Source organism: Poecile atricapillus, chromosome 2 (genome assembly GCF_030490865.1).
Source record: "Poecile atricapillus isolate bPoeAtr1 chromosome 2, bPoeAtr1.hap1, whole genome shotgun sequence".
Lineage (NCBI taxonomy): Eukaryota > Metazoa > Chordata > Aves > Passeriformes > Paridae > Poecile > Poecile atricapillus.
In genome coordinates this window covers 146,520,576-146,808,933 of record NC_081250.1, presented here as the reverse complement: position 1 = coordinate 146,808,933, position 288,358 = coordinate 146,520,576, and the positions used below count along the sequence as shown (strand labels likewise).

Here is a 288,358-nt window from a genome sequence, read left to right as displayed (position 1 = left end):
TTGCCTTCAGAGTTTAATACAACCCTTGGATTGACCTCGTTCTGGGGAAACATAACAGCCAGAGTAATTATTAAAGTATCGGCCCAGACTTAAATCCACATACAGATTTCCAGCTGAACATTAAATAACACTTGGTCTTTGAAAAATTGGGCGCTACAGTCTTCAATCAGCTTCTGTCCCTCATCAGCTTTACTGCACCAGGGAAATAAAGGACAAGAATTGGCTGGACACACAATGTCAGCAGCTGGAACACTGACCTATGCTTGCAAAGGCTGCTGCCCTACTAGGCAGGGTATTGGCATTAAGATTTTGAAATTGTTATCACTCACAGGAGATCAAAGACTTTTCTTTTATTCCCATGGAGGTTTCTTTTACAGTGGGCTTTGCCTGCCATTTAAATGTTTTCACTCTGGATTTATTCCTTATTTTATCCGGTCTGCAGACAAGGTTTGTTTTGGGTTTGTTTTTTTTTTTTTTGCAATGTGATTTTCTAAGCTTGTTAAAGCAGCCACAAAATGTTGTGCTGCATCTTATCCTAGAAAATGTAAAATGTGTGATATTTCAGCTATGGTAGGATTGGTAATAAGGAGACCATAAATTTAAAAATATGAGTATTAATTTTAGACTTCATGCAACCCTTTGAGGAAGCTCTGCTAAACTGAAAGCACCATCTCCTGCTTCAATTAGACATATTAAATATTCCTTCTCTTTTGAAATCAATTGAATAATTAGATATGCTAAAGGATCAAACTGCGAGTTCCAGTTTCGCATAACCCTTTTCTATTACCAGCTGTTCCTTGCAGATACTGGCCCTGAGATGAACATTCAGGAGGGGTTTCAGATTTTGGGAACATGCATGACGGTTTCTTCTTTGCCTGCTACCACAGCTCCTTCAACCTGTAGCCTTGGAAGAGGCTCTGAGATACCACTCTTTACTTTCTGTCACTCAGACCAGCTCCATCAGCTCACCCAAGTATGAGAAGCTTTCCTAAAGAGAGCCTTATTCAAGGATTACAAGCTCCCCCAGTTCCCTTTTCCATTGATCAGGGAGACTTTTGGAGCCAGGGAAGCATTGCCTCCATTTCCTAAGCTTTTGACCAACATCTCATTCCTGAAAATGACTGCATTCATCCAGGTGGAACTGGCTTCAAGCACAATGTGTGGGCAACATGGGCACGTCTGCCCAGCAGCCAGGGATGGTCAGAAGTCTCAGCTTCTCTGTGGAAAAGGTTGTCTGCACAGACCTTGTCAAACACACAAATCACCCCTCTGGACTGCACAAACAGTGCGACCTAGACCTGAGGAGAGGCTCTGAGAGAGAAAATTCTTCTCTGCTCGATCCCATGCTTCTGGCAAGGGACCTACCTGCCTTCAAACACATTGCTGCTGCTGCTGAGCTCTATTCTGCAGACAGTTTTGGGCTGAAAAGGGCTCCATCTGTTGAGAATTTCCCATATTGCTTCTGGGTGTTATCTAGATGGAGGGGAGACATGGGGGAATCCCGTATTACACAAAGGAGGACCTCTTATTGGCCTCTCTGATACAACTACTTGAGATTTTTAAAGCAATTGATACTGTTCTAAAATGAACACGTAAATGGAAGGAATATACTTTTGAGCTTTCTTAGACATGAGATAGAAAAAGTCTTCCTTAGAAACGCTACATTATATTCCATCACATTTAAGAGCAGGAAATCAGCCAGTGGCCTCCTCACTTACACCTAAACATGCGTACACAGCTCCAGTTGAACAGGCTTTGTAAACCTAGACAGAATAACAACCTCGAATTCAGGAGAACAACTATTTCTATTAATCACTGCAATAAAAAACCTGCAAACTTGGCAACACAGTTTCACTCAAATGCCTCCTCAATACACACTGGAAACACCGCCCCCAGTATTACTCAGACATTATTATTTTTTATCATTGCAGTGTCTCTTAAACAGGCATCTTCTTATTGCCTCACAAAGGAAACTAATGAATCAAAGCATGAATGTTCTTGAAACAGATCTTTTAAAATAAATACTAGCTCCAAGGTACTGGTGACCTTCTTTGGCCAAGAAGTTAACCTCCTGTTCGGAAAAATACAAGAACTGAATATCATAAATAAGCCTTTAATTTGGGTTTAATGGAGGCCATCATTTTGGGCTGCTGCATTCATCTACTAAAGAGAAACTTTCAAAGATTTTAAACAGGATCAATTCTGTTGTCACATAGCTAATAAAAATGAACAATTATTTACTTATCAATTAAATTTTTTGGGTAATCGGTGCATAAGAAGGCGACTGGAAGTTGTATTCAAAGCTGAATTGGGATTTTATTAAATACTTTAACTGACAAACTGACAGTGATGGATGGCTATCCAACAATGTGGTCTTGGTCACTGTGCATAAAGTAAATTCACATTTGAGGGTAAATTCTGAAACCTGAATCCTGAATATTTTCCTTGTAAATCCCATTGCCTAACACATAAAATTGAAATTAAATGCACAAGTCCAACTCTTTGAAGGACTAAGCTTATTCAATTCCTTCTAACTTGAGCTACCGTTTACAGCAATCAGTCTTCCGGAAGGAGACTCACTAGTTTGGAGTCACCTTCCTCATCCTTATTGTTGCTTAAAGGATTCTTTTAATTCAAGGGAAATTTCATGGATTTCAATAGTAATGCCTCTAGAGCTGCTACTATCTCTAAGCAGTAATACAAGCAAATACAGCCACTGCAAAAATAGAAATATAATTCCTATTCGCATCTCATGCTTGTTAAATCTCATTGTGGCATGCTGTGATTAATCTCTTGCAGAGAGTTTCTTTAATTCTCATGTAAGGATAAATATCTGTATTTCTTCATAGTAAATAAATAAGCTTTTTGCACTATCTCACTTGTGACACAAGTGAAAAAAAAAAAAAAATAAGCCATGAATTGGTAACAGTTGGTTTTATTTCTCTACAGATCAGACAAATATTTTAGAAACCCCATGCCAGATGAGTGGACCATTCTTCTCACTCTGTATTTTTGTTTGGTGGTTAGATTTATTTACAGATTAGTTTTCAATTGCTTTTGATCACATTTTAAGAACTAGGTCTAAAGCTGTTTCTGTGCATACAGGTCTTGATGTCTGGGATATGTTTTTTAATAAATATTTTTCTGCAAGTAGCCTGTCATCGTAATCTATTCCTGCTTTTGAGTGAAAACAGGAAGTTTGCTCAAGTTCCTATGTGTAGTCCCCTCAAATCAATGTTTTGAGCAAAAAGGCAAAGGAGTAGAGTGCAGCTATAGAGAGGAACTCATTTCTGCTGGTTGTGGTATTCAGAAAAGTGTCCTGAGCTGATATAGGGACAATGGTTACTGTTGTTGTCTGTGTCAAATTACTAATAATGTACTCTTCGTTCAAGAAAAGGGAATTAAAATTCTCTTTCACCTTCTACTCCTTCCTATTTAACACCTACATGTCACTAATAAAGCATAACATTGCACAGTACTACTCCAAGGGTAAAACTCCTGTTTCCTTTCTCAGCTGCAGCCAGAGTGTCTGGAGAAGGGAGGTCTAAGAGGCTCTGCTCCATTTCCTTGTATGGTTCAGTGACACAGCTCTGCCAGAGCCCAGGAGCCCAGGCTAGTTCAGGGGAGCACACAGCACCAGCAGCCACGCCAGGTGAGCGGAACTGCCTTAGAGGGAATGATCTCAGCATTCTCTGTAAGAGATACTTCGGGGTACGGATGGTCTGGGACACGGCAGAGACCTCTGTAGTGGAGTTAGATGTTAGTAGTTTATTTCAGGGCGTGGAGAGAGAGCCCTGCTAGGAGCCAGCAAATGAAGCTCAAAGCAGGCTCAGAGGGAGCAATACAAAAGGGGGTAGAATATGAATACATGAGTTTAAGACTTAAGATAGCTAAGGAAGAGAGTAACAGAAGTGAGAGAGCCAGGAAAAGAGGATGAAAGAGACCAGAAAGAGCAGGAAAAAGAGAGAAGCAAGAGCGCAGAAAGAACAGCGAGAGAGCGAGCTCTCCTTTACAATTGCTTATATAATCTATACATTGAATACTCTACTCTTTCACTAACCAATTTTTCTAAGTACACTAATATAGTAACATTTGTGTGTGACCTATAGAAATCGCTGCTTTTGCATATTTTTAGTTATCTCAGGGTCCTTCAGACCTTTCCTTCTAAGGCTGGGAAGAGGCGTCTCAGCTTAGTTTTACTGTGGTAAAGAATGTGTTCTGGCATACCAGACCAGTTTCTTTGAATTATTCAAACCGTGCTTTCATTTGTATTTCTTCCTTAGCCGCTCTGGCTAAGGAGTTATATTTATAATTCCTTTCTGATTCTACCTTTCCAACAGTTCTCTTCACCAGAAGCAGAACCTTTTGGGCCCTGTGCTCAGCCGTCAGGATCGTCTACCACTGTCAAAGAGCGGGTAAAGGAGAAGGAGGCTCTTGGTATGAGATTCCAGCAAGGAAAGGTTTATTCACTAAAAACAACCCCCGAGCAAAGACCCCTGGGAACCTCTGTGCTCTGGACTAAATACAGGGAGGTTTCAGGGGCGTGGGTACAAATTTTTAACCAATCAGGGACCAACAGGGGAGGAAGGAGCATGAGCCAGGGTTTACAATGCAGAAACCAATGAGGATAAGGGAGAGGAGAGAACAGGTCACATGGGCCAATGGGAAAAAAAAAAAAAAAAAAAAAAAAAAAAATCCAGATTTAGGGGATTTCCAAAGGGGGAGGTACAGTGAGGGGCTGGCCCAATGCAGGAGTGACAGGGAAGGGTCTGGAACAAAGGGCAGGGTTTACAATGACTGATAGGGAAAGGGGTAGGATTGCCTTGATAGGCAGGGAAGGTTGGGGAACAGAGTTGGGTTTACAATGAAGGGCAGTTCAGGGGAGGGGATAACAATCAGGGATAAACCAACTTGGGAAGAACGAGGGTAACATCGGAACAAACCATTAACACGAACAACCAATAAAACAAACACGTGCCACAACAGTTCAGCAGTGGCACACAGGAACAAAGTCACTGTGTCGGTCCCAACCCTACTGAGGAGAAATGAGGAGCTGTTCTGATGGCTGCATGGTGGCCCAATACAGGAGGTCACATGACAGGCGGTTTCTTTGGCATCTTCCAATTTGTGTCACTAAATACAGCGCTGAGTCTTCTTGGAAAACTCAAAGAGGAAGTAAATTGAAACTTCTGCCTCCTATAAATTTTCATGACTCTCTCTTCCTTGAAAAAGCCCCTTCTGAGCTGCAGATGTTGGAGCTATCGTTGGAGCCATCAAAATCTTTTGCTAGATGAAAGACCTTTACAAAGGACTTTGTCAGGCAGTCACCCCAGGCATAATGTTTTCTTTAATAGTCGTGGTGGTTGGGGCAGGAGCTGAGCAGCTTGCCCAGGCAGAGGACCAGCCGAGACCCTGCTCTCAGCCTTTGCTCTGGCTGCCAGCCCAGGTAAGCATTTGGTCCTGGGTGCTAAATGACTCTGCTGATGGCACCATAAAACCAGGAAGGGATTGCAGTTTTAGTGAGATTTCTGTTGGATGTTTGGTAAAACACTATCCATAGTATTGCACAGCTCTTGGTAATCTTTTCTCTGTATCACAGTCGCTCTTCTTATTTTCTTTTTACAGAGGATAAAACAAAGGTATCATAATTTGCCATGAAAAAATGTGGGTTAGAAATGCATCTTGGGGTTTGTTTTTTATTTCATGTTATTTCTCTTTCCTTTTAACATCCAGGAGAAAGAGCAGCCATGTGAGTTCAGCTCCTCTGCTCGGCCATAATCTACCCTTTGATGTAACTAACTGGCAAAAGCATATTTCTAATCAAATATAGTTTCTCATCCTTAATCAGCTCAGCTTTAAAATGCAGATCAATGAGATAAGAAAGAGCTGATTTAATTAGCCCAACCTCAGCAATGTTACAGCATATTCTCATTTACAGAAATAATGGGGAGCAAGAGGAAAGAAATTCATCATCATGAGAAGACTAGGGAAGGCAGAGGAAAGCAGGATATTTCCTATGTTGGCTAAGGGTGATTTTCATTCTGGCTAAAGAGCTAGCACATGTTTTATGAGCCATTTAAATAACACTTAGGCCTTGTGCTTTGTCCTTTAGCCTAAGGATGAATTTCTTTCACTAAGCAGCAATACCTTTGGAAATCATCACTCTTGGCTTTAATTGATGAGCCAGAGACAGCTCCCACCACTTGGAGAATAAAGAAGAGGAAATATGGCAGGCAAGAGCACAGCAATAATGCACATTTATAGAGCTGCTTGGGAACACTCACCCACACGAGCACCAGACCAGGTGCTCTCACTGGAGAGGCTTTAATGGGAACAGCACAGGGTGTGCCCCCTCACCCTGCTACTGCCTTACTGAGTGGCCACAGGCAGGTCCCTTCATGTTTGGGGGTGTGTTTTGTTTTTCTTCGCTTTCTTCCTCTGTCCCATTAGGATTTGGAACTTCCTGCAGAGTAAATCTCTTCCTTCCTCCACAGGTTCCCCCACAAAGCAGGACTGTGCCTCACCTGGAGCTCTGTTGGATTGCTGTGCAGCTGCTCAAAGAGCAGAACCAAGGCATGTTCTCAGCTTGCTCTTCCTGCCTTGTGACTTTAAAGCACAGAACACTACCTTACCCCCAACAGCCCTGTCTAACCTGACTCCAAATGCCCAGGTTTGGTTTGAGAAATGCTGTCTCCTCCAAAAAACACCCAGAACATTTCCATGGCCACACCAATCCTGTAGAGGCCTCAACAAAAGGAAAATCAGACCTGTAAATGTCCAAGATGACTTTTCAGATGGGCTCCAGCTGTGGAGTTGGGCTCAGGACCTGAATCTTTGGTGAGGTACACCTTGACATTCATACTGTTACAAAATCAGGCCATATCCACACAAATGAGGATATGCCAGCTCCTAATTTGAGTTCTGGGAATGAAGTTTGTCTTCGTTTGTGCCCATCCATCATTTCAAATGGAGCTATCTTGTGACAGCCACATTTGGTAGTCTCTGCCTGGGAGATAATTGCTCATCACTGAGGGAAACTCACACAGCTGAGATAACCCTCAGGCACTTTCTCTGCAGGGATGGGAGCACCAGAGGCAAAGCAATTAACAGAGCAATTAAGACACTAGCCAATCATATCTCTTTTCTTTCCCCTCATCTCAGAATTGTGCTACTCTCCAGTGCCTTTAAAACCAAGCAAGGGAAGGCCCTGCTCTCTAGAGGGATAATTCCCTCAGCTGGGCTGGGGTTGAGATTAGTCTCCAACCCCCGTTCCTGACCTTTACTCATCACGAGCCTGGGTTTGTTGGACATGGCTTGGCTACTGCAAACAGACCCAGTGGTCATTTCCTTTCCTGAGAGCCAAGAGACACCAGTGGTCACTTAGAGCTCTTCCCTGTATTCTGCTTCTTCCCCTCACCAGGCTTGTTCTCCAGGTAATAAATCAATTTTTTCAGAAGCATTAGATCAGATATCTTGACTGTGTGGTTTCTTGAGAAAATTTTGCAGAAAAGAAACTGGGACAATGTCACATTCACAAGGGTTGATAAACTGTGTCCATAGATGATGGCATTTACTAACATTAAAAGTGAAAGTTACTTTGAGGAGAAGATAAAAACACAAGAACAGAGAGGAGAGAGACATGAGAAGGAGGAAATTCTGTCACAGTTGGGCTCTCTCAGGTCCCCCAGACTGTTCCTCCCATCTCCCTGTGCCAGACCTTCCCTGGGCTCAGCCCTTTGGGGGCAGCTACCCCTGCTGTGGTTCCTCACAGCCACAAATCCTGCAGGAAATTTGGCTGTGGAGCTCCAAGTGATGTGAAGAGCCAAAGTTCCTCGGCTCTACAGAGTTCAGCAATGTCATGGACATTACAGCAGTGCCACCTCATCCAGCAGCTTGGTCCTAAATGACAAGAGCCTGAAGGACATGGGGCTAGGCTGCAAACCCTAGCAGGAGACTGCATTTGTTCCACCAGAGAGCACCTGAACTGTCAGAACTTACAGTCAAGTCACCAAACAGCCCTGTGAGCAACCAAAGAAACATCCTCTTCTCTTTTCAAAGCCTTGAAATGAAGCTCTCCATAAGTGACTCCTCATCATCAAGAAATTTGCAGAGTAACACTCACCCCATCCCTGGCACCTGAAGCCTGCACATCCCTTCATTTAGAGGATGCACAGTGCTTTTGTTAATTAGAGCCTTGGTTTAATATGAGCTGTCAAAGTTCACTTAACTTCAATTAATTGTTTCTCCTGTGCTTAATTTCTTTAGTTAAGTATTGATTAATCATTGCTTAATTATGCTGAAGTCTCACTGGGTGATATTTCAGTTGCATACTGCAGCAGTGCACTGCTTTCTAAAAATACTCAGAGAATCATCAGAAATTTTATGTATTGCTATTATTGGTATGTATTTTATATTTATCTTCTCATCCCTTATGTTCCAAAATCTATATTTAACATGTGTTTAATTCCACTGGTTTACAAGTCCTTTTTCTCAATGTTGGTAGGTCATACAATGGAGTTTTGCTCTGTGTGGTGTGAGGAGAAGTTTCACCTCTGGCATCAAGTATCTTATGCCAGGAGGGGTAGGTTAGGGAACAAAAGTAAATGATCTTTACTGTGGCACAATATAAACAGCCAAAATACTGATGGCATGGGGTTTTTTCTTTGAAATTTTACTTTAAGTGACATACAATGACTTTGGCTCAAATATTATCTGTATTTTCTCAAAATTACAATGCTGGTGCTCTTATGAATATGGCCTTCAGACCAAAGGCACCTCCAATCTGAAATCTCAGTCTGTTCTGAAATATCAGGAAGAGAAAACTACCTCCACCTCTCTGCAGTATCTCAACAGTTCTGTAATGTCAGGTTGGATAGCAAGTATATTAATTTTCACAGATAAGTCTAATAACTATTAAATTTTTCCAAGGTCTCTCTTGAATTTTAGTATTTACCCATATTAGAAGTTAAGTTTGATCTGTAGTGAGAAATTAAACAATTACCTTTTCCCCCACAATAATTTCCCTGGAGTGCTTTTAGGCATCTCATTTTACCTACTCATGGAAGCATTTTTTATTATTTTTCTAGATGAGAGAGTTGGTCCCCAGGGAACACTTCTTGGCTTGACATGGTTTTATCACAGTCAAGCTTTTACTTTCTGCCTTTGGTACACGTTCACTTTTCCGGAGATCTCTCAACCTACTACTACTAAAATTTAATTTTGAACGTGTTTTGTGCTATAGGAGTACTCAGCATTATTTACTACTGTCATCCCAGATTCTCAAATGAGCACTGGTAGGAATATGCCATAAAGAGAGTCATCAAAATGACATCTTTTTGTACTACATTTCACCTACACGGTGGTGTAAACATCTGGCACCTTGGGAATGCACATCTTTGCTTTGTGATAGGCAACCTAAACTGGTGAAAACACTGATTATTACATAGATCATGGAAAACACTTCTGTTCCCTTATGCTGAATGACACAATAGACTGAAATTTCCAGAAAGGGATGGATTAACTAGTCTGGGTTAAAAAAGTACTGACTAAACCCTTGCTCAGAATTCCAACAAGTGCTAATCAAAACATTTCCAGAGTACAATAAATCTGTCCTCTGTTATTAACTTCTTATCACAACTCTGTGTTTCTGGATTCTGATCAAAAGCAGAAGGCTCACTTCTATAAAACTGCTTGGTTGTATTAAATTTGTACCAATACATAACCAAGGAAGTAAAAAGCAAGTCTGTTGTCATGACTTTCTGTGCAACTTCATCTAAACTCTGTCTCCAAGTCCAGGTCATTACTGGTGCAGGTGCAGAACACACTCCTGCCCTCACATGCTCACTGGAAAAGGAGAAACAAAGAATCAGAAAAAGGAATTTTTACCTTCCCTGATTTCTATAAAGGAAACTGTAGCGCTGAGACACAACAAGCTAAATTTCCCAGTGCGATTTGGATCCATATTCATTAAAATGACAAGTCATTGATCTTAATTACAATCCCCAGGATCCTGCCACATGGAACTCAAGCTGTTTGTGGAAGTTTAGCTGCATCAACTTGATGCACATCCTCAACTTTCTTATGCTAATTCCAAAGACAAAAACATTCCCATTTTGTCAGCTTTCTTGGTGTCAGCCACAATTTTACAGCTCAGCATTACTTATTTATATTGTAACCTAGCTTAGCAGACACAGTCATCAACCACAGCTGTATCAGGGGCTTTAGTACCAGAAAACAAAACTTCTAAATCCAGGTGTTGAGACCACTGAGATGAACAGGCAGTTAAGTTGGAAGTGTGAGTTTATCAGGGCAATCAGCCTGGTCAGAAGGGACCAGAACTCCTCCAATCCCCTCCTGCAGACTAAACCCAGACTGAATAATGTTAGGAGAGATGGCTCAACCTTATGTGCCTATGAATGTTTCAAACATTCCTGTTCTCTCTACCAAAGGAATAGACACAAGGCTTGCATGAGATCTTCCATCTGTCACGTCCATACTGCAAAATCAGGCACAGTACCATGCAATTCTACACCCAGTGGTCTGCTGGAGTTTGAAAGTTTTCTCTCCTGCTACATTAATAATGTGACATGTCCCCATTAAAATAATAAATAAATAAATTTAAATGAAGGGAGCTATGGCTTATTTCTTTCAGCATGTCTTCAAGTGAACAGAATCCCTGGCTCCCCAGGCTGAGCTGTCACTACCTCCTTTTTGTTAAGGTCTCTTAACCACTTTTTTCATCCTTCCAGCTCATCTGAGAAAAGGACAAAACATTCTTACAATTGCCTGTGAACTCATAGACTGAGTGGCCTGTGGTAAGTCTGCTGCTCTGCTGTGAATTTCTGGTCTCTGAGACGTGGCCTGTGAGGCTGACTGCATTCAGGATACACCACCTTGTAGAGGAAGTGCTGCTTTGTTGGAAAAAATCATTCAGACATAAGAGTAGAGAAAAAAGTTGTAAAAGTTAAAGAAAGGTCCTCAAGGAACATCAGTACTGCCAGTATCTATGAGTTCAGTGTGTAGCCTCTTTTCTCAGCCCATTTGCTTTGGGCAAAACCATAATAATAATTCATCAGCTGAGGTAGGTAAGTGTGCTTATTAACATACCTATCTTAAAATACTTCTGTCATTAATAAAAAATCAAGTAAAAGCTGTAGGTCACCATAACTTCATCAGACTTCTCACCCACTCTTTTTCCATTTTGAATGACTGTGCAATTGACTGCAGTACAATTTGCTTCCTTGATTTTCCAAAAAAATTGCTTAATTTGGATTTTGCAGATCTTAGAAAACCAAATTGGTTTTTTTACTGTAATTATTTCCCTTTCTATTTCTTCATCTTTCACTTTATGGGATTTGTAGTTTGGTTTTGAATCCTGCTCTCCTGGTACCAACAGCATTTTCACATGGGCCAAAGCACTGGTTTATGGCTGTTCTCATCCAGCTTGGTTGAGCTGGCTAAAACGAAAAGAAATGCAGTTAAATTCTGAGGGATCAGGTTCTACCCACCTCTGACATATTATGTAACTTTTCATCCTTTGAGTAGTCTTACTGATTTCAGTGAAGAAGTTGTTATTGCAGAATATGAATAAGATGTCAGAATTTCATCCTAAATATTTCACTTTACAAAGGAAGCCATGATGCAAAAGAAAATACACCCTGAGCTGCAGCAGGATACAAAATTCGCAGTTACAATAAAAGCTGGGAAGCTTTTTTCTTCTTTGTGATGGTGCCCTCCTATTGAAAGTTTAATAAACAGAACTAGTTCTGTGTAAATGAAATGAAAGATGTTCATATATAAACTGCGAGTCTTGTAATCCCTACAGCACCACAAATAATTCAAAGAAGTCTTGAAGTGCCACGATAATGGCACAAGATGGTTATCTCTGTATTATTGGTTTTGTGTACATCAAAGGCTCTGTGGGAAAAAAATAATGTTGCATAAAAGACCAAACACATTTCTTTTTTTTAAAAAAGCAGACAATTAAAATTATCCAGAAGTTAAGGAAAATATGAACTAAAAATATTTTGCCTTTGAAAGTCTATATTACCCTTAAAACAATTTTATGGTGGATATTCTGGGCTCTGGTTTAACGTAAATGTGTGATTGAAAATCTTTGTAAGGATGTTAAGTGCACAGCTCTTAAGTTCTACAAACACAAAATTGATTTCAAAGGAATCAAGTGATGAGAATGGATGTCCATGAAACAAAAATAATGTATTCATAAAGGCCTTTTTCACCAGTCAAGACATAAAGAGACAACAACTGGACTTGTCACTTGCTTTTAAAAATGCTTAAATTAAAGGTTATGGGCAATGCTGAAAAAGGAAAGAAAGAAATATGGACCAGCTGTACCTGTGGTGTGATAACATTGCCTTCAGGACAGACAAGGCACTGATTAACTTTTATGTTGTAATTTTGGATGTACATGAAGTAAAGAGGATGTGGTGCTGAATGACTGTCCAAAAAGTGTACAGGGAAAAATCCACCTCGTACAGTGTCAGCAAAGCCTGGGGAGTGTGGGGAGGAAAGGGAAAGAGAGCACTTTACATAACTTTATAAAACAAATCACACAACTAGGAATGCCCTACACCAGTGGAGGCACAATACAGCAGGCAGAAGAGCTGCCCCCAGATGCTCTTAACCTCTTCCAAAATATTCAAAACCTTTCACAGATGTAGAAATTTGAGTTCCTGATGAGTCAGGGCCTCCTGATGCTTTGCACAGTCGCAGGAGCACTCCATGTGGAGGTGCAGTGGGATGGCCTTATTGATTATTGATATTTGATTATTTCTCCAATAATCAAACCACTGGACAAGGAGTGGGCAAAATCCTGAGAGTTTTGTGCCTGCCTTGTTGTGAGGCACAGAGCTGTGTGTTTGCCTTTGTCCCTTATGGTCATGGGGTCATACCCCCATGTCCATGCTGTGTCAGCAATGTGTGACAGGCTTTACTCCACACAGAGAGACACTGAACTATGGCATCCACTTATTTCCTGTCATGCCTTTAAATCAAGGCTAAATGAGGCGAAAAGCAAATAGATTTTCAGCCCTTGTAAACTCACAAGGCAAGCTGGATGGATAAACTAAGATGATTCACTGTCGTATATTATCCTGGGGTGTTAGAGTTGGCTGTATAATGGGTTCATGGCCATCTCAAAATGAGTGGGAAGGTGAATGCTTCCATTGTGATTACTTGGCTAAAAAAAAATGTGTCAGTAATCCCTCTTCTGCCCTTCTTCACCAATTAATTGCAGTATTTTAAGATTAACAATGGGAAAATGCTATGTACTTTTCAAGGAAAACTGACTGGGTTTTTATTCAGAGATAAATTACTTAGAAACAGAGGGAAAAATAATATTCTGTTGAAAATTGTTGCAGTCTGCAACCTCAGGATCTCGTCCAGAGAAGCAGCAGGGTTCTGGGGACCAGCATGGGACACCAACGAGACGGGCTCCCGTTCATGAAACCATTTATTCAGCATGAGAACAAACTCAGGTCCAGAACAGAGAGCCCCGAACAGAGGCACAGCAGGGGTTTTTGAGGGACAGAACCCCCGAGGGTTTACACCTTTGAGGGTGGAGTTCAGGGTCAGGGACCATTAGAAACACACCAAGGGAGAACCCCCCAGGGACTCAAACCCAATCAGAACTCCTGGGCCACCCTTCACAAGGGGTTTGGGGTGGGACAATGTAACTCTTTGTCTCCCTGAGGCCGCTGCAACATCTGCTCCTTTTTTATTTATTTTTTTATTTTTTTTTTTTTCAAATTTTAATTAGGAGCTTAAAATGTTTCCAAACATACACCTTAAAATCTCACCTCTTCCACAGAGCACCCACTTTGCTTTGTGGGACACCAATAGCTCAATAACAAAACACATTAAGCAAACAGAAAAAACAAAATTGAAAACAAACACTTAAATCTCGGACTACGCCAGGCAAATTAAACGGTGATGGTACTTAATGCAAACATAATATTTTTTTTTTGTTCAGTCTCTTCCACTTTAGGATTCTCTGTTAGGAAGGGTGCAGCTCTTAGATCTCCTCTTACGAGGGGCAGAATTCTTCGATCTCCAGCTTCGGCTCCGGCTCCCATGTGGGCGTCGCCTCTTTAGATGATCTCGGTGTAACACTGGCTTTTGGAGCTCGGTTACAGTTTCGATTTCCCCAGAGGAGGTGTTGCCCACGATGGCAAAGCACAGCCCCCAGGGGTGGAGCAGCTGAACAAAGGGGTGTGAGCGAAGCAGGAGTTACTGGGAGGTTCGGGAAGGGAAGGTTTGGGGCCGGAAAAGAAGGAGCAAGGCGGGAAACAAGGGATCCCAGACCGCGTGGCCGGCGCCATCTTGGGATGGGGGGGGGAGGCCGGGACGGACTTTCCCGGACAGGGAACGGGGAATATGGAAAGACAGGGGGTGAAGGAGGACACGGAACGGCGGGCAGACGGCAGCAGACCCGCATCACTCTGGATGTTCTCCGTCCCTTGCCTGCCTTCAGGAAAACAGGGGATGGGATGGCAGAGACACCGGGGTGAAAGGGAGTCGGCAGCAACCCCGAGCCATCTTAGCTTTTTTCACCCTTTGTCCTGCCCTTAGGAACAGAGGAAAGGGGAAGGTACAGGAAGGTATACACCAAAAAAGGAACTCCACAGAAGACAAAAACAGTCCACTGGAAGAGCCATACCGTCCATAATCGTCCATAATGTTGATATCGTCCATAGTGTTGATATCGTCCATAATCGTCCATAATGTTGATATCGTCCATAATGTTGATATCGTCCATAATCGTCCATAGTGTTAATAGAATCGTCCATAATGTTGATATCGTCCATAATACGTCTCGTTGGGTGATGTTAGGTGCTTGTCCCAGCGTCTGGTCTCGGCTCCCACACCTCCGTAATCCCTTTTCTTCCCCCATGCCCGAGGCACTCCCAACCCAGTCTCCCTGCCAGGTACTCTCGAGTCCTCGTTTCCAAGGCGGGGGTCTCGCCGGCTCTCAAGCCATCAGCCGGAGACTTACGAGGTGTCCATGGAGCCGGGTCCTGCTGTTCTCCTGGTGCTTCACTGGATGCCCGCATTCTCTCACCATTTGTTGCAGTCTGCAACCTCAGGATCTCGTCCAGAGAAGCAGCAGGGTTCTGGGGACCAGCATGAAACACCAACGAGACGGGCTCCCGTTCATGAAACCATTTATTCAGCATGAGAACAAACCCAGGTCCAGAACAGAGAGCCCCGAACAGAGGCACAGCAGGGGTTTTTGAGGGACAGAACCCCCGAGGGTTTACACCTTTGAGGGTGGAGTTCAGGGTCAGGGACCATTAGAAACACACCAAGGGAGAACCCCCCAGGGACTCAAACCCAATCAGAACTCCTGGGCCGCCCTTCACAAGGGGTTTGGGGTGGGACAATGTAACTCTTTGTCTCCCTGAGGCCGCTGCAACAGAAAATGACTCCTTAATGTCCATGTCCCTGTTGGGTCAGGTTAAAGGATGTATAGGCACACTTGCATAAAGAACTGGAGCTCTGCAAGGCTGTGACTGGAGGGGAATCTCAGCGTCCATCTGTGAAGCTAAAGGGAAAAACTGTAGGAAATTTCAGTTTACCTGCTTGGCTGGGATGAAAAGTTTTGAGAAAATAACCACAATGTATCTGCTAATGTGCCTGAAGACATCATCACACTGAGACAGCAGCTTAGGGTCACCTGGCATGCTCGCTTCTGTAGGATCCTAAATCTATAAGCATCTGTCCTCAAGTGTTGCAGTCAGCAACCTCAGGATCTCATCCAGGGAAGCAGCAGGATTCTGGGGACCAGCATGAAACACCAACGAGACGGGCTCCCGGTTCATGAAACCATTTATTCAGCACAGGAACAAAGTCAGCTCCAGAACAGAGAGCTCCAAACAGAGGCACAGCAGGGGTTTTTGAGGGACAGAACCGAGGGTTTACACCTTTGAGGGTGGAGTTCAGGGTCAGGGACTATTAGAAACACACCAAGGGAGAACCCCCCAGGGACTCAAACCCAATCAGAACTCCTGGGCCACCCTTCACAAGGGGTTTGGGGTAGGACAATGTAACTCTTTGTCTCCCTGAGGCCGCTGCCACACTCAAGGGCATTTAAGGAGCTGGTCCCCACCTTCCCTGGCAAATGGCTGTGTAAGGAAAGAGGAAGAGGAGGAAGGATGCAGGAACTGATTCTCTTGACAATGAGAATTACTCAGCTGCCACTTCTCACTTCTCAGGGTTCAGGATGTTTCTCCCAGCTGATCTTTATAATGAGTTTGAGGACCATTTCAGTGGGAAGGTATAATCACAACCCAAAAATAAGCTCATGGTCACAAAGTCATTGTTTAAATGTGGGCTGAACTGCTTATGAGGCTCAGCTGAAGTTGCATGTTGACGTCCAGCTCTGCTATTTGGTTCCTGGAGTACCCTTTGTACTGATCTGGCTGTGGTCCACTTGTTCTGGTGTGACTAAGGAGCTAAATTAACTTCTCAGGTAGACACAAGTAATGTTTTTCCCTCTTAATGCATCTTAGAGAACTCCTAGATTCATTATAGAAGTTGCTCTTTCATTCCTGGTCTCTACAGAAAAAAGGAAAAGAAAAAAGAAAGCTCAAAGCACTTTGGAAGACAATCTGTCCCCGTGTTCTATCTGCCTGTTCACAGGATCAGGAGGATCAGATAAACCTCCTGGCTTTTCCATTCTCCACTAATACAAAATTACAATGTGCTGACCATTTTTCCCTGTCATGTTTTGAGCAGTTTTGAATGAGGTAGATTAAAACCATTTCACTTATTTATAACAGTTGCAGTAAATTTTGGGATAAAGCAGGAGGCTGTTGGACAGCAGCATTTTGTTTCTTTCCCTCCTCAAGTTAGGGCTATGGAACATGGGGAGCTGATATTAGGTTCTGGCAATTTAAGTCTGTTTAGCAAGGTTCTTAATAATCTCTGCATGTATATCACAGAGAACCTTTTGCATATTGCTTTAAATAATTCAAATCTGCTCCAATATTGTATTAAATAATTCAAGAATCGGACAGGCTTTGTGATTAATGATGTGTACCTGGAATTTCTGCAAACACAGCAAGGAGTCAAAGTATGCTCTAGATACAAGTGTCCTGGCGCAAGATCCCATTTACTCCTTGCCAAGGCAATAGTAGAAAATTGGAAAAGCGCCTGCTACTCACTGGAAAACTGGCTGAGGCCAATGGTTAATGTGGCAGCTGCTGAAAGAGTTTGTTCTTTCTGACAGACAATACTAATTTGGCTGAGAACCTCTATTGTCTTCTGACTTCCATTTTAAATCTTCATGAATAGCATTGGTGCCTGATGTGAAAATTAAATGTAAGTATAAATATTTCTGCAGGAGCTGGATGTTTGTCCTTGTATTTTACCAGTCTTGATTTGAGAGCATGGAAAGGGTTTGCTTTGTAAAGCAAAGCACATGTGCTTATTTTGCATGTTAACTTAATCCTGAAGGGCTTGGAAGTTGCTCTTCTTCCCAGCTGTGCTTGGGTCTGTGATCATGAAAAGTACCTGGAAGTCTGTTGTCTTTCTCCATTTACAGGGAGATACAAGTGGAGCAGCATTATTAAGGCAAAAAACCCCTAAGTGCTAGAATTGCTGAGTTTTCACCCTGTTGACACAGCAACCACTTTTCCTTCTTAGTACAGATGAAACAATCCTGGTTTAGACAAGACTATCAAGAGTTTTGCCTAGTAAATGAATAGATTTCTGTAACCTGAATGTATTTATTGTTTAAGGGATTTCTCTAAGACACAAAGAAAATCAATGTTACATTGAGGTAGAAATAAAGCAAACAAATCCTCTTAAACAGCCTTTTTTAAAAAAAGTAAAGGATATACTAGTGAGCAGAATGGAATACCCAGCAAGGAGATTACAATTATCAGAATTATTGGAAATACTCTGTAGATATCTTTATGGGAGTCTGATATTGGACTCCCAGCCCAACCACCTCAGTGAGCAACCACTTTACAAACATCAAAAGGACCAGCTGATTTTATTGGGTTTTGGATATTTTCAATGAAAGACTCCACAGGGGATACACTGATATGTGTCCAGCTTTAATATTTAAACCCACATAAAATTTCTAGAGGAAGAGACAGAGAAATAAAGAGGGCTGCTGCTGTGGCAAATGCATTTGGCATGCCATGGCCAGTATATTCCCCTATATGTGCCTGCCTGCTCCAGCAGCAGCTGGTGGCCTAAGGGTCTTTTGGATAAGGTGAGGGACCAGACTGGATGAAACAAATTTTTACAGATGCTGCACAGGGAATATTGACATTAGATGCACAGGCTGGGGAGAAGGTTAGTGGGTTATTTCTTGTGGTTTATTCTGTTGTGGTCTCTGTTCTTGTTGGGGTTTTTGTTGTTTTGGGGTTTTTCTGATTGGTTTTTTTAAAGAATGTGCATCTCAGAAAGAATCTCAGGTATTTAAAGGCGGGGAAAAAGCCCAAGTTGTATCAAATGACTGATATCTAAAACAAAGCTCTGTATGCACATTTGCATTTAAATAGTAGAAGGTATTGGAAATTTCCTACACAAGTCTTTATTTCAGTGGTTTAGAGATCCATGTTACAATAAACTTCAGCATTTTTACATAGGCTGTCTGCAAAATGCTGTTCATTGTTTCCTAATAAAAGAAACCTCGGAAAGATGACCGATTAAGGTGTCTGTAAAAGTCTGAGGCATGAAGCATCTTCCTTAAATAAAAGGGAAATATGCTAATTTTCCATTCCTGCAGATTAATTGAAGAAGCCATAGTATTCTTTTCGTGTTTCAGGGCAGAGCAGGTGGGAAGGGAAGAGAGAGGATATTGCAGTTCGGCCACTTTTGGATTTTGATGGAGTCTGCCTTCTGTAAAGAATGAATGATTCAGCCACCCACACCCCATAACCATTTAAATTACAGTCTTCCTGTTATTATAAAGCAATGTCTCAAAGGAATAAATAAAGTTGACAAAAATAGTCTTCATAAGGGTTGACATTGATTACATCAGACTGAACTCCCTCACTCATGGGGCTCCTTCACCTTTAAATGTCATCATGAGATGACACCTGTCTATCCTGCTGTCATTCTGAACAGAGAATAAGTCTCTGTTCCCAGTGGCTTCTTTTCCTAGCAAGACCAATTCTAAGTCATAAAGCACAGGATGACAAGTCTTAAACCAGCACAAACTGAATGGCTTCTTATTACTCACCCTGTCTCATAGGAGGAGGGGGGAAACCGGTAAAGAGAGGAGTGAAGAGGAACTTCATGGCAGATAAATAAAAAAAAAAATAAAATGCTGGATGTTGGTTCTGTAAAATTAATTTCTGCAGAAAACCATGTAGGAGAATGAAGTGACAGATATTAGACAGAAATTCTTCCTGTGGGGGTGGTAAGGTACTGGCACAGGTTGCCCAGGGAAGTTGTGGACTCCCTATCCCTGGAAGTTCAAGGCCAGGTTGGATGGGGCTTTGAACAATCTGGCCAAGTGAAAGATGTCCCTGCCAATGGCAGGGGCATTGAAACCAGCTTTTTTAAGATTTTTTTTTTTTTAAGGTACCTTCTAACCCAAGTCATTCTGATTTTGTGACAGAAAACATTGTCACTGCAATGCTTTGGATTAATCAGCAGTGGTAATTCATAGCCAGCTGCTTATCAAGGACTACTGACCTTCTGGCTCTCTCCTTCATGAAACTGGTCTGCTGGCACTTTTTTTTTTAATTATTTTTTATTGTTGATTGTTCATCTTGCAAGATAACAGGCTTAGAAGACCACAGGTACTTCCATATCAAGTGAAATCAAAGGCCTAACTAGCCATGAAGGAAACAGCCTGGTGAGAAGCCACGTCATGGCCAGCCTCTGTGACATGGCTCATCTGAAACAGAGATGAGAATGATATTCAGCTTTTCTGAACAAACCCAGAACTTTTTTCCTTAGTCAGAAAATAATTTATTTCCTGATGACTTCCAGTTTCATTAAATTTCTAGCATTGAGGAAAAAAAAAACATTCCAAAATGTGATTGTTCACTGGAACAGATTTTTTCCTATTTTTGCTGCAGTTTTTCCTATTTTTGCTGCAGTTCATATTTCATTGCAGTACAATAAATTGACATAGTTCCCTCATGCCTCTTTCTCTTAGAGGGTGCCTCAGATATTAACAGTTCATTTGCCACAGAGCAGCTTAACTGGCCTCCCCTGCCCAACAGCACAAAAGGGAATGGTTATGGATAGTCTGTGATACAAACTGATATCCCCTAAGGGCAGCATATACATTTAAAATTTAATTCCTATGGCTTATTTCTTGCTATTAGAATGGTGCTCTGTGCTGGTAGGAAATCCTAATTCTGGTCCCATATGGACAGCTCAGATAAAGTGCCTGCCTGTCCATGCTCCTTTTGTCCTGTGCACAGCAAGTTGGGCAGGGCAAGGAACAGCCTCAGTACCGTGGGCATGGCAGGGAAGGGAACAAACACACTTCAGGCTCACACTTCAAAGGTGCTGCCAGGCTCAGTGTGGTCATGATGCTGTAAAAAAAAAACCAAAACACATTTAAATAGACATGCCTACACAAATTCACAAAGAATACTGCATCCATTAGCTCATGGAATACTTCAGACTTCCATGATGTGGATTTTTGCTATTATCCATTCCCTTTCCCTGTGTGTCATTTCACTTTTTTGAAGCATTGAAGGTGCATTGCAATCCAGATTCTCCAATTCAGAAAGTGTATATGTATAAATGAAAGAGGGAACTAGTTGCTTTGAGCTACTTCCAAATCTAAATTAAGTTGCACTTATCAAATAACGTGTTCAACAGCAGCAGGAGCACCTTGTTCATATTTTGTGTGTATTAAAAAAGAGCCTTCCCCATTTTGTTCTAATAACATGCTATTCAATACCTTCTGGTAAGAATACAAAGGATTAAAATGGTTTTACATCTCTCCCAGCTCCTCAAGCAGCTGTGCTATGCTGCAGCTGCACACATTGCTCAGACAAGATATAGCAGCAGGTAATTCTGCAGTTATTGGCCCACAACATAACTGGTATCCAGCAATCCCCTGGTTAGTCTGGCTTTTAGAGGAGAAGCAAAATCCTCTAAGCTAAGTCCTCCTAAGAAAAAGGAAACAAGCCTATTTTATTAAACAAATATATTTGACAATAGGATTATCTGAGTTTCTAAACTTAGCATCCTGCCTTTCTCAGAAAGGCACTAAGCACACCTAATTAACACTATAAAAGAAACTAAACATATTGGTTGGGTACTAAGATTTTCTTTGCACTGGTTGTGTTGTCATGACTAAATAAAAAGGACTGATGTCTGGCTTTAAAAATGGAGGAGGGAGAGGAGGTATGGTGGGAGAAAGGAATTACCCATTGATTTATTCTTTTACTTAACAGCAAAGAGGAATGAGCAATTTAAGGTCAGCAGCATATTGTTCAGCTGGCCTCAGATCCTGCAAAATTACCAGCACTGTGTGTTGCAATAAATTGCATGCTTTTGTCATCCCTGTTTGTTTGAAATATGTGTGAAATGAAGAGGGAAATAGCTAAAACCAGCACTAAGGACTGCCCTGATCTGCCTAGAAGGTGAATGGAGACAAAATAATCTGTTTTATTGTTGATAGGGGAGCCCCTCTAATGCACGATCAGTCCCACAGCTTTTGTAGCTGCTTCATTCCCCAGCACCAGGGGCACACACAGCCAGGTGGGTCAGGAGCGTTCCTGGAAATTCCAGCAAAACCACTCCTCCCATTTCTCTCCCCCTGTACCCCAGTGATCCACCCCAAAGGGCGCATGTTTGATTCTGCACAAGGTCTGTGTGCTGTCCTTGTAGTGCTGCAGGCTGCCCAGCCATCATGCCTGCATTTGCTCTAACAGTCTCTAAAGAACTCATCCCCTGCAAAAGGGACAAATTAAACTCAGAGGTGTGGCTCAGCCAAGGCACTGCATCACACAGTGAGCACCTTACTGACAATCCAAGTAACTTTTCAGACTAATGACTCTCTCATCAGTGCAGGAAAACAGGTCCTATTGCTCCAGAAGGTCATACTGGCCTTTATTTTTCTCCTGGTGATGTAAGCACTGATTATAGTGCAGTATCCAAGACAGGTAATTCATGTCAAAAGGTGGAGAAAGTGGCTTTGCTTATTGATGTGTTGTCATCACAACATTCAGCCTTTCTGTTCATAGCTATTCATGTGAGTTACAGCAAACAGGGCCTGTGCCTGGCATTAACCTGCTCCCCAGGCAGCTATTATTCAAAATGCACAATGGCCTGCAGGACACCAAGAGATTTGCCATTGCTCTGTTGACCAGATGCAGCCTTGTACTGCACTGTGTGATGAAGTAGTGTCAAAATGGCATCCCAGGCCGTTCTGGAAAAGTCAGAAAGCCACAGCTTGGACAGTGCACTCTGCTGAGTCAAGAACTGCCCGGGTGGCTGGGCCCAGAGAGTGGTGGTGCCCCAGGGATCAGTACTGGGCCCAGTCCTGTTCAATACCTTCACTGATGATCTGGGTGAGGGGAGTGAGTGTACTTCCCGTAAATTTGCAGACAACAGCAAGTTGGGTGGGAATGTCAATCTTTTAGAGGCTAGGAGGGCTCTGTAGAGGGATCTGGAAAGATCTGGAGTGATGGAATGAGACCAACTGTATGAAGCTCTTCAAGGCCAAGTCCAGGTCCTGCCCTCGTGTCCCGAGAAGTCCCTGCAGCTCCAGGCTGGGAGCAGAGGGGCAGGAAAGCTCCCAGCAGGAAAGGCCCTGGGGTGCTGGCTGACAGTGGCCAAGTGTGAGCCAGAGTGTGCCCAGGTGGGCAAGAGGGCCAAGAAGCCCAGTGGCATCGTGGCCAGCACTGGTGTGGCCAGCAGGACCGAAGCAGTGATTGTCCCTCTGTGCTGGGCATGGGTGAGCCACACCTTGAGTGCTCTGTTCACTTTTGGGCCCCTCAGCTCAGGCTGGAAGAGGTCCAGAGAAGGGCAATGAAGCTGGGGAAGGGTCTGGAGCACAAGATTTCTGAGGGATAGTGGAGACAGCTGTGGCTGTTTAGCCTGGAGGAAAGGGTCTGGGGAGACCTTATCACTCTCTACAACTCACTGACAGAAGAGTGTGGCCAGATGAGATCAGCCTCTTTTATTTTTACCAAGTAACAATAGGACAGCAGGAAATGGCATCAAAATGTGCCATGGGTAGTTTAGATTGGATATTAGGATACTTTTCTTCCCCATAGGTTGTTAAACAATTGATTAGACTACTCAGGGAAGGACTGGAATCACTGGAGATCCCTGGAGATATTTAAGATATATAGATGTGGCACTTGGGGAGATGCCTCAGTTGTGGACTTGGCAGTGCTGGGTTAACAGTTGGACTCAATGATCTTAAGGATCTTTTCCAACATAAATGATCCTATGACTCCATGTTCATGCTTGCCCTTCCTTTGCATATTCTTACTTTATGGGCACTGTAGCCCCTAACAAAGGAAGTACCATGAAGCTCCCCATTTTTCATTTGGGCTTCACCAGACAATGAGATTAAGCCACCCTACTGCTGCAGCTCAACAAATTGGGCAGCAGTGTGAGCTACAAGGTATTATGGAAGGACTGGAAATTGCTGTTTGTTGTTCCTGATCCTCTGCCAGCAATTCCTTCAGTCTCATACTGCTTCTGTGTAGGAAAGTATTTTATCCCAGCTCAGCCATGGGAAAGGCAGGAAATATCCTTCATGTTATTTAGCCTTGCTTTAAAGAAAATAATTATAGTTTTTACAGTGTGTCTTTGATTCTCTGTGTAGAAAAATATTTTTCTTCACTTCCATTTTACTAATCAATACATTGTCTCTCAGAGGACACAACCAGACTCAATGGAGCTTTCTGTGCTGGCCCTACAGAGGCACTGGGATCTCCATGTGCCTTCTCAACTCCAAACTCACACTAAGAGCGAGGGAAGTGGGGAACCCAGAGCTAGGTTTGCCACACAAGTTTTGGTCATTACTAAAGGCCATTCCTCAGATACCAGTATTCACCCAGTCCTTGGATTTGTGCTCACACACACACCTACCCTTTGTTACTGTTGGAGATAGAGGCTGTGGACCCTTGCCACTGTAAGGATTACACTTCTGTGTTGCTTGTAGCAGGACAGGCAGGAGAGGATCAGAGCTCAGGAGGAGCCTGTGTGTAATGGCCAGCTGTTTTTATTTTAGATAGCATCCTTTCATGGCTTTTCTAGACAAATAACAATATTCCAAATCTCTCAACAGACAGAAGAAGTCATTGCATCCCTGCAACTGAATTTGGTGGGCTGCTGCACCCTTCTACCAATTCCTGCAGGGATGGGAGGAGCTGACTGCCCCAGGAGCCATTGTCTCACCAACATACACAGCACTTTGTGCAGCATCAAACATCCTCTGCAGGGACTTATCCAGAGTCCTTGATTTCCTGGATTGTGCTTCTGACCTGGGCAAACCCCAAATTCAGCAGGACACAAGGTCTCCAGCCTTGCACAGAGCAAGGGGCAGCCACCTCTAATGGAAACAAGGTGCTGCCCATCAGCAACCTCCAACTACCCTGGCCACAGCTTCTAATGATGCATTTAACTCACATAAACATTGAAAGTTTCCCCAAAGATGCTTATGATATTAGGCATGTACATTCATGGATCTGTGACACTGCCCTCATCTTCCAGATATCTTCCGCTAAAGAAAAACTCCACAGTGTCATCCACAGTTTTGGAGGTCCAGAGGGAGCTCTTCTAAGGCTACACAAAGTGTTTTGCACAGCTCCACTCACTCAAAATGCCACTTCTGTAACTGACAGACCTCTGAAAGCAGCTTTTAATTTTCAGCAATAGGACCGCTTTTCAAAGATTCTAAGAATTTTGTGCATTTTACAGTGAAAGGATATTTATTGCCACTTTTATGTGTAAGCTGACTACAGCTCCATATTACTTGGGGTATAAAGCAGATGAGCAAAAGGCCTTTAAACTAGTGTTGTTGCACTTCTGATCTTGATTGATGTTGACACCAATTAGCAGAAAAGGAATCTTCCAGATAAAGGAAAAGAAGATTTTATTAAGCCCTAAATGCCAAGAGTCAGAATTCAATGCAAAATTCATTAGTGCTTATGGCAGGAGTTCTACCAGCTATTGCCACAGGGTTAAAGGGAAATAAAAATTACATAAATAGGATTTTCAGGACTTTTAAATCCTAGCTTGAACAGTAAACTTGTTTAGGTGATTTCAGCTTGCTGTTTTATACCCCAACACATAAAGGCTGTTCTGGTACACTCACTAGCTTTAATCAAGGCAACTTCTATTGAAATCAGTTGGATTCCTCTAAATAAAGAGATAAATAGAGGTCATATTTTTTCAATCAGTTCTAAATCTATTTTCATAAATACAACATTCATCAAGTAAAGGAAGAGATGTTCAAATAATATAAATATAATTTTAAATGTATAAATCTATAAATACATACATGTGCATATATGTGTATATATGTGTGTATATATATATATATGGGATCAAAGTCTGATTTAAAATTTCCATTTCGTGTACAGTGACACAAAAATAATGATACTTGCCTTTGCAGACTTTTACCCTTAAACAGTTGCTCAGAAAAATAAAGGAGCTTTGCAAGTTTCCTGATGTTGTATCACGAATAAATCCCAGTTTAACAAAGCTCAAAAACAACATTTGAAAGCTTTATAAAAACAAAGATCAAATATGCATTTTAGAACTAGAAATTAAATAGTTTGTACAGTTTGGAGTCTGGAGAACTTTGAATGGCTGCTCTGGAAGAGAAATGCCACAGCTGCCTGTTATTCTAACTCACAACTCTTATAGGAACTCTGTTTTGTAACAGGAGCAAATACTTGGGCAAGTGGAGGCAGTTCCTTCCTAAGGCTTCTATTCACAGCACTCAGAAATTTTCTTGAGTATTTATGTCTCTCCATGTTCACTACATCATTTTTTGCCGTTTAACACTAAGGTCTTCAGCTTGGTGAAGGAAAATCATAGGTCCCAGTTCCCAAATAGCAGGCACTGCCTGAGTGGAAACACACCACAGGTGTTCATTCCTCTCTGTTTGCAGGGTATCTGCTCTTTCAGTTCAAAGGACTGAACACACACACACACACTCAAATTTCATGCAATTCAATTTAGCCAATGATAACTCAATTTTAACATGTCCTGAGACATGTTCTTCCACTGGCAGAGGATCCTGATGACCATCAGTTTACATCTACTTGTCAGAAGCCCCAGGGGAAATGTTGACTCTGAATTTTCCTTCCAGTCTCATTTGCTGCATCAAATGTCATCAGTGCTTTAGACAGAAGCATCCTAGACTTGTAGCTAGAAAGTTATTGCCATTTCTTACTTGCTGTGCACATTACAGATTTGGTCTGTACATCTCTCATCTTTCAGGGTTAAGCAGTGCAGCTTTCTGTTTCATTATACTGGGGTAGTGCTGTTCACCTGAAAAGGTTTAAACCAACACAGATTTATTTTAAAAATCAAAGCATCCCTTTCTTGTCTTTACATCATTTGCTCCTGCCCTGCAACTCTTCTCCCTTCTTTAGCACATGCCTGTTGTACCCTGCTGCTTAGGGCAGGAGTTCACCTTCCTGTAGATTTGAGCAACATGCAACATAGTGAGAGCTTTGCTCTCTGACTGAGGCTAAACGCTGGTTTTGTTATTTAAAAACCTTTGCAGGTTGCTTATTAAAAACAAACAAACAAACAAACAAACAAACATAAAAAGCCAAAACACAACCAATCAAAAAAAAAAAAAAAACACATAAAGAAAACCCCAAAAAAAAACCCTTCCAAAACCAACCAACCAAAAAAACCCAACAAACAATCATAAAAAACTAAACAGAGACAAAACTGGGCTTCATTATTAAACCACATGTTCTGAATATTGATGAGCCTGGAAACTCTGATTAGAAAAAAGAGAATGACTCTAGAAATGGGGATATGGGATTTTATGGAACATGTTTTGTAGACCTCTACTCTTACCTAATACTATATTGCATCAGTTTCTTCTCAGTCCTTTTAAAACAAGTTATGCTCTCATAGTATTTACCTGTTCTGTGAACAAAGATGGATTTCTGCTCATTGATGGCTGTTATCTCAGCCATTGTACTTGTAGTTCATCAATTTATAATAGCAAACCTTCCTCAACTAAACATTTAAATGTGGAGAGAAAGAGCTCCTGTTCAGGGAGTAAAACCCATTTACAAAATCTCAGAGCCAGAGCCAAATGCCACCAGCTTCCATCAGTCCTTCAACAGCAAGTGACACTTTGCAGAAAGCTGTCCCCTCTTTTAAAGGATCTCAGCAGCTAAAAAATGAGGAGACTGCCCAAGACTTAGAGACTGTGAATGCTGCCTGTGTCTGTACATACCAATCAAAAAAGCAACTGTGAAAGCCATTATGAATTGTTTCAGCTACTGTATCTCTAGAATGATCTCTCCTGTGTTCACAGAACTGTGGGGGAATGTTTGAGAAACCAGCAGATTAAGGGTATTTTTGTTCTCTTTCTGTTGCTTCTTGATGAGGAAAATATTGGAAAAAAATGTGCCATGGAAGTAGAGCTTGTGAAACCCTCGCTGTGAAACAACTCTGCTGGAGAACTCCTTGGAGGACCAGAGAAGGGCATTTAGAAATTTGAAATAATGAAGTGTTGACTCAGTCACACAATAGATATACTCTCCGTTGATTAATAAAATAAGAAAGAATTCTTGGTTAAAAACCTGTTTGTAGGGAACCTGTTTCAGTCTTATGCATAGATTGTCTTAGTTCTTCCTCCATTGCAAACAGAGATGACAAGATTTCATGGGGTTTCAAATTTGCAGTATATCAACAAGAATATTTTTAATCAAAGATGCAGTGGCAAGGCAAAATTTAGAATTCTGCCCCTTTTCTCACTCTGGATTTACCTGAAGCAGCCATGTAGAGAATAGAAAATGGAATAATCTTTATAGATATTTATCTGTAACAGGACCCCAACAGAAATGTTTTCATTGCTGTCCCTGTCAGATTCTGTGAATCCACAAATCCTGCTAAATACCTAATATCACAGCCCAAGGTGTGTCTAGATGTGCAAGCTGTCACTTACCTATAAAAGGCTTCTTACCAGGACCAGCACTGACAATCATATCTGCAAATGCTGAAGGCCCCTCAGCTGTCAAAGAAGGAGTCATCGTCCTGCTGTGTGATAAATGTAACTGCCAGGTGTTATGTCCACAAGCACAATGTAAGGGGATAAACATCCAGGTCACTAAGAATCAACCTGACCAGAGGAAAAAAACATGTGAGAAAAAGAGTAGGGTTATAGTTAATCCTGATCCTGTTGTCATTGTCAGTAGGGGACATCAGGAGTCTACCCAGAGGTGTCAGCAGCATTTCCATTACTTCTATCTATATGTCACCACACCAAGTGGTCAGTTTTGATGGTGGTCAAATGTGAGGCACTGGAAGTAAACTTTACAGCTACTGGTTCACCTGATGCTTCAACACCAGCCATGATGTGTGGAAGTGATAGAAATATGGTCCTATGCATACTTTGGATCAAGTCTGTGATCCAAAATGTTGTCAGCCAGGACTGACAAAATAAGTAAAACAATCTGTATCAGGCCTCTGTCATCAGCACCACTGCTAGATAGAGAGAAGATAATACAATAGATCCCATTGACTTGTTTAACATCTTCCAAAAACCATAGAAACTTTTAGTATCTGTGTTATCCTGTGGCAGGGAGCTCCACAGCTTAGCTGGGAACTGTGCAAATTGTGGGATATAAAAAATACAAACAGGATTTTCTTGACCTGTAAAACAGCTTATTAAGTGAGGATATTTTTCCTGAACTGACAGAAATGGAAGTCATGCTCCAGAAAACATGTAGGCATAATCCACAGCAGCAGAAAAACACCAGCAATTAGTCAGAACCCCTCTATTGACTGACAAGAGGTAGACATATACTATCAATGCAGACCAATCTTCTGAGCACTCAAAGTGTGTAAATTCAACCGAAAGTGTAAATTGTACAGTAAGTGACAAGAATTTCAGAACATTGATTACTTTGAGACAGTCATTTGAGGAATGAATTTTTTCAAGAAATATAAAACTGCTGGTCCTGATGGCATCTGACAACTGAGTAGATAAAATACTTTGGTTGAATGACAAATATCTGACTACTCCAACCATTTACTGTGCATGACTGTCAGTGTGTTTGTGCTTGTATCTCATAGCACTCCAAAAATCAGAGAAAGATGCTTCAGAGCCAAAGAACAGTGGGTTGTGTCCATACGGCATCATCTTCACAAATGGCATCAGCATCTGATCCTAATTAAATTAGTTATCACCATTTGCTAAATGGTTCCTAATACCAGAGCAAGCTGGACTGTTCCCAAAAAATCCCTGCTGTTTAAGTGCTTAACATCTCTGAGCAGTTCCAAGAGAGCCTTGGGAGGGCATGGACAGATACTCTGTGCTTGTAGATCTATCAACAGCTGCTCATGACACTGGAAAAATCTGAAGTATGTTTTTATTTGTAATTATTAAATTACAATAATTGATCATCTCTTCGTAGGGATTGCACATTGGAAAGTTTACATCAACCATGTGAGAACCAGATCCAATGGTGCAGACTGCAATATGAGCTATTAGAAAAGGATACTTGTACCAATACTTTTGGCATCTGTCAAAATAAGCAACCAAGCTATGATCATATAAATCTAATTTCTTGCAGGTGATTAAGGCATCTCATTCCAAAATTAGGAATGCAGTTTTAAGGACTTCATGCAAAACCATAGCCATGGTGACCTGAGCATCCTTCCTGGATATCTGATTAGTGCATCCAAAGACAACTGTATATGAATTCAGGGGAAATAGATGTGAGTCTCCTCCACCTTTAGACTCAATAAGCAATTTTGCACATCCAATACTGACGGTGACTCACCCTTGACTAGCAGCACATGATCTATCTGAGTATCATACTGAATTGCACACTTTATTGGAGGCCAGAGAGATTAAAATGCAAAGGTAGTGCTCATAGGAGCTCAGTTCCCAAATTAAGTTAATGGCAAGGTGAGAAGACTGATGGCAACCATGCGATGATGTGAATTGCTGAACTCATGCAGTGACACTCAGACCTGTTCTGTGTCTGATTGATCAGGATTTGCAGGGTTAGATAAGCTGTAAGGGGTGAAAATTGCATTGTCTTATTGGATATCTTGGATAAGCCAAAATCAGACTATCTTTCTGGGAGTCATCCTATCTGATATTATGAAAGTAGGAGCTATTACCAGAGAATGCACCCTGGATGTTTATGGTGGTGCTTAAAACTTTTCTAGTTGCAGCAGAAATAGAGAAGCTGTTGTAGCTACATAATTGACAATGCACGAGATAATGTGCACAGATTAAAAGAAAATAAGCACAGATTAAAAGAAAATAAGAGAAAATAAAAGAAAATTTCTTTGCCTAATAACCTGAGAATTAATTTGACAACTTGGAGACCTTCTCACATTCAAGTCATCTGGAAGAACAAGAACATGCAGAAATATGATTATTATGAATAAAGAGAAATGTGTGAACATAGAGCCTAGCTGAGCAACACAGCATATCGTGGTTTGTGGCATCATGGAAGAGTTGAAAATTATCAAGGATTTAGCCCAGGCAACCCACTGGTGCATCTCTTACGTTGACTTTATGGAACCTCATCAGAAAACAAGTAAAGAATGCCTATTAGGAAAAAGGAAGCACAGACATAGCTGTGCAGGCATGGAAGGATAAACAACTCTTTTATTCCTTTTCCACAAATCACAACAAGGCAAATGACTGAAAAGCCTTTTTCAAGCCCTACAAGTCTGTGACAGGAAAGAGAAAATAATGCCCTAAATGCCAAAGAGGAGAGGAGAGGCAGAGGGAGAGGGCAAAATGTCACGGTTACAATTTGTTTCCAATTCATTCTCTCTCTCCAAGGTTCCTCCTGCCCTTTAAGAAATCTGTACTTAAAACATAATGGACTAGACAATTTCCAAACCAGGAGCTTGGTATAATTCATTTTAATGCCACTCCAGTTGGCTGGGCAGTACAATAGATCATCACACTGCAAGAGAAGCCTTTGGTCCAGACTATGTATCAGACTGAACTTCTGGATCTATAGCATATTTATCATGAGTCCGCTGCCACACAAGGTTATTGTGCTGGTAAGCAGTATTTCTCTGTCTCTCAAATTTGGTTCTTTTATCTAAAATGGAGCTATTAAGAAAAAAAAAAACAAACAAAAAAACCCCCAACAACAACAAAAAAACAAAAAAAACCAAAAAAAGCAAAAAAACAAAACAAACAAACAAACAAAACTCTACTGACTTTGTCAGAGTCACATGGTCAGAGTTCAATATCCACCATGACACTCAGGGAAAATTTCAGCAGACAGTATGATTTCACAAAATATTTAAGATTATCTTTTTTTAGTATGAACCACTGTTTAATCTCAGAAAGATGCAATGTATTGTAATTAGTTTCAGCTACACCAGATATCCTTCACTGCTTTTTCTGCTTAGAATAAGCTCCATGAGTAAGCACAGGATTTCTTTTTCCTCTAAGGTTATTCCTCTCAGCACATAAAAAGAAGAAAATTCTGCATAGTTTTGGGTCATTTTTTCCCAAATCCTGTGACAAAACCCTTGGAACACACTCGACTTGTGGTCACTGACCGTTTCTCTACCAGGAAACCAAGCCAAAAAGTCCAAGATGTCTCAGAAGTCCTGTCAAAGACATGGGAACAGAAAAAGTGTCACAACTAATTAATTTGTTTTGGAAGAAACTTGGTACTTGATGTTTCCACTTTAGTCATGGGAAGTAAGTGCTCCGAATTTCTGACAAATCAAGTTGTTTATCCAAATATCTTTCTGTGAACTCTGTTGCTCTGAACTTGGTTCTAGGAGGTTTAAGAGATACGAGTGTAACAGAAACAAAATCCGCTTTTGCTCAAAGGTCATTGTCAATAGTGTTATTTTTTTCTGGTCTTGTTTTCTCTTTGGCATACTTGCATTTTTGTTTATAAGTGACAAGTTTGACCACAGCAGCATTGATTAAACCAAACTCACAGACTCACTCAATATTTCAGTGATTCAGGATTGCTGGAGGAAAATAAATACTTATTTTCACTTTGCCTTGCATTTCCAGTGAAGAGTGAAGCCAGCAGTGACACAAATCTGCTGTGCAAAGGTTTCCCTATGCTATTCCCATCCAGAAAACCTCATGAATTCCCCAAGAAAGCCTGTTCTCATGATCATCCCACCTTGTTCCAGTGAGCTTCTGAGGTCTGAGTTGAGTCAAGGTCCCTTCTGGCTAACTGGATTGCTCCAATCTCTTTACTGCCTGTTTTCCTCTTCTCCTTAACATTCACAGACCTTCAGCTAAAACTTCTAGTCCATTACCATTCAGACTGTGTATCTACTTACTGACAGTCCTTAACTCTTTTCATCATATCTCTAATTCTGTTTTTAGGGCCTTGTGTTGTTTCTTCCTGCCCATTTTTATGGTATCTTTATAATCTACCCCTTGTTCTGCCTTCACACTTTTTCCTTGTGCTCATTCTTTCTTCTTCTGGTCCATCAGGGCTGTATCACCCTCCTGCTTATGCTCGACTCCCTCACTTTCTATCCCCTTTTTAGACTTCTCCCTCCATGTTCTGCAAGAATCAGAGCTACATTCTTGGAGTGCTTCTGAGAGTCAGCTGCTACTCCATCATGAGATCCTTCTGAATCTCTGAGAAAGAAGAAAACAAAGCACAGGAGTAGTAGAGAAAATGAAGGAAAGAGAAGCTGAGAAATGGAAGTTGATTGACTGGAACTACCTATGGTTTGTTGCTGCTACTAGGAAGTGACAGCAACAATTGTAGTAACAATGCTAAGATTTTACTACTTTTTAAGAAGAGATGTTTGGAACATATCAAAGGAAGGGACTGTGGCCTTCAGCATCTGTAAGTATCTGTCCAGTGGGCTGTAATTCCTTCAGTGCTTCTACAGGAAAGCAGCATCAAGAGGGTCTGTACTGCAAGCGTTATCCCACAAATGGGTCGTGGCAGCTGAGGTGGCAGGAGATGGCATCACCTGAGGGCAGCAAGAGTCAGAGGTGAGATTTGGCAGCACGTTCACCTGTGTGTAATGTGGGGAAGGGCTCTCTTATGGTGAACCAGTCTCCCAGATCAGCCTTGAGCCCAGACAGGAGAAAGATGGACTGATTTTACCTAAGCCTGGGTATTTTTACCTGGGATACAAGCATGAAGAATGTAAGGATGGCAAGAACAAAAACATTCTGTCTAGGGAACAGTGGCTGAGAAACTGTTGTCCCAGGGCACTAAACTACTATATTCTTCATCCTGACAAATTTTATGTTTATGTCAGGGCAAATAGATTTTGGTCAAAACCAAGCAAAGCCAAGTTTCATGGGTTTCAGTGCTACATGCCAAAAGAAGAGCCTAACCAGATTAGTCCTATACGAAATTATTGTTAGATAATATCTAGGGTGGCAGTTCTCAAATGGCAGTTCCTTAAATGAGAAGTGGTTGCTAAGATTTTCTGGCTCTTGGCTATACCACCTCCAGGAAGCCATGGGCCTAAAGCTTTTTGAAATGATTTGGCTACTGCAGATCACCCTGCAGGATGCAGCACTGAGTAAAAATCAGGTCAGATGGTCACAGCAGGCAACTGGGATCCAAGAGTCCTTGCATAGGCACATTATTCTCAAACACTGACATAAAGAAATTGATGTTTTTGTGCTTCACTCAACATGAGCTTAGTTAGCATTACTTGAAATAATAGGTGGCACATTCCCTCAGTAGTGCTTTAAAACTGAAACTGTAAAGCATCATAGAATAGTAGAACAAGATAACCAGACTCTTTCTACTGACAGATACAAAATTCAGGGCTCCTGCTGCCTCACATTTTCAGGGTAATTGTTTAAAAAAAAAAAAGTTACCTATTAGTCAAGTCAACTTATTAAACAATTTGAGACTTTGTACTACTTGATTTGGGTGCAAATTTAATCAGAGAGCGTAGGGGTGAATTGACACAGAACACATTTCCTAACTTCTGCCTTAGGGCTATTTTAGATACCACAGTAACACAACATTGTTATTTTATAAGCTACCTGAAAATCAGCATTACTCTGTTGTGCTGTTTTTGACAACCACCAGGGAAACTCAACTTGGCTGCCCCCAATACCTTCTTCGCTTCGAGAGCCAGGCTGGATGGCCCCCTTCCCACTTCCACCCCCTGCTATTTTCTGCTGAAACCATGTCCCCCATCATGGCTGTGTATGGTATAGAACATTCAACACCAAAACTCTACCCCTGGTGTTGTAACCATAACACTGTTCTTCATTTCCATAGTGGACAGAGGAAATCTTAGTCACAAATGCCCATTAACTATTTCTGTATTTAAGATGCATTAAAAAGTAAACAGAGACTGTAAGGTGATTAAATGTCTCTCACCTGTACTAATTCCAGTGGTGGGAGGACAAGGGGTGTGGGCAGACCTGCTGGTGCAGCCCATTTTTTCTCAGGATTTTTACATAAGCAGACAAGTGCAAAGCATAGAGACCTGTTTGGCTCCCTCCCATCTCACTCCTGGCATGGCTGATGCCCCTTAACTGCATCTCATGGTTCTGGTTCCATAAGTGCAGCCCAACTCATCAGGCCTCCCAAGTCAAAGCTTGAGTTTTTCCAGAGATTCATTTCAGAATGTGAGCAAAATCAATCCTACTCATTTCAGGTAGGCAGCCAGTAAATAAATCCTGTGTCCTGTCATTGAGGGTCTTTCTGTTGTGTTACACACTGCTTAGAAATTTTCTTAAAGTAACTGTAGTGTTCACTTGTTTCTTTTTGGTGGTTAAAACTTCCTCCTTCTGTGTAACCACAGAGTGTTTGTTCAAGGCCTGCTTCTGTGCCGAGCAGAATCTGTGTTGTATTTACAAAGTAGAAGCCAATACGAAGAGTGCTGACTGCAATGAAGAGTGTTTGGAACGAAATGTCTAATGAGTATAGATGCTATCAAAGCTGTTCCCTTGCTCAGAAGTGGATGTTAATGCCAATTACTCATGTTTCTTGATTAAACTCTCACCGAACATTAAGTACTGCAGAAAAAAGGTCCTCCATGACAAAATATGCACATTGCAGTTGAGTCAGAAGCTGGTACCAAGAATCCAGGGACATAGTGTACTCTGTGCTGTGGTCCTTCAAAGAATACATGGGAGTACATTTGAGATGATCTATAAAAGATGTCTGTGCTGAGTGTGCCACTGGATCACAGCCAAATAAGTGCACACCAGACTAAGATGTACTTTCAGGACAACAGAAATGCTTTCGTGAGTAAATAACTGGAAGAAAACACTTTACATGAACAAGTAGGATGTTCCACTAAAGGTGTGGCAGATCTCAAGATCTATAACCAGGAATTGTATAAACCAGGAGGAGCCAGATGGTGAACTCTCATAGTTGGAGTTTGGGCTACTGCCCAGTTTGACTGGATCTATGTACACTATTCTCTTGGGTAAACCATTCTGGAGTACATCTGCAGTAATTTTGTTCTATAAATATTTGCTATTACACAAAAGGGTCAGAAACCTAGCTATATTTATATGTATGCTTGAGCTCTGAAATAAGGTGAAATACACCAAACAGGAAGAAAGGAGAACATCAGGTTTCTCTTAAAAAGTGAAATTATTTATTGATGAAGCTACAGGAATGTGTTTGTTTTTTAATCATCAAATCAGAGTTTAAAAGCATAAGAGATATAAAATATATCTATTCCCAGCCATCTTCTCTGTCTCAGGCCACTGCACTCACACAGCTCCCACTGCCTTTGGATATTTCCTAGAGCTGTGACACAGCAACACCCTAAACACCTGGCACTCAAGTCACACAGTGGATGTAATATTGGGAACAGATAATAACAAAAAAGTTTAAAGAAATAAAACTGAAGGGGACTGGTGGAAGAGAAGTTTTCTGTTCCCGAGATTCAGACTAGGATAAAATCTTCCATCCAAAGAGGATCCTGAGGGTCTCATGAGCACCCAGAACCTGCTATACCTGCCTTTCCACCAGCACCTGTCGGAGCACTGTTCACCAGAAGAGTTCACAGATAAATAGATGCATTATATGACACCTAGGGGGAGAGGAGTGGCAGGGACAGGAATGTGTCTTGTTCAGGGAAAGGCAGGAAGCCATTAGCAGAGATGAAAAAGGCCACAGATGTCCCAATTCCAAAGATTATGTTTTAAATATTTAACTACCCAATGTTTATCCCATTTGTTATCAATAGATCACAGCACCTGGCTTAAATAATGCTTTACTCCTTGAAAATATCACTTCATAAATCTTCATGACAGGCGCGGACAGAGTGTGAGTACCAGTGTTATCCCACTTCTCCAAACTGGGACACACACATCACAGCAGGGAGATGCAAAACTGACAAAAGATCCTCCTGCAGCCACTGGGCTGAAATGCCCACAGAACTCTCTCCAGGAGCCTTGCAAGGAGCAGAGCATTGTGATTTAAATCTAAAGTGTGGCTGTTTGAGGATGATTTGCAGGAAGTGCAAGAGTGGCTCTGGCTGAGCAGACAATTCACAGGAATGGCTGAGCTGAAGGTTCTCGGACAGGAAGAGGGATGGGTGGGGAAAAGAGACGCCTGGATGCTGAGCCTGCCCTTGCTGAGCCCCCTGACCAGCGCCAGCACCACCGGCAGTGCTGCAGCTCTCACACAAATTCAAGTGAGAAGGAGAAAAAGGAAGAGATTGGAAGTAATAGGGGACATACGAATCATATCTGCAAGACTTGAGTGTAATTTCATTTTGAAATCTAAGATTTAAACTAATGTATTCCTTGGCCAAAAGTTATTCTAGCTTCTCTGGGCAGGTAGTAATAGAAAGAAATGTGATCTTTTTGATTAAGCCAGAACATTTACTGCCACTGGGAAGTGCTGCATGTAATGTACCATGGGGACACGGTGCTTTCTGCAACTCCAACTGCAATATCTGACAGAAAACCTCCAAAAATACAGTGTACAGGAAGTCTCAAATAATCCTCCTTAGCTGCATTTATACAACAGAGCACCTATCTATTAAGGTGTTAGAGGTGCTTCTAATGAAATAAATTAAGACTAAGTCCTGATTCTTCTTCCAAACACCTGGTATAAATCCAGACAACTTGTCCTACTTCTGTAGCATTATACCAGATTTAAATCTATTCAACAAGGCTCTTAAATTTATGCCTTACTTAGAAACTTGGGTATTTCTACCAGTGGCATCAGGGCTGCTCTCATAAGCTTTAAATCTTCAAAAATTTAAGCATGTGCCAGGGACTGAAAACTGACCTCTGAGGCTAAAAACAACAGATTGTCAGAAAACTGAAAGCTCAAACAAAACCATTAAGGAAAATCAAAAGGCACAAGAGCTTGAGGAGGAAAAAAGAGAACTTACAATGTTGAGAAAAACAGTAAAATCCTGAAAGGAAAAAGAAGAGGTGAAATCTGGGAACATGTACCTTCATTTCAAATACTCCAGTATTTAGTCCTGCCTTAGGATCCCATCATACAGATGTTTTCCACAGAGAGGCTGAGCCTCTGCCTCCCCAAAAGCTTACACCTGAGATTTTAATACTTAATATTTCCATTTGTCTGTAGCTGATTAATCACTCTACAAATTCCACCATTATCAGCAATTTACCTTCTGGGGAAGTAAGATGCAGGAAAGAGAATGAACTTACCTAAGGCCGTCTCACACAGTCACTAGGAAAAGAGACCTGGGCATCCATAAATATGGAAAAAAAAAAATCTATATATGTTTGACAATAAGCTTTTGGGGCTTTGCTTGCCATTTGGACTCATGCAGGAAATGGAATTTTCCTGTTCTTGTCAACCTGAAATGCCTCCAAGGTCACAACTGCTCAGCTGGAAGATGGTAAATACCACAGCCTCGTTTCCTTAATGCACACAAGAAAGAGATAAACTCAGCCTAACCTTTTCAGTTTACTTTACTAAGTTTACTCTGGGATCATCTTTATGGCCCAGGTGACTCCCATCTGAGCCAATGCAGGATGCTTAAGTGATATTGTAATATGAACAGTAAATCTTCACTTGGACTGAGCAGGAAGCTCCTGAATGCTGACAAACAGTGCTGTAAAAAGCCACTCCAGAGGTCTGTGCAAGCACAGGGGAAAGCTCTGCCTGGCTGTGGGCATATCAGGCTGCCCAAAGAGGCACATGGATACTTGCCTTGCTGTCTGCAGGTAGGTCTTTGCCCACCTTCTCCCACACCATGCTTTAGACCACATACCTGATTGACATGTTGATTTCTTCCCTGAATAATCAACCCCCTAATTAAGCTGAATGCTGCTTAATTCCACCAGCTTGTAAATGCTGCATTCATTATTCAGAGTTATCCAGATCTGGGGGAACTGAAAGGAAACAAAAACTCTTCACAGGATTTCCCACCCACTCCTCTGATCCGTAGAGATCTGAGGTGCAGAGTGAACCCTCCTCTCGTTCTTCCAGCAGATGTGGGAAGGGGCAGTGGCAGATCACCCTCCAGGAGGATCAGGTGCTCTCCTTTAGAGTGGCTAAGGACAAGGGAGATTGGGACAATATTTGCCTTGAACCAAGGGGAGAAGAAACAGGCACTGCCCTTCCAGGTGGTCGGTATTGATATCCCACCTCCCTCTCTGAAGCACAGCAGGTGCTGTCTGTGGAGCAGCTGCCACAGCCGGGAGTTGTGCTGCAGAGCTCCAGTGCACCTGTGGTGTTTGTGTGTTGGAGCACAAGGCTCGGGCTCCTGGCTCCCACCTGCCCCACAGCTTGGAGAATTGGAAGGAAATATCCTCTCCTACTCACTTGAGCAGCATCCAAGCCTTTTGTTCGTATTTTCCCACCCTGTAGGGGAGGATGGGGTCTGAGTGAGGCTCCCAAGGAAGTGGTAACTCAGCCATTTGGCTGGGCTGTACACAGGGAGGGAGCCCTGCCTTGGCCATGGATTAGAGTGTGTGTCTCCACAGGGCTCCATCTTTATCTCCTTTTTCTTTTAGGTTGCTGAAAAAAATACCAGTAGGACAGTGCCAAAACAGAACATGGAAACAGCCAGACATAACCACAGAATAGAGGGAGAGGGATCAGGAGCAGAAAAGACAAGTTTGAAGGTGGATATACATTTTCAGAGACAGTTTCGATTTGATGCAAAAGCATTTAGAAATTTGAGTTGAATACAGTGAGTCAGAGCAAGCCAAAAGCTGAGCTAGTTTCACCTGGAGCAGTGATATTTTATTTCAGCTTTCACAAGTATTTTGCTTTTCCCCACAATGGACCATGAAAACTAAGTGGAAGTTGCTGTGGGATCACTGATGCTCTTCCCTCTCTCTGGCTCTGGGGACTTTCCAACCTCAGCCAGAACAGAGCTCTGCATCCCCATTTTCCCACTCCCAGAGGACTCCTCACACCTGGCTGCAGGTTCCTCTTGAGTGCAGCTCTCTGCATCTCAGCTCCTGGCTCCAGTATCCACTGGAAGACAGCCAGGAGGAGAAATATTACCCAATGAGGAAGCCACTCACCAAAGTGAACTGAGTTGCATCATTTCCTCCATAATCCACACTTGGAGCTGGTTTTAAATTTCTCTGATCAAGTAGAGATCTGAAGGCAGCTGTCTCAGATCACCTCAAGTTTGGTCTGAGGCAATCCCTGCTTTTATAGCTCATTGTTTTTTTGGGTTTTTTTTAAATAAAAATGCCTCCAAGCAAAATAATCTGTTTCATGTTGAACAAAACACCCATTGAAATCTAAATGAAAGCTTTTGAAAACACAGGAAAAAGATAACAGGTTGACCCAAAAAATATACTCCCGAATCAGATCAGTACAAGGATTTTTTCCCCCCAATACCTATGCCCTGGAACCAGACAGTACAATTTCTGGTTTGCAGACATGACTTCCCCCCATCTTCCCTAATTTTTATTCAATTAATTTATTTTTTTTCTCTACATAGACATCCATAAGGAGGGGGTTTTTATGAGGATTACTCACTGAAAATGTTTTTATTCAGTTCATTTAAAAAACAATAATAAGTTAAATGGGCATGCATAAATTGTGAAAGTGCATATGTTCAGACATAAGAATTTCTGAACATAGTCACACTCATTAAAAATTTTCAGTGAGTAATCCCAGATTCAAGGCTGTTTGGGAACTGCTTATATTTGCTTTATTCATGACAGAGTTACTTTATGCTGTTCTCAATCTGAGTTTGGACTGCCGGAACATCTTTATTTATATGGAAAAAATAATAAATATTAAATACCCCAAAATCCAGGTAACACCATTCAGCCACGTACTCATGGATTAAGTAAAGGTTAGGAATTCATTACTAACTGGCCATAATCTGTGTATTTGTAAGGTGCATAATAAGATCTCATAAATAATATCAAATAGAATTTAGACTTCAGGGTCTGAAATTCAAAATTGGCCTTTTCAACAGTGTGATTCTCCTCAGCAGTTTGTCTTTGCCTGTTGACTAGAATTGCTGGATAGGTGATAAGATATCAGCAGTGGGATTATCAGGCATACTGTTCCTATTACTGACACGTGCAAAAATCCACATTCTTTTATATGAGATTAATCAAATATAACATTATGACTATCAGCTTTAATTTTTGTTGTTTTTTTTTTTTTTAAAGCCTATGGCAAGATGATGGAAGAGCTAAGAAAACCCCAGTTTACAAATCTGAAGAAATTTTCAGAGAGTCTCAGGTATAACAGGAATGGTAGTAGATTGATGCTGCAGAGAAAATATGTGGAAAACATAGTATAGATAGATGGGCAATTTAAAGTAATAAGAGGAAATTAGACTATAATGAGTGCTTACACAGAGGGAAATAAACTGAAACAATAGAGAATGGAGCTCTCAGCATAGACAGATAAGCATGGAGAGATACCAAAGATATGGTAAGGCAGGAAAACCAACAACAAGTGCAAAGGGACAGAGCCCTTCAGGCTACAAGATAAACAGTGAGAAAAGCACACTGAGTCCCCATTTCAGAGGTACATAAGCTACTTCATCTGTGTCCTTTGCAACAGTCAACAAAGCAGCTGTTGAGGTTTGTGGAGGTGCAGAAGACAATAGGAGAGGACTGAAATAGTGCATGGCACAGGGATGGAGGCACCTACATGCCCAAGAAATTATGCACCAACACTAATCGTACGCAATATCAGTGATTAATACCTTTTCTGCCTTCCAGAAGCATTGAAGAATCAAATTTGTGGAAATACTAGATTTAGCTCTTTTTGTTCTTAATCTCCAGAACTAGAAACACTGGGATTTTCTTGGGATGAAATACAAATGCATTAGTGGGTGAAGAAGATTTAGTGGCAATAACAGATGGGCAGGACTGGTGGCAGCTGTCTCCCTTGTAAGTGGCACGAGTTACTTGTGTCCCCTATCTCAGTCTTTGCGTTTGCACAGGGCTGCTACTTCACAATCCTGCTGGGAACAGATAAAGAGTTCAAGGAGGACACACAGGATGTTTTCCTTATTATGGAGCAGCAGAAGATGCTTTTTGGTCCAGATTCTGGAAGACTTCTGCACAGGCACTGTGTTCTATGCACAAAGCATCTGGAATGCCTGTGTGATCAGGATCCCCTGAGTTTTCCTGCATTGATATCCAAGGAAGAAAAATGACAGATGCAAATATTCAATTGCAAAAATGCAAACTGTTTCACTGACCTTTCTTCAAGCTGGTCATCAAGTGCAGGACTGTGTAGCAAACTGGTTCTCACTTCATCCACACCCTCCAGGTCTGTTCCATGAGGTCAGAGCCTCCAGAACGAAGGGTGAGAGAGGCTGCCTCTGCTGGACTCACCAGCCTTCAGTGCTGTGTCACATGAAGTGAATCAAATTGGTTCCAAGGGAAAGTTTATTAAAGATGTCTGAAGTGCAATTTATCTGTTAGATTGCTAATTCTTTAGGGGGGGGAAATGAAAAAAAAAATCATTCTTTTTCAGAGTTTGTTGTGTGGCAGGTGTTTCTGTGAATAAATGAGAGCCCCATCAGACTGAGTGACTTGAAGGTTCTTCCTCCCCAGGTGGAACCTGAGCTACAGGAGAGCTGGAGGTCTGTGTCCCCATTACCCATCCCCAGACCCAGCTGCTCCCACACCTGCAAAATCTGTGCCGAAAAAAGTTCCCTCACAGATTTTATCTCTGACTCAGATGGGATGGATGACTCCTGCCTTGCTGACGAAAAGGAGCACATACCTGACAGGCACTGAGACTTAAAATCAAGCAGGATTTCCAACCCTGTGCAGTGGCTTTTCCCCAAAGAAAAAGTTAAAGTTTGCACAGTTTGAAAACAGCTCCTGGAGAAGATGGCAGCAGCTGAAGAAGTTTGGCTGGAAATTGTGCTACCCCTTGATCCATCTGCTCTGCGCAGCAGCTCTGTGTGCGACTCCCGGATCGTTTGAAGGTGCTTGGGATGGCTTCAGGCTTTTGGCTTTTTTATGCAAGCAGATTTTCATGCTTTGATATCTTCTCTGACATGACTTTTGATCCAGTGAAGGTGATGCTGGCACTTTTTTCACAGTGAATATTTTGTGTACAGTGCTGCTGGAGCATTGCAGTTGCCTGAGTTATTTTGAATTCTTTCACAAAGATGCAGCTTAATAAATATGATGAAAAGTGAGGGCTCTGATAACTGCAGTCAGAGTGTCTGCCCTGGTGCAGACCAAGGCATTGCAGCTTGTCAAAATGCAGGGACCATCAAACCCAATCCAGCAGAGTCGTGGGAGAAGGGGGAGCAGAGCACAGACTGATCTGGTTCTCTGTGCAGAGAGAACAGCACTTTGGAATATCCAGATTATTCCCCCTCAAAAAAGCAGATGATGTTTCAAGCTGTCAGACTGGCAAGTTTTGGGAAAAGTGAAGAAACCCTGGTGGAAAGTCTGCGCTTTGCTTTCCTGCCAGGGTAAAGCAGCACAGGGAATGAGGGTCACCAGCCAAGGAATGCTATGTGCCTCAGGAAACCCCCTGCTGAAGGACTTTCAGCTAATTGAGAAAGTCAAACATCCATATTCCTTCTGAAAAAGAGGCTGCACTACCTTCATTGGGCATTTCAGCTACAAAGGGAATTGTTCATAAAGGCAGAAGGAATTAAAGGAGGGAATTAAAGGACGCAGTATTTAATGGGGCAGATTGATGTGCACACTGATGAGATATACTTCAAATTGACTAAATGTCTGTTTTGGCTGAAACAGCTTTTATTTTTTTTTTCCCCTTGGCCAATGCTATCTATGATTTTTGTTGTTTATAAGTCATGCTTCTTACTGTGACCCAACCAGAGCTGAACCTGGCCAACTAAAAGATGTGCTTAAAAAAGTTAAAATTAAAAAAAGTCAAAATCACTACATGCCCTAATTTCTACCATTCTAAGGCCCATGAAAGGAAATGAGTTTTGTGCTAATGTAGGTCTCAATGCACCAAAAAGAAATCCCAGCTGTGTTGCAGCCTGCCTGGCTGCAGTGTGAGGACTTGTTGGAGCACAGTGCAAATCCTACCAATGCAGCCAGCCCCTGTGACAACCGAGGAGGAGACATGGGGCTCTGTGCTGTCATCTCCTCTTTCCTAGACTGATGAGGCAGCCTCATTTCTGTGTGTGTGTAATGTTATGGAAGCACAGTAGCTTGGACCTTGTAGGCATTACAAGGAGCTGAGCTACCCTGGAATTACATTCATCCAACTTTTCCAGTTGATGGAGTTACCCAAGTGCGAGCCCCTGTAGTGGGACTTTCACCAAAATCAGTCTTGCGTGGAGTTGCTTTTTGAGGCAAAATTACCCAACCAAGCTAAATAATTTCAGGCAGAGCAGTTGTAAGAGCTTGTTTACACGAATCTGCTCAGAAAAGTTGATCTGAATTTTTAAGTGGATTAGTTAAACTGCATTAATTAAAGCCCTTTGTGGGAACTGTCAGAATTAAAGTGTCTTTGATTTGATTTGGTTTACTTCTCTTCCAAGGCTAAGTCATATTAAGGCCCCTTTACTTGTGAAACGAGAGGTTTAATGCAATTTACTTAATTCACTTTAAACTCCTGCCTTTAGTTAATTTAAATCAACTTTCCCGATTTTCCCTGTATAGACATGCCCAAGGAAAATGAAGACCACTGAAACAGAAACATATAAGAGAAACTTCTTAAAAAATCAAAATATTTCACTAGCCCCTCCAGGACATAACAATCCTTGTCATCAATTTGGGAATTGCAGGTAACACTACCAGGGTCCAAGGACTGAGAAACAGATCTGTGGTGCTGAGCTACAGTTGCTCATCAGAGACATGATGGCCAGTCCTGCAAAAACACTTTACTCCAGCCTGAAATAAAAGATGGAAAGTTAAGTAAATGCCTCCTAGCCCTCAAAATAAAAACAGGGCTCAGGCAAAGGTCTGTGGAGAGGGAAGAAGAGAGGTTCCTGAATAGATGAAAGAAGGAAATTTTATTTAAAGCTCTGGTGACAATATCGGCATCTTTCCTCCCTCCTGAGCCAGAAGGCAGAAACAGTATTGGCAAAATGCTGTTGGAGGAGACCTTGTATTCTCTTCCCTGGAAGTAACATGCCTGTTTCAGACACTGGTCCGGGGAATACCATGCAGCAGCCTGAAGCTCAGAGATCTGGGGTGTGGAGGCAGACAGGTGACTTTGCATGGCAGGACCAGCCCTGAGCCAAGAGCCAATCTGCCTGACAATCCCCAAGTGTCGCCTATGGAAACCAGAATTCAAGGCGAATCTTTGAAAACCATCTATTTCCTCACATGCAGCTGGCTTTCACAAGACACTTCAATGCCTGCACACCTGTACACCCTCTGAGCATTGCCTTTTTCCAGCTCTCAGACTGGCCACAGCGAGCTGCAGTGACAGAGTCACTCTGCCCAGAGAATGATCAGAGCAGGGGACTGCCACATTAAATGAGAGGGAGCACGAGAAAGGCTCCTTGTGCTGCCGAGATCCATTTTAGTATGGAATCATCCTCCACAGGGCAGCCTGAGAGCAGAGGTGGTGATTAGCAGCACTGTGTCTGTTTGGAGAAGCTTGCAGGCATGACTGAGCATGAATGGCCTGATTATGAGTGGGTGGAACTGCACTCAAAGGGACTGAGCGGGCAGAGCTGAGGTAGCAATGATTAGCTGCCACAAAAGGTGAGTTATTGTCCCCTGGGATGCTAAAGATATACTGTACTTAATAGTTCACTGGCCAAATGCATTCCAATGGTTGATATTGTCGCAGCCGGAAACATTCATTCACATAATTAGTTTACTTTTCCAGTATAAGCCGAATGGAAAATCCCTCTGTACAGCACTCTTAAGCTGGCTGCTGGGCCAGTGTTGATCAGCAAAGTCCTTTTGACTTTGCAAAGTTGCCTGGGTTTCCCCAGAAGGACGTGAGGTCATTTAATCACCTACTTTATCACAATGCCTTATCACAGCCATTACAGGGTCGCTCTGGGATTTTCTCTGGATAATCTGACCCCAAGATTACTAACAGCAGCCCCTGAAATCAATGGAAAATTAACCTTTGTGTGACAGGATTGTCACCTGTCCATGATCTTAATTCCAGGTGTGTGACAGGGATGAGAGGAGATGACTCATCCCTTGTCAAAAATCCTCTGTGTCACAGATTTGCAGTTATACCTTCCTCCAGAGGAACCTCAGCTACTTATTCGTAATAAATTATCTTCAGGTGACTTCCTTTCCCTTCTCTGGGAGTCATGAATATTTGACTTAACAAATTAATCTTTTCACTTTCTTTCACAGGAAGACAGATACCTTTATATATGGAGTGCCTGAAACAGAGGATAAAAAAAAGACCACAAAGGGAAGAATCTGATTTTTGAGTAACTCTGCTCATTGCACGGGTTAGGCCAGGCCCTCAACTGCACCAGAGCAACGCCATTTAAATCAGCAAATGTACTTCTTCATCTCTCTCTATCTCACTTATCCTCCTTTGCAAACACCAAGAGTGTCAGGGCTGGGGAGGATCCACCGAGGTCCTCAACACCAGCATAACCACATCATCAAACTTTGCATAATTTATCAATTTGTGAAGACTCAGAAGGGCCTTACTCTTCAGGCCCTCCCTACTCAGCAGGCCCAGCAAGGTCTGGTGCCTTCTAATGACTCTGTTCCACAAGGGCAGCGTTTGGATTTGGATTGGTGCTCAGGAACATGCCTCTGGGGTGAGAGGACCCTGATACTCATTTTTGATGTGAATATCGTGCTCCATCACCTCCATGGCAAGGGAGTATAACAGCAGCCAGGATGGCGACAGCATTTTGTGCTGCGTTATTCTGTCTGTTCATTTGTTTGAGTCTTTTTTGTTAAGCCTTCAGCAGAAAGGCTGGGTTCTGGAAAGGGCTGCTTGGATGCTCATAGTCCTCCTTGTGTGGCATTCCATCCTGTGAAGAGCCCAGGAAGTACAGGCAGTACTTAAATTTCCACACAACACTTCCAGTCACCCCCAGAGGCTGATTCTGCTGTGATACTCATCTGTCTCGAGCCTTGTCCTTCTGCTCACTTGTGTTTGCTTTTGCATGCTTTGCTCCTGACCTATTCAATGCATTACTGAGCCCTGCAATTATTTTTCCATTCATTTTCTCCTTTCCTGACTCATTTAGCAAGCAAATACTTCTTGACCTCTTGTGCATTGAGACGCACCATCTAGCCCAGTGTGGTGGAAAGTGGGAATCTGCTGCCTTTGGAAACCCTGCAAGCTGGTAGCAGGGAAGAGTTTTCCCCTGGACATGTTGCTCCAGTTCCACTCCAGAGCTTGCTCATGCAAGAAGGTAATTTTTGGCCTGCATTTGTGCAAGAAGAACAAAACAGACAGCTCATTTTCTGTCTCCAGGCAGACTTACCAAAGATTATAGGAAGAGGATGGGCCTGGGGACTTTCTGGCCAGGAATGCAACAGACCATGGGACAAACAAGCACATTTGCACAGTCAGGTGGCTGCTGTGTCCAAAGCAGCCCAAAACTGCTGAGTACCTCAGCTTACCTGCTCACTGATGGTCCTCCTGCACCAAACTGCCTCATAGCTGGGTCTAACCCCACAGTGTAAACCCAAGGGGCTGCTCTCCCTAAGGATTTCACTGCTGCGTTGCTTTTTCTCTGCATTTTTTATGAATTTCTGAGACAGCTATAGTAGTGAGAGATTTGTGCAAACAGGAGAGCACTGCATGTCCCGAGTGCCTAGGATGAAACAGCATGCTCAGAGCCTCCATGCTGAGCTGCCAGTGTCCTCAAAAGCATATCTTATCCCCACTGGATCTTTTAAGGTGGCTGCTCTCATCACAGGGAAACCAGCCTGCCTTTTTTCCCAGCATTTCTAGTGCAGAACAACATGTTCTGTTGTCCTTCTGCAGCTGAAGGGGAAGGAGTTGGGGGAGATGGAGCAATGTGGCTCCTATGATGCTCTTTTGCCATTCCCTTTTGTGTCATGCTTTTGGTTTAGTTGGAAAGGCAGGGCAGGGATGCTGGCCTTATGTGATGAAAAGCAATTTTGCTATCAGGTAACGAAAACTGCTACCCAAAAGGAAGATGGGAAGAATGGTGAAAGATTGGAGTGTTGTTTCCAGAAATTGAAAGGGGGCATGTGCCAAGAGCTATCATAAAGTGACTCCTTGCTGTCAGAGAGGTGGTCTGTCTGGTAACACATCGATCTTTTCCTAAGATATTGAGGTTCACTTGAGCAAAAGGAAGGGCCCCAAAATATTCCCCTAAAATGACAGCACAAACCAGAAGAAACAGCCAATTAATTCATCAATCTCAATATTTATTTTGAGGTAAGTCTCACACAGAGATGGTGGGTGGTGCAGAGCTCCCTTTCTCCATGGCTGTGGGGAGGTTTCATCTGCCTGTAGGATCCTGATGGGGTACAAGGATGGTGGGTAGTGTAGAGATCCCTTCACCCACGGCTGTGAAGAACTTCCAGCTGCCTGTAGGACCATGATGTAATACAAAGGCAGTGGGTGGTGTGGACTTCCTTATATTCACAGCTGTGGAGAGCTTCCAGCAGCCTACAGGACCATAATGGGATACAGACCAGGGATAAGTGTGTTTCCTTACTGTCCTGGGGTGACTTTATGATACTGGTATCCCCAATTGTCTGGTTTATGTTATATATTAAGTTCTGCACCTTTAAGACTGGCTTTGAGAGCAAGAAAGGAGGAAGAAGAAGCACTCAGTTTGTGTTAAAGAAAAACATCACTCCCACACATCTCACTCCTGGACTGTGGTGTCTGCAGCACGGACAGACAGCGGGACAGAGCTTCTCTCTGGTTTTTAGTTAGCTTTAGCTAGCTGAGGCAGAGGAGTTCCCTGGACCTTTGTTTTTTTCCTTTTTTCTTGCATCTGTGCAAGCCTGCTCTGGACTGAACACCCAGCCAAACCCCGGGAGCTCACGCCTGTGGCCCACCGGGCCCTGGGCCTCGGCACTTTCCAGCGCCAGAGGGACTGATAAGAACCTGAGCGAGCCGAGCTACACCACATGAAAAGGACTTTTCTTCCTAGACTTGCCATCCCATCGAACAGCAAGAGGTTTTATTATTCAATATTATTCAATTTTCTGTTAAATAAACAGCTTTTTCCACTTCTCTCCAAGGAATTTTTTTTTCCCTTTCCCGAAGCAGTTGGTGGGGAGGGGGCATTTCCCTGGGGAAATCCCCATTTGGAGTTTTCCTCCCTAATTTGCCCTAAACTAGGACACTTACCTTTAGGTCAAGGTTCTTGTAGAAAGTTCCTTGTAGAAAGTCTTACACCCTCTGTGTGGTAGAGGAAGGAGGGGGTGGGTGTGTGCTATGCACTGGTTATGTCCCTGTCTGGGGATTTAGCTGTCAGAGACAGGAACATCAAAGAATGGAGCAGCCCTACCTCCAGCAGCCCCTGCCTCCATGACTGAGGCTCTGCCAGCCTCAGGCCAAGGCTGTCCAGCCCACACCTCCCTGATGGACAGGAAATGTCCAAGCCCAACCATGTCACCAAGCCCACTGCAGTGAGGGCCACCACCAGAGATGGCCCCTGCCAACGTTCTGCCTGCTGTGACTCATCACCAGGGATGGGCCTGGAGAGAAAAGATGTGTTTGCCATGACTGGAGGGGGCTCCCAGCTCCCTGTAAGACTGAAGGGACCAAAACAGGGTATAGGTTGGGGTCATCACCAACACACCCTGCCACTGCAAGTGTTCTGTCTGCAGTGACACATCACCAGGGCTGGTGCCTGTAATTAGCACTGCATCACTGTGACATGGCTATTATCTTCCACCATTCAGCCGAGAAGAAACAATTAAATAATAAAAATACATAAATAAATTAATAAAAATAGATAAACAACCTCTGGCAAGATTGTGGTGGAAAATTAGGCAGTTGTAGCAGCTATTTAAAGAACAGCACTTCAGAAAATGTTTAAAAAATAATTAAAAGCAGCAAGTCCTACTCATTGCTCAAGTGTCAAGAATTGTGTGGTACTTGCTGCTGAGATTTGTGGGTTTGAAGACTAAATTCTTGAAAAATGCTTGTCAAGTTGACTGAAGGCAACATTTCACGCTTTCAGAATTAAAGACATGTCCAGTGCAAAACGATGTATCCACAAGTGGCTGAGGGTGCTGAGCACAGATCAGAATGAACTACAAGACTCACATCTTTCCTTCCCTGAAACAAAACAAAGAATTTTGCCAGAAACTGTCCTGTGTTATGCATTTCAGCTGGACACTAGAATAAAATTCAGGAATTAGTTCCCTTCTGCTTGATTCATTGCAGGCTGCTACATAAAGTCTCTTTAACTGACAGGACCAGAGGCACTGAGCACAAACTAAAATGCATCAGGTTCTCTCTGAACATCAGGAAACACTTTTTACTGAGACTGAGAACTGGCACAGGTCACCCAGGGAGGTTGTGGAGTTTCTAACCTCGGAGGTAGTCAAAAGCCACCTGGACATGGTCCTGGGCAAGTGGCTCCTGCTTGAGCTCAGGAGATGGACCAAATAACCTCCAGAGGTCCTGTCCAGGCTCAGCCCTTCTTTGAGCCTGTGGTTCAGGCACCAGGCACTCCAGTAATTGACTGATACAGTTTGTGTGATGCCACAGCTCATGGGCTCACAATGAGCAGTCAGGGATGACATCCTCTGTGTGCAAACCCTGGCCTTCCTTCGGAGACCACCAGAAGAGCAGGTAATTTACAACTATCAGATGACCAGACTACAGTTTTCCAGGCAGTGGACCTGTTAGCTGGGCAGTCTTCATCTGGGAGAAATTAAGATCCCAAAAGACTCACTGGTCCAAAATACTCTGGACTTAACCCAAGGAAGTTGTCTCAGGCAGCTCATTGCTGCCTTCAGTAGCCATGTTGCCCCTGAGGAAAACAAGTGTTTTCTAGACATCTGTAAAGCTTCTGGGATGAGAACCAGGCTGAGCAGCTCTCAGCAGTTCATTATCCATTTCTGAGTCTGTGTGTGAAAGGTGCTGATGTGTTGTAATCCTCCAGCATTTTCCACCCTCTCTGCTTTCAGTCCTTGCAGATAAGTGGTTGCGCAGGGTGCAAAGCAGTGACGACTCCAGCCTGCAGTGTTTCCAGATGGGAAGAGCAGCACTGGCACTGGAGAGCCCTCCTGAGAGCTTCTGCCTGCTTTGGAGACTCTGGGACTTCATGGATGTCAGCTGAGCTCCAGAGAAATATGTGGACTTTGGGGATGCTCTTCTGAACCCAGTACAAGTTCTGAACTATTTAAGGTTTCTGTTCACTTGTCATTTCTCATTTCCTCCTTTTAAAGAAATCTTCATTGCTTTATTAAGATACTGTTTAAATCTCTCGGTGACTAAACTATGTATGAAAATGAGTGAGCACGCCTTGGCCAGGTTTACATGCTGCAGAAGGTGTGGCAGTTTAGAGATGACAAGTCAAAACGAAATAAACGTTAGCTGCATGTTTTTTTCACCTTTTTTCTCTATAAAGAATCCTTTGTAAATCCAGCACAGCTGGCACTTGAGTAAGGGGCTATTTGGCTCCCTTTTTAGCTGCTCCATCATGAAATGTAGTGACAGTCAGACAAGTAATTGCATAAAAATGGCACCTAGGTGCCAAAAGTAGGTGTTTTCTGTGGGCCTCCTGAGGAATGTGTGCTGAGTTTAAGAATCAGTTGGGTTTTTCCTCCCTCTCTCATTCCTGTGTGCTGGGATGTGCTAACCATGTTGTGCTCAGATGTCCTGCCTCTCCCATTGCAGTGCCAGCTAATGTCTGATTCCAGAAGCTTTGCAGTTGGCAATGTTTTAATAAGCAGAAAGAGCACAGCTTGATTCTCAGGTAACAGGCTGAGCTAGCTGTGCTGGCAGTCAGAGAAAAAAACATGGTATTGACTTGAAGACTGAGTGAATTTGGAATAGAAATTGCGGAGGAGGAATAAATGTGGCATACCAGGATGTCACTTTTACACTTTCCAGATGATAACTGCACTCTAAAGTGGAGATTCTCTGACAGTGACGTCCTCTTTCAAGCATCCAACATCTATGCCTGTACTTGGTCCTCCTGCAAACCCCCTCTTTTCCCTGCTTTGTCTGACTCACTGTGTATTCTTCACAAAACACAGTCACAGGCTCTGTTTATGAGAGTTACTCAAGCTTGTTTCCAAGTTAGAATTCATGTTTTATGAGGAGGTGGATAGGTGAGGAGGAGAGAAGTTTCCAATCGGGCAAGGGCATTGGAAAGCACTCACTGGGAATAAAAGTTGCAGGCTGAGTAGCACATCTCTGACTGTGTTGCATAAAAAAGTGCCTGGGAACTCATTTCTTGGCTCTCACTGCAATATCTTTCAGGCCATCCATGAAATCAACACCTGAGAGTAGTTTATTTCATCACTGCCTGCTACACCATTGACCAGGATATTTATTCCTAGGAAATTAGTACATCACCTGGGATCTCAATTGCCTGAGATATTTGGGATGTCACCACGTGATATCATAGAGGGTACTGATGCTTCTGGAGGGCAAAGCCACATCTGAGTGTGTGTCCTGGTACAGAAAGGAAAGGGGAAAAAAGACTAGAAGTACATAGTGTCCTTCTGGTGGCAGGATCAGTGCTTCATGGAAGACCCTCTGGCAACTGAAATACCTAATTTATTTCCAGGAAAGGGTGAAAAAGGGGATTAAAAGCAAGAAATCAGACTTTTTACTTTTCTGGGAGAGAGAGAGGCAGTTTGATAATAAGCTGCTTTCCTGTCAGCAGCTCAGGGTGATGTACTTCCAAGAGCCAGGCCCCTTGGGACAACACCCTTGGCAAGTGAGGCCGACCCTCCAAAAATCCTGTTAAGAGATTGTGTGAAAGGGAATGTCTGTGAGTGAATGATGCTAAAGCCTCCTTCAGAGGGCAGGGAGCTGGCCCTGCAGGGGGGGATGCTTCACAAACTGCCTTGCACCAGGATGCTTCCACCCTCAGGAAAAGAAGCTGTGCTGTGCCCACCTTACCTGCTCCCAGAGGCAGCTTCTCCCTTCCAGAACCCCAAAGATGTGTCAAAACCTGTGTGTCTAGAAAACATCAAATCATAATTTTATCAGGCCACATTTGGTACCAAGGATCAAAATCAGGCCTATGTAAAAATCTTTAGTAATATCAGGGAAAAGTCAAGAACATAGTGAAAGCAGCCATTTGTTTGCCTTTAAAAGGTTTGTTTACAGCCTGAATGTAATATTCTTGGAGAATCCAAATAAGGAAACAATTATAAAGAAAGCTCAAAATATCACACTCCACTCTTCAGGCCTTGTGTAATGTAAACGGAATAAAAGTTCCTAATGGAAAAAAGGTAATTGAGTTATTTTTAAAATTTATTTTAATGGTGACTGTGTTATTAATAATGTATTTAGAGAGTTATTTTCAGCTATGTCCCAGGATCCAGTGAAATAATTGCATGCTCCAGGACAGGAGCAAAAGGATGAGGGACTACATATATCTTAGTGACCAGTTCTATAAATAAGCTGCTAAAAATTAGTAACCATTGTCATAGCTGGCTCAAGAGAGACTTGTTAACTAATTATAGATCAAGCTGTGCATTAAAATTAAAGTCATTTGCAAGATATTACAGTAAATGTAATGTTCCCAAGAGAGTTTAGATGGAACAGTCTGGGAACCTCAAGTGGCTGTGTAACCTCTGCAGCTTGATCAGTGCAAAAAACAAGTTTTCAAACATTATTTGAATGTCATGGAGGGACTAGATAGAAATGCTACTGAGGATGGGTCATTCCTTGAATTTCTTGACCTGAAGACCCTATAGAAGATGTACTGACAACAACACAAATTGCCTGGGTAGGCTACTTAGATACTGGCAGGTTTTTGGCCATTGCTGTCTGGTTCTGTGTTTTACAGTGGGAACATGATGGGATCTCAGACCATGATTAGCAGCCTTGCCACGATATAAAACACACAGAATAATGCACAGGCATTCTGGTACTCAAAGCTGTATTTCAGGAATGTGAAGTCTGTTTCCTGATTTAATGCTGCCACAGTCAAGCAGATTTGGTACATTACATAGGCCTAATAAGAATATCTCATGAGTATTTTAAAATTGTGGGTAACCTGAGAAAGAGAAGAAAATATTTTGGCAAATAAAGCTTACTTTCATATAAATCACAGATAGAATTTCCAGGAATTTATCTTGGGATGGAATCTGAGGGCTTAGTGACTGGCAAAGGTTGCAGCCCAGTGAATGCACACAGAGAATCTTTATCACCTTGAGCTGCAGCTTGATCACCAAAAAATAAAAACAAAAAAATACAAAAAAAAGAAAAATGCAATACACAGTGCAACTTGAACATCAAAAGGACCAAGCAGGCTGCCAGAGAGGAGTGGGATACTTCCACCTGCTTGATGTCTTTGCTCTGACTAAAATATTATTAATATTTTAGTATATTGACTGCTGCTTACTTTTCTGGAGCAACACCTTTAAAAACCAAGTTGTGGATACAGAGATGTACCTGGATGATGGCTGGTTGAAACCAACTGCAGGAGACAGCACTGTAAAAAAAAAAAAGACAAAAATCTAAATTGAAGCTAAGCATTGCCCTTTTTTTTAAATTTGGATAAAATTTTCCATTTGCCAATATAGAATAGAGCATCTGATTGCAAAGAAGATGGTAACTGGACTGCAGCATTCAATTAAAACTAATATGCATCACTAGATAGTTCTAATGTGCCTGGAAACTATTTTGATCCAAGGCTAATTGGTTTATTGTACGCATTTACAGGTACAAAAGAAAACAAAAATTGTGACTGAGCTAAAATTCAGCTCATTATTTTCTATTGTGGCATTAATTATTGACCAGATTCTTCAGTTACTGAGCAATTTCAATCTGCCATGAGCAGTAGTCATTCTTCTGAACAATGTGTTGGAAGCTGGTCTATGAGAGATGAAACCTTAAAATGTAGAGTAATAGCACAGCCCAGTGGTTTGTCAAAGAATAAACCACCACTTAGGGATCGACTGATCTGGGCAATTGAATGTATTTTATCAAAAAGTCTGGGAAAAGTTAAAATGAGAAATTATTCTAGGGTCAGATGGAAGTGAATTCTTTCTTCTAATCCATTTTCTTTATCCAAAATCATTCTGATAAACTGCTTTCAGCTTTGCTGGCTACAAAACACATTCATGTCATTTTATTAGAATTTTCTATGACTGTTATTCAAAACTATATTTGGAATAATAATTTCATTTAGAACAATTCATGCTCTAAATTATGCTATTTTTATAATTCTATTGTTGCAAAGAATTATTCTTTGTCTCATTATTCCCTTACATACTTGCTTGGATCTGCTTTTATTTTCATGTACAGTTTGTATATATCCAAGGAGTCATCTGAAATCTATTGACACTGGCTTATGTGTACCCATTTATTCTAGAAAATAGTTGATGTCTGGCAAAAAATACATCACCACCACCACCACAACCCCCAAACTGGTCTTGGGCTAGAGGAAAGGGGTTGGATGTTGTGGCTGCATGGGCAGCAGCAGGAGTTTGGGCTGGAGTTAGAGTTGTGTCAGGGCTGGGGAGGGACCCTGTGGCAGAATTTTCAGCTGGGCAAGGCAGGAGGGCGGTGGGCTGGGATGATGTTGTGTGCCCATTTCCCATCCCATTAGGAAGAGGGGATGTGTTTAAGGATGCCCTGGGACACGGGCCATGGAAGGACTCGCTAGTTCCTCATGACCATTGCCTGTCTGGGCTATGAGAGAAGGGTCCAAGCAGGGCTGTTGGACACCTGAGAATGGAGCTCATAGGTGAGACAAATACCTGTCCAAGTCACCAGGAAATAAAAAGGAAAGTGCTGTGCCTTAGTATGCCTCCTCTAATAAAACAGAAATACCTTAATTTAGGAATTTAGGAAGCATTGCTCTTTCTCCTGGGATAAGTGATGACCTCCATGGGCAACACAGCTTGTCACAAAACCTGCACAGAGTCCAGATCTGGACTATGGATATACCAGGTGGGAGGGTTTTGGGAACTCCTATGGTCAAGAAAAACTTCTGAAAGGAAAAAAAGGTCATGTAGTGTTCACAGAAGATAAAAAAAAAAGTTATACAGAAGCGACAAATGAAAAACAAAGAACAAAGGCTTTGAGGTATGCCTCTTGAAGCAGAGCTGGGACAAAGAGCCTGTGTTGGTAGTGTAGCAAGCATGTGTCCCCAGAACATAGATTTCTTTCTATTTACTAGAGGAAACAATCCACCTGTCCTAGATAATTCCCTAACTTAATTCTACCAGAAGATGCTACAGATAAGAGGTGACCTCGCACATTGAGTTTGTTAAACAAAGTATAGCAGACATGGCCAAGTCCTGCACACCACAAGTCTCTGAATCTAAACTTTAGCACTGTGTGTGGTTCAAATACATCAAATCAGGTTTCTATCATTGCTAGTCCCATGGGTAGCAATGAATGGGATTAAAGGAAATTACTAATACAGCTATAAAGAAAAAAAAAAAAAAAAAAAAAGACAGCGATAAATGTAATATTCTGGCATTTTGACCAGCAAAAAACTAAAGGTGCACCTCACTAACGAAGTCCCTAGGGATTTAAGGATTCATGGAGACAGACATAGACAAAAGTAAAGCTCAGCATCACTCTGGGCTCTAGCTGCTGAGGATTGCAAGCAGTATTGGTTTCACAAGACATAGCCTGAGCTCCACATGGCACTGTAACTCTGGAATTATCACCTCTAGGTTGTGGTATGGTGCCAGCAGAGTCTCAGCTGGCCATGCATATGCATAGCAGTGACCCAGAAGCTGGAGAAATATTGTTCCCAGTAGCCCTGCTCAGGTACAACCAGGTGGCAAACATTTCCTTCTCCTTTCCAGGAGTTATGGATGTCCTTTCATCAACACCCTAAATCACCCTGATATTTTTTCTGTTTATTGGCTGTGGGATATTGGCACACAGCTCTGCCATATTTAAATACTGGTTCCACTGGCATTGTCTTCTCTATCCCTGTTGAATCTAGTGTTTCTGAGAGGACCTTGTACATGACATTCTCCTCGAAAATGAAAAACATGTGAAATTCTTTTCATCCAAAATCCCAAGTGATTCACCTAAGCATTCACATTCCAGCTCATAACTGTTCTTGATGAAAGATAGGATAAAATACCAGTATTTTTTTTTCTGTGTAGAAATACTATGGAACTTCTATAACACCATCCCTTATCAGAGTCTTCACAGAGGAAATATGCAGAATATTTTTTCTTATTGCTTATGCATTGTTCTGCTTCTGTAGGCTATTTCTATTCCCTTCTTTATTACAAATTCATTCCAAGTTGTCACTAAATCATTGCCATATGTTGCCCTTTGTTTTGTGAGGACTGTTACCTGAAGGTCTTATTTTACAGAGTATTTTACAGAGTATTATCAGTTCTGTGCTTCTCCTGCCTGATATTAGCATTTTCCGTAGTTTCTTGAAGAATGTCATGATTTCCAGTGGCAAGCATGTGATCCTGGAAGTTGCAGATCCCAGAAGAGTTTTCTACTCAGGAAAAAGGGCAGGATGTCCTTCAAAGTACAGTTCAGCTTTTCAGAGACCTAATTGCAATCCTTCTTTTTTTGTTCCTTTTCCTTTTACCTGGTCACTTATCACTGGAAGGAAGAATGTTTTATCCTACTCCTTGTCTCATCCCTCATGAACTCTGTCTTTTCCATGCCTTTATTACCTTCGATTTTTGCCTTCCTCTCACAGTATCTGAATTTACACAATTTAGGGCTTGTAATGGTTTCAAGCAGATAAAATATGTCATTCAGGAATGGCTCAGACTGTGCTTGATGTGTTTGCCTTCCACACTCAGAAGGTGAAAAGTTTCAATAAAATGATGTCCTTTTTGTCTAATTTCCTGCTTTGACTTGGTCTTTTCACTCTCCTTGAAAGCAGAGTGAGTAAGTACTCGGGGACTATGTAATTCACTTATAATTGAAACAATAGACCATAAAGGCTCCTTGAGAGCAATTACATCTATCGAGCCAATGAGTCAGTTGTGCATTTGCGCTAAGTCCAAGCAGTAAAACATATTTATGATTTTTTTTTAATGAAAGTTACTGCTCACTTAGTCTTTGGAGGCAGCACAATGCATCATGAGACAGGGAGGCTTAAATGTGAATCTTCATGAGCAGTGTGCATGACTTGCCGTGAAAAAGTGCAGTATGCTTTGTCTGGGCATGCTGCACCCAACCAAAGAATTAGTATGTGTCTGATTAAATGTGGTCTGAAACATAATGGTTAATCTAAGAAAAGTGAAGTAAAAACTAAAGCAAATTTAAGAGCATGGTGCTCAAGGCTAGATAGTGAGAAGAGGATAAGCTGTATACTACTAAAATCAGAAATGCCTCAATTCCTTTGTTTGCTTTTATCTTCAACCACAACCTAGGCTGACTCTGCTGACAAGCCTAGTTGAGGTCAGGAAAAAGCAATTACACTGCACTAAGCCACCCATCCAAGGGGGATTCTGGGCAAATCAAATCCTGTGCAAGACACTGGATTATAAATGAAGGAGTCTGGGATCAGCTACTAACTGTTTCAGAAACATGGTTGTGTGTATGATGCTGGGATCCAGCCATGTCTGGGCCCTGTAACACTCTGTGATCTTGGGCATGTCACTCAGTGGGGTGCCAGCACCCAAACGATGGTCTCCACAAAATGGAGAGCAAAGTGCTCTTTACCTTTTCCTTCTGTCTTCTTCTAGTGATCAGTAGGGTACCTGCTCCTACATTAGGCAGCACAGAGATGGTGAAGTCCATGAGGACTCTACACAGGTCTAGCAGCCCAACCCAGCCACAAAATGTAGGAATTCATAGAATCATTAAAGGTTGGAAAAGACCTCTAAGATCATTGAGCCCATCCCTTAACAAAGCACCACTGTGCTCACCCTTAAACCTAAACCCCCAAGTGCCACATCCACATGGTTTTCCAACAACTCCAGGGATGGTGATTTCATTACTTCCCTCTGCAGCCTGTTTCAGTGCCTGAACCACCCTTTCAGTGAAGAAATATTTCCTAATATCTAATCTAAACCACCTATTATGATTTGATTATGAGAAATGCTTCTGCCTGAGTTAAGGTGCAAATGAGACCATGTGCCAAGTCAATAGTACGGATTTTTAGATTTTGTTTAACAGTTTAAGGTAGAGAGACAGAAATAATGGGATGTGGAGGGCAGGAGGAAGAGATTGAGAGAGAGAGAGAGGTTAAGCAAAAGATCTCACCACCATGTGGATTCCTGCATCCTCCCACTGGTCCTTCTTCTTCACCCTGGTCCTCGCTGTTGAATGTCCCAGAGTCTTTCTTCTGGAGGTACCACTTTTATACAGTCCAAGTCCTGGGTATTCATGGAGTGTAGATGCCATTCCCATAATTCCAGATGGCATGTGCATAAGCACTTGCTTCCTTTCCCACAGTTTGCCACGGTGGGAAGTTTTGTCTGGATGCTAACCAAACCTCTACCTCCGTTAGGCCTGGATTAACTCCTTCCTTCTGTGGGGTCTGTGCTTATCTCAGGTTCCATTGTGGTGGCTAATCCTATGGGGACAGTACTTTGAGACACATAACTGCATTAAATCCTCACACCACCCTGGCCACTTCCTCCAGTTCTGTCACCCGTCACCTGGAAGAAGAGACCTCCACATCTCCACAGCCTCCCCTCAGGTAAGTCGTAGAGAGAGTAGTTCATCCTCCCTGTATGAGACAAAGAAAAAACACATTTAGGGCCTCACTGAGTTGGAGCCTGGCAGCTCTGTGGTCTCATCAGTCTGGAGGTCCAATTAAACAACTAATTAAACAAGGTGGTTCCATGGAATGCCTATGGATTAGTGTGGAAAGAGCTTTGCCCCAACATGGCCTTGCTAATTCCAGCACCCAATCCAACAGCCAAGGTCTTCAGTGCCACATAAGCAGAGCAGCACATTCAGAGGCTGCTGAGATACCTCTGCTGCACCTCCACAGCGTGGCTTTGCAAGAAATATGTGCTTTATGTGCTTTATGTGATGAGGCTTGTTCCCTGTTCCACAGATATGCTCTTTTCCGTGGAGAGTGTTTCAGCTCCCTCTTAAAAGTGAGCTCACATTAAAGTGCTTCTCACCACAGAGATAATTGAGCACATGTACAGCATCTATCACAATAAAAGCCAAGTCTCAGACAGATACTAGGACGCTATCAAAGACAAAAAAACAATAAATAAGAATTCATAAGGCTTTCAGCGCAATGCTTTCTGCCACCACTCAATCCATTAAAAAAAAATCAAGTGTTTGTACAGCACCTAGTTCTACAGAGTATATAGGCACCACTGCAACACAAACAGAACTTACAGCTATTCCTACTAAAAATAATTAATAAACCTATCATTTATTGGTTCTTCTCTCTTTTTTAAAACTGCCTCTCTTTTTTGCTTTTTGGAACCTTTCATATTTTTCTACTTGAAAAATTATCAAGTCATTAAAAAGAAAATTGAATTTTTTTATAACAGATACCAAGTAACAGCAAATGTTCACATCCAGGTTATAAAAATGAGGTTTATAATGGCAATACTTATAGATCATTCCTGTTACCACATCAGCAGGGCATCACTACAACATAGTGCTCCACAAAAATGACATATGGAGCAGCACTGAAAATAGCAAGAAATTTCTTAGTATGTCTGATTTTTTTTACTGTTAATTCAATGAGCCACCAGCCCTGGTTTTCTTAGTTTGTGTTTTTCATCCAGTTAGATTGTTTGGGGATTTTTCAGAGATGCAGAGGTTACAAGAAAACGGGGGTTCTTTTATAAGCACCATTTTAGTTTTGATATTTCCCCTGCATTGTAAGAGAGAAAATACTATTTAAATATCACTTTTATAATACTGATAAAAAAGAGAAGAGAAATTATACCTTTTCTTTCATGAGGTCAGATAATCTTTAGGGAATACATAGGCTTTTTACAACCTTTTAGAGTTTCTTTTTACTTCTTCACAAAGCAGCAGCAAATTCTTGAAAGGACCAGCTGCAACTTCAGCTTCATGGAAAAAGGGATGGAGGTTCTTAGCAGCTGATCGGAGTCAGGCCAGGTTCTGTACTTACAGTGACATTTATTTAAAACAGATTAATGGGTTTGTGCTGACAGACCTAATGCTCAGGAAGAAAACCACCTGTCATCAAGCTGGGCACGTCATCCAAACCCACGTGCCAGGTGGTCAAACTGATTGGCACCAGCTTCTGAATCCTCCAGGACTTTGCTTCTATGAGCATTCCTGGCATGAGCATCCCTGGCCTCTCCAAGCTTCAGCACACTTTTCTGTACTGCCTGACCCAGGCATTCCCAGAAAGTTTATGAGCTTTTTGGCTAAGACACAGATACATTGACTTTTACAAATAATTTTTAAAAATCATTAGAGTTGAAAATTTCCCAATTTAGAATTTGCACAAGGGCCCTCCTTTAGTTTCTTAGTTGCACAAAGCTTAAGATATCTCATAGAGGTTTTGGATAATTGCCTCAAGGAATGCAAATTCCTCCCTCTCTGCTCCTGATAAGCTCCAGGCATTAATAAGACAAAGTGTACAAAGCAGCTTGGCTGCATGAGAAAAGCACAATGCAATAAAACACAGCTCATCCACATCCATATGGGAAGGAAATAATTGTCATAAAGTTTTTAGATGAGACAAACCTTGGGTGCATTGCCATGGGTAGGAGTTTTGTACTAGCTGAGCTGATGTTGACACTTGCTTTTCAATGCCTGGCACGATGAAAATATCTCTCTGAAATCTGCCAGTGTGGTGCATCTGTGCCTGCCTGTGTCCATCTCAGCAGTGGCACACACGCCCAGAGCACACAGCGTGCTGTGACAGAACAAACTGCCATTGGGACAGCCGATGCACAGCTTAAAGCCAGCTGCAAGATGCCACAAACGAAAAGAAAAGGTCACATTTCCTTCTCTTCAGGGCTAAACAAAGCTCATGTAGGGAAGGTGGTGTTCCTGCTGAACACAGCCCCAGGTCTACTCCCCTGCGGGGCAAGGTGGAAACAAACATAGGAAGGTGCAAATTGAGGCAGTCCAGAAAATAGCAATGTTTGTTTTGACAACACCTGACTTCCTGGGCATTAGCTGGTAGGGTTTTCCTTGGCTTTAAAACCATAGTTTCAACACTTACCATGCCCAAAGTGTGCCAGCAAATTAATGCAGTTTCAGGGGTGGGGGAGAACAGCTAATCAATGTAGGAGGGTGGAGGAGTTGAGAGATCTTAAGAAAGAAGGTTCTGAAGGAAGTAATTGCTGCCCTTCCTTCTGTATATTGTTGTGATTGCTCTCTTGCTGTTCCCAAGTGACATTTTACATGGATAGATAGTGATAGGCTGAGGTGGGGGATGGTTTTAAACTAAAAGAGGAGAGAACTAGATTAGATGCCAGAAAGCAATTGTTTCTTGTGAGGGTGGTGAAGCACTGGAACAGGTTGCTCTGAGAAACTTTGGATGCCCCGTGTCTGTAAGCATTCAAGACTAGGATGAGTGAGCCTTTAAGCAATCTGATCAAGTGGAAGGTGTCCCTGACCATGGTGGGGGGCTTGGAACTAGGTGATTTTTAAGGTCCCTCCCAACTCAAACTTTTCTGTGCTTCTCACGTGTTCTTCACGCTCACTGAAAAAAGATGTTCAAAAATATCACCCAGAAATAGGCAAACCCTGAAAATATATCTACCAAAGGAGGTCTAGAATTAATGAGAGGCTGTGCATTTACTTCCTACTGACTTTTCCTTAGGATGGGGAAATCCTAAATTTCCTTAGGATGCATCCTTAGGATGCAGTTTGAGCTGCAGCTGTCCTTCAGGCCTTCTCCTGCTTCTCCTGCACTGTCTCTGCCTTGACAAGTTGCTTTGTGATCGTGAGCATTCCTGAGAGAAAGTGCTACTGACCTGGCTGCTGCTGCCTGAGAGTGTAGGACTACAGAGAGAACACTGCTTTTCTGTTCTCTCACCCTGTCTGATCCCCTTGGCCAGAGGACGTGGATCTGGCCAGCTTCCAGAGAGTGAATGTGGTGATAAGGAAAAGCAGAAGGACTTTGGAAGACAAAGATATACTGTTACACTGGGCACCAGCAAGGAAGGTAATGTCATTACTGTGATGCTAGCCTACAATACTCAAGGGCAACATAGTGCAACCTCAACCATGAAGTCGCAATTTATCCCAGCTCTTCGAAATGACTGAATATTCACTCAAAAAACAAAACAAAAACAAAACAAAAACAAAAAAAAAAGTCCTTTGTAATAGTACCAAGTGGGGAAAAAAAAAAAAAAGTAGAAATTCCTACTTCAAAAACATTATCAATGTGAACTCAATGGAAAGTTGAAGAATATCCTAAGGGATAGGAACAGAGAACTGAGAACAGAAAAAGCAGAGCCACATCCTGTTTGTTGCCACTGAAAATGTTTCCTGCCCTGCTCTGGAGGTGAAAGGACACAGGGGAATGGGAAGGCTCCTTTCTCAGGAACCACAGTGCAGAAGGGGAACTCAAATCACACCATCTCCTCTCTCACAGGTGACTGAAAGATACTGACACCCTCCACAGCTGCCTGCTGATCCCATCCTGGGTCACCCCTTCCCAGTAAACACGTCCCCACCCTCTTCATTGCTAATTATTTCCTAATGTCCAAGCAAGGTTGCTCTTAGTGTGCAACAAATGCCTCTTTAGTCCTGGTCTTGGGAATGAACAGTGGTTATCCCCTTTGCAGTACTGCTCCCTGTTGGAAGCCTGTTTCCACATCCACATTTTTATGCTGTTTCCATTAAACCAACAGCCCCTGCTTTGGTCACCCTTCCTCCATAGGGTCACACTGTACAAATCTCTGAGCTCTGCTGTGGCTCTGCTGAGCTCTACCCTGTGACACAGGTGTCTGTGTGCACATAAACACCCCCTACTTCCTCAAGTATGTGTGCCCAAAACAGGAACACTCCAGGAAAGGTCTTGCCCCTGCTAAATAGAGTGGAATAATGGCCTTTATCTCTTACATGTGACATACACGAGAATGGCTCAACAGCATCTTATCTGCTGGCTTCTATTCAGCCCCTGCTCTAATACAGACAGCCCTGTATTCTTTTTTTTTTAATATACTGGGGCACAGACTAATATTGATCATTTTGGATTTTTATTGATTTTGCTTTTCTTTCAAAGGCAAAACATTTTGAACTTGCTTTTATTGAATTTTGGTTTATCACTTCTAGGCTATTTCTCAAAGTTATCATGATTACTTGAATTCTAACACTCTTCCAAACACTTGCATCTACTCCCAGAACATTATCTTACGGAAATTGTGTCTGAGTAAGCTCTGTATCACCAGGAGACTTGGCAACAAGAACATCCAACCATTCTGGTGCTGGGACAGACCTGTCAGCCCCAAATGACTTTGCTGGTGTGAAGTGAGTAATTTATAATTTCTCCTTAAGCACGACTTTTTGAGGCAGCTGCACTCTCCACCTTACAGTGATTTCTTCAGGTGCAGGATATTCCTCCTTGCCAAACATTTTAGCTCTCTCTCCCTCCATCCAGTTCCTCATCACAGAAAGTGACCTTGGCAATCTGACATGTGCTGATGTGGGGTATTACCTGGGTCTAGCAGATCCCATCTAGACCAGTTCCCTTTCCCTGTCAAGAGAGGACATTTCCACAGTGCTGTGGCAAGATTTTTTAGAAGAGCCAAGGCAAAACTGCTTTGCCTTTACCCACTGGGCTAAAGAACTACACTGGACTCGTGGGACATGCTTTACTCTTAACAACTCCAGGTTGGCAGCTTCTCATAGGGATGGAGCAAATAATTAATTCTGTTACAAGTATCTTTAAAAGTATCAGAACTTCAATGTTTGATTTACATTTGTGGATCCTCCTCTCCCCTGTTTTTTAAATACATAATTTATTTTAATATAAATTACCAGACTTGTCATGCAGGTTACACCCACACAAACAGATGGGAAAATGCAGGGGAGTTCCTGGGCACTGGGACTGAATGCTCCTTATCTTACACCATGAGATGTTTTTATTTCAGCCAGTTAGTGTCTTCCCAAAGAATTCCTGCACACCATGCAAGAGCTGGTGCAGTCTGCATGAGCCCATCCTGTTTTGAATGGTAAAAATTTAAAAATATAGCTATAGCCAGCTATGCCAGTCAGCCCAGAGCAAGATAATAGCCCCACTGTTGCTTATTTTGTGGCTTTTTCCAATTTTGTTTATTTTTGAAATTTTGTCTTACTGATCACTGTAGAAAAAAAAAAACAATTTTCAGAATATTTTCAGATACCTGAAATAATTAACCAAGTAGGTAAATTAAGGAATATGATCCACTTTTTACAAAATAAAGGGACTTTGGCAAAATGGCAGATGCCAAAAACTTTTGTCTGTTTAAAATATCCCCATCAGCAGCTGTCTGACACCATAAGAGTGTAATGCATCACCCTTCAGGACTGCATCTCAGTTGCTGGGGCTGAATCACTCCCTCTGCTCTCCATCCATTTTGTCCTTAGCATTTGAGGTTTTTCAGAAGAAATTTTGGATGGGGTAGAGCTTGCCATAGTCATTAATTTCCAGCCAGTCTCTGGAGCTACATAAAGCAAGGTTTCTAATAATGTTTCCAATTAATTTTTGGGTAATAGCAGTGCATGGCATTCTGCAAGGAATGCTGAAGGTTGGTGGAGGTCCATTCATCAAAACCTGATGGGAACCACGGCCTCCATGGTGTACACAGATGTTGTTCTGGTCTAGGGAAACATTAGAGAGAATAGTTAACACACAAAGACAAAAGATATATCACAGTAAAATATTTCTAGCCATATAATTAAAAAGAGAAGAGAGTAAAAGCATATCTATTCAGCAGAGAGAGTGGAGAAATAACTAAAGATAATCTAATTACAGTCTGAAGCAAGAAAGAACTTATTTTCCACAGTTTTCAGTGAGATGGATTACCCTCTGTTGTGGAGGGGACTCAGAAGTGAGCAGAGACTATAATGATCTCCAGCAAAGTCCTTCTGGTAGGACAGCCAAGGTGTGACAAGGGCAAGGTTTGACACCCTATGATGGCACTAGAGCAGAGCCAAAGCCACAGTGCTGACCCACTTATGAATGGTCCTCATTCAATCCCCAGTCACCTCAGAGTGAGCATACCAGAACACAAAAAGAGAGCTGATGATGAAGGGTTTGTTTTTATTAGAAGACAAATTAGAACAATCAATTTTTAAAATACAGAAAATTGGATGTTCTGGGTGAGAAACTTCTGTATTAAAGTTTTTGTAAGGAAGTTTACCTCCATATGCCCTCCACTTATGAAAGTCCATGAAAACTTCTCAAGGGCAGATCTTGCTCCAGCAGCCTCAGCAATGACCTGAGGGGCAATTCCAATGGGAGCTGGCCTGGTCAGCCTGGAGCTTTGGCAGGGTTTGGCCACATCCAGGGGCAGGCCATGGGGCTGCAGGGGGGAGAGGCCAGGGCTCCCCGTGTGGGACACAGCTGATCCCAGTTGGCTCCAATGACCCCACCACAGGGCACATCGGAGCCCTTGGCCAAGAAGGGGTGTCCAGATGATCTCTTACTCATCAGGTTCTGTGGTAGGATGGATGTCCTGCAAGGAGCAGGGAGTTGGACTCTAAGATCCTTATGGGTCCTTTTCAACTTGAGATGTTCTATGATTCTGTGACCATAACCCTCATTTTCACCCAGGGCAACCCTTCAGGCCTGTTTTCTCTGGCAGAGCAAAGTCTGGGACCATCTGAGAGCTACTGGGACATCCTTCAGCTACAGCAAGTTGGGAGCTGTAAAGACAGTGCAGACAAACACTCTCAGCCCAGGCAGACAGGGTAAGAAGAAGAGCAATGGCCACAAAAGGCACCATGGAAAATTCATGTTGGACAAAATGACAACCTTTTTCATTTGGAGGGTGATGAAGTCCAGGCACAGGTTTCCACAGAGAGGTTGTGGATTTGCTGTTCCTGGGGATCTTTAAAGGTCAAAGCCATGGCTTATCCCAGCAGGTGCTAGTACAATACCTGCTTTGAATGAGTGGTTGGATCAGAGACCTCCGGAAGTCTCTTCTGACCAGCACTTCAATGACTGTGATTATAACAGCTGTAAAACAAAAATGTGGTGGACTAGTTTTGAAAAGTAAGAAAAGTAATATAACTCAGGAAGAATATTTGCAGCCACTGCAAAAGAACTCCCATGCTTAGAATAAGCAGTCTGAAGGTTAAATCATCCTGAGGAAAAACTGCAATAAAGATAAAGGTGGTATAAAGAAAGTTGGTGAGATCATAAAGTTAGATTACTTTGGAGGGTAACACTTCCTTTACTTTCAACATTTATATTGCTTTGTTCTGATTCTTAGGGAAGAAAAAAAAAAAAAAAAGAAAAAAAAAGTGTTGTGCTGTCTTTTCAAGGGAAGCATAGCAGGCAAGACTCCTTGCAGGAAAAGTATAGCTGGGCAACAATTGCTGTGTTCCTGCCATTGCTGGAGATCTGGTGGAACTGGGATCCCTCTCAGAGCTGCAGAAGTGCTGTGTGGCAGAACCTCTCCCCCATGTATTACAAGCATTCAGGCTCGGACACAGGTGGAGGATCTAAAAGCAGAAGGTGAGAGCTGCCATCTCACATACAGATCTCACATCTCATGGAAAAGGCTTCCACACTACTGGGAATGAGGAGAAGGGGGATTCACAGCCTTCCTGGAGGCAAGTTAACTCCAGCCAGAGGATCTGCGCAGTCCTGCCCTCCTGAGGGAAATGGCTGAGTCTGGAAGCCCATGGACCCTCAGGTACTCCACTGGGAGGGGCAGAAATGGCCTGTAAGGGACCATGACTGAAACATGCTATGGATTCTGTACGTGTGGAATGTCTGGCAAGGCTGAAAGCAGGACTCTGAAACCTCTGGAGTGCAGCTGTGGTCACAAGCAAACACTTCTGTCCCTCCAGCCTCTCTGAAAAACTGTGCCCACATCTGACTGAATGAGTTCAGAAAAGAAAGTTCATTGTGGACTAGGTGAAAGGAAAGGAAGGCCTTTTTGAAGGACCATGGGAATGGAGGGCCTATTTTATAATATCCTGTTTCATAAGAAGCCTTGTTTAGTCTGGCAACAGAGTGGCTGCAAGGGAACATGACTTCTTTCTAAAAATACAACAAGGAGAGAAACACTGGGGAAAACTATTTAAGTGAAAAGCCAATTCTGGTGAAGAAACAGGTGGCATAAACTGTTTCAGAAAAAAAAAAATAGTGCAGAATTGTAACCAACTGAACAGGGAGGTCTCATTACTGCATTGTGTTGAGAGTGGGAGACATCCAAACTGCTTTTGTGACAAAATTTGACAGGTTTGAACCTGCTCATGAGGCTCCTGTTAACAGCAGACAGTGAGACTCACTCATTCAGGAGTTGTTCTGCCTCTGGCCCTGCAGGGCTGGTATGTCAAAGGGCAGAGATGCTGTGACCCCCATGCTGTTCTGCCATCAGGGCAGAATTACACTGCTCTTTAAATTGCTTTGATAAACACAGCCTAAATGTCTTCCTTTGCTTTTACAGATTTCTTGTTAATCTCAACACTTTGTCCTGCTGCTGTCCTGGGGTGATACCGTAGTCCAGCCAAAGGACCAACGCCTTCTTCTACTCTTTACCTTCTGTTTTTTCCAGTGTTGTCTGACACTGCCTCTCAAGAAGCATGCTATTCCCTCTTCTCCTTTATCTCCATGTTCTCCATTTCATCTGATTTTTCCTCCTTATATTTTCTTCTGCCCTGTGCTACACCTGCTTGATCTTCTGTATCATCCTGGATCTCTGATTTCAATTCCTAGCTCTTCTTCCACCGTTGCCACCGCTTGTCTCCCACATCTTCCTGAAGAGGGGTTGATATTTGGTGCTTCTTACTTCCAACTGATAATACATGGGAATCTGCACCTCACAGATTCCATGTGGAGTGTGTGCCTAACAGGAGTATCATATGATGCAGAACATAAATTAAACCAGAGCAGATGTACATTGACATAAAGTGTGGCTTGAAGGACTACAACTGCTCATTTCTATGAATGGACCATCTGCCACTCCAGGAGATTGCAAGGCTTGTTTTGGGGGACAGAGAAGCACCACAGCTGGGTTAAGGAGGATTTTTTGCTTGGGAATTTGCCTGCCTTTTTATAGGGTTTAGCCTTCTAACTGAAAAGAAAGTCCTGGATCCTCAATCCTTTGCTACTTAGCTCCTCCTATGTGGCTCCTCCTCTGGTGTGCAGAGACTGTTTAAATTAGATTTCAGCATGCACACGAAGGAGGAAAACACACCCTGCTCAAGAAAACATGTCAACTGAATGTCCATCAGAAAAGTGTGATGATTCTGTACCCCAGCATGGACACTTCAGCCTGGTCAGCTGGATGTTCTCTAGGCTCTGCTGGCTGGGTCTCTGTTGGCTCTGGGGGGAATACAGACACCCTGCTCAGAGGGAGATGCCTGCACACAGCCCAGTTACATTTAACCAACTGAAATGCACGTGCCAAGAGACACCGGAGATGCCCCAGGGTATCTCAGATGCATTTATAGGACTGCCAGGAATTACATAGGACCTACAGTGGACTTGTGGCCTCCTGAAGCAGGAGCTGTAGTTGTCTAGGATATCTTAAATGGCACAGAAATTTTATGTGTGGGCAAGTGAATTAAGCTGTGTGAGTCTTAATCTGAAGCTGGATTGTGGCTGAAAAGCTAAAATAAAAATTTTCATGTGCAGCTGAAGAAAGCAAAAAACTGGTTTTGCAAGCTCCAGAGCTTCAGTGCCACACTTGCAACTTGATATTGATTATCCACTAAAACCAACACAGACCTAAATCAAAAGGAATCACTCAAATCTCTAAAGAGGAGCAAAAGCAAAGTCTGAGGGAAAGGCAGATGACTGTTAATTGAGTTATATCACAGGATACAGTGGCTGAAGGCTTTGATACTGTAAATAAGAAAGCAGTGTTAGAAATGGCCTAAACTGAAATAAAACCAACTTTGAATGAAAGCAAAGTGTTTGCTGGCTCAAATATTTGAAACTTGGCTGCTGATTCAATGGATCAAAAATTGCATTGACCTAATGCCTCTGAGTTTCCACTTACGTCCAAAAAATGTAACTTAAGTACAGCTCAACTGGAAGATTGCTGTCTGAACAATGCTTTATTTTTTCTTTTAATGGAAAATTTCAGCTCCATTTTTCCAGCAGCCCAAAATATCCTCTGCTTCCCACACTGTGAGATGACAACAATGCTCAGCTGTCTTTGGCCTGAGTTGTGGCACCAGGCCAGAAAGTATCTCAAGTTGTGAAAAGTCTTAAATCAACACATTTTACTAGTAAAGAGTGAGGAAAAACAGTTTCTAAACCATATGAAATATTCATGTCTAGCATCTTGTGAGATACCATCTGGTTAGATCAAACCAAAGCAGAGCTGATAGTGACTGAAAAATGCACTGAGTAGAAAGTGGGGAGCTGTGACTTGAAAATTCATTGTTTCATGCCCTATAAAAGAGCACTACAAAGGCAGTGTCAGTTCAGGAACAATTAACTTTTCCAACAAGAAAAAAATATGAAATAAAAGCATTGATCTTTTGGGTCTGTTATTAGGAAAATAATAATGTACTTCAGATATCATGCTTCTCACAAGGGCATTGATAATTAAATTGCAATTTAATATTTGCCTAAATATTAAAGTGTCTAAGGAAAAAAGCCAAACCCCCAAGTTACCAAACAAGCACTTCTACAGCCAGAAAGAAGAATAAACAGAGACAAATCCTGCTGCAGACATTGTGATCTTCCAGCATTTTATATTTATATTCCCAGAAGTAAATATGTCCTTTTATCCCTAAAAGCTCTTGTTCATGGGGTGTAACACTTGGGAGACCTGATCTTTTCTCCTGCAAGAGCTCCTTTTCTGATATATGACCTTGAGACAAATACTTTGCGTCTGTTACTGCTTCCCCTCCCACTTCCAGTCTCTTCCAAACAGTGACAAGTTTGCTGTGCCTTATACAATGGGGCCTTCAGGTGCTATTGCAATGTAAATAGTGGCAGTACAGGTGCAATTGTGAGTAGAATATGGCTTTGATTATTCAGTTACAAGGTCACCCTTGGGTGAAAGGATTGCTGTATAAAACATTGCTGAGCCATCAGTCTGTGGCTGCCTCCTGGTTATATAATGATGTTATTTCAAATGTACTGAAAGTGTTTAAGGCTTTCCCAAAATTGCCAAGTTTTTGGTGCAGTGGAACATCAGCAGTAAAATGGTCCCACACAGGTGAGTATGAACACAGAGGTGCTTACAGTGCTGGGGCTTTCCCCACTCTCTCCCTGTTGTTGGCAATTTACCCCTTCCTTTTCTCAAGATTAATTAAGCTTCGTGACACTTTGTAGAATAAGGAGCTATTGTACCCAGCTCAGTGGAGGGGGAAGACAAAGAAGGCAGAAATTAAATGGCTGCTTTGGAGCATAGAGCTGGAATCAGGACCAGGGTGCTCTCCTTTCCCTCTCTGCATACCTTGTGATAAAACCAAAATGCTACCCCTTTAACAGCAGTGTCACTTACACAGTATGGCCCCTGCACAGCCTTTGAAAAGCCAGGAAGAGAGCATCAGATGTTCCAGCCCACCTAATTTGAAAGCTGCCTATAATAAACCTTTAGGAACATGTAAAACAGGAAGGTCAAATTACATAGTTACACAAGTATCACTGGATTTCTGGCGTTTAGGAATAAAAGGTTTTGATCTGTTCCATTTTAAAGTGCCAAAAACATCCATGCACTATGTTAAAATCTAGCATTAAGTGCTTTTCTTTTTGTACTTTCCAAAAGCTTAGCTAGAGATAATTTGGACACAGCATGACAAAACTTTGTCTTAATAACATAAATATCTATGCACAAGTAATTTGACACAGTGTGCCATTGCAAAATATTTTATATTCAGTAAAATGACAGTTCTTATCTAGTTCTTATCCACAGAAACCCTTAAAGAAACAATCCATTGCCCTTTAAAAGCCCCTCTCAATCCCTCACTTTCCCATCCATCTTATTTATAGCTCTGTCTTTGTACAGCGCTCCAGGATCTACGAATGAGAAGTGCTTATAAAACCCCTGTGAGAGCCTGGATTTGACATCAGCAGCACTTATGGATGTTATGCATATGAAGGGAAGGCTTGAGTGCAACACGGCTCAGCATTCAAAATCAACCCCAAATCAGTGTCCTCGTCAACAACTTTGCTTTAAACCAGTGCTCACTTGACATCTGTATAGATGCACCAAAATGCCTCTTAGCCCTTCTCCCACTTATTTTGGACAGGCGTTTCACTGTGTCTATGAGCAGGGATCCTCCCTCCCTGTTTTCCCTCTTTGCACAATTGGCTTTCCATGGGCCTCTTTGGCAGCTCCAGCCCTTTTGGAAAGCAGAGTTTATTCCTCTCCTCCTCTTTCAGCCTTGCATTGAGGAGGAGGTCTGTGGCAGGGACTCGATGCAGCAGAATGTCAATGCCAGAAATGGCCTTTCTCATGGAAATCAGGTGCAGGAGCCTGGCATTTTCTGTGCAAGAATGAGAGACGTTGGTGGGTTGCTTTTTGGTTTTTTTTGCCCCCTCCCTTTTTGGAAGATTATATTTGAACTGATGAGCTCTGGCTCTCTCATGCCGTGTGGGTGCCAGATCTTTCCTCAGGACTGATTTCTCCATCTCCTCCCTCACCTACATTGTTGTGCCATCTCCTTTCGTCACATCCAATTAGTCATTATGGGCTTATCTTGGCTTTTTTTAAGATTTCATGGATAAAAATGCCAAAGGAGTGTATTTGTTTTGAATTTACTCATGCTGAGGACTGTATTTATGTCCCCCACAAACACTGATTACACCACTTGAACCCCTGGGAGAAAAGAAAGGGCTCTCCTTGCTGAACTGGGGAGAAACAGGAGATGTGCAGAAAGGAAACACTGAGATCATACCGATATATCCCTGCTGACCCATTTATTTATACCCTTCCTAAAAGTTTGCTTTTCAAAGTCTTCCTTCTGATTTGGGGGTTGGTAACGTGGACACTGTGCCTTTTCAGCATTACAAATATGATGTCCTGGTGTCTTGATACGCAGACAGGCATATCCAGCCCAGATGGTTGTCTGGTACCTTAGAATAAGGTCACTCCTGGTTGCTCCTGACTGGCCAAACTCATCCCCTTTACAGCCCTGCAAGCTGGCCACAATCAGGCTCATGGCTTTGAGACTGGAATTAAAGGAACCCATGAAAAAGCAAATTCCAGAAGAGCTGGCACCTATCAGAACTACTGTGCAAAACCAGCAGATCCACACATGGCCTCCCAGGACAGGCTGGCATCACTCTCACTGCCCATCAAGCAACAGTTGCCTTCCACCCAAACACTCCTGCTCTGAATAGCAGCCAGTTGCAGTGTTTTCACAGAATCACAGAATATTCTGAGTTGGAAAGGACCCACAAGGATCACTATGCCCAGGTCTTAAGTGAATGGCCTGTACAGGTATCCACCCCACAACCACAGCACTATCAGTCAGTAATACAACTCTAAATCTACTTGGGCTGATAAGAAATACACCATGTCACAAATTCAGTGATAGCCAAAAATGTCTCTTTAAAATTCTTTCTTTATTAAAACTCTGCCTTTAAATGAGCAAGACACAGACCATGCATGAATTTACACTGCAGATCCTGGTCGTGCTGTGATAGGATTTAAACTGTTTTTTTAATACTCTGGAAGAAAGGTATTGTGCATATCAAAGGCAGGAAAACTGTATGCATGCCTTTTATCCACCTTCAGGAAACATTTGATGAACGCATCTTAGCTTGTATTTTTGATGAATACAGGATTGTATTTCTGAATGAATATTCTGGTTAAAATAATTTGAAATTTGCTCAAAAATTACATCAGCTCCAAAAATGACAGCAAGTAGCACACAGAAAGTATGCAGCATGTTCTGCATGTCGGGCAGATGAAAGGCGGTGTAATTGCTAATTGATAGTGTATTTAAATATCATGCCTGCATACTTATCCTGACTTAAAGCCTGAAATATGTATCATGCTGATAATGCACACACCTCTCATGAAACAAAGTACAAACCCAAACACACTGACCTTACACACGTTGCAAGCTGCACGTGCTCACAGCTGACAAATGTTTGAAGCAAAGCATTTACACATAAAACATTTATGCACACATTGTGCACTGAGGCATTGAAATATGCAGCCTTCCATATGTTATACATATTACATATATGATTTCCATGCCAAGTATTTTGGGAAAAGAAAAAGCAATTACCCATATGTTCTCTAAACAATGAGAACGTGCCGTAAGTTGTGGCACTGGAGAGGCAGCTTGATCCTCAGGGAATACTTACGTGCCATGGGCTGGGGAAGAACACTAGAGATGGAAAGGAACAAGCAAACTCTGATGGCACAAACTGGGTTTGTGTAGATGTGTGCATAGAAAAGGCAGCATTTAAATTCACAGAACAGGATAGAATCAAAGAGAACATCCTGAGTTGGAAGGGACCACCAAGGATCGAGCCCAGCTCCTGGCCCTGCACAGCACAATCCCCAAGAGTCACACCATGTATCTGACAGCATTGTCCAAACTCTTCTTGAGCTCCAGCAGTCTTGGTGCTGTGACCACTGCCCTGGAGAGCCTGTTCAGTGCTCAGCCACCCTCTGGGTGAAGAACCTTTTCCTGATATCCAACCTAAACCTTCCCTGACACAACTTCAGGCCATTTCCTTGGGTCCTGTCACTGTTCATCAGAGAGAGGAGATTGATGCTGCTCCTTGTGAGGAAGCTGCAGACCACAACGAGGTCTCTTTCTCACTATCCTCCGGGCTGAACAGAGCAAATGACCTCAGCCACATCTCATATGGCTTCCTCTCCAGACCCTTCACCACCCTCATGGCTCTTCTTTGGACACTTTCTCATAGCTTACTGTCTTTATATTGTGACACCCAAAAATGGCCCCAGAAGTCGAGGTGAGGCTGGCCCAGTGCAGAGCAGAGTGGGACAATCCCCTTGCCTAGCTGGCCATGCTGTACCTGATGCCCCAGGACATGGATGTCCCTCCTGGCTGCCAGGGCAGTCATGTTCAGCTTGCCATCGACCAGGACCCCCCATTCCCTCTCTTCCTGCAGACAGGAGGGGAGGGCTGACTCCATGAAGGACTCCATGAAGGACTGAGTGCTCACGCTCCCACATCTTGTGCTCCCCGGGCACACGCGCCCATAGGGACACCAGACTGCCTCTGGCATTCAAACCCTACAGCCAACAGTAGCTCTGCTACAGGGTTAGCTAAAAAAAATAATAATCGCCCCCAAGGGCCTTGTTCTGTACTGTCTCAGAACCCTGCCTGTGCACTGGGCTGCTGTGGGGGGAAAAAAGGAACATACATACACACGTACATATATACACACGCATACATACGCGCACACACGCACATATATGCACACAGATGTATAATATAAATACATATAACATCAATATTATATATTTATTATCGGTTCTGTGCCCTGCGGGTGACTCCGGAGAGGCGGGGCCAGGCCGCCCCCGGCGCGCGCTCATTGGCCGTGAGGGGCGCGGGGCCCCGCCCCCTCCCGCCGGCGGCGCGTGCGCGAGCGCGCGGGGTTGGAGGGCGGGGCCGGGAGGGGGCGGGGATTGGTTGCCATGGCGGTGACGTCAGAGGGTGCCGGGGACGGGCGGCGGAGACACGGAAAGGTCAAACTGGAGGCGAGGGCAGCGAGCGCGGCGGGGCCGCGGCGGCGGCAGCAGCGGGGCACGGCCGGGCACGGCCGCTCCGCAGGGCTCCGCGGGACCCGCCGGCCGGGCGAGGCAGCCCCTCGGTCCCGCCGCCTCCCCGCACAGGTACGGGAGGAGCGGCACTCCGGGGCCGAGCCTGGGGCGGGGGACAGGCGGCGAGGAGGGGGCCGGGGCTGGGTCGGGGAGCGCCTGTTGGAGGTCCCCGGGGTGTGGGGTCGCGGCCGGCCATCCCCGGCCGTGGGGGAGCTGGAGAGGGCTCCCTGCGCCGTGCGGGGTGGGACTGGAGCCCCCCAACCTCCCGGTGTCCCCCCCGTGCCGGGGATCCTTCCCCCGCGGAGCCCCGGGGCTGTGACCCCGGCACTGTGACCCCCATGACCCGCCAACAGAAGTTGGGTTTTTTTGTTGGATTTTTTTTTCCCTGCGGGCCTAAGGGAGCGCTGCCCCCCGCCCCGGCCCCCAGCTTTGCATAACTTGTCTCGCAGTTGACTGTCCCTCCCTGCACTTTGCCCTTGCCCGGTGGTCTGTGGCGTGAGGGAGTAACACTATTCAAGGACTGGGTTTTGTTTCTCTAGGGAAAGAGCTGGGTCACAAACGAGGCAGGCTACTTAATAATATATATATGTATATTCTTTTTTTCCCCCCACAGCAGCCCAGTGCACACACAGGATTCTGTGACAGTACAGAACAAGGCCCTTGGGTGTGATTTTTTTTTTTTTAGCAAACCCTGGAGCAGAGCTGCTATTAGCATGTAGAGTTTGAATGCCACAGGCAGTCTGTTGTCTCTTCCTGCTGAAAGAATAATTTAGAGAAGCAGCAGTGACTCATTAATAGAAAGTATTAGTTGCAGGAAGGCAAAACCAGGTGAAGTTTCTTACTTTACCACAGACTTACCCTGTGACCTTGGATCAGTCTTTCTGCACCAGTCAGTCCTCTGTTTGCTTATGAATTGGGAATAGCGGTGCTTTCCAAAAACGTCCTGTGGATAAACATACTAATGACTGTGAAATGCTTATCTGCTGTAATGATAATGGGTAGATAGTGATGGTATTTCTGTTACAGAAGCAGAAAGGCTGTAGCCAGGATGTGAACTGTAGTAGCCACAGTAGATGGAAATAAGAGCTTGCTTAAAAAGACATTTAATGACCTGTGATGTTACATGATTTGCGCTATGGTTATCTTGCACTTCATATTTTGATGTAGCGTGTGCTTTCAAAGAGGTGCTGTTCCACACTGCAAATACTTTATGGATGGTTTCTTTTTCCACTTCTGTTTGCCTAGAACAAACCTATGTGGTGTCCTCTTCCACTGCTAAGGAAACCTTGTGAATTTCTAATGCAGCAGATTATCCTTAATAGTTGACATCTCTGATCTACATTGTGCTTTTGAAAGGAAATACTAAAGGGAGTGACAATAAGTTCATTATACCTGTAATAAAAGGCAATCTTAGTTTTTAGGAACAGTATTTTTCCCCTCACCTTATAGGACGCTCTCTGTGGAAAATCAGAATGCTTCCAGTATTTCACAGGCAAAAACCTAAATACAGGAGTTCTGAAGCTGAAGGAGTTGACTGTTGTGGTTCACACACTGCTCTGAAGTGCAGCCACTGCAATAACAAATGGAAGCAGCCAAGCACAGAACTGGGAGTTGCTGCTGCAAATCCTGACCTGAGTGAAATAAGTTTTCTCCCTTAACAGTTTTGCTTAATAGTGATTTGTGCAGCTAGCTTACTCATCTTCTTTTAATTTTTTTTTTAATATATTGTAGAAGAATGCACCAGGAAGAAGCACTGTTTGCCTCATACCTTGGGGATTTTTGAAAGTAATTTGATACATTGTTTCTCACTTACCTTGCTCAATTTAATATGAAACTTCCATAATCAGATTAACATTAAATAGGAAAGCTTTTGTGTTGAGGAGGAGGTAAGCACAACCTAGTTGGGTTTGGTTTGGGTTTTGTGGTTTTTATTTTTTTTAAGGAACCTGAAAGCTGCTCTGGCAGAATGGCAAGTCATTGTTAATTCTTAATATGTAGGTGCCCTGGAAAAATCAAATACCCGATTTCATAGCTACCCTTAGGCATCTTTATGCAAGCAGGGCTCACTGAGTAACTACTGTAAGTCTCATTGACCTTAGTAGGTTTGCAGAGGTCATGTTTTAAAATGGGTAAGTTGTGCTTGAACTATTTTCTCAGTAAGTATTAGGAGCAAGTGTTTGTGTACACAATTACATGCTTTTTCCAGTTCTCCATTACATTTTCTATTTTTCTTTAGATTCTTGCTCATCCTAAAGAAAGCTCTCATTAGGAAGAAACACGGGTTTTTGAAAACAAGTTCATTTTCAAGATCTGGTTATAGCAGAGCAGACTGCAAGGTTTTACAAACAGCCAGAAAGACCAGTGTTGAGTTTAGAGGAACTTGGCCAGCACAAACCGAACGTACACGAGTGACATCAGCATTTTTCTGAGCCATTTATGCTGTTCACTTGTGCCGGTTCCCAGCAGTGCCTTGTGTCTTATGTAAGCTCACACTGTACATCCTGTCCTGCTGTTCTCATGCATGATAATTCACTGGCGTTATCTTACGGGAGGGGTTGAGAGCTGCTGCTTGTCTCAAATGTCTGCATGCAAGTTTCCTATGAGCCAGGAGTATAACAGTGTCCTAGGAGACATCTGAGGAATAACTTGGAGTGAGACACAGCTTGTCCCCTGCTCCTTTTGGTAACAGAACTGTAACCACTGTGAAGTCATGTGGCAGAGGTTTTACTGGACTGAAGCCTTGATATGTATCCTATGTAGATGGGCCACTAATGCAGTTTTGATGGCTGGTGATAAAGCAGCCATAAAACCCATAGGACTTAAGTGTCAACAGAAGCCTCGATAATACTAAGACTGGAAAATAAAGGCTTTTATTACACTGTCACTGCACACTTGTTACAAGGTCTTTGGGAGGAATTGTGTCTTCAGATACTGATCCTTCAAACTTGTCTTTGCAGTTAGCATTTACTCATGCATAAAGAAAGTACTGCCACTTGATGGGTGAAATTGAAACAAACCCTCTGTTAAGAGCACTAAACCCAAACATTTCTTCTGTTTTTCTTGCTTGCTAAATCTAGCTGAAACTTGCTGGCATAAAATCCATCAGTAAAGCAATGTGCATAATCTAGTTTTAAGTAAACGGAGCACCTTCTTTGAACAGTGTCTAATGTTTCATACTTCAGTCTCTTTTGTTAGCGCTGTAGAGTGTGAGCGAGCCAAATTCCTGATTACCTGTCTTGGTGAACGTGGTTGTCCTTGTCTGACTCCATGGCTTGTTCGGAGCAGCTCGAAAGTTTCCTTATGAGCACTGATCTGGCACAGCCGTGTACAAGACTGTGAGATTTATAGCTCTGCAGGGGAACAATCTACAGAGGGAAGAAGGGCTGACCTGGAGGAGAAGTGCACCTGGAGAGGAATGCTGATGTTCCCTGTGGAAGTAACAGAAATCTTTCCTGTAACTTTCCAGAGTGATCTGCTCCATACTGCACAAAACAGCTTCTCATTGTAGTGGAGAAACAAGAGGAATGCAAAACTTGACAAGGGGACTGGTTATCTAAAAAGGAACAGGTGCAGTCCTTCAGACACTTGAAAAGCTGAACAGATTCCTTTAAGTAAGCTGTTCTTGCAAGTTTAAAGACATTTATTGGCAAAACATCTAAGAGAAACTTGAATTTTTATATTGAGAAGGAAATTGAGTTACCGCTATTACTTTTATTGACTAAAGATAGGGATGCATGAACTTTTCCTAGTGCTTTTGTTATTTATGGAGGATATGCAAATCTGTTTTAAAATCATATACGGGAGAATAGGCAGCAATGAAGTTGTATTTTAGAGACTTGTAGCAGCTGTAAGAATAAATATCGTAAAAAAAACAAAACAAAACAAACCAAGCAAACTCCCCCCAAAAAACACCAAGCTTCCAAAATACCTTCATATAACACATTCAGGGTTCTGTTAATTATATTTTATTGTATGGCAGATACCTGTGTGAATTTGAAGGTCCTTATATATGTTGTCATGAATCAGTAGCTTTTTTATGAGATGTGGGCAAATAAAATGTGGTCTGGATGCTTAAATCTGCTAAGATATTTATAAGAAAGCTGGCTCTTGGAAAAAGTTTCCCACCGGATGCAGTGGGTGTCAGGTCTAAAGGTCAGCAGCAGAGAGAGTAAAGACAGGGCTCTTCTGCGTTTATTTTTCTCCAAATTTTTCAAACAAGCCTTGTATAAAGAAGCAGAGAATCAATCTTTCTTCCTTCCTTCCTAAATTTCCAAGTGCTAACAGGCATTTGCCAGTTTGTTCATACTTAAGCTGCTTGTTGCAAACTTATTTTCTTTAAGAGAGGGGGAAAAAGCCCTCAGTGCAGTTAATACATGCATGAACTCTTAGCACGGAAGTTCCTGGTGTAAATCATAAAAGCCAGATGGAGTTTTAAGTGACTGTCATGTACAACTTGGGGAATGAACATTCCTGATACTAATAAAAGGGCCAGATTGGAGCTACATAATTAATCCCAGCGTCCTTTTCAGTGCCTGATAAGATTTGGCTACAACAGCCATGGAGTTAATAGAGACAACTGTCAAGTCCTATGAAGCAGTGGATTGTTTGCCTAAAATAAAAGTACCTGTATGCTTACTCTGGTATGTATTTTTTGGTGATTAGTGCTCAAATTGCAGTCTAAGGGGAAAAAAAAGGAGTGTGAGTGGTGGCTGACCTCATCTTGACTCTATCTCCCGTCTTAAAGATGTATGTACATATATTTATATAAATATATTTTTATATATTTAATATGTATAATTTATCTGCATATATATATAAATGTTTTTAAAGCAGAAGGCAAGTATATAGGGCTTTTTTGAGTCTTATATGGCAAAACCTTTTCTAAATTGGAGTTGATTTGAATTGAAATGTAATGCCTGGGGAGCTCCAGGAAACAATCTTACAATGAAGTTTATTCCCTCTGTGTAGCAGTGTCCTGAAGGAAGTATGCAGAAAAGTGCTAAAAAAAAGGCTTATGAGATGGCACAAAGTCTGTGTCAGAGACAGACAGGAGGAGGAGTGGGCAGATGGCAGTCAGTACAAAACACGTGAATAATCAGATTGAGAACAAGCTGAATAGACTGTCAGTATGCTGGTTGCATGCTGCTGCATTTTGGGTTTTGTGAACGTGCTGGGGATTTTTTCTGTTGTGATCAGTGTTCCATACTCCAGAGAGGTAAAAATCTTCAAGCTAGAAGCATATGTGAGAGTGAAGGCATGTCCACCATAGTTAGGGGAATTCCTGGGATGAGGGAAAGGTCAGTGCTTTCAGAACTATCAGGACTGGAAAACATTAAAAAAAATATGTTTGATTTGTTACAGACTTTATTTGCAAGTTCATTCAGATCTACCTTTGGCATGCGTGACATGGAATAACACTAAAATGATCCAAATCGTAGTGTCTGAACCTGTGTGATGACAGATTTTTTTTTTTTTTTTCTGAAAAGGTCTGAAAGGTAGTAAGACTTATTTGTGATAAATTGTTTATATAACTTACTTTATCTAATTTATTGGGAAAACTCTTTGGATAGCTGTCTGGCCTGACTGTTCATTGCCTGGCTCAGTGGTCTTTTTGAGATTGTTGGTTGGATGCACTGTTGGAGTGTGGAATGGAAAGAGGAGCAGGAGGGTTGGCTGCACTGGTGAATGATTGATCCTCTAACCACTCATGCAATGCTAAGGATTATACAAAAAAATAAACCAATAAATAGAAAAAAAAAAAAGCCCTCCTTTCCTACTGATTCTTACTTGAAAAAGGTTATAATATCAATTTATAATAATAATAATAAAGTATACATATGGAAGAGAGTGTGTTGAGATCCAGCTGATCAATAGTAACTTGGTCATGTTTGTTTGTTTAAAAATGTTCCTGCATTTTTCTTTTTCAGCAACTTTCAAAGGCCAAAATAGTAATGAACTGGTCTAACTGGGGAATGCCCTATTTCCCAAGAAAGAGGCATTGCTTTGTCTGAGCTGGCATTTGAATGGAAGGATCACAACACACCTTTCAGTTTAAAATTTATTTAGTATAGATAATTTTGCATGCCTGCAGTTATCCTTTAGTTTATTATATATATTATTATATATATTAGTTTGCTCCTTGTACACTGTCTTAGCATGCATGCCTCAGTCTGAGCAACAGCAGTAAAGAGTTTAACAGCACAAGAAGGTAGAGCAAATGTGGTCTGTATTTCTATAGAAGTGAAGGTTAGAAAGATAAAGAGAAAATGATTAAAATATTCACAAGAAATGCTCTAGATAAGATTGTTTCATGTCTGAGGGCATGATGAATCCTGTGGGAATGAGGAAGCTAAAAGGCTGTTTAATTCCTATGTTTCACACTGAATCAATGTGTTAGATATCAAAGTGGTATTAGTGAAGTTTGTAAGAACATGAGCATTTTATGTAAAGAATACAGAAATAAAGTAAGTTAGTCCAAACCAAATCCTTTGCTATATCCGAGCTATGCAGAGAATGAACATTGGAGGCTTAACGTGAGTATAATAAATCAAACTGCCAGCTGAGCCTCAGAGGGCTTTATTCATGCACTTCATTGTTCTCTCTGCAGATAGAGCAGGGTTCAGCCAAATGCAGGGTTGTCATTCTGCAGATGTTCAGAGTGTTTCCCAGTGTTCTGAAGACCGAGCTGGTGTCTGTGCATTGTCCAAACTGCTCAGTTCACTGCTCAGAGTGGTCATGCTCTGACTTTCATGGGCACTTTTATATGCAGAAATCACAGTGAGTTTGCAGTTTTGAGTGCGTTTGCAGTTATGTTGCATGCTGTTGATAACTCCCGGAAAAGACTCAGATTTGTAGCTTCTGGAAAGTGCTTTTTGGCAACACAAGATGCCCTGCTGACCCTCTGCAGCTTGGCAGAAAATGTTCCTCAGTGCATGAGTTTCCAAAGCACCTCTCTCAGGGTACTTACTGGGCTGCTGGCACAGAGCAGGTTTTTTAATCTTCACCAAACCGTCTCCTTTCCTTATATCCTCAATAGCAGGCAAACAAAATAGTAAAACAGGAGGCAGACTTATTTAGTAAGATCGAAATGGAAAACAAAAGGGTAAAAGCAGAACAGACAGAAAGTTGTGTCCTGGTTTAACACATGGTGACACATCTGCTTGTTCTTACCTAGAGTTCTAAAGCAGGTCTCTGCTGTTAGGCCTGACAAGTCAGTAATAGTCTCTCATTAGTGTTAGCTTTAAGTATTGAAAGTTAAAATTGCTGAGTTTTCCATCACATCTTCCTTTCTTTTACCTCATCCTCACTAGGGCTCTGGCTGGAGATGGGCACCTTTGTGTTGAAAGAGTTGTTTTTTCATTCTCTCTGTATTCATTTTGCTGAATGACTGGTCCGTAATTGATATGCATCAGTATTTTAATGAACATGCTTGCAACATGCTCATATGATTAGTGTGGTGTTTTATTAACTGTGTTTTCTGAGAGTATCTTGAGCATTTTATAGAGACTTTAGGCCTGCTGATAAACGTTAACTAAATGATCTGATTAAACGCAGATCATAATTGTAAATAAATATTCTTTCTCATCTTTTCCCTAGTCTGCTTCTTTTGGAGTTTTTCTTATCTTAAATTATTGTTCAGTGAACTTACCTAGTAAAACTTTAACTTAAGAGTAATCAATATTGCACTCACTTGTAGAAGGACAAGTAAACACATTTTTTCCTATCAAATTAGGTTAAGATAAGAAATACTATAGCTAACTAATTTCTAATATTAGTTTGACAGGTGTATACTTTATCCCAGTAGAACAAAGGCAGTGTTTAGGAATGTTTTTCTTGGTAGTGGTTCTGTGAGCATAACCCTTGGATCTCCCTGTGGGTCAAGGACAAATTTTACACAGCCCTTTGCAGTGGGATAACTAAGCTGCCTGCTGACAAGATCAGGTACTTTCAGGTCACTGGAACATTAAGAATGTTCTGGTATCAGGGAAGCCAGTTTTTCTGCAACCTGCCCCTCATCTGTTCTGAATATATCAAGGGAGTATTTCAAGGAAATGCTAAGGAAGGTGAAGGTGACATCTAGGGCTTTATGAAGACTGGTGTGCATATCTCTAGCTGAACAGAACTTGCAGTGTTAAAACTTGACTCAGCTGTGATACGAGACAGATTCTTTTAACAAGGAAATCTGTGATATTTTCTTAAACAACTCATCTGTCCATTTTGACTTCCTTTCTTTGTATTCTTTGTTTGATTACTCTAACTTGAAAAAAGAGTTGCCACATCTGATCCCATGCTTTTAATATTGTTCATTACAAAATAAATTTAATAGTTTATACTCTTAGATATTATGTGATTAGGCATGATTGGTTTTGCATTCTTCATTTGATTTCAGCTTGCATGACTGAGTTCAGAAACCTAATGAAAATGTTATTATGAGTTTTTTTATTTTGAGTATGGTGACTGAATGACTTGTCTTGATAAATATACTTGTTAGATCAGGGTCTGCTAAGCTGATGTTTCCGTTAAGAGTCAGTTCATGCCAAATATTAACTAGAAGCAGTAAAATCTCATCAAAGTATAATGAATCTGTGTAGTTAAACATTCCTTGGTTCTAACAAGCTGATGGAAGCTGTGATTCTGTATGTTAATGTGAAGTTGCATCTTGTAAGATCAGGGAGAAGTTTGGTGTGTTTGTTGTTCTTTCTTACACAACACAAACTTCAGTGTGAAGTTCCTTCCAGTTGTAGTTAATGATACCTGACTTTCTTGCTTACATAGAAATTAACAAACAACTTTATTTGCGCAGCTTGAATTGCTGTAATGTGTAATACTACTTCTAAATTTCTCCTGAGAGTATCAGACATCCCAGTAAAACCAAACCTCAGCTGCAATTTTCAAAGACTGTTAATCATTAATTTACTTTTTTGGGGGGGGTGGGAGAAGGGGTAATGTTTTCTTAAGTTGCCTGCTTTAAATGAAAAGGTGACTGCCAGCTTACTGCTACACTACAAATCTATTTCTTAATAGTTTAATAATAATTTGCTGGTAACTTGAACTATGTGGCTGTTTGTTTCAGTCATTTATTCCCCCTCTGTAGAATCAAGTTACTTTAACTGTCTGGTTAATCTTTTCACAGATGTGACTTGCAGATCATTGGAAACTGAAGCACTGCAGTGTACAGGCTATTGATAACTCTGTGGTGTTTCCTGCCTTTCAAGCTACTGGTTTAAGTTGTAAAATATAATTAGTTTTAGGTGTTGTACTTTTAAGTAATAAAAATAAATTGGTATTTGAAGATTAAATATTAGATATTTCACTTGCATACAGAGCTTGGCAGGTTTTGCCAACTATGATACTCTGTTTCTTGCATTTAAGTGGAGCATAAGGCAGCTGGCAGTGGCTTTGTGCAAGAGTGACGAGTTTTGGTGCTTGAGTTTATTGTACACAAATGACTGGAGCCCTGTGTTTGCAGAATTTCCTTAAGTGTGCCTTTGTACATCCCATTGTACAGGTTAACTTTTAGCAATTTTCACAAAACCTACTTGTTCTAGAAATGTTACTGCTGATGCTTTTTGCTCTAGCACCAGTTATATTTGAATGCTTCACATTAAAAAAAGATTACAAACTGCACATGAAATTGTTTGCTTTTTTTTTAATGGAATTGATTGCTTAGAGGAATTTTTTGTATGTTTTTACAGCATTTCTGTTGAGCTAATATGGTGTCCATTGAACTCTGTTTGAGATGCTACAGTTAGAGAATCACAGAATGATTTGTGTTGGAATTGACCATCTAATTCTAACTCCCCTGCCATGGGCAGGGACACTTTCCACTACACCAGCTTGCTCAAAGCCTCATCCAGCCTGACCTTGAACCTTGTGACTGAGAATTTGCAGTTGGTCACTCAGATAAAGAGTAGGAACAGTAAGTGTCTCTAAAAATTGCTTTCAGTAACTTGTCCTGCACTGGCAGGTAAACACCTCAGAAAAGGCTGTGGAAGATAACTAATTAGAGTTTAGTCAGTGTCCAAACACATTGGGAGTTTTCTTCAGTTACTTGTCCTACTTTGTTTGGCTTTTAAAAAAAGCAGTTGAAGCAAATGGTAACTGTTGTAGAAACGAGTGAAATTTTTAGCTCTTTCAACAGGTGAAGTAAGACTTAAGGACTGTAGCATCCTTGCACTTCAGACTTCTTTCAGGGAACATCCTCTGGTTCGTAAGCTGAGTATGGCAGGATTCCTAGGAAGAGCCATATGTTTGCTTATTTTTCTATTTTTGTAAACATTTTTCGTATGCCAATATGGTGAAATGAGGTGAACAGCTTAAATTTTTTTTTGGCTGATTTGTTATGGTTGATGCCTTGCTTTAATAAGCTTTTATTTCAGGCTCTTATATATAAAATAAAATCCTTAGTGCAGAATCTCCAGATTTAATGACATTTTTGTATGGGAGATCTACTCTTGGCCTTGGCTTGCATCAATTAAGCTAATTCTGCAGACTGTACCCTTGACCTAATGAAGTAACTGATGCTCATGTGTCAGGAGGTGTGTTATTTCCAGTCAGTGAAGGAGGACAGAACCACATCCTTAGGTAGAGGTTTTCACAGATATTTTTTGGGAATATTGGTATTGAGAAACATGTTATGCCAGCAAAGTCTTCATGGGAATTTTTGCCTGATGTGCTTTTTCTGTCTACTCAGAAAGATTTTTGTTTATTCTTGTGTGTGGAGGGCCAGTGACTTAAGAGTCTCATCCCTCGACCCTGGAAAGGAGGTAGGAAGTAACACCTCCCTAGGCTGGGGTGAGAGAAGCCTTTCTCCCACAGGTCTTTGCAGTTAAATGTTAATCCTTTTGGGTTCTGGTGTTCTATTGGTTTGCCAAGTTTACATTACCCTGTTCAGCCTGTGTTTACCATTTATGTATTCCCTCCAGAATGTTCCCCCTTCCTCAGACCCCGGTTGGCCCAATTTTGGTGCATTGCTCCACCCTGTCAATCCCCATTGGTTGCCCCTGTCCCTGACCCGTCCTGTGCACCACTTTTACCTGTTCCCATTGGATCCTAGCCCTCTGAACCACCCTCTCATATCTCATATATAATCCTGGGCCCTCAGCCTGTCCTTGTTTTTGTCCCTGGACCCCCTTCAAGGCAGTAAAGCTTTCAGGTACCCAAACAAGAACCTGTCCCGACGACATCCTACTCGTCAGCTTTCTAGTGGCACTGTGCCCCAGACCCAGATGTGCAGGCAGCTTTAGGGACCTGCTCGTAGCACGGTGCTGCACTTGTGTTCTTCTGGTTTGCCTTGGCCTCCCCAAGGGTCGGGTGCTTTCAGGACTAACCTGTACTGTACCAAATGCTGGCAAGTGGAGCATTGGGAGCAGAAAACAGGCTTGGGACTCCTTCCAGCATTTAGGAAGAGTGATTGCTGTGGAATTGCTCAGCTGATTTCCATGGAGGTGGAGTCTGCTGACTGTGTTTGGCACAGAAGCCTGTGGGAAGAGCTCCATGTTAATGTGCAGTGTTAACAAAAGAGGCTGAAGGACAGTGTTCAGACTTGCAGTGGGGGTGAACTTGGATGTGGAGAGTGAAAAGCAGCTTGATGTTCCTCTGCTGATATTTTTTTTTTCCAAGTTTCAGGTTTCTCTTGCAGGCAGGAAAGTACTAAAGCTGCATATAAAAGGTTGCAAAGTTAATATTACCTTTAAGGACATGCGGTTTTGCCAAATTCACTTTTTGTTGTTTACTTTATCTGAAATGTACATCTTGCTCACATTACTGTTCCCCACTCAGAATGTTGATACCATATGTCTTAAGTATTTCTGTCTTTTTTAGGGAGCTGGGAGAAGGGAAGGTTCTGTTGTGGTTAAACAGTTCACCTATCTTGGTTTTGCACTGTATCGTCACCAAGACGGGCAGTCCTAGCCTATGCAATGCCTTCCTGTCAGTGCTGAGGATCCAGCTGCTATCCAGTGATTGAGATCATCTGCCTGCTGTTGCAGAAAACTCATCTTTTTTTCTCTATTTTTTTTTCCTCAGGATTATTTTGCAGCTAACATAGTGGTTGTCCAAGTAACTTGCATCATGAAATCCAGAAATTCCTGGAGCACTAGAGGAAGTGTAGGAATCCCTCAGCTGGAAGACAGAGAAGATGACTACTCTTCTGTCACAGTGCTTTTGCCATGTTCAATTTAAACCATCCTGAAAGTGTACTAGTAGTCAGACTGTGGTGTGAGTATTTTTTTCATGGTTTTGGAATAGTCATTGTGCAACAGACTCCCTCATTAAGATAATTATAAAGCAATACTAAGTTGCATTAAATGATGTTCTTGTTGCGCAGTTGTTTTCTGTTTGAGGTACAACACAGAATTCAGCTGCATGTAGTTATGTTCTTGTATTACTCTGTATTTTGCAGAGCTAATAAAAATTGCTTCAAGATTAACTTGAGAACAACTGTGTGTTGTTATCCCCAGAATGCTTGTCACTGTAGGCTGGGTACTGGCTTTCTTTGCTGCTGATCCTACTGAACATGCAAGTCGTGTTTTGGAAGAATCAGAATTGAAGCATGTGCTTCTAGACTTCACTGATGGGTTTGGTTTATGGAAATTTAGACCTTAGGCAGGATTAGAGCCTGTTCTGAAGTGAGATACCCTGGGGTATGTGTAGTTTAAATATTGTCTTCAGCACAAACTGTTTGGTTTTGCAGATCTCCTCCCACTGAAGTACACTACCCACTAATGTGGGCAGAGGGTTGGGGTTTGTGTTTTTCAGAGGACCGCTTTAGTTAGTTAACCAGGAGGTGTGAAAAACATTAGTCAATGCAAGGAAGAGAGATCATTTCAGTTACTAATCTCGATAAAGTTGAGTAGCTCTCATTGTTAGTTTGAAACTTGGTGACAATGTGGGAATTTCAGGTTTGCTGCACCAGAATTACCCAAACCCCAAGATTTTAATGTCAGGTAATGATCTAGGTTTCCCCTTCACCAGATTATTTTGTTGGTTGCATTGAATTGTTGCCTAAACTGAATTGTCATGGGAATGAGTTGTAGGAACCAGTCCTACTCCTAAGTTACTTCTAAACTGTTTACTGTAAATGGTTTAATTTTGATTATTATGGAAGCCCTTCACTTACAGGGTGACTGCAAAATAGTTTGGGTCATAATATCCATCTTCAGTATTTCGTTTATGAGGATTTGAAAAGCTGCATTCAGTACTGGGAGGAAACAAAAATGAGATCTGCTGGGGAAAAAAAAAGAGACTGAAAATCAGTCAGTCCTTACATTTAAAGGCATCTCTGTGTACTGCTTCAGAGTAACATTTTCAAGTTTTTACATTCAAAATAGTGTACTCTAGGAAACATTCTGCTGTGTTTTTCAAATTTGAGGGAGTTCTAAATAAAAGTCTTTCATATCGCTTGCTCTTTAATACGGTGGCATAAAATTAGAATCTTGAAGGGTTCTTTTTCTGGAAGATCACTTCATCTACAGAGGTGACCATGGGATAGTGTTTGGCAGCATATTTAAATACAGCAGGCTTAGGTATGCAACTTCTATTTTCTCTGTAACTTATTTTTTAAAATATTTTGCATCAACTGATAAATATAGTGCTAACATCAAATATTTGTGATTTCAAAACTGTTGGACCTGCTGGCAGTGGAATCTATTGATAACACCTGGTTATTTATAGAAAAGACTGTACTGATGTAATCTATGGATAGTTCTGTATCCCATATTGACTGCATTATGTCTGAGGACAATTATATAAACAAGGCTATAGTTGCTGGAAGCATATCACAGGAATTAATGAGATTATGGAGTTGCAGGTGTAAAGGTCAGAAGAGGCTTCTGGGGGGTCTCTGGTCCAGCCACTCATTCAAAGCAGGTATAGAAGTAGTACTGAGATAAGTGTTTGACCCCTGAAACAAGCCCATGGTCTCCATGTGAAACCTATGCCTGCTCTTCACCACCCACTGGTGAAGTGGTTCCATGGTGCCTTTTGTGGCCATTGTCTTCCTTATCCTGTCTGCCAGGGCTGAGGGTGTTTGTCTGCACTGTCTTTACAGATTCCATTTTGCTGTGGCTGTAGACAGCTCTCACTTAGTCCCAGTCTTCTGTGTGCCAGAGGAAACAGGCCCCTCTCCCTCTGCCTCTCCTTGTAGATGATGCCCCTGAGACCCTTTACTACCTCAGTACCCATGGCTGGACCCTCTTTGGTTCCTCAGGCTCCTGCTGAAGTGAGGTCCCCACCTGGGCACCAGATGTGTGCAGATTGGCCTTGCCAGTGTCCAGCCAGCCAGGGATCACTCCCTTCCCGCTGGCTCCTGTTCTCTCCAGCATCTGCCCCGGTGCCTGGGCTCTTTCCTGCAGGGCTGGTGCTGTGCCAGCCCTCCCCAGCCTGTGCTGGGGGTATGGAACTCTTCTGCCTTGGGGCACAGCTTTGCTTTCCTGTCCTGGGCCTGATGAGGTTTGTTTTGGCTCTAGCTTCAGGCTTATGCACGTATCTTTACATTTGTGGAAGTGCTGCCATTCCTTGTGTGAGACCTCTCTTCCCTGCTCCCCTCCACTTTCCGATCCCCTGCCAGTTTGCTGAGGGTGTTCTCTGTCCCAGCTTCCTGGGTGCTGGTGAATCTTGGGAGCTCTGGGATGGCCCCTGGAGTCCCCCCTGGCCCAGATGCAGCCAGGTGTTCAGCTGCAGATCCAGAGATCTGGCCAGTTTTCCAGGCCAGCTTCCCTTCTGTTCATGGAGCTCTGGGCACCTCAGCTTCCAGGTGAGTCTGTGGTGGGAGACTTGTCCTCAAAGTTGTCCTGAAGTTGAATATTCTCTGGGCCATTCAGCTTTCAGCAGAGTCCCCCAGGAGTTGGGTAGGCTCTGCCTTTGATAAATATTTGTTAACGCCTTAAGATTATCAAAATTAATTTCATCTGGACTTTTTCCATATTCCTTCCAGAAGCTGATGGGACTCTATGCTTTCGAGTTCTCAGGCACAAGGATGGTGGGAACTTCCTGTGAATGCCATGGTGCTTTCATAGGTGGCAACACTCACAGGCACATGGTGTGATTCATGGGGTGTCCTGTGCAGGGCCAGGCACTGGACTTCATGATCTTGTTGGGTCCCTTCCAACTCAGCCTGTTCTGTGATTTGATGAATCTTGGGGTAATTCTGCATAAAATACAGGAAAATCCAACTAATTTAGTAGTTGGTAAACAAAATTTTTAAGTCAGTATGAAAATCAGAAATTATTTTCATTATTTGGAAAAAAAGAAATCCTGCTAAAAGTTACGTCTTCTTCAAGAAGTCATATGCCTTATATTGTATTAGTCCAGTAACTAAAATTTAACTCTCATGCTGTTCCAAGCAGGGAAACAATAACTCAAATTTATCACTTATACTCCCAGCAAATTTGCAAACTAGGAAAGTCTATTCTAATTCTTGTTTGTTATAAATTATTGAAGGAGGTGGCTTGATTGTGGGGGAGATGGTGTTTGAGAGTCTCTGAAAGCAGTAATTTTCCAAGTCTATTTGTCAGATCTGATGTAAGATTGATTCTATAATACGGAGTTAATGTTTTCAGAATGAGCTGCTTGGCCAGAGCACTGTGTCTGCTTCCAATTACTGTCAGTAATTCCTGAAAATTATTTTCTGAGAAGGACTTGGTGAATTCTGCATTTTAAATAGCAATAATCAGTATGAAAGTAGTTGAGTTTTGTAATATTTTATGCTGTATGGTTTTGGTTTTGTTTTTGACATTGTTGATACTGAAGTGGGTGCCATGACTGTGATGTTCTGGCGTGCATTGTTTCCTCTGTGGAAGCAGGATTACGAGTATGCTTAAAAGAATGGATCTCCTGGGTATTATTGCAAAACAAGTAATTGACTTTCTTAAAAAAAGAAAACAAAACCACTTGTGCAAAGGAACAAAGATGTTTTGTAAACCCAAGTGCTGTGCACTTATCTGATGTTTGTCACTTGCATGCTTGCTGGGTTGAGCTTATTTTCTTTGAAGTAATTTTAAAAGAGTATATGCTCTGGGACTAAGGTTAGGATTGATACTGGTGTATAGATTGCTTCTCAGTATGATATCCTTCAGAATCACAGTGGAGCAGTTGAGCCCTCTTTATACAGCAGGGAAAATAGGTGGTTGTGACACTGTACTTTCAGTAGAATCTACAGGCTGCAGCAGCAGCCTCCAGACTCTGCTTTCGGAATTCAGTGTGATGATGCCAGGACTCACAGAGGATTATCCTTAAAATGGGAACATTCCCTGTGGATCTCTTGGTGCTCTGGCCCTTACCATCTTCTGCAGCAATTTAGTAATTGCTGCACACTTAGTTGTTGGACCATGCTGTTAGCAGACTGTCCAAATGTGCCCTTGTTCAGCAAGGTAAGCAAAGGGATTTGGAATATCTGCTTGCAGTTCTCAATTTGTTCCCTCAGTGTTACAGAGAACTATTGTTGGCAGCTGATACCACCAGAGAATTATAATTGCAAATGTGAGTGAAAAGTCATTAAGTGAAGGAGTATGCTAAATGTGTCATTGATTGGAGTCTGCAGCACCAGACTCAATTGATATCCACTCAAAAGAGCCCCCAACCAACCAACAACCTACTTAACAAGTGACATTTTTATATAGATTTTTTTGGTTTCTCTCTTTTTAGGGAGGTTTTTCTATCCATGCTCGGCCATGTCTGAGTCAGCAGATGTGGAGGACTTCAGTAGTGAAGTTACTACAAATAATTCAATCTTTTACCATTCCTGGTATTTAGATAATTTTTAGAGGGCAGTGCAATGAACATCTATTAGGTGTGTTCTTAATTTATATTTCTTGTCAAGTTTAAAGTTGTTTTTGTCCTTGTGCTTGTGTCTTCTACTCTCTTAGAGCAATCAGATCACTGATAAGAACTTTTGTATTTTTTCACATTGGAGGATCTTCTGAATCTTACGCTTCAGAGATGCCTTTAAAATGAAAGAGCCCAGTTTTTACAGCCAGCTTTGTCATCTTGGATCAGCACGATTGTGATTACCTTGGAAGATGAAAAGATTATGGGCCCATATTAGGATCTGGAAGACTCTTCAGGATAGCATGGAGAGATGTCAAGTAGAGGGAGCTGGATATACTAAGTGATTTGTTTTAATAGTTTGTTAGAATCTGTCCCACATTGAACAATCTAGTTTCTCTGTAGATCATTACCAGGAATGAGGCAAAAATTCCTTTCCTGTAAGAGGAACCAAAAGTGGTAAGTAGCTGAAATGATGAAATTAGAACTATGCCATGGATAACAGTAATGAGTTACAATGTTAAACATACTTCAATTGTATAATCAAAATTTCTTGCTGACACTAAGGAAGGAATATTTCAATGGAAACTTGAGGGAAAGGATAGAACCTTTATGTGAAATCTGGCCTTATACATTCATAGTATTCATATTTCTCCTAATTTTGTAGTTCTGGTTGTTCAGGTGTCTCTTGTGCATTGGAATGAGGCTGTCCTGCTGGCAAAGTTTAAAATCTAGAATGTGAAAATAACAGTGCATGTTGCAGTATGTCCTATAGCAATATAAACAGCTTAATGACTGTGTACTGAGGAAGAGAAATACAAATAAGGGTGGTAATACTGTTCCTTCTTTTTTTCTGGTCTTGATTGCAGGTTAACATGGTTGGGAGTTGAGGGTAATTCATTATGATAACTTTTTAGTGTAGTAGATGAGTTTTAATTTTATTTTTTTTTAGTTCATTTTTAAAGCAAAATGACCTTGGATTAGCCACTTCCTATCTCCTGTGGTGACTGTGCAGATTACCAGTTACTGCAGAACTTCCCTGAAATAAAGACTTAATTTGCCTGAATAACATCTTGGGTATGGTACTCCACCCAATGGAGAGCCAAGATGCTGTTCCATAAATAAGCATATGGTTTCTTTAGGCTGAGCTGTGTTGCTCAGCCAGAGGAATATGAGACTCTGGTGGAGAAGAGGGGGGTGTCTAACTGCTGCCATCATTTTTAGGCAGAGCACACTAAATTTATGATTTTTTTCAAACTTGGTTCAGACTAAGATGTGGGACAATCTTGAATCAGGATCTGAACTTTATTTTGGCTCATACCATTATCCTTTTTCAGTAGTTTGTCCTCCTTAGAACTCCATTTGTCAGATAAAAATAATTACTTTACCACACAGACTTCTAGTTGTTAGTTTTACTGAAATAATTACGTACAGCATATGCATCCAGCCCTCACTGAAATTCTGAGGTGTGTTAGTAACATTCTACTTTCATGCTTGCCCAGACATTTTTAAAATACAAAGACGCTTTTTTCCTCTTTCTTTAAAATTGGTAATGTTAGATTCAATCTCTTTCATTATATTAGAATCCGTGTCCCAGTTTAAAAGTTCTTTCTCCCTCTTGTGCTGAATTTGATAGTTCCACAGTGTATTAGTGATCAAAAGAAGCTGAACTTGTTTTTCTGAAAATAAACAGGAAATGCAGTGTTAAAACTACTTGTGTACACTTCCTTCTTCATAGTAATTCCTCTCGATGGGTATTGTTAACTTGTAGTGCTTCAGTGAACTCTGTGTGTGTCAGAAGTTCACTGCAATTCACAGTGGAAGCTCTTGATTTCCACTGTGAAGTTCTTCCTACTGTATTTCAATTTATGTGCAGTTCAAGGATCCCTTCAGTAGTTAGGTTTAATGTTTAATTCTCAGTTCTCTTCTGGTCAATATGCATGACTTAAACATAAACCAACCTCGTAGCAACAGTGAGCATCTGTCTGCCTCTGTCATTTCTCATCACTCTGTGCTTGCATCTGAGGCTAAATTGCTTTGACTGACAGATGGACTGACTGACAGGATCTTGGCTCCAAACACACACATACACATGCCCACACAGACAGGCTCCTTGGGCTCCATTTACATTTCACTATTTGTCCATGGCAACTGAGGCTCCAAATACAGTGAGTTTCAGTGGTGATGCTGGTTGTAGAGTAGGGGAGTCTTAAGATGTGGGGGAAGAGAAGGAGAGAGCACTTTGGGCATTGCCTTCCGTGTTTCTTCCCTTCCTTGACTTTTTGCTCAAGGTGCTCGTGAAAGGTGCAGTAGAAGTTTGTGTGACTGGTTAATTAATGATGGAGGCGTGGGAAAATTGCAGTAAGTCTTGGTGATCTGCATGGCTTTGATTTGGAATTGGTGAATGAGCACAAATTGTATTGTAATGGTGTCTATTTTAAATACTGACTTTTCCATGAGGCTTTTTTAAAGTCATGCATATTGACCAGAAGAGAATTGAGAATTAAGCATTAAATCCTAACTATTAAAGGGATTCTTGAACTTCACATAAATCTAAATACAGTAGGAAGAACTTCACAATGGAAGTCAACAGCCAGCATCCACAGATTTTCTGGTAGTTGAATAAGGATTTTTATTATATTTTTTGTTATTCAGGAGCATTGACAACTGAAGAACAGATCCTAGGCAGGTGATCTTATGTTGCTGATCTTATGTATCAAAGAGGTAAATTTCAGGTGTCAGAAGGATTTCATGTAGTATTAAAGATGTGCATCATTCTGTGTGTTCTCTACCTGTGGACTTAGGAGACTTCACACTTCAAAGAATGGGATCTTTTATTACTGTTCTCAAGAAAAACAGTTAAAGGCATTAAAGGAAGCCAGCAGACAATATTCTTCAGCTTGTGATGGCAGTAGAATAAATCCTGGTTGTTTTCAGAGCTTTTAATCTTTACAAGAACGAGGGGGCTATGCCATTAAAGAAGATTGGAGTACTTTCTCTATGTTTTTTGTTTGAAAACAAGACAGTGGTTGGGAAAATAGCTGAAGATGCTTCTTAATGAATGTATGGCTTCAGTTTTGATTGAACTTTTCGAGAAATTGGTGTCTTTCAAGCATGTAGTTGCACTGTCACCTGTAATGCGTCTGCCTTTTTACACACCACATTTGGAAATGAAAATTTCAACTCCTATTATACAAATATAATTACAGTATAAGATGTCATGCAAGTATTTATAGTTGATAGTGAATTCAGTAAAGCAGCAAGAGATGTCATTGTCATGTAGATTGGCAATTTTGTGATGATGTGCATGGTAAAACAAGGTTGTGGAGAGTTTGTTCTCTTTGGGCAGGTGACATTGTAGTAACCTTCATTATTCCTTAAGAAGTGTTAAAGGAAAGCAGCCAAAGAAATGGCTCATTGCAACTTAATGCTCAGCAGCCTAATTAGTCAAATACCATGTGCCTACCTCTGCATGAAATAGCCTATTTCTTTCCAGTGTAAAATAGGAATTTTCAGTTTTGGAACAGCCTGAAGAGGCCTTTGTTGCAAATGACCACTGGCTTTTTAGTTATTTATTCTCAAAAATAATGAAGGTCAGCATGGTATCCATAGTGATTGCATGCCGCTTCCTCGTTAATCTTGGCATGCTGCTGTAATAACGAAATTCACTTACTAGTAACAACTCCTCGTGTTGCAGAGGGAAACCTTTCTTTGAAAACTGGATGTGATTTGGTTTCTGTAACTTGGGAATCTTGAATACTGTAGTTTTTCTTCAGTTTTAAACTCCTTGTCATAATTTCTGGTTGTATGAGTTGCTGTGGAGGTCTAAACACTGAACAAGCAACCTTAAACTGTTGAAGTTTACATATATCTGGCACTGGAAAACTTGTGACTTGAAAAATTATTTTCATTTGGAAGTGATAAGGACTGCTAAATGGGGAATAGATGATTCTGCTTGCAGCTTTGTTAGTGGGAGGAAGGCATTCTGCTATAAACTACAAAATTAAGGCTTGTAAGAAGTATGTGAATATGATCAAGCCAGAATGGTTGAATGCTCCCAGTTCCGTGTGAAATCAGAGCATTAGGAGAAAATGCAACAACTAGCTGGGTGAAATGCTTTTAGTAAATTACTTTGGTGTAATGCACACTATTTCCTCTTTGAGTCTTATACAGTGTAAGTATTAAATTTTAATATTGTAAAGGGTCTTTTAACTTAGAGAAAATACTGTTGCAGAACTGAATGCAAGTCTTGTGGGAATTTTGATAGGAAGTTGAAGATGGGGAGTGAAATGGCTCCATCCTGAAATTGCTTTCCCTCTCACCCCATCCCCTCTCCTTCAGTGTTTATCCAAAGAGTGGGTTTCATTTGGGTTTATTTTAATCAGTTGGTTGTGATAGAGCTTTAAACCGATCAGGAAGGATTCTGACCTTGGGGGTAAATATTTTCAGAATTCTGTCAAGTTTATGGTATATTTTCATTATGAACATGGCTTGTTTTTGCTTTTGTATAATTTTGCATAGAGCTGTATTTAAAAACATAAATATTTATGAGAGGATAGCCATTTTCAAAATTCATGGGAAAGTTCAAAGTGGAAGTCTGTTTTTGAGAGCTCCAAAAATGAGCCTATGGGGAAGTAACATCAGTGTATCTTTAAAATAATAAATATTTTATGTCTATTTTAAATGTATAAATTAAATATGTATGTATAAATACAAATTTGAACCTAAAGACGTCTTAACATGTATACTGAAATTGAGAATTTTTAATCCAGTTGTTACATTTAGAAATATTAATTTAGTGTAAGTTGTGTGTGAATCGAAAACTGTACTTTTGCTACTGAATGTATAAACATTTTCTTCAATATTAACTGCCTAGTAATTGGCTGGAATGTTACAGAAGCTTGTCTTAAATACTTCCTTTTTTATTTCCTCTCCTAGAGGTGACCAGCTGCTCTGCACCGAGGCCCTCTCAGTGATGTATCGTAGTCTGTTGCTGTAAACATCCCCGACTGGAAGCTGTACCAGCTCCAGCTTTCAGTCAGATGTTTGCTGCACCTGGCTATGCTTGGACAACAGCAGAAGGGGAAGCTGACATGAATACTTCTGTGCATTTATATTTGTCAAGCAGTGCTTCTATAAACAGAGATGAATTGCCTCCCTATGCATTTTCCTGGCTGGTAGGTGTGATCTGAAATCTAGTCTGAAATGGAGATCCAAAGCTGGTGCATGAGTTGCTCAAAGACGAGCTGTTTGCTGCCTTGTGGTATAAACTACAGGATTAGGCTTCCTTGGAATGAGAAGTAGTGGTAAACTTCTACAGTTACCCATGAGCCCTTTATTGCTTTATCAATTGTCTGTTTTAACGGCTTCTATTTCTTAGGTCTGTGAGGACAAATTATTATCAATGCTGTCAAATACTTAGCAGGCCTCATATCTGCTGTGCCTTGCTTTTTGTTGTTTTCTCTGGAATTCTGTATTCCGAGTCTCCTTGTGAGTAGGTTGTGCTCCTAATTGTTAGCTGGGCATAACTCAACACCAAAATAAAGGTTAAAAACACATTGCCCAGTCTGGTTTTGCTGTTCTCCCAATCCACAGAGTGTCCTTGTCTGTGGTGTGGTTTGTGCTGCCCCCACCATGGTTTGCTTTTCATGGAAGTAACAGCTTTTGGAAGTATTCCATCAGAAGTGAGTCTTCACTGGTTCAGCTCCTGAACAACTTAAAACAGTCATGTCACCAGGAAAAGTATCTGCAGAAAAGCTTCAGTGCTTTCCACTTTTCTCCAATGGGATTTGCACATGTGGTTGCCTGGATCTTGCCTGGGACTAGACTGCTGTTTCTAAAGGGATGGCCAGTGAGAGTAACTGCTGCTAATACAAAAAATATTCTTCCAATAATTTAGCTCTCCATTCTTTTGACTCCCAAAAGGTTGTTTTTTTTTTATTTTTCCCTAACACTTAAATTTAAGACTTCATTTAATTTAAGTTGTAGTATACCAGACTAGGTATCTATTTGTTCATCTTCACTATAGTGGTTCTGTAAAAGATGATTATGACCAAAAATACAGATACTTTTAAAAAGTAAAATGTTTTCTCCTTAACTTCCCAGAAATAAAACTAGAAGGATTTCTTAGTCCTGGGAAAGCTGGATTAATAAGCATTGGAAAGGTGATGATTTTGAAGCTGTCACTGAATGACCAAAGGTGAACCAAGGACAGCCATTACTCTGTGATGGTCCCATTCCTGTAACCATTTTATTTCTTACCCTTTGTTATGTCTGGTGACACAGGAATGTGGGTGGTGATAGAAGGTCATGAACTTATTTTTTGGTCTAATTCATTGCCTGCACCTCTACAAAGACATTTAAAGCCACTTGCACACCTAACATAACCTTAGTTAAAATAGCTTTTTTAAAAATAATTGTCTTAGTTGGTTTGATAAATCATGACTGTATATTTATAGAAAGTACTTTGATGCAGAAGCTACAGAGCTTGATTCCTTAAAAATAAAAAAAGCTTGGTAGTTGTTTTCCAAGCTTTCTTTGCTGTAAATATTTAGCATTTCCTAGTTCTTGATAGTATTTGGACTTAGAAGAAAGGAAATGTTTTTTGTTAACAAACTGCTTAGATCAAAGGAAACGTATTATAATAAAACTAGTGTTCATTTTGGTTAGTGCTTTCTTAGCCATTCCACATGTCACATAAGTGCTGCCTTTTTAAAAAAAAAAAAACAAAAACTTAGTTCATGTGCAGTTTGTCAGTCCAGTCTTGTGCAATTGAACGTGTGCATACCTTCATATTGTACTGATGTCTAATCCATGTACTCAAACACAGCTGTCTCATATCAGCACATGAAAATAATTTCAAGTGGCTTGTAACTGCAGGAAATAAATAAATTTTAAAAATCCACACTCTATTTTTGCTTGAGGTTTTTTTCTTTTTGTTTTTTGTTTTTTTCCCAAGTGTTTGAAATTAAAAGATCTGCTTTCTCTATGCATGAAATACCAAGTCCTGAACATCTTAACGTGTCTCAAAGGTGGCAGCTGAAGAAGGTGAGTGTCATAGTGTTGTCCACATGTGTATTTATGCTGTGCTCCCAGGCGAGCTTGCAGTATCTTGGAAGGGATGGATGGGGATTTGGCATAGTATCTGTGCAGTTCTGGTGGGGATGAGGAGTGGAAGCAAGTGTTTCAGAATAAGGCAGGACAGGCTCACAAACACAGCAATGAAGTTTGGGAACAGGCGAGGCAGGTTTGACACGTCAGCTTGATGCCCAGCAAGCAAGTGACCTCATCTTGTTCATGTGAAGCCAGCAACCATTGCTTGTGTGACATGGATCAGTTCCTGGTGTTTTGCTGCAGAGGGAAATACCTGAATGAAAACCTGGCTGGGGATCCAGAGTGACACAGTGGCCTCACAGCTACTGCTTTTGGTATGTGCAGGTGCGAGGTACAGCTGCCTTTGGGGATAAAAGCTTGTCATTAATACCAAGATTGACCCTTGCTGAGCAGGTGGACAGTGGAGTGTCTGTGAAGTCCAGTGTTTAGCTTGCCTGTGGTGGTCCTGTGAGCACTTTTTGTGACCACCTATGAGCAATACCCCAAAGTCTTTGGTGACTTTGCACTGGCCTGGTCGAGCGCTCTCTTCTCTTGCTCAGAGCTCACAGCTGTGTTCAGCAGAATCGCTTGAGCTCATGTTTTCCTTCATACAAAGACCAACTGTTAAAACATTTGGAGGGCTTTCTCCCTCCTCTATGCATGAAATAATCTGCATCTGTGATTCCTTTTACCCAGTAAAGCTGCAAACACCTGTTCAGAGAAGAGCATGGAGAAGGCTGAGGCTTGGCCTCTTGACTAGGTTCATTGAAATTTTGTCCTCCTGCACTGCTGAGGTCTTGTTTGTTCAAGACTGGATATCAAACACACCTGTAAAATACAAGATAAATGCTGAAGCTAAGGAGTGTTTTTCTTTTTTGCTATTATAATGACTTGTAATTCTGAGTAGCTGAAACTAGAGGTGAAAATAAAAATGAAAATAGTTGAAATAATAGAAATACCTTTAAAAAGTTCTAGAGGAGAAATGTGAATTATTTTAAGAACATAAAAATAAGATGAACAAATGTTGCAACAAATGCTGTAAAATTTAGCACACTAAGGAAACTGGAAATATAAACAAAGGGTTGTTTTTGCATAGGATTTGAGATGGACATTTTTGAGGACTCCCAATTTGTATCACCCCATTAATCTTCTGTATATATTTTAGAATTGAATTTCAATTTTAAAAATAGTTTGAGTTTTCTAGAATGTGCCTGTACTGAATATCAAGGGCCTTGGCAAGTAAGTGCAATAGCATGCTCTTCTACAGAGGCTGTGAGAGGGAGACATCTTATTTTTGCTTTTGGACCTCTACAACATCAAGGACTTGGATATCATGGATATTATTGTGTTCTGATACTCAGAAGATTAAATGTTAAAATGGATGGATTGACTTCATAATGTTAGTCAAGATTAATAAGAGTTGGATGTACAGTATGAGTGGTACAAATACCAAAATATGTCTGTTTAGATTTATTTTTTGATATCTTGAAAGGCACTGCTGTATTTATATAGTTCAGCTAATTTTTAGTTCCTGTAAACATCTTACACTCAGCTATAACAAGTGGTGGGTCTGGGGGGTGGATGTTTACTTCAACTGGCTTTGAAAGGCAGCTTTCCTAGATGACCAAGTGGCATTGGCAAGCAGGGAATCCTATTTTTCAGTCCTATTTCATATTGTAAGCACTAATTTCTATGGAAGCAGTATGTATTTCTAGAAATCTCTTCATGCTCAGATTATGATTTTGGCTGTATAAAGGCCTACATGTTGAGAAACAGGCTTTAACTGATGGGATCTGTATCTTTCTAATTGCAAATAAACTGTGACAATCTATCTTTGCTTGAAAAGCAACGTCTCATACCCTGATGACAGAAGTAATCTAAAAGCTTATATTGAATGTTCAGTTCTCAGTTGCAGCAGTGATTTATTGCTTATTATCTACTTGATCATTGTCAAAGGAGAAATTGATTTACAGGGTACTGTAAAAACAATTCCCAAACCAAAAGATCATTAAAGTAGTAAAACTACTAAGCTTTAAGAATTTCAGTTTCCCTTTATATCTTAAAAAATTATATCTTTGAAAGGGGAAATCTGCATAGCAGAAAAAAAGTATCTCTTGTTTTCCTAGTAGCTCTTCTTTCATGTTTTAGAATCACATTCCTACTGCTGATGAATGTGTTGTTAAACGGCTTCAGCATTTGGGCATTATTAAGTACCAAAAAACTTTAAATAAGAGCTTAAATATTTTTATCCAAATGTAAGAATGGGGGACATGGAACTCCTCATCTTTTTAAAGCATAAACTGGATCACATTTATAATCTGGTATCTTTGTTAATACTTGAAAGGCTCAGACTCCAAAATGTAGTATTTCTTATTTATAAGACCAAATACATTATAAAAATTAGTGAGAGGATTTTTCCTCATTTAAATTAACACACATGAGCCCCATTTCACTATAGTTGAACTTTTTGTTGTGCTTTTATTTTTGCTGACAAACTGAGGAGGTCTTTTTAATACACAGAAGTCCTTGTGGGCAGGTGTTATGCAATATATGGCACAGGAGGCTATTGCATGGAAGAGACCACATCAAATTCTATATCTGAAGATCACCTGTAGCTGTGTGAACACTGCAGTGCTACCATGTGCTTGCTGTCTGTGCACTTCTGCATGTACAAAACTGTTCTTTTAGATTTCTATTCAGTGCATCTTATTTACTGATACAAAACACATTTCTCCAGTTTGGATGAGCTAGGGAAGTATGAGGGATGCAAGTTCTCCTCCTCAGGAGAGATGATGTAATTAAAAACATTAAAAGCTTATCTCCAGAAAGAATCTGCATGTCTTTCTATTCCATTTCCCAGAATCAGGTGCCCTGTTGTGTCCCTGACTCTGCCAGAGAGAATTTCTCTCAAGTTCTGCTGCCTTTCCTTCACCCATCCTGCCGTGGGCTCCCATGCTCTGGGAATGCCGGGTTTGACAGCTGTGCTGAAGCACGAGGAAAGTGCCAAGACAGAAGGATTTCCCTGTGAGGCTGTAACATCTTGGCAGCTTTGCTGTCACTTGTTACATGGTGGTGAATGCCGAGGCACGCTCTTGACCCATCCCACTGTGATTTCTGTGATTTCTGTGAAGGAACACACTCTGTAACTAGCACAGCTCTCTGGTGTCACAGGGAGCAGTGAAAGGCTCTCACTGTCCTCCCTCAGACTGGATCCATGCCCTCACTTGGTGTATTGTGTGCACCACAAGCTCATGGAGCCACGCAATAGTGCAGTGACAAAAAAAGAAAAAAGAAAAGTTTTATGGCAAGAAGGAATGCCCAAGTCAACAGTTGCTGCCAGCCAAATTTTCAAAGATGCTTCTTTTCAGCCAGTGCCTCTATGCGGAGCTAATTTCCTTGGTAGCATGGACAGTGAGTAAACAATCTGAGCAGATCAGATGTGGAGGCATATTTGGTGTTTCAGCAGGTTGATTTTTTTTTTTTTTTTAATGCATTTGAAATACAGAATTCATGTTGCAGAAACTCAAGTATGATCCAACTAGACACTTGCTATTTTATTAAAGAACAGTTCTGGTTGCTTTTGAAGCAGCACTTGAAAACTCATTAGAAGTAAAATGTAAATATAGTAAACCAAAGCTTTAATTAATGTGTTTGAATAGTTGGGGTTTTCAAGAGTTTGAGTTCTTTGTGGTTCCAGGTTTGGGGATTTTGTTTAGCTGTTCCTTGGTTACTTAGGCAGTAGGGCAGGTTATAATGATACTGTATCAAATGATTTCAAATAGTTTGGTTTCTCCTAAGGCAGAAAATACACTCACTGAAGAGTGTCAAGACCAGTATTTGGTGGGGGGAGGCTTGTTTGGTTTTGTTTTTGTTCAGTGAGGATTTGATAGGAGTGCCTGTGTGCACCCTTCCATGGGCTCGGCTGCACTTGTGTGTTGAGTGCTGACTTGTTTTCCATTCTGTGAAAATCTTCATTTGAGAATCAGGCAGACTGATTTTGGTACTGCTCCTCCTCATCAAGGTAATGTTTGGCATTCTGGTTTGTGCTAAACTAAAACTAAACTTTGAAAAAATATATTCAAGGATTCCAAGCATAAAATAACCCTGCAGAATTTGAAACCATGTTTTAAATAGTGTCGTTCACTTTTTTCTTCCATTCTGTTGGTGCTTTTTAGATAAACAGTGATAATCCCATGGCGCCAGTGATGATCTAAACCAAAATGGGATAAATATCTTGGGCAAAGATGGAGTGTGAATGATTTATAAGATTGTCTGGAAGTTTTTTATAGATATGACATCAATGTTAAGTCACTTAGCAGTCAAAAATCAAATTTCTCTTGAAAAACACAGAGGCATAGTTAATGTGGATTTTTTCACAGCAATTTTAAAAATACGCCTTTATTAATATTTTTGATTCTTCCTGGGTTTGTCTTCTGCTATAAATACAAATATTTCATTAGGTGTTCACTGATAACTTACTTTACTTGTCTGTTCATTAAGACACTTGCAAAATTCAGCTCACTTCCTTCTAACGAGCTATGCCAGTTCTGACCAGTTTAATTAATGTTTTATAGAGATTCTGTGTCTCAGGGGAGTATAGACAAAGTTAAAACTGCTTAAAACTTGAACTTAAAACATGATTTTATAGTAGGTGAGTATGAGTAATTAGGGTCTTACCTCTGACATTGGGTTCTCTCTTTCTGTTAAGGAACAGCAGATCCCTCACTTGTCTACCTCTGCAGCCAAGGAAAGCCTGATCCATGGAACAGTACATGGGCCCTGGAAGCAGAACGAAGGAAATGCAGTTTATGTCACTCAGAATTGTTTGTTGTCTGATAATATCACTGTCTCAGCAGGGAAATAATTTCCTGTAAACAATATGACTTTATCTGAAAAATCTGCCATTTTAATAACGTGAAAAATTATTTTTCCAAGCTTCACACAAGCTTTATCTTTGTCTGACAGGAAAAAGGGAAGTGGCAGGGATGAAAGATGCTTTGTGAACTGAGCTCTGTTTACTTAAGGCTATGGAAAACATGCTGAAAGCATATATGTTAAGTGCATAGCTTAATGCATTTTTTTAATAAACACATTTCCCCACATATTATTAAATTACTTGAATTGACTAACTACCATCTAGTGGAAAAGAAGATCTGTTAACCATCTTCTTCTGGAGATGTTTCACACTTATTCTAAGGAATTTATAAGATAGCAAAAGTCTAAGTTGGATCGCAGTCTAGGGTTGACAATCCACAGAAGCTTTTTAACTGTGTGTGATGTCCCACCAGACATGAAGTCTTGTTCATCCTATGAACTGCCTACCATAGTTACTGTGGGCTGCTTCCTGCCTGTAATGGAGATGTAGCACACCCAGGATTTCCACTGTCACAGCGACTCTGCTTCTCCAGGGAGAGACACTTCTTGGATGCATCCCATGCCAAGGGGTTGACACTGGTCAGTCTCTGTCAGCTGGAGACGCAAACTTTGTACCTTCAGAGAAGTGTTTATGAAATCTGGCTATGATACAAAGAAATACCCCTGACCCGTCCTGCTTAAATTAGTCTCAGAAAAAAGCTGTTGTTATAGGATAGAGACAGGAAAACAAGAAGCAAACTCAATCTTGTCAAAAGATGAAATCTTTGAGGGCAAAAGAATGGGAAGATAATTTAGTAGAGTTTTCAGATCAGAGGCACTAGTGTGTATGTTGGTTCTTCGTGTTCTGCAGGAATCTGAACAGTGATGTTACATTTCCCACTAGTAAACGTATTTATATCTGCTTTTAGCTCAGGCATCCTTACATTAGAAATCGCAGTGAAAAGAAGTTGTGAGGAATCTCTTCTCTCTATGTTCTTTATACTATGATGCTTCTTGGTCAACTAATTTGATAGGTGTTTTGTAGGATTTTGAAGCACAAATTTCCCATATTTCTCCTTTCTGAACTTTTTTGACTTTTTGCTATATAAAGTTTTTCCTATCTGGAATCAGTGAATTGAGGAAATGGAAACTTTAGCCATGTCACATGCTTAGTAGCAGAAAATAAATATTTAAATAATCTTGGATGGTGTTTCATAGCAAGAGTAAAAGTTTTGATATAGTTTTTCATTTCTTTTTTAATACTAGAAGAACCAATTGCATGTTGAACAATCAGAAATAATTTCCATACAGATCCTCATCTTAAAACTGTTTTTTCTATTTATTTAGACTGCTTAAAGTGCAGATTTAAGGTATTGTACCATAAAAACTGTGTGTGTATGTATATATATATATATATGTAGGTAAGGCAGTAGTTAATATTGTGGGATGCAGAATGAAGGCTTTGATTCCTTCCACCAAAAACATCCTTTTTGATGTAGATACCATTTTAATTAAACATCCACGTGTGCTGCTGTGTGCCAGTGACAATGTGGAGGACTGTACTGTGCCAGGCTCTGAGCATTCACTGGCAGATCTGGTTCTGAAGCACTTGCAAACAGAGCCTGCATGCATGGGAGCCACAAGGGATGTGAAGGTTCTGCTGGTCCTTGGCTGGATGTCCTCCAGCGTGTCCAAATGGGATATTGGGAAATCCTAGAATTCCAGACTTCCCTGAATTTTTGTTTGAGCTGCAGCATTTCTGCTAGAAAAAAAAGTAAGGTCACACTAAAGTAACAGCTTCCAAGGGCTTGATCTCAATGACAGCTCACATCTGTTAATTAGATTTGATGGTTGTTTTTAGGGCAGAGTAGTGCTGCTGATGTGGGACCGTGTAATCTATCTAAAATTGTTGTGACTGAAGGCCAGATTCTGATTCCATTAAATTCTATAACATCTGAGTGACTTCACTGATTTCTAAGGTGGTTTTTTTTCCGGCTTTCATTAATATGAATGAGATTATAATCAGGCTTCAGTTATGTTTCAGAATATATCAGGAGATAAATATAAGCAAATGTAAACAGTTATAAAGCACATGAAGAGTCCACAATACATACATGGTTTAACTATATAACCCAGTTTTATAAAATACCCACTTTTGCAAAATTGACAGCTGTGCTATGACAGGGATGAAGAAGTTCTCAGCAGAATTTCCTTGTATGAACATAAAACCAGAACTCATATAGTTTTATTGGATGTTTATGTAGTGGTGTCTGTGTTACGAAAATAACCAAACCCAAACCCTTGCCATGGTGTACTAACGAAGGGAGACTGAGCAGATGGTTTTTAGGGACTGCACTTCACGTGTTATGCAACTGTGCTGTTCTTCCAGAGAAAGAGAAGTGAAGCAGAAAGAAGTCTAGCTAAACCTTTAATGCTTAAACTTTCACTAATTGTTAGCACAGAAAATGACTGAAGAAAGCTCCAAAAATAGAAAGAGTATTCAGGTATGCAAGCTACAAAATTTATTTGCTTTTACCTCCATCCTAAGCAATTATCTCAGAGCAGCAGAGTTACAAATTAAGCACACTCAACATGTTTTTATCAAGGTGGAAGGGAAAAGGAATAATAAATTGTTCTTGAATGAGGAAAAACCTTGTAGCATGGCCAAGAGAACAATGCCAGACAGAGTACAGAGTTGCTTGGGTTTGAGATATTGTCCAATGAAACCTGAAGATGCAAGCTTACTGGAGGAGTAAAAAAAAAGAAATTCAAACAGCTTATTCCAATTAAGGAGTATAACTGGAGCCTCTGTCAGCCCTAGTAAATGTTATTTAGAGAAGTGAAGTCACCTTCTCTTACACAGACTGCCTGTAGACTATACAATTCAGTGTTGTTATCACATTTCAGTAGCTGGCATATTCAAAAGATGATTATTATTAGATGATATTAACGATTTTTAGGAAAACTGTAAAAACTGTGAATGTTTCTTAAAATATTTTGTGGTGTAATCTCTATACTACTTTCAAAATTCCTCTGTAAGAGAGAGGGGAAGGAAGGGTGGTTAAAATACCCACAAACACTGTGCAGTGCATGTGTATTCCTCCTTGTAAGGAGCAAAGAATGAATAGGTGGTGACTGGACTTTTTGTCAGTCAAGCAATATTACTCTGAAAAAGGACACATTTACAGCTTTTCCCTGTTAATGGATTTTCATTCTGTCATCACTATTTATTATGTCAAAGAGGGAAGTATTGGGCTGTGATAATTATGGAAGATGCAAAGACTAATGAGGAAATCAATGGTATTGATATGACACAGATCCCTTAGTTTGTTTTTTTTTTTCCATAAATAGGCATGTTCTCCTTTAGAGTCTTGTTTATATGGTCGCTGTCATATCAACCTCCATCTAAAGTCACCGGGGAATTCTGGATACTTCTGAGGCCCTCTGGAAGCTATAGGCACACAGGCCTAGATCATGGCATCATAGAAGGGTTTGAGTTGGAAGGGACCTTAAAGGTCACCTAGTTCCAAGCCTCCTGTTTTTATCCATCCATCCATCCATCCATCCATCCATCCATCCATCCATCCATCCATCCATCCACCCATCCATCCATCCATTCCATGTCTCTCCAATTTGGAGACAAGGATGTTGTGTGGGGCAGTCTCATATGCTTTCCATAACTCCAGGTAAACGATGTAGGTAGGTAGCAGTGGTAGTTCTCATTTTCCTGGGAGGGAACTTAAAGTATTAAGTATTTAATGACATGATAATCTCGCAGAAAACTGATGAAGATTGAGAATTGTAGAGCAATCTCCTGAAGTCAAACATATGATGCAATGTCTAATCAAATTACCATCATACAAATCATGGAGGAGCTGTCGGATTTGTATCATTTGGGCATATCATGGTTGTCAAATTCCTCCTGTGGAGTTAATAAATCAAACCCAGCATGATTGGTGCTGTTTTTCTTCTCTGTTCCACTATCCTATAAATAGCTCCCTGTTGCATGAGAGCGGTGGCAACTTTCCCAGCAGGAATATGATAACAAAGATGTCTATCTTCCACACCTCTCTTTGTGCCTTTTTCAGTACCACTTAGTGGTGTGGAGAATATGCTATTTGTACTGTGAATTTACCTTTTTTATTTACTGTGTATATTTGTGTATATATATTTCCTCTTTCCCTGAATTACAGTAAAGGTGAAGAGAGGGAAATCAGGGTGCTGTTTGGATATTTTGCTGCACTTTCTATACATAAATATAAATAATCTTCTGTTTTGACAGTGCTACATTTTGAAAAGCTTAAGTCAAAGTTTGCTTTCTCACGTGGATTTCTTTCTCAGTCCAGCTGCACAGTGTTCATTTTGTACTAGACAGAAGAAACAGCACATAATAGAATTTTTCAACTTTCATTTTTCTGTTATAATTTCTTGTTTTATAATCTCTTGTCCCTGTGTAAGAAAACACACCCCAGTCCAAAAGTACTTAAAAGAACAAGGAAAACTGCTATTTAAACCTGCAGTGTTCCAGCTTGTGCTGCTGTCTCAGCTAGTCTGACATCACCTACCAAAGGAAAAACATGCTGTACAGTTGTAATAGGATTAAACAGTATAAACCTGCAAGCAGAAATGTGATTAATACAAGATATTTCTGAGTCCTGCAGTGACTATATTGCTACACGGAGAAAACCAGAATGTTTATTAGAAGAATTTTCAATATGTATATATTTTTCTGAAGTTATTTATAATTGTTGCCTTTCTCTCAGGTCTGCAGGAGATAATTTTTAAATTAACTGTGCAGTGTAATCAATATCAGTAGACTATACAATCCTGAGATGTCAAGAATTATGATAAGCTTCATACTAAGTTCTGGAGAGATTTGTAACTGTGTAGTTTGCACTGCCCCATTTTTATTAGCATTTTCATTATAAAGTTGTTACTGGAAGCATAAAGTTAATGTTCTGTAACAAGAAAACAGCAATTATGCAGTCCTAAACAAGAACTCAACATTAAACATGGCAGATAAAAATAACAAGCAGATACAGTTACTGCAGACAGATAATGTGGGAAAAAAATAATGTAGCATTTACAGGAAGGCAATGGCAACTTTTCTTCCATAAGCATAAGGCTGGTTGCCAAACAACCCCCTATAATTTCTGAGCATTTATCTTTGCATTTTCAAGTAGAACTTACAAAAGTGCAGAGCATAAGCTCAAATTGTTTTCCCTTTGAAATCAATGAGAAAATAAAAATGTGATAAAAATATATGTGATAATTAACTTAAAAAAAATCTCTTAAACCTGTGTAGCTTTTGAGAATGCTCTCTTCTGTGTCCTCCCCCAGAATCTATATTAAATGGATACTGTTGATTACCTCCACAGCTGTAAATATGGCTCAAGTTTTCCCTTAGTGGAAAAACAGTTTACAAAACCCAGGAAGAACTGTTTAATTACTTTACAAAGTTTAGTCTTTGCTCTCACTAAACAATGGTCCCTTTTCTTTTAAAAATAATGCAACACGTCCATGGATCCGGATGGGATCCACCCCAGGGTAGTGACGGAATAGAGGAAGAGCTTGCCCTGCCGCTCTCCATCGTTTATCAGCAGTTCTGGCTAATTAGGGAAGTCCCAGAGTTGAGGGCTGGAAAATGCAACTTGATGTTGGCAAATGCAACAAGCACCTATGTGAAGGGCTGGAAGGAGGATGTGGGGAACTACAGCCTGACCACGGTGCCTGGGGAACTCGTGATGCAAATCACTTGAGTGTCACCACATACAGAGCAACCAGGGGATCAGGCCCAGCCAGCATGGGCTCATGAAGGGCAGGTCCTTCTTGACCAACCTGACCTTCTATGACCAGGTGACAATGTAGTGGGTGGAAGAAAGGCTGTGGATGTTGTCTACTTGGACTTCAGCAAAGCCTTTGACACATCTTCCCATAGAATTCTCCTAGAGAAACTGGCTTCCCATAGCTTGGGAAGAATGCTTGAGGTACACTCTTTGCTGGGTTAAAAACTGGCTGAATGGCTGAACCCGGAGAGTGATGGTGAATGGTGACACATCCAGTTGGTGGCCAGTCACTGGTGATGTTTTTCCCAGGGCTCAGTACTCAGTCCAGCCCTGATTAAGATCTTTACTGGTGACCTGGATGAGGGGATCGAGTGTACCTTCATTAAGTTTGCAGATGACACCAAACTGAGAGGAAGTGTTGGTCTGCTGGAGGGTAGGAAGGTTCTGGATCGACAGACCCAGACCAGCTGTATGCGGTTCAATTAGGCCAAGTGATGGGTCCTGCCCTCCTGTCCCATCAAGGCCCTGCAGTGCTCCAGGCTGGGGGCAGAGTGGCTGGAAAGCTGCCCAGCAGGAAAGGCCCTGGGGTGCTGGCCAACAGCAGCTGAACATGAGCCAGTGTGTGCCCAGCTGGGCAAGAAGGCAAAGAGCCTCCTGGCCTTCTGTGTCAGCTCTACTGTGACCAGCAGGACAGGACCAGGGCACTGCCTGTCCCCCTGTACTGGTACTAGTGAGGACACACCTCAAGTGCTGTGTCCAGTTCTGGGTCCCTCACTGTAAGAAAGAGACTGAGGTGCAGGAAGATTCCCAGATAAGAGCAGTGGAGCTGGGGAAGGGTCTGGAGCACAAGTCAGACGAGGAGCAGCAGAGTTGGATTGTGATACCTGAAAGAAAGGTGTATCTGTACTCTTCTCCCAAGTAATAAGTGGCAGGAGGTAAAGGCCTCAGGTTGAACCAGCGAAAGTTTAAGTTAGATTTTATTGGATATTCAAAGAAAGGGTTGTGAGGCATTGGAACAAGCTGCCCAGGGAATTGTTTGCAAGAAAGTACAGGAAACTCAAATGCAGTAGGGTGTACGTGTACTGTGTAATTAATAAAAAAAACCCAGACAGATGTTTTGGTCTTTTTTCCATTCTACAGTAAGTTCACACAAAGTTGAAGATCTTTTATTTTACATTGTTTCTTACAACATTTAGCTTATGAGTTCTGCTCTCCTGTTAGAATGCTTTATGCACACCACTTGATAAAATGGTAAAGGATTTTTGTCTTAAAATATTTGTATTATAATAAAAATCAGTCACGTTGGAAATTCAAGCACTGGAAGGTCATTAAGTGTCTAAATAAAGACTGTCTGCGTATGTCTCCTTTTATCCTCTGTTGGTATTTTTTGCTGCAGATCCTGAGGTCACAATCACAGAATTTACTGCTTTCTCTCACTGGACAACTGCCTCATTTAGCCAATTATTGTGTCTTCCCTCTACAGAGCTTTGCCTCATTTTGTTTTGGGTGCTTATGGGACATTCATTGATTTTCTGTTTCAACAGAAATTACTTTATTTTCCCAAAATGCTCATGGGGAAAAAAAAGGAAAGTGGTGCACAGAAGTTTAGAGTTAAGTTTCCCTAACTGGGTATTTTCAATGCAAGACATCTAGGATAAGGGGATTTAAGAGTAATTATCACATTGAAGCACAGATGCTAAAATTTTCAGCTATAGAAATACATAATGCTTTTCAAAGCACATTGCAAATGCCACAGTGAGGAAGCAGGAAAGTAGGAAAATGCAATTAATGAACGTTGTTTTTATATCAGAAATTAACTCTGCAAGAAAAATCTGTTCCTACTTTCCCTTCATAAAACCTCATGTTTACTTCTCAACATTTTCCAGCTTCTGTAACAAACGAGGCAGCCTTGTGTTACAGATGAGCCCCTGTGCTGTGTAGCCCTCATTCATATCTAGGTCAGGTACGTCAGCAACACTGAATGAGTCAGAGATTCTGAACAAATGCAGTGTATGACTGTGGGATGTAAAAGATTCCCAGAAATAGCTTATGTAAATGGAAATGAAAGCTGTACAATGCAGTACTAATTCTAAACTTTGATTGATTTTACCACCTTAATTCCATGGGGCTGCTCTTACGGAGCAGCCAAGCAAGCTGCACTCTCATTTCACACTTGGGAATGCACATCCTCAGTGAAGTGCTTTTCTTACTTGTGAATAAAGCCAAATCATGTTAACTGGAAAGAGGAGAAGTCAGCCTCTGCTGTGCCCTCAGTAAGGGCATCCACACTCCATTCATGGATTCCAGCTCCGGATGCAGGCTGAAGCTGTGCAATACTGGACTTGCTCTATATTTGAACTTTGCACTCTCTAGCACTTGGTAGAGATTAATTATTATTATTGTCATTATCATCATCATCATTATCATTATTATTCTACAAGAGTTAGTTCAGGAGAAGTCAACTCATAGCAGCCAGGCATGGAGGCTATGAGAGGGAGCTACTCAATGGGCTGAAGAGGAGCAGGAGCTGTATTTGATGAACACTTGTGTGTGCAGAAGTTTATCTGCAACTGGCTGGAGAGACATCAGGGGTGAGAGAGAAAGTGCAGAAAGATCTGGAAAGTGCTCTGGAGGACTTTCAGAAAAGTCCTATTCAGGAAAGACTATTCAGGAAAGATATTCCTGAATGAAAGAATGAAAACTGGGACTGGGACCTGAAAAACAACAGGTCAGACAAGGAGGTGTGCAGGAGGGACAGGGAAAGTATGGGTGGTGTGGGCCTTGAGTTTTGTCAGTAGGGAAACTGTGACAGAATGAGATGAACAGACTGGGATCAGGCTCTCCCTTGAGATGGGATCTGTTCATAGAATCACAGAATATCCTGAGTTGAAAGGGACCATCAAGGATCATTGAAGTCCAGGTCCTGCACAGGACAGCCCCAGGAATCGCCGGTGTCTTTGTTGCAAGGGCTTCACAATCAATGCCGGTGATCCCGGATCCTGGATCTGTGTTGTGTGTGGTGCAGCTGAACTCTGTTGGAGACAAGTTATGTGGCTTTTAATATGATGCCACTTTGAAGAACTTGAGGTTATTTTTGTTTAAGCTGTGAAACTGTTGATTCAGAGCTGCAAAAACTTTGCTTCATGAGGTTCTGTGACCGGGCCAGGCACCCCAACAGTGATAGCTTTTCTTTCTTTTCTGACATCCAACAGACAGACAGACCCTCTGAGCATTTGCTGACTGGGCCAGGCAGCAAAGCTCAGCGATTCCAACTCTGGTTTGTTGTCTTAGGTAAAGAACAAGCCTTTATTAATGTTGCCTTTCAAAAAGGCTTGTGATTGTGCAAAGCAGAACTGTATAATGCAATATATGAATGTAAAAAGTAAACCACATGGCATGTGGATGCTCAGCCAGTGGTTCTATGGGAAGACAAGTGCTTTTCTTGGCAGGACAATCCACCCCACTTGCTGTAGTGAGGCTCAGTGACTCAAGGACCAGAGAATGTTCTTTCTATGCCAAGGTAAGGATGAATATTATTCATGTCCAAAAAAGAGCACAGTCCATTCCTTTCATGGGCAGTGTGTGCCTGAGCACAAGTGTGCTTTCATGTTTATTGCTCCTAGAAGTATGAAATGTTCTCCAGAAGATATGTGTGGTGTGTGGGAAGAGGGGCAGAAATTGGCATAAGGAGTCTAGAAGGAGAAGAGGGCAGGTTAAGGCAGGAGGCTAAAGACAGGTTCCCAATGTTGCTTCTCATGAGATCAGAACAGCCAGTGATGAGTCTGCTGTAATATTGCTCTATTATTTCCATCTGGTCAGTGGAGACAAAAATTTTGCAGTGAAGCAACCCCAGCCTTTGGAAAAGTCTGGTCTTTCCCTGCTCCCTTCTACTTGGGTCTCTAACATAAATTCTAAAGAACATGTCTTCATAAGAGTTGTCTCATCTAGTTCATTCTGAGTAAGAGGAGCATTTATGGGGTGAACACTGGTAATGTACAGCTGCCCAGTCTGTCTGTGTGGGGGCTAAGGGCCAGCCTGGCCCTCACCAATACTACCTGCGCCTATAGGGACTGATGGAGCCAAGCTCTGTGTAAGGCTGGTAGAAGTTGTGACACCAGTGAGGAGAGGTGACTTTTACACACAAATGACCCTGCTTCCTCCCATTTGTCTTTACATGCCCATAAGCACTAAGGGTGTTCAGACAGTTCTGCCAGTTACCTGTGGTGACATACAGGACAAGGGACACACACCTTGAGTCCCCATGATCTCAGCTCTTACCTCAGAGGGTAGGTTTAAATTAGGAAGAAATCCTTTACTGTGCGGGTGGCAAGACTGCAGATTCTCGGTCAGACTCAAGATTCACAGGGAAGCTGTGGATGTCCCATTCCTGGAAGTGTTCACGGCCAGGAGGGATGGGGCTTCCAGCAACCTGGTTTAGTGGAAGGTCTCCCTGCCCATGGCGAAGGGGTTGGAACGAGATGGTCTTTAAGGTCCCTTCCACCCAGCCCATTCTATGACTATCTCCTCTGTATGTTCTAAACTACCAGGCTCATTAAAACACGTTTTACCCACAGGTGGTGAATTAAAACGCCTTTGGCAGCCCGAGGCTGTGTCAGCCTGAGTTGCGCAGCCCCGGGGTCCTGGGGCGTGTGCTCAGAGTGGCACGGGGAGATGACGGCGGAGTATCCCGGCTGTCCTGGCTGTCTCCGGTCGGGGAACCCTCTCACCCCTCACCCTCCTCCCGCCGCTCCCTCAGCCGCGGGCGGCGCCTCAGGGGACGCGGCCCCGCGCGGCCGCCACTGCGCAGGCGCCGCCCCGCCCCGCCGAGCCGAGCCGAGCCGCCACTGCTGTGTCGGCCGCGGCAGATTCGCCATAAAGCGCCGCACGGGGACCCGATTTTCCGTGTTGTTTTTTTTTTTCCATTTTCCCTCACTCTGTTTTCCAAGCGAGCCGCGCTCGGCCCCCGGCGCGCTGTCCCACTGAGCGGCGATGGAGGCGGCGGCTGCAGGTGAGCGGGGCCGGGCCGGGGGAGCGCGCACGGATCCCCGCGCGGCGGGCGGGGGGAAGTAGTTCCGGCGGAGTTGTGTGACGCTCCTTCCGCACGACAAGTAGTTCCACAGTGGCGGCCGCCCAGCATCCATGGCCCCGCGCTGCCCGGCGGCCTGGGGGGCTGTGGGGCCGGGGGGCTCCGGAAGCCGCCGGAGGACTCGGGCAGCCCTGGCCTGGGAGTGCTGCTGTGCCCCGGCTGTCCGGCCTGGGACTGCCGCTTAGCAGCGGGTCGGGAACAGCTGGGAACGAGCAGCTGGAGACTGGAGACCCCATAGGAGCCCTACGGGATGTGAAGGGGGCCTGCAGGGAAGCCGGAGAGGGACTCTTGGTCAGGAACTGTAGTGATAGGACAGGGAGTAATGGGTACGAACTGAAAGAGGGGAATTTTAGTCTGTATATTAGGAAGGAATTCTTTACTGTGAGGGTGGTGAGACACAGGAACAGGAAACAAGGAAAGTTGTGGCTGCCCCAAGCCTGACAGTGTTCAAAGCCAGGCTTGATAAAGCCTTGAGCAGCCTGGTGTAGTGAGAGGTGTCCCTGGCCGTGGCAGGGAGGTTGGGACTTGGATGATCCTTGAGGTCTGTTCAAATCCCTTTCCATCCTCTGATTCCGTGATTGTGCTCACCTGGGTTTGAAACACTTGTGAGCTCCTCTGGCAGCCACTCTAAATTGTGTTACCAGCTCAAGGTCCCCACAGTTCAGCTGCAGGAGGCAGATGTTTAAGATGTGTTAAAGATGTTTCCACTGTACTGTGATCTCAGGCCTTCATGTGCCCTGTATTGGCCTGGCTTTCGTTTGAGCAGTGAATAAAGTTACACAGAGGTGGCAGCCTGAGGAGAGCTGTGGATGTGATTTCTGCCTTTCACAATCCCTATGTGCTGTTGCAGTACAAGTTTGTGATGTCGCAATAATCTAATGTCTGTTAATGACTCTGTATACTCAAATCTGGCTTCTGGTTGTCAGTCCCTGAGTTATTTCTATCTGTCCCACAAAATATTGATGGATAGTTTACAGCTCAAATCACCACTAAGGGGTAATAGCAGAACTCTAAAACTCAGAATGTTCAACTGCAACATGAAAAAGAACCTCCTTATGTTGAGGGTGGCGCTGAAACAGGCTGCCCAGGGATGTCGTGGAGTCTCCTTTTCTGGAGACGTTCAAAACCCACCTGGATGCATTCTTGTGTCACCTGCTCTAGGTGATCCAGCTTTGGCAGGAGGGTTGGACTAGATGACCTCCTTTCTGACTATGAAATGGGATTTTATGTGAAGGATAATTGCACTATCAAGAGAATAACTGAGTAACAGAATAGCTAACAGGTGCCGTGTTACTTATGGACTATTGCAAAAACATTCCAGGACTATTATATTCTGGGATCCAACCTTTAGTGTGAAATAATTCTCTTACTACTAGTGCCACTAATAAATTCATATTTATTCGAGCACATTTGTCTTAATAAAAAGGGTTCTGAGTGTGGTTGAACCCAGAACTATTGTGAGTGTTCAGTATTTTTGATATTGCTGCTGCTGAGGTGTGTCTGACCTTAGATGCATTTCCATTATGGCTGCTTCGAAAAATCAGGTTCAGAGTGTTTCATACAGTGCATCCTGAAGTTGATGACTGATCACGTAGTTTGTGCTTCTACTTTGAGGGGTTCTGAGTGGTTTTGGTGTCTGGTAGTGGTAATATCTTTTGATATCGTGCATTAGTGTGTTTCAGTGGCGCCTTAAGCAATGTTGTCTTTAGCCACATGAGGGAGATCTTAGAACATGAAAATAAAAATGTCTTGCTATAAACATATCTACTATGTCTTCTTTTATTTTTTCTTTAATGATAGAAAAGCTATCCTGTTTCTTTGTTTGATAAAGTGATTATTATAAACTGAAAATAATCCTATTAAATCCATGTTATATCCAAATCATGAATTTCACATAGTTTAGCCAACATAAATATCTGGAGACAGTTGTCTTATTTTAAAGAACTTTATTTAACTTTTTTTCCAGGAGCATTTGTGAAGATGGTGTGTGTAAAACAGAAAAATACATGTGCTTTTATTTGCCATCATCAGTTAAACTCCCATAGTTTCAAAAGCAAGTTTCTTTTCACAAATACAGCATCAGACTGATTAAATACAATGTGTTTTGTTTAGGTGAGCCAGAGCTGGGCCTGGGTGAACCTTGGGGAGCTCAGCAAGGCCAAGTTCCAGGTCCTGCAGCTGTGTTGGGGCAATCCCAAGCACAAACACAGACTGGGCAGGGAATGGATTGGAGCAGCCCTGATGAGGGCTTGGGGTGTTGGTGGACAAGAAGTTGGACATGACCCAGCAGTGTGCTCTGGCAGCCCAGAAACCAAACATGTCCTGGGTGGCATCCAAGGCTGGTGGAGTGAGAGGGTTCTGCCCCGCTGCTCTGCCCTGGTGAGACCCCACCTGCAGTGCTGTGCCCACCTCTGGACCCAGACATGGGTTTGGATGCTGGAACAACTGAGCTACATTAAAGTTATGCAGTGTTCTTATTGTGATGTGCAAAATATGTCAGCAAGTATTGAATGATTTAGATTTTTAATTTTGTTTCCCTCCCAGCATTTCACGTGCCTAACAGCACACAATGGATCTTTAAATAGAGAAGAGTAAGAATGGGGCAAGCACATAGTGATACTTGTCCAGAATAGAGATTTAGACCTTATGGGCTTTGCTGAGCCCCAGCCACTGTCTATCAACTTGGTGCTTCCTGGTCAACTTCTAAAATTCTGGACACCAAGCTGATACGCACCTTGGAGTTGCAGCAGCAGGGAGAGATCAGCTGCAAGGCAGGCAGTTGTTTCAGAGAATCACGTCCTTCATGACACCTGCTTTTGTAGTTCTTCATTTTACACTTTCCCTTTTCTCCACTCTTCAGTTACATCCTTCCAGGCAAATAAAAAAAAAATAATTAAAAAATCTAATTTATTTAACTGCTCATGTATGGAACTGTGCTATGTTGTTGATCTTCCTAATTTTTGTACCTTTTAAGAATGATGATTATGTTTGTTACTATTTCAGAAGAGGAACAGTATCCGAAGATATGTGTAAGCCCAGTGCGGATATTTTATGGTTTTTAAATAGGTCTTTATGATATAGGACCATCTCTTTCATAGGTCTGTTTTAGCTCTAAGGTTTTGTTTCTGAGGAGTGCAGTTCCTAGCCTTGTTTTGAGGCTGTCTTTAAAGTGTTTGCTGTAATTGGAAGATCTTTCACAGAAAACCTCTCCAAACCACTATAAAATGACAGCAAATTGAAAAACTTACTTTGCTGTGGGCTCACCTTCTTTGAAGGGTCTTTTTCCTATACAGATTACTTTTCATTGCACAGGCTCTTGGGAGGGCCCATTACTGTTGAGATGTTTTAAAATGTTGCTGCATTCTGCTTTTTATTTTTTAAGTTGATAAAATTAGCCTTAATGACCTGCCTCACTGTGTTTTTACATTAAATTTGACACAATTTAAATCTTCTTTCCTCATTTTATGAAACTTCTATGAAGATGTTTTTTTGAAATGAACTGAAAGTTCATTTCACTGCTATTTAGCTATGTTAGATTTTTCCTTCCCTTTTCTAAAATCTTTGATGATTAACATCAAATATGATGCTTTTAAATAGCCTTCATGCTGCTTTCAAGCATTTAACTTGTCTTGGAAATTGTTTAGTCCTTTTAGTGGTTTGTTTTATTAAAGATGCTTTTTATCTTTATATAGTTTGCATTGTTGAAGTGAAACACAAACATTTTGCTCTTTATCACTGTTTTAATAGGCTTTTGAGTAGTACTTTAATCATGGTTACAGAGTAACTCTCAAATGATGTCACTTTGAAAAAGGTCCTGTGTTTTACTTCTGATAAAGTCAAGAACTGTTTCTCCTCATGTGGTTTCCCTGTCTTCTTGCTGGGTGAAACAGTCATTAATGGTGTCTGAACATCTAATCTTGGCATCCTGGTCTGACCTGACTTTTAACCACTCTGCATATGGCTAATTAAAGCCTACAATATATTGTTTTTATCTTTGTAACCTCTTTTATCCCCTCCAGTGTGTCACAGTCATTTGTAGTCGTGTGGTCAGGTTGTTGTAGTGTAGTTCTTACACTGTGCTTTTCTGTGCACTCTATTTAAATTCCTCAGGAATTCTGTTACTTGTTAAAATAGACTGTTAATTAAATTTAACCCTAAACTGCTTCTAAAAGGCCTTATTTTTTTTAAAAATAGTACATCCTACTTTGTCCTCAATATTTTGGTACTGCTAATGACCCACTGGCATGACAATAACGTTTATCAGAAGCTTATTTGAATGCATGAATGTTAGTAATCCTTGTTCACAGCTAGGCATTCCAACTCTATTTTTTTAGATTTCTTGCATTACTGTATTAGTAGTTAGGTTTACTTTTTGAAAAGCAACTACAAAAACAAACATAAGAAACTGTTTTGTTCTTTCCTGTAAAAAATGTACTAATTTCTTTCTCGTCCTTCATTCGAAAGTAGTCTCTGATTTTTACTGCTGCAAGGGGAATCACCTTCATCTTTGTCGTCTCTTCCACTTGTTACCTACCTCTCAGTCTTAATTTAAAACCTATTTTCATACTCCCTTAAGTTTTTGCTTGGGTAAGGCCTGATGCTCCTCCATTTTTATTTCTCAACTTGTAATTTTCTCTTAGTTATATACAGAGCTGTCAGCTCAGCTTTTCTCACAATGGCATCTTGATGAACTCATAATCCAGGCACCCTAACTAGTGTGTTTTTTTGTTTCCAGTCCTAGTATATTTGTATTGTATAAATCATAGAATCTCTGAATGGTTTGGCTTGGCAGGGACCTTAAAGATCACCCAGTTGCTTAGGACCCCATGCAGCCTGGCCTTGAACACTTCCAGGGATGGGGCATCCACAGCTTCTCTGGGGAATCTGTTCCAGTGCCTCTCCACTCTCACAGGAAAGGTAGAGATTTTAAAGCATATTGTTTCTTAATCATAAACATTCACAAATTTCAGTGTAATTTAGTCTTGTATGCAGTGTCTGAGAGCCTCTACAGATGTAGGTTATTGAGTAAACTTCACTTACAGCCTGGTTAGGAAAAATGGTGAATGTATATATGACTGGGTTTTCCATAAAACCATATTAAATGGTATTGATTTTAGCATCATCTTTTAGTTTTTGCAGGAATGCATCGTGTAGCATTGCTGTAGCAGTCTTTCTCAATGTTAAAATAAAGTTTGTGGCACTTAGCTAATGCTAATTAAATTGCTGGATTTTAGTTAGCATCTAAGAGTGAGAGCAGTGATGGTCAGGAGCTCCTCTTCTTTGATTGAATGCTTTCTGCAGGGTTGGTTTTGTCTCAGCTGTCATTTTGTGCTGGTGAATTAAGAAACTGTTGCTTACTGTTTAGAATTGCCTGAATTCAGGCAAGGAAAACCTGAAATAGCTTTTGATTCTCCACCTGCTGCTTCTAGTAGAGTTAATTTGTTGCTTTTGAGCACAGGGTTCTTGTGGTGCTGCTGTTCTAATGGTAGCAAATAGTTTGGTTTATAGACTTTATGTGCTTCTTTTTTCTTTAACACTTTCCAAGGATAAAGCTTTTGATTATATGAAAATAATGGTTAAAATGTTATGTGGTCTGTAGAAAGTAGATTGTAAGTAGAATAACAATGACAGGAAAAAAACCAACCTACCAAAAAATGAAATCAAAAAACATGTGTCTTGGAGGTGAATCAATAAAAATCAGAGATACACTGTAACATGTTTCTGAAATTTTGTATGTTTGAGATGGCTTTGAAAAGCCTCAAACATTCTCAAAGGAGTAAGATCTGATAAGTATTTTTAAAATATTTGACAGTAGTACAGGCTATCATAATTTCTTCTCCTGTATTTGTCCATTCTTTTATGTTCAGTTGAAACCATTTTGTTACTAAGAAATAGTGTTACTTGTCTTAAACAAAAGTTAGTGGCTTTTTACTTGCTGGTTGCATATTAACTGCTACCTCACATTTCATTGCTTCTCCTTAAACAGAAAAAGTCTTGTTTATTGTTCTTAGACGCTTCAGTATTTTACATTTGTGTGTGAAAAGTTCTTTTACAAAACAAATAATTTGATTGGAATAGTTGTTCCCATTTTTTATTGTACTTCCTATCTGTACAGAAACAGCAGGAAGAGGAAAAAACCCAAAAAGCCTAACAAGACAAGTCCTAGTGTGAGGAGTAAGATTTTTAATTGCAGAAAGTTCCTGTTAAGAATTTGATGATGATGAGCCAACAAAGTTTGTTTCAGCTGTGTAATAAGTTTAGAAGGAAATAAGTAATTATTCATATTCTGAACTTCTTTGCTGTGTATTTTAGTTAGTAGGACATATAGTATTGTAGTTAATAGAAGATTGACCAGATGCATAGTTATTGATTGTATCATCTTTGTCCACAGGCCAGCAAATAACCAGTGACTTCTTACTTTTGTATTTAATTGTGGAGTTCTAATTCCTTTTGAGAGCTGCAGAACTTCAACTTACAGAAGTTGTTAACTCTTGCCTGCTTTGAAAGGAAAGGTGGAAAGTTTTGGATCCATTAGAATGATTTAGGGTATATAAATACAGATTTGTGTCCTTGCTCCGTGTGTCTTGTAAAAGGAGTTATTAAAAATAAAACAAAACAAAACAATACCCAACACTTCTTTTTATGCAAAATTAAAGTTTTTGGTTAGTTAAAATTGATTCTGCAATAGGTTTTGTCATACAGTGGTTAAAAGTACATATGACAATAATATATTCCTTGATTCCCCTAAGTATGGTTCATTTCAATAGTCTAAGATAAGCACTTCTTTCTTGCTCCTTCTCTCTTCCCCACGCCAACTTTAAAGCAAAACAGGACAGATACTGGTTATGCTTTGTGAAGGGGATTGGGAATCGGGGAATCTGCTTCCTAGTCTGTAGCTTGCCCTTTGTTTTTAGTAATCCATTTGTTAAAACTCCTTTTGCTATAGATATACTTAGTGTGAGTGAAAAAAAACAAAACTCCTAATTAAACAATATGCTGAGGGTTTTGGAGGAATTGGAAAAAAAAAGGCTTCGCTTGCATTATAGCTTAATTTTCCACATAGTCAATTAAGAAGAAAATTATTGGTATTATTTATTTCAGTGTATATCTAGCACAGTTTATAGGGGCATACTGAAGATAATGAATTGCCACAAAGCATGTTTAGTGAACAGAATGTCCCAGATTGGTTTTGGTTGAATTTCCTGATGTTTGTGTACCTGCATACTTGATTACTGTTCCTTTCTTTCTCTGCATATTTAATTGCTGCCTAATTAATTGCTCTGTTGATTTCCTACATAATTAATTATTCACTAATTAGTCATTGATTCCATGCATAGTTAATTACCTTACTCCTTATTTGATTTTTACACTTAATTGACTATAATTCATTGCTTTATTGCTACACTGCCTAATTAGCAACTGCATAATCAATTATTGTTTGTTTACTCCATACTTGTTTAGTCTGGTGATCAGCAGAGTTTATTCTCTGCTCTCTGACTCCTTTTCCAGTCATTCTTCTTAAAATAATTTCTTCTGTTTGGTTTCTTTCTCACCTGTGAGTAAAGCTCGTGCATCTTCTGTGTGTTCTCCTGGTGCTTCCTGCAGCTTCACCGGGACTCTGCCACCTGGGCTCTTCATGTCTGGGTTTGGGTGGCCTTGGTGATCAAGCACTTGAAACACTCACAGAGGCTTCTGGGGATTCTTCTTGCTCCTCTGCCCCTCCCCAAGTCCTCCCTGCGGGGAGTGAGAGATAAAGTGGTGTGTGAGTACTGATTGCAGGTCTTGAAGGAGGAGACAAGACACAGAACACTGAGCCTGAGCTTCTAGGGAAAATAGCCAGCAGGTCAGGAAGCAGAAACAATGACAAATAAAACCTCAAAACAGAAATGTAGAAATGCCAGCTAAATCGTTTGGTTAAATGTTAATCAATTGGTTAAATGTTTAGGTAAATGTTCATAGGTTTTATTTTGCCTTTACATTTAAAGAGAAGAATTGTTATCTGCTGGGTCAATAACAGGCTTCATGCCCTCTACAAAAAAAAAAAAGGAATATTGCTAACTAGAGCAGAACTAGTTCAAATGTTCAAAGGAACATTTCACCATACTGCAATCAAAACAGAAATATCTGTGTGCTCAAGACAGCAGAATGCCTGGGAAGGAGCCCAACTGAGCTCCTAAGAACACGCTGATTGTACCATACACTTACATAGCTGCTTGTGTGTAATAAGAGGATATTTTGAAAAACAGGGGCAGTATTGGAGTTATTTTTTCAGATGTTTTGAAAGAGATGAAGGCATAGCCTGCCTGTTAGTTCTGAGTTGTGCTTTTGTTACATTTCAAGTGCAAATACCTGTAAAAGAGACACCTCTGCTGCTCTCAACTTTCAGGACTCCTTAAATAAAGATTTTTTGGGTGAACTATATAATTAGTGTGTTGTAAAGGAAGTGGAATAATGTTCAATAGGGGAACCCTTAGGTTTATTTTAAAATTAGGTCCCAAAATGCAGCTTCCCTGTCCTCTTACCCTCAGATACACCCCAAAGTTCACAAACTATAACTTTATTTCTGTACTTACTCAGTACAGAAATCTGTATTCTGGTTTCACTTGTACCTCAGAAATGCTGCTTGTTTCAGTTTGGTTTCAGAGGGTTTATGTTCCTAATTTTCCATAGGAAGGTGGAGGGAGAGTAGCAATTGAAACCAGTCTCTGGGCCAGAACTTCATACATGTAGCTGGAGAACAAGTGTGCTGTTAAAATTGGTTTCTGATGGTTTTTTGTTTCATTGGACCCTGAATGGAGTAGGGACTCTTCAAAAATCAACCATTAAACCAAAAGACTGCAGTATTAGAAAACAAAGTTCTCTGAATTTGTCTGGCCAAAATTTTGGAGTTTTTTGAAATCTGGGATTATATTAATCCTTATTTTCTTGTGGGTTTGCTTTTACATCACACTTCAAGTACCTGCTAATTAAAATAGAAAACATAAAGCTTTGCCTAAAAATTTTGTCAAATTTCTGTGTAAAGCATTGACCAGGGGAGTTTTAATGACATTCTTCATTTGCTCCTTCTTCTTGGAAGGTTTTTAGTTTGCTATTGGGTTGGGTTTGTTCGTTTTGTTTTTCTTAAATCAACAGGAACTTTTCATGGTACTTGATGAGGATGTTACATCTTACATAAAATTTTACCATGTATTTGAAAATACATAAAATTATAATGATGTTTGAGGCTGTAAGGGGAAAAAGGTCTAAATTGTTCTTCTTCTTTTTGTGCCACAGTGAAACACTTCTAAGATTTCAGCCAGAAGAAATTTTTTTCCCTATCAGGATCTAGCTAGGAGTTGACCCATTTCTTAAATTAATTCATTTGGGGATGTATTATGGATGTGTTCCTTTAGTGATATAACATTCATCATTTCACCTCATTGTATGCCTGCTATATGTCTTAAGTAAATTATAATTATTATATATATAATAACTAATTTATATAATTATATAATTATAACTATAATATATAATATATATTACAATTATATTGACTGAACCAAAATCCCAGTAACTCATGGTAACATAAATAACTTACATTTGAAAACGCTAATTCCTTGTTTTTAAACTTGTTTTTTCAGGGAGCAATTCCATCTTCATGTGTAAGCTCTGTAACTTATTTTCACCAAATAAGTCCGAGCTGTTGTCTCACGTCTCCGAGAAGCACACAGAAGAAGGGACCAGTGTGGATGACATCGTGATTCCTCTCCAACCTCTAACAGTACCCACAAACACAAGCAAAGATGGAGAAGGTACATTCATAAATTGAGAGGAATGTAATTTTCAGCATTGCGTATTTTTTAATAAAACCTGTGGTGTGATGACTCTGCATTGTGTATAGAATTGTTTCTGTAGTTTGTTTTTATAATAAGCACTGTAGAACTGCCACCCCAAATCTCATTCAGCATGGAATAGATCACATGAACAGATGTGGATAAACTCATGTCTTAGGGAATGATGACATTGATTCATTCATTTTTAGTGTCAACTATAGCAAAGTTTGCTTCCTACAGCTTTAATCTGAGCTGTGAAATAGCAGTGGGAAGATTCTCTAACAGCCGTGGAAAGCAATCGGGACACCATGAGTGAGAGGGTGTCTTGAGGCTTAGGTGTCCTTTTTGAGTTGTCTGACTTGTTTGTTGTGATTCAGGTAATGTCAATAGTTCTATTCCAAAAAGGAAGTGGCACAATTCATAATTTATAACTGTTTTGGTAGTGATGCTGGTAAATAAAGCAATCAGAGGTTGAATGACTTACATAAAAATGGTGCTGTGCAATGCCAGAAGTTACATTCATTCCTTTCCATTTTTAACTGATCATAAGTGCCATCCTTTGGAATATTAGCAATGGGTTCAAAATAATTCAGACTTTTATCTTCTTTTATTTCCTTACTGAGTAATGGGTTTATATTGTTGGCAAACCTCTTATTTAACACAAACACTAGTATTTTTCAATCATGATAATTTCTGGATTTTAAAAACTATGTGTTTAGGGATCAACCACCCTCTAATATCATACATTCAAGAATTTTTTTGGTGATAACATATGTATGTGATGTTTCTTTGCTTATTTACCAGCAGTAATTCAGTAGTTTTATTAACTTCATCAGTATAAGAAGATATTTCTAATAATGGTCATACAGTATTTCACTAGAGCTGCTGTATCCTCAGGTGTCTGGTGAGGAAAAACCTCTCCAGATTATTATTTCACATAATGCCCAAAATTACCAATGTATCAAAAGATGATTAATAAATTTCTAATCAGGTTTCAAAATGTCATTCTAATTTTATTTTAGTTGCACAGAATTAATTCCTTGGGCAGGAAGAATGCATTTTCCTTTTTCAGATCTTTGTTTCTTGTTATCCCTTCACTACATATGCCGTGATATGTTTCTGAGCACAGTGAGACTGGTACTTTGTCATATTCTTATTCATTTTAGTAAAAAGGCTCTTCTGTAAACTTCTCTTTGCATTTTTGTCAGGAGTATCTGCACCTTCTGTATTGTATGTGTTCAGCATGTGTTGTACATTTATGAGAATAGTTTGTAATTACCATTATGATCTAAAGCAACAGAAATTAGAGATAAATTGCTTTTAGGAAAATAACTCTGCAAATCTTATGTAAAATATAACATTTTAAGTTATGTATTCATTATTTACCTTTCTCATTATTCTTGGTGAATACTTTTACTTGTCTCATGTGCTCATATGGTGCTACCTTTTTCAGGTTATGTAGCCCAACTCTTTGCCATCTACTGTCAGTAAGAATGTCAAGGTAATTTATTTTTCCATCGTTTCCATGTTACATTCTAGGCATTCTTTAACATTTCTCCTTTCCCATCAGACAGATTGATAGGAGAAGAGAGTTCTGAAGTCCCAGAATTATTTTCTGTGTTCCATTTAAAAAAAATTATATTCTACAGCTGAATGTAGGATTTGGAAAGAGTTCTTTAAAAGCATCAATTATTCCCTCCTGCAATGGAATTTACTATATTAGAATATATAGCAGAATGGAATCTGCTGTTTTATCTTATAATAAAATAGAACTTAGAAAATTTATAGTATACAATTATTTTTCAGTGAACCAGTCTTTGTAGTAATTCAGTATTGTCACTGAAGGGAGAAGTAATTGGTGAATGACAGTCTTAGAAATTCCAACTTTTAGTAGTTGGTGACTAGTAGATGAACATCTTTTTGTCCTTTGAAAGTGTAATTTCTCTTACAAGTATTAGTAAATACTATAGCTACCTCACAATTGGTGTATAAGAGTGAATGCTGAGTTGCTAATGGAGCTCTTTGTTCTGCCTGAGTAATAAATTAATGATTTTATGAGTGCTGGGGACAAGTAGAGTGCTAGGCATGTAGTATTTGTTTATTACTCTACTGTTATTTTATTTACAGTACTCTCTGCTGGATTTTGTTTAGTCATGCCACTTTCCCATCATTAAGCTGTGATCTATTTAGAGTTGATTTGTCCTAAACATTTTGGTATGACAGTGTTAAATTTTTTTTATCAAGGGGTACCAAGGAGATGTTGCTGTTATACATCTATGCACAGGTCACATTTTGTCCAGCACTGGAGTGTGGTATGTGTCTTTGGGAAATGACAGGTCTTTACCTGCTAATTGTAGTCACTCATACTCCGGTTTTGCCTAGGGCATTTTATAGTTCTGCACAATGGTTTCCATTTCTTCAAAGTGCTTGACAAAACTCAGCTTTCTTTTCCTTCTGCTTAGTCAGATTGGTGAGGATCTGTGGGACAGCATCAATGGCTTCATCTATCCATACTGTTATTACCTGATGGATTGTTGTTTGTTTTGGGCTATATCTAGATTATGGGATGCATGACTCCGTCAGTTATGAAACCTTGAAGAAAGTTACAGTCTGCGTATCATCATTTCTTTCCTTCAAGGAGTTTACCTTATTAAGGTCACTTAAAACCATGGTGTGTGCATCAGCCTCATCCTTTTGTGAGCACAGGATGTAGCCAGAGCCTGCTCCACACCTGAGGGACAGGAGGTGTTGCAGGTGCCATGATACAAACACAGAACAGTAACAGAATAAGGCTGAGGATGAGATTTCCATGCATGCAATTGTGTGACACCACGTGCAGAAGATTCTGAATAAAGCCATGTGCTGTAACTGATGAAATGTAAGCTTTTTATTTGTGAGCTCATAAGCTTATGACATTTGAGGAAGGATTCATGTTGCATAATGCATAAACCTGTTAAATATGGTCAGGAGGTTTCGGTGACATTTGCACAAGCGTTTTGTGACTTCTGACGAACTTTTTGTATTAAATAGATTGATTTGGGGAAGCTTATGTGAACAATTCCTATGAAGGACCAGTATAAAAATAGACACACAGTTCATTTCATTATTCTTTTTGAAGTGTCTTTTTTATGTCTTTGAGAAGATAATTATACAGCATAGCACAGAATGTCTTCCCTGGATATTGCCATTGCTCATCCAATAGCAGTCAGCATAAAGATTGGTTTCAGTCAGTCTTTAATGAGTGCAGAATGCCCAGAAACAACTAAGTTGTTCTTGAGGGAACAGGATCTTAATTCAAAATCTTTTTAATGACCAATCTGAAACTTCTATTTATGACTAAGCATCCTTTAAATAAGTGATAGGGTCTTTTTATTATTTATTTACTACTTTATTTTTATACTTTATTTAAATACTACTTTATTTTTAGCAGTGAAATAGATTCTGTTTTCTAAAAAGCTATATTTGATTAACTTGGTTATGTACTGGCAGATGAATGGCAATGTTCTGCTATTAAATTACTGTGTGTTATTGATCTTAGGTGGTTTGAGCTGGAATTTGTATAATGCAGTGTGAAGAGCTCGCTGGGGGCAGGCTGAGTAGAGAGACAGCTGGAATTTGTGGTTATGTGCCTCATTAAAAATGTAATACTGGCATTGTTAACTCAAAGTAGCTTGAGATAAGCTCTGTCCTAGAAAAAGGAAACCAAGAAGCAAGGAAAAAAAATGATTGTGATAAGCCTCAGAAGTCCTGGGGAGCCCTCCTGTTCCTGTGTCTGTTGCTGCCTGCCTCTTGCCACTAAACCTTTTAAATGAACTGTTGTAAATTCTCCTACTGGTGGACACATTTGCAAACACTTCTAAGATTTGCACATTCTTTCTTTATTTGCCATACCATTAGTAGTCAGTGTTAAGAGCTGCAATTTTGTAAGCCATAGCAGAGATTCCATCACCAGCCATCTAAAGGAGCAGTTTTCACATTTCCACTTGCATGCAAGATTTTGTTTCAATTTCTGTCTTAATGTGAAAGTGCTCTTCCATTTCTCATTAAATTTGCACTAAAACAGTCAGGAAGAAGCATCTCTTTGACCTGATTTCTCTTAATTTATTTCTGTTGAGTAATCTGATTATTGCATTGTAAAGGAATGAAAAGAATATCATACACAGAGAATATGGTGGTTGCATTAATTTTTCTAATCCTTGGATTTAACTATTTTGTAGTAGTCTGACCAGCATCCACATCTGTATCCTTTGTGTTGGACAGTTAGCAAACTGTGGCCTTTTGATGGGTTGATGTAAAGATAATTCTTATTAGCTTTGTTTTAATTGGTTTTTAATTTCTTCAACTCAAATACTGATTGCTGTGATGGATGGATAGCAAAATAATATGAATGGTAGCAAAGAGAAGTTTTGAGAGCACTGAAATCATTGCTTTCTTTTTGGCTGATAATTGACAAAACTACTTTTGCTAGAGTAGAGTGAAAGTTCAGGAGGGTTGAAAAAAGTTATGGGAAACAGTTGTTTTTTTTTCTATTCATAGAAAGGTTTTTTGGCAGTTTCATTACATTTATTTAAGCAGACAGGTATTCAGTCACTCATATAAGAAAACAGAATGCTTTCTATTTCATTTGAGAGTAATTACATTTAACTCAATGATAGTAATTTCATAGTAATTACAGTTAACTCAAAGCTGTGGTGTCTGAATGTGGGGTTTTGTTTGCCTGGTATGTTTTAGGGAAATGCTGAATAGGTTATGAATTACATGATGCTACCTTCTCCTGTTCTCTTGCATCACCTTCCTTAAACATTTTTTAAGTCATTTATTTTTCCATATCCTCTATATCAACCAATTCAATAAGGTCTTTCACCACCTGTACTTGAAAAGTTTTTGTGGTTTGGGTTTTTTTTAATATTATCTCTTTTCGTGTTTTTTCAGACATATATGTTGTCAATCTCAATTTATCAGTGTCTGTGATTCAGCAGTGATGAGAGAAATCTTAAACAGAAAATACAATTTATGTTGTGACACATTTCTGTGCACTGCATGTCATGGATTTCATCAATATTTCCTTTACAGAAATATGGAAATGTAAAATTATACTGTATTTATTAGGAATTGTGGATGGCTTCTGATTTTAATTAAGGAGACATTTTTCTGCATGACTTCTGGAATTTATTTGTTACCAACAATTTTTATGCCAGCTTTTGGCTAGAAAGTGCTGACAATCAAGAGCCACAGAAAATATTAGGGAGTAATAGTTCAGTATATTAAAAGGACAATGAGATTTTGGTTCTTAAGCATACATTGTTTTTCTGATTACATCTCAATACCGGGATAATTAATTTGACAATTATTTAAAATAAAAGGCTTTTTGTAGTGTTGAAACAGTACAAAGCAGTTTTGTAGAATACATGTGCTGATAGAGTTATAGTGCACTCCAGAAGAGAGCTTGCAGTGTAATTAAGTAAAACTGTGGCACTTTGACATCTCAATAACACAAATGTTATTGCTTTGCAGCTACCAGAAATGCCAGCAAATACCACTGCTTGAAATAAGTTTGTGTGATGCTAACCTTTTTTTCAGCTTTTTGGATAACTCCTCTCAAACTTGATTTAAGACATCTATTTTTCAAAGATCAGAAGGATATTAGCTAATTAGCTGTGATGTTTAATTGTAGTTTACTTTAAACTTCAATTTCCTTTTCTAGAGCTTCTTGTAGCAAAGAGAAAAAGGGGCAGACCAAAAGGGTCCACTAAGAAGCTTTGTGTGGATGAAGATGTGGCAGAAAACAACCCTGTTCCAAGCAAAGAGACCCCAGCTGGGACAGAAGAAGGCCTGGAACCGTCTGAAGTCTCACCAGGCAGCCTGGAATGCAGGAAATGCAATCGGAAATTCTCCAACACACGTCAGCTGACTAAACACATCTGCATTATTGTTCTGAATGAAGGAGAAGAAGAAGGAGATGGAGGTAAGAAAACATCCAGCAGAAATACTTCAAAAAATACCATGGTGTTCCCACCATGAGACCTGGCATGGAATCCCCAGTGCTGGGTTTAAATGGAGTGGAGTTGTCTGTTCTTTGTAAAACAAAAAAGCAAAACCGATCTTAGGCGAGGTATTTAAACTTCTTTCAAAGTGATCAAACTGTTTATTACAGTAATGATTGTCTTACAACTCCCTGAAATTCTTGTTTTGCATCAGCAACTGTTCTGTTTCTCACAAAGTGGATTGTAGCTTTTCAGTGAGAAGTGGTGTAGGCCATGCAGGTGAGTATCACATGTAGGTGAGGAAGGATGGTCCTGTACAGGTGTTTCTGTCCTGTGACTTGGGAAATCTGAATTCTGTTCTCTTCTCTTGATAGAGTTTGCTTTTCTAGATGGCTTCTTTTACTGGACTTTTACTTTCTTTTACTGTATAAATAATAGTATTAAACACTATTAAACACAGTTAAACACTAAAAACTCAAACAAAGCTTTATTGTCTTTGGCATAGGAGAGTCCAGTGTTTAAATTTAGCTTTAATATTGATTTGGATATATTTAACCTCTCAAATTTTTAGTATAGAACACAGCAGAATGAAGTAATTTTCAGCTATAAGGAACCTACAATGACAATCCCACCTAACTGCCTGACCAATTCAGGGCTGACCAGCAGTCAAAGCTGCTGCTAAGGGCATTGTCTGAATGGTTTCTTAAACCCTCATTGGCCTGGGGCATTGAACCCCAATCCATTTAAAAAGACAACAGTGAACGTTCATTCAGAATAGAGTAGTTGAAGGGACTACAGTAATCATCTCCTCTACCTACCCGTTTAAATTTTCCCTAAGGTGAATGTCTCATGCATACAAAGCAATGACTTAGTCCAAATTACCATAACTTTTTGTGGGTTTTGTGTTTGTGATAAAATTCAGGTTTTGCTTTTACTACAGTTGCTCAGTATGATACTGTGGATTCCGCCTGTAGACAAAATTTGCCATTGATTTTTTTTCAAGTTTTCTGTTACTCTTTCCAGTCTGTCACAATTATACACAACTAGTATGACTATTTTATTTTCATTGATATGTCGAGTTTAACTTCTGTGGCAAAGCTTAATTAAAATAAGCTTAGAATATGTTGATAGAGCAGAGAAACTCCTACTTTGATAAAGTACCTGGTTATATTTTACTGTCATCAGTGGTATAATTTTTTAAATACACAAAATGACAGTTGTTCCAGCTGTCTCACCTCTGTTGAAACCACCAGCAGTTTAAACTTCCTTACCTCCTAAAACCACCTTAAATGTAAAGCTACCCCATGACAACATCCCAAGAGTCCATGCCCTCTGCTGTTTATACTAGATCCAGTGTTCACATTTGCATTATTTTAGAAATGTTGCCTTTTCTAATGTCCTTTTGAAAAAAACTCTCAGGTCAAAGTATAAATTCAAATTACCTATTCTTGACCTGTTACCTCATTAGAGCTCCTAAATTTTATCTTCATTGGCTTCTCTACAAAACACACTGGCAAATTTTCCAGACTAAATTGCTCATCTTTTTCCTTCTTCATAAAGAAAATAGCCTCAGTTTTGGGCAGATGAAACATTTTTTGCTTATTCCCTGGTAAAAGCAAAACAGTCAAGCAAAGTCAAACAGTCAAGCAACAAATGAGTTGGGGTCACCAAAACAGGGGGTTCCAATTTTTTGAAGCTTTCTATCTTGACTGCAATCTGTGAAGGTATTGGGGGCTGGTTTTATCCTGAAGACATAATTCTTCCTTGGATTACGTCTCGGAAATTCAATCTTCAGCTGTCTACTGATTGCTGTCCCATCACAGGAAAACTTTTCACTTCTGCCTTTACCATATGAACTGTTTGAGACAACTTTTCAGTTTCTGAATACGTAGATGAAAGTAGCATGTGCATTATTATTTTCCTCTAAGAATGTGTGAATATAGTCAGTACCTCAAAACTGTAGAACAGGCAAGAACAGGATGTTGTCTGCTTAGGGTTCTCTATAATAGTCTCTATAATATTCCTCATAAACTTTTGCATTATCACAGAATCAATGAGTTTGGAAAAGACATCCAAGGTCATTGAGTCCAACTGTTAACTCAGCATGACCATGTTTACCACTAAAAATGTCCCCAAGTGTCACATCCACAGACCTTGTGAATGCTTGCAGGGATGCTGAGTCTACCCCTTCCTTGCACAGTCTGTTCTGATGGTTGTTCTTTTTCAGTTAAGAAATTTTCCTAATATCCAATCTAAACCTCCTTTGGCACCACCATTTCCTCTCATCCTGTCACTTGTTACTGGGAGAAGAGGCCAATCCCCACCTGGCTCCAGCCTCCTTTCAGAGAGTGATAAGGTCCCCCCTGAGCCTCCTTTTCTCCAGCATGAGCACCCCCAGCTCCCTCAGCTGCTCCTCAGACTTGTGCTCCAGACCCTTTCCCAGATTCACTGCCCATCTCTGGACCTGCTCCAGCCCCTCAATGTCCTTCTTGTACTGAGGGGCCCAAAACTGAGCACAGGATCAGTCCAGTGTGACATCACCAATACTGAGTACAGGGGTACAGTCCTTGTCCTGGTCCTGCTGACCACATGAATTTGGATACAAGCCAAGGTGCCATTTGCTTTCTTGCCCACCTGGGCACATGCTGGCTCATGTTCAGCCAGTGTTGACCCACAATTCCAGGTCCTTTTCTGCCCAGCAGTTCTCCAGCCCTCTGCCCCCAGCCTGGAGCACAGCATGGAGCAGTTGTGACCCAAGGGCAGGACCTGGCACTTTGCCTTATTGAACCTCATGCAGCTGGCCTCAGTCAATTGATCCAGCCTGTCCAGATCCCTCTGCAGAGCTCCCCTGACTAGTACCATGGCATAAGGTGTTTTCTTTCTGTTCTGCTCTTTTCTTAGTGTTTCCTTTATATTATGGTTGATTTTTCTGACTCCTGCTTACTATTAAACTTAGGTTTTCAGGGAAGTATTTAGAAACACAGACAGATCTTTCTTCTACTCCAAGAGTTAATTTAGAACCCATCATTTTATCAGTATTTTTTTTTTCTTGAATCCACTGTTGCCAGTTTTCTTAGAGCTGGATGGAAGATTTTATTGAAAGTCTTAGAATCTTTCAGAAATATATCTGCTTCTGCATGTCAGAGTTCAAAATAGATGGCTAAAATTCACAAGGAGCTTTGGCTGCAGGTTCTTCTCACTCAGTACTTGACATTTTACCTATTCTATAAAGGTTGTTTTTTTTCTTTTATCCATGTATTTTCCAACTTGAAATAACTTTTATCTGGTTTTTTAATGCTTCTGAGACTTTCTATAGTTTTAAAATTTATACCACTTTCTCATGTTTTTAATTTCTTGCAAAGCTTAGCACTCTATGGGGATCTGATTAATAATCCCATGTTTTCACTTAACTGACTGTGATGGAGTTTTCTTCATAGCAGCTCATATGACACAGTGTTTCACACTTGTGACCAAAATAATATTTTGGCTATTGCTAAAATATGCTAAGTATGAAAACATTGAAAAGATATGTATTTATAGTTATTCTGTGTAATAGTGTCTATTCAGAGAAATCTAATACATGTTTTGAACTGGAGCTCAAATATTCATAGAACTTTCCAAGTAATAAAATGTTTTGCTGTCTTTTATAGGTGAACAAGAAAAGTGTTGAAATCCCTAACATAATGGACATTTAAAATAAATAAATCACTAGCAAATGCTAGTTGAAGCTAGAGTTGAAACTTCATTGAAATTGCAAGTGTATTGGTCAGAGGAATAACTGGTGGATGCAGTGGGCCTCTGCTGTTCCTTGCTTCTGTAATTAGTGATCTGCATTGATCTCTGAGATCAGTGACTCACTGATAGTTCTGCTGCTCTTTCCAGAGTCACCAGGCCTTACTGGTTACTGACATCCTTTGTGCATCTAATTTGATCCTCTGAACTGTAATGATTGCTTTCACCTTGTGGGCCCATTCACTAAAACAGCAATTGAAAAATAAAATAAATAAAAATTTAAAAAAAAAAAGTTTTTTTTTCAGCTCCAGGATACCCAGAAAGCAGCTCCTCAGCTGGACTGGCAAAAGGAAAAAAAAACCAAAAGTCTTGTGGGGAGAAATCACTCACCAGTTACCATCACTGGAAAAACAGACACAACCTGGGGGAATTAATTTATTACCAATCAAATCAGAGGATAATGAGGAATAAACCCAAATCTCCATGAGTAAAGCCAAACTGTAGCCCCCTGCTACCAAAACATGGCCACACAAAGCCAGTGCAACACAGGATTAAAAAAAATGTCTGTTGCATTTCCCCATGTACATGCTTAGTAAATGTATTTTTTCATCGAGGGCTTATTTGCCTAAGCAAGGTGCTGTTTTGTAAGCTAAACTGTGTGTATACCTATTTCTGTTTCTTCTTGGTTAAACAAAATTAACAGTTCTGGCTAATGATTTGGATCTGGCTGTGAGGATACAAGAGAGGACATTTAATGGCCAGGGAATGGCATTTAGGTGGAAGACAGATTACAGTCCCTTCTCTGGAGTGAAACATTCAATCCTACTGAAGTGGGAGCCTACATATATCTTAAAGATGTCACTTTTGGCCTTAGTTTAAAATGGTTTTACCATCAGCTGGATTCTAATTTAAATTAATTCTTGCTGCAAGTAGAATGTCATTCTGTTCAGGAGAAACAATTGCCTGTGTTTATTTTAAATGGCCAGTTCACTTTCTTTTTTCCAAGCTGCTCTCCTGCTGCTATGAAATATCACTTTTTAAAGGTTAAAAAACAGTAATTTGAATGAAGAGTAGTTTAGAAACATGCCAATTAAGGCTGTGTAGCTATGCCTGCGAAATGTTGTACATCCAAGTAGAAAGGCTGAGAGCAGTCCCTTCGATTAATGACTCCAGCAGGATCATGGGACAGATGAACGATGCAGTTCAGTGGGACTCTGGAAGCCCTGGTTAATTCAGGGCTGGCAGTAGCTTTGCTGATCAGCAGACGTGGCCATTTCTTAATGGTGTTAGAAGCAGCTCAGCGTTGTTTCTTGCACAAACACAAGCTGGTGTTCATAGCCTGACGCTGGGGAGGGGAGGTCACTTCATCCGTCTGTTGGATCCAGGTGCCAGCTGACAAAGTGCTGAGCTGACTGCTTAGCAAGGGATGTGCAGAGTGAAACAGTTTGTCTAAACAAACCTCTTCAGGAGCAAGCAAAGGCTTTTACTGCCTGGAGAAATTCAGTTTAGCTATTCAAGTGGCATATACTCCATTTTCTCATAAATCATCCTAAAATCATCCACGGCTGTTCCTTTATAACCCGTGGTAGTTATTATACAGCAGAACTTGCCTAGTTGAGATGGACAAAGCATTTATTTGACACTCTAATCCATGATCTTGACAGTGAAAGAATTTTTTCAGGAAGGCAGCTAAACACTGATGAGATGGCCACATACTTACTATAGAAAGGCTGTTTGAGCCTTGTGGTCAAAATTGAAGTTCTTTTTTATTAAAATGTACTTTTTTCTGCCTCTTAATCCTTTCCTAAAGCACACCTTCCACTTCAGGGTTTGTTTTGGTGCAGAGAGAATTCAGGAACAAAGCAGCTGTCACTGAGAGTTAAGGTGTTTGTTCATTTGGTGATTTGATAGGGAGCATTGGTTTGAAGGATTTTTAAGTCTCAGGTTACACACAGACCACAAAATAGTTCTTTGTAGCAAAAATTGTTGGCAGTGTGTGCACCCTAGCTCCTTATCAACAAATTGTTTCTGGAAGATGTTTCTTCCACTCAGAGAGGCACAGAATGGGGCTACTGCCATCGGCAAGCATCAAATTAGTGAATAAATTTTAATGTTTAAGTATCAGAACTAGATCACTGTCGAGAGATGATTGAGTTTTGATCAAGTATCACGTGAGGGTGAGAATGTTCTTACAGATCCTTAGCACTAATAGGAGATGTATGATCAGTAAATCAGTGGAGTTTTCTCACTGCTGTTTCTCGCTAATCTGTGTGTGGGCTTTTTTTGTCTTAACTGAGGTTGCACAGCACTCAGTAGCTTCCTCATACCTTTGCTCATACTGAATGTAGTTCTCCTGTTAGGGGCTGGCTCTTCTCACCTCATACTGAGAAAGTTGAGATCCAGTTCTTTGTTTGAAGAACTTACCAGCTTTGGGTTTTGTATGAAATTTTTTTTCTATGGGCATAATTTTTAGTCCTTAGCCTACATGCACAAATCTTCTATGCATTTGAAACAGCACCATTTTAACAAAGAAATATTTTTCTATTGCAATTCTGCATGTTGTTTTTAATTCTTTTAAAATAGTATTTGTGGTCTGTTTTGAAAGCAGGGAGACAGTGAGCAGTATTTATTGTAATACATCTCTTCACCTTGACCCTTGGTTGGACTGAAAGAACTGCCAAACTGATCTGCCTGACAGAGGCACATCAGGAAAGAAGAGCAATGTGAAACATTTGTTGGCTTATTACTGTGGTCGTAGTTACTCACTAACATGGATCACAACCAAACTCAAATCTGTTGTTCTCCTTTTTTTAGTAGAATTCCAATACTCAAAAGGTAGTAGAGTTGCATATTAAAGTGAAAAGGTAATGAATGTTTTTGTTATTTATCTTCAGCCACTTTCTCATGAAAGTGATGAATGGTTAGAATCTTTCTAATGGTTTAGAAGGGTGTTTAGGAGTAAGGTCCTTGGGTTCTATTCATATAACTACTAGGAATTACATGATCCCATGCAAAGTGGAGAAATTTCTGTTCTTCTCATCAGAGTTTTCATTACAATATATGGTTCTGGATTTCTTTTAACTAAAGTATGTTTTGTCCATAGGTATATAAAATCTTTTGGGGCTTCTTTCGAATGCTTTTCAGTTTTGCTTACTGCCCACTGAACAAAAGCAGAGTAATTAACCCAGCATGTGAAGCACCCTCAGGGAAGCAATTCAATAAGCAGATTGCATTCTCAGGCACATGGTGTGGCTGTTGGGAATGGTCCTGTGCAAGGCCAGGAGTTGGTCTCCAAGAACCTTGTGGGCCCTTTCCAACTCAGTTGATTCTGTATTTTCTGATTCTTTATGAAAAGGCTTTCTTGTGTTGGTAGCCTCGTCCTGCTGAGAAATCTGTGATGATTAATTTTATTCTTGCTAATAAACTATCAGAGGCTGTTTGATGAAGAAAATGTGAAAATATGTGTTTCTTTCATAGAATCAATAAGGTTGGAAAAGACCTCTAAGATAGAGTCCAGCTGTTTCCTTCCACCTCTGCTCAGCACACCACAGGAAACCACTGCACAAGCAGGTTCTGTTTGAAAGGGATTTTTCTTTATCTTCAAATATCCCTTTCAAGTATTGCAGGAAAATATCAGTGTTAGAACTATGTGCTTTTACTATAAATGAATAATTTACAACTATATTAAGAAGTTAAATGGGGACATTATGAAGCTCTTTATACCTATAAAGCAGCAATATTTTCCAAAATCATAGAAGTCCACAGAGAAAAACCTAGCTGAGAAGAGGCATAGATCAAGGAATTTTTGTAATGAAATTGAAGAAATCATTAGTAGGTGCTGGAAAGCTGGGTGCTCTCCAGGCAGTGCAGCTGGAACCTGGGCAGAATCATGGCTGTGTTTGAATTCAGTTTTTTTTTGTGTTTGTTCCTCATTCTGGAGAGTCTAAATATGAATTCCAGGTTTATAATTTAGTGTTAAATCACTGCCTGTTGTCAGCCCACAGTTTTCTGCCTCAGGATGTCTGATAAAGCTAAACTTCTTCCTGCACACCTTGTTTCCTTCTGGTTTTGTGTCTAATAAAGAAATTGTGGTTTATACAGGTTATATGATCAGCCCTACCCGTGCTGCTGTAGCTTCTATTCGTGTCCTTCATTTTTGTAAGGAACAGCCAGGACACTTTAAACCTTTGTTCCATTACAGTCAGGCCACAGAGAGTCTTTGTTTCAATGTCAGCTGAGTATTTACAAAATATTACTGGAATTAAAACAGCCACTTCCATGCTGTATATCTTTTTAACTTCTGCTGTTTGAATGTCAGAAACAAGTCTGGACACACTACAGCTTTGCTCTTAGTGTTTTTTATTTTGATTTTGTTTCCCTATCTCATTACAGCAGCTTCAGCATATTTTTATATACATGGAATTACTTACTTTGGAGATTGAATAAACTGACGTAGATTGAGAGAAAAAAAAAAAAAGAAAAATTCACTGGATTTGCTTATAATTTTCTTCCATTAGTTTCTTCTTTCTTTGTTCATTGCCTCTGGAACATCTGCATAATGCCTTAATTTTCTAACTTTGGTTTTTCTTGTCTGCATCTTCTACCTCAATTACTGCATCTAATATAAGAAATTTTATTAGTACAAACTTAAGAGTTCTTTATTTTTTTATCTATGCTGCTACTTATTTATCTATAAAGACACTGTGGTTTTTTGTTTGTTTTTTACTTTTTTTTTTATTTTTTAGAATTTCAGTAAAGGAATTCCTTATTTGCTTTGAGAAAGAAATCAGCTGATTACTGGCTCTTCATTTTTATCTCAGAAGAGTGTTTTGTATGTGACTGTTGTATGGGTTTCTGGTTATCAGGTTGAAAACTTATCCAATACCAGAGGTTGAAGACATTCTGAAGAGCAAGAGGGAATGATTTTGAAGTGCAGGCCTTCAAAATGAGGAGTTTCATGTCAGGAGTTAGGTTGAACCAAAGAACTATTTTGAATTTAATTATTCTTGAATCGCCAATAAAAAGAAAATTATGTTTGTGGCTACTGTTTTATAATAACAGGAGAGGAAGAAGGTCAAATCCAAAGAGATTGTCAAAAATCTTTCCATTAAATAAGATTGATAATGAAACCAGTACTAAAAAGAATCCTAAGATTGTCAGAAAAATTAAATATGGAAAAGAGAAAAATAAATTGTTCATTAATTGCAAAATCATGAGAACTTTGACAAAGTTTGTAGCATTTTCACAAAAACCCACAATAATGTGAATGAATTTAGAGAATCTCATGTTTCTGAGAGTTCATCTTTTAAATTTTTTTTTTTTTCTTTCATATTTTCTTGGTTTGTATAATTACCATGCTGGTTTTTAATTGAGGGGGAAAAAAGTTCCCATTTAGGGATCATGCAGCACATCTTGTTTTGATAATGTCTTTCTTTCTACTGTAGCATAAATTTTCTCCCCATTTGTTCTTGCAGTGTTAGTGACTGTTACCTGCATTGCTTTTGTACATAGTTACCTTCTTTTTGATGTTTGCTCTTTAGGTAATGATTCTGACGTTGACCTTGACAGGAAGGAAGATGAGCGAGAAAAAACTCCCAAGAGGCCCAGAGTTCAGAAAACAGAGAAAACATCATCAACTAAGGAGACTGAACAGGTTTCAGGAGCTAAAAATCCTATTATAAGTGTTGTTTTGACAGCCCATGAAACAATTCCAGGTAATCAAAATCACCAATTATATAGTATTTTTTTAAAATTATGCTGACACTGTATAAAACATACATTGGTCTACGACCAAATTCCTTAGACTATTTAGTGTATGAAAAATATTTATCATTATTCGATTATCTTGCTGCAGAGTCTCCACATCTAGCAGCTAATTGTAGAACTTCAGTCACATTTCTACATAGGTACAAGAAATGCTGGACCTGGCTGTAGTTAACCTCAATTACTGCATTAACATCAGTTATGTTTAGTCTGTGAATAGTTTATAAGAAGCAAATGATAAAACACTGACCAGAGAAGAGAAAAGTGTATATATATCTGAAAATCAAGTTCTACATAATGATTAGAGGTTTGAAACAATTCAGTTAAAACTAGATTTTCATTTGACTGTTTATATAAACCATTACCTGGTTATAAACCATTAATCATTCTGACTGACCATCAGAATCCCTTTTTTAATAGTTTTGTACATTATTTTTAGCTTTGTATTTTTATTTTGTATTTTTACCTGTTATCCTTTTCGTTATTGCTAACATTTCTGAATATTTGTTTTGCTTATAACTACCAGAACAACTTTAAGGTCTTCATTTTGTTGTTGTGGGTTGGAAGCTAGCAGGATTCTCTGTGTTGTTAATATCTTTTGATATTGAGATCTGTGATATGCTGGTTCAGGGGTCATGGGAATGTAAGTGGAGTCTTTTAGGTGTTAGTTTATGGATATAGACAAATCTCCTTTCCTCAGGGCTTTTGGAGAGATCCATAACTGGAGATTCCCCTCTCCTGGTGCTAAATTTTATCCACCTTGTAAGAGTTTTTATCTCAGACCTTTACATGTCTCACAAAGACGAGAAGAATTTCCAAGCGGGGAAGGAAAGACATGGTGGAAAATACAAAGATCCATTTCCTTACAAACCTAGCCTAAAAAGGCAAAGGAAATAATAATAAATATAGATAATGAAGCAAATGTAGAAAGCATGTGATGCAGGAGAGGAAACATTAATCTAGTGGATATTGTTGCCTTAATTACTACCTAGTAAAATTTTTCTCTGGACAACCAAAATTTTGGGCTTTCTTGCACATATGCATTTTGAGGTCTTCAACATTGTAAAATAACTTAAATTTTGGAGGTACTTGGGCGTAGTACATCAAACATTCAGAAGGCTTTAATAAACCAAAAGGATTTATGATCAAGTATGAACCTGCAGCAGTTTTTGAAAGTCCTCTCAACTATTTGACTGACAATTAATAATCTTATTACATTCAAGTTCCCAGCTAAATTACGTGTAATAAAAAAGTCAGTACTCTTCAAAAGTTATGAATTGTCACCCAACTTTTCAGAATTTGGAAATTCTCTAAGATACAATATAAGTGATTAACTCTAAAGATTCAAAAGAAAACTATTTCATTTAATGCAATTATAGTTTAATTTCTTTTTCATTGATTTTCTTTCTATTTTTTTTCCATTAATTTGCACAGTGTAGCTATATCTTAATGTCACTAGCAATTCTTAGACAGTTCCCTTTTCTCAGTAATACTTAAATGTCTGGAGTTTTTAATAAATATCTTTCACAGTCTTTTTCACAGTCATTTTTCTGGAGATTTATCATGTGCTGAAGAGATGAGTTACTGCTGTAGAATGCAGAATATAAATAGATAAAATACTGTAGAATATAAATATAAAAGACTATAGAATATAAATAGATAAAATAGTTCTCCTTTTTCTGCTTTCTGTGTACTAGACCATCTGTAAAGTTAAGTTGAAAATAAAGTTTAAAGTTCCTTAAGCACTATCTAAACTTAGTCCTTTCTCTGCAAACATTAATAATCTGTACCCACCTGTTACCTAGTTTTGAGGGTACATGGAAATACCGCTTTTTGTGTCCATTATAGTAAAATGCTGTTTGAAGATTTTAGATGACAATTAGAAAAATAGGGGAAGTCTTAAGGATTAGCTGTATTTTATTCCCAGTATTAAGGAACTACTTAGACTGTATTTTTCCCCTCTTAAATAAAAGATTCTTTTAGAAGTATTGCATTAACACTATGCTGTAATTTTACTAAACACTAATGAGGTTTGGGACAATGCTTTATATCATTTAGATTATGACTAAATTGATGTCTTCAAAATCCCTTTGAACAAACAGGATCAGTCAGTTTTTAACTTCCCAGAAAGGACATTGGGCAACTTTGATTTTCCCTGGTGCTCCTCTTCCGTAGTGTTTTCTTGGGAGGCATAAGAAAGGTAATGGATTTACAGCTATAGAAATCTGAAAGCTGGCATTAACCCACAAAGTAAATACAGTTTCAATAAAAGTTGTAAATTTTCTTTAGTGCAGACCCCAAAGTTCCTTGATAGGCTTGAGAGGTGAGCCTGGGCAAAGCTCTTGCAGGACAAGGCCAAGCACAGGGTCCTGCACCTGGATGTGGAGTGATAGGACAAAGGGAAGTAGCTTCAAACTCAAAAAGGGTAAGTTTAGATTAGGCTGTAGGAAGAATTTTTTCACTGAAGAGGGTGGTGAGGTGTGGAAAAGTTTGCTCAGAGAACTTGTGGATGCCCCATCCCTGGAGGTGTTCAAGGCCAGGTTGGATGGGGCTTTGAACAGTCTGGTCTAGTGGAAGGTGGCTCTGATCACAGCAGACAGGTTGGAATTAGATGACCTTTAAGGTCCCTTCCTACCTAAACCATTCCATGGTTCTATAACTGGAGGGATGTGGAAACCTTGAAGAGAAGTGCTGAGTTCATGAGCACACCAAGATGTCAGATCAAACACAGAACAGTTTTTCGTAAGCATCACAATTAAAAGAGGGAATAACTACAATTATATGCATTTCTGAAAATTGCTTTGAATGGCAGACACTTTTTTCTTAGTCTGTTTTTAAAACAAGTGAATAAATTCAGCCAAATATTCCATCTACAGGGTTTTTAATGTATTTTATTTCCCATGTTTAAATTCTGTGAATTTTCAAGGTGTCTAAAACCAATTTATTATTCATGCTCAGTTAGTTTGATTCAGGAGAGATGTGAACATTTAAATTATTGTTTTATGTAAATTCTGTAATATTTTCAAGACTCAGTTTGTTACTAGAAGATTCGTTTTAAGTTCCTGTGATGATGGCCAGTGGTAGAATTTTTTTGTTTGTTTTCAGGAAATAAAAAAAATAGCATGAAGCATTCAGTTTCTTGAGAATAATTATTTTTTGTTTTCTAGAGGAGTTGGATTTTTTCCCAAGTACAAATTCTTAATAAAACACTGTGATGGCTTTTCTCTCCCTGATTTCCACTGTCCATAAAAGTCCAGCTGAGTTCTCATGCTACTATGTGAGAGGATTCTATTTTTAATCTATGAACACTTAGTTCCTTCTTCCATTTAAATTTTTGGGCAGTGGGGAAAAAGTGGAAGAATGTAATTTTGCTTACTATTTTGGGATTGAATTAGTTGAACTGGTGGCAGTCTTTTTAACTGACAGCAGTATTTTTTATTTAAGATAATTTCTGTTCTGTTGCTCATAGAATGATGGTTGTGGGTTTATGAGACATCTGAATGGATTTAATATCAGGCAAAATGAGCCTCCTGGGGAAAGGAGGAGGACTGGGACTAACCCTTTTCAAACTATCTTGGTCAATAAGAACAGACTGCTGCCACAAGCATGTGCTGTTCTCCAACCCCAACTTTCTGTCCTTCAGATCATTGTGCCTGTTGATGCACAATGTAAGAAAATTAATAATGTAGTAGTAAGTAAATTCTGTAGTAAGAAAATTAATAATGTATTTGCAGAAGGACAGATATGGTGTCGATTAGGCAGATTCCCTCTCTAACCATTGTCATAAACTCCTGTACTGGTACTTTTCAGGCATCACCAATGTGTAGTTGAATGGAGGGCCAGAGAAAAGGTGCTGTCCTTATGCTGACTTAAAGCAAACGTTGAATGAGGCAGTGTTAGGGAAATGAAACCTTTTCTCTCTGAATGTGAGCAGGTGTTTATGTTATCATGGGTTTACAGATAGATTTAGCTCAGCCAATCTAATGTCCAGCTAAAGGGAGAATCTTCATCCTCCCATACACAGGTCTGGGTTTCTATTTTTGTGTAAATTAAAATGTGTTCAACATCAGGATGACCTAACCTACACAAATATTAAATTCTCCTTTTGCTTTTTTTTTAGCTAGATTTTGAGAGTTAGAGGTAGATTTGCAGGGAGAGCTTTGGGATTATGGGTAGGGTTGGTTTCTGATGATTTGACTTTCAGAGCTGTCTTTCTACGGATCATGCACATTTGGAGAACATTTCACAGGATAATGTGGAAGCTGGAAAAACACATTCCTTCAGAAAGAGATTGCAAGAAACAAATATTCACTTCATACCCATAGCACATTATTTTAACTTTACAGGCCAGAGTACCTATATTATGAAGATTTTTTTTTTATACTTAAACTTCAGCTAAAGTCTTTTTTAAAACAAAGAATATTGGTCTAAAGGCAGCTTGCAATATCTCTGTAGGAAAGAAAAAATACACTTATTGTGTAAAATCTAATGGATTCTAACAGTTGTTGAGCTGAATCTGGATTATCATATTTAATACATATAAATTAATTTGTCTAAATCCCATCTTGCATGCATTTATATTTTCAGTCTCTGTGACATGATACAGTAATTGTTCTATAACTTTACTACATGTGGGGTGAAAGTGCATATTCCTTTATGTTGTTTTAAATCTACATTGAACTGTTTTTTGTGGGTTGTGAGATAATGATTGTTCACACTTTTTTTTTTCTGCAATATTGCTAATTACAGAGTTTTTTCTGATATTTCACTTTCAGTTACCTCTTTTTCAAGCTGAAGGTCTCTGAATTCTGTATCCCTTTCCCAAACAAAACACTTCTGATTTTGTCTTTTTATTGTTTTCTGATTCTTCTTTATCCTTTTCTGTGATCCATACTTGAAGCTTTAGTATGTTTGCAGAATTTAGTTGAATTAATAGAATTAGGTTGATGTTCTTTCCTGGTTTATTTCTGATTCATTCCTAATAATTCTATTACCTTTTAGACTGTTGATAAGTATTGGGGAACTCTGTAGTGAAGGACAGGCTGCTTTTCTAAGGGACAGACTGTAAGAGACTGGAGGCCATCTCTGAGTTTGAGCCAGAGATGAGGTTCACTGGGTAATGCTTATCTGTAGAAGCTGCTGTCAGAATGTCATGAGGAACTCAAATCTTATTCTTCTGAAGGCAGATTTACTTAGGTGATATTGACTGAAAAGAGGAAAGCAGGAGGCATAAATAAAGTCTAGTAAACTAAAGTCAATTCTGCCTTTAAAATAGAGATATGATAGTGCTGGAGGAAGGATTTTTCTGAAAGAAATGATCCGTACAGTAAATTTATTTTTTTTCCCCCCTGATATTTATATGCTTTGGCTTCTTGAAATGATTGCCTCGGGAGGCAGGAAAACCTTTATCTTCCTTATTGGCATATGATGTTTTTAATGAAAAATAAGACCTTGTATGTTTTTGCCTTGTTCTTAGCCATTTCCCTAGCCTGAATATTGAGGGCATTCTTTTGAGATTTGGGACATGTGGGAACAAGGCTGGGTAGAGCCTTGAAACCAATTTTCTCACCTTCTGGGCCTATGCTGTAGTCATTAATTTGTGATGTTGTAGTGATTGCTGTGGCTGCTGGTCTGTTGGCACCCTCAGTCAGCATCCCAAGTGGATGGAGACATCTAATGTTTCTTAATGCTTCCCTATCTTCTAATGATGGGAAGTAGCAACCTCCCACTAGGGGATGTGATTGCCTTTTGTGAGCAGGTACTTCATCAGCATGTCTGAAAATCTGAATCTCCCTCTTCAAGTTTTTAAAGACATTTGTCTCTCTGTGAACTGCAGAGGTAATTTAGAGGCAGTAACATGAAGATAACCTTGGAGCATTCTGCCTGCTCAAAGTATGCAAAAATACTGGTGAGTTAGTATTTATCTAGTGAGTATATATTTAGTTCACCCAATTTAGGTGATTAAATTTTTATGGTGGTAGTACAAAAGTCTGTTAAACAGTTCAGCAGTCCTTTTAGGAAATTCTCAAACGTCCTGAAATGCAGAAGGGCACAGAGGAGAGTTAGTGTGGAGCATTTAATGAGGATCTTTGTCTCACAGTCAGGAAATGGGAGGCTTGGAAGAGGCAATCATGCATATAAAGCAGTTTAAGACCTATTTTATTTTAACTGAGTCACTCTAAATATAGAATTTGCTTCTATTTTAAGTATTGAAGTATCAGAACACTTTTCTGGTGTCTGATATCTATTCTCTTACCTCTGTACAGAAGCCACAGACTAAGCCATGGCTCCTGTGCTGTAATGACAAGGTTCCATCTCACTGGGCTACCACAGTACAATTTGGGACATGCAGTCCTGTGGACAACCTGGCATTTGTGGGAGAGAGAGGAGCAGGAATAATATAAGTTGTAATGTTCTGGAAATATTTAGGGTGAAAACTTGGAAGATCAGTTCTGTTGAACCTACAGAATCTTTAGTACAGAACTGAAAGCATTATTAAAAAACTAGTCAAAAAAAGCTGATTTTAGATGCAACCAGTTTAGTGAGCAACAGAGCTATTACAGTTTAGTTACTCTGTTTTGTTACATGGTTGGCTGATGTCCAGACTGATAGGAAAAGCTTCAATAGCTTTACATACTCCCAAACAGCCTCTTCTCAAAATATCTCAGTTTTCCACTAAAAATCACTTTGTTTTTCTCCTTGTTGTCTATAGCACTTCTTTCCTTCATATAATGTCACTAAGTCTTTCACACCTGTTTTTGGGTAAATCCCACTGTGGTTTCAGAGACTTTATGTTAATACTGCTTATATTTTATAAATAATATCTTCAGGAATCTGGGCTTAAAGCATTCAGTAGAGCCCCTCCTGCGTGCAGTGGAGATTGAGAACATTGCATGTGGAACACAGAATCAGAATATCCTGAGTTGGAAAGGCTCCACAAAGATTGAGTCCAACCCCTGGCCCAGGACAGGGCAGCCTCAAGAATCGTGCTTGAGAGCATTGTCCAAGCACTTTTTGAGCTCTCTCAGGCTTGGAGCTGTGACCACTGCCCTGAGAAGGCTGTTCCAAACGTATTTGTGGAACTGGTTAAACAGCTTGACATAATTTTTCAAAGGATGTGGTATGAAGCAGAAACAGAAAAATCCACATTTTATTTAGAAGATTTACAATCTTTTAAAGGTGGAAATATTTGGATGTAGGATCTCCCTGTAGCAGGCTTCAATTACCATGAATAACCCTCTGAACTATCAGTCCTGGCAAGTTTTTTAAGCAGATCTGTGGTGTAAGTACTGATGGCTTCTGGAAGTGTATCTATCATTAACAACAGAAACTAAAACAGTGAAACTAATGGTTACAGAGTTTATTATTTAATTTACACTTTTATTTTATAGACAATGCACATTTCTAGTATGAGTTTTTTAATGAGCATTTTTTTTCATTCTACCTTTAGGAGCCAGAAAAATTGTTCCTCTTGAGGCTTCTCCTCATGAAAGTGAACCCACGACTCCAGATACAGCAGTCCAAGACCCATCACAACGCAAAGGATATCAAGAATATGCCATTCAGCAAACCCCATATGAACAGGCAATGAAAACAAGCAGGTAATTTTGAAGTACTTGTATTTGTGTTCGTGCAGAGTATGAAAGAAGTGCTTCGCCATCCATTTTCATGAAACATTTTTCTGAGACCTTTAAATAAAGGAACAGCTGAAAATTAACTATGAATAAGTTGTATAATTTAAAGTGCCTTTGGAGAATACATTTTTTAAAAACCTAAGCATTTCTGTCCATTGTGAATGTCTAGGGAAATTTTGACATGTTATGTTACCAAGGTTCACTACTGTAAATATAACTGTTTGGGTTTTCTCAGGTTGGGTCCAACTCAGCTGAAGATTTTCACATGTGAATACTGTAACAAGGTGTTCAAATTTAAACACTCCCTCCAAGCACATCTGAGGATTCATACAAATGAGAAACCTTACAAATGTTCTTACTGCAGTTACGCCAGTGCCATCAAAGCCAACCTGAACGTTCACCTGCGGAAGCACACCGGGGAGAAGTTCAGCTGTGATTATTGTACCTTCACTTGTCTCAGCAAAGGCCATCTCAAAGTCCATATCGAAAGGGTTCATAAGAAAATTAAGCAGCACTGTCGTTTCTGCAAAAAGAAATACTCAGATGTTAAAAACTTGATCAAGCACATGAAGGAAACTCATGACCTTCAAGATAAAAAGGTGAAAGATGTTTTTGATGAGCTTCGCTTGATGACACGAGAGGGCAAAAGACAACTTCTCTATGACTGCCATATTTGTGAGCGCAAATTCAAAAATGAACTGGACCGGGACCGTCACATGCTTGTTCATGGTGATGAGAGACCCTTTGCTTGTGAGCTCTGTGGTCATGGAGCCACTAAATACCAAGCCCTTGAGCTTCACGTTCGAAAGCACCCTTTTGTATACGTGTGTTCTGTGTGCCTGAAGAAGTTTGTCAGTTCTGTGAGGCTCCGTGCTCACATCAAAGATGTGCACGCGGATCTGCAGGAGGACTCTGTTTTTAACAGTTCTATCAACCAGAGCTTCTGCCTGCTTGAGCCAGGAGGTGACATCCAGCCAGAAGCCCTTGGTGACCAGCAGACACAAACTGCAGGTGAATCGACTGTCTCGAGTACTGATGCTGTTAGCACCCCACAGCCATCTGCTGCTAAAGGTGAATCAGCAGCTGCAGATGTTAACCATGATGGTCACCATAATGGTGATGTAAAAATTGATGCAGTCCTTTCCTTAGAATTGGAAAGTCCTCTGGTGAAGAATGTAGCAGAGACGCTGTGTCAGACGACAACAGACGTAGCAGTCCCAGACGTGCAGCCCTGTGTAGCATCAGATTGCTTCCTGCTGAAAAATGGTACTGCCGGCCCTGAGGAGTTAAAAGGTACACCCCCAAATGAAGAGGAAGTTAATCAGTGCAGTTCTGTAAACAAGCAGGGTGAAGAAATTCATCTTTTACTATCTGAAGACAAAAGTTTAAATGTGAGTCAGAACAACGCAATGACTGAGAACCTTCCAGTCCTTGAAGAGAGAATCCAGTCTGTTCCTCCTGGTGAATCAGAAACAGACAATCCTCCCATTCAAAGTTTGGCAGAAGCCACAGGCCCTTTGGCAGCAGCAGAGGCTGGTGCAGCCACCAGCCCTCAGGCAGCCCCTTCTAACACAGCTACAGCCAACGGGGGGAATGGATCCGTCGCCTTCATGCAGATCTTGGACAGCTTGCAGAAGAGACAAATGAACACTGAATTGCGTGACAGGATAAGAAAGGTGTATGGAGACTTGGAATGTGAATATTGTGGTAAGGAGCAGTGGAATTATGTTTGGGGTTTTTTAAATCTTATGCTTTTTTCTGCTCCTTTGGTTTACAGTGTTTGATATATTTATGTATCTTTGCAGCGGGATTAATTTTGTAGTTCAGTATGGATTCTGGGGTCCAGTGGGATTTACTTTTTGCTGTACAAATAATGTGAAATGAGTCAAGTGTCCTCAAAAAAACCCACCAGTGGAATATGGAAAAGCAGTACCTTGCAAGGCTCAATTTTCTGTTGAGGTGAAATTTGATAGAATTCAATTATTTCTGTCAACACGGGTCTCCCCAGGTCACAACTTTGACTGGGGCCAAGCACAGCACATTCAGGTATGTGATCAGCATTAGTTCAGTCCATGCTGTAATGCTTGAGCTTCATTATCAGCTTACTAAAAAATTCAGGTTTTTTTAATATAGTGTGGGAGGATTTATAGTAATATACATTCTGTACAATAGAAACATACATACTGGCATAATTTTGTGTCTTGTTTTGAACCAGGTTCTTTGAGATGAAAATTTTAATTACACGGTATCAGATCAAGACTATCCTGATTGTAATTGGCTTGGGTTTTTTAATTTATGGAAGTGGGAATAACACACCTTTCCCGTTTATTCTAACTAAAAATAATTGTGTTTATGTTACTGGAAAGGAAGTAATTTGGGATATATTTTGTAGTTTTTATTTTTGAAAAGGGAAGGGAATCAAAGTCTGAAAAAACAAATTTCTAAACACCATAACATTGTACTTCGGATGAATTGCTCTGAGCTTTTTGGTGCCATTGTGCCAAAAAGGCTTTAAGAAGCAGTAACATGAAAGAAAGTAACAAAAAATATTTTGACAGTCTCTTTAAGTGTCCAGTTGCATTCAGATTCTTTGTTAATTCCTTCTTTCCTAAAGAAATCTTTAGATTCTTTCCTAAAGAAAAGATATAAAGAACTTGTTCTTTAGGAAAAAGATCACTGATATGTATTAAAGTTGCTCTTGTTAGACTGTTTCAGAACATTTAACACAATCTTTTTGGGCAAAGGTGGATTTGTAAATATATTTTCAGTAGCAAAGAGTCTTTAGACAAGTTTTCATTAAAAACAAAAGAGACAGGATTCAAACAGTGTGTTTTGTCCTGAAAGAAAATTGGTTTGTTTTTTTTTTTTTAATTTTCACTAACAATTGTTTAGGAATTACTTTCTTCATGTCTAATTTAATTTTCAGGCAAGTTGTTTTGGTATCAGGTGCACTATGACATGCATGTCCGTACGCACACTCGAGAACATTTATATTACTGCTCCCAGTGCAATTATTCTTCTATCACCAAGAACTGCCTTAAGCGCCACGTCATTCAGAAACACAGCAATATTTTGCTGAAATGTCCCACAGAACATTGTGACTACTCCACTCCAGATAAATACAAGCTCCAGGCACACCTTAAGGTTCACACTGATATGGTGAGTAGCAAACCAAACGTGGTTTTGACTGAATTCCTTGTCCTCTTCAGTGTTTGTGATTCTGTGGTAATACCTTAAGATGTAGCTCAGGGTTCTTTCCTGTGTGTTCTCTGCACACTTCTGGGAATACCTGACCTAGAGCAACAGGATATTTGGATCTTCTCAGAGCTGTTTCCAGGAAAGTGTGTTTGTATCCATTTTTCCTTTGGTTTTCCCAGTATTTTCAAATCCTTTGGCATTTAAGCAAGTAGAATAAAGTTGGTACTATTGTTGCATTATTTCATTCTATGAATCTGAATTCCCTTCCTTCATAAATAAATTACTTGAGTGAAATGAAAATATGTTCTTAATTACTACAGACAAAAGATATTTAAGTTGTTGAAAAGGATTTTTTTCCTGGTAGTTCCATCTAGCTGCAGTTGAACGTCTGCCATTTTCTGTTGTGTTGGCAAAGACAGAGAGATCCATTTTAAAGGTTCCTGTCTGGTTCAGAAAGCCCTCCAGCTCAGAGTGCTGTGTGCTAAAACCAGGTATTAGTAGGCTATTGGTCAGTATTTCCAACAGCTGATACTTTGAATTTATTTGAGCAGAACAACACTTCACCTCCTACTCTTCATAAACAGTTATTTCTGGAGAACTTTAAAACCAAACAGAAGAGATGACACAAAAAGAAGAATTTCCCACCCTTGTGTCCTCCCCTTCTGTAAATATTTGAAATGGAATCTAAATTTGTTGAGAAAGGTACAGAAAATTCACATAATAGACATTCTTTGTGGGTGTTTTTGAATTAATGATGTTTAAAATGCCCATCTGATAGCAAAAATCTGTGTAATTGTGGTCTAAGAACACTGAAGAAAAAAGTCTGCAGTTGGCTCTCCTGTATCCTTCTGTAAGTACCTGTTTTTCAAGTGTGATGGATGTCCAACAGCTCCCACCAGGAAGATAATTTTCATAATTCTAAACAGAACTGAGAAAATGGATTTTATAATTAAAAACATTATGACAGCAAGATCTTTCAGAAGCATGCTTACTGATGCTTACTGTCAAATATATTTATTTAAAAGGATTGAAAAAATAATGTATTAGAATTTACTTAGTAACTGAATTTGGCAATTCTCACATTGGTCTTTGTGCCCAGTGCTTTGTGTATTTACTCCACGCATATCTCATTGGAAAGTTCCACTTCTTCAAATATATATCCGTGCACAGTTAAATGTGGAAATCTATTTTAATTTTAATTTGAAAAATCAATTCTTAATAAATATTAAAATTAAAACTGTTCTGGAGACAGAAGATACTGAAATCTCAGTTCAGTTCCTTGTGTGGATGCATATCCTTCATCACCTCCTTGCTGGCTGCATTTCAGCTGTATCCCTGCATTATTTGTAGAAGATAAATGATGGGTATTGAGAAGCAGCTTTCCCTTCATCCTTGTATATATCACTCTATAGCCACCCACCCTACTCTCTCTGCAGCACTCAAGTCTTGCACTGAATTTGGGATTGGTTGTTCTGTGGCAGATGATGATGGGGAGTGTGGATGTGCTGCCTCTTGCCTTCTGTATCCGCTACACGTTGTTGTTAAAGGGAAGATTTTTACTTCTGAAGCCTGGGAATTGAGGTGTGGCTTCATTCAAAACCAAAACCTTATATATTCTCTGAATTTCAGTACTCATATTTTGCTCCTAGGGCTTTTGTTGTATATTTTTGATGTATATTGGCATTTATTGAGCTCTTCCGAAGTTCAAATCATGACATGACCAATGTCATGGGACCTAGGAAAGGGCTGGGCAGTTTCAAATTGCTTTAGTACAATTTATATTATGAATGAGCTCATGGTAGCATTAAAGGGCAGGGTATGGAATTAAACAATGCTGATGTAGGTACCAGAGTTTGTTTACAATCCCCTGTGGCTTTTGCCATACTCACTGTGTTGAGCAGATAAACATCACAGAGAGGTTTGTCTCTGGAAATATTTTATGTCTGTGTATGTAGTTGATACTGCAACATTAGCACCTCTATAAAACTTCAGTTCAGACCCAGGACCACCACTCATTATTAGGTGCCTACATCTGCTTTCTTGCACATTTTGGGATGTAAATTATTCCTGTCTTTGGAAGGATGCTTATAAATTCCATTATGCTGCTGACCTTTCATGTAATAGCATAGCTGTTGGTAGGATGTGAGATGCTCAAGCTGTGATTGCTTATTTGCCTTCCTGAGGAGAGTAAATTTTCACATGGTCACTGGTCTGGCTGTGTTAGCTCTGCCTTTGGAGCAGTGCTGCTGTGCAGTCGAGAGTGCAAGGTACTGCAAAGGGAAGCAATTAACAAAAACATCTCTGATCTAATGATCAGGCACTGTTGGAAAACAGCTTTTGCTCTTAGTCCTCAATTCCATAATTAATGTCAGCTTGGCATTGGTTTATACTAATGGTTATTTCATGAAAAATGCTTAAGTACTGTATGCAGGTGCTTGTCATTTTGTGAGCTGAGTTCTGCTTCTTGTCAGAGTTCAGAAAAGTCTGTTTAAATATCTGTGTTTTCCTGTAGCCTCCTTCACACACATGTGCACAGCTGTCTCCTAGGTACATCACATCCTTTTAGCTGAGTTGCATTTTAATGGGATATCAGTTTAATGCAGGAATCTTCCAGGAAAATTTTAATTTGAGCATCATGACAACTGTGGTGAAGATTTCTGGAGTCTTCAGTCCTCAGAAGTGTAACTCAGGGGTCTAATTCTAATCCCATGGGTGTTAGAAATTAAATTTCTGTTGATCTGAATAGATGTGGTAGCAGGCTTTGGCCCTTTATTCCTCTACAAAATTATGCAGTCAAATGTTGTGTTAATTGAGTTGTGGGAAGTTTTTCTGCAAATGTTCTGTGAGTGCCAATGTTTAGTAGAGGGTTTTAATTTTTCTTTTTGTGACTGTATAATTGTATACCTACCCCTTGAATTATCTTGGAACACATGCCTCAGAGAAATAAAATTCTCTTCAGAGCACTATAAATGGATAATGCAATATAGCTGATGCTTTCTTAGCACAATTTTAATTCATTTATATGAAGAGAAATGCATTGTAATTATTATGTAAGTGGCCTTATTTAATAGCAAAACAACATAAGAAAATTAGTGATAGCATTAGACTAATTTATTTTCATTAGGTTTAAAAATATTTATGTACCTAAATTATGTACCTGTTTTATGGAATGTAAACAACACTTTCAGTGAAAAACCTACTTTATTTAGGAATTATTTTAAGTTTATTATATTTTCTCAAATTGGTTAATAGGGGTGTTGAGCAAATATCAGGAAGTGATTGACTTTGAAATTTAAATAGCTGATCGCACTTTGCAGCTGGTCTCCAGCAAAGGTAGATCTATCTCTCTCCATGCATTGCTTCTGTTCCTGTCCTTCAGAAAAACATTCAAAGGCATTTAGAAGGCAGGTATTCCAATAAGGCATAGGAAAAATAACTTTTTTCTTACCAGGGAAAACTTGCAGGCTAAGAATGTGGTTCAGGTATTAATGCAACCTCAGCCTTCAAAGGGCTTCTCTCATCACCTGATGCCAGGGCCCCTGAAGAGCTGTGGTGCAGGGAACCTTCTCTGGGGCTCTGTGTTGTGCTCAATGGCTTCATTTGCAACAGGGGATTTTTAAAGGCTCTTTTGAGAGTGATGGGATTACACTGGAGCATTCACACAAGGTCTCAGGGCAGCAACAGAAGAACACTTAAGCATTCCAAGCTGACAGCATAAGCTCCAATACTCTGCCACTGGCCTGGGTACCCAGCAAAGAGAGGTTTGGCTTCAGCTGGGCGCTCCCGGTGAGAAACTGGAGATTGACAGACACACTTTGAAGGGACTCAATGCTCATACTCACACTCTGTTACACTACAGAAGATAATTCTTTTGAAGATCACTTCTGCAGAACTTGGTGTAGATAACTTTTGAACAGCTTGAAAAAAGCTGTTGGGATTATTTCATTTTTGAGGAATTTTGTTACCAGCATCTTGTGAAAAGATGTTCTTAGCACCCATCCATTCATGTTGCTCTATAGCTCTTGATGCATTTTCTGATTATTTTGATTTTTCCTCTTAAGACATAGGCTTATAGCTTTGCCTTCCTCAAGAATATTAATAAGAATGTAAAGTTGTCACAGTTAACAGCCCTTCAGTTGAAGTAGTGTTTGAGTAGTGGAGTGTTGAAATTTTTTTTATTATTTAACATTTGTCTTAGTGTTGTGGTCATACTGAGAAATACTTAATTCAGTGAGTATTAAAGACCAGGTACACCCAACTGTACATTAAAAGTATACTGTTTTTTTCCTTTATTTATTGCATATTTTGAAATCAGATATATAGCAAGTTTGAGGAATAGACCGAGATCTGTGAACAAGTTTCAGCTCAAGAGTTCCAAATGATATTGTGCTGTTCTCTTATATGTGCCAAATTATGAATGTACTCCTTGGAAAAGGTGCAAACATTGCTATGGAGTTTTGTTATGATTGATCTGCCAATCTTTATTGGAGTAATGTGTTCACAAAAAATCCAAAATCATCAGTAGCAGGTTTCTGTTTTATCGATTGAGAGACCCTAATTCTACAACTTAACATCTCTTTTTCAAGGTTTTGTCAGCTTTGTAGGTTCCTTGAATCTCTTCCAAAACTCAGCTAGTATTCTCTGATGTTTCTTTTTTTCTCTTAAAATTTTTAGGGCTTAAAATTATGACAGCCCCAGCTCCATTCCAGCAAGGTACTGCCCTCAGGGTGGTAATCCTTGTGTAGCTGCCATCCCCAGTTCCTGGTGCAGGTGTTCTCACAGGAGCTAATGCCTGTCAACTCAGGCAGAATTCTCCTTGTGCCACTGCCTTATTAATGGCAGTGAGAGCTCCATATCCTACAGTTGTGGGAGTATTTATTGCTATTTCAGCCCAGGTATTCTGGGGCTACTGCTGGTTTTAACTTGTAGGTTTTGTTTTGAGAAGCACAGTTATTTGTTTCTCAGAGGTACATGAGACTGACTGAAAATGCTGCATCATATTCCAAAACCTGTCTGCCATGAAAACCCATCAATTTTGGCTTTTCTTTTGAGAGAGGTGTCCATTTTCAGCTGTACAACTGCATCATCTGGACAATAATGACCTCCTTGTACAGCCCTCCTCGCTATTCAGAGATGCTCTTTGGTCAAAGGTCAGAAACTGGTAGAGTCCAGGACCCTTATCCTCCTGTGATCTCCACATTTCTCGCTCATAACACAGGGTTCTGTCTCATTTTGATCAATAATCTTCCATCCATACTTTTCAGGAAGTATTTCTGTCATCCTGAAATAAGTAGTGAAGTGTCTGTTCTGTGGCTTCAGCTCACCTTCTTAGGGATCTCTGGTAGGGGGGTACCTGCACTTCTCCAACCAGTAATGTGTCACCTGGGCACCTGTTCAGCTGTCAGGACTAACTAGACTCCCTCCATCTGTGGTTTTGATAATCCACTCACAAATTAATCCACTCAGTGCAGAGGTGACTATGACCCATTCATTTGATTGAGCATCCAGTGCCAGCAGGTATTTCTGGAAAGATCAATCTCCCCAGTTTATATTATCATTGTCAAGTTTTAATTTGAAGTGTAATGGAGAAAATTCCTACATTTTTACATGCAGTTAGATGCATTTGTGAAAAATGAAAATTACAATTAGACTAAAATTGCATATAGGAAGAAATTACATCAAAACTCTCCAGTTGAACTTGATTGATAGTTTTAAATCTCTTATAACATCAGTGACACTGAGAAAATCCACAGTAGTCTGTAAGTCTTTAAATCAAAATAGTAGAATAAGGCTTTATCAGTAATACATAAAATGCTGAATATTTATAAAGTAGTTAGGAATGTAGACACTGAATAAGTAATGGTATCTGTCATTGTTAACTCTGCTGCTCCATTTCATGCCATTTTATAAATCCACATAGTGGTGGTTTTCTTCAGAAGGGTAAGATCTGATCCTTAGGTTTCAGAAGGGTAGACTTATGAAAAAAATAAGAATGAAACCCTAAATATTACTGCTTACATCAAGTACATTTTCTTCTGTTATGTGCCTTGATCTTTTGACTCCTGATTTTCTACAGAGTCAGTCAGAAGATAATTCTTACATTTATTGTGCATATTCTCGTCTGCTGTAACTTGGAGCCCTGTACTCATGAGGATTAATGATATGCTTAGAGTCTTTTAATATTTCTCCTTCACTTATTTCACTATAAATACATTCATTTTTTCCTTAAAAACCAAACCTTGAATTATAACTTTGTTGAGAACCATGTAATACTGAATAACGACTGTAGTGATTATACCAGTAGACTGAAAATGCAATCTCTCTCTTTCTCACTTAAGGATAAAAAGAGTTATTCCTGTCCTGTGTGTGAGAAGTCATTTTCTGAAGATCGACTTATAAAATCTCACATCAAGACAAATCACCCTGGTAAGAAAAAAATCAAGGAAGATTTCTCAGTCTGTTGTAATAATGGATGAGGGTTTAGAATGAGCAGTGAAATGTGATTAAATTCCTAAGAAAGAGAACAGTCTATTTCTAATTCAACTGGTTTAGAGTAAAAATTGTGTTGGTTTTGCAGATTAGAATTTAGAGTGAGAAGTGTTACTGTTTGAGCATGTGTGTTGTGGACTATGCCAGGTAATTGTGCTAAGAAGTCTGTCTTCATCTGGCAAAGGGTGAATTCAAATTAAGCACTGGGAAGTTTAGGATTAGGCATATAGACATCCTGTAGCAGCCCAGGAGATGTAAGCTGGCCTTACATGAGCTGACAGAAATGCATTTAGGGCTCATGAATTGTCTGGAGGTGAGTGATGTGAGTGCAGAGCTGGCCCTGCGTGTGCCCAGCTCCCGTGGGCTGGGCTGGAGGCTGCAGCAGGGCTCCCACTAGAAGCAGCAGGGATGTGGTGTGGCCAGCAGTAATGGAGCTGGCACACCTGGCTGGATCCAGCAAACTGCTCCAAACTCTGTTTATACCTTGAATTCTGGTGCTCTGATTTGTCAGTGCAAGTGCAAGGTAGCATGAATGTGGTGAGTCAGTGTGCTGTGCCTGAGTAAACAATCCTTTCTCAGACCTTGGGAATTCGATCCCGAAATGCTGGTGTGGGGTCTGATTTAAACTTCGCTGATGTGAACTCAGCAGAGCCGCACTGGTGTGTCCCTAATTTCCTGCTTCTCAGGATCTGTCTTACATTGGATAGAAAGCCCTGCTGCTACTGCAGAAGAGGGAGAGGTGACACTTTTGTTAATTCATCTACAGTGCTCCTTATCACCTGACATAATTGGATACAAAGAAGGAAAACATTGGTTATGTTCAGACTGAGTCTGAGGAGAAAATCCAATTAAAATTATGTAATTTGCCTTGTCTTTCTTGTCAGATGTACAGCATAATAGGTAAAGCAGTATTTTATCTTCCTACTGCCACTAGATAGTGCTAGATTCGTGTTTTAAACAATTTCCTTCACTGTAATTTCATCCTGAACTCCCACTTCAGCTCTTTAGTTACTAAACCTCTTTATTTGCAGACCACTCCAGAGCAGTGTGGTTGGAGGGCTTGTCGTACGTCAGAGGACATGTCTGATGCAGGAAATTGAGATGAGAAAAGGCTTCTGAGCTATACTGTAGTCAGGAGGTATAACACCAGTAAGCACAGAAATTGAATCTCAGGAACTGTGCCTTTAAAGCCCTCGTGCTGCCTCAGGCAGGGAGCATAGGAGGCTTTCCTAAGTAACAGGACCTGTGAACTGGCAGGACGTGATGTTCTGTGCCCCTACATGTTGCCAGTAGCCTGCACTGGCTGCTGACTGATCACTGTGTGCTGCATCAAGATCCAGAAATACCAGTTAACTCTGGAGCCTTGGAGTAGTAAACTCATGCACTTAAATACTCCTGAACAATTAATTTGGTATCTGAATCCTTCTAAATATTTATTTTTTTTTATCCAAGTGGGTTTTTTAAACTCTTACAATAGAAGTAAGGTTTAAAAGGATAATCTGCACTATTATTTTGTGTTTCCATTTTTCATTCATGTACCACAGGCGCATAGAGCTTAAAGGCAGAATAGCTGATTTATTAGATGTATCTCTATGGTACTGCAGAAATACTACATCTAAGATACGCCTATGCAATAGTTATGCAATGACCCTGTTTTAATATATGGAGGAGAATTAATGCACAAACCTTTTTTATTTCTGTGAATTTTTTCCTTGTAATCAGGAAGAAATCCTTTAGTTGTACACCATACTTAATTACAAGCCAAATAAATGTGAGGGTTCTGACAGTATAAGCTATTAAATACTGCAGTGGCATGAGTGCAGTTGTTTTCAAAAATGTAAATGAAAATGAATAAAGATGAAAGGAAAGACAGGTACTGTTAACAGGAATTGAATTTTAAAATGGCATATCAAAAATTAATTTAAACTGAAACACCTTCATATTTATCATTCAAATGTAATTTTTAGAACTCCCCCTCTTCTTCCTTTCCTAGTATCATTCAGCATGCCCCACTCCCTTGTCTCTTCAGTTTCATCAAGTAGAAAGTATGAAATCAAAGAGTTCTCCTTTCTTTTCTATATTTGCAGAGGAGTTGAATTTTGGTCCCATGAAGGCTGTGAGACAAAAATCTCCGTAGACTTTGGTAGAGCAGTATTTCAAACCAAAGAGATAAGAGAGCCCAATGATTTTTTACTCAGCAGTGAAGGAGGAGTCTTGGGTTGTGGTCCCAGCTCCCAGAATTATCTACCTTTCATCCACTGTCTGATTTAATATGATATTTCTTAATAGTTCTGAGACATGAGAGGCATCAGCTTCCATAGCTCCCCACTGAGCAGACATCCTAGCCTGCAGTCATGAATGAAGCATCTAAGCCATGAAAGGCAGATGAGGGTTCAGACTTTTGGCTGTATTTATCTTTTTTTGGTACCTTAGAACTTATCTCTGCTCAGTTCATGGGCTTTTACAGTCAGCTTTTGAGGTTATTTTCCCTGTGCATATGAGTTCAGGCAGGATTTTTGTGATTCCATTCTGGGACCGATCATCAGGAGACAAGGTGAATTTGGTAAAAATCTAAGTTTAGTCAGGAACTTTCAAATTTATAAGATTTGTGGCATAATATGTCACCAGCTTTCATGTCTTAAGGTTTAGATTGCATGAGTGTTGTATTTTCATTAAGTCAAGAGATAGCATTTCATTCATCTGACGCGTATTGAGCAATTTGATTTATTTTTAAAAGCATCTGGCAATGTTTTCATTATGTGTCTGGGCCACTTTAATTTAAACTTCATTATTTTGAACTTTTTCACTGTGACAACCAAAACATTATCTCATATGAAGGAAATACACAGAATTGAGTGTGTCTAGCTTGAATAAGAAAAGGCCAGGAGAGGAATTTTAATTGCTGTCTTTGCAATCTAATTAAAAAGAAGACAGAGGGAGATTTTTCTTGGAGCTGTACAGTGAAGGGATATCAGTTGAAACAAAGGGATTCTGACTAGAACTGGGAAAACAGTTTTGAGTGTAAAGATGGTTAAACACTGGAATGGGCCAAGAGAGGCTGTGGAATCTGCATCCATGGATGTGTTCAGAGCAGGAATGAATATGACCCCAAGCAACTTGATGTAACTTTGAAAATGGAACTGTAAAGTTGACCCTGCTTGGAGAAGGTGACCTTAAAGGTCCCTTCCAGTCACATTTATTCCATGAGCCTGGCTTTTCCTTTAAAGTTCCTGATTATCAGCATTCTGACCATTGTAGCTGTGGCTGAAGTGAATAGTCTTAGGATCCTTGATATCTAGAAATCTGGGGTGAAATCTTGCATAAAACTTTTGAAAATATTGAAGAAAAAAGTGCCAATTTAGCTTACGGGGAAGGGTCATAGTAATAAAATGATCTTTTGTGCCAGTGGCCCAACCAAATTTTTTTATATTTAAACTTTTTTTTTTTTTTTTTTTAAACAGGCAGTGAGGACAGTGAGTTCACAGATCAGGAGAGAAAGGACAGAGCATCCTAGAAGGCCTAAAGGAAAAACAGGTCCTTGTGCTCTTTGCTCAAGTCAGTTTTGATTAGGAGTAAGGGAAATACAGCTTTTTAAAAGTTGAACTGAATCAGGATCAAGCTCTTCAAGATTAATTACAAAGTAAATTCCGCCATATCCTTCTGGTTCTTACTATCTTTTCCATTTCTCTCAGAGGTTTCAATGACAACTATTTCTGAGATTCTTGGCAGAAGAGTTCAGCTGAAAGGACTTATTGGAAAACGAGCTGTGAAATGTCCCCACTGTGATTTTTATTTTATGAAGAATGGTTCAGACCTTCAGCGTCATATTTGGGCTCATGAAGGTAAAACTCTGGTTTTAAGCTTTTGGCATATAATGAGTCTCATATTCCACTGAAGCTTTACTGACATAGAAAAAAACAGATTGAAGTTTGTTTCTATACTCAAATGCAAAACTTTAGGCTACATTGGAGGTTAATTAATTAGTTTAATGGATTCTGGATCACATGTGGAACTTCACACTCAGAACATGAACAGACAGATTAAATGTTTTATAAAAATTAATTAAATTCTGATGCAGTTTTTTTCCAAAACTCATTCATAAACATCTATAAAGTATTCTATGTGAGTAAAGAGGAGTGAATTAAATACATGCTCAGTATTTTAAAACAAGTAATTTTCTGTATCTTCTGTGCTGTCTGTGCTGGTCCTTTTACATTTGTCCAAAAATCTTTGTTCTGGAAATCTGTTAGTAAACCAATTTAAATCCAGTTGCTTTGATGTATACATATAAATTCTGTGGGTGTTTTGATTAAATCCTGCAGAGCATGGCAGCTAGCTGCCACAGACACAGACTGTGATCAAAATCCCCTAAGATAATGCTCTTCATATTTAAGACTTTTTAGGGAGAAATTCCAGTAATATGGCAACAGGTGGGTTAAAAATGCCTTGAATTTAAAATCTTTAAGCAGTAAAATCTTGTGTCTACCCAGTCTGTGTATTTTTATAAAAGGTTGAAGACAGCTTACATGGTCTTTAGTCACCTTAGTAATCTATAGAACAGATTGCCTGTGATTTTAGGTTCTTCAGCAATCCCTCTGCATAAAGGGGATGATGGGATTTGGTGCTCTCAAGCTGGTATCTTGTTTCCAAAGTGTTTGTTCACATATAGGTACAATACAGCGTATTTGTTTGAATGCTCTGTGAGCTTTCCTGCGTGTGTAGCAGAGCAGGGCCCTTCTCTAGTGGCTTTTCCTCCATTAAGGAGTTTAGGTAAGGCAGAATGTAGGCTAGAGAAATACCTTGTGTATTCCATAGACAGAGTTCTTTTATTCTGGCTGGAACTGGGAACCCATATCATCTAACGAGCTGGAGGAAAGAGGTGATTGGAAATTTCTTCCCAAATCAAAGTGTGCAATCAAGTGTGCTTAAAGCAGACTGTAATTTCTCATGCTTGTAAATCTAATTTTAGGGTCACGAGTATCAATCTAAAATGTGCAGACCCTCATGAAACTGTTGAACTGTTGCCAGTTCAGATTTATTCAGCTTTTCTTTGAAGGATTTACTTTGTTCTTATAGACCTTCTGTTAGATGATGCACTGGAGATATCTCTGTGTGCTTTGGACAGTTTGAGGGAAGTGAAGTTTCAAGTGCTTATATCTGCCTGAACCATTAGCAAATCTGACACTAATTAATGATAAAATACAGCTTGCACATTTAACTTCTGCTTTCATGATAACTGCCTAATGAAGCAGTCCTTACAAGAGGTTTCTTCACTGTTGATTGTAGCAAATGGAGAGTGGTGGTTACCTGAAGACTTCTAGAGGGAGATGTACACCAGCTTGGCATCAATGTAGGCAGTCTGGATTTTAATTCTAAATGAAGGATAGGAATAGCAAGGCCCAAATATCAGTATTTTCCTGGATAAACTCAGTACCTGGCTTCAGTAGGGCAATATTCAATTGTGAAGGAACTCCTCTTTTATCTTAAGAGGTTAAGTGATGCTGTCGCGAGCTCAGTGTCATTTACACAGAAGCTATAGATGAAATGTCTTATTTGTAGAGATACAAATTTTGAAGTGTTTCTCTTTGTCCATGTTGCTTACATGATCTGAAATTTCTTTCAAGTAAGTGTCCATCCTCTCATGGAAAGGCACAGTCTGGCTGTTTCATGGTATATTTTTTCATGTTTAGGTGTCAAACCCTTCAAATGTTCTCTCTGTGAGTACGCCACTCGCAGCAAGAGCAACCTGAAAGCCCACATGAATCGTCACAGCACGGAGAAAACCCACCTTTGTGATATGTGTGGGAAAAAGTTCAAATCAAAAGGCACTTTGAAGAGCCATAAACTCCTTCATACTGCTGATGGTAAGTGCATGTTTATTAAATCTATTTTAGGACAATAAATATTGGCAGTACTACAGGCCTTATTAACAAATGCTTTTCAGTTAAGTGAAATCACTCAAGTGTGATTTACAGATTTTATTTATTCCCAGGAGACAGCTTTGGGAAATAATTCAAAACTTTGCAAAATTAATTTCTGTGAAAGACAGACTGCTGTCTCTGAAATACGTTTCTCTGAAATTTGTGTTGGCTTTGTATGCCTTCCTTGTTCTTACAGAAAATTGTTTATCTCAATAGAAATTTGAAAATACCAGTAATTCTGTCTTTACGTCTCTTACTGTTTTATTCTGTGAAAATATTATTAGGATCCTGGTGTCTCATCAGCCAGTGGCAAACCTGGGCACTTGCTCTCTACAGTCTCACATGCAGCATCTCATTTGCCCTGCAATTTTAATATTTCTGTGATGATGAGTGAAAAAAGCAAGATGCATATCCAGAAAAGTATCCCATTTTATATCAAAGTTTAGAGCACAACAATACTTTGTTATTCTGTGATTATTGTATTGAAGTAAATTATTTAGCAGGATAAGTTGTACAGACCTTTATTATGACTTACTGGCTTGATCTTTGTTACTCATGCAATTGTGTGCAGCCTCATTCCTCTTTTTATTGACCATTTAATTTACATTCTTTTTTTTTTTTTTTTTTTTTTCAAATTGCATCTTCAGAGAAAGCACACAATGCTCTGTTACATTTTTAGAATATATTTGAAGTTTCTGTGTCAGAGATATTTTTAATGCTTATGTCTGTGTGTTCAAGTGGAAGAGACGATCCCTTTTACATCGCTGTGCTACATCTGACAGGAAGATTATAAGTTATTGTTTTATTACCAAAGTTATTGGAGAAGTTCTGTGTATTAGTAAATCATTTGTTATCCAGAAAGTGCTTTCCAATATTTTGAAATAACTTGATCAGTAACAAGTAGGTCTGGCACATGCATCTAAACTTAATATGCAAGAATCAAGATTTTACTTACCAAATGCAAACTCAGCTGATTCCTGGCTGGGAGAAAGAGGCAAGTTGTTGTATTTGAATGAAAAGAAAATTTCAAGCATGATGAGGTTTCTTTCTATGGCCCTATAAAAAAAATATCCCTTCAAGGGGTTTCATTTCAAAACCTTTCTGTTTTGTTTTCACCATCTGGCATGATCAAATAGTGAAATTCAGCAATGAAAGTTGAATTTCTTTTCACCTGTGTGTTAGTTAGGTTTCTTGAGCAAGTCTGTGTGTCTGAAAGTCATTACAGCAATTCATCTGAGGTGCTTTGAAATTTGGTTTTGTTAAGAGTAGCACTATAGTTGAGCAGCATCTTGCCATGTCTCGATTGGGTTTAAAAGTTTGAAGTTAACTTTAAACATTTAAGTCCTTGTGATGAACTGTGTTCTTTTATAAGTTACTGCTAGGTCAGGCTGAAACCTTGGCTCTAGAGGCATTGTTATTACCAGGAGCCTTCTTTATCTGGCTTCAAACTCATCGTCTTTTGGAATAACTCCAGTAACTTCTAGTGGAAGGTGTCCCAGCCCTTCACAGGGGTGATGGATGTTGGAACAAGATGACCTTTAAGGTCCCTTTCAACCCAAACCATTCCATGACTGTGTTTCTTTTTGGTGAACCTCCATTTTTGACTGGTAGAAATAAATCCAAGACTTAGGCTCCTTTGCCTTGCTTTTCACACTTCCAAAACTGTTCCAGGAAATTCCCAGTACCTTTGGAAGGTGAGTTTTACCTGGCTCTAGTGGAAGTAGGATCTCACTGTCTGTGGAGTCCTAAGTAATTTTCCTCTCTAAATCCGCCCCAAAAAACTTTTCATGCATTTCAAACACTTGTGAAAAAACAAGAGGACATTAGTGACCAGGAATGTGGTTTGTCAGGGGACTTTCAGCCTCCTGAGTGACACTTTCTCTTTGCCCAGTGTCCCTTCCTGTAGTGACAGCACTGCCAAAGTTCTTAGCAGCACACATCTAAGTGTACTTCAGTTATTTCACAAATAAATTAATTTGAAAGCTGTTTCACTGTTGATGAGTCTTGTCTTCATGACTTATGAATCCAAGCAATTTTTGTTCAAATATCAGAACCCTGCAATGTCAATTCAAGTAGTGGAATATAAAGTAGTTTTGTGTCTGATTTATTCTTTTCCAGAAGTCAGACTATTCAAGAGTGACATTGTAGAAAGCAATTCTGTAGTCCAGGGTCATTACTGTTTGTGGTTAGAAGTAAGCCAGAAGGCCTGATTTTCATTATTTTATTTAGATCCCAGAAGGTTCTTCTTAGCCAGGTTTTATAGAAACTTTCACACTTAGTATAAGATGCTTTTTACCTTTTTCATCAGCATCTGGAATCTAAAGAAACCCCATCTCTTTGTGATAATACAGAATATTATCTATTGTACTTCTACTTTACCTTTTGGTTCTTTTCCTTTGGAGTAGTTTTTAGCCTATCCTTATTCCACATCAGTCAAATATAATTTGCTAGCCAAGCACATTTAATTCAGGAATGAAGTCCTGTATTTAATGCACCTTGTAATTTGGCTGGAGGTAGCAAGACTGATAGAATCTTGGAGGCAAAATAAGGAGAAAGAGTGTGAAACCCAGTGAATAAAAGGAAGAAAATTGTGTTCATTTAAATCATAAGGGAAAAAATAGATTAGTGAGAGAGACTGCTATGAGGGGAAAATGTATTTGAATCATAGCAATTCAGTGCTTTGGACAGAAATAACTAAACCCATGTGAACATGATCAAACATTGGTGTTTTAAGGATTTCCAAGTGTGCTTTACAAATAGCAAAGTAGCTGTGCCTGCAGTTGTAAATAATGGATTTCCTTCTTCCATTTAGAGTGCATTGTAACAATTCCTTTTCTTCTTTCCCAAGTGACTATCCCAGGAGAATCCAGAGAATTTAATGCTTATAATTTAAAGATTACACTTGAGCCTTTTTTCCTCCCTTATTCTGTTCTTAGCTCTATTTAACCAAAACTTTACAGAGCAAGTGCCAGACTTCTCATATTGTTCATTCTTATCATTTTGGAATTTATCTTTATGAGGAAGTATAATCAGTAGTTTTCTGCACTTAAATAGAACTAATTATTCCATTTCCTATTCCCATTGCAGGAAAGCAGTTTAAATGCACAGTGTGTGACTATACAGCTGCCCAGAAACCACAGCTCCTACGTCATATGGAACAACACGTCTCTTTCAAGGTAAGAAAACATATAAAGCATGCTTAAACTTATTAGGAAATACACAGAACTTTAGATAGCTGTATTAAAACTGGCACATTTTCTTGTTTGATGGCAATTAACAGTATATAAACATTTTAATATTTTGGAAGTTTTGACTTGATACTTTCAAGATAGGGTTATTTTGTTCATGACCAATTTGTAATTAGTAGTTTTACTTGACAAAAATATCTGTATGTTGCAATATGAAACAAATTTTATTTGGTTTGATTGTCAGTACTTGAGTGAGTGAATCCAATATGTACCTTAAAATGTCCTAGGGAAGTATGAAAGCAAATACCCTATATCACTGTTCATTGCCCATGTTCATTTTCCCTGAAATTTGCCAGTCTCGTACTATAGCTGAGTTCACATACTTGAAGAAAATTGAAGAGAATTAATTTTAAAACACCCCAGTTTTGAAACATGCACTGGAAAGAGTTTTGAAAATTGTTAATGTTTCTCTGAAGTACTAAGATTAGAGATACAGTTTATTTTTATAAATGGTAGTATGTTTTTATTTCTAAATTTCACATTGGTTTTCAGTGTAATAAGTCCTAATGTAATGCATTGTGAAATGTTATATTCTGTAAATAGGAATTATACTGGCTTCTTTTCCAGAAAAGATGTTACATTTTCATATGTAACGTCTTTCATTATCTAGCAGATCATTTTGCTTCTATAAAGAGTACACTGCAGACATTCTTAAAAAGTACCATAAAGCAGCAAGGCATGCAGTCTTTTCAATGATGGTTTACGTTTTGGAAGACAAAACAAGTCATCTAAAGAAATGATACATTTAGAACAAATAATTTTTCTGTCTTAAGTAGGTGGTTTTTCTGCTGACTTAAATTTCTTAAAAGATTTTTTGTAAATGAAAATACATAATTTTCCTTTTTTGATGGCTAAAGTAATAAATGTACTCACAGTGCAGTTCTTGAAATGTAGCTGGTTGTGACCTTGGGATCTGCCTATACAGAATTGTGACAATTCAAGAGATCATCAAGAGAACTGAACACTGGATTAGATCAGTCAGGAGTATTTGTTTAAAGGAGTTCAGAAAATATTTATCCCCTTCTAGGACAGTTGTTTGGATGCTCAGACTCAGAGAAATGTCACTGCTTATGTGACCTAATGATCCTTTAATCCATCGTATTTCCCAGCTCCATGAATTTGCAATCCTGAGGTAACATGCATGACTTGCACAAGTGAGTGCTACAAGAGCACAGCAGTCTGTCTGGATTATTTCCTTTAAAAAATGACAGATTCAGCAATGGAAAAGAGAGTATGCATCTCTGAAATATTGAGTAGCTGAATGTTACAGTACCCTCTGAAGCATAAGGTTAAGGGAGTCTGAACATCACTTTTCTTCCTTCTTTTTCTGTTTGGAGCCTGAAAGAAGATTATGAGCAATGGGCTTAGGAGAGTGTTCTAATCAATGTACCCTGACTGCAGACATTTCCCTGCTTTAAATTCAGCTCCTAGATGAACATTTCTGTACCAACTATTTTCTGCTGAGGAGCTTTAGGTGGGGCTGCTGTTCATGAAACATTTTCCATCCTATTCTGACATACTTGACTTTTCCCTGAAGACTTTGGTCTTTCCCTGCATACTTTTACAGGACCTAATAGTGGTGTCAAGCTTCCTATAACTGTGATATGTCTCAGTCAGAAAGTTATTATCAAAGGGTAGCTTTAGGCTCAAATGTTTGTTTTCCTATTATGTTTTTTTTCTTTAGGAATTTGTCTCTCTGTCAGTTGAAGAGAGACATGTTCTTAAAAAATTAATTAATATAATTGCCCAAATCAGCTCAACAAATGGTCAGAGAAATGCAAATGCCGGGGAAAGGTGAAGGAAAAGGGAAAGGGAAGGAAAAAAGAAAAAGAAAGGAAACCTGTTAAATTAGATTGGCTGTACAGTCATGTTGTACTTTCAGTTATTTTAGTTGTCTTGCTGCCCTCTTTCAGACCAGAGCTCACAGCAGCTGAATCATTTCATAGCAGTCTCCATATAGTCAAACCTGTTATCATCAATTATGAAAACACACAATTTACTGAATTACAAAAGCTGGATAACAATCTTATAATAGTGAGAATACTTAGTTTCTTGCACATAATAAAAAGTACCAAATTTAGGTAATGTTTAGTTACAACTTCAATTTATTGAAATTTCAAGGGTTTCCTTGAAAGATGCCCAAGTCAGAAATGAACATGGTTTATTGGGATCAAAACAGTGCAGTTAAGACCTATATCCTGAAGAGGTGAGGAAATATAGTCCAACATTTTCCTTTTTGCTCCCAGCCCTTCCGCTGTGCACATTGCCACTATTCCTGCAATATATCTGGTTCCCTGAAGAGGCATTACAACAGGAAGCATCCTAATGAAGAGTATGTCAATGCAGGGTCCGGGGAGCCTGCAGCTGAAGCTCTTATCCAACAAGGTACATCTCCACCATACAAGATTTGTTGGGTGGTTTGTTTTTTTTTGCTGAAGCAAACTTGGTGTGAACATAAACTTCTGTGCAGTATGTGTTCCTCGGTTTACTGGGTGCTACATGATAAATCATTATTCTCTTTTAGTAATTCTGAAATGGCCACCTTTTACCCTTCATTCAGTGTCCTTTGTTCTTGGTTTTTAAGAGTGTGGGAACCAAAGTTTTGTTTGACCTTGTCTGTGCTATTTGTTGTTGCATACATTTATCATTTACACTTGTTTGTCTCTTTTTGTAAGTCAAATATCACTCTATGTTGAAATGAATGATAAATTTCTACCATTCTGCTGATGAATTTCTGTGACAATTCTGCAAGGTTGAACTCCTTGAGGTAAGGTTGAGCAAACATAAGGAAAGAGACTGAAGAGTAAATGGCAGCAAATTATTCCCCCCAATAGAAAAATCTGGGGAGAAAAGAGATTACAGGTAAAATAGGTTAGGAATTGTTATGTTCAGAATCTTATTCATGGGGAAAGGAAGCACACCCTGTCTGTGTAAGCTAAGAATTTATTAGTAGTATAACAGAAATCTTAACAGTCTAATTTAAGATTTGTCTGACTCCCATAAGTAGTTTTGCTATTACACACTGGGTAGATGAACCAAAGCAAACAACTGATTTTACAGGCAGGTACATTTTTGGGTGTAAAGCTCCTTCAGTTCTGGTGCCCGGTGTGAGGAATATTGAGCAAGAAGAGAAGAAAGCCAGATTAAATATTAAATTGTGTAGAAAATATTTTAATTCTTGGTAAAATTAAATTTCCTTCTTTGTTACTTACAATTTTAGAAAGTGTTTTCCCTGTTTTTGAAGAGAAACTACCGACAGTTTTATCTTTTGGAATCTTCAGTTTCTGATTTTGTTGAGGAGGAATAGAGACCAAAGTAATGCTGTTGTATTACATAATGAATTAAATTTAATTCTTCTAAGGTTACATTATTTCTAAATGCTATTTCCAAATCATTAATCTAACACATAACATTTATCTATTGAAGGCTTTAATCCATGCTAAAATACTGAAATCATGACACAGAGAAAGATAACTCAGTCTGAGACTTTCCCTTTAAACTTGCTCTATAAGGGGAAAATATATAACTAAGTAATGATAAGTATGTATAAGTCATCTGAGTCTGTGTTGGTTTTAAATAACATTTCTTTGTTCCCTTTTGTAAAAAAACCCAAATAATTTTAAAAGTAAATATCTATAACAGGGTAGAAATACCTAGTATAATTTTATGATTATTTTCACAGACAGTACAAGTCCATGGGGAACCTGCAGTTGTTTTAAGGAAGTAATGTTTGCTTGGTCAGTACTCAGAGCCTGTATTTTGTAGTCACCCAGATGAAGGAAGAACTCTTCACTGTGGGGAACTTTGTTTAACTTTCCAAATATCTGAGCACTGCAAGGAATTATTTGTCTGTAGCCACTCTTAGGAATAGATATGAGAGAATGAATTCTCCTAGTATAATTTAGGGATCATACTTGCAGTGTTTGGAACAAAGAAAATTAATCTTATGCTGATTAGGCTTTCCTTCCCCTTTGGGAGCAAGATAAATGCACTTCTGAAAATAATTCTTTTTCACTGAAATTAAAGATCTGTGAAGTTGTTGAGATGCAAGACTAGCCTTAAAATGGAGACATTGTAGTGAGATGAGAGAGAAAAGTCTTTAACTTTTTTTCTGTGGTGGATATCCTTTTTCCACCACATTGGAACATCGAACAGGATGAAATTTAACAAGTTCAAATGTCAGCTTCTGCCCCTGGGATGGAGTAAAGCCTGGCACTAGTCTAAGGGGGGAATATCAGCCCTGCAGACAGGGATCTGGTTGGCAGCAGCTCTCCAGGAGCCAGCACTGAGCCCTGGCAGCCCAGAGGGCAAATCCCATCCTGGAGTGCATTAAACACAGCATGTCCAGGCAGGAAAAGAGAGGATTATCCTGCTGTGCTCAGCTTTGGAGCCCTGAGTGCAGGGCTGGGACCAACCAGCTGAGGATTTGAAGGTTCAAGGTTGTATCCAGAGTGAAAAAAAAAAATGGTGACAAGGCTGGAAGTCATGTCCTGTGAGGAGCACCTGGGGGCTCTGGGCTTGTCTGGTCTGGAGAGGAGGAGGCTGAGGGGCGACCTCATTGCTCTATAACAGCTTCCTGAGTGGGGAAGGGGAGAGGGGCTGAGCTCTTCTCCTTGGGATCCAGTGATAGAACATGTTGGAATGGTTCAGAACTGTAGCTGGGAGGCTTAGACTGGGCATTTGTAAGCATTTCTTTATTGAGAGAGTGGTCAAACAGTGAAACAAGCTTCCTGGAGAGGTTATTGATGCCTGAAGACTGTCAGTGTTTAAGGGGCATTTGGGCAATGCTCTTAACAACACCTTTAACTTTTGGTCATCCCTGAATTGGTCAGGCAGTTGGACTAGGTGGTCCTTGTAGGTCCCTTACAAATGAAACAGCTTATTCTGTTCTTCTTATCTCTGACTTTGTATCCTTCCTTCTCTTCCTCTCCTTACACAGCATTTATATTTCCTGTGCTGACAGTAGTGCTGTGCCTATTTTCTATATCAGGCACAAATTGCCACGCAGGCATCAAATCCATGTAGGAGCTATGAAGTCAGTGTCTCTTCTCAGGGCTCTCTGATGAAGAAAGCTGTATTAATAGGTGTAATTTTCACATATGCAGCTTCCTTTGCCAACTCAATTTCCTGTTCTGTGATGCATCAGATGGCTCTTGCACCTGGGCTCCAAATAAGAGCAGAGATTCCGTATCATGCTATAGAAACATCAATTTTTCTCAGTGTTTTGGTATCTCACTGGGGGAAGAATTGTTCCTTGTGGAAGACATTTGCATTTGGAAGTGATAAACATGAATCCTATTGAAGTTAATAAAAGTTCTCCTGATTTGGAAATCAGAATCAATATCAATCTTTGTATTTTGTTCACACAACACAAACAGATTACAGCAGACACATTATGCAGGATGACAAGTCACATTTGTCATATATGACACCTGGGTGTCATGCAAGGTAATAGATGTTAGGAAGAAATTCTTTACTGTGAGGTACTAGAACAAGTTACCCAGATAAATTGTGGGTGCCCATCCCTGGAAGTGTTCAAGGCCAGGTTGGATGGGGCCCTGAGCAACCTGGGCTAGTGGAAGGGGTCCCTGGCAATTGGCAGGGGGGTTGGAACAAGATGATCTTTAAGGTCCCTTCCAACCCAAATCTTTGGATGATTTTGTGTTTCTGAGCTGTTTGGGTCAAAAGTTGCACCTTGCTGTCTGACTAGTGTCTGTTTAGTTTCAATTTACTCTATTCATAGATCTGAAAAGCAATTTTGGAAAATTATTCATGTATTCATATAAAGGAAGAAGACCTTTCAGGCCTGATATTAAACAAATCCTTTGAAATGAAGGGAATATAGATGAAAAGGAAAAGGAGAGAGTACCAGCAAGCAAAAAGGCTTGAAAAGAAATTGAAAGGGGAAAGTAACAAAGATTAATATCTAATAAAAGCTGTCTATATCTATTTGAATTGTATTCTGCTTGTTCTAAGTTACCCGCTGAGCCTGGAGTGAATTGCCTCACACTTGCTCATCTCCTCCACTCTTAGCTGGTTTTTGACTTCATTGCAGACTGCAAATAAACTTAATTGGAAATATTTATATGAATGTAGACTGCTGGACTGTACTCAAGATTCCTAGAATGAGCTTATAAATAAATGAATGATTCATAGAAGAGGGACTGTGTTCATTGGAGCAATTGCATTGCCAAGGATAGACAGCGCTATTTAATTTCTGGGCTTGTGGTAGAAATTGAAATCACCCAGGAGCAGAGAAATGCTTGGGATTTTGCAGGGTGGGTGTGTGTTTCTTTGTTTAAGTAGAAGTCTACAATATGACATTTATTTTAGTATTTTAAACTAATAAAGGAAAATAAATAGCATAAGAATTTGATATATTCTGCAAAGGGGGCAAGAATATTATGCATTACCCACTAGTTTTTCTGCAATGCCCATCTATGTGCTCATTTGATGGCTTATTTTTTAGTTTAATTTGCCTTGTGCTGGGCAAGTCACATACAGTTTTTCCCAAATTTGTTTCTTTTCTCCTCATTGATACTCCCTTCCATCCATAAACATTTTGTTTACGTGTCTGAGAGACAGATTTTCATTGTTGTTTGTGCAGCTACTTGTGCAGGCCATACATGAGGATCCAGTTGTGGCCTCAGTGTTCTGTTTTATAGATGTCATCATGTGCTTTCCTTATACAAAAATGAGATTTGTCTTGTGGAAGTTTTAGGCCAATAAATAAAAAAAAGCACATGTCAGTAGAAGAAAGTTGTGAAGCTATGTAAGATCTGCCTACAGTATTTTGTTACAAACATCAGTTTTGTTATAAAAGTAGTAAAGGTGTGTAATTCATTGACTTTCCCTGTATGTTACCCATTATTGTAAAGAATTATCTAGAAATTAATTTTTCTGAGCTTCCATATCAAGTCATTGATATGGAGTTATATATTACCAGTTGAATTCTAGGCTTCTATTACCTGTTATAAAGTCATAATGACAAAAGTTACAGATTTAATTTACCTGATGTGTTGTTAAAATAGTTTCGATATCAAAGTAATGCAGAAAAGCGTTCACTGTTTCACAGCAATGTGTTTTTCCTAATACTACAGATTGGTGTGAAATTGATGTGTAATTTCATTTTCTGTAATTGCTAATATTATCTAATCTAATCTGTTCTAATCTGAACTTTTTTATTTTCCCTCAGTAAAACTGCTTCAGTTTTGCTTAGAGATGGAATATTGGGCATCTGCTCTAACAGTGAAGTTTAGTAAAGACCTAGCAAAGAGAAGGGTTAGTATAGTAACAAGTGTCGGTAAAATACCCTAGAGACTGAGTGTAGTTACATTCTGTTTTATTAAAAAAAAAAATTTTTGTTTCTTTTCACCTGGTTACCACATTGTAGCTTTCCTTTAATGTTAAATAGGATGTTTTTACTAATCACTTTGTTCATGAAGGACTGTGCAACCTTGGCTTATAAGGAGCTTCTGTGAGTCTGTTTGATACCTTTGAACATGAGGGTGAGAATCATCTTTTGCCACCATGATGTGGAGTCAGACCTGTGGTAGCGCAGTTCCTGCAGTGGCATAAGGCACTTCCCCAGCCATTAGATTTGTTACAGTGAGTTCTGGTCACCTAATGCAACAATTTATCACATGCAGGTTATTCTTGTTCTCTTTAGTCAATAGAGGGGAAAAAAGAGAAATACTTATTTGCATAATTGCAAGCAAATAAGATCTGACATTTGACCAGATGACTTTCATAAGCAAAAGAAGTAAAAAGCTCTTTAATCTTGTATAAAAAATTGGATTCTCATGATGTTATCATGCTTAGTTTTTTAACTGTTATGTTGCACACTCAAGCATTAAACATTGTGCTAACTTCATGCTGTGCATAGTTTTGTAGACAGAAAACTTTATTTACAGTTTGCATGTTAACATAAAACTCAAAAGCAAAGATATTTGGATGAAGTGAATATTAACTCTTCCTAGTTTACTTTGCAAATGTAGAAAAAACAATAACAATGTTTGTTTTGAAACTTGAGAAAGCTAGAATAGGTGTCTTAGAGAAGACACATTTTAAAAATATCAGTAAAGTATGCCCCTGATGTGTATGGTAAATATTAACATATTTCATGTTGGACAAATAGCTAAAGGAAAACATTTTGCAGTTACATTGCTTGACTATGGTGGGGTCAAATTAAACAGGTTGTTACTGCATTGGAAAGAATTTATATGAAAATAACTCAAAGAGTTTATTTGTGTTTCCTTGTAGGTGGCATTAAGTGTCCTGTTTGCAGCTTTGTGTATGGTACAAAATGGGAGTTCAACAGACATCTTAAAAACAAGCATGGAATGAAGTTGGTGGAGAATGATGGGGAGACCAAATGGGAGGTAAAGCAAAATAACAATGGCTTTGACCCTAAGGTTTTTTTAAATTCTGGGAAGAAAAGTAAGGATAAAAATAAGAAGTGTAAAAGAATGTGGTTCTGACTTTATATAAGATCAGGAGGTCATGGGATCTTATCTTTATTTGAATGGATAGTTTGCTGTGTCTGTTAAATTTTAATATATGATGGGGTTAGCAGCCTCGTAAATGCTTATTTTTGCATTTTAGGCTTCTACTCCTCTATTTACAGCATAAAGAGGGAAAGCTTTAGCAGAGAAATGTGACATTGAAAAACTTAGTGCATTTTGTAATATGCTGAATATTCACTGGTGTTAACTGCGAGATGAGCAAAGTTGCAGAAAAAAAAGCTTATGTCTTAGTGCAGAGAAGGATGGAATATAGAGAACTGATTTTTTTAATTGATCAGCTGAAAAAATTACAATGTTATGCATATGAAGAGTAAGTCTCCTATGATATGTCCTGTGTTTTCAGCTTCAATCCTGGAGATGCAGAATCAATGGGAAAACTATAGATTCAGACACTTTTATTAAAAAATTATGGTTGGCCAGCAGTGTCTTCCACTGCCCAAGCAGGCTGATTTTGAAGTCCAGTGAGAGGAAAAAGCCAGGAGTGAACTTCAGCTGATTGACCCCCACAGTTTTAGGCCTCTTCTGCTAAATTTCATTCTGGCCCCCATGACCAATCTAATGCCTGGTCTGGAAGAGCTGACCTGCAGGTCTTGTCTAGCAGTTATTGAGTATCCACACAGAAGGATAAGTCCTTGAAAAACACTGGGCTAGGTTCTATTTGGACAGCTGTTCAAAGAATACAGGAAAAGCAGTTTAAAATGTAGCCCTTCAAAGTCTTATATCCATATTCTAAATGTTTCTCTGTACACTTTACCTGTAGCTGCCCAAAGCTCAGAAAATAAGGGAACATCTGGGATGCAAGAATGTCTCTATTGCTGAGCCATCAGTAAAGAAAGAGTCCCATCAGAGCAGGAATCAATATTGACAGCTTGTCTTGAAAAAAAAACAAACAGCAGTTTACAGAAAGGATAACTTTTCTGAAACAAAATGCCATTTTTTTTCAAGCTTCTGAGGTGTTTTAGCAGATCTGCATTATAAATATATTTTCTCAAAAGGTCTTTGCTAAACTGCAGTACAGTACAAGTCCGTTGTTAGTTCTAAGATAACTAAGATAAGCAACAAAAATTAGGTCAGGATAACTTAGCACCCTTAAAACAACTTTTGAAGTAGAATCTAGAAGAACACAACAGGATGATTTTCCTGTCTCCTATGTAATACACTTCTTGAATTCTGTTTCACCCACTGTAGCTCTTGTTACAGTATTTGTTGTCCAAACTCATTCCTTATTGTTGTTAAATCACTGAAATGAGGTTATTCATGCCTTGGCTGGGTTTTGTTTCCAAGTTAACTGCCGAAGTTTCTGAAGAGGCGTCCACTCAGTATCTCCATATCACAGAGGCTGGAGAAGATGTTCAAGGCACTCAAGCTGCTGTGGCTGCATTACAGAACCTCAGATACACTTCTGAGAGCAGTAAGTTACCTTTTTCTAGGCTGGAACACAAGTGCACCTTTTTTTTCCAAAATATCTAATTCTTTTGAGTGTACTGGGCAATATATGACCTCCTGTGATCTCCTATTAAAAATTACAAAATAAATCATCCAGAACTTATTTCTGGGGAGCTATATTTTCTTTAAGTATAAATGAGAAATTATAATTTGTTATGAATTTCTATATCCTGAAGTCATTAATACTTATCACTTCCTGTTTTGCACTTTATTATTAGCTGTGTGGAATTTCCTGCCTATATTATTAAATATACTGTGAAATTAGCTTTCTTGGCAGAGTAGATGGTGTGGATCTAATGACAATTCTCAAGCTATTATTTTTCTCCCTCTCTAGCTTTAGTCAGCAAGGCTGCAGGAGTGACATGGTGGAACAGCTCATTTACCACGTTCCTAAGACAGCACTAACAATCTCAATTTTTATAGTACACAAAGCTAAGTGAGCTATTTGGTATCAGGTTGAGGAGGAAAAGAGTAGCATTAGATAATGTCTGCTAAGTGGGAAATTACAAAAACCAGGAGAAAAAAAAAAAAAAGCCCAGATTTCTGAGAGAGTTAAAAGACCAGAGACTAGAGTAGATGTTCCTATGTTGGTTTTATTTTTTTAATACATATAAATAAATGCCCTGGTTATCAGAAGACAGCATTTTACAATTGTTCACCATTGTGGTCCTTATAGTTCGCAATACAGATACGTGTCAAAGACTTATGGATTTTTCCAAGCATGTTGCAATTAAATTACATTGCTACCAGTTTTTGTATATTATTTTAATGAGTGGAAATTCTGAATAAGTGAAAACTTCTTGAGAACTTTTCTTAAACTTCTGTATATCTAAATTAAAATAAATACTGTCATGGATTGTACTGTATATAGCAGTCTTCAAGCATGAGACTACAGTTTTTTGAATAATCTTTTTAGAGCATCCAACTTCAGATACTCTTTCAGCATATTCCCTCTTAGTATGAAAACAGTAGTCTTGTCTAAAGGCAATTTAATAGGGAAAAAAAACCCAAAGCAAGCAAGCCTTTTTCTGTACTCAGATACACTTGTTTCTTACATAAATAACAAAATATAACTACTTTCTATTTGAAACTAAATTATCTGACCTGGACTGCTATCACAGTATCAGTTTGAAAGAGTTTAAGGCAGGAAATTAGATTTATTCTACTTGCTATCTGTTTTCTATCTCTGACAGTGATTAAAGCAAATATAAGCAGCTTTACATGACAGTTTCTTTCCCTGTCTGACATCTCCCTCAGCTGACAATGGACATGTAGGAATGGTAGGCCATTGGTGGGAATTTGTATTCATACATAACAAAAACCATTTTTCTGCATTAAGGTCTTTCACACCCTGTGAGAAGTGAGAGTTCCAGCTATAAATGTTTTGTGTGGGTTTTTTTTGTAAACATCCCTTTCCATTGGTGGGGCTACACACATCAGAGAATTTTTTTTTATAAAGGATAGACCTATTCTGATCCAGTATTTATAAAATGATCCATATGAGTTTCCCAAGCAAGTAATCTTTCCCTCCAGCAGGTTAGTGATAAAACTACTTCATTCAGGTTGAGAGGTATTTCAGAGGGCCAGACAGATGGTAAACACAGGTTTCAAAAATACCAAATGGCTGTTATGGTTATAGGTAGACAGGTATGTTCTGTGTAAGATGAAGTCTGGTAAATACATATTTGGATTTGTAAAGTCTTGGAGCTTCCTAATTTGCAGCTCCTGCCATGACTTGTGGCTGTTGTTTCTTTATTCAATGAGTTCAATTTTAGATCTGTTTCAAATAGGCATAGAAGTTATCAGTGTGGCTTCACTTGCTGATTCATACATTCCCTGGGCAAATTTGTTTTGTGAATACTTCCCTGCCATAGATCTGTTATTACAGTGTCACATTACTGAGCTTTTTGAACTGTACCAACAGCGCTGCGAGTCAGGGCTGCTTGGATTATCCTCAGAACTGTTCTGCTGTGATGATCTTACTGCTGCTGTCTTTCTGATAAGGTGAAAGACTGGATCCAACAGCTGTAAACATCCTGCAGCAGATCATTGAGCTGGGTTCAGAATCCCACGATGCCACTGCAGTGGCTTCTGTCGTTACCATGGCGCCTGGCACAGTGACAGTGGTGAAGCAGGTAAGAGCTCTTTTCTTCTCTAAACCAGCCACTTTTAATTTTCATGTGTTTATTGTGAAATGGCTGTTGCTTTGCAAGGGACAAATTTTGATTGATCATTCAAGACACATAGAGAATTTTTCCTAAGTTTTCAGTGGGTGTTGTGTGTATGTGTGTTTACATGCCCACACATGTACAAGTTTATACATATATACACGTATGTCTTTATACATCTAAAAATGCATGTAGTTTTGTATGTATATAAAATATGAATGAATAAATATACCTGTATGTGTATGTAGGTATGTGTGTGAAAATACAGCTTTTTTTCTAGCAGGTGTTTTCAGGCTTTATAAAATAACATACTTGCATTTTGTGCAGACACTTAGTGCCATTTCCATTCAAAAGATTCAGGTGGTCCTTGGTGCAGCAAGCAAAAGGAAATAATTTTGCAATTTGAGGTGCTTATTGAGTTCAAACATCAAGATTTTTTTGCTCAGTAGTTCCTCCTCACAGGTGTCTGCTAACTTTGTTGCTGCCATTTTTCATTCTGTCCTCAGTGTTCTTTAAACTCTGCTTGTTCCTTCTCTTTCAGCACAGCTCTTTGCTTATCCCTTTCCCCACTGATTCACTGGGGTCTCTTCACTCAGTGGTTGACAGGTGAGGGAAGGAAAGTACATGAGAAGTTTTAACTTACCAAAGAATTTAAGTAACTCCTTTTATTTAAATGAACTAGAACTGATTATTCTGAGTGCTAAAACTAACTTTGGAGTTCAGCACTTTTTGTAGTGTTTTGAACATTGAGTTCATGAGAGCTCTGTAAAAGTGTGAAGTTTATGGTCTGTGAAGTACTTGGATAATTCCGAAGCTTGCTGCCCAGATGTCACAAAGACAAGACAGAACTTGAAGTCAAAGCATTTTCAGATGTTCCTTTGCAATACCTAACAGGTATTTTTACTAGAATCTATGTAAGAGTTTAGGGCTTTTTTTGTAGAGTAACATACCCAAATCTGAAAACTAAATTCAGCCATTAAAGAGAAGAGATGGTGTGGTCCAATTATGTGCAAGTTTGAAAACAACTTCTATAGTATAGCCACAACCAACGTGCATGCTGTGCTATAAAGATGACCTGTTTGGGGGCTGAATGCAGTATTAGCAATTGGTGTTTGTCAATATTGCTGAAATTAGCTCTTCCCTAAAGAAATTCGTCTTTTGAGGATTTTGTACTAAAGGTATAGGAGAAAATGCCTGCTGAAGTGGAGCTGCCTAGAGAATGTTTTGAAATCTGAGTGTTAAACTTTAAATATACCAGTGTAAACTCTGATCAATATCTGAGTCATCATAATGTCTATTAACTTCTTTCTTGGGCCTGCTGAATTTACTGGTAACTTTTTCTAAGTAAATATTTATATTCCAAATTAATTTTCTTCTTCACTTTTCAATACCTATTTCTAGCCTTTTGAGTTTGCAGACTGCTAGGCATTAATCACTTCTCTTTTTGTATACATCTGTGACTCTCACTGTCTGATATCAAACTCTTACAAGCACCACTCCTATATCAAATGAAATACTCAATTCTCAGAGCACAGAATCTCTTTGCTGCTTTTCCTTTGATTACTCCTTTCCCCCTCCCTTTAGAATCTGTTATATTTTTAAAATTTTATTTTCATTTTTAAAATTTTATTTTCTTTCTGTTTTTCTACAGAAATTGTTTTTTTATCATATTCTGGTCTGTTACACAGCTGTAGTTACTTTCCAGCATTTGTCTTCCCACCAGAAAATTGATCCAGAGTTACTGACACACACAATTTTAATTTGAAGGAAAGAAGTCTTTAAATATTATTAACTTGACTTTAATCTTTCCCTGTTAGAGACTGTTGGGTTTTCTCTTCAATGCTGAGTTACTTTCTGTGGGATATCCCTCATTTGTACCTATGACTTGGTTGGGTTTTAATTATCATAGGTTCCTAATAGTTAACCTTGGAGTGACCTTTAGATATGTTCATATTTCACTTTCCTACTGGAAAATGTATTCCACACTTTCTTCTGTGACCTTCAGCTTCTCTTGTGGATTGTGAGACAAAGAATTTATTCAGGGCATCAGCAATATATCAACATCATCTGTCACTGAATTTCCACTCCTGTTCTTTAATGGCCTCACCGAGTCCTTGCTAAGCAGCTGGGGTCCATTTTCTTTTTTCCTTAACAACATTTATTGTAGTTGTCCTGATTTTTATGCTGTTTGTTTTGTTCTTTTGCTCTAAGGACATACATTATCCATTTCTTATATCAGTTCTTACTTTCATATTTCATTTTCAGCTAGCCCTTGCAAGTTTCCTTCATATTTCTATGTTTGCACCAAGAAATTTATTCTAATTCTAAATTATTAGAATGTTTTAAAAGGATATTTTTGCTGTAAATGTTACACTGTAATGTTCTTATTTCTGTCTCCTCTTTCCTCCCTGGACATTTCTTTCTCCCACAGCTATCCTTGTCATTACTTTTCACTTATAGAAGTCTCATTTACACTTAGCTAGTGGTAGTGCTGCTATGCTCAGGCTTCAGCACTTCTCTAACCTGTGTGCTCACATACCTTCAGTGTGCTGTGCTTGTCGAGCTTCAGGTTAATGCAAGAATTTTACCTCCAGAAACAAACTCTGTATTTATCCCTAAGTCCATTTCAGCATCTTGGAAGATAGCTGGTGTATTAATTAGTTCTAACTGGTGGAATTTTAAAGTTGTTTTCTACTACATCACAGGATATAAAGGATACCATGTCTGAGAGCTTCTTCTACTGAATTATTGTTCTTCTTGTAGTCTTACTGCAAGTATGTTAAATTATAAGTACCCATTGTAATGGAGGTGAAATCAAGATCAGATTGTCTCTTCACAGCTCCTGAATTGCATGTTGAGAACAAAATTTAAGTTCTGACTTGGGAAACTTCATATATCTGTTTTATATGAATGATTGTATTAAAGAAAAGGCTTTGACAAAATAGCAGTAACCAATTCCAGCCAGAAATGGGATTCAGCTTACGATTTTAAACCCAAAAATGCAAAGTTAGCCCTGCTTAACTTGAATTGTGCTTGGTAAATATGAATCATTGTTGGCTCTGTTTATGCCACGTGTATGAGACCTTTCCAAGGTTGTGTCTGGAGCCTGAAATGATTTTATCTTAATCTTGCCTGTGAGTCAGTATACTAATCTGTTATCATAGTTAATTTTTTTCTAATTTGGGATAAATCCAGTTGTGTGAGCTCTGAAAATACGCAACTGCTAAGGACTGTAATATATATTTCTCACCAAATGCTTGAGGGAAAAAAGTTAGTAATGTGAAGTTTTACCAATATGATCTGAGACTGGCAAAATTTTATCTCCTTTGAAGCTTAGATCACAGCATGGCCGGAGTGGTCCATCATTGTTCAGTTACTAGGGATCCACTCTGCATCTCCTTGTAAAAGAGCTAATGAGGATTCTTCTTCATGGCATTACATTTGAATTGTTCTGCTCTGCTTAAAGATGAAAAAAGTAGCAAGGTGAGGAAAAGGAGAGAGGAAAGAGTGCTAAGTTGAAAGAACAACTAGGAAAGAGGCTAATAAATGCTTAGAAAAGCTAGGAAATACTGTTCATAGTGGATGGTAAATATAGGCAAGAGACTGGGGAAAAGGAGTTTTGTTAGAACAGCACATGGGAAGGGACTGGAAGGGTAAAACTTCCCTTTGTGGACATTCAGCTCTCTCTGTCCTGTTACAGATGTGCTTGTGCTTTAGGGTGGAGATCAGTTTGGTTTTTTGTTTATTTTGCTAGAAGAGGCTGTTCAATCTCTTATTTATAGGGGTGGACTATTTTCCTGGCTCACATGCCAAAGATAAGCAGTCAGCCCAGTATCACACACACCCTTGATTTCCAGTCTCTGCAGGCCTGTGTTCAAAGACTTGTTTTTCACATAAAATCTGTGCATTAACTAGAACAAAGATAGTTACACAACAAACTGTCTTGATGTCTAGTTATTTCTTTCAGTTAGTGTACATCAAACAAAGATATTAATTGTTCCATAAAAAGTTTCTTCCAAGTTAAACATTTGTTTGATTTAAATACTGAGTTTCTTGTGAGGAAACATTACCCTCAGAAATGAACACCCCTGATGTGTCATTTTTTGCAGCGAGATTCTTTTAGTGTGTAGTGCTGTAAATAACTCTCCACGGAAGCAATATCCAAAGTGCATATTCTTGGTTTCACAATATATGAAGAACATCCTTGAAAGGTTAGTTCCTGAATCCCTCACTGCATTGACCAGAACTTCAGAAGTGTTTCCTCTTCTTGGTCTGTGTCCATCAGCTCTAGCTTCTCTTCGAGTTGTTGCTGTTCCATTTCCAGTGTTTGTTAGCAGGAATATTTCATGGCAGCAAGATACTACCTGATTTAATTCCTTTATTTTTTCTTATATCAGATCTCTTTGACATAAAAAGTAGAGAGCATGTAGGTTTCTCTATTCAAATATGAGTTTTTATTTTTGCATGAAATTACTACTACTGAGCTGTAGAATTTTGGATTGCAAACCAAAGGTTTACGTTGGTATGCACTATAATAACCAGTTAAATTTGGTTGCATGTTTCTGTTTTTCAGTGTTTTTTTCATTTAAGTAGTGATGAAAAAATTTGCTAGTAACTTGCTGTTTTTAGGCCTGTGATACTGCACTGGGTTTGTGTACTCTAGAACCATCACCTTTAGTTCACCCTGAGGATGGCTGAGAAGTTTGTATTAATCAATAGTCATTAATCGCTAACATGATTATATCAGCCTTTCCACACAGTTATTCATCAGAAGTCCCCTTTATTTCTCAGCTCTGTGGGATGTCTTTCCTATTTTTCAAGCCAGAGAGCTGATTTCGTCCTCAGGAACATTCTTGGGCCTTGCCTATTTAGGTGAATACCTAAATGGTGCCAATTAGTTCTAAATAATGACTCCTATATGGTTTCTCATTTCAACCTTTTATCTACAATGGTTGCCCAAGCCATCATTATTTTATGGTACAGTTAACTCTGATAATCTTTTTTCTGACATTCACAGTTTATGTTTTATCCCTTTTGTATTCTTTCAGAAAAAACCTCAAAGATTACTTTCTCTCCTCTTCTTGTCATTGCCCTCTCTTATCCTGTTTATTTGATGTTGCTTTTTTTGCCACATCAAACAAAATACTGTTTTCCTTTCCTGGGTTTTTTACTTCTTTCCAGCTTAGGGTCCCATTGCTCAGCTCTAAAGATTTTGTCTCCTACCTTTGCCCAGTCCATGAAGATTTAGTTGCTTATTACTTTTTTCAAACAAGTTTCTAATGCCTTCTTCCATATTGTGCTTAGTTGTGTGGATTTTTAATGAGGAGCAATTTGTACCTCATTGTCTTCTCTCAATTACTTGTCAAAAATATGATGGCAGTAATTATCTGTGAATAGGCTGTTGTATGTTGACACTAATGCCTGTCATACTGAACTACCACTGTCTCACTTATGTTTTACTCTCTCACCTCCCTTTTTCTGTCTGCTTACTTTTTCTTGTGTTATGCTGAAATTATACTGAAATTATAAGGCATTTGGGGCTGAACTACTCTTCTCATGTAGCATAGCTGATATAGTCCAGGTCCTGATCCAAAGCACTACATAAATGTTAATAATAAAGAGGAGTAGTTTGCTGCTGAATTCTCTTTCTTTTCCTTCCACTCAGAAAGATAAGACAGGACCGATGTTTTTACTGCTTCTGTAGACTGAAGTGAAAGGTTAAATCTATTCCTGAAAAGGATAGTAACCTATTTTTAACCTCTGCATAATGTGTTCTGGAGAATAAGTCTATCACCTATTACAGTAACTAAACAGATCTTTATCAGACGGTAACCAGAAAATATTGGATTTCCATGTGTTTCACCCTTTATTTTAGTTCCTTTCATCCTTTTATTCTGTGATCTCTTCAGGCTCCAGTAAAAACCTACCATGGTAAGTCACTTTCTTCAAAGTGACAGCAGTAGGAAGGCAGAGCAAAGATTATACATCAGCTCAAAGCAGATCACAGAAAATAATTTTATAGCATAGCACATCTTCAAAGGTAAATACCTATTATTAGCATGGCTGTCACATCAGAGGCTACTGAACACTGTACTTCAGCAGCACACCTTGTATTTCAGTCTGGCTTGGATTGGTCCTGACGTGATGATGGGTGCTGGTGGTAATCTAGAAAATTTGCCAGTATATGGAGTTATATGTGTGCTGATTGTCAGTTTTGTAGTTGCTTTAGAACACAGAGCAGTCTGATGCTTCCTGTGACAGTAACAGCGATGGAAAGTTTTAAATGGGACCGATGGGGCTGAGGTCCTATTTCCTCAGCCTTTGAGGAGTTCTCTTCATCTCTGCAATGTACAGATAAAATCTCAGTCAAGATCACTGTCCTGTTAGAGCTCCTAAAACAATGCAGTGTTGCCATTCTGCCTCAAAAGGAGGTGGGGTGATCCAGCAGTTTGCCAGATGAGTGCCATGTCCAGCCACAGTCCCTCTGTCGGGATATATTCAACCAGCCAATTGCTGAAACTATTTAAAAATCTGCTTCAACAGTATGAAGATTTGTCTCCTTGCTATTTTTATTTTATGCAAAGCAACTCTTTCATAATCAACCCTCTTACTATTCCAAAACCATTGTGTACCAGATTGTCTTTGTTTTGTAGCTCATTATAGAGATTCAGATGATCAAATTAGGGTGTTTTCTGTGTGTCTTTTTCACACAATATAACTGTATGCAAACGAGAACAGAGAAAGAGTTGAAATTATTCAAATGATACCGAACAAAACTTGTAGGCACCAATGTAAGCTGACACATCACATATCCAGGTGCTCTCTGTGATCTAAAATGCTTTCATTTTAATCCTTTCTGCAGATATTTTGTATATTTTCTTACTGATGTTTTATGATATAAATAGGAGCATCTGCAGCCTAGTTTAAAGTTTTTAAAATCTGAAAGATCTCTATGATTAACTTTTTTGCTTCATGGTAAACTGAAAAGCAGCATTCAATCTGAAATCAAGGGAAAGATTCCACTGGGGATTTGGGGACAGGCCCAATAAAACTGTTTCAAGCACAATGGACCTGCAACTCCTGCTGACTTCAAATAAAATTGAAGATATTACAGTATTTCAAAAAATGAGCTCTAGAGTAAGGAAAAGACTTTATCATCTTACTGCAAATATTTTTATTTTTATTTTTTTTACTTCTTTTCAGGAAAGAGAAGAAGTATATTTTTCTTAACAGCTTGAAGTCATTAATTTTGAATTTAAAAATACTTTCTTGTTTTGAGAGGACGAGATTCCTCTAAGAGAGACCCATTTGTAATGAGTACTTCCATATCTTGGATGGTTCTCAGATATGTAAATTAAGAACATTTGGAATTTAGAGATGTTGAGCTTATGAAAACATGGTGGTGAAAGTCCCGTTGGCTTTTGCAAGAGACAGATTTAGTTAATAAAGAATATTTATGCAGGTACTGACTTGACTTAATGTGCCAGCTGTGTGTGGCTTCAGCTACTTGCTGTCATTCTTTAATGAAGGATAAGCAGACAGATGCTTTTCAGCTGACTCTCAAACAGAAAAGAGGTCTTGGATGCTCCTCTTCAAAAGATTTCAGAAGCCAATAAAGAGAATTGAGTGTGGTGACTTCGTTCATTCAGATGGCAGCTGTCCCACTGTTTCATCAATTTGAGGGATGTAAATTAACATTTTGAGATTATTCCCTGTGGAACAATCTAATAGGAACCAAGCAGAAGCATGTAAACATTGAACTGATTTGAAATGTAAATATCCCAAATAATGTGGTGATTTGTCAAACTAAAAGGATTACAGATAGCTGTCAAAAAAAGATACTAGAAGCTAGAAACACCAGAAATAAAGGAATTAGTTTTCTTTACCCTGCATGACAAGGGTAATAAACCCACATCGATAAAGTCAGGTATGGAGTTTAAATTAACTTCCTTTATTGGCCATTTTCATTTCAAGAGGATATAAAACTGAATAAGTATTAGATTGCTGCTATTGAATTGAATGAGATTCTGCTTTCATTTCATTTTTGTGTCAACTATGCTTTATTTCTTTTCCTCTCTTCATTATTTATGTACATGCACAAAGCTATATTTAAAATTATTTATGGGTTTTGATTTAGAGTGACAACAGTGAGATCCATCTCATACTGTGTTGTGCATTCTTGCAGCTCTTAGCAAATGTAGTGTAATTTTTCTGGCCTGAGGTATGTTGTCAGAGCGTTATGTGTAGTGCACTAAAACAAGAGGGATTAGTCTATATTGCATAATTACAGGGCCACATTTTAGACACCCCTATTTCTGTATTTCTGTGAGCATCTCTATCATCAAGGGCTGTAATTGTGAGCTGATTCATAACAAGCTGTGAGATTCTAATTATCTAACATTTTTAACTGCAGCTTCCAATCTGAATTCAATGGTGATTAGACTTTTCATGGCCTGTTGCAATATTCATTAGTAGATCTTGTGTATGTCCTTAACTTCCACAGAGCTGGCAGTGGAGCGAGAACCCTCAGGAAAGAGAGGGCAGTTACAAAAAGGGAGTTTGGTGTTTGAATTCACTAAAGTTCTGTTGCTTTCAGTAGGATTTAGGGTTTCTTTAATAATTAAAAAATTTAAGAAGGGTGCATTAGGAGCAGCAAGAGACACAAGTTTACAGTGCTATGAGTTTTTTTCATGATTTAGCTCCTTGCTTTTCAAAGAGAGGCTCAAGCTTCCATTAGTGAGGGGTATGTTGGTGGAAAAGGCTTGTAAAAAGAGAGACAGTGATTTTTAACAGATAGGGAAAGGACAAGGGGGATTGTTTATAAACTCAAATAAGAAAGATTAGATGTTAGGAAGAAATTCTTTGCTCAGAGGGTAGTGAGGCATGGGAACAGATTGCTCAGAGAAGTTGTGGATGCTCCATCCCTGGGAGTGTTCAGGGCCAGGCTGGATAGCCTAGTGGGAGGTGTCCCTGCCCATGGCAGAGGGGTTGGATCATCACCAAGTTCCCTGTCAATCCAAACCCTTCTATGAGTCTGTGACTCCTTGCTTCTATGATACCTGCATCTTGAGACAACACAAATTGTTCTTTCTGAGACTGGTTACAAATTTTACTGTGTCAAGAAAAACATCCAGCATCATTTACTTCTGTGGGTGTTGAGCTTGAACTTCAGCAGGAGCTGTTTAAACTATATTTCAAATAAAACATTCAGATACATTTGATAAAAGGATCAAAATATGAAAAGGACTTTATTCCATTCCTGTATTTTTTATCCCTATAAACTGAATGCTGTGCAGCAGAGCCAGAGTGGGCATTGGTGGGTACGACTGTGCCATTGCACTGAGGTCAGTGACAATGGCCAAATTCCCTTTAGATATTAAATCTTTCACCAGATAAAATCCATATATATTTCATTAGTATATTACAGCCATACTGACTTGGGACCCTCTGAATAATTTAACACCTGGACATACTTGTTATTGTTCAAGAAAAAGCTTTCTATAGCCTTATTAATTGACTGAAATTTTAGAGTGCTGTGAAGTCCTAAGGGGCTTGTGAATCTCTGAAATACTTTTTAATTTTAAACACGGAATAGAAAAGTCAGAAGCAAAGTCACTGTATAACAAAGAGAATAGTTGCTTAGGGAAAAAAATTAAATGAGAAAAGAGCATCAGAAAAACAAACATATAGGGCTTATTTTTCTCCTTGCTGGTCTCTAAGGTACCAAACAGATCCTTGGAATCTTCACTGTGGTTCTTCCCTTCTGTTCCCACTCCCTCTTAAACAGCATTAATGATCTTAATTATATTTACTTGAATTTGATTGTGCTACTGAGCAAGCTTCTAACTAAAAAAAATTAGCCCTTTATACCTTAGATTCCACACTTTGTACAATCTGCTATCTCTGACCTCTTCTTTTTAAGATCATTTAAGAGTTCAGTGCTGCAAGAGCACGCTGTGCTCCAGGAAACAGAACCACAGATTCCTAGAATGGATTGGATTGGAAAGGACATTAAAAATATCTCATTCCAGCCTTACTGCCATGGGTAGGGACGCCTTCCCCTAACAAATGCTTTTGCATATGTCTTGCATACTGAAAAATTGCTGTTCCATTCTCTCCTTGAAAGTAGATTATTTTATCACTAACATTTGAGAGAATACATTTCTTCCACATGACTTAGAGTTTTCTGATTTATTTATACTTGTCTGGAGTACTTTGCATAGGAATTTTATATGGGTCTGGTAGAGGATCAGGATTTGGTTATGCATTCTAGTATGTACTGTATTTCAGTAATTGACAGGCACCTATATGAGTTTAGAATTCAACACCAGATTGTGTTGCTTTTTAAAATTTTGACATGAAGCTTAATGTTCAGTAAAAACTCTTTTATTTTCACTTGTTTCTGTCACTATCCTTTCAATAATGTAAACATTGCTGCCTCACAAACAGGAGGATTTAGGAACCTATTTCAGTGATATTTATGTTTCACATCTTGCTAATAAAATTCCTTAAGGTTTACAGTGAAATTTTCACTTCTGTGAGTAGCCATTGACTAGGGACAAAAAGAAAGGTGGGTACAGTAGATATGTTCTCACATAGTTTTGGATGAGTTCTCAACTCAGGGCTACTAGAGGAATTAACTGAGTTCAGATTTATTTAAATAAAAGCAGTTTTGAATGAGTGACTGCTGAGAGATTAAAGCTGTCTCTAAAGACCAGTGTTCCTGAAACTTTGCAGCTCTCTGCACTGAACTGAGATGCTGTGTTGGTGCTTTCAGTATTCTGCCTAGCAACACACTCATTAATCAAAAGTGCTCGCATTTTCTGCAAAACTGACATTTTCTCTCAAAACGGTGTGATTGCTAATTTGTGTGCTGTATTTCCATTAATCATCACAATACCAGGTACTTCTTGGGGAGGTGAAATTTCTGTAAGCTGTGCAATGTCTCCTCAGGTGAAAGAAGAGGAGCAGTCAGCCAACCACACGCTGATGATCCAGGAGACGCTGCAGCAAGCCTCGGTGGAGCTGTCGGAGCAGCATCACCTGGTGGTGTCCTCAGATGAGGTGGAGGGCATCGAGACAGTCACTGTCTACACCCAGGGTGGGGAGGCTTCAGAATTCATTGTTTATGTTCAGGAGGCTGTGCAGCCTGTGGAGGAGCAAACTGTGGAAGAATCAGTGCAGGAGCTCTAGAGAAAAACGCTCAAAGGAAGTGATTTCTTGATTTGCCAAAGCCAGAGGTTTGGGGTTTTTTTTGTCCCAATCAAAAGCAAGCAAGGTGATGGATTTTCAGTTGATTTGTGAAGTGATCTAACTGGTTGGATTGTATCAGTGACTTAGACATATTATGTGCAAAACCTTCTCAGACTTTTTGTTTCTAAAATATGCTTCTAAGGAAAAAGTATTCTTCCCCATCTTAGAAGATCTCTCACTTGATTCCTGTAAATTCACATGAGTATTGTCTGTTCAAAACTGTGGTATCCCATGATAAAAACCATCTATAAAGATAACTAGAGTGTCTGGAAAAGCCCATACATCCCATTTTATACATGCTTTCATATATTCCTGACTTTGCTGGAAGCAAAGTTGTTTTTTCTATAATTAAAATGGTCTCGTAGCTCTGAGTACATGCTTAGAAAGTGTCTGCTGAGTTGTAACCCAAACAAAGGCTCGATTTAATTAGAAACACACCACAGATGAACTGTAGTTTCTACCTGTGAGATGATCCTTTGAGTCTGGGAGGTATTTAAAGCCATATGTGATAATTCTGGGTATCAGTAGGATGACTGTTATTTAGCTATTTGAATAATGGTAGCTATTTCCATCCCTCTGAATAAATACCTGTCTTGTATCATAAGGTGAAACCAAAACTGTCAAGTCAAGGAAATATTCTTTTGTTTTTAAGAAAAAAAATATATTCAAAAGTTTTGTAAATGCTAAAAGAGATGTATGTTCATATGTTTTAAATAGACATGCTTGTAAATATGACTGTGTGAAAAAATTTGTACAAAAAGCTTAAGTAAAATATTGATGAGAATCAAGATATTCTTAATTATGCATGTATATAGTTCCAGATTTTTCTTCATGAATCTTGAATTGTTTCTGGTTTAATATTTTCAAATTTGACCTATAAAAATTATTAATAAATAAAGAAATGTAATGTTTTCTTCTGTTGTTTTAATTTCTTTAGTGTTGGTTTCCCTTTCATAGCTAATTAAAAAATGTTGGTGTGCATTGACTCTGACAAATTATTTCTCCAGTTAGTAGTCTCTTATCAACAAAACTACCACCATGAAATACAGGCAGACCTTTCTATGTGATTGAACTTGTTTATGGGTGTCCTGGATAAAAAAAGTGGAAATAAACTTTTGACTAAGTGGATGTAATGTAGTGGGTTGGTTGTCAGCATCTTCTGAGTCTGCTGAGTTCTCTTGATGCTGGACAAAGTCAGAGTGCAAACCTGTGCTGGCAGTTTCTCCCTTAGCTGTGGCAATGGGAAGTTTAAATTTGTTAATGGAAAAAAACTGAGAATTGCTTGGCTTCAGTGGCAGCTTTGTTTGCTCTGGTTTCATCTTGACCTGCGCCAGGAGCCCCAGGGATGTTAAGTTTGTAGGGTGGAGACCTTGTTGCCATTTTGTGTCACTGACTGGAGCTGGCCACAAGTGTTGGGGTTGATTCTGTGTGTGTTCAGTAAACTTGACTAGAATGAGTCATGAAATGTTTAGTAATATTTGTAATGTGATAGAAACTGATGCATCGAATGTATCACTATGATTAATCTGCATAAGAAACTGTTTTTGTAATTACTGGTTGAAATTCAATGTTGATTTACAAGAACAATGCTTTCTGTTATCTAGAAGAGAAAAAAGCAGTCTCAAAAACTTAGAGTTTATTGAAATAGCCCAATTGCTGTCAAAACCATTTGGAAGAGCCTCATAATGGTGTGGTAACAGTGGTGAACTTAGTGTGAAGCCTCTCTGAAAAGGGGACAGAAAAATATTTTTCTATGCATCACTCAAGAATTCTGAAGTACATTGTTTCTGAAAGACTGAGCAATTCTGTCTGGAAGTGGTGTGGCTGCATTTGGACAAAGAGTGTTGGGGTTTTGTTTGTTTTAAATCCAGTATATCACAGCCATACAGGCCATGTAATTTATGGCTTGATGAGTTATAATTGATGAGTTATACCACATTTTCCTATACTAAATCATAAACACGTGAATTTTCTGCTTCCTTTTTTATTATTATTTTTAAAATACTTTTCAATTCAGGTCTTTTTTTCTCCCAGCTCTACCATGGCCTAAACAGCAAAAATTGTTGTTTTTAATTACATATTTTCCAACATTTCCAAGATTAAAGAATGAAATTGATGCAATTCAGATTTTCAAAACACTTTAATATCTTTAATTCTTCTAAAACTATAAATTTCGTAGTCCACACAGCATCTTAGCACTGCTATATAGAATATAAACTACAACCATTCAGTATTAATCAAGGAAAATGATCTCACATTCCAGTAAATTTGCTCTCAACATGGACATGTGCTTTACAAATTTTTAAAAAAAACAAGCCAAACCCAAAACACACGAGAAAACCTCTTGCATCTCAAGAATGAGCAGACCTGTTAGCACTCTTAGTAGAGAAAGGAGGAAAGCAGCAAAAATCGTACTGCAAGATATTCAGTTGTTCAAATGATTTAAGATCAAAGTGGGCAGAAAATCTGGCACGTGAGGGAATCTTTTGGAGTTGTGTTCAACTTTCATGATCAGGACTTGATTTTTGGCTTGAACTCTTCACACCTGCCAGTGGAGGAGTCTGATCACAGAAGATTCAGTGAAGTGTCAGTGGAAATGTGAAAATTGATCCAGTGAGGAAGTTTTACTTTTCTGGCCCTTGTGAAAATCTAACTCTTGGGATAAAAGAATACTGAATATTTGAGGCAGACCTCTCAGAGAGAACTTCTTTCCCAAGTCCCTCCTAATCTTTTATGGAGGTAGAATTATCAACCCATTTTATGCCCTAAAAGACTGCAAGCCTGTCTTGTCTTGCATACACATAATTGCATTTATGTAAGAGCAATGAGATTCAATTGAGGATTCTGCTACTAGTATTGTATAAAAAATGAGATTTATTTTTATTTTGTAATTATTTTGATCTGTTAATAAGGATGACTGCTCTCAGCACTCACAGAGCAGAGCTTTGTGAAACAGATGGTGTGCACAAAGTCATAGTTTATGGATGGTTATATTTGGGTTTATGTTTGGATTTCTTTACATCAGATTACAATTTTTGCTATTTGTAGGTACATTTGAGCTGTATCTGTAAGTTTGAACAGGGAGTGACATGAGCTCATTTGCAGATGGCATAATTAGCAAAAGTGTGGCTTGTTTAGGTAATGCTAATCCTGCAGTGAACTGCAGATGTTCTGTTCCCTTTTGTGATACAGTGAGGTTACTGAGTGGTGCTGCACGTGGCTTGACAGCTTCTCAATTTGCATTTCCAGCTTTCCCATCATAGCAGACATTATTTCCATCAATAGCAGCACTATTCCATTTGTCTTTTTTTCTTCCTTGAAATGAGGGCAACCTTTAATCTGGAAAGACTTTCATGTTCACTCAGTCACAGAGATGTATTTTGGCTCATCCTGAGGATCAGACTTGCTATTAGGATATAAATATGCAGTATCATATCCATCCCTGATATAGTTCCAACAGGTAATTGATTAAGACAGTCTTTCATGTGTTCCTGTTCTCAACTTGCCTGTATTGTGCTTTAAGTGATTAAAAACAGTGCCACATGTTTCAAAGGACAGTGCAAGTTACAGATCTCTCACATGTGCCTTAAAAAATATTCTGTCCAAGTCCATTGTTCCCCACCCCATCAACCATCAAAATGGGTGAAGCAGAGAAAGGAAACTGTCATGTTTCTCTCTTGATAAATACAGATGGACAAAAATGCTGTGTTTGTGATTGATACCAGGTCTGGACACTGTCTGGTTGCAATTCCATGCCATGTGCTCTGGGATGACTCTTCTGGAGCAGAGAGGTTGGACCAGGTGACCCAATGTGGTCATTTCCAACCTGACCCACCCTGGGGTTCTGTGAAGTGCCCATGTGTACCCTGATCAGCAATGTTTTAGGATTTCACCAGAGGGAGGGAGCAGAGCTCAGTTTGAAACAAAACCATGGAATAAAATCATCAAGGAAAAGAAAGATTAGGACAAATAAAAGAATTGACATCCTGTTGGGAAGATCTGTTAGCTTAGAAGGCAGTACCTAAAGCTCATCTGGAGTTGCTCTGGTTTTGCACTGAGTAAAATACAGCCGATATTAGTAATGAGCCCCGTGGGAAGAACAGAGCAGCTGACCTCAAAGGTTTCTCTGACATCTCAGGTTTGTGGGCATTTAATGACAGCAAAAGAGAGCAAAGTGACAAAAGACCTTTTTGATATTCAGAACCACACCTAACAAGGATGCTTGTCAGAGCTCACTCTGAAGGAATTGATGGGACAGGCATTGATGGGATGTTAAATAAGAGTAAAATCATCACTTACATTTCCTTATTCTAATGTCACATATTCTTCATAAAAAGTTCAGTGCAAAGCTTGAAGTGAGTAGTGGCTGCCAGTAAAGTAGAAAAACAAAATAAATGTCTCTGACAACACTATAAATGACCTTTTTATTCCCTATAAAAGTATTTTTACAGGCTTACTTGCTAAAGGGGAATAAAGAGAGAAATCACAGTCAATATGTTGCAAGGAGCTCTTCCTGGTTTTTGAAATGTTGCAAATTTTCCTGAAAACTAGAAATAACTATCAGTCTATGTAAATAAAAAGGGATCAAAAATTCTTCAGTCTTGGGATGAAAACAAACAATGAGAATTTATAGAGCAAGCCTTGCTATGGGTTTTCCTTCAGTTCAAGGAAGGTTATCTTCTGGAAAATAAGGGATCATTTTGTGTTGTGCACCCAAATGAAACACTCTGCAAGTGTGTTTTACAGGAATGCATAAAGATATATGAGAATGAAACCACAGGAGCTCCACATTGGTAATATTCTTTATGGGTAAGCAGTGAAATAAGGAATAAAATATCACAGTGGATTACAGAGCCAGTCAATGTTTTTACACTTTGTTCTGGAAATGGTTCCCCTTTTTGATTAGCGTTTATAGCATTTTTTTTGCTACTGCCATTAGGAGTGAAAATACTTTCTGGGAGCTGAATGGGCCTCGGGAATTAAGAGTACAGAATCTTAGGGATGGATAGCTTGTTCAAATACATGTTCAGATAGTATCAGTCAAATATTCCTTTCATCTAATGGTGACTTAATGAGTGAGAGAGTTTGAATCTAAGATACGATAAAAAAGGTCCAAAACAGAAAATCTCTATGCTTTGTGCATACCTCTTACCTCTTGGTCAAAAGCCAATCAGTTTCTCCAGCAGAAACAGCCACCTTTCACTTGCCACAGTTTGTCTAGATAGTGACATTCTATTTAGAGTGTGGGTTTAGCTATTCAGGTTGCATTTTCAAACCTTAAATTAATTGCACATGAAGCCTTGTCTGTTTAGAGTGTAGTCCTGCTCAGGCAGAGATGTTTTCCATTTCTCTTCAGGTGATTCCCATGCACTGGGTATTGACTTGAACTCCTGGGTGGTGCCACAGCACAAGAGCTTTCTACTATCAATTGTAGTACAATTGGTAGTGAAATTACTATTACAAGTTCTCATGGCATAACTGTGCTGTTTTGTGAGGTCAGAACACGTGAAGTTACAAAAATTATTTACTGAAGTGCTAGAGAAAAGTCTGCTTTTGGATCTAGAAGCGTTCATCAGGACTGTGTGATCCTCAGGAGCTGCTCTCTCCATTTGCCAGCGTTGTCTCAATAGCTTTGCCAGCAGAATGGGTGTGTTGGGTTTGCTTGGGCAGGTTTTGGTAGCAGGGAGGTGACAGTTTGGTTTCTGTGAGAAGCTGCCAGAAAGTTCTCCCTGTACCTGACAGAGCCAGTGCCAGCCAGCTCTAAGACAGACCCACCACTGGCCAAAGCTGAGCCCAGCAGTGATGGTCGTGACTCCTCTGGGATAATGTATTTAAAAAGGGGAAAGAAAAGTTACTGTGCAGAAGGAATTGCAGGCAGAAGGAATTGCAGGCAGAAAGAGTGAGAATGTGTAAGAGAAACCTCTGCAGGCACCAAGGTCAGTGAAGATGGAGGGGGAGGAGATGCTGCAGGTGCCAGAGCTGAGATTCCCCTGGTGCAGCCCACGGTGAGGCAGCTGTGCCCCTGCAGCCCAGGGAGGTCCATGGAGGAGCAGAGATCCACCTGCAGCCCATGGGGGAGACCCACACCAGAGCAGGGAGATGCCCAGAGGAGGCTGTGACCCCCTGGGAGGCCCGTGCCTAAGGGGTCCTGGCAGGACCTGTGTCCCTGTGGAGAGAGGAGCCCAGGCTGGAGCAGTTTGTGCAGAGCTGCTGCCCATGGCAGGGACTCAGGTTGTAGAAATCCATGGAGGACTTTCCCATGGGAGGGACCCTGGGGCTGAGCTGGAGAATGAAGCACCAGCAGCAGAGACAAAACAATGTGTGATGAACTGACCTCAGCCCCCATTCTACATCCCCCTGCACCCTGAGGGGGAAGAGGTAGAGCCCAGCAAGGAGGGAGACGTGAGGGCAAAGGTGTTTTGTTTCACTTCTCATTACCCCTAGGAATAAATTCAATTAATTTCCCCTGTGACAGTAAGTGGTGAGTGATCTCTCCCTGCTTTTGTTTCAGCTCAGTGATCCTTTTGTTATATTTTCTCTCCCCTGCCCAGCTAGGAAGGGAAGTGACAGAACAGCTTTGGGGAGCACCTGGTGTCCAGGCAGGGTCAAACCAGAACAAGAGGTCATGTAGGAGCTCCCTGATAACCCCAAGGGAACTGGAACATAAAGTTAATCCCTTACATTTCCCTTGAAGGACATTGGGGAGTTTCATCTGAGCCTTCTGCTCACAGAGGGCTTGGGCAAACTCAAGGAGACAGCTGGTCATGAACATTTTGGGAACTTCACTGATGTCAGCCAATATGGGATTTATGGCTTTGGGAAAAAGCGTAACAGTGATGGGATAGAACTCCTTCCACTGGTATGGCTCATTCTGAGACTATCCTGATTCTATGTTTTAATTTTGTATTACTTGAATATATTAATTTAGAATAAATTCTTTTCACACTTGCCTCAGTAGGTCATTTTTTTCTGGCAAAAGGTCTTTACTAACATAATGCACATTAGAAACGTGACCCCCTCTGTTCTCTCTCTGACTCTTAAGGTGTGTTTAAACTGAAAACATGGACAAAGCTGTAGATGGTGTACTTTAGCCACTCTCATGCTTTAATTTTCCTGGGTCGGGAGGAAGAAAATAACCAAAACAACAAGCTGACAGAAAATTTAAATTTCTGTGTAATTTAGCAAAAAATAAAGGGACTGCCAAAATGATTGTTACACTTTTTGGGGACCAGTCTAATGATATTTTTATTTTATTTTACCTGAAGCTGCACCAGAACTTCCAGTTTTCCATGTGATGCTCTTAACTATAGAGCCTCTCCCCAGCCTCATCTGAGGTGAGGAAAACAAGGGAAGCAAGTAAACCTTAGACTTTTGTGTAAAGCTGCTGTTACATTTGCTTGAACCTAATATTTCTTTAGTCTTACTTAAAACAGGGATTCAGCAGAGAATTCATTCCATGGTATTTCATACTGAGGAGGATGGAGGATGCACTATGAGTAGCGCTTATTAAGGGTTTGAGGTTTTGTGGGGTTTTTCATTGGTTTGTTTTGGGTTTTTTGTTGTTGTTTTAGTTTATTTTTATTTTGGTTGGTTGGTTTGGTATGGGTTTTTTTTGATCATCACCTTAAAAACTGTTACAGAAGAAAGCCAAGTATAACAGAAGTTCTGACAATTATTTACAAAAAAAATAAATATTTTACTATGTCACATTCTGGCATTTTTATGTTACTATTTGTATGTAATAGAATTCAAAATTTAGTCAGTGGTTGTAGTAGCTGCTGTAAAATCTCAACAAAAATTCTTGCCCCAAAGGTCTTAATCTCTCTCACCTCCAAGTAGGTGGGATTGAGATGAGTTCTTAAAAGGGTTTTTTCATGTGTGTAAATGGAGAATTAGAGTAGGGGGTAACTGTAAATCTGTGACACAGCCAAGAGAAGCTTTGTGATGCCTTTCTTCTTGAAAAAAAACTAAAAAATAAATAAAAACGTAAGTTTCAGAAGTTCTAGAAGCTGGTATTTCCTTGACAGATGCATGGAAGCACAAAAGGACGGACACTGGCTGAGTGATGGCAGCGTGATTTCAAGCAGCTATGGTTTTAGTTGGTATTTTCAGCATAGGAATCTTTATGGGACCAGCTTTGAACTATAGATAAACTGATTTTAGATATTTAAATACCATATAACTACTGTCTAGCCCCGAATGAGAGACTTTGTAGATGCTTTAGGAGGCACCAGTGTCACTCCAGGGCAAGCATAAACACTGCAAAACCACACACAAGGGATATTCTTGCAAAGTCTGATTTGGTAGTATTGCAAACTGAAGTCTGTCTTGAATTAACAATGTGTTTATCAGCAAAATCCAGTATTTATAATTTTCTATAGGGGAGCCACTGGGACTTCTTTCCTCCTGGCCACACCTAAAAACAGAGAAAGTGTTTTGTCTTAGTCTACAAACAGTGGTTTTGACTTTCCTCTCTCTTTCCACACCCTTGTTCACCAGCTGTTAGAGTCTGTACTTTATGCTTTTGTTGGTTCACAAAGACTTGAGGGTACTGAGTACTGTGAGGTGTCAGTAATTTCTAGGCTGGATGTCAGGATATCCCATGTCACAGCTCAACATGAAGCCAGATTGTCATTTAATTGCATATTTTCCAGTGGAGCCCAGATCCACCTGAACTGGACATTCATGCTTATTCCCTTGTGCTCTATATTCAGAAGAATGCCTTGCCTCTCTCACTCTGCCTTCAGATCCCTTTGGTATGCTGAATGTTTTGGTTGGTCCATTTTTCTACTGCTGTTCAAGGCATTTTGCCTTGTCCCCATACTCAAAAATTTAACAGGATTCTGTTTATTAGAGGATTTTGCTCATTCTAGATCCTGCCTATAAAGCAGAAGGCACTAAGACTTGGATACTGTGTGATGTACTGCAAACCTAAACCATTTCACTGAGTCTGACACCACAAGGGTTTATGAATTTAGGTTTAAATCACCCTGCCAGTGATTTAGAAGGGTTAAATACCTGATTTAGAAACTAATAATTGAGCCTATGTGAGCTGGCAATTATGTGTGCAGAAATTGAATGTGCTTAGGAGCATGTGTCGTGGAAATGGGAAACAATGGGATCATACCAGTTCTGATATGGGATTATACCTCCTGAGAGGTTTTAGAGATTGAGAGGGACAGCAAGTACGGTTAAAAACAAAATTAGCTGTGCATATGTAGATACCATAAAGCATCAGCAGACAAACAACAGAACTAATTCTCCTCTGGCAGTGGCTGGGAGTTCATTGCCCCTAGATGAGCATCCAGCTGCATGTGGATGGAGATGGGAGCTGGAGCTGGAGGGGAGCACTCCTGACACGTGGGTGGCTGGGGAACTCTTGCAGTATCTGGAACAGGAGATGGAACTGCTGTGGAAACAGACATAGAAGAGTTTTCCAGGATTTGCTGAAGAGTTGCATCACCAACCTACAGCATCCAAAGGTCAAATCTGATTTGCACAAACCAGAGCATTGCAACAGCTCTTCAGACAGGTAATGGTCCACAAAGGTCCCCACCTGAGGTGATGTGTCCGAGCCCCTGGGGCTGTGATGTTGCAGGCAGGGGGGGAGCATTGAAGTCAGTCCAGACAAAGAGGCACATCCAGGTGTTGTAAAACTTTTACCTGTTTAAAACTTTCACCTGTGATATGTAGCTCATCCTAGCCGAAGTACACAGGTACTAATAAAGCATTTCTCCCTAGCTGCAAGTCTCTCTTACATCTGGCTACACAAAACTCAAGAGGCTGTCTATGGTAAAGTTGTCCGCTGAGTCACAAATGGAGTCACAATCCTGCTGAGTTATTCTTGCCATCCTTTGTCATTCATGGACGTGTTGGAGCAAGTCCACAGAGATGATCAATGAGCTGGAGCACCTATTCTATGAAGACAGGCTCAGAGAATTGAGATTGTTCAACCTGGAAAAGAGAAGGCTCTGTGGAGACCTTAAAGCATGTTCAGGTTCCTAAAGGTGGTACAAGAAAGCTGGAGAGGGACTTTCTAAAAGAGCATGGGGTGATGGGACAAGGGAGAATGACCTTGAGCTGAAAGGTGAGGGGTTTATATTGAATGTTAGGGAAAAAAATGTTCCCTGTGAATGTGGTGAGGAACTTCAGTTTATAGTCCCAAATTAAGTTGTTTGGCATTTAAAAAATAAGCCTGGAAAGTTAATTTATCTATACATTAATATCTTTGTGCATTGGAAGACATCTGGCCACTATTGTGGTAAAGTCTGAGATGTCACTGAAGTTTTGAAAGAAGGATGTTGCCTTAGTGCAGAGTAAATGTCTGGGTTTTGGGATTTTTTTCCTAATCTGCATGTTAATTACTGTCACACAGCTGATGGAGTGGGTTGCAGCTAGATTCATCTCATTTGAATCGGTTTAATCCTTTGCAAGCTTGCAAAAGTAATTATTCTGCATTTCCATCTAACACTCTGTAATACAAACTTCAATCTGTTCAACTCCTGCTCCAGACCCTCGGTGACCTTTCTGCTCCTACACCAGCAACACTGACTGCAATTAATTTCTTCTCTCATTGTGAACATTCTTACATTTATCCACTCTTCATAAAAGACAGTAGACTGTTACCTGCTGGACCACTCTTTGAATAATCTTTCTCTCTCTAAGTTTTGCTTTTATCAGCCAGTGTTTGGATCGTGCATCTCGTGGCGTGGCTTTCCTGTTCAGCACGGAGATCATATTGCCATTAATTCCTGGTCGCGTTTCCTGGCGCTGGGAGTCCAGCAGCCCCTCTACATCTGTTCCCTGTTACATTTCTGCCTTGGCAACGAGACATTCTGTGCAGCTTAATTTGTCCTTTGGCTGGATTTGTCTGCTTCATCAGCTTGATTTAATTGACCATCTTGTGAGTGAAGCTGAGGTGGAACCATCCTGCTGATGGGAGGGCAGCAGGTTCGGTGGGCACAGCCCCTTCGTGCTGGGGATGCTCCAAACATATTCATGTGGCAAAAATCTCTTTACAAGCTTGAACTCCACTTTGCTTTAGGATTACACAGCCTACACAGCACTGCAGTAAATCACTTCCTTGTGGATTTGGGTTTCAGATTCTCCCATTTATTCCTTTTTTTATTTTTTTTTATTTTTTTTTTTGCTAAATTTGTTTCTACATCAGAGCTCATTGATCCAGAGCCTTTCTTCCATGGCCATCATTAACACAATGATGATAATCACTCTTTCTGAGTGTTTTTCTGAGTGTTGCTGCTATCTTGTCTGGTTTTCACAAGTATTAAGGGAAAACATAGGGGCTATCCCTTGATGTGAAACCCATGTTTGCATGACCTTCAGAGGGACAGGGCCACTTGCAGAGCTGTGACTGTTCCAGACAAGTGGCCCAGGACTGGAGCTCTCATGACAACATTCTTGTAGCCTTCCTGCTAGGTGGCAGTTTATTTCAATCACTCTCCAGAGCTAAACAAGATGTAGAAAACACGCAGCTGTAATAAAAGAGGGAAATTTCAGCCTTCTTGTGTGATTCAGTCCACCTACAGTTTCTAGTGCGTTATTTTTATGTGTGTGCTTAATCCTTTTATATAATCCTGCTTACTTGTTAGTCTTTCAAAGACAGATAATTACAGCTTTTTGAACTGATGTAGAATCTCAGACATGTTGTGACTGGTGGGAATTCAACAGTGATACAGACAGGTGAGCAAGATAGAGCTTATTGAAACTCCTATATTTAGTTACATGCATATTTTAAACTAACAGGCACCATTTTATTACACATTATGAAATTACAGAGCAGTGATAATAATTTAATTAGCATTATTAAATATTTCTGCAGCTGTACCAATTGAAACCTCAGCTGGAATCTTTCACAGTTATCTGAGAAATTACAGTCCCTGTCCAACCATTCTGCAAGTTGAATCCTGAGGTACCTGCATGGTCCAAAAAAGCTCCTCACCTGTCATGTTTTCTGCCAGAGCTGCTCAAGGTGTTAATGCACTGCAAATAAAGGGCCTGGTGTCTTGGCGATTTGGGCAGGATAGTGAGGACAGGCCTCAGCTGCCCAGCCTTTTACAGTCCCCTGGTGTTTTTTGCTTTGTGAAGCAACAACAGCTGAACTTCTCCTGATTTGCATTCTGGTAACACCAGGTAATCTCAGATCAAGTTGTTGTTGCACAGCAGGAGAGGGAACAGTTTAATGGAAGCCAGCAGCTGCTGTGGCCATCCATATGCCACCTCTTCACTGGTTAGAGCCTTACAGGTGTGAAAATGAAAATTTGGCCCCAAAAGGACAAGGTGAAAGGAAAGCAAATTTCAATCTCCCTACACAGTAATTATTGGAATAATTTGTTAATCCCTGAGCACAAGAAGAGTTTCATTGATAATTTCAGAGGCAAAACTCAGTGCACTTCCCCACCATGGGACTGGAAGAAAGCATCCTGGATGAATATGGAAAAAATGTAACATAAAATCAAATTTTCAAGGACTCAAGCAATAGATTTCATTCTGTATAAGGAAAAAAAAAAAAAACCAAACTAATTTGGCAGCTGCTGCTGATACAAAATGTCAAAGATTACATGTTAATTGACTCTCTAGCTAGGACTTGCTTATTACCTTTCAGTAAGATTTGTGTGCAAGACAAATTGAGCTTTAAGCAATGCATGGAAGAGCCGTGAAAGTACTTAAATGTGAAAATGTGAAAAAGGACACTGAAAGTCTGCTGCTGTTTGCTGTTCTGCCTCATTCTTTCTCCCTTTCTAGTAGTTTCAAGCCCTGCTGTGGAGTTTTTTTAATTAACATCTCCTCTAAAAATGGAGGGGAGGGGGTCAAGCAGCCCCAACCTCCTGTTACTGGCTGTATAGACTGGAAAAAGAAATGGTCTCTAGTCACAAACATGAGATGGAGAAGTAACAAAGAAATGGGGGAAAAGAAATAACAACCCCCTGCTTTCTAAACCATCAGGTCTCTCTGAACCTGATCCAAAATCCAGTGAAAGCAAGGAAATATTTCTTTTCATCGGCTTCAGTGGGCACTGGAGAGAGCTGTGCTCGAACAAGTGCCAGCTGTTCTTCTTTAATGGCTGTAATTGGTAACAGGGCTGCTGCAGGGAAGGACAAAGGAAGAAGCATTCAGCGTCTCCGTGGGGAAAAGGATGCTCGGCTAATGTTTTGTCCCCGGTGTTGATAACAACAGCGTGTCGTGAACCTTTGCCGAGGATGCTTTGCTGAGGTGCAGCCTCCTCCGAGGGCAGGAGACAAAGGACTGGCATTGGCACCTCTGCCTACGACTTAATCCTCGTTTTGCTCTTCCCTGCCTCCCTGCTTCTGGGGAGATCAAAGCGCTGGAAATCAGGGAACTGTGTAAGGCTCGCAGCCCTTTCCTGGAGCCAGCCACTCGCACAGGTGCTTGGCTGCTCTGTGCGGGACATTTATTGCACTTTTATGGGATATTTATTGCACTTTTACGGGATATTTATTGCACATTTATGGGATATTTATGGCACACGGAGCGGGTTTGGTTGCAAGGTGTGCCAGAGCCAGCCCCAAGGGGTTTTCTGGTCAAAAACACCCCCACGGTTTCTAAGCATCTGGAAAAGAGAGCAGGGTTATTTTCTTTAGGAACCTCTGCGGAGCAGCTTGAGTTGTGTGTCCTGCCTGCTTTGTTTTGGGAGGGCTCTGGAAGGGTGATGCTGTGTGTCCTGCCTGCTCTGTTTTGGAGGGCTCTGGAAGGGTGATGCTGTGTCTTAAAAACGAGATTCACTTAATAATTTATAAAAAGAATTTAATATAAATAAAAAGACAATTAGGAGACAAAAGAAATAAAGCAAAGGGTTAAAACGGCCGGGTGCCCTGGCCAGTTGCCAGGAACACCCCTGGTATCTCAGGGACCCTCCCTTTTATCTTCCCCTGCTGTGAGGGGTTAATGCATATTCAAAGCGTTTTCCCTCCCTGGTTCCGCCTTCTTAGAATATGTTCTTGTACAATTTTATTTTCTGCTGGTCAGTACTATTTTTGCTGGTCATCATGATTCATGCTGATCAGCATTACTTTGGAGTTTGGTTTCTTTTCCTCTGGAAATGTTCGATAAGGGTATAGGCCCCTCATCCTTCTTTTGAGGGTAGCTGGTCTTCCTGTCTTTCGCTGATAACAGTTTGGGCTCTACTGTTCTCCTGATAACAGCTTGGGCCCCACTGTCCTTGTCCTCTGGGGTTTCCTTGCATTGTACCTAGGAAATTCTTTTAAGCTTAAGACTTGTTAGTAAGAAAAAAGTACATACATAGCTAAAAGTATTTAACATATAAGATTCATCCGCGAAAGCCAATATCACAATACAAATTTATAACATGTGTGTCCTGCCTGCTCTGTTTTGGGAGGGCTCTGGAAGGGTGATGCTGTGTGTCCTGTCTGCTCTGTTTTGGGAGGGCCCTGGAAGGGTGATGCTGTGTGTCCTGTCTGCTCTGTTTTGGGAGGGCCCTGGAAGGGTGATGCTGTGTGTCCTGCCTGCTCTGTTTTGGGAGGGCCCTGGAAGGGTGATGCTGTGTGTCCTGTCTGCTCTGTTTTGGGAGGGCTCTGGAAGGGTGATGCTGTGTGTCCTGCCTGCTCTGTTTTGGGAGGGCCCTGGAAGGGTGATGCTGTGTGTCCTGTCTGCTCTGTTTTGGGAGGGCTCTGGAAGATGCTGTACCCTGCCAGCTCAGGCCCAGAAGCTCCTTGGCACAGATAGGAAACGTATATTTCTTTCCATGTGTGATCCCTTATTATCTGCCCAAAAATTTGGCATTGAGACTGAGACTGGCACTGAGACTTTCCCTAAAAATGAGCCTTTTTTTCCCCCCTCTCACCACCCTGGGGACATCATTATCCTATGGGCTTTAGCTGGGTGCTGTTCCCAGAGCATCATTTAAACTCTGTGATTTTTGAAGCATGGTCAATCCCAATTTGTACCCAGAGGAAAAGCAGCCAGCAGAAGCAGAGCAGCGCATCAGCAGCAGCAGCGTTAACATAAATCTGCTTCTTTGGGGCACAGGAGTGCAGACCCCGCATGGAAAAGTGGCAGGTCCTGCTATCGGAGGGTGCAGGGAATGACAGGCCAGGCCAGCTCTTGTCACCAGCGTGTCAGGGCTTGAGTGACAGAGGAAGGACAGCGTTGTGTCTCTCCCGGCAGATAGTCAAAGATAGTGGCCTGGAGTCAGAGCCACGTTGTCACTCAGCCATTGTGAGATGTGACAAAGCTGCCCTGCCGTTTAGGAGCAGCATGAATTATTAATGGAGCCCTTGTACAAGTAAGTTAGGAGAAAAATAAAAGAAAAAAGTCAGCCTGCTGTGCTGCAAATACAGTGATAACAATTCCTTCCACTCTTCTTTTTTTAATGGGAAGATGGAATGTTATAAATGCATATCATATTATTGGCTTTTTGCAAATATTATAATGAATGCTATATGTGTAAGATCAGAAAATTTTGTTGTATTAATATAGTTTCCTTTAGTTCTGTTATTGATGGAACTTAGAAATAGTGGTATAATACATATATGTTAGGCTATAACATGATACTAAAGCACAAACTACATTTTTGTTTATATAACCCAGAGACTAAAAAAGAAAATAGTCAGAGACCCCCCTGCATCCTAAGATTATCTTGTCCAGGTGAACACAAGCAATCCTCCAAGCTGCCCAAAAGAAAAATTTATGGCACCCGTTATCGAAGGGCATAAAACCTAGTGCCCCCTAGAAGATTGATCTATTGGGAAGGGAGGGCAAGGAAAAACTAAACAGAAGAGCACCAAAAATCCTAAGAAGAATGTCTGAATATGTATGAGAATTTATGGATATGTAGTAGGATTGTGTTTTTAAGGGAAAACCCTTTGTTAGTAAGGTGTGCTCTCTTGGCTGAATGCAGAGACACCTGGCTGTATCTGTATACTTTATCTTCTGATTGTATTTTTATTAAACTCTTAAATTCTATTACAAAATGTGAGAATCTTGTTTTTCACAGGAACATTCTGGCCATGTTGCTCCCACCTCTGTTTAATAAGTGAGCAGAGTTGGAGTGGCACAGCCTGGGTTCTGCACAGTTTTTCCCCAAAATATGTTTTGGATCTTTCTCCCTTTATAAAATCCTCTGACTAGAACCCTAAACACCACCAGAAAAGCTTTTCTTTCCCCACCCTGCCAGCCCCTTCCAATTATGTAAGTTCTCTTATTTTTTTTCTCCCAAAAAGGCTTCTCATGTGCAAACTGGCAAGAGAGGGTCTGCTCTGTTGTTAAATTTTAAGTGCAATGCCATTTTTTCTCTTCAAAAAGTATAGGAGATTGTGTCATGAATTGGATTTTAAAGTTTAATCACACACTGTTGTCCAGAGAAGTTTCTCCTCAAATGTTCAAGCTGAAAGGCAGCTGTGTAGGCAGGCAATAAGTAAAAAGCTTGAGATAACTGGAATTAGTATTTTTCAGGGAATCAAGGATTCATAAGCTATTACTTTGTACCAGTGCTCTTCTAAATCCCAGCTGCAGGATTTCTTTGAATTTGTGATGTGCTTGTGCTAGCCTTTAATTTTTCTCAAGTACTCTTAGGTGCCTTCTTTCTATTTCACCCTCACAGACACACAACTTGAGTCTGGCAACCTGAAAACTCTTAATGGGTTAAAATTAGCCCCTTTTCCACCTCCTTTGTGTCTGAGGTGCACTTGTAATGCTGGAGATGATTTACAACTGCTTCCAGTGAAACACATGGTAAATGGAAGGTCTGATTCATTATTCCCAAAATTGCCATTTATGGGTCATTGTGGGGACCCTTTTGGGATGTGAATGTTTTGTTCTTGGATGCCTCAAGGGAGATGTTCTGTGTGTCTGTCTTCCAGTTCATGTTGGTTTACTGTCAAGCATTTGTTTGTTCCTGGTCCCCCCCCACCCCATCCTCAGTTTACAAAGCAACTTTCATCTCTACAAAACATATTCCATCTCCTCCTCACTCCTGAGCCATACAGCTGCAGATGGGCATCTCAGCACATCTGTGATGTAACCAAGAGGGAGAAATCAGAAAATGGCAGCAGCAGCATTACTGGAGGTTGCAGAGGACCCCTGGGTGGGATGGTTTGTTATTAAGTTCATATTCAACACTCACTGTGAGTTTTACTGGCCTCCAGATAATCTCCCTTAAGAGCAGAGAGGATAAGCTTCACAGAAGTGTAAGAAAAGGCTGTGATAAATCAGAGTGAGGTTGAATGTGCTGTAAATACCTGCACTAACCAGCGAGCAGCTGGCAGCATCTCATGGGGGAGGCACACGGAGGGAGACACACACGGTCCTGCACCAGCACAGGCTCTCTGGGAGGAGGAGATGATGCCGGCAATCCCTCCCACCACAAGACAAGGAGGAGCAGTCCCCAGGCATGGGGACTGTTTATGGACAGATGAACATATAAATTATGTTATGGCATTGTCTGGGGCTTCTGACAGGGCTTCTGACATTGCTTAGTACAGATGTGTTTTAAAAGGAAAAATAAAATCTTCACCTCCTACAGGAAGTGAGCGGAAATGTGCCTTTTGCTACTGCAATGCTGCCTGTAACATAAATAGAGCTTCAAGCTTCTCCAAAAACTCTTTTACAGCCATTTAAATAGACATGATAAACCATTCTTGGTAGTAGATAATAAACTTTTCTTTGCATTATTCTGAGTGACAAATAAGCAGAAATGAACATAAACTGCATCCAGCTACAGGAAAAACCTGGCACTTTTTCATTTGTTCAGTTTAGTTCCCTTGCACTAAGTTTTCAGATACACATTGCTTTTTTCCAAATAATTTTAAAATTAAATGAGTCCATCCTTCTTTTCTCAGTCCTACCCTATGCCAGCATAATTCCTGGTCCTATGGACATGACAATAAGGAGTGCAGATCTTGAAAAGCAGAGAAAACCCGAGTTACATTTTTGGATTGTAAGGGTTGCTTTATGCATGAAATGCTATGAGAAACAGAAAGCAATTTTCCTTTCAAAATGTTGGCACTGTAATATCCAGCTGAGACACGGCTGCACAGAAATGCATGAAAATGAAAACTTACTTAGGAGGAAGGGAATCGAACTAAATAACCAAGCTCCTTCCAGCATGGCTTTGGAATCATGGGTAGTTTCCTAAAAGCTGCTTCACCCACTTCTACCCCCTGGCCCAGTCGCCAGAACCCTGGTGTGACTAGGCAGAGAAATCAAAATCATCTTTGTAGCTAAATTTAACAAGAGTGCTTTGCAGTGGTGTAATAAGTGAAAGTCGTTCTCTCTAGGAAGATCAAGTGGTTTGTTTACCTTGTTTTTCACCAGTGTCCCAGTAATGACTTCCTAGCAACTTACCCTGTTGGGAAGAGACTGTGTACAGGGCAGTCCTCAATCACTTTACCTCTGCCATCAATAGTTCATAAAAAAGTGTGTGGGGGGAATTCTGCAATGACCAATCTTTTGCTCACACCAGCTTGCATGTGCAGCTGGCAAAGACGTGTCTCTATAACATAACACCATTCTTCACCACTTTGATGTGATCCATTCATGGTAGGACAGACACAGGCCAGCCTTGGAACCAGACAGGCTGCTGTCCACTCTTGGGGTGGACAATGGTCACCCACTTGCACTTCAATGAGAAAATATAAATTCAATTTTAATGCAAACCAGATCAAAACTTTACATTATCGAATTACTTTGCTCATGTCTTTGAGTGCTGTAGGTTGAAAGCCCCCTTGATTTACATCCACAACTCCTTAGCCTTGCTGTTCAGCATATAAATAAATATATACCTGTCTGAATGCTGGGAGCTATTGTTTCATTCCCTCCCTCAAGGCACCGAGTCCCTGCCTGACAAATGTAGAAGAAAAATCAAACATTATCGTTCCTGCCTGAGATAGCATCATTGGGATTCACAGCAATGAAAAGAACTTTGTTTTCTATTACCTAGTCATGGCTGCTGCTATTTCAAATGAACCAGAAATGCTTTTCAATTTCATCCTTCTAAGTTATCACACTTTCCCTGCTGAGCTGAATGTAGTAAAAATGCTGTTTGTCAAGAGACTGGAGAAACTTTGACATGGAGGTTTCAAAGAGAACACTTAAGGAGATGTGCACACACCAGAGGCCCCTGGGGCTTTCTCCTCCTCCTGGCTTTATTCCTTAGGTGAATTGTCTGCACTTTCTGAACAGGCTTCCAGTCTTCCTTTCAAGAAGTGACTGAGATATTCAAGCTTCTCATTTGATGCCTGAGTGAAGACAGCTGTTTTAGCAGGGGGAATGTTTGTCACCTTCTGAAAAGCAGAGTGCATCACAGATGTTTGAATTAGACCCTAGACTGGGCTTTTCTAATAACCTGTTCTTTTGGGGGAAATGCATTTTTAATAAATATAAATAGCGAATATCACTTTCTCCCATGTGTATCTTCTGTATCGAATCATGTAATTTCTCAGCCTTACGATTATTTTTCTTGAGTCTGAATTTCCTTATCACAAAACAAGAAAATGTTTTTACCAGGTCAGATTTTCCACCTGGACTTCACTGATGCCTTGCCTGCTTTTGCTTACAATGTATTTCACCTCTTGCCCTTAATTTAAAGATATTTTGCTTACACAGACATTTATCTAACAGGGACCTGTAAAGGAAGAAAAAATTTGGTTTACAGATGACTTGATTCCCTCAAGGTACGTGAATCAATCATGTAAATGGCAGCATGTCCTGCACTTTAGCTTCAATCAATAGGGGATTAAAGTTCGTCTTTCAGTGTGGGGAAAATAAATGCCCACAGTGATGCTATTAATAACACCTGGGATTACTAAAAGTGTACTGATGCTTTTAAAAAACTCGCCTTTTACCATTTATGTGTCTTGTTTGGTATTTCCACTGTTCATCTCTTCTGGGAAGTTGAGCAGAGATGAGGAACTTTGATTTGTCCTAACTTGCTGCCAGGCATTGCTAAAATAAGTTTATTTTCCTGCTAGTTCTTTCCCTATCTGCAGTGATTAACCTCTCTTAGAATAGTTTGTTTGATATCCACTAAGATCTCAGCCAGGGGATGGAGATAGCTCTGGTGCCTCCACAAAATGCCGTGTCTGGAAGCAGGCTCTCTCTCTGGGGTGGAATAGTTCTGCTGGAGATGAAGGATGTTTTTCATGCTGACTGGGGGCAGCCTGGATGCAAACAAAGCAAGCAGAAGTGCTGATGCAATGTTATCCTTGTCGGTCAAAGCACTTGGTCTTCTTGCAGGGACAACACCTATGATGCCTCTGCTGAATCAATGTTAGACATTGACTGCCTCTTCCATAGCATGTCCTGAGTCTGGGAGAGCTCCTTTCCATTCCTTCCCCAGGGAGAGAGGACTCAATCCTGCATTCCCACCACCTGGATGTGGCATTTTCTGTAAAAGCCCCACAGGAGAGCAAACAGTGTGAAACTCTGCTGTGTGCAGTGGGTAAATCACTGGAGCCTGCTAGAGAGACCTTTCCAGAGTCTGATGTCAGATACTACAGACAATTCCACAGGCACTCCCTGACTACATTTAATGGTCTGTCTGACCTTTTACAACCTTTTGGTTTTTGTACAGGGTAGAGTGTCCTTTCCACAAATTGGAGCCTGAGCACCTTGTATGGAGATCATGAGCTCAGGCTGTATGGAACAGTCTATGTGTTACTGTTGATATTTTGCTCTTTTCTTTCTAAAGCTGCATCTGTATCTTCACATGAGGCTGGTACTAAACAAAAAAGAGACAGAAGTAGTCTCTATTTTTTAAATGTGTAAGGTACTCTGCAAGAAATACTCTGCGCTCTTTGTTGGGTTTAGCATCCGCTGCCCTGACATTTACTTCAGCTTCTGACAGTCCTCTCAAATCCTAGGCAAAAAGCCAAATTTACTTATATACATTTTTTGCTGGCCCAGATCTATTTTCACATATTTTGTTCCCCTGTATGTAGGATTTGAGATAAATAATATATTTCTTCAGAAATGAAATTGATAGAATATATTATGTGACATGAAACATTATTTCCATATCAGTGTAGTTTTGAGCCAATAAATCCATTGCAGTTTTTTAGTGAGTTTTAGAATGATCTCCTGCCTGCTTTAGATGGTTGTCATTGATTTTGAAACGTGCTTGATGTACATGAAATATGATTTTCTAGATTGTGTAGTTTGAACTTTGGATACTTCTGCTTTAATTTACTGCAGCTTTCAAAAGCTTTTGGCAAAGAAGGCAGCCTGCCTCATGTAGGTCTGAAACCAGATGTAATTAGGAATGTTTTCCATCAGGACAAGTCTGTCCTGGCTCTTTACATGGCTGTTTTTGTATCATCATTCTCTGTGAAAGCTGTTGCAGGGAATTGGTGTCTGTCTTCCCAGCAGTCTGTCAGTGACTGGGAATCTTATCAACTTATTAGCATGTTTTGACTCACCGAAGATAAGATCAGCTTTAGCTAAGCCATCCTGGCAGATGATGATCTAATCTGCTTGTAGCATGCTCTGAATAATATGGACCTGACAATTCTCACAGGCAATGTTGTAGCCAGAACAACTCGTGCTGAAATTAGAAGTCCAGGATTCTTTTTCCTTCCTCCATTAGAATGATTTCTTTCCTAAATTAGCCAAAGCAGTCACCAGCTGAGGTCCTACAAGGGCTGCATGAGGAAAGATGTCCTCTTGTGGCTGTTGTCATCTGCTGTCAGTGTTGTGTGTCCATTGACCCTCGGTCTCATTTTTCACAGCATGGCCATAGGCTTGGTTTGGTGCAAAAAGTTAATGGTTTATGGGTTTGGTGGGTTGACTCTTGCTGGACTCCAGGTGCCCACCAAAGGTTCTCTGTCAGTGCCCTCCTCAGCTGGATGGGGGAGTAAATATAAAAACAGGCTCAAGGGTCAAGGTAAGGGCAGGGAGTGAGGAGCACTCTCCAAATACCATCATGCACAAAACTGATTTGTCTTGGGGAAATGAATTTATTACAAATCCAGTCAGAGTAAGATAATAAGAAATAAAAGATAAATTTTAAAACATCTTCCCCCCAGCTCCTCCTTTCTCCACAGGCTCAACTTCACTCCCAAATTCTCTACCTTCTCCACTGCACTGCACAGGGAGACAGGGAATGGGGGCTGTGGTCAGTTCATCGCAGGTTGTTCAGATTGTGTCTCTGACCAAGACATGTACTGGGGCTCTCCTGCTGCCCTTGTGCATCTGGGCTCCTCCCTGCATGTGCAGAAAAGCCTTTTATCCTATAAACTAACATTATACACCAGTCAAAACAATCCTGTGTTATTTTGTATAATTAGAAAAGTGCACATTCCATTCCTGGCAAAGGGTGATGCACACCCTGTGTTTAATCAACTTGTTTCCCTTACCCTGGCTTTGCAGGACTGTTCACCCTGTGACACCCTCCTGATCTCCATGGCATTATCTCAGGCAAACAGTTCATCTGTGATCACATCCTCTGCAAGATCTGCTCCTACTACCTGTCAGCCAGCACTTACATGATTACAAATACTAATCAATCTCTTCAGCAGGGTCTGCAGCCTCGCATCCTCTGTAGGCTGCATGCTGTTTTTCACAAAGCCCAGGATAAATTTCACTAATTTTCACACACCAGGACACTGTTGACTCATCTCCAGCATGTGATTCACCACATCCCCATCCCCTTTTCTGCACAGCTGCTCCCTGGGGCCTTGGTCCGTATGGTGTGTTTGTACAGTCAATTCTTCCTGTCCTGCATGTGTTCATATTGAATTACACCCTGCATATTTCAAATGTCAAGATCATCAATGCAAATTTGACCTTGTTCTGTAAGGACTTAAAAAGATCACAGTTGCCTGTCTCAAGCACTGTTAAGGCCACGGAAGGACTTTGCAGGATGGAGCAGGAGGGTGGTGCTGGCTCTAGGCCTGGCAAAGTCTGGCTGGCACGTCCTGGGTGATGCATCCTGGCAAGGGCTCCCTCTGTGCAAAACTGTGTGTACACATATCGCTGGTATCACCCCAAGCTATGGCCAGATGGGACCTGCTACCATGGAAACCCTCCCTCCTCCCACCCCTTCCCTTCAAATATGCCTCCATGGATTCCTGGAACTTGGACAGTAAATTAAGCCACCTGATGGGAATAATGGTGGTACCATTGTCCCAGTGCTACCTCAGGCCTAGGGGAGCTCTGATAGTGGGCACAATGAGCCCACCAGGGAAACAACTCAGCAGCTGTGCTGAAACCAGCCCTGAGGAGGTAAAAGGGAATTCCAGCAGGAGGCAATTCCCACAACCCACTGACTCAAAGAGACCCACTCAAGAAAAGAGAAAGACTGAGCATGGGGCTAATCAGCATTAGAAATGAAGAAATCATTTAACCAATAGAACTATGTAGCAAGTAAGCATTAGTTCCTTTATTTGCTAAAATGTATAAATTATGAGTAGTTTTGAACAACCTTGGGATCCCCAGAGCCACAAAGCCCAGGGGGAAGAAGGACCAACAAGATGCTTCTGGATCCACGTGCTGTGATATCTCTATACCTAATCTGTCTCCTTCTCACTCTCTTTCTCTCCCTCCACCCCTTTTCAATGTCTTTTGATTTATCTATACCACCTCTGAAATTTACTGTTAAATAAAATCTGTACTATTGACTTTGACATATGGTTTTATCTGCACCTTAATTCTGGCAGAGACCTCTCAATAATGGGATCATAACAGTTCTCAGAGGCTCAACAGTGCCTTCACATCACTTGAAAATTCATTAAATCTCGCTGTTAAACACTTAACAGAAGTAGGGGACCACACCCAATGCATTTTTCTCAAACTGACAAAGAACTACTGATAAAAGTCCTGACCTGTGAACACTACGAGGGTGAAGTGCAGGTGTCTCACTATATCTGCACCTGCTATATATAATTTTGTTTAGACTGCACTTGTTCTTATTTATAATATAGTTGTGCCAATTAAACTGCATGAAATCCAAAATTTCTTTGCTGATGTGTGAAATTCTATCTAGTTTTGGAAGGAAGCTAGGCAGGTTCTGTCATGATTTAATTCTTGGAACATAGGTGTTTTTTCTTATATGACTCTTTATTTTCCAGATTCTTACACATGACTGTTCTGATTATTTGATCCAGAAACCTGCTGTGCATTTAAGCCAAGCTGAAAGGTCTGTATTTCCTCCAGGTCCTCTCTGTTTGCCATTGTCAGGAATGCTTTTGACCCTCACAGTCTGTTGGTAGTTCATCCACTTTACAAATTCTCACAGCCTATAATGAGCAGACACCAAGGTTAACCTCACAGTCCAAATTGTACTGAGAATATCAAAGGCTCAAATGAAGTTTTTGAACACAGAATGGCATTTGGGATGCCAGAGCATATCTGAGCATCTCCATTGTCTGTGGAGTGTCCTGCATCTTTCTGCACCAGTAGCTGGAGGTAGGGTGAGCATCTCAAGTAACACTAGGGTCATTGAATATCCTGAGTTGCAAGTGACCAACAAGGACCATCAAGTGCAACACCACGACTTAGCAGTGCAGCCAAAAGCCATCTTCTTCCCTTTTTTGTCATTGGCATAGACTGTTCCATGTCTTCAGTAAAAAAGCAACTCCTCTTTAGAGTTTCTCACTGTCATTGCCTCCTCTCCACTGAGAAGCTGATCAGCAGTTTCCATGGTGTCATGGGGTGACTTTACCTTTAAGGTGGTTTTGAGAGCTAAGGAAGTTGAAGTTGCTGGGGACTGATGGGAGTCTTTTCTCCTGACCAATTATTGGTCATTACTGGGAATTGACAGCAGTTTTAACCATTGAAAAGTGAGATCAACTTGTGCACCCCACCTTAAGATGTAAAGCCAGAGCTCTCTTGTTCTCTTTGTTTCCTGACTGTGAAAGGTAACAGAGCTCCGGCTGGCCTCCCGTTCCCTGCCCAGGCCATGCGGGCAGGGGCTGGGCTGGGCCCAGCGGCTCCCGGCCGGGAGATGGGGCCTGCGGGGCTTGCTCTGAGCTCTGGCCAGGCCGGGCCGGTCCCTGGCTCGGCTGCAGGTTTTGCTGTGACTGAATTCACCAGAGACTGCTGAGTAAAGAAGGAAAAAGCTCTTGACCTGCGGCAGGCTGAGACAGTGACCACAGTCTCTAGAGCAGCCATGAAGAATCTTCTATCGCAGACGGCTCCAGCTCCTGCACCGGCAGAGATCACAGAACCATCTACAAAGCCTGGGCAAGATTTTAACCTTTTCATTACCCAGATGAGACTTGCAGATTAATCCTTTTATCCAGAGAGAGAAAAAGAGAGTAATCAACATGTAAAGAGACTTTATAAACTATTATAGACAGTAAAGAATTAAGCTTCAGAAAAGGTAGAGAATAAGGAGATGCTTTAATTAAGCTGAAATATTTTTCTGTTAAAGCTATGGAGATGGACAATAGTGTCCTGAAAAAACTCCTTTAATTCATGACAGAGTATATTGGGAGGAATGGAGTGTTCGAAGTGTAGATTTTGAGCAAAAAGTAGAGTAGTTGTGATACAGTGAAGTGCTGGAACAGAGTGAAGATTGGAAGCCTTGGGGGGCAATGAGAAAACTGTTTTCCAGTGGAACTCACAGAGACAGATGAAGAGAACTTTTGCCTTTGAATAACTTATCCTTAAAATGACATCCCTAGACTCATGGCCCATACACACCTCAGAGTGATGTGAAATGAGAGGAGTGAACTGATAACAAGAGTTCTGAGTAACTGGCAATCAGAAAAATAGAAAGCTATAACAAAAATAGCTTTCTTGTAGAAAACTTCATAGATTAGCAGAAGAAAACTTCTGTTTCTCTACAAAGACTGATGAAAAGACTCTAGCAGGAATTGGGACTGTTTTAAACACCAAGGTTCCAAAGTTTTTGTCTGTATGTTGTCATGTGAACAAAGGAATTGTGGGTAGTAGGGGATAAAAAGGGTTTTCTGGAAGTTTATTCTGGTGTTCTTATTCTTGTAGTTTGTTAATAAACTTTCTTTATTCCTTTTTAAGTTTTAAGCCTGTTTTGCTCTTGCTCTAATCCATATCTCACAGCAGGAAATAAGTAATTTTTTTTTGGTTACTGTTTTAAAACCACGACACATGGTCTTCCTTGAACTGATAATGTAAATGTAGTTTCCTCTTCCTATCCTTCTGTGTGGAGACCTCATTCTACTTTACTTTTCCATGGACATAGCTTACACTTTTGCTTTAAGTGTATTTTCTCTGAGGAACTGCAAACCATCTTTTGTTGTTCTCTCCTTCAGACTCGCCTCCTGTGACTACTCCTTGCTCTGTCCCTGAGATTTGTTCAAGACCAAATGTGAAAGGTGACTATGGAGTGAGTGAAAATTCTAGATCTGAAATTGCAATGAATTTTGTCAGGAGCTACTCCTTGGAAAACAGATACTGGAAGTTAGAGGGCTCCCACCACACACACAATCACAGAATCATTTAGGTTAGAAAGGACCCTAAAGATCAATGAATCCAGCTGCAAGCCAAGTACACCACTAAACCACGTCCCTAATCACCACAACACATGTCCTTTAAATACCTCCAGGGATGGTGATCAGCCTTCCTTGGGCAGCTTGTTTCAATACTCAACAACACTTTCCATGAAGCGATTTTTCCTAATATCTGATCTAAACTTCCTTGGGTGCAACTTGAGGACATTTCCTCTTGTGCCATCACTTGTTACTCAGGAAAAGAGACCAACACCCACATGACTACACCTTCCTTTCAGGGAGTTGTAGAGAGCAAAGAAGTCCCCATGGGCCTCCTTTTCTCCAAGCTAATCACCCCCAGCTCCTTCAGCCACCCCTTATCACACTTGTGCTCCACACACTTCCCCAGCTCCACTGTCCTGCTCTTGACTCGCTCCAGCACCTCAGTTTTTCTTGCAACGAGGGTCCCAAAACTGAACTCAGGATCAGTGGGGAGGGCTCATCAGTGCCCAGCACAGAGGGGCAATCACTGCCCTGGTCCTGCTGGCCACACTAGTGCTGACACAGGAGGCCAGCATTCCCAGGGCCTTTCCCACTGGGAGCTTTCCAGCCACTCTGCCCCCAGCCTGGAGCACTGCAGGGCTTGTTGTGACACACTGAAGGAGCTGGCTAAGATGTGAGATTTCTTCCAGATGCTTACAGAATCTTTCATGTGCCCCTTTGTCCTGGCTGGACAGTCTATAACAGACTCCCATCAGGATATGTGCCTTCTTGAAATTCCCCTGATTCTTATGCATAAACACTCAATGCTTTCATCACCATCATCAAGTTTTAGGTAGTCAAAACACTCCCAAACACACAGGGCTACCCCACTGTCTCACCTTCCTTGCCTGTCCCTTCTGATGACCTTACAGCCATCAGAACTTCATTACCTTCACTGCAACTGTGTGACTCATCCAACCTTATTTCTGTGATTACAACTATACTGTAGTTTGCCAGATGGTTTTCAGCTCCTCCTGCTCTTTGCCCATGCTGCATGCATTGCTGAAGATGCACTTCAGTTGAGCTACTGTTCCTGCCACCTTTACTGGGTGGGGGAAGCCAAGATCCCTACAGGACTGTTCTCAGGCTCTTCTGTGGTTTCTAACATATTAATAGCTTTTACTCATCTGTTGCCATGTGGATCTCCATCCCCTACTCCACAGAGATGGCTGAGGAGTTCCACACATTCTTACAGAGACATTTCAGATGTGTTTCAGTGTGCTTAGCACAGCCTGGAGCAGCCTGAGGGGCTTCACTAGAACACTCCCTCAAATGCTGGTGTTTTGCCCTCAGGCTTGCCTCTTGTGAACCTGGTTTTATTTATTTTCCCTTTTAAACCTGGTTTAAAGCTCTTTCCATGAGCCCTGGTAACTCAACAGTCAATGCCATCGCTGCCTGGTCGAGCTGGCTGAGTTACAGCCTCACCCTGCACACCATTCCATGCAAACTCCCACAAAAACTGCTGCACCATGCTCTTGTACTTCTTGGGAGTTCCCCGAGTTCCTTTGATTCATGGCTGGGCTTGGCCACCTGGTCCTGCCCAAGTCCCCTCAGCTGCTGTGACATGTGCTGTGGTTTTCTGCCAGGTCTCTGTTTCCTTGAGATTCCCCCCAGCTGAGGAATTCTCATGATCCACTGCTGATCATGCTGGCACTGGAGCCGCTAGCCGTGGCAACAGAGTTTTCATTTGCTTCTTTCATTTTTCTCCTTTCATTTGCCTCATTTGCTGTTAAAACACAAAGTTTCTGCCATTTTTTTCCATCTTCTAGGGGTTCTCTGATGAAAAATGGCAACATTAAGATAATTTGCATAGTCAATTCAGTACACCCAATGGACAACACAGTGCTGTGGGCCAGTTGCAAATCAATTTTTTAAGTAAATCATGGAAATGGATAGTTGAAGATTATCAGCATGTGGCTGTTTACTTAAATGACTTCATCATAAAAGAATATAGTTCCAACAATTAAACTGAACCACGTTCTCTGCTCCCACTTGTTAAGTAATGCTAAATGCAAACTGTTGTATTTCCAAAATTGAAAGCACATTCTCCATAAAATATTTATTACTTTAACCTGTCTTTGCAGTTACTCATAACTCTATTGGCTCTAAGCCTGCAGCTGTGAAAACAGCACAATATGGAAAATCTTTATTTCTTGCAAGCTTCTCCTTTGATCATCATCATGCTGTCTCCATTAATAACTCTTTAGGTTACTGGAACCTGCTCTGAGAATGGAATCAATGACCTTCCTCTTTAATTATGTCTGAACTTTTCACTTTTCTTTTTGGTGCTGTTTTGGTCTCTTCTGATAGAAGGTAATGATGATTCCAGTTCCACCAAAATCCTTCTCATGTAAATATTCATGGACTTTTAAAAGGAATCCTGTCTCTGTGTTAATAACGCACCATTTCAGCAGTATGGAAATGGCACACAGCTTTAATAGCATGCACTTAAAACAAAGAATAGCACAAAATCAATGCAACCAGTTCAACCAGAATGAACACACAGAACAGGATATACTCTGCCCATTTTTAATTTTCATATTTGGATGGTATAAAACCTATTTTTCTGTTGCTTAAGAGAAACCATTACCAACTCTCTTCTATGAAAAAAATAAAATTAGTACTGTGGTGTTTATACTATTATTTTACTCTTAAATCTGGGTTATTTTGTGTTGTATTTTCTGTTTGCTTTTTGATGCATTTTTTTTCTATTAACAACACAATATTGCATCAAGAAATTTAGTTCTTGTTATCAAAATACATTAGCCTGCAGTGCTTGGTAAAGCTCTAATTCAATCCAATAATTAAATAGATGCTAAATTCCCATGTGTTTTTTAAGTCAGTCACAAATAAGCACAATTTCCTGAGTCAGGAGTAATTGATCAAGCTGCTCTATTTTGTTTTACTAGGAATGTTTGACCAGAATGTCATCAGATTCTGCTTCCTACTGTTGCAGGCACACAGTTTCTTATCCACATGAGTTGCTGATCAGGATCTGTCTCAAAATTTTTTTCTTGTTATTGATATTTACTGCCTGTGATCCAGAGAGTTGGAAACTTTCTCCTGGTCTCTATCTAAATGTTCTCATGTCCAGTTTATTTGTCCTGCATTAATGTGGTTCAACCCCCCTGGAACTGAAAAAATGGAGAAAAGGAAGTACTTTTAAATAAAAAATCTTTCCTCCTTTTGTCATTATGGCTTGAGCAAGCTTGGTGTGCCCAGATTTCTTTTGCAAAGCAGCCCAGCCACTCTACTGTTGATTTCTTCACCATTCCCAGCTTGGGGTCTTGAATGTAGGACCTCACTGTCTCAAAGCACTGCACATGAGGGTTCTCCCAGAATAAGGACACCAAAGTGCTGTGAGATTCCATTTGTATTTCACTGTATATTCTTAAAAGTTCTCATCTGTCCTAGAAACCCCTTTGCTTTTCTCACAGATGAGTGAGAAAAGCAATGGGGACTCAGTTACCCATGATGGGCAAATTCAAAGCGGCTTTCCTTCTCAGCTGTTCCAAGTTATCATTGCCCTGTATATATTACTCCATCATCTAATTGACCTGATATCTATATGTCACTGATCATTTCCAAATGGCATGCTTGAATTTCCACTCTTCCTGACATTATTTTTCACGTTCTCTAAATAATATTTATTGCTCTATCTCTAAGGTAGTTGTTCTTTCACTGTATGCTGTAAATCCCTCTAGGTGTTCTTCCTGTGTCACACCTTTAAATTATTCCATTGGACTTTCAGCCCTTCTCTGGCATTATTCCAATGACTCTCAGACTTTTGGATGCCAGTGCAGATTCTATTTCTGCATGTCAAAGCATTTGCAAGGGCCAGCAGGAAATATGCTACTGTTTAGAATCCTATTCTCTAGGCAGAACGTCCTTTCAGCAGAAGAAACAGGAGAAATTTATACTATTTTATTTAATATCCAAATAAAAACAACAACAACAAAAGCTACATCCTGTTATATGAACTCATTGAGACAGTCTGTCAAAGCAAATGGATTTAATAAAAGGTTTAGAAACCATTGTGTCATTTAAATAAATTATGGCTCATCTGCAGTGCTCCAAGCTAATTAGTTGTTTTTTCTGAAGCCAAATATTTTGATGTTTAAATATATATCCAAGAGAGAAGCATATACATTAACGAAAATGTATGTATGAAGTAAAAGCAAGCAAATATTAAACTAGACACTATTAAGAATTAAATTTTTAAAGACTATTAGAATTTGCTGTGTAGGTAAATAGGTGCTACACTCACTCCTGTTTCTGTGAAATATTGTACTCATTCAAATCAGTTATCCTTTTACAGATGTGATTTCATAAAAGAATAATTATTTTGTGTCTGGAATTGCATCAGGTAAAACAATCTATTTTAATTGTTTCTGTATCAGTGAACTGCAGCACCATTTTTTTTTCTATCCACAAAACAAATTTAATCAACTCTGCCAAATAAGAACTCATTTGCCACTTGAAAGATGAAATTGTTTATTTTTCACTGTCAGCCAAAAAAACCTCAACAAACCATGTATCTGCATGCATATGTTCCTTGCATCTGTTAATGTACCTACTTTGGCCTTTTGGAAAAATTCTCCTGCACTGAGGAACAATGTAGGTGATTCTGTTTTTCTTTTATTGTCTTTCATAGGCGTTTGTCCTGGGTACACAAGGACAGTGCCTGAGGAGGTCCTGCAGATTCCTATTTAAAGGCCTCTTTAACCAGGTGAAATTAAAAATCTCTGCCTACAAGGTTGTTTTTGAAAGTCACATATGACACATGAACAATGAAAGATTGCCTTTCATTTTTCCCAGAAGGAATTTATTAAACTGACCAAAGTAATATAAAAGTGAGTGAACTTAGTGGATAAACAGCACAGCTGGAGAGAATTTCTGTGAAAACACAGCAAATACTTTCACATGCACATTAATAAGGGAGCTGCACCTTAAAGGCTTTGTTCCAGCTGAGCAGAGAGGTGGATGTGGATTCACAGACACACACAGGGAGCCCCTTTGCAAACCTCAGGCTCCAAGGGCAGTGAATTTGCCTTGTCCCCTGCAGCCACAAGCCCCAGCCCATGCCCTGTGACCAGCCCTGCACCTGGGGGTCTGCTCATCCAGCCTCAATGTGCTAACACGGAGGAGGGAGCAGCACACCCCACCAGTCCCTGCTTTCCAGTCTTCTCTGTGCCCTGACTCCTCTGTTACACCAAGGACCAGGTGCTCTAATCTGTGTGTGTCGAGCAGCCATCTCTACTGGTGACTTCCCCAGCTGCACTGTAAGAACTGGATGCTAACAAACCTTTCCCTACCAGTGAAGTGCCAGTTCTGCATCCCTTTGCACACCTCTGTAATTTCCAGCATAATCCTGGGTGCAGGAACACATTTCCACGTGGCAGTAAATCCCTAGATTGTTCTCTGTTAAGAATTTGTCCTCTTCCAACTTGTGAATTCCCCAGCAGTCCCTGGATATCCCTCAATAGATTGCACAGCCCAGGGATCATTCCCCAAAGTGTTTTTTGTGTAGCCACCGTGTTCTGGGGGCTATCATGATTTACTAGTGTGGATGCAGGCTCATGTGTGCCACCTGACTTCAAGGTCCAGGAACATTTATTTCCACACAGGCAGCCAGCATATCTCACCATGTCCCTTCCTGTGTGCCTGTCACCTCCCTGGTGGCACATGCCATTTCAAATCTCAGCTGCTGCAGTGACCCTTATTCCCCCAGCCCAAGGCATTTCCAAAAGCCTCCTGCAAGATGGGATCACGTCAGTGCTGAGATGTGAGCTAACCCCATCACTCAGTGGCAGGCACAAAGCTCTCTGCTCCAAGAGGCTCGTTCCACAAGGCTCAGTCTAATTGTAGAGCAGCAGCTCTCACTTCTCCCTGCCTGTCACTGGTGGAGCTGCCAACCAAGATCAGGAACTGCAGCAACAAACAGCATTTCCCCCACAATTAGAAAAGTAGGGGTCTTACCTAGTGCATTTTTTTCCTAGACTTTGGAATACAACATTCTGATAAAATTCTTATTAATATCATTAATAATATATAGCCACTGCTTGATGAGACAAGCAGAATAGCTGAAATGTATGCACTGGATTTTGAATCATGTCTTTTCTGATAAGACTTAGACCTTTGAAGCAGAAGGCAGAGCTCTGCAGCATGTCTCTCATGATTCTTTGTACATTGATAGCTGGGTAATTGAGAAAGCAAGGGCAATTCAGACTGATTCACACTGGATTTACCTGTGCTGGCTGAAGATGTTACCTGCCTGGACGATAAACCCTTCAGCTGCTGCAGCTAAATCAGAGATGATTGCGAGTCTGACTTGTCAGCCTGCCCCATTTGCAACCTGATGTTTTAATGTAAACTGAGATTGATAGTGGTTTACATTTACTGGCAAGGACAAAACCAGCACCTCACCTAATCAGTGATCTGGCAGGGACATTTTTGGATGGCAAGCTTTTAAATCACCCTGTCCTGAAGGGCCAAATCTTGAGGAAAAAGGGGGTTTTAAGGATAAGACTTACATCTGACTCTGGCTTCACAAGCTCCTGTTCATCAGCCCTTTGGATTTCAGTGGACTGAAGAAAAATAGCTGACCTGTGGTATTGTGAAAAGTATTTTTCCTTGTCATGTTTTTTCTTTGCCTATATCTCTTGATCTCATCAGAGATTTTTTCAAAAGAATTCACTGGAGAAGACTTACCAAGCAGATAAAAAAAATGCCATGGATAATTAATAACCAATTAGTTTGATGCCAGTTATACCTAAGACTTTAGAAGAAATTATTAATGAAAATATAGAAATATAAATAAATGAATTAACATGTTACAAGTTTTTGTCAAAAACAAAATCTTCAGAATAATCTGAAGTCTTCTTTGATATGATATTTTCTAAATTAATCACTTCATTTTTGTCTTGACATGTAAGAAATTGTTATTTGATAACTAAACTGGATATCAGTACAGCTGTGAGATAACTGGAGATAAGGAAATACACCACTGTCATGAGACTTTATCTAGAATAACATGGGAATTCTGGTTTTCCATGCCTGAGAAAAAGAAATACAAAATGAAGTAGGCAGAGCAAAGGATAAGAAGGAAATTTATTTTACTGAACAAAAAGAACCAAATTTATTTCACACAAAGAAAATGATATAAGAATGCATCCATGATGGGTATGTGTCTCCATCCAGGTGGAGAAGACTGGCAGGTCTCCTTCAGGGGTGCATGTCTGGTAGGGAGATCCAGTTTGATGCCAAAAAAGTTCAAAAGAAAGTATTGCAAGCCATTTTGGGGGGAAAAAATAAATCAGTTGTGCAAAGGCCAAAATGCTTCATTGTCCTTTGAAAGCTCCTGAACAAACACGTGAAACATGGAAATCTTTCCACTGGAGGAGGTGAGGGAGAACAAATGGAAAGTGGGACCTCAGCTGCTTGGTCTTTCACTGCATGGGAATGCAGAGAGATGTGTCTGCCATCGCTTTGGCTGGAATCTTTCTTGTACATCTGGGCTGTGTTCTGCAGATTGTCCCAGGCCCAGGCTGAGTGCCAGCAGCATCCAGGGAGCCTTCCCAGCAGCAGCTTCCTGACAACCCCATGGCAGCACAGGAGAGCCAGAGGAAGAGCCCAGTGCTCTGCACTCAGCTCCAGTGTGCTGAACCAAAACTCTCAAGCTGTTGAGTCCATGATCAGACTTGTGAGGGAAGGATGAGGTTTCCTATCAGGGTTTGGAGTGAAAGAAGGGATTTAATAAAAATATCTCTGCCTGTATGTCATTCAGGCTCTATGAAGAGCACCATGCCTTGTTTATCCGTTGGTTAAACAGCTGTAACAAACCGTACCTGCTTCAAAGAGGATTCACAAGAGACAGCAATCAATAACTACTTGTGAAGACCTTTGATGCTTGAAAATGGAAAATGCTATTTTCACTAGACCTATACAACAATTCAATTACGGTTTTGGAGAAACAGAGGGAGAAGAGCAAACAGATTTGATCAAGACTGAGGTTCTTTTCCACAATCACACTGAGACCTAACTAAAAATAACTATAGAAATCATCAGTCATAAGAAAGAACTGATTCAAATTGTTATCTTTGGGACTTATTCTAAGTACATGATCTAGAAATTATAAATAAAAGTACTGAGAAAGATAAATAAGATAGGCAAGGGCCCTTCTGTCAGATCAGCTGTTTCTGTGTTTGGGCTAATGGAAACAGCATATCAGGTTAGAAAGGCGCAGTCACAAAACTAATGAAAATTTAGGGGGATGATAAATGTGTTTTGATACCAACCTAAGACTGAGGTGTCCCTGAAGAGTTTACTTCAGAGATAAGTGCAGGACAAAATTCAATTCCATGCAATTGCAGTGAAGGCAAGATTGAAGTCACCTAAATTAAGACTGAATTTAGATTAATGTTCTGCAAAATTTGGGTGCCAACAGCTCTGACCACTGCTTCAAAACAGCCATTCTCTTGATTCTCTCCTTATTGTCCATTGTCTGTGTGTGCCTTTGGTCAGCCCCATAGTTCCATACAAACACAAACATTGCACATCTCTGCTGTCACCATTCAGATCAGGTTGGGGCCCATGTCACCCTCAAGATCTCTTGACATTCAGATTTGGGCACCAATGTCTAATTCCACCCAAAAGCCTGGAGAACTTGGCCAGTGGTGCTGTGGTTGCAGGAGCCCACTGCTATGCACAGATCCATGGGGTTGGCAGATCACAGATGTTCAAACCCATGACAGAAGAAGTCAAGACCTAAAAAGCAGGAATTTAACTTTCCCTGATGTGGGGAGTTTTGAGCCTCTGTCACTCCTGTTCCCAGCCATTGTGCTCCAAGGACTCCATCCCTCCAGACACACAACTCAGGTCTCAAGATTTGTGAGATCAGGAGAAGAACAGAAAAACAACCTGACTCTACTCTGAGAAAAGCAGGTGAGGGTACTGACTAGGCTAATAAACCTAGTTGAAGGAAAGAGAAAAGGTAGCTTTATTTGGTCCTGAGCACTACTATAGCAACAGTTTACTATTTGGAAAGTGCACTGTACCCTCGTGCATGAAAAGGATCTGCCAGCCTGACCTTTCTTGTCATTAAAATCTGCTTCCTGTGTGCAGACCTGCTTAAAGATGCCTTTCTACATGTGCTATTCCACAAGAGTCCTGAAAAAGGAAGAAATTGTCTTTTGAATATAATGGAACATCTACTCCCATGATTAAATGCAATGAAGAAACCATTGAATACAATGATTTGCTAGCAGGGGACTCATACATCTTTAAATCAATAGAGTTGCATTTGCTTGCTGTGATGAGCCCACAGCCCACCTATGGCTGGCAGAGGCTGAATCAGCTGGCTGGCTGGAAGAATTATGAAGAATATATTACAAAAACATCAAAAAGATCAAATCTGTTTTGTTGGGCATTTTGAGAATAAATCCTGTGCTGAGCAGTACATGAAGACAACACCACAATCAATCTCCTACCCATCATCTTAGCCTATCTTCTGTATCTCTTTAGGACATGTGTAGTCTCACCAGGATGCTGAATCTGGCCCTGATTCTGCCCTCTTGCCTGCCCCATCTCTTGGCTTTGTCACTGTGGTGACACCATTAGCTCGCTGCTTTGTCATAATGTGGCATCTTCCCCTTTCCTGCCCTTTCAAAACACTGCTGCTCATGTCATCCACCTGATCTTCCAACTGCTTTTGCTATTCACTGCTGGAATATAGACAGCAGAAACTTGTTGAAAATATTTCACAGCTTATATTTGTGTCTCCTTGCCTTCCTCATTTCCTCAGTTGGGCCTTGGCACCAGCTCAGTTGCTTGCTTTGTGCCTTTGAGTAAGCTCCTCTGTGCCTTCTCTGGTTTTCCCTGGCATTAGTCACAAAAAACCTCAGACCAGTCTGAAATGACTGATTTGATTCTCCTTGAAACCTCTCCCTCAAACACCTGCTCTGTGAGCAGTGCTCCTGTCCTTCCTCTCCTGGAACCACTGGATTTATCACCTTCACCAATCGTGTGTTCTGGTTTCCTTGTGCTTTCCTTGCCTGCTCTGTTGTATCCTGTCTTACATTCACCCTCTGAGTTCTGCAGGGGACACAGCTTCCCTATGCCATGTTCACAGAGTGTTTAACTCCAGGAGGAGGATGGGGCAGAGCTACTGTCCAACAAAATTAATACTCTACAGACAAGCTGTTAGGTCTTTTTATTATGGCAGGATTCATCTTCTTCCACGACTTCTCCATGTTACTTGACAAGACAGCAATATTCTACCCTGCTATGCTGAATGACATCAAAGCCACTGGGCTGTTAGTCTGTTCAAATTGGTTTGAAAAACCCAGAGAGAGAAAGAGAGAGAGAGAGGGAGAGAGAGAGAGAGAGTTATCAACTATTTCTCTTGGCTCTAGCAGAAATTTCTGCAGCTGTTGTTTAAAAAAAAAAAAAACAAACTTTCCATGCTGGATAATTTAAGTTTCAGCTTTTGGCCCTCTTATCCCAATTATGTCTTCATGAGGCACGTGAAAGAACTGCTGAAACCCCAGTATACCTACAAATACAGCCAGGTCACTTTTCCATCATATCCTGAACCTTTGAGAATATAAGTACCATACCAATGAAAGTAATACCTAATAATGGTGATAGAATCCATCATTCACAAGAGACAAAACACACAAAGCAAAAAATTCAGAATCAAAACCAAAGGCTTGAGTAGAGACCAAGACATTTCATAAACTGAAAAATGAAGGCTTGAGCATAGCCTAAGACACTTCATAGGCTGGGACATAATTGCTCTTGATTCCTTTATATTGGCTTTTTATCTCAAAGAAGGCAGATGACAAATTGCCAAGAGATTTTTCATAAGCGATTACTACATGGTTTCTCTCCCTGTCTCCTCCTCCTCCTCCTTTGCACATTTGGATCCTTTCCTTTTAATATTTGTAAGTTTACAGTTTGGAAAGGTCAAAAAATGCAAAGCACAAAACTTTTGCTCTCTGCAGCCTGCTGGCCTCCTTCTTACTATTTATGCACTGCAGTTGAACTTGGGGACATCAGTCATCTTTGATGTTAGACAAACCCATTTCAGAAGGTGTTCCTGCCCTAAAAGATTTGCACTGAATAGATGAAGCTTCTTTAAGAGAAAGAAGATAAACCACAAGGACTCACCCCAAGTCAGTGGGCAGTCAAAGAGCAGGCCTGGGAAGGAATTTTTATCTCAGCAATGCCTTAGTCACTGTTTTTCCCATGCGCTAGTGTCCTTTTTTCAGGACAAAGACTGTTGTGTTTGAGAAATTGGGTGTTTCTCTAACCTGCCAAAGGCCAGCCCGTACATAAAGGGACCACTGGGGTGAGTCAATGCAGCTTAATAATGTCTCAGTGTACCTGTACCCCTGGAGAGCATTTTTCAGCTGATGGTCACATCCAGATTTCCTGGCATAAAGTAAGGTTGAAGTTTCTATGCCACTTCTTCTCCCCACTTCAATAGACCCCATTGCTATCCCCATCACAGCACTCAAACCTGAGCACTGTGGGGCCCTGGCAGCCCCAGTCTTTAATCCTGGCTGCTGGCTGTGGGCAGCTGCAGACAGCTTGTAACGCTGGCAACATCAGGGCATTCGTTTTTCGTCCTCCCTGTGATAGGAACAGAGGTGAGGAGTTCAGCACTCTCCCTTACCTCCCCTGACATCAGTGCTGTGTCAGCCCTGATGGTATTAGAACAATCTTTTAAAAGCAGTTCATCTTATTACTGAGCTGTGCTCTCCCTGAAGGCCATGGACAAATGTTAAAGTCTGGAAGTGTGTGTGATGTCATGGAAGAAATATGAAACGGCAGCTGAGCTGCTGGCTGCTGCAAGGGCAAATTCTGGTTAATGTTTCCTATTAACTCCTAACTCCTTCTGTCATCCTGCTCTCGTGGTAGGGAGAATCTAAAAGAAAAAGCTCATCTTCTGCTCAAAATTGCCATTTCCCAAGGATTTGCTAGAGGTCTAATTAAAGCAGAATAAATGTATTTTGCATTTCTCACCCAAGAGGGTAATTAAGATCAGAATCAGTGGAATGAATACAGCATGGTTCTGATGGAGTTTCGAGTGTAAATGAAAGGGATACTGTGAATTATGAAGACAAATGTACTTCAAATGAAGAATTAATACTGCTCATAACACTAGGAATATAAAATTTCATTATTAGAACAAAAGCTTTGGTAATATTAGGCACTTCTGTGTCTAAATCTCTGTTAGAATGCACAGAAGGAGCAGACTAATATTTATGCAGATATTTAGCTCTTAGTACTGCTGTGGCTGTAATTTATATTCCCCCATAATCATGTCACAATGCCACTCTGTGCTTTGTGTTGTGACATTTTCACTAGTGATTTTAATGTCCTTGAAGCAACACTTCATGGGGAAACCCCTTCTTCTAGCCAAAAAAACCAATTTTTCTCAAATCTCTGTGGTGAATTCTGAAATACAATAATAACACTAATAAGGCCCAGAAGCTTCTGTATTGAAAAATGCACAACTAGCTTGTGAGAAATGTTTTCTTCACAGGGGACCTTATGTTCTTAAACAAAACTCATCACATGATTTTTGCAAACAAGCAGGGGGAAGCCGTAGTAAACTGAGACATGGTTATGGAATCTGTTGATAAATGTGAGTTGTGAACATGCCACATTTTTACAGACAGAAAGAAGCCAAAAAAAGTTCATGAGATCACAAGCCTTACTAAGCAGCAGCCTCTGTGCTCCTGCTCCAGGATCATTCAGAGATCCATGTCCTGTCGACAGCCTGTGCACTGGATTATCTCCCCAAACAATGCAGAGGTTCTTCAGGATGGATGAGATGTTTAACCAAATCACTCACTCCCATACTCTTTCTTGGAGCTCCACAGCTTTCTCTTGATTATGCATTTGGCAGCACATCTTTGACACCCTCAGCTAACTCTTCTTGCTTCTAGCAGCCAAAAGGACAAAGAGTGAAGCATGCACCTCTAGTAACTATTAGAGAATGGGTTGGGTTGGAAAGGACCCCAAAGGTCACTAAGCTCCAGCCCCCAGCCATGGACAGGGATACCTTCCACTAGACCAGGCTGCTGACTGTTTTGGAGGCATTAATGACTTGAACAGGACACAGAGTTATGGAAACAGGCAGAGACACTTGGGGTTGTTCAGCCTAGATGCAGTAGTTTTTAAATAGCCTTTTGGCTCAAGCTGTATTTCATGATAATTTACCATGATCATAATTCGTCCTAATCTCAGATTTTTTAGAAAAAAAGATAGCACCCAGCTTTGCAATACTATTATGCCATCCTACAGAAGACAGTATTTTAACCATTGCTATTAATACCTTAAATGCATTATTACTATCCAGGGCTTGCCCCATCCTTGCCTACTGCCAGACTAACTCCATTTTCTCCCATTTAATAAAGTTCTGTAATAGTTTCCTTGAGCACTCTTTTTTGTCAGATTTTCAATGCATTACTGCTGTTTACTCACGAGCAGGGTCATTGGTGGTATCTTGGTTCCTCGCAATAATGAAGAAATTGGCTTACACAGTGAATAGCTGCTCCTTTGCCATCGAGTTTATGTTAACATTCACAGTATCAATTAAACCAAAATTGAGGATCAAATATGTGACAATAACTGGAGGGGCTGAAATAATTGGAAGGGTGAGGTCATGGTGATCAAGCTTCCAAATACATTTTACAGAGTGCTGATGTGAAGTCTGCAGGTTATTTCTCCTTCCTTCAGGTGTCAGAACTCATTTAGGTTTTAGACACCGCCGTAAAAGGCAATCAGCTCTTCCCTTCCAATCTCCAAAATCATTTTAGCACAGGTAATAATATCAACAGAGTCACATCATTTAGAGCCTTCTCCTGCCACCGTGCAGCTGCTCAGGCAGTTAATTACAATATGTTCCTGGGATGAGAGGCTGAACAGGCAGCCGCATTTCCGCGCTCCATTAAAACGAGCTCAGCCAAATTAGGCTGATAGGATAATGGGGATCCTTCGTGCAATTCCTTCTATTCCCAGAAACAAAGATTGTGCCAGACATTGCTCTCTTTGTGTAAATTGTGTACCTGGTGTTTGTTTGCTAGGAATAAGTAATGGATATAGTCTTTCATCTTATGCTGAGTTTTGAACAGAATTTTTCTAAAGACTTATAAATTAATGCATCATCTACTCATGCAAAATAACAATATATCTACTGTCAAACTTTGATTTAACACTGAGGAGAGGTAGGAGCTTGAAATATTTTTCTTAGAAAAGTACAGGAAACAAACCACTCCATGAGAACAGGTGCCTTACATGATATATGTCATTTATGCACCATCATAAATTCAAGTAGAAATGTTCTAAGTTTGTGCAAGTCTTTTCTACCACCTTTGAGAGTTTTTAAGACTGGAGATTAAAATTATTTTAGTAGCTCTGATTTGTCCATTGTTGATTCATTTGCAGTGGGTCAGGGACCCAAAGATGGGATTTACCTCATCATTCTCTCTGAAAAACTGTCATCTACAGTCAGTGTAAAATAATTAGGGGAACAAAATGGTCTACAAGAAAGTCTGGCCTAGGAGAAGAAGTACCTTTAAATATCAAAAGAGCTCCCAAACCATTTTGAGACAGATAAGATTAATGTGAGGCACTAATGTCAGAAAGGATGAATTCAGGACAAAGACACCCTTTTTTTGAACCCATCCATTAATAAGCTTTACTTGATTAACAGAAAAATGTAAAATTCAGATAAAATAATATTCTTTACTGTAGTTGGATTTTTTTTTTTTTTGGTGTTTTCATTTTGCTCTGTTTTTCAGGCTGTACTTCCTAGCCTCTGTTTTTCCTTTTTGTAGTAACAAATGGGGCCTTTGGCACTCCCTATCATTATCCTCTTGGCTGAGAACAGAGCAGAGTAAATGGAGCAGTGTGGGTTATGGTTTAGTGTGTCCCTTTAGGCATCTCTCTGACAGGATAACGAGTGGTCAGTGTGGGTGGCTCTCGTGTGGTGTTAAGGAAAGAAAAGAGCTGTGTCCTCCTTCTCAAGCTGGTTTTGTGCCTCATCTCTGGGACATCTGCAGCAATCTCAGAAAAACCTAAACTGGAGATTTCCCAATCAAGACAATGAACAAGGTAAAGAAGTCTGACTTCTGGTGACTCATCCCTCTCTGGATAGAGCAGTCCAGGCCCCTCTGCAGAGGGAGCATTGGAGGCATATTTTGCTGTAGACTTTAAACATTACACCTGCAATTTCAGAGTTTCATGGTCAAATTCCAAGCCAGAAATAAGCCCTCAGTGTCTGTTCCTTTATCAACCACACTGTGATGAAGATGACAGACAGTGTGAGGTTATTACTTTTAAATGACCACGGAGGGAAGTAGGAGTCCCTTGCTTTGGTGTTAGCGGGAACGGTGTTCTAAAGATATGTGAGTGAAGCAATTGCTGAGGGAAGTAAGACATTATTCCATATATTATCCATTGCAGACACACATATTATCTATGATATATGGATAAACCAGGAGGGATTTACATTTTAAAAAATGCCTATTGTTCTGTAGCACTGTGGGGGTGTGTTTTTATGAACAGACATGCATGTGATTCCAGTGTGTGCAATTTTATTGTATTCAGAACTGTTGAAAATAATTACCCACAATATCAATTTCCCTTCTGGAGCTTAAGAAGCAAGTTGAGAGCAATGGTGTTATTAAGAATAATTTCAGAGCAGTAAATATAGCTATCTAATCATCTATAATGGCAGGCTAGACATCTAAATTTGACTGAAATGAAGAAATATATCACTGCACATTCTATTTCAGTGAAAATATGCATACTTCTATTCTGCTTGCAGCAATTGTGATGTACAGAAAACATTCTTCAAAACAAGTAGTTCCTTTAGTGATCAGCTCCTAACCCTCACTCTTTAGTCCAAAGTATTAAAACCAAAACACTGCATGAAATTTTGCATCTATTCTGTTATGTATCATGTTCTACTAAAGAGTTGGAATACTTCAAATGCATTTTATATAAATATAAAAGCTATTCTGAATCAAAACCTATGATCTGGAACACAATGAGACTCTCACTGGTGGCTCAGTTGTTAAATGGGTAAGGTCCTAGAGATTTTGTTGGCATTCAGTAACGAGTTCATATCAAACATACACAGTATTTTTCTGTCTGTACAACAGTAGTTGTGGAGCTTCATTAACAGATGGGACTGCTGCTCTCAGCTCTGGAGCATGAAAGGTTCATATCCCCCTGGCAGCAAAGCACATGGTCTAATAAATATGAACAGGGTCACCACTTAACTCTGTGCTCTTGGGATATTTTGTATTCACCTAATGCCCTTCTGGGAGAAAACCTTAAGGGACATGGCCAACATAAATATAACCATTCATATTCTACTTGGCACATACTGTTGTACTTCATACTTCTAGTATGTGAAGTCTGCAGATTTTGCAGCTTTATAATGCTAGATTTAGAGATGAGACCAGTAATAGTGGATGAGAGACTGAACATGACCCAGCAATGTGCACTTGCAGCCCAAGAAGCCAAAGGTGTCCTGGGCTGCACCCAAAGCCCCGTGGGCAGCAGGACAGGGAGGGGATTCTTCCCCTCTGCCCTGCTTTGGTGAGATCCCACCTGCAGTGCTGCATCCAGCTCTGGGGTCCCAGCACAGGAGAGACCTCAACCTGTTGAAGAAAGTCAAGAGGAGGCCATGAAGATGTTAGAAAATTGGAGCACCTCTCCTATGTGAATTGGGACTGTTCAGCCTGAAGAAGTCCCTGGGGTGACATAATTGCAGCCTTCCAGTACCTGAAGGAGCCTACAGGAAAGATGGAGAAGGACTTTTTGCAAGAGCCAGGAGAGACAGGACAAGGGGGAAAGCTTCAGTCTGAAAGAGGATAGGTTTAGATTAAATATTAGGAGGAAATTATTCTTAGAGGTGGTGAGGCACTGGAACAGGCTGCCTAGAGAATTTGTGGCTGCCCCATACCTGGAAGTGTTCAAGGCCAGGTTGGATAGGGTTTTGAACAGCCTGCTCTAGTGTAAGGTGTCCCTGCCTATGGCAGGGGGCTGAAACACAATGATCTTTAAAGTCCCTTTCAACCCCAACCACTCTGTGATTCTATGATTCACTGATTCCATAATTCCATGGATAAGGAGGAGATGGCTGAGGCTGAGCTTGTCACAAGTTTTGCCAATTTTGTTTTTTTGGGGGAATGTCAAGTATCACTGCTCGTATCAAGACCGACTGTGACCACATCCAGGGCTCTGTGGGTTCAGTGCCATGCAATGGCCCAAATCTCTTGGGGCAGGAACTGCAAGACAGAGCTGACCCTCACAGGAGAACTGGCTGCAAACCAGAGCAGGTTTTGTTGAGATATTTTAGATGATTGTTTTTGTGAATATATCTTAATAGACTCATATACTTTTTAGAGGAAAACTAAAGTATCAATGTGGTTAAATCATTTGACTTCTGCAGTGAACACCAGTGTCAGATGAAACTCTTAAGTTCTGGTTACCTGTTTCCAGGTGAGGTCATTCAGTACTTATCTTCAAATGGCTCACTGGATGATTTTGATTGGGAAGGGTTCATGGTGAGCTATCTTTTCCCAGTCCTCTCCCAAATTACGGCTTATCCTAGGTGCTTCCTTGTCTTTTCTCATCTGGGTTTGATTTATTAAGTGCAGTAGGTAACTCTCTCTGACTGAGCCAGTTTATCAATATCTGATACTCCACAGGCCTGTGTTTGCTTTACAACCTTTATCAAGATCTAGTAAAAATGCACTTATTGATGAACCTCATCAGAGAGATACCAGGTGGTTGGCAAAGATGTCTTCTGGGCATCAGGTAGCCCATTATTAAAGTAGTTAGATATGTTCATAATTTCTACTAATTTATTTTTGTAGCAGTCATATGACAGTAAGTTATAACCCAAAGGACCTTCAGTACACAGGGTATGCAGTAAAAAATGTGAACATTTAAGTAAAGAGCATAGGCTCACTCTTGTAAAAACACTTGACCCTCCCAGGTGACATTGACACTCTCTCAATTTAAAAATAGACTAGGGCATTAATTCATATCTCTATGGCTTTTCTTGCTTTTCTGAGCTTGGAAAGTCTTTGTGTATTACTTTCCATCTGACAAGGAGGAGAGGTGAGAGAACATGTATCAGAAATTCAGCATCAGTCTCAGCTTTTCAGTGTGGTTTTAGTTTTTGTCTCCTTAACACTTTCAAGGTTGTATCACTGAACATGTTAACGAGTAATGCACTATGAGAAGAAATTTAGCACAGAGAACATTTGCATCATCACTGATAGTAATTAAAAAGCAAATAAAATAACAAAATAAAAACACCAAAACAACACAAAACCCTGCCCTCCAATGTTTAGAGCTGTTTCTCTTATGTAATTAAACCAACCAGCTCATTAGCATTAACCACACTACAAATTCTAATGACCCAATTTATTTTAAACTACAGATTCAAGCAGATCTGATAAGGCTGCAATTTCTTAATTCTAAAATAATCCCTAATTTAGAAGAGCCTTTTAGACTTTGTCTGCCACACTGAACCATGTCCCATTACAATTGGACTTACTCAGCAGACCAGTCCAGCTCATCATGAAGAAATTTAGGAAGAGAATTTGCAAGCTTTTGACTCCATATGTTCTTTATTGGAATTTGATGAATTCATTTTAATTTAAATCTATCTAAGGACTGAAATTCAAAACTGTTATGGAAAATGAACCCTTTTCCTTATGCTAGAGATTGTTCTGTCTCCCAAGGGCAGCATCTGGCAAATAATACAGTATGTTGTGCTGGAAAGCAGCTCAGATGCATTTAAGTAGCAAACAGATTACAAAGGCAAAGCTTAGAGGATGATGTCTTTTGACACAGGATTGTAACTTTTTGCCTTTAATATCAGTCAGGTTTCTTGGCCCTCCTTGTCTTTAGAACTTCAGTGGAAGAACCATAGATGCCTTCCCAGAAGTTTTACAGTGTGCCCAGAAAGTGACCATGCTTACATGATGGTGACAACCCCAGAATGATGAACTCGTGCTCTGAGCCTCCAGATCCAGCCCAGGTGGCAGCAAAATCTGGGTCAAGGGGCTCTGGCCAGCTCAAAGCAGAACATCTTCACATCCTCACACTGCATCCAGTGCAGCCCTACATTGAATGGAGTCACTGGCTGCCACTCTGGCATCTCCCTTTCCAGAGAATTTCAGTGCTTATCTGTGGTCCCTGTTAGGAGATAATTTTGAATTTAAAATCAAATATTCTCAGGTTATCTTCAAAGTGGAAGGTCATTTGCTGTGATCAGGTGAGATTGCAGACACTTACTTTCCAGAAGAACTCCATTAAGTGAAAAATAACTGCTCATTAGTGAGGAATTAAGCTCAAAACATTAAAAATCTCCATCCTGGGATTGATTCTGGACACACTTAGTAGACAGATTAATTTAAATGTTTGCTGCATCTAATCTTTCCTTATGTGCATCTGGATGTTCCATAAACCAGTTTACCTCAGCTATGGAATGATCAAGCAGTAGAGATTCAAACTATATATAACTTCTGTTCAAGAGCATCAGAACATGACATTAATCTCCTTTCTAATTTCCTAAGCTCCCATTTTGTCATACAAGGTGACATCCCTCACAGCAACTGGATGATTTATATTGTGGAGGGTATTCTTAACTATCTTTAATGGTAGTGCAACAGCTCATCCATCTTGATACAAATTATATATGCAGAATTATTTATTCAGGACAGGCAATGAATCATTTAAAAAAGGTCTTATTTCTGAATAAACACAGCATATCTATCTTTGTCTCTCTGATATCAAGAAAATTACATGTGTCCATTATGAATATGTGAAACACTCCCGAAATAGATTGACTTTAAAGTCTTATGGCGAAATACCTCTTTAAAATAGAATAAGGACTTGAAAAATTAAACTAAAGGGAACTTATTGTCTTATTTCCATGATATAGAAATTGATAAAAGTAGCACGACACAAGGTCAGAATTAGCAAAATAATCCTATTTAGTCTATTCTAGTCTTATAGTGTCTATATAGTGTATAAGGATTTTTATGCTGGTTGCAAGAAAGGCACCATTATGGCTTATCCTTATCCATCTATTAACATCTTTATGTGTAATAATTAACTTCCTTGTAACACTGTGTTTTTGATAGATTTGATACTTTATTTGTTATTTCTCCCAGAACTGATAAACAAGTTGACAGGTGTAATTGCCTGAAGTTTCTTCTTGCTTATGTGTAGGAATGAATGAGGTTGTGTCTACAGTGCAGTGACCAGGAGTTTTGTAGGATCTGACTGGGTCTCCAGTATTCTCTGAGAAAGCATGTCACCTCCTAGGGCTGCACATGCTGTGGGTGGAGAGGGGAAGGATGAGAGAAGTCTGATATTTCTTGGCTTTAAATTGGCGAGGGGAAGGTAGAATTAGATGATTTTTGAGGTTCCTTCCAACCTGAACCATTCTATGAAATACCCTCTCCTGCTAGCCAGTAACAACACCCTGTAACACAGGAATGTCAGAGGGAAATGAGGGGTTCCAGTGAAAGGCATGGGGTGTGGGAGCAAGATCTTTTCTCCCAGTTAAACACTGAGCTGCTGTTTAAGGCTGGGTGCCTCTCCCAAGGTTCACACTAGAAGGGCTCATTCAAGATCTCTCTTCTATTTTTGATAATGCTGTGCAAGGTGGCATCCAAAAAAAAAAACCTTTTAAAGGCTGGATAAGTGGTACCTGCTACTCTTTTCTCAGCCCAGGCATCTTGGCCAGTCACAAGCAGCAATAGGTGGCTCTGATATGACATTTCAAATACAAGTCTATACCTGCTGCTTCACTCCCTTCTAGATGTTCACAGATAGTTTGGTTACCTTTTATGCTGCTTTTTCTCTTCTTCCATGTGCCTGCAACAAGGTCCCTCACAGCTAACAGCCTCTGTAGTTTGAATTCCTCATAGTGATAGCAATAGAGAGAGCAGCTGTCATCAGGGCTGAGTTCAGGGCAGGCATGACTGTCTTTTTTTCTCCTTTAATTCATTTATTCTCATGACAATATTGTCCTCCATCTCCATCCCCTCCGTAATAATTGACTTGTGGATGAGCTGCCTTGTATCTTCCAAGCTTTCATTGTGCTAAGCTGATAAATCAATTTTCCATACAGGTGGTAAGGTTAAATATTGCCCACATCTAGTAAAATCAGAGATATGACAGAGGTAGGGAGAAAGTTCTGAACAGTCTGAGGAATTCTGGGACAGCATTGGGGGACTATCAAACACTAAAACATGAAGTTTTAAAAGGTTTGGGTGTTGGTTGTCAGTTAAAATGTCCGTATTCCATTGCCTGACTCAAATTAAACATACATCCAAGAGAGGCAGGTTTAAGCATATTTGTCTTCCTCACGTTAAAATCTAAGAAAAAGAGGAACCAACAGTCCTGAAAGCCAAGCAAACTTCAGCTTGGTCTAATCCAAAATTTGTGGAGGTCAGTGTCACAGTCTTCAGTGTGTTTTGAGCCAGTTCTCCTGAGAGCAGCCATAATCCATCCCAGCTCTGAGAAGGGCAGAGAAAAATCAAAGCAATTGGAACAGGAATCCAACCCTTCAGGAGAGAAATCCCCATGTCTTTACTAGGTGTCAAGTATAGAGCAACTCATTACTACCAATTTATCTTCCACAGGAATTATGCAAAAAACTTTTTGTGTTGAAAAGTTCCTGTTTTGTGGCATCGCTTTCCTTTGTTTCACAGGAATTGCCTCAAATATAAAATTCATGCCTCAAGAAAGAAAAATCAATCAAAGCATAATAACTTATTCAATAGTATAGACTAGTGCTGCCACTGAAAATTGAGACAGGGATAATCAGAGTCTGTTAGACCCCATCCTTTCCTGAATTACATGAATGCAGCTCTTGATATAGCAGAGGCAGTTTTGATACTTCAGAATCCATACAAAAAAGAATGGGACCAAATCTACTCCCATGTTAATTTTATGCCAGGGTAATTTCATACATTTTAATGAGATGACTTTGTATCATCTCTTGTGAGAGAGACAAAAGAGAGACAGAAGAAAAAGCTTAAAAGATCCCACAAATAACAATTCTTTTTTTTTTTTTTTTTTGTTTTTTCAAGAGGAGGAAAAGTTATAATGTGGACATGGCAATTTTCAGAAACATGATTCTTTTATTCTTTTCCTTTGTGAAGGGATGATCTACAGTACTGTAAATACAAATAATGGCCATTGAGCAAGGTTCATATATTATGCTGTCAACGAAGTACTGACCTGAAAACTGAAAAGAGAAATAGAAAAAAAAAGTAATAAAAATATTGATTATAGCATGGGATCAAGTAAATTAACTTTTTGTTATGAGGGAACCTGTGTAAAAGGGAAAACTTCAGCCTGAAATATTTAGATTTCTTTTGGTTTTGCTGTAATCTTTTTCCTTTAACTTTCATCTGGCCTTCGTCCTGGAGAAGGTCTTCCTGCTAATAAGGTTACTCATTCAGCCCTTCTCACCTTCTGTAATTTGCCTAAATTATAGAAGGCAAATTAAGCCAGCTCCAAACAATATTAACAGGCTGGTGCTACAATCATAATTAAGTCACAGCAGATGCAAAGGGACGATGGAGACTTGGTTGTAAATATATCAAGTGGTTCTGATGACAGTAATGCATTTTATTAGTTTTTCCAAACTATCATCATTGTTATGATCTAATGCACATTTACCCTTTCCTTGTCCTTCAGTCACTGGGTAGGACATAAGCTAAATTGAATTTCAGTATGTTAATTTTTTTTTCCTAGTTAACTGATATTAATATTACATTCTATATTATTTAGTGGTTACTCTTGCAGCTACACTTGGTGCTGTCAATAAGGCAGAATTACTTTTCTTGAGGGGTATTGGTGTCCTGTTATCTCAGCAGGAGTCTTGTGCACTGGGCCCCACAGGAGACACAGATTCAGCTCTGCCTGTTCTTCCTCTGAGCAGCCACCAGTCCCGAGCTGGACCCAAGCAGGAGTGGCAGGAGGGCTGTGTGGAATAAGGATAGAGCTGTGAGGAGCATAGGGCAGAATCATCGCAGCTGGAGGGAACTGTGAACCTGTATTTGCAGTCCCTGGAGGTGTGCTCTGATCATTGGGCTGGCAGCAGGGTCACTGCTTCCTCCAGCCATAATTTGTGAGCATGGAATAGGCTATTTGACAAAAATAACATTGTGGTTTAACCCCAGCTGGCAACCAAGCCCCACACAGCCACTCACTCGCTTCCCCATGGTGGGATGAGAGAATCAGAAGGGTAAAAGTGAAAAATCTCAAGGTTTGAGATTGAGACAGTTTAACAAGTAGATCAAAAGCTGTGCTCGCAAGCAAAGCCAAGAAAGGAATTCATTCACCCCTTCCCAAGGGCAGGCAGGTACTCAACCACCTCCAGAGAATCCAGGCTCCATCACAAATAATGGTGAACTGGGAGGACAAATGCCATCACTCCAAATGTTCCCCCCTCCTTCCTCTTCTCTCAGCTTTATATTCTGCTGCTGATGCCATATTGAACGGAATATCCCCTTGGTCATTTGGGGTCAGCTGTCCTGGCTGTGTCTCTCCCAGCTCTTGTGCACCCCCAACTTCCCCCTAGCTGGAGTGAGGAGCAGAAAAGACCTTGAGAAGCAGCAAAACCAAAAGCAGCCACTAAAGAGCACAAGATTTTAAATTTGATTGAGCACATTCCAACCAAATCTGTCGTTACCTCAAAGCCTTTGAGCACCAGAAAGATTATTGTGGTTCAACCCCAGATAACAATTAAGCGTGCAGACACTCATTTCTTCCCAGTGGGATGGAGAGAGAATTGGAAGGGTAAAAGAGAGTTGGAGCTGAGCATCATGGAGCAAGGGATGTGTGACCTCAAAATCTCAAATGTCTATATTTTACACGATGTCCTGTGCAAATGTATGGCACACATGGACTTGGACACTTGAAATTCCCAGGCTGAAATGTCAGTACTTGTTGACTGCATAGTGCCCTCCTTTTTTGTGCTCTGCTCAAGGGCACTCCCCTCTCACCCTGCTTGCAGGGCAGCACAGGATTAGGACTGGGCTTGAGCACTGCTGTGCTCCAAATCCTGACCAGGACAGAGCACACAATATGCTCTAAGTTTGTACTTGCAACATGCTATTTATGCCACACATAGCCCATCTCTTTGGACTTCAATCACACCACCAGTGTGGGTGGCCAGCCTCAGAGATGTTGCTGCTTTTCTCATTCCCACAGGTCTCTGGGGTGTACTCAGTTCTGATATTCTTAATTTAAATTTAGCTTGTTGTCTTCCTGTGCTACCCAGCCTACACATCTCTGCTTGTTTACACTTGAGAAAGAAAATCTGCTCAGAAGAGAAATAAGGCTCTTTTCCTTAGCTTGGAGCATCAATCAAACCAAGAAAGAGGAAATGAAGTGGAAATGGAGTGTGACATCTAGGGAAAAGCCTTCCTTTGATCTTTCTTGATATTGTTGATTACAGCTAAGGGGGAAACACTTCACAATTCCTTCATTACTCTTTGGTGTGTGAAGTAATTGTTTTGGATAAGGGTAGTGGTTGAATGTCTGCATCCTGCAGCCTATGCTGGGAACAACGTTGTGATGTTGACATAGCACAAAACACTGAGGACAATTTATCTGTTAGGAAAACCTAATTAATAGACTTGTGTTCATCCAGACTTAATATTACCTATAAATAGTCCAACAAATTTTAATTATGTCAGAGAGGCTGCAAGATAAATACACGATTGGAATAGTGTAGACACCTTCCATTGCACTCTTTCTCCTATTAGAATGCCATCCTAATTTGCCTGTATACCAAAATCTTTTTATGGATTCAATATGGAATGCATAAATTTCAGCCCACTAATTAGCTGTTTAGTGTTATCTGGGGCGAAAAATAGCCCCACTACCTTCTATGGCTTGATCTGCTCAAATGCAAGTCTGGATTGCATCTGGTTGTAGAAGAGGTGCATGCAGATGTCCTAGGTAGTAATGCACTTCTTATAAGAACTTCCTGACACCAGCCAATAATAAGTTTAATGAGAAGATGTTTCCCTGAATCAGAATAGAGAGAAGATGTTTCAATCATAGATGACATCTGAACTCTCAGATCAGAGATTATGAAGTTTATTGACCTAGGAGATATTTTTATTTTATTTTTTTTCCTTTTAATGCCAAATAAAACTATTTTCCCCTGGAAGAGACAATGGCTTTTCCAGTCTAGACTGGAGCCTTTCACAGAATAAATAAATATTTGACAGATTGTTCTTTATAAAACATTTGCAGTCAAATAATTTCTGTCCAATTAGTCAGAGAATGCTATGGATGCTCTTTTCATCTATGTCTATATCTATATCTATCTGTCTATCTATCTATCTATCTATCTATCTATCTATCTATCTATCTATCTATCTATCTATCTATTTATCTATATATCTATATATATATCTATATATATCTATATAGATATATATCTATATATAATCTATATCTATATCTATATTTGTAAATATTCAACCTTTGAGAGCCTGACAATCTGTACTTTATCTGAGTGATTCATATGAAAATAGAAAACAACAGCAGAAGGCAGGTACCCCTGTCTGGAGGAGACATTACACCTTGCAGAGGTGGAACACCCAGGTGGGCACCCAGGACCATCACTGATTTTGGTTTCCATTGTACCTTGGCTTGCTAGAAGACCACATCCCATGTCACAGACAATGATCTGGCACAGCTTTATCACATTTAGATCACTTTCCACTTAGATGACCCCTGTCTGCTTGCCAGCCTGAGGAAACTGCTGCTGGTGCAGGACACCAGAGTGGCCACTGAATACCTCAGCATCCTCAGACCTGTTCTAGCCTCTCTCACTTTCTGTCTTGTCTCATCATCAAGGAGCACAGCACTCAGGCACAAGCACCTTTGACGGTGCTCTTACAGTTCTAAATCCTTCCTCTTCCAGAAATGTGATCAATAGTTCTGCCTCTCAGACTTAACACCCCGAGGTCTCCTGAGCTGGGTGCAGTGCTCCAGGGGAGTACAATATAAATTCATAGAAAAGATACATTTTTTCATTATATGTGCAGCAATATCTCTAAGGAATTTATTTTTCTGTGGCCTGACTGTAAGTGAAAAAAACCTAAACCACAGGAGAATACTGTGAGCTCATTGAAAATGTCTGCCCCCAATCCTGTCAGACAGACAGACATTTAAAAATGGGATATTGTTTAATTAATGTTTTGAGCAGTTTAGAATTTGAGAAGTATTGCACCTATAACCAGAGATTGTAATCTACAAAAATAAGGAGTTGAAAATGGGCATCTAATTTTAACTCTGTGTTTGGACAAACTGCAATGGCCCATGCAGTAGAACACCTTTCATCTCTGGCCTCTGGTCTTTCCTCCCACAGGAGGAATTTTTTTGTTACTGATTAAAAGCAAAATTCACTGGTCACTGGAGTGCCCTGAGAAACACAGAAACAAAGTGATTATTTCTCTACAAGAAAAAATTGCCTCTGTTTTTAATATTTTCCAGAAAGGACACATTTTTTTTCCCAGGCCCCTGAAATAAACAATTCCAGAGAGGATAGCAGTGCTTATATTTATTATTTGAAAAACCTTATGTAGCAAAATATTACATCTTTCTATATATTTTGGCTGCATGGGGGCTGATGCCATCAGAAATGAAATACCCAACTTCTGAGAATGTTTTTTTTTTTGGTTTATTGCCTCATTTTGTTTTATGAATGCGGCCTCTAGAGCCTGTTTGTTTTCTAGCTCTCCATGTTGCTGTGACTGCTACTTTGGCTAGTTGTGCCATCACTTACACTGTAAAACCCAGGGGATCTATCCTCATATGAAATGTGTGAACCTCCACAAAACAGATTTGAAATATGAACAATAATAAAAAGCTTCATGCATTGAGAAACAAATCAGTTTGTCCTTTTTGTAATGTAAAAAATAAGAAATCCTAAAAATGAGAGGATAAAATCCCAGCTTTGTCTTAGCTGAAAATTTCTCCAGCAGATAAAGTCCCTACAGAGACCAAGTGTACAAACTGCTCCAACCAAGACCAGCCCTTCAGTGTAGGGCAGACACTGCAGGAGAAGAGAGCTGGGGAACTTGTGCCAATTCCTCTTCAACACATAATCTCACAGAACACAGGGAATGAATGCCCATGGCATTGGGAGAAAAGAAGAGAGATGAAGGAGAGAAATATAATTTTCTCTGAATAAAAATGCAAGTTTCCTCAATATATGTGTCCCTTCCCTCCTCCCAAGAGCAGAAATTTCCATCAGATCTTTCCTGAACCTATCTTGACTCCCAGCATTCCTCAATACCCATTCCTCTGGAGGCCTGAAATGTATGCACATATTGCAATTTTCATTTACTATGTCTGTGCCTTCTATTATTCAAAGCTAATAGATGAATGTGAAGTTTTATGCTATTTTATATTCTGGAGAAGTTTTCCAACAAAAACCTTGTGAAAAATTGCATTGTCCAGCTGTAGCTCACCTCACTGCAAGCTGCCCCATGGAACTGGAGCCCTGTGATTTTCATCAAATACTCCATGTACGACAGAGATGTCAAATATGCTCAGAGATAAAAGACTTCTAGCCATGGTCTGTAGTCTTCATCTGTAAAGTTTGAGCCTCATATTGCATTCAATAAACAGCCTCTCTTTAAACTAAATATAGACCACTTCCTCATGCAAATATGCCGAGGGGAGCATAGCGTTACAGTAATTGCATTTACAAACGATGGGAGCGTGCCAAAGCTTTTTGGGAAAAGGTTTCTTCCTCCACCTGTATTAATCTAAAGATTCAAGACTCCATTGAGATGAAGGGCATGTTCACACCCCAGGCTCCTTTTGACAGCCTTCCATCAATTCAGGTTGGAGAGCTGCCCTGGGAAGCAGGAGGAGTGGATGTTTGCCTGCGATTTTCCAGATGGTGCTCCTGGTATGGCTATTCATATCTGAGTGGTAAGGGGATATAAAAGGCCCTCAACTGAAATGGAAACACTTTACACCTTTTTGTTCTGGTTTTATTTGCACAAGAAGAATGATGGCATCAATATGAAACTATAATTTAGAAAAAATTAATTAATGAATGTTATTCTTAGTAAGGGCTGTGCCTTAAAAGTTGATTAAGGCTACAAAGCAAGAGATTATGGCTCTTCCTTCCACCTTGCTGCTAATATTTATATTTGAGAACTAAAAATCTTATTGCAAATACAAGTAGTTACATAGAAAAAAATTACCTCATAAACCACTTTACTGCCTCCAGATCTTTCCAGTGTGAAATCCAGCAAACTAAAACTAAAATTCTGGAAAAGATTGTAAAGAGGAAGATGAGAATTCAGCTTCAGAGGAGGCAAATACAAAATCAGTAAAAAGATGTTCTTGGTGACTAAGATATAAGGTGGCATAAGGAATTTAGACATGGTTTCAGCACAGAGACTTTGTGGCATATTCCAGTGACGAAGAAGAGGTGGCTCGAAACCAGCAGATCTCATTAGATCTGTCTCATCTTAAAGATAACATTGTAATGCCAGTGACAACAGAGAAACCTGGGAAAAAGGATAGGGGCAGCTGAATAACCTACACCAGATTTGTAAAACTGAACCTATTTCAGACAGGGTCTGCTAAAGTATTTTCAAAAGAAAAATGAAAATGAAGCAGAAAATGAAAAAATAAAAATGAGCAGTCTGATCTGATAGGAATTTCCTTGTGCTCATGTGGGGAGCAAAACTTCTGATCAAGGTGGCATGAACACATCCAGGCAGTTCCTCAGCCCCTCTGCTCCTGCTGCTGAGTCCAAGGGAGCACAGGGCGGAAACCTTCTCGGTAGCAGAAACCATTAGGAACAATTCAGGCTAAGAGCAAACTTGAAGACATTCCAAAGGATTAAACAGAAGTGTGAGGATGGTTGCAAGGAAAGGCAAATGAGATTTTAAGCAGTCTGCAGCTTGATTACACATTCCACGAGCAGCATGAGGCAATAATGGATCTTGGGGAAGGTAAGGACTGAGAGAAGAGGTGTCTGCAGGGAGTAAATCTGTTCTGGGGTGCAGATGAACAATGAGACCCACTGTGAGGCTCTGTGGCAGCAAGAACTCATGGATGGTGGATGGAATAGTGAGCAGGAGGAAAACCATCTCCCAGGTGAGTGCAATGAGCCATGAGCTGGGCTGTCAGGGCAGTGTCAGCCTTGCTGTGACATTATTACAACTGCAAAGAGCAAGGGAAGAGATCTGTCTTCTGCTGGGCTGGTGGGACCAGCCAGGGCACTGGGGATGAGATGTTTCTCGAGTGGATGTGGAGCTGGGACTGCAGCCACAGCAGCATAACAAATCAGCACCAAGAGCTGTCAAGAGGACACTGTTATTAATGTAAAGTTGCTATTAATCAATTCAAGGAAGCTGCAAAATTATCCTCTCTTGGGAGGGTGGCTGAATAATGTGACACAGAGAACATAAATGGGATTGTTCGGGTGAGCCAGTATGGGAAACTTGGGCAAGAAACACTGTGATTTTAGTCCCAAGAGGTGAAAGCCATAAATGTAAGTACATTTGTATCTGCCTTCCTCCCTTAGTCCCCATGTTTTCTTTTCCTCCCAACTTCTCACTGGCCTCACTGGCACATGGAGAAAATACAAGCACAGCCTTGTTGTGTCTTTATCAAAGAAAACTTTTCCGTGGGTTTCTGGGGCAGAAGGGTCAAACCAAACTTCCCTGTGTGCTCCCCACATGGCCAGACCTGAGTCAGGCTCCCTCTGCTTCCCTGGGTGCATGATCACTGGCAAAACACAGAAAGCAAAATGCCAAGAACAGTGAGGGGGAAACTACAGCAGAGAAAGTCCCTTGATATGGTCCCTCCACATGGATGATCTCGGGAAGTGTCTGTATATAAACATCAGGCAGGGAGGAGGAGGAAGAATGAGGAGAGGACCAGAGTAGACAGGGAGGGAAGGATTTGCAGCTATTGTAAAGAAACATGACAAGGAATTTCAGCTGGCCTGAGCCTTGGGGAAAGAGTGAGCATAGTGAAAAACATCCTGCTGGTCTCATTAAATCAGAAAGCTCCAAGCTCTGTGGTGTAGGAGTGCTGAGGTATTGCTGTTGTCTGTAGCTCTGGGATGGCTTTTTGCTGGAGTTATGTGGAAATTCTCAGAGAACAGAATATGGCCAGCTTTAGCTCATCCCAGGCCAGCTCAGAGCAGCTGCCCAGGATGCAGGGCATGTGGGACCTCACAGGACATGAGGACTGAGAGCACCTCACCAGGTGCCACTGCAGACACCTGCAGGCAGCATCCTGGGCCTGAGAGGATGCAGTGTGCTTGGGAACTGGCACTCATGTACAACAGAACATGTAACTGCCTTCTCAGACATGCTCTGAGCCCTCTGGACATTATTTTCTCTGCAAAGACCCATGTCTCTCTACCTCAGAGTCCTTTCATGCAGTCAGAACAACAAAAAGAGTTTATAAATGTACCAGTTATAAACTCAGGTCAGACTGTGCCAGTGCCCAAGCAATTCAAAATGAGTTGTACTTGTGCAATATATAGATTCAAATACACCATCTACTTAATTTCAAGTAAATCTTTCTCTCCAGGACAAAAACACTAAATAAAAGCTTCTGTAGTGCCTGAGGCATTTAGTTTCTCTAATGGTAGAAAGCAGACAGGCCTCTTAGGGATTTTTCTAATTGGCAGAATGTGATTAAATAGAGAGCAGTGAGACAGGAAGTGCCCCAGGTGTTAAATACTTAAAGCTGTTTTGTGCCATTGTGAGTAAATGGAATCGATGCTCTGTATCATTATTTAAACACTGTAATTACATTTGGAAATTCGGGTGCTTAATGTTCCCTCTGGTTCACAGCCAGAAAAAAATTACGGTCAAAGGAGAGGGGGCCAATAAACCTGGAAGGCAGCTGAGGTATGCTGGAGATCAGAGGAGAAATTAGTTCCAGGGTTCTAATTGAAATCAGTGGACTTAAAGTGAAGCCCAATGAATCTCAGGGTGCTGAGAGAGGTTTGCTTCCATTTTGTGTTGGCTGGGAGAGATGATGTCTGGGACTCTCTGCTTCCACCCTGGGGTGCTTCTCTGTCACCTCTGTTGAAGTGACCATGGTGCTTCCTTGGGGAGGATTTTCCAGTGATATTTACCATGAAAAGCTGTTCTCTGTAGCATCAGCCTAAGCACAGCTATTTGAAAAGTGTTTTCAAACGTTCACAAGCAGAAGAGAGTGACACCACTTCTAGTGATGAGCTCCTGCTCACAGAAGGACCTTCTCCTGTCCTTGAGCAGATGGCCAGAAATCTCAGGTGGCCCTTGAGAACTCTGCTGATTGCTCCCCAGCAAGGGACTGCAATGACACTTTGGCACCTCTGCACCTCAGTCCTCTGAGGTTCTGAGCTGATTATGTAGATAAGGGACAGAGGGAACGTCTGACATGGTCTCAGCCCAGAATTTACTGGCATAGAAAATAGCGGGCTTGGTCCAAATTATGCTATTGAAGCAATTTTTGTGCCTTCTTTAGATGGATGTACCTGTAACAACAGACTGCATAGGGACCATTACATCACCTTCCCTGGATATTGCCTTCTGGGTAATCAATTTTTCTAGACAGTAGTTTCATGGCCCCATTTTTAATGACAGAGTAGGGGCATGATGAAATATTTCTGCTTCCATCATCTGCACAGGATACCTAGGCTGGTTCCCCACAGGTAGTCCCACAGCTGGGTGCTGATGCCAAGGAAATCCACAGTGAAAACAAACTTTGGTCATCATGGCCAGCTGAATGTTCCATCTGCAAAGTCTTCAAAACAAGAATGTGAAATTCCCTGGAAGTTACTATTTAGGTAGCTTACTGAGCTCAGCATAGAAATGGATGGGTAAAATGTGCCTAAAAATAGGATAAGGTCAAACTAATTGATCAACTAGTCCTCATATGTGAGAATCTGAGTCATTGGTGCAAAAAGTTTTGGCAGCCTCTGAATTTGTGATGCAATGCTGGATTTACTTTTTTTTTTCTCCTTTTTTTCTATTTCGAGGTTAATAGCTAAAGATAATTGGTACCAAACTTTTAAAAGCAAACTTCATATTATATACAAGCCCAGGACAGCAAACTGTCTAGTCATATTTATGCTTCTTGTGGCAAAACTGTTCCATTGCTTGAAAAATTGTTAAACAAAATTTGTAAGAGGTTTTCTTATTTTCATCCAATCAGTTTTAAGGTCAAGCTCTGTAATTTTCCATTGACAATAATTGTAGCCATTTTGAAGAGCTGGGAAAATAGAAAAGTTTGTGGTTTTCAACGTGTTGTCCTACCAGCATTTCATTCAGAAAGGTAAGTGTCCTCATTCAATTTGCATTTTTCTTAGTATATTATTTTAACAGGGATAGCTGTCTTTAGCAATCCACTCTAGGGGGACAAAATATAGATCAAAGAAAATTACACTGTGAATTGCAAAAAGATACCTTCAAGCAGCTTCTGTAAAGATGAGATTGCCTACTAGAGATGATCTTTAGAGCAGTTTCCATGGAAAGTGCAAACAACTTTAATGCAAAATTATGCCCAAGTCTCTTTCAGATGTTCCTTTATCTGAAACAAGCAGCATAAATAGCTCATTCACACCACTGCCTCACTTCACAAACAGAGCCACTGAAATCAGCAGCAAGGATGGCAAATTCTGTCCCTGATGCTTTTTAAAAGGATTACAATTCTGGAAGATGTTCAGCAGATCCTAAGGAACTGACATGGACTTGAGCGCAATTAAGATTTTGCAGTATCAAACTGATAATTATCAGGCTTTGATTAGTGTTATCTCCTGGGTATGAAGCTTTTATTTCAAGTTTTGATCTCATTATGTTCTCTAACTTTTTCCCATTGCAGTTTCTTGCAATAAAGTAATCCATTAATTTTGGCATGCAGATTTATGAATACCGCACCATATATTGGAGAAGACACTAATGAATTTTAGAGCATATTAATTAACCCAGTGATTCTTTTACATTGTTCAGGCTTGAACTAATAAAAGGAAACTGATTTTCAGATTCATTTCCCAATTTGCTTAGATATAAATATGTTATGTACACAAATGCAGACATAATTCTTATGCTGCTGTAGTACAGTCTAAACAAAACAAATTACTGAGAGGTGTCACTCTCAGATCCCAGCTATAACCTTAGGCAGTGAACTCCTTGGGCAAGGAAGGCCAGACTCTTGCTAAACATTAGAAAATGAACCACCTTTGGCATCTGTTTTGTGCAGTTTTGTGCATGTGTTCCTATGGAAGAGAAATAGAAGCAGGGTTTTTGTCTTTTGTAGCAACACGTACAGATGTGTTTGGTTGAATGGAGAGATTAAGGGGTCAGAAATCTAGGGCAGGCAAGAGATAAGGTGGGGGTGTCCATTCTCAGGGGATGTGGTAGGTTTCAAGTGGTTGCTTGTGAATGTGGAGTCTGGAAAATTGTCCATCAAGGATCAGGGATTCCAGGGAGGGGCTCCCAGAAGGGCTGGCTGTGATTCGTGGGACCTCCGCAAGCTGCTCCATGAAACAATATCGACTTTACAGCATCTCCAGGTAAAGACTTGCTGATTGCACATTGATCTGCCAGACATTTCAAGATTTAAGATGCTTTGCCCTGAAACTTTTGGGACCACAGGCCTATGAATTAAATCATTAATCTTGGAGGCAGGAGAGAGAGTTTATTTAAAAAGATCAGTGTTTTAGAAAATAATGTGGATGGGAATCAGCAGGGTTGGGAAACAGCAGACTCTAGAATGTCACTGTCAGTTTACTTCTACATTTCCAATTAAAGGTAGTGGTACACATGTGACATATTTGTGCTACCTCAACTTGTGGCTGCTCTTCTGAAAAACGTGTTAGGACCACACTATAGGAGATGGCTGCAAAATTGTTATTTTCTTTTTCTTTGGCCAGAACCACACTTGAGGAAGGCTAAACAGTCTAGCCTGGCACAGACACACAGCATTTGCTCTGTAAATAGAGAGCTCCAGCCTCTGCTGTCTGACACATTTCATATTTATTAATACTACAGGAAAAAACCCCAACATGAATGCTGTTCTTTTTAAAGCAGATGTCCAATTAGCTACTGCCTGTTATTTTTATCTTAGACATGCTTTTGGGAGATTAATGATAATGAAAAATTGTTGAATCCCCTTTATCCCAAAGAACATAGATTCCAGCACTTTAGATCCAATTCCATAACCTGTGACAGACTGTTGGATGCTGTACTGTTTTCAAGTATTGTCCCCATCTCTGTTTTGGGGAAAGGGAGGGCTTGTTTGCCCATCCACGCCTGCTTTGATCCATATGTAATTTATGGTGTGCTTTCAACTGTTTAGTTAACTTGCCTTCTATGCATATTCCACAAAGCAAACACAATTTGTAAGTCAGTTCTACAAACTTTGAAGAGTTCTACTTTTCTGAATTGTTTGATGGACTGCACGTGTTTGTATAAGAAGCCACGGTGCACATATTGTTACAGACCATGCTTAATGGATGGGAAGTAGGAAACTTTTGTAGGAAACCACTGTGAACATGAGCATCCACCGTGTTGGCAGGCCTCCAGTCACAAAAATCAACCAGAGCAAAATGTTTTCTGCCAAGAAGAGCAGTTTTCTGCTGGCAGCCGGTGTTGTAGCGCAGCGGGAAGAAGGGAGGCACTGCACTGTGCCCTCGCATTGCCACGGAGCCAGGGAGCCCAAGGATCGCTGTCTCTAGAAAATTACCTCAGCTGAACCATCCTCCTGCAGAGATCCAGTTCACCCTGCTCCAATTATTTTCATTCAGTCCTTTTCTGCCTCTGCCAGAGACCTTTTTTCTCTGAAAACCCAAGGATGAAAAATCGCTCTCCACTATAAAGGGAATGCTAAGGGAGATGGCCCCAGGGCGGCTTCACCTCCACTTTAGCCTCCTTTGGCTGCAACCTTCACATCAGTTTTTGTCATATTTCTGTTTTAGTCATACAGCCCTGACTTTCTAACACTCCAGAATGTGGGTAGAGGCCCTTCATATCATATTCTATAAAATTTCTCTGTGTTTGAAACTGAAATTCAGTTAATTACTTAATTGCACTGAGATATACGAGTCTGGAAGAACATTATTTTTCTTAACAAGTCTAGGGTATTTGATGTTTGCAAGATGAGTGATGAAACCCCACTATCACAGCTGTGATGGTAGATCGCTCTACCAAAGGGCATCGCTTCAGTAGAATTATTTTTATGAACACTTTCTACTGCTGTCCCATATGTTGAGCACACTTGGGAGAGAGGCTTGGCTGTGCAATGGGGCTTTTTATACCACATGAAATGGCAGATCTCTGAGGAGTGAATTATTCATACTGGTACCATGACCTTTTATTAATAAACTCAGTTTCAAAAATAAACTTTAATCATATTTGAAAAGTCTCCCTTACTTTTTCTGAACATCTTTCTCTTCTCAGTAACACACAGATCCTAAAACTTCAAGGTGAATTCCTGAGAAGACTATTTTTTTTTTTTAATCATTCCCCAACCTAATAAGTTCAGGAAATTAATAAAAGTTCCTATACTCCTTTCACAAAACACTCCACTTATTTCACCTTCCATGGAAGAAACTTACTGCAGCCTTATGTAATTAAACTTCCTACTACATCCTACTAATTATATGCCACTTCCTTTAAAGAAATTATTTTCCCAATTCCTGAATCATATAATAAGAAATATAAAGTATAATAATAATACTACTACTAATAATAATTTTCACATTTATTTCTCCTTTCCTACAGCTGTTTCATTCTCAAACTTCTCTTAGCACTTTAATATTCAAGGACTCTTACATTCTTATCAGTAAATAATAGATCTTTAAATCCTAGCTTCTTCCGAGTGTATCATACTTTTTAAATATAAGGATTATCTCAGTATCATAATTTTAAAGCCAAATTTAGATTACTTGCCTTGTTTAAACTTCCTAATGCAGTACAAAGCTTTGCTTACATGACTCTTACATTTGCATTTGCAAACAATGGGCTTGCAAATTACCTCCTCATCCCCCAGTGTGCAGACTGTCTTTTAAATGATTGCCAATACATCTTGGATTTTATCTAATTAAACCATACTCAGCTGAGGATGTACTTCAGTTTTACCTTTCCTTGTGCAGTTTCATTCTTTTCTTTAGTAGACTTTCTGGGTCAGCTTCCTTTAGTGCTCTCAAAATACTGCATAAATTCTGGAAAGAATAGTAGGAAAATTTATTCTGGGAGTCCTACTTCTCTGTTTCAGAAGAGCTCTGATCCCATGCCCAGTGAACTCAATAGAATGAAGCCTGATGATTTTTGATTAAACCTTTTGATTAAACCTGATGCATTCAGCTTGGTTGTTCTCAAATCTTTCAGATCCAGACCTCCTCTTTCTTCTCCTCTTCAATAGCTTAAGCATGGACAAGGGCCAAAAGAAAGTTAGGCTCTTTGCATGACTGCTATAAAATACAGATCTCTCAATGAGGCAAAAGAGAGGAAGAGAAACACAAAACTGTACAGGTCAGAGATAAAAACCTGAGTACTCTGCTTCTCTTCTACTGAAAAGACAACCTCCCCCTCACCACAGAGCCCATGGCCTCAAATCTCTCCTGAGCTGAGAAACTGAAGCTGGCTTTGCTCTTATCTTCTTCCTGGATATCACTAAACCATTCAGGTGAAAGAAAGACCTTCCCATCCTCTTGTGTGGCAAATATGCACAGATCCCACCTCTTGGGACACAGTCTTTATCAAGAGCAATTATTCTACCTCTTTCTAACTATTATGAATGAAAATGGTTAAATTAATTCAGCTTTCTACCCACCACCACAGCCTGAATTTAACTGAAGGTTGTTGTCTGGAAAGAACACAAAGCCATTTCCAAGGTGCCTGTTTCAGCCACAACTGTTATTTTATTTACTGAAGGAACCACTGATAGTTCTTTGCTTTGGCTAAGATTTTGGAAAAGGTGGATGAGTTCAAAAACAGGAACTAGACTAAAACATTGCTGAATTTTTAGGTATCTATGTATAAGACTCTTTCATTCTTAGAGTGTCTTGGCATTCAGAATTCATAGAATACTTGGGTATTGTGAGATGTCCAGGAGCAGGAGTCACAGAGGTCCATGTGCTGTGTTTAAACTTAGCCAAGAGGATGCATTTAGGTAAGGCTTAAAGTCTTTGACCTTTTAGAAATCCTCAGTGGAATTTCTTCTCTGCTTTACACCATGGAACACTCCCTAGTCCCTGTGTCAAGACTGAAAGACAAATCTATTGCAGGAGAGAGAGTAAAGCAAAATAACCTAGTGTGAGAGACTGGAGGGGTTGCTGGCTTGAGACATTTTGGGTGAGGGGAAGGGGCAGGCTCTGGGGAGGTGATGCCCTGCCCTGCACGCCCCACAACCCCTGGGTCTGTATCCCAGCCCCAGAGTGGCTGCCAATCCCTGGCACAGCAGGGACAATGCTCCACACACGGCTCCTGAAGCCCCTAACACAGCTCCTGAGTGCCCAAACCACCAGGAGTCACACCTGGGGGAAGGGCACAGGAAGGTCAAGGGGTTTTTAAGACCAAACACAAGGCAAGCACGTCTTGACCCTGCCTCCTCTTGGAGTTTCTATTAGGTGCACACTGCTGGAACCAGGAGTGGTAGTTATCTTTATTCTTTTCCATGTCTTTTCTGTTTTTTTTTCTCTTTTCTATTCTCCTCATTTCCTCTTCTTGGAATTTTTGAGTAACTAAAAATCAAACAGGCTTAGATTTTGCAAAGTTGAATGGGTCAAGTTAATATTTTGAGAAGTGTTTTATGTTGCTTTTAGATACTGATAAGGTCCCCTCTCAGTTATAATATGTCAAGGCTAAACAGGCCAAAAATTCATTTTGGTTGGAGGTATATGTGATGTTCACATGTCCAGATTCTGTCTCTGGGCATTGAATTCCCTCTTACAAATAGCCAAATGTGAGGTTCCAGCACCTTTCTTTGGGAAAATTGCTCCCAGACATAATCAGCATGCACTTTAATTGCAAATCTGTTTAAATACCTGTGCAAAAATTCATTAATCTTTCTCTAAAGCTCCAGTTTTGAAAACTTTGATTTAAAGCTTACATGGTTCAATAGCTTCCACTTCAGTGATTTAGAAAATATAAAAAAAAGGCCTGGAAATTGCATAAAGCAGAATTGTTCCTGCTGTCATGATACTGTGAAGAATAAATAACAGCACAAGAATTTGCTTTATTTATATATATTTGAAACAGACATGGAGATACTTTCCTGTATGTATCTGGATACTTCCACCAAGTGCAGCACCTTTATGTACTATTCTCTTTTGCACCTGGACTACTTGATTTAATATTCACTTGATCTTTTTGCACTGAAAATGAAGCTAGTGCACTAATGTTATTTTGTCAATTTTTGGCATATCAACAAACCTCAGAAGTTTCATATGAGCATCCACAGTTTTCTGCCTATACCCTGAAGTTAATAACTCCTTTTCAGTAGTTATTGGGAGGCAACTTATAAAAGTTACAACCATAAAAGGCACAAAAATCAGGTAAAAAAATAATAAAAAAATAAAGCACAAGGCTTGATCTTTTCAAAACTGACTCATTCAGGTCTCAATGCCACTATTTGAGCTTCTTTACTTTGGGGGAAACTAATTAGTAAACCAGTTAAAAAACTTGATTAAACGAAATGTCCTTGCATCCTGCTCTGAAAATACCAACTTGATTCACCATCAATTGCTTTAGAAATGAGTGCATGAAAATTAATATTCATGTGTTTGGTTGATGAAGCTATTCACACCTTTTCAGAATTCTGCATTTTAAAAAAATATGCTCCCTTCTGTAGCTTCTTTGGAGTTTATCATCCTAATAAAGAGCACATTTAGAGCCTCCTCCTTCAATGTGCTGAGTGCTCTACTTCATCCCTGAGTGCCCTTGGTTTGGTGAGCTCAGGGACATTTTGTGGAGCACTGATTGTGCTCAGCACAGTAACAGAACATTCAGTCTCTTTGCTCAAACCCTTTGGTCCATCTCTTAAATAGGTGGATCATTTTAGCTTAGACAGCACTACTTCAAATAACTCTCCTATTATGAATTTTATTTTCCCTATCAGGGCTTTAGAGAAAGAACATCTGATGTTATTTGTTGTCGAGGTAGGTGCTAGAAAGTTCATCCTCAGCTCAGCACAAGTGGCCCAGCTCCCATCTGCCAGGGTCCGCTAATAGAAGAGCATGGCAGACCCTTCCTGGAAGATGCTTTTGCGTTTTAATCAAAGGACAAAGTTAAGAGGCTGCTTTATTTGGAACTGTGACTGAATTATATCACCTGCTTAGTTTCCCCCAAAGGCTGCAGGCTCAGCAGCAGACACAGAAACCACTTTCTCTTGGGATCTTGCCTCAAAGCTGCATGTGCTGTGCCCGAAGCTAAGGAACTGGATGAGACTCTTGTCCTCAAAATTTTGGAAATGCCAAACATGCTCACAGATTAATCTCTGTCCTGAGAGGAGGCAGTGAGTGGTGTTACAGAATTCCTGTTGCAGATTTATGCATCTCATGCAGCCCTGGAGCTGAAATTGAGCTGGTATGTCCACACAAGGATCCCTTGGGATCCCATGGATCAGTGGCACAGGACTTCAGTGTCACAGCCATGAGATATCCCTTCCTACCTTGTCACAGCTTTTGCCAGTTCTCTGCATCCCCTAGGGGACTGCAGGAAGCTGCAATGCTCTTCCCAAGGCTGTAACAGGGAAATAAATGAAAGAGGACAACTGAAGGGCCTTTCCTATCTCTTTGTCCTTGTCAGTATGAATATAGACTGTAGAAAAATTCCAATAAAACCATTTTTGCTTGGGTTCTCTCCATCTGCAGGATTTACTCTTGGCTGCTCTATTCCAGTTACTAGGAGAAACAGGGATTCTGAAACTACTGGGCTGGAGATATCAGTTCATTCTGGCTCCTCCAGCAATGAGTCAGAGCTCCCATGCTCATTCTCTTAACCCTGGACGATGCCCTGTCTTCACCTATATTAACACCTTGCCCCAAGCCTGCTGGTCTATAATAAGGAAGGGGATATCAGCATGACTTAGGCTGTAGCTTTCAGGTAAAGAAGCAGGATTTTCTGGGCATGCAGAGCTGGCCAGATGCATTCAGTACTGAGTTAGGTTGGTGTTTGTTTATTGTGCTCTTTCAGGCTGTCTGGGGACAATTTCTAAAATGTGAGCACCTCTTTGGAGTGGTATGAGCTCATTTTGCAGAGGCCCTGCTTGCCAAAAGAGCTGTCAGGTGGCAATTCCTGGAGGAGCCTGAAATGGTGACCTGGTGAGCTGGCTCTGAACCTCTGGTTTGTCCTTTCAGCAGAGACAATTCTGTGAGATCAGCACCAGCCTGTGGGATCCTGGTGCTGCTCACAAAGCAATGCCCAGATTGATGAGGCAAGATCTGCAGCACCCACACTGAGGGACATCTGGTTACTTGCTATCCTTAAAACTTAAATGCACTTCAAAAATAAAAAAAGCAAACCTAAGCACTCCCAGCTTAAGCCAGTAGGCATATACACATCCGTGGGAAACACAGTGATTCACAATTGAACAGCTTCAGTTTAAATTTAATTTTGCAGCTTTATTAGCCAGAATAAACATCTCCCAGGAAAAAATTCCAAAAATCATGGTCTGGCAAGAAGAAAAACAGAACAAAACATTAGCCAAGTGTGCAATAATGAAGACAAATCCTGGCCTGGCAATGAAAAGGAACAGATGACCAAAGCAGTTTTTTCCATCTCAGGCCACAGTGGTTCAATAACAGCACCATGCCAACAGTTGCCTTCATCCAAAAACCAGTCCCAAATTTCTAAGCATATCAAAATAGTATGAAAGAACTGAGATACAGGCAAAATACCCAATCTGATTTTAACGATCAAGATGAAATGTTAATTCCAACATGTTTTTTATTCTGAGATCTTCACCTTCTTAGTCCCAGTGTAGCTTACAAAAAAAGAATTCATATATGGAGAAAATCACAGCATGTATAATTCAATATCAGTGTGCCTTACCTACATCATTAGAGGAGCTGGAGGTTTTAATCCACAGCTCTAGTTACTACAACTCAAGTGAAGGGAATTCTGGATACAGGAGAAGAACCCTGTCTTCTCAATGGGACAGTCATTAGCAGCTTGTTGACTTTTTGCTCACACAAATAGCAGCAGTGAGGCTTCATCCTAATTTATTCCTCAAAGCAGAAAAAGTCACAGGTGAAATGACTGGGGAATAGGTGTTATTTATGTTTCCTTCCTGAGTGTTTGCCAGCATCTACATTTGGGACTGAAAAGGGGGAGTGAAACATTCCACATACAAACAGTCTTTCATTTGTCACCAGGAACTGGAGTAAAAACACCCTAAGTACTGGAAATACAAGAAAATAACAGGAAAATTTACATGGAACAGTGTCCCTTGCTGTGCAAAAACAGGTGCAGTGCTTGCAAAAAAATGAGATTCAGCCAGTGAGAACAAAAGACCAGTTTCTATCACATTTAGGTCTGTGGTCCATGTTAGGGATGCACCTAAGTTGGCTCTACCACCACAGGAGTCCCTGCTTCTATCTCAGAGCAGCCCTCCAAACCCTCTCTAATCCTGTTACTGGATTTGGGGGCAGGAAGGGACCCCAAACCACCTACCTTGGGTGGGTAATCCAGGGAACAGGAGAAAAGCAAATGATCAGGTGCCTTGAGCTTTGACATGGTGATCCTCAGCTCCACAAGCTGCACCTCATCTCGTTGGCAGCTCACACAGGTGTTGAAAGCTTTGAAAAGCCAAATGGTGCTTTCATACTGCCCAAGGGGTTCCTCGTGTATTTTCCAAAGTTGTTCTAAAAGACCAGGAAGGTATAAAATGGCTACAGCACACCCTGTGTGAGAGAGACACTGGGGCTCATTTGTACACAGCACTAGATTCACTGTTTGCATGTAGCTCAAAATCTGTAGCAGCACAAAAATTTGAATGTACACAATGGAAAAGATCATTTAGAGCATGGTTCACAGCTTCAATCTCTGTGCTGATTTTATCTTGACCTAGTTAAGTCCAAACACTGCCTGTCAACATGGTGTTTAGAAAACAAAAAAAACATTAAGATTTTTTTCTTATGAAATAAATTTCTGAATATAATTTATTCCCCCTTTAGCTGTTCTAGTCCAAAGTTTACATTTTACAAAGTGCTTGTCTTCTCCAAATTAATTACAAAACTAAGTCTTTGGAATACTGACAACTGTAAAAATCCCAAACTACAAATGGCAAAATTAGAACACAAAGAATGTGTTGAAAGTCTGATAAATGGACAAACTAAACAAGTTTGCTCTAAAAAGCTTTGGGAAACCAAATCCTAAAGAAACAGGGGGCCTTTTTCTTCACCTCCTCATAAATATTTTCTTCTCTACAGCATTTATAAAAAGGAAGTTTTTATTGAGAAATTTAACAGTGTTTTCAAATATCAGAAAAGTAAATTTCTTTTAAAGTGTTCAACTGAAGAAATACATTGCAATTATTTTTATTGCTGAAGTATTTTCAATAATTTTTGGTTCTGACTTAAAAGTGATATTCTGCATGAGAGAGTGAGTAGGTAGCAGAAAGGCTTTCTTACTCAGCATATTTTATCCCTGTGTATATGCAGAGTCCCATTTGCATAATGCCAAAAAAAGGAGCTGTTAGTCCTGTAGTGTGCAACCATGGGAGCTGGAAATGGTTTTGTTTTGGCTTACCTGTCATTGACTGGAGTCTTAATCAAAATACAAGACCTGATAACTCTGAGGTGTGACTCAGCACTGATGAGTTTGTTCCAAAAGGAACTTACAGGTCAGCTGATGAATGAGAAGGGAAAAAGCAGTGATGGAACATTTTTATCCCAAATCTGATGAAAAATCAAAGGAAACAGCAACTCCAAAGGTGTAGCAGAGCAGCTGTCTCACATGCAGTCCACACACACCCAGTTTATAAAATTTCCTTCCATGTCAAGTCTGTACCAGCAAAAGCTTGCTGGATTTGCTGGTTTCTGAATAAGAGTGGCATAATTTTAGGAGGCATCATGCCTAAATCTCAGTGGCAATGGAACTTTTTGGGGGAGCTTTTTGATGACAATAAGTTCAGCTTTAAGAATGCAGAGGCTGTTCCCAGAAGCTGCCAGCAGCATCTTGCACCCCCTGGTAGAGCAGAATTAGATCTATCACAGGCACAATGATCTTCAACACCAGCAGCCATATCCAGCACAAAAATTAGCACTTTTGCAGATGATAAAACATTCAACCAGCCCCTGACTTCAAGCCCATGAGTAGAAGAAAATGCAGTTGGAGATTAAAAAAAAAAAAATAAAAAAAAAAGTTTTACTCAGTTAATTAATTTTCAGCTGTGAAAATGAAAAAAAGAAAAAAAAAGCACACAGTGCAAACACTCATGGTTTGTAACTTATTATTACTGCTCAGAAAAAAAAAGCAAACATAAATCTGAAATATTGTCTGTCACAGCAGAGTAAATGACAATCCACATCTTCATGTGGGAAAACAACCTTTTTCAGATTCTTGGTATCTGGGTGGAAGTTGTGAAAAAAGGTTTTCTGAAAGGGGATGTAGCTGAAGTAGGAGTTTTAATGAGAGGAAGTTCTGACATTTCAGTCAACTGGCTTCAAAAGCAGTTTTTCAAAGCTTTAAAAAAGCCTTTCATAAAGTGTCCATCAGCTGCATTATGCTTTAAACATAGTTCATATTTTCATAGCAACATGTGACTGAAAGGCAAAAGGGACTTGTGAGCAGCAGGTCCCATCTGTGCAAGTGCAAAGGAGACATATGCCAGGTGATTCCCCTCTTTCAATGTCTGTAATTCTTCACAGGAAGAGTATTTTATGTCAACTGGGTCCATAGAAAAATCCCAAATGAAAATAAAAGTCAAACAAAAGATATTTATGTATATAAATTTTCCTAAAAAATTCAAAGTTGGTGAAATTTTATTTAACTCTAATTGAAACATTTCATTTTTATTTGGGGTTGTAAAAGCACCTAAAGAACTTATTCATGTATTTTCTCATTTTTAGTGAGTTGTTTTTAAACAAAGGTGCTTCTTTGAACAAAATGCAAAGAAAAACCTTGTTTCAAAAAAAAACAGAAAAGGCCCCAAACCCACGTACTGATATTCTGTAAATGAAGAGGCAGGGAGATAAGGTACTAAAATATGTCTCAGAAAGAGTGGTTCCAGCAAAATAGTGTCTTTATAAATTTAAGAAATGGAAAAGAACTGCTGTCCCTCCTTTCTGTATTGCTGTCTGCAAGTGAGCTGCACTACCCAGCCCAAGAGAATTCCTAAAATCAGAGACAGATGGACTTTTCTACTGAGTCTGGAATTGGAAAGGCTCCTGCTGTAGTCACTCAAGTTTTCTCTCTTCTTCAGTTCCAAGATAAAAAATTTTCATGTTCTTTAATGCAAAGGAAGGTGTTCTTCCTATTCTGAACAAGTCAATGCCCAGCAAGGGCATAATTGTCTCCTCCTCTGCCTGTAAATCAAATCCTGTCCTGTTCTTTGGGAGAGGGCTTTCCCCAGGGCAGCTGGGGTTTGCCTCTCTTACTTTGGAAAAAAGAGCAATAAAATATCAGGAATATTAAGTCTAAGCTGTAGCTGCCCTTACAGGGTAAGCCTGAAAACTGAGAATGCCAGGAGACCCCAGCACCGAGAAGCCTTTGAAATGCTGGTCTAGACACCCTGCTTCACATTTTTTTGTAGGATTTTTTCTTATAGCAAACTGCAAGCAAAACCAAATACCATCCTTCAAATCCGAGAAGTCTGGTAAGAGTTTTAACTGTCCAGTTTTCACATTCCCCAGTTTTACAGCAATCACTGTTGCAGTGTTCTCTGTCACTCAACAGCCCATAAGCAATGAAGATCAACATTCCTGGTTTTATTTGGACAGGGAAATTGAAAGGAAAATTAATTTTCCAACATCGTCCTCTGAATAGGTGGCACAGTTCAGATCTGTGAGCTGTTTTCCTGAGTTCTGACCAGCACCTGGAATATGATTTTATTCCCACCGATAAAACCAGGAAAGAAAAAAAAAAAGCTTTGCTGGAATATTTTTTTGAAGAACAGAGTGAAGAACAGAGCTATTCCTCCAGTACACAGGGAATTTTATAGAATTGTAGTTGTTTTTTACCACACAGATTCCTCTTTAAAATAAAATATATTCTGAAGGGAAATGTCAGCCTAACCTGTTGCTAGTTCCTTGCCAAATCTCAGGGCTGACAGATCACAAATCTTCAGCACTGAGACAGGGATTTCCTTTCACTTTATTATTTTAATAAGCCACCAGCAATGGATCTACCTGTTCTGGAGCTTTAGTCAATAAGTGTCAGGGGCTGGGATTTATTAACTGCCCATTTATGCAAACATGATTTTCTGCATTTAAGAGATTTGTAGTGGAAGACAGCACCTGAGCTGATTTCCTTTATCTGCACATTGAAATATTCCCCAGTGAACCAGAAAGGCCAGCAGCAAAGTGAGCTGCCACATGCACAAAGTGATTTATGTCATGCCCAGTCAAGGGCAACACAGAACCTGGTTGAGGTTTGATTAAGGTGAAAAAAATTTAAAATCCCAAACCTGTAATCAATAGAATAGTAATTTTCCATCTTGCTAATTATTTGTAACGCTGGCATCAGATAAATCCTCACCCCAACTAGGTTAGATAGAATTAAATAGTGTTATTCTTTACTGCAAGCAGAAGCTGATAGAAATAAATGTGTATAAACTTCCAGTGCAGTTTATTAAGCACACTCCTCTGGCTGTTGCTGTGTCTTTGGGTGTGATGAAGCACCAGTCTCCAGGTTCCAATTAACCTGCAATGATCAGGGAGGCAGGCTGGGAAACCTAACCTCAGACCAGCCACAAGGAGCATCAGCTTGGATGGCGACCCCTTGGTGCTTTATTGAGCAGAGCTGGGGCTGTTTTCCTTTGCTGCCCTCCTGACAGTGTTAAGCTGCCTCTCAACCCGTCAGGACAATGACCACACACTTATGGTGGGCAGTCAGAGAGACTTAAACTCTGTATGAAAGCTGATAGCTTTTTCCTTTTTGGCTCAATTGCTTCTATCAGAGACATAAATATTAAATATTGCCCATTTTGTGCATAATGACGGAATCCTTTACTGCCTCCCCTGTTCCTACTGAAGTAGGAGAACAATATTAAACTATTTTGTTTTTTTTTAATTTAAAATGACATAAAGTAGAGTTTCTCTTTAACTTTCCCCCTGTGAGGAGAGATGGTAAGATCCCTTGTGCTGCTGACTAGCTTAGGAGTCTCTCTAAGGCAGGAAAGAAGCTCAGAAAAAGGCAGTGACACTACATGGGTATGATGCCATCGCACCAGGGGAGGCAGGGGCTGTGACATTCTGTAGTGGAAACACTGCTAGACCACCTCACAATGAGGTTAAAAAGAAGGAAAATGTGTTCTGATATTCTTGATGACAATTACAGCTTGGGGACTGTGTGTAGCAAAACATAAGGGATCATTAGGTTATGGGATAATCCAGGCTGAAAGGGACCTTGGGAGCTCTTTTGTTAAACCTGCTCCTCAAATCGGCTCCCTTACAGCTCAGACCATGTTACTTAGAGCTTTTTGTGGCCCAGTGTTGAAAATGTTTTAGGATTGGATTCCTCTGAACGAGTCCTGTTCCCTCAGGTTTTGTTCAGTGGGCAAGTGCTCTGTTCTAGTGGCCTTCCACTGGCCTTCCTCCAGTTTGTGCTTCTTGTACTGGGGGGAGCATTAAAGTTGTGGTTGAACGTGTTGTTAAGTGTAGAGTTGAAGCCTACATTGGCCAGAATGTCCTTTTCTCACAAATGTTTGGGCAGCAGTGTGCTGGAAACCACAGAGCTGCTGACCCTTCTGCTGGCACCTGCCTCAGTGCACAAGGGTGAGATGAGGCTGCTGTGATCCCTCTCGAGGAAGCAAGAAAAAGAGGAAAATGGGGGAGAACAGAAAAGCCATCTTTGAACAGTGATTTCAAAAGAAACAGAATGTTAAAGGTCAGATCTTTATGCTTGTGGCCTTATTTACTGACATTGGTCAAACTTCTGACAAAGGGATGAGGCTGGAATTCAAACAAAAGTGTGATTCCTGCATTTCTGAGAAATGACTGTATGAAAGAAATAGCGAAATTCTCACTTGTTGAAGTTTTTGTCTTTTTCTGCCACTCTCTTTTCAGTCTGAGGTCTGGTGAGCTTGAACCACTTGTTCTTCATACATCTACAGCTTTCTTGAGGGTTAAGCAGGCTGTACAAAGCAAACTGATATTTTTGATTTATTTTTTTTTGCCTTTTGAAAAAATGTTTTTTTTCTCTCTGAGTCCAGTAAATATCTGATGAACTTGAGAGATGGAAAAGGCTCAAAGTAACCAAACTATTTTTTCTTTTTTAGTTTTCTCTCCCTTTTTTAACATCTTTTTTATGCAAAAATATTCTGTTTAGTTTTTACATTACTTAACCAACTCAAGCCCTGGTATTTTATACATCATAACCTCTGAGAACATGAAATGAAACCACCATAATGCTCTGAGTTCCATGATTAAAATCTACCTCTCCTCCCCACCCATCCAAAAAAAGAGTATAAAATATTAAAACCAAGCCTGCAATCTGTTCTCCAGTCTGATTTCCCAGAAGAACCACAATCAGAAAATCACAGTACACAGGTGATTCCTCTCTGGGTGCAGTAAATGAATCACCTTGGGTAAGGGTGGGCTCATCTCCTGGAGCTGCTGCTCATCACCGTGGCCATGGACACGTGTTGGAGGTGGACCTGCCTTCTGGAGGTTTGTTTGTGAGACCCAGAGGAAGGACCCCCAGTGAGGAATCCTAATCTATCAATAGTCAGCTCTGTCCAGATCCTTTTTCAGAACAGCCTGTTTAGGGAAATCTTTCTGCAGCAATAAAATGCGGAGATATAGAAAAATTAAAGCAGAGTAAAAAGCCTCAGGTGTTATCTGAGTTCAGATATACCAAAGTAATATCCACTTCAATCCAATTATAAACCAGTTAGTATATAATTCTTTGCCTGGAATACTGGACAGTGATGCACAGCCCACATTATGTAGGAAATAGATGTTCAGAACCCATCAGTAACCAAGTTCAGCATTAATTGATTTACTGAGCAATTTTCTGCTAGCCAAATGTCCCCAGACATGCTATAACAGAAGCAGCTTTTTTTCCTGATACTTCTTCTGACTGACAGTGTCATCAAATACCACCTCTTGTACAGTAATAACTCCTTTTCCTATAAGTATAAAATACAATGCTGGGAAAAAAGATGTCCTCCACCCAGTAGGGTTCTTCCTTTTTTGCCTTATGAACCAAGATTAACTCGTGATAATAATTTGATTGTACTTCTCAAAAATATTCAGATAGGCCAATTTTCTGCCTATAAAAGAATAATGATATTAACATTAAAAAAATAAATATTTGCAATAACTCAATCATTGTGCATAGACCAAGTTAAACTGTTCTTTAATGGCCAAAATCTTCTGGTGAATTTTAGTTGTATTTAAAAAGAAGGAAGACTTTTTTAAGACCCTGTCCTCATGGGTGCTCAGTTTCTATCTGTTCTTCATGAGTTTTGATATTAAGTATCTCTCAGTAGTTTGCTGGTGGAACTCTACTGCATTATTATGTGATGACCCTTGTCTTATTGAGATACATCAAGAATTTCCTACTCAAACAATACAGGAAAAGGATTTCTACTATATGGCAGATGGTTAAGTGTCTGCAGCTTGACATTGTTTGGGTATGTGGCTTTGACCGTAGTTTTGGAGTCTGGCATTTAAACAAGAGAGATAATCGTCTTCTTAGAATCTGACAGACAATTTGTTGTGCAGCTCTAAGCAGCCTGCCAAAACAAGTGGAAATTCCAGGCCACAACCTGTAGCAATATTCTATAACACTAAGCATCAAGTTAAAAACAAAATCTAATTGTCACTCATCTAGAAGTCCTTAACCTTACTGAGAAATTGTCAATACTTTTCTGCCATGATAATTTTTTGCTAAGAAAGTTGCCTTGAACCACTTAAAGGACGAGGTTATGACTGAAGATAACTGTTCAGCACTCTCAGGATTTGTTTTCTTATGAGTGAGTTTTGCAAAAGAAAGCAGTCCCCAGCTAAGCTCCTCTAAAATCTTTCTCCCTGAGATCAGAAATGTCACTGTAAACAGCACGTCCTCTTAGCCTAGTGGGTAAAGGCTTTCTTATCCAGTCAATAATTCCCCACAGCCAAGTAAAATGCATAATACGAATTTTATCTAAACTTATAATTAGCAGATTCTGAGGCTCTTTCCTGAGCTAGTTCCCTGCTGATGCACAGTTGCCCTGATATGGATCTGTGTTTTCTGCTCTTAAGGTTTGCTTGGTTTTGGTGTCTCAGAAATGCTGCACTGCATGATTCAAATATTGCCTCTCTGGAGCAGGGGACAATGGGTACCAAGATGTTGTTAGATGAATCAGAGTGCAGTCCAAAAGCTGATGATGCCTTTATTTTTAGTATGTCTTTATAGGCAATTTTTGATAGTTTGAAATGTCAGTGACAATTACCAAAACAGGGTAAATTGCTTAAAAAACTGCACAAAGCAGGATGAAATCTGTGAGCTAGGAGACCAGACCAGCAGTGTATCTTTATTAGTAAAACATTGTTTGTAGCCCAACAAGGGAAAGATTCATCTGGAGACTGTTTCCAAAAGACTGGGAACTGCAGCAACTATCCCTGAGATCAATAGTTTTGTTAAAATAAGTCATGTTCCTTTTCAATTATTATCTGAACCTCATCAACTATTACAATAGTCACAGAATCATTAAGGTTGGAAAAGACCTCTAAAGTCATTGAGTCCAGCTATTAATCTAGCACTGCCAGGCTCACCCACTAAACCATGTCCCTAAGCACCACATCTTATGTGAACAGTTATTCTACCCCTGTCTTGGGAAGCCTATTCCAAAGCCTGATCACTCCTTCTAGTCTGTAACTAATTTTAAAGATCACTATTTCTATTGCACATCTCAGAATTTTAAAATGCTCGGAAGCACAAACATTTCTTCAAATTGTATCATGCTGTCTGATATAATCTCCTTGCAAGTCTTTCTTGTGGATTTGAGCTATAATAGTTGCCACAACACTAGCCCTAAAGAGAGATACAATCCCATGGAGCTGCATAAACAACCTACATAGATCAGGTATCCACTTGGACACAAGAACTGACCATCTGTGATTCCAGATAAAAACCCACAACTTTTTGTTCTTTGTATTATCTGTAATATCTGAATCCCCAGTGAGAGTAACCCAGCATCTATCCACATCCTCTGTGACTTCCCCAGAGGAATTTGCTGTATACAGGAATGAGAGTGGTAAAAAGGAAATGGTAACTTCTGCCCTGGGACAGACAGTAGCACCAGTTTCAAGAGGTGTGCCTGAGATTTCCTAAAATGTCTCTAGCAAAGGCAGGAATGTCTATTTATCTCAGAAAAAAGCCACAATTTTTTCCATAAACCAAACTTTCTAAGGGCTAAATTAGTACAGAGGCATCTCAATGAGAAATGAAAGCAGAATGTTGATTCTGCAACTTCACTTAAAGATTTTTTCACTTCTTTAATTTTTTTCCCCCACTGCATGAGGACATAAAGATGGAGGAAAATATTACAGAAAGCATTAATTTACGTTTCAAGGCATAATAAAAACATTGGTAATACACTTATTGCTGAGATACAAAATGAATCTCAAAGCAATCAGAAGACAATAACAATTTTAAATTAAAATGTGCACAGTGTACAAATTGATTTTGCTAAAGGCAAACAAACTGTCAAAAAGATCTTTGTTGGCAAAGTAACTTTGAATATTTAATTCAAGTTTACTTCTTGATAATGAATCCTAGAAAAGCTGTATTTATACTATGGAATTTATTCCACAATTTATTGCTTACTCTGCATATCCTTAGGTGAAGATGCACAATCTTAATTTTATCCTTGTATTTGCTACTTTTTTCTTGCTTTTTTCATTTGAAATGGGGGGCTGAGAAGAGGAACACTGGGAGGGTAATATTGATGTTTATACATGGAGGAATTTTAACCATGTTTCTGCTCCAGAAACAGCTTTTCAGCATTGACCACAGACACTGCAGGAAATAAATCAGCAGCTTTTCATGTGCAGGGAGGCCCTTGGACCTGGCAACCAGCTTGAGCACCTTCTGCTCCTTCCACAGGAGGCACTGAGCACACAGAGAGAACAAGCCCAGAGCAGGCACAGCTTCAGCCCTGAACTGCAGAGCTTCAGCAGGGCAGAGAGCATCCGTGTGAGCTCCGTGCTGGAGACTGAGCTGGGGGGAGAAGCCATGGAGAGCTCCCACAGGGCAGTGTCTGTGCCAAAGAACAGTGTTTATGCTCCTGTGCACCACTGATGAATGTCCTGTGGGATACTGAACAGCTGAAGGACTCTCCTGTGTTGGATTTAATCTCTCAGACGTTTCAGAGTTCGCTTTCCTTTCCCTCCTGTTGTGCTGTTATTTATTTTCCTTCACCTCATCCATCTAATTAAAAGAGTGCTGAGAGCAAACAAATTTTATCAGGCTGTTCAGTTTTGATGGTGCTTTCCTTGATACCTGATACACACAAGAAATCAATATGGAGACTGGATTGAGATGTGTTATAGGACTCCACTGTAGGAGATTAAAGAGTGGATTGAGCAATCTCAAAGTACCATTCATGTATATGCTGCTTTTTGAAGGCATGGGTGATCTAGTTAAAACAATTCCTTTTTTTAGCATAGTGTTGCCAGGAGATAGGTCATTAGGCAATGAAAATCTCTGAATTCACCAAGGAAATCCTCTTTCTTTAAAAATGCAAAACATGTGAGGAGCTGAAAGCAAGTAAAAATATAAATTTCAAATTATTTTTCCCCTCTCCTCACTATTAAATATGTCAATGTATTGCCTAATTTTATGACTTTTTACGTTCATTTGAGTATAAATCCCCCACAAACCTCTACTGAAAGTACTTCTACAGAGAAAGCCCTTTACCTGAATTGCTGCATTCTAGTAGAGGGAGCCTTTTACATTCAAAGCAATAGATAGTGACAGTGCAACCTGTGAGAATGGCCAGGTTTTCAGGGAAGATAGGTTTGATAGCCACAGTTCTCCATGGCTGTGGTTATCCATCAGTCCTTAAGTGACTTGAGCTGTGGAAGAAGGATGAAGAAAATGGGCATTGCTTTATCCCAGTTTAGCAGAGTTAGGATTTTCAGAAGAAAAGCAGAAATTCACTAAATGGATGTATGTTAGGCATTTATTACTCAAAATAGGAAAAATTATAAGCAGTTGCATGTTAATTTGGAGGCTATGTTAAACAAAGAAAAAATCCTCCAAGCAAGGAGTATTGTGGTATAAGTGATGTGTCTCTCTGCCATCTCTAAGTCTGTGGGTGTAGGAAGATTTTGATAGAAGATGCAGATTTCTATTTTATATTTAAATTCATTGACCATAGGTAAAGGAACCTTTATTTTAAGGAGTAACATATGACAGTTTTTTTCTTTACTCATGAAGAATATGAATTACACAGAAAATAACAATAAAATATAGTAATTTATATCAATTGTTAACAACTGAATTAGCCTTAAACACCACAACTCTCAAAAGTCTAGACCACATCCAGCAGCTGACTGCACCTATTACATATTTTGGAAGTCTTACACTGAGGTCCTACTCCAACACATCCACACAGACAAACAAACCAGAATTTCTCTTTAAGATCTTTCCTCCACAGCTCTCTTGTGAGGGCCTTTCTCTCTGCACCATCACCCCTGCAGCTGTGAAGTCTCAGAAGTTAGCCAACGTCTGGTGGCTTGTGCCCAAGTGGTGGCCTCAATACCTCTATCTGCACTATTCCTTTTGTTCTTGCTGGGGAGAAGAGTGGAGTTTTTTTCCTAGTTGCTGTGAAATGATGATCTTTCCTTGAAAATGGAATGTTTTCTTCTACTAAAAAGTATATTGTTTCCCCACCCTTGTTGTGTTGTTTCACACAACATACTGCAGACATGAAAACCAACTCTATGTGCACTGGGGAAAATCAGAGACATTTTATGAGCCTGGCTGGGCAAGTGTCTTTTTTTCTGGTTTTGTTTGTTTTCTTTTTCTTTTGTGAGAGCTGTTGTGAACAAAGAACTATCTAGGTCACAATGAACAGCTCGGTGGTAAAATAATTCAGCATTGCTTTTTTTTTATATTGATGTATGTTTCATTTCAGCACTTCTACACAGAGCATGTTGACTTCTGGGTGTCTGTTGAGTTTTGTGACCTCTGATCAGACTGCTCTGATCATGCATGTCCTCCCTCTTGTGTTTGCTTCTAACAGTTCTCTGAGCCAATTGATCTCAAATTTCTGTATCTGTGATCATTTGTGTCCAACACATGACAGCTAAAATGACAGAGAAGCCAAAATAGGTAGGTCCTCTGTCAGTTTGAAATAATGGATGGATTTTTCTCCAGTTTTTTTCCTTCAACCTCCATTCCTTTATTTCTCCCTTCTGCTCACAAAACTGTGGGAATAAACTGACATCTCAGAAACATTTGAGGTTATATCCTCAGCTGATACAAATTGTGACATCTTACTGGGGCTGACATGAACAGGGAACCTCAACTTTGGGTTTCCCACACAGCACTTCCTTTCTCTGAAAATGGATTGCACATTTCAGAGGTAATCAGTCAGAACCCAGTAACCAACAGGGGAAGCAACACAGCACCTGCTGATGTCTTAGCACCTCACACCTATTCACACTCTGTTCAAGACTTATCAGATCCAAATCTCTGTTAAGTTACCCCTGTTGTAACACTTTACATTATCTCCATGTAGGTAAAAAAGACACTCAAAGGAGTAAAAGAAGCTGGTTCAGAAAATGAAGTTATTTAGATCTCTTCAAGCAGTAAGGTTTATGAGTTAGCACTGAAGAACCCTTATCCCATAATGACAATATATCTTATCTTATATGTTGGAAATAAATATGAAAAACATGCCCATGTTTTATAGTAGAAACTTGTAAATGCACTTTTCAATTTGTAGGGTTTTTTTGTGCTGGTGTTAATTGGTTTTTTTCTAAGAATTGATGTGATCTGGTAAAGCTACAACAGAAACATGGTAGTACAAGCTAAAAAACAGCTAGTTGTCTAGTAAAAATTCTCTTTCCACAACTGTCAGAGCTGCAAATCTTCCCTTAAAAGCTCTGGGAAGTTATAGCATACCATGAGGAGCAGGGTTTAATCCTGGCAGCATGCCTTAGTGTGAGTGGGATTTAGTATTAATGTTCATTTCACTGTGAGAGGTGCTTCCCTGGGAAGAGTTGTGGGTCCTTTTAGCAGAAATGGATTTTGTTACAAAACCAGCCATCTCTGAGAATGTTTCTGCTGCACTGATAAAGAAATGGCACTGCTGTTCCCCAGCTGTGATCCTGAATAAAAAGAAATGTAATATAGGCAGGGGCTAAAGAGAGATCCTTTCGTGACCAGACAAAGAATAAATAGAAATATACCCCTCTAGGACCCACAAAGCTCTTGTCTGAAATGCACGTGTGCCCCATACTGTTCTCTGGGGTCATCACATCTTTATGCTCCTACATTAAGAAATTTCATGAGAGAAGGCAGATGAGAGTGAAGATGAAAGGTGCTTGGCAACAGGGAGGCACAATGAGACTAAGCAGGATACCAATTTCACCCTGAGGTCATTGTATGAGCTGCTGTATACAATGAACCCATCTTCCTCTGGTGGAACATTGAACTGGTCATTAAACATTGATTTTTATTTTTTTAGTGGGGCAGACAATCCCTAATCAGTTTAAGCTTGGTACACAGTGTAGCAATAGCTCATCTGCTGTGAAGCAGGCTCTGCCTTTGGCAAAAGTGACACACAGAGTCCTGGCACCTGTTTCAGCCATGGGTAAATGCCATGGAGCAGGAATCAGTGTAGAGCAGATGAGTTAGCACTGTTCTACCTTCCTCTGATCTCCCAACATATTTTTTTTGGGGTGGTGCCCAGAGACCCTTCACTTTCAGGGTAGCAGCATTTTCTAGGCTGTTTTCACCAAGAATAAGTAGACAAAATTTCCACTGTGCTGGGGGAAGCCCAGAGACTGGTCTAACCCAAGGTGATTTCCTTGGACTTCCCTTGTTATCTCCAGAAATGCATACAAATCCTTGCCTTAGAACCCTCTTTACCATCTGTCCATTAAATATGACTTCTACATTTTGCCCTAGGAAATCACAGGCTGATCTTCCTCCTTCATGAAGCTCTGCCCTGTTCTCTGATCTTGCATTTCCAGCCATGCTCATCTTTTGTTACCCATGTGAGAACACATTCTAAGGAAAAGGACTTGAATGTGAATCTCTCATGATTTTATCAAGTCTCTGAGTAACAGCCAGGCAAAACAGGCAGTGATCTGTCCTATTTTCACATGGGATCTGAAATAACAAGCTTGGTGTGAGAGCAGTTTCCAATCCGAGCTCCAGAAGTAGGAGCAGTGTGCGAGCATAATGGGAAGCCTGGAGGGCTTAGATGTGAGGTGTATGCTTAATTTTGTAAGAAGCATTTTCTAATAAATTCACAACACATCTTGAGAGTCTGTTTAGTGTAATGATCATACCACCTAGTGGGTTCCAGGAGCCCTCAGAATTCAGCAGCTGGCACAAGGGAGAGGTGAATCGACCTTTTTAAGTGCAGAAAGTAGCTGTGAACCGAGTCTTGTCCAGTAGCACTGAACTAGTTCTCAAAATCTGCTTAGAAACAAAGATCTTTCTGAATGGGTGGGAATTCAGATCCAGAAAAACTTCTGGGGACCAGCTACTTTCTCTCATGCACTGCATGAAATTGCAAGAAGCTGCATCCTGCACTGCATGCGTGTCTGCATGGAGTGTTGAGGAGCAAGCTGTGAAAAGCCATTTTCCTTCCACTCTAGCTGTGCTTACAAGCAGTGGAGGGTGCTGGAGGCCTCAGGGTCCTGAACTCAGAGATCATTGAGAGGTAAATGTATAAATGTTTTTCTGCACCGTGAGCTTGATGTGCCTGTGCATTCATCAGCAGCGCTCCCCTGATTTCAGTGATGCAAGATCAGATCCTTTGCACCCATCTGCTTGAGAAGATGGCAGAGGACAGCCACAGATGTACTTATTCCTCCTGCAGAAAACATTGCTCAGCTGCAAAGGGGAAAAATGAGGAAGATTGAAGTAAAAATCATAAAAGAAATACTGAAAAAGAAGTCATATTTCAGACCTGAACATACAGAATGACGTTTCAGATTGCATCAAGCAATGCAGCAACACTGTCCTGCAGCTCATTAGCCTGACTTGGTGTTGACTTTGGAGAGCTCTTTACCTATGTCATTTAATGTAGTATTGATTTTTCCTATGTGAGTTTCATTATTTGTGAGCTCTCCTAAGATGAGAAAATGTGATGGAAAAAATGGAGATTTTCTGTTGACTGGTATTAACACTTGACTTTCTCCCCCACTTTTGTGTGTGGAGCACAGAGCTGCATGGAAATGGAGCCAGCACTAAGTCTGTGCCTTGCTCAAAAGCGTGGTTGTGCCCCTTAGAGCCTTTCACACCTCCCTGGGGCTCACCACAGCCCCACTTGCACTCTCCAAGCCACAGGGAGAGAAGGGAGGTCTGTGCACACTCCACAGGATGAAGAGACTGGGTTGGCATACAGAGAGAAACTTGCAGAGGTTTACCCAGCAGCAGAGCTGGGTAAAAAGCACAGGATTTTCTGACCGAGCCTCAGATCCTGCTCTGCCCCTCAAATGTCATTCCTTGGACAGAGCAAGACCCAGAGGCCAGGGGCTGGAGGGCCAGGGATTCAACAGCCAGTTACAGATTCATCTCGATCTAGGTATAGTTCTTGTTCCCATGGATTTTTTTTGAGTTTAGCTTGTAGCAGCTCTAGAAGGTAGAATTAATTTTAATCTTTGACATGCCAATTTCTCCCACCTGCATCATGGGAGAAATAGTGCTGGTAACTCAGATATTATATTCTTATGCTATCTGCACTAAGCTCATGTTTATTAAGCCTGATTATGGAAAAAAGAATGTGTCCAAAAAGGACACTGAAAACAGTGGGGCAGTAGAGAAATAAATCTTAACAGTCTTACCAGGTGTACAGGAACAAAGCCAACCACTGTGAAAAGGTTTTCATGCATTCTTAATTTTACAGATACAACCAGATCCATTGCAAACAACACATAAAGAGAACTGGGATCAAGGTGCCAGCAGAAATGGGATTCCATTCCAACAGCCCATCCCCTGATCCTACCCAGATGCCTCCCAGCCATGTGGGAAGCAGCTGCCATTTACCTACCTAATTCCATGTGCCCCTAGATCCAACAGGGATCCAAACATGTGGACAACCCCTCTGGGAACATGCTCCTCTTGTTTTTCTGATCATACCTTTGCTTGGCTGCTCAGGAGTTCTCTATTGTCTGAGAACTTCAATAGAATCTGCTGGGCCAGATGATTCCTTTTGCATTTTGACAAACTAAATCCCTGTATTTTTTCTTTGTGTGACTGGAATCAATCATGTGGGGATTTGTACCGTTTTTTTGTTTTTTGTTTTCTGTTATTTTTAATCAAGTAGTGATTAAGAATGAGACATAAAAAAGGTGGGTTTATAGTCATATGAAAGTAGCTTATATATTCTGAGTGAAGATAGATGTAATGGCATTACTTTTTGTGAAGAATTGGGATGGCTAGAAATTGGATGGCTTTTAATTTTGTTTTTCAGTACTTCCTTCAGTGTTAAGTTAATTAACTGGAAGGTGGCCAGATAACTTGGAGTCTTTACAATATTTGGGGTATTTTGCATAAAGAGAGACAAGCCCACTACTTGGTGAAATAATTAGATTAGCCTGAATGATTTAAAGCCCTTGGAGGATGAGAAGGAGTTGCATAAGCTTAGTATATATAATGCTGAAGCTCTTTTTGATTTTTTCAGAGGCTTACTGAGGCCCTGGGAAACCAGGCCTTGTTTATTAGGCACTGCTCTGAGTTTACAAACCAACCAGAGAGCACCAAAGGAAGCAGAGGTAGCTGGCAGTGATTACCTAGAAACCAGGCAGGTCCCAGCAGCAAGCAGAGCTCAGATCCCTGGGTGCCCATGAGCTGCAGATGCTGGTTTTGACCCACTCAGATGCAAGGCTGATTAATTCTTCCAGGAAGGGCTTTACCCATGCCTGCCACATTGAGCAGAATTCCAGCTCATATCCCAGGCAATGACCTTCTTTTACCAGAAGTAAAATGCCGAGGAACAGTGACAGAATTGGTGCATGTGACATACCCCTGACCCCTGCAAATCAAAGGAATAATTGGAAAAAGGGGAGCTTCTGCATCTAAAAACCTTTGGAAATAACAACATGGAGGGGAAAAAAACAAATAAACCCTCAAAATACAATCCCCTCCCTCTGCTGAATGTCAGAGGCACAATGCCAGCAGGATTCCTGTGGATACCACACTGTGTTCCACACCCTAACACAGGGTTAGCAGACTCTGCTGCTGCTAATGCCATCAGCCTTAAGCCATGCCTTTTTTCAGAATACACCAAGATCTCCATTTAGCAGGAGTGTCACCTTGCTACAATTGGCAGATAATGGATGTGGAGAATAATATCCCTGTGCCATAGTGAGACCACAGGACTCACACTCGAGCCCAGCAGGCTGACCCAAGGAGCTGGAATTTCCTTTGTCTCTAAAATCTGTTCCAAACCTGGCTGAAATCGACAGGAAAGCAGGCTCTGAGCAAAAATGTTGAGATGATCCATTTGCCTTCAGAATTTCATTTAAACTCTATTCCCAGTTGGAGTTTTATGTAACCATTTGTAGCTGAACCTGTCAGTCTCTGTCTTTTGTAGTACTACACAGGTAATATCTCTCTGCAAGGATGAATTATTTTTGTACTCTTCCATATTAAGCCCGAATTCAGTCTCTCAGTCTTTTCTGGGCATATCTTATTTTCTCCTGTCTGCCATTTTAATATAGAATTTTATGCATATACTTATATACCTTACTTATAACCTTCAGGCTTTAGAATATTTTTATAAATGGGACTAAAGTTACTAGATTCATGAAAATTCTCATGGTAAGGACCAAGTGTGTGATTCATGAGACCTGGGCACCACATGAAGAGTAATACATATTAATTTAGTAGCCCCAAGTGATCCCAAATCATATGGAAACATAATTTTTGCTGTTTCTGTACCAAATAGCTTTCATGTTCCCTGTCTTTTGAAAAACCACCCTCTGCCACTTCTACAATTTCATTATGAAAAATGCAGTTTGTCTGTATAGGCTTAAAGAAAAACCTTGGTTCTCCCAACGAACATATAAAATGTTAGACTGCAATTCCTACGGTATGCTTTTGGTAAAGCTACAGGAGCCTTATTTAAATATTGTAATCTCCTTTTTACTTGCCCTGGAATGTTGTTGGACACTAGAGCTTAAATGACCTCCAAGAGGCTTTCCTGTGAGCAATTGTTTGAGTTCCTACCCTGATTTTTTTGTTTCTGGGTGTGATTACTCACAGTCTTGAAAAGCAACTTGTACAATTTGGCCATTGCCAAAAGAAACCTTGGATACTCGGTATTCTACAGAACCATGAAAGTACCACACTGAAATATAATAACATCACATTTGGAGCACTACAAAAGCATTTCTACAGCTTAAGCAGGAGGGCTTTATTTAAAATCCTATAAAACTTGTATTAACAGAATTATTTCTCATTCTTTAGAGTGTACACTCTCATCATTGTGTGGTTTCTCGTTGTTACTCATATTTTCCATCCCTGTGATGGTAATATTTCAAATTGATGTTACACACATAGTTCACTGCCTTGTATTTATAGAATGATGATGAATTTATTTGATGTATTTATTACTGATGATTTTGAGAAGCTGTACCTGAGTGGCTTGCCTGGACTGGCTTGTTGTATGTGGCATCATTTGCAATCACAACATGCAATAAGTTGTCTTTTCTGGGAAAACAAAACAAAACAAAAATCCCAATCATCCCTGACTCTACCTCAAGCAACATCATTATTTTAACATGAAGCAAAAGGTGTTAAAGGTACATGACATCTAAAGGTGCATGATATGAGTTTTTTTGATATAGTCAGTGAAGTCATGCAGTGATGATTAAAGAAGAACCCAGACAGGTAAAATTGCTAGTTATGGATGTCTTCTGCTATGTTCAGTTGATTTATGTGGCTTGAGTTGTAAATTACAATAAAAACTAATTTGGGAAAGGCATATTAGACATATGATTTGGACATGGTTTTCCATTTAGGAAATAAGACATTATAAAGTGTGCTCAGTAAATTGGCCCAAGGTGATTACAAGGTAAATAATCAGAGAGAAGACAGACCTCAGTAAAAGGGGAAAACACATCAATCATGTCTTGCTTCTTTCTCTGCTGAGTAGGCTCAGTCCAGCTCCATCTGGTTTCTCAGTTGGAGTCCAATAATGTCCTGAGGAGTATAGAATTCACAGCTACTTCCAGCATGGTATATTTTTTTTCTCTTCCTGTTTCCTCTTCTTTCCTTTCTTCACGTTTATTAAACGTGATTTTTTAGGATAGGGTCAGCATTCACAGGCCACTTAAAGGTTGGACTAATACCTCTTTCAGCAATGAGAACAAAAGGGCAGGATTTGCTGTGGCATTTAGCCTGACAAATGCACTTGTACAAAGAGATGTGTATATTTATTAAAGATGAAGTAAGTGCACTGGCTGCTTTTCTTTCCCACAGTATTTTCAGTCTGGAAGCACCCCAAGACATTTCAGGTCTTTCTGTGTTTGAGATGGTAATTGGGAGAACAATTGAAGAGGATTGAGCACATAGTGAAGAAAAAGCAGTAGGAGGCAAAAATTTCTTCAGAAGAAAATATAACACATTACAGAAATTGAGTTCTCTACATGTAATAAGGCAAGCAAACAGACAAGAGAAAAGCAAAGAAAAGGCACAATGGAGACAAAAAAGGCTTATTATGACAAGAAAGGCAGAGCTATTAACTATCAGTCTGGTGATAAACTATTACAGTATTGCCAATGCTGTCTCCTGAAGAATGAAAGTTGTGTGATAAGAGATTTGGCCCCACACAGAGATAAAGAAAGTGTGTGTGGTCATATTTCCAAAAGGACAAGAAGATAAGAAAAAACTGGGAGTGGGGAGACAAGGGAGTTGAGCTATCATTTTGAAGTGACTAGCACAGGCAAAAATACATAAAAAAGGGAACAAATGAACAAGCCCTGGAGTAAAATAGACCAACAAATCAAGCTTAACTTATGCAGATGTAAAGAGAAAGCAGATCTCACACTGTGTGTGATCTCAGAACTGTGTGTTCCTGATTTGATTTTAGCTGAAATTTAGTGCTCTGTTAATCAGATCACACAAATACAAGGGGATTTGGCTGTCAGGAGACCCTGAATAACATTTATCAATCAGCAAGGAAGAAAAACATCTTCCTCAAAGACTGTGGGTGTCCACAGAGGGCCTGAAAATTTCAAGATCATAGAAAAAGAGAGTGAAACTTTCTGGAGGATGGGAATGATACCAGTCATCTCAAATATGTTTTCTTATGTAGAATCACAGGTGAAATAAACTTTAATAGAGAAGGACAAAGAAAAATTTTCTCAATGTATTGTACCTTATGCAACTATTTTAATGAGATATCAATGCAGATTTAGAGACTTCATGGCCAGGCATTGTTAAAAATATGCTTGAAGAGAGCAAATGGGATCCACTGTGTGTGAGAGGGCTGCTGTACTCTGCCTGGGGCAGTGGAAGAAGCTCTCCTTCTGTGTAAGGGATCAAGGGCACTGCATGATGATCTCACTGTTTTAGAAGAGTTTCATCATGGCCACCTCAATTTCTAACACACCATCTTATAATCGAGTAACATTTAAGTCTGTCATGTGTGACAGAGCACCACACTAGCTAAGGTGTAATTTCCACACAATACAAGTAGGAAATTGGAAAGCACCCACACCCCAGGTCATTTTATGGGTGCTGTGCATATTTTCTCCCAAAAATGTAAAATGGAAATTCAGTTATTTTTTTTTTGCAGGAGCTCCTCATGGGTGTAGGGTGGAAAGCTCCCAGGCTTCCCCCATCAATGCCAGGAAGAATTCCGAGTCTCTCACAGCTGTAGTAAAAGATCATTCACACATACCCCAAAAACTACAGTGAGTGGCTGCCTGACAGGGACCCCTTGCACCTCATCCCCATCTCCCAGAAACCAACTTGCCACTTAGAACTTTCTCCCCAGTACTCCCAGGTTTGATACATCTGTGCTCCAATCTGTTAATTCTGCTACTTCTGCTTGGGTTAATACTTCCAATAAAAATGATGAGTCTACACACTGATTAACAGCCCAGCAGGGCCTGGGTTAGTTTCTGCCTTGGTTTCTATGGCAGAAAAGACATCTGGAGCCTGGTGCCTGCTAAAGCCCAGGCTGCACACTGGCACAGGGGGTGTGGGCAGCACCGTGTGGCAGAGGTGTGGTGCTTGGCATCCCTCAGTTTCGTGCTGAACCCCCTCAGGTACCCTGGGGAGGATACAGGCACTTCAGCTGTTTCAGCCCGGTGTTTTCTTCAGCAAATGAAAAAATGCACTGCATAGGCATATCCTAACAGAGTTTAGACCCCAATCACACCTCTCACAGACTCTGCCTTGATCTTAACTCTCCTATTGATTATTTTTGCAATCAAAACATTCTTTTTTCTCCTTACAGTTAAACATACAGAGCTATCGTGGCTCAATACAACTTCATGTAATTCAGTTAAAAATTCTCTTTGCACTCAGACCAAATGTTTGTCAGTTAAAGATCAAAAGTCTTCCTCTTTATACTTCTTATAACAACAAATTTAAGTGAATGGTCTTCCAGTTTGTTCTGTTAATGTTGTTGGGTTGATAACAGGACATCTCAACCTACCACACTGTAGTGTTATTCTCATTAGCCTGAACTATTGTCCACAACAGCCTGGAGCCCATGATTCATCTTTTTTGTTTGTAAAGGTCCATAAAGCAACTAGAAGAGGAAAACCACACCTCAAACAAAGTTTATTTTTGGTTCAAATGAAACATGACTCACCTGTCTCTTCCTCTTGCCTTCTTTTCCTTCTCATGTAAAAATAATATTTTATGTTTTTTATAACACGATGAGAAAGTTTTACTGTCTTTTACTTAAGGGTATGCAATGACAAGGAAGCACAAGGGAAAATATGTCTTAAAAGATAAAAGCCAGCTTAGTCTAGAATGCTTAAATCATATTCCTAAAGACATGGCTCTACAGTATGCAATTAACATTATCCAGATGTTTTATTGTATGTGTTTGCATTACTCCTCAGTTTAATATTTCTGTTTCAGTGTGTCAGTGGTTTGGCAAAATATGTCATAATTATTTTGTCTATCCCTTGAACACCTGATACACAGTCCCATTCCTATGCAATTTTTAGATGGATTTTTAGTTGCAGAGATCCTACAGTTCTTTACATTCTTGTGCTTTCTTCCATTCTTGCTTGTCTTCTGTGTTGTGTCTGTCCTTCTCACTTTCCTCTGCCTCTACTGTGCCTTGATTAATCTAATTTGTAACTGACAGGGAAGGTCCAAGGAGGACAACTTGGTTATTCAGCTTGAATAAGGACCCTTGTAGGACCCTTAGGGGCACTGGGCTATGGGGCTAAAGGGAATAACACAGCCCAATTGCTGAGTGTAAGCAATGGGTTGTCAAACCATCAGCCCACCCAACAGAGATTGCACCAGAACCACATTTTAGTCCCTTTTCTTCAGGGTCGTGGTATCTTTTCCTACATAAGAGAATTACAAAATTCTTTTCCAGGTGTCACTGTGAGCAACAATTGCAGACCCTGACAGGAACTGCAGCTCCTGGCTCCGTGCTGAGCTGTGATCTCTCTGAAAGACACTGCAGTGGGGCAACACAGTCTTGCTGTTTGGAACACCTGACTTCTTTACACACAGTTTGTACCATGGGTACACTGTGCACAAATAAACATATTTTTTTCAGGGCTTTATAAATTGACTGCAATTCAAGGCTCCTCACAGTCTTTGCTCAGGTCCCTTTTGCCTACTCTTAAGAAAATGTTTAAAAAAACACTGAAAGCTGACATTTATTTTGACCCTGAGGCTCAAGACTTTGAGGAAGGAGAAGCTGTTTTCTAAATGCAGCACTTACTCCTGGAGAATCAAATGAGGCAGAACTTTTACAAATTAAGCCAACTACACAACTTTAGGATGAGGAGGGAAGAAGAAGTCACCTCTTGTGAGTCAAGCAAATGACACCATAGGTCAGTGAATTCACCTCCAGACAAACAACTTTGAATTATATTATATCTTCTGGTTGGTGATCATCTGACCTTTCTTGAGACACTTTATTTTCATATCCCTCATTTTGTCTCAGCTCAACAGCTTGTTATTGAATAAATCACCGGAGGCTAAAGAAAAGCTTTAGCTGCTAACTCAGAAACACATTAGATGTGACTTCTTGGATACACTATTTCCATCACATCCACCATAGATATACAAATACAGATGTTGCCTGTGCCTAATCCATTAGATAAGGCTCACCTGCTTTGGATAATCACTTCCTGCAAGCCCAGCCACACTTGTGGGAATTTTACACTTTTCTCACCAAGTAGCCATGAAAAATACACAGATCTCTGATAAATTGTTTTCTTCTTCGTTAGGCAGCCTTTTTAAATTGACTTGGTTGAGGAGCATGAATAGGGGTTACTGTGCTTTCCACCTCTGTTCTGTTGTTTTAAAATTGGAGGTCATATTTCAGGAAAGCAATTAAGCACATGTTTAACTTCGACTGTGCTTTATGTACCCTGTCACTGCAATACCCACAAGATTAAGCACGTGTTCAAGGCAGGACTGCAACAGGGCACTTCATAGTCAGTGTGATGTGGAATATTTGGATTCTTGCTAGTGTTTTGGAAGAACAGGCAAAGTCATTTTCAAACAGAAACTCCTCCTTTATTGCTTTTCATTTGTATATATATATATATATATATATATATATATATATGCAACTTGATAAATATAAATTTATTGTCATATATTCTTCAGCATTCAGATGCAATCTGTCAATTTCTGGAGACTGAGAAATGCTCCATGCTCCTTTAGAGTCACAGTCTAACTATAATATATGACAGAAAAATATCAAATCTGCAATGATGAAAAAAGAGGAGTTAAGGGAAGGGATGACAAACCTCATAAAAATAACTTAAGCATACTGCTGTCAAAATGAGTAATTTGTAAACACTTAAACAAAAGAAGGCCTTTGAGTATTCCTTTTTTTTTTCCTTAATTGTATCTGCACGTTTTTGTACCCATGGATCGTTTTGTGTATGTATATTTCATCCAAAGGGAAATTGTCATGGCAAACGTACAGTTTAAATGTTTTCCTGTAGTTTTCTTTCTATGACAAAATTGCCATCACATTTTTCCACCCTGTAAAAAACCATGTCTACCTAAAGTGCCAGATGAACTGAAATGATTCCAATTTTCCACAATAAAGAGAAGGAGTAAACAGATGTCTGGGGGTGAAGGTGTAACACATAATTCTCCAAACAATAGCTGTTGCTTTTTCGTGGGTTTTTTAATGTAATAAAGCTGCTTTATTTATTTATTATCTCTTATTGTTTAGAGGAAGGCAGTTTCCCAAAGAGGAACACCATTTTTTAGCCAAGAGAAATTCAGGAGAATGTTTAGTGTAAGGCTGAAAAGGAGGAAGTGGAGGAAGGGTTGAGGAGGTGGGAAGAGGCTTGTGAGAGGAGAAAAGAGATGTTTGAAATGATGGTGCTATTCCTGTGCAAGGGACCGGCAAGAAGAGTGCCAGGAAAATGACATACAGAGAAAAAAGGCAGAGAAATGAGAGGGAGGACAAGGGAGAGGAAAGAGCTGTGCACAACAGTTGAGGAGAGATAGAGGAGCAAGAACCTCGTAACAGCGATACAGAGAGAGGAGCAAGGTACCAAAAGTGGATGCAGAGCAGTGGCAAAAGATGATATTGTAGCTGTTAGAACCCAACAGGATGAAGAGCAGAAAACTAGTGTGCTGTGAGAAGAATGCAGTAACACAGATGGAATCTGGTGCCATCATTGACACCAATATTTTATTGGTTTTCTGCCTAAAAAAAGGGCAGAATTTGAGGCTCACTGTCTCAGCTCACTCGAAGCAGGGAAGCTCAGAGAGGATGTTGGCAAATGGTGCCTTGCAGAGGCTGAAGCAGGGATGGAGAGGACCAGGTACATCTAGCAAGACAGCCTGTAATGGAAAATCCCCTTGCTCTGGCTGGGGATGTGCTTAAGCTATGCAAGAGGAAGGTTAGTTTAGACATCAGGAAAAAATTCTTCACTGAAAGAGTGATTGGGCACTGGAATAATCTGCCCAGGGAGGATGTGGAGTCACTGTTCCTAAGCACATTTAAAAAAACAACCAGGGGTGGTACTCAGTGCTGTGCTTTAGTTGATGAGGAGGCCTTAGGTCATAGGTTGGACTCAATGATCTCAAAGGTCTTTTCCAACCCAGTTTATTCTGTGATTCTGTGGAATGTGCTACAGAAAGTTCCTGGCCTGAGCCTGAGGTCAGGTTCTCCACAGGATGTGCTGAATGTGTGATTTACTTCTGTGCAGAGGTTATTTGTGGCTTGCACACAGGCCTGGTTTGGGCAATTAAATTACTGCTACCTTTGCTCTGCATTTCTTGAGTTGGCTGTAGAGATGCTGGGCTGGCATCTTCTGTGAACCCTAACAGGGCTGGAAAACTGCATCAAACAATTACAGCTCATGGAATATTCTGCCTCTCCCAGAAAACACCTCTGAGGCCAGTGTACCAAATCTGAAGCCCTTGAAAAAATGGGGCCATCACAAACACATTGTCCTCACTCACTGGTTTGGAGATAAGGAACAGTGGTCTTAATGAACATCTAATCCCAACCTCTTCAGCTCATTCAGGTAAATTTCTGGTAGAATATCTGGAAAAAGGCAGTAAAAATGTTTCAATATCTGAGCTGTATTGGGTCTGGGATGTGAAGATAAATGCCTTCGCCTCAAAGAAGACATGTCAATCATCAAACTATGTCTGAGAGAAGACATTTTATATATCCAGATCTGGATTTTACACCTCAGCTTTCATTCTTAAAGGAAGTGATCTGAACCATCATCATCATAAATAATAGGTGCAAACACTTCTCAATCATGATGGGATTTTACTTGTAGTGCCAAATGAAATGCTGTAGGTCACATCATCCGTGTAACCAGCAAGACACAGGCCTGAACTGTTTCCCTGAGACAAACAAAGGGTCAAGGGAAGAGCCAAGGCTCTCAGACATCAACCCCCATGGTCCATGTGCCAATATTCTTCCAGGTTCTTGAAACTGCCAGAAGGGAGATGGCAAATTGAAAAGAATGGATTGAATAACTCAGTTGAAATAGGATCCTCAGGGGAAAATAGTAATAAATGTCTTCAGTCTTATCTGACAAATGATAAGGAGTTTAGAGGTGTTAGAGTGATTACTAACACAGCTACACCTCCAGTTCCAATGCATTTCTTCTCTGATAACTAATATACATCATATTTCTACGTCTGTCTCTGGCAGCAAGCACAGAAGGTTTGTACTTGCTTAAGAGAATATACAATGCAGAGGTGGCTGTTTATGTTTCAAATGTTTTCTCCCTGGCAGGTCCCAGTCACTGCCTCTCATTGCCAAAGGAAGCTACAGATTTAATGTGGCAAGTTGTACCCAAGGTGCTGCCCAGCTGAAACCCAAAGGACCAGCATGTCAGCTCTAATCCCTGACCCCTCACAGAGCTGAGGGAAGGAGCTGCTGCCCCACTGCCTCCCATCCATGAGAAGATGCTCTGCAGCTCTGTCCCCACAAGACCAGTGATCCTCTCTGCTGAGACTGATGCTCTCTCCATGTTCTGCATGGTGTCTCTGCTGCCCACTGGCTCCTCCCAGGCATCATCACAAAATGAGGCTGGATTTAACTGTTTTCCAGTTTAGAAGAAGGAATGAGACAGTATCTGGTGGCAGCAGACCCATGGGTAAAAACACCCAGCAACAGGCTGCTCATTTCCCTCTGAGGAACCTGGAGGTCATAAGGAAATTCTGTTTATAAAGAGGCTGCTGGGAAAAGTAGGAATGTAAGAAAAAACATACAGTTAAAAACTGCTTTTTGCATTTGAATTGACCTTTCATACTCTGGCTTATTAAGGCTTCCAATCACTCCTGCTGCTACTGCTATGAGATCTGGTGCAAGGGGATTGAAGGCCTTATTAGAATCTGCAAACCTGCCAGGAAGCAGTTTTTCCCCTTTGGTAATAAAGCATGAAAGGAAGGAACAGAGTCTGAATCACAAATGTGGATAAAAGAGATATAGTCTGAAATGTCTATCAAAAGTCATTAAATATTTGTCTTCTACAGAGAGCACAACAGTGGAATAATTGTTACACTGGTACACCATGAGGAACTGAGTGAAGGCTCACTCCTGTGGGAGGTCTTCAGGCTCTTCCACACAAAGAGTGTGGCACCCTGTAATGACTTGAATCAAATACCTGATCTTAAAAGTGCAGCAGAAATGAAAGCAAGGCTCTGCATCACGCACTTACTGTCAGGGCAAAACATAGCAGTGAATTGATGACAAACCTTTTTGAGAGTGACTCACTAACCTTCATCTCCAATTCCCAATTTCCCTGTCCCCAGACTGCCATTTCTTAGAGGGGAATAAACTGGAAAGTTGTTTCTAGCAGTGGTCCGTGGTTATTTTCAGCTAATTTGAGGTTCTCTCCTGTTGAAGGAGGTGGTGGAACCTCGCCACTTCCTCTCCTTGGGTTCATGTGTCAGAGCACCCAGACAAAGGCTGTGCACTTCCAGCCCCTCCCAGTCACCTTATTTCATTTCACCTTGTTTCACCTCATTAACACAATGCTGATATGGGGAAGACTCAGGCATTATCCAGCAAATAGGAGTTGCATCCCTGTGAGCTGTCACAGAGCAAGTTAAACTCATCATGGGAATTCAGGCAGGGGTGGTACATTTACCCTGGCTGGGTGATGTGGCTCTTCTTTGTCTGTCACTCATGATCAGAGTCAGAGTGAGGCATTTTGGAAAACAGGCTATATAAATATAACAATGTACAAAAGCAGATGTCTCTCTGCAGTGTTACACACAACGGGCTGGATCATGAAGGTTCTGCCAGGTGGGTGCAGGGAAAAGAAATGGGATAATTAGAGAAGTTTTGAAGTAATCAGGTGCTGCCATGCTGTCCTGGATTTTCTGAAGAGGACAGCTGAGTGGATTCTTCCCTCCAGCTCTCCCTGGGCATGTCCTGCTCCTTACTGAAACTGCAAGCCAGCAAATGTACAGTGAGGCACATCTTGTCACAGCCTGGTGCTCGAGGTCCTTTCATGTGGTTGGAATTTTTTTTTTAGAAATAAGTCAAGATGAAGGAAAATGCTGGAAGTGCAAACATTTTTGATTGTCCCAGACCTTGCTTTATCATATCAATTTTGTGTCATTTTCTTAGCTGAAAGATTTCTTTCAAATAGCACCAGACCTGGGTATAATAAGAAAATACAGCAAAATAGCTGCTTTTCCCCCTTCACAGTGTCTGCTGGACTAAGATATTAATTCTCCCCAGGAAGGTCTTAGAAAGGTAATTTTGAAAATGCATCTGGCTATCTTTAGATAAGGTTAATGCATATAACAAGTTAATAATTATTTACTTTCCCTGACTTAGGTGTCAGGATGTGTAAAGCTAGTAACATCAAAATAAACCCCAAACCCCAAACATGAAAACCTACCAACACCAACAAATCAAATACATTATAAATTTATATTAACACTGTCATGTGCTCCTGTTCTTGCTTCCAAGAAGTCAGAACCAACAAATTTAGCATTTACAGTGAGAGAATGAGGGACTGATTCACTAACTTTTGAGTACTACATTGGAGCAGTCTCTTTTAAGGGGTTTCATGAGCATGAGTTGCCAAATGGCTCAGTACAAGATGCTCATATCATGCCCATAGAACTCCAAGTTCCAAGACAGAATTCATGTTTGATACCATCAAAGTCCCAAGAAAAAATGCAAATTTAGGCCGAGCTCCTGAGTACCTCAGGGCAGGAAAACTTGTGCTCAGTGCTTGACTTTTGGAGTCAGCATTTCCTAAGCAGATCCTGAATGTCTCACACTGATGAATGAAAAGGCAAATAGCCAACAAGGCAGATAGAAATGTCAAAGTACCTTGGATTTCTTCTGTTTGACACTATTTAAGGAGCATCCTTATCTTGTTGTACAGATAACCTCAGAGCTTTTCAGCATAGACCAGGCTTCCAAGGATTGATGTCCACATGTCCCATTTCTGAGTGCCTAGAAATAGGCAATCACAAGTCTGAGAATTTAGAAAAGAGAAACAGTCATTTAGATGTTATAAAGAATCTTTTAAAAACTGTATCCAAGCAACAAAAGACTTGCAAATATTTTAGTTTGCCTAAACAATAATTAAAGGGAAGCGTGGTATTTTACAGTAAATTGTAGAGAATGAAAAGTATTTTATCCATTTCAGGTTTTGCATTAATTTTCCTCAACACAGCTTTGCAACACCACCTGTGTCCCAAACACAGCACAAGGAAAACAATTAAGTATTCTCCCTGGAAAAAGCAGAATCAAATCCAAGCCAAGGATTGGGTCTTCCAGTCTCTTCCACCAGATTATGGCTAAAAGCAAGAGAAAGATGCAGATCCTATCATTGCCAACCACAACCTACCACTGTGATCCCAGGAAGCAGAGGAAGGAGGACAGCTATGGAAAAACATTTCTCTTTGAGAAGCTGTAGCTGGTGAATGTACAGTGCTGGGGTCTGGCAGGATTGTATCCCTCTCTCCTGGGAACTTTAAAGTTCTCTGCATCTGTAGCAGGCAAGAGGGTACTAAACTGGATTGAGTTCAGACTGTTAATTTTAGATGGTACAGCTGTATCATCCTCTTACTGTTCCAATGAGGGAAATAACATCTTGTGTCCAGTTCAGACAAGGGATATTAATTTTCAATGATAAACTCTTCCTGGCTAAGTCAGGATAACCCCAGAGCTGGCTACAGGGTTCTTCCTTGGAGAGTTAAGTAATTAAGTTGTGAATCTTGAAAAAAAACCCAATAACTTTGAACACTTGAGCAAATTGGCTTGTCTTGTCAAAAGTCATATGAAAGAAGACTCCATTGAAGTTCTGTCATCACATAACACTAAACAGAGAGGTCTGGTGTCATCTGAGGTGCTTTACTCTGTTCAAGACATCACCTAGGGCTGGCAGACATGACACAGGACAAATGTGAGACCTGCACCCTTCCCAGGGCTGCCTGGAGGCCAAGAGGGGTCGAGCATCTCAGGTGTCTGATGTGGGCAAATGAACAGAGCCCTCAGTCCACCCAAGCCATGGTGCCTGGGACGTTCAGCTGGCCAGCCAGTGCAGGGGGAGCTGAACTGTTCTGCTCATCCACTTACACACTTAAGGTTTGTTACTGTTCTCTGTACACAGGAATCCAGTATCTGTGATGTCTTCAGGTATCCCACCTGGTCTCCAGCTGCACCTTTGGAAAGGCAGGAATCTGCCACGTGTACTGTTCCATATTAGCCCTGACCAGATGATTTGG

At 40.2% G+C, this 288,358-nt stretch overlaps 1 protein-coding gene and 2 long non-coding RNA genes across 5 annotated transcripts in view; 2 read left to right on the top strand and 1 right to left on the bottom strand.

The window, feature by feature from the left end:
- The window catches only part of LOC131575954 (uncharacterized), a 14,685-nt gene extending 8,025 nt beyond the window's left edge, over positions 1-6,660 (top strand). Inside the window, exons 3-5 of one of the 2 annotated variants that reach the window (XR_009276893.1) lie at positions 3,515-3,652; positions 4,341-4,415; positions 6,495-6,660. This is a non-coding gene — a long non-coding RNA (uncharacterized LOC131575954). The remainder of the gene's footprint in view (positions 1-3,514; positions 3,653-4,340; positions 4,416-6,494) is intronic. The other variant, XR_009276892.1, reaches the window with a different exon arrangement.
- A 13,642-nt stretch (positions 6,661-20,302) lies between these two features.
- Positions 20,303-28,243, bottom strand: LOC131575225 (uncharacterized). The gene is made up of 3 exons (XR_009276739.1): positions 28,112-28,243; positions 26,369-26,466; positions 20,303-20,528 (listed from the first exon to the last, which is right to left on the bottom strand). It is a non-coding gene; the product is annotated as an uncharacterized LOC131575225 (long non-coding RNA).
- Positions 28,244-75,242: 46,999 nt separating this feature from the next.
- ZFAT (zinc finger and AT-hook domain containing) lies at positions 75,243-191,027 on the top strand. Of its 2 annotated transcripts, none has more exons than XM_058830557.1 (16): positions 75,243-75,430; positions 124,561-124,731; positions 130,457-130,717; positions 140,009-140,182; positions 147,682-147,832; positions 148,101-149,572; positions 150,792-151,024; positions 157,402-157,489; positions 161,245-161,394; positions 163,243-163,416; positions 166,561-166,649; positions 168,968-169,106; positions 174,984-175,102; positions 176,531-176,657; positions 178,697-178,827; positions 189,814-191,027. In XM_058830557.1, the coding sequence occupies exons 2-16, from the start codon at positions 124,578-124,580 to the stop codon at positions 190,051-190,053; spliced, it is 3,702 nt and encodes a 1,233-aa protein (XP_058686540.1). In that variant the 5' UTR covers positions 75,243-75,430; positions 124,561-124,577; the 3' UTR covers positions 190,054-191,027. The 2 variants fall into 2 exon arrangements, with proteins under 2 accessions (XP_058686540.1, XP_058686539.1); XM_058830556.1 differs by lacking the exon at positions 75,243-75,430 and adding an exon at positions 114,651-114,862.
- Positions 191,028-288,358: the final 97,331 nt, after the last annotated feature.

Bases quoted from the DNA above. Each gene is read 5' to 3' on its own strand.
- ZFAT (XM_058830556.1), top strand. The intron at 166,650-168,967 runs GTAAGAAAACAT...TTTTGCTCCCAG, and splicing joins AACAACACGTCTCTTTCAAG to CCCTTCCGCTGTGCACATTG. The intron at 175,103-176,530 runs GTAAAGCAAAAT...TTTGTTTCCAAG, and splicing joins ATGGGGAGACCAAATGGGAG to TTAACTGCCGAAGTTTCTGA.